General features: G+C 48.1%; 2 protein-coding genes across 6 annotated transcripts; both read left to right on the forward strand.

The window, feature by feature from the left end:
• Window positions 1-2,223: 2,223 nt before the first annotated feature.
• St8sia5 (ST8 alpha-N-acetyl-neuraminide alpha-2,8-sialyltransferase 5) lies at window positions 2,224-68,710 on the forward strand. Of its 3 annotated transcripts, XM_076837299.2 has the most exons (9): window positions 2,224-2,290; window positions 2,683-3,574; window positions 31,118-31,225; window positions 46,359-46,451; window positions 56,351-56,437; window positions 59,642-59,786; window positions 62,170-62,282; window positions 66,264-66,356; window positions 67,458-68,710. In XM_076837299.2, the coding sequence occupies exons 2-9, from the start codon at window positions 3,444-3,446 to the stop codon at window positions 67,924-67,926; spliced, it is 1,239 nt and encodes a 412-aa protein (XP_076693414.2). In that variant the 5' UTR covers window positions 2,224-2,290; window positions 2,683-3,443; the 3' UTR covers window positions 67,927-68,710. The 3 variants fall into 3 exon arrangements, with proteins under 3 accessions (XP_076693414.2, XP_076693417.1, XP_076693416.2); XM_076837302.2 differs by lacking the exon at window positions 31,118-31,225; XM_076837301.2 differs by lacking the exon at window positions 2,224-2,290 and having other exon boundaries at window positions 2,592-3,574.
• A 25,260-nt stretch (window positions 68,711-93,970) lies between these two features.
• Loxhd1 (lipoxygenase homology PLAT domains 1) lies at window positions 93,971-230,859 on the forward strand. 3 transcript variants are annotated; one of them, XM_076837038.2, is made up of 41 exons: window positions 93,971-94,103; window positions 100,379-100,493; window positions 107,238-107,318; window positions 109,006-109,190; window positions 125,384-125,482; window positions 133,053-133,201; window positions 134,729-134,852; window positions 137,165-137,415; window positions 141,920-142,055; window positions 142,588-142,748; window positions 143,732-143,818; window positions 144,218-144,353; window positions 151,653-151,807; window positions 153,975-154,135; window positions 156,687-156,763; window positions 158,755-158,951; window positions 161,692-161,884; window positions 163,126-163,286; window positions 165,251-165,728; window positions 166,175-166,329; window positions 168,826-168,959; window positions 173,775-173,941; window positions 174,705-174,809; window positions 176,599-176,727; window positions 178,059-178,223; window positions 182,399-182,580; window positions 186,891-187,007; window positions 187,677-187,839; window positions 191,924-192,078; window positions 195,046-195,255; window positions 195,381-195,516; window positions 197,119-197,327; window positions 198,179-198,364; window positions 200,763-200,890; window positions 204,502-204,619; window positions 206,397-206,571; window positions 207,786-207,971; window positions 220,716-220,886; window positions 224,542-224,674; window positions 225,561-225,719; window positions 230,379-230,859. In XM_076837038.2, exons 1-41 carry the CDS (start codon window positions 93,971-93,973, stop codon window positions 230,857-230,859), a joined length of 6,843 nt encoding a protein of 2,280 aa, XP_076693153.2. The 3 variants fall into 3 exon arrangements, with proteins under 3 accessions (XP_076693153.2, XP_076693154.2, XP_076693155.2); XM_076837039.2 differs by lacking the exon at window positions 198,179-198,364; XM_076837040.2 differs by lacking the exons at window positions 165,251-165,728; window positions 166,175-166,329 and having other exon boundaries at window positions 93,974-94,103.
• Window positions 230,860-250,323: the final 19,464 nt, after the last annotated feature.

Raw genomic sequence — 250,323 nt, forward strand, 5'->3', positions numbered from 1 at the left:
TAGGGCCATTCTCTCCTCCAGTGGTTTTTCTCCCTTTGCATAGGGGACAAAGCCCAGGAAAAGTGGCCTCTGCTTGGGCAGTCCTTTCTCCATTCCCCGTATTCTCTGCAACTGAGACAGTTTTCCCCTTTTGGATTATATCTGCCCCTCTGGTGATTCTGAGGTACCAGGGTGTGTTATACTCGAATTCGGGACCCCCAAAGACCACCAGAGACCCAAGATTGACGTAAGCAGCAAAGAGGTGTTTATTGCCAGCTAGCTCGGTCCTCCGCGCACACACACAACAACTGGTGAGGCTGAGAGGCCCCGAGCCCAGGGTTTGCAGCAGTTTTATACATTCTTTGGAGAAGGCAGGGACTTCACATACATCATAGCATCCCTTAGCAAATCATCACACACCGCGGGAAAATCAAATAACAACTCTAAAACATGATTAGCACATTCACTGGTGGGAACAAGTTGGGTAGGGGTGATTGGTCAGTACAAAAGGGGTATTCATTTGAACTGATTGGTTTAAGCTAAGAGGGGTGTACGTGCTGAACTACATGGTTTCCCAACTTGGTATCAACCACCATAAACTACTGGGAGGGTTATCTGGCATCCCAGGTATTTCCCTGTCTCATGCTGACTGGTGGCTGCTAGGGGGCTCTATGGATCCCCACCTAGCCTGACTGAGTCAGGGACACCTGGCGCAGCAGATCTCTCCTGTTATTTGTAGATAAACAACTTAGCAGAGTGGGAATGTGACTAGGAGTGCTCTGTGGGTTTTTCTAAGGACAAAGGCATGTCCCTTCCTTGGACAGGCTTTGCTCTGAGATAGAGGCTGGTTTTTCAGGTGTTACCTGTAGCAACAACAATTAATTAAATTAAACTTGTTCTCTACCCTGTTGCCGTTCTCTCTGGATCTTCACAGATCTATGAAGATCAAGATGATTAGAGAACATTCGAGGACCCATTTGATTTTGGAGCTTTCTGCAGATACCTGAGGCTGAATGGCTAAAAAATAAGACTCCAGCAAAATTTGTCCTTCCACAGAGCTATATCAAAATTAGTCAACTTTCTGAGGAACTCAAATAGCCATCCAAAGAACAGAGCAGGATTCTCATCTCTCTCTTGTTATTTCTTTGACTTTTTCATAATTCACTGGTCTACTGAGGGCTGACAATGCTTTTGTTTCTTGATCTGTGTTCTGGTCACCTAGGTTTAGATGTACTTTTTTTTTTTTTTTTTTTGGTAAATGTATTATTCTGCCACTTAAATATTCTGAGGATAATTTGCATTTATTACTTTAAAACTGATTTGTTTTTCTAAAGAAGCATGCATCCAAAGACAAGTCTCAGAATGGGTACCTGATGCAGTGGAGGATAAGCAGGAACAGAAAGGAAATGAAGGTTCAAAAATTGTCCTGAGTAAGTAAGACAGAACTTTACTAACTCTATACCAGGTGAAAATTAGTACTCTGCCAACTTGGGCCCTGTATGCAGGTAACATTTGTATGGCCCAGTATAGTGACAGACAGGGTTCAAAAAATTGAAGACAACAAGAATGGACAATTAAGGTTGTGTTGGGGACAGGGACAATTGAACAGGTACTTTCATAAGTAAATATGTCCCCTGCCTGCATGTGTGGGAGAAAAGGTGCCATCTGAGAGCCCAGGGACTTCTCCCAAGGTAAATTGCTTTGGTCAGCTAGTGCTTTGGTCCATTCAGCTGTAAAATGAGCTAGTCAGAGGCTGGGAGATGAAAATTCATTAATATATGTGAGAGGATGCAGGAATTACTCTAATGATGGGCCCTCCACATGTCTAGGTTGTTCCTTTAACTGACTAAAAAGCCTACCTGTGACCTCCTGGATAAATACCTGAACTCTTCCTAGACAGCACAGGGTCCACTTCCACCTTGTAAATTTACACAAATTCCAAATTACTGGTGGAACCCTATAAGAGTTCATGAGCATTTACCGTGTATTCCTGGGTCTTTCCAGCTCAAAAAGAAAACTACTAAATGTCACTAAAAAAAACCTACTAAATGTGTGGGAGTCTGAGTACTTCCCACCAAAGTTCTTTTTCTCTCTGAGGTTTGAGTTTTATTCAAGTTCCAAGTAGAATTCCCGGCCTGACTCCAGAATCTCCCCATGTCTGTGGGTCCACCAAAGGGGCTCCCTAGAATCATCCTGACTGGGATTGGTGATGAACGCGGCCGGCACGTGACCAGGGACTGCGGTGTCCAGATAGCAGGGCGGTCGCCTGGCGTGCTGGGTCAGGAGCATGGCTGGGGGTACACTTTTCGAGGTAAGCATTTCTGCAGAGGTAGGAAGTTCACATTTTATTTCTGTGATTATTTTCCCCCCTGCTTATACTCTGAAGCATTCCGTGCTTCCGGACATAGTGGCTTACAAAGCTTTTGGGGACCATAGCCCCCGAAGGCAGCCGGTTGCCTGACCTTAGGTTTACCCGTGGTTAAGGATAAGACAAGGTCTCAGTGTCTTGGTGACAACAGGGTCTTTGAAGAACCCCAGGAACTGAAGTTGGGGAGGAGGAAGAGGCCTGCAGCAGAAGCGGGCTGCCCTGTCGGACGCCGGGGGCGCGGGCGGGCAGCCCCACAGGCCATTAGCATGCAGGAGCCGCGCGCGCCGTCCTTGAAGGGCTGCCCGGCTGACCTTGCTCCGCTTTCTCCCGAGCAGTCTCCAGGAGCGTGCGAGGACGCGTTCACGGCGGTGACTCAGTGCCCTGCGCGCCGCATGCAAATGATCCTCTCCAGCAAGCCCAGCTCCGCAGCCTCGGCTTCCCCATTCTGCCCTCTTTTTAATTCTACGATTCCAACTCGGCGTTTTCCGCTCCATCCCCTCCCCCTCTCCACGGCCCGCCTGTCATTAGTCTGACTCCAGGAGTGTTTTGGTTCCCATTCCCATCCCCAGAACTGAAGGCCAACCTTTGCGCTTCCTCGCTTAGGGCCGCGGGATCAGACGTGGCCATCCTAGGTGAGCCCCAAGCTCTGGGCGACCGCGATCTGAGCCCAGCCGGAGGGGGCGGTAAACCGTGCGCTGGAGCGCACGGGGGGACTGTGCCCAGCCGGATCCCCATTGGCCATCACCTCAGCGGGAGGGGCCGCCCTCGGCTCGGGGCACCTGCCGTCGCCCCTCCGTGGGGAAATCAGCAGCTGCCGGGCACCCGCTCCCGGAGGTAAAAGACAGCGGAGGGAAGGCCTGGGGCTGCGGCCGAGCTTCTCGCGGGCGGCCGTGTCCTGTTGCCTCTGCGGCGCCGGAGACATTCAGATGCCCCCTGCTCGGGCTGCTCCAGCCGGAAACTTTGCCCTGCGAAGTCCTCCGCCCTCCTGACCACGCTGTGAGACGCCGGTTCGGCCGCGCGCCGCCGGGGTCTCAGAACCCAGAGCGTGATTGCCGGACCTCCCTGCACCCCGCGCCCGCGGCGCCCCGCGACCAGGATGCGCTACGCAGACCCCTCCGCCAACCGGGATTTGTTGGGGAACCGAACTTTGCTCTTCATCTTCATCTGCGCCTTCGCCTTGGTGACCTTGCTGCAGCAGATCCTGTATGGCAGGAACTACATCAAGAGGTAAGAAAGTCCGAGACACGGGGTGGGATGCACGAGGCTCACGGGCGAGCCCCCAGGTGGCTGATGCTGTGGTCTCAGCATCCCCGGGGCGAGTGACCCAGGGATCTGCACCTAGTCCCAGGCACCGCTGATTTAGGCTTGGGTCATGGCGCTGCGAAGCGCATCTCAGCGGCCAGAAGAGCGCCTGCTCAGCGCTGGGTGTGTGTGTGTGTGTGTGTGTGTGTGTTTAGGGGGAGCCCGAGGGGGGGGGCTACAACTTTATTCCGCTGTTAAAAAATGGGGTGCAGTTTGGAATTCTAAGCAGCTAAACTGGCAATAAATCCTTTAGAATGCCCGAAGCGGCGGCGGGGATCAGATCCGGGCGTTCCCCAAACCTACAGTTCCGTGGCCATTTGATTGGAGTCCGAAGGGAAAGGGCTTAAAGTCAGGTAGAATTTTTTTTTTTTTTTTTTTTTCCAACCTGGTGAGTTCTGAATTTTTTGTACGGGCTGCTGAGGCTTAAAAAGCGTATTTTCTCCCCCAGGAGTATCGAACTAGGTAGGGGTGTTAGTGGACTGTGGCGATGCACAGGGGTAGTGAATTCTTACAATTCCATAGCCACTGGTTCTGTGAAACTCCCAGCCTGATCCCTTCTGAAGGAGAAAATTCTCTCCCATCCTTAGGGCCAAAGGTCGGAAAAGATGGACTTTCCCCATCCTACCCCCATCCTTGGGTTTAACTCCACAAAGAGAAAGGGCAGTAGGAGGTGTTGCTCAGAAACACCCCATTCTGTGTGGGGACAGCCCCATTCCTTGTGGGAAAGATAACACCAAAATGCCAGCTGCCTCCCTCTGTGGCTCCATTGACTTAGAGGAAACGCTGCTGCGGTTCTCTGCCCTGGGGGGCTGGGGGAGGTTGGGGGAGGGTTGTCCTAGAATGCTCCTATACCAGAACCTCTGGTGGTGGGAAGCCCCTTCCCCTTTCTGCTGATGGTTCATCCTCCTCTGTCTCCTGTGTCTCTCTGCTCTCACCACTCTACCCCCAAACAGATAGGAAACAAAATGTCTCTCTGGCATCCCATCTTCTTGAAACTTCCAAATAATGGAATGGTTTTGTTTTTTCTTTCCACACTTTGGGGCCTACAACAGTCATTTGTGCTCTCAATTGTGGCTGTGCATGAGGATGGGAGGGCTAAGGTTGCTGCTGGTGGTCTCACTCCCAGTGGGAAAACTAGGCAGTCAGGCTATTTCCCCTCTTTGTAACTACTCCTAGAACTGAGGAGTCTGTGGTGACTTCTCCCAAACCTTTGTTTCCAGCTAGTCACTGCTGCCATCCCAGAGAGGCTTCTTCCCTGGGGGCAGCAGCTCATGTGCTCTTCTCTGTGGCCCCCATGGCTTTAAAGAACATTTTCAGAGTTTCCTGGCTTGTTGGATCTGACAGGGCCTGCCTCCTATTTTGGTTCCTGTTATACCCTGAGATGACACCATGCACCAACAGCTGGGTCCCTGAGTCAGCTGCCTGGGACCCTGCAGGCCCTTTGCTGCTGTCTTGGTACTTTCTCTTCAGTAGGGCAACTCTGGGTTCCTGCCCCCTACTGGTACCTCAGTGGAATTGCTGGGGCTGCTGTGATTCCTTCTGCTTGGTCAATAGGGCCAAGTATCAGTACCAGGGCAAATGCCAACTGAATTACCTGCTTGCTATGGCAGGCCCTGCCTGATCTTGGGTGGATGGGCCGGTTGCCCAGAGCCCAGAAGGTACTCCAGTTGCTTCCCATCCAATCTTCCAGAGACCCTGACCCTCTACATTGCACGATGCCACCTTGCAGGCCTCACTCCTGAGACTCAGTTTAATCCAGCCAAGCAAGCACAATGTCTATGTGCTCTGATCCTTGGAAGGGAGTCCTGGGGACAGTAGAGAAGGAGATAGATGATGCCGTGCTGGTGCTCACGGGCTTTGAAGTCTATTTGGGGAAACATAGTAGCACAAATGAGATAGGAAGTAAATGAGAAGAGAGAGCCTAGTGGACTGGAATACTTGAAAGACTGCCTAGAGGAGGCGCAACTTGAGTGGGTCTTGAAGGAAGGGTTTGATAAGGGGGCGGGTGGGGGGCAAGCATATCTAGAACTAAAGAGCAGGAATAGAGGTGCAGAGATGCAGGTGTGGTGTATCCCCTCATCTCTCCCACACCTGACCCTACCTGCACCCCTGTACTTGCTCTATCCCTGGTTAGTCTGTCAGTGAGCTCCCAGGACCAGTAGCTAGACTGTGGCTGCCACATGAGTTGCATCCATAGCACTTGCTTACCTATCTAGTTTTCTGTGTGCACCATCATTGTAATGAGCTGGCTTATGTGAACATGAGTGTGTCTCCTGTTGGAAACATCCCATCAGTGTTCCCCAAGCAGAGGCCAGCACTGAGACCACCTGGAGGGCCATTGAGATGCAAATTCCTGGGTTTCTGGAGCAGATAACCATGGCCTCTTTAGCAGGTTCCCGCGGAGACCTGTAGCAAACTTCTCCTGCTCCATACCAGGGATTCTAGATTGTGGGCAATTCTTAATGGGCAGAGGCATTTTTTTAGATTGTCACATGTGAGAGAGGAGAGTGCTACTGGCATCCTGTGGGAAGAAGCCAGAGGCACTACAAACATCCTCCATGTGGGTCTGTCCCCCAAACAAAGAATTATCCAGATTCAAATGTCAGTAGTGCCAAGGTTGAGAAACCCTGCTTTCCACCGGAAGCTCCATAAGGTGGGGATTCAGTGTCTTCTTCCCAGCTTTGAGCTCCACACGTGTGTGTAGCAAGTAAGCCCTCAATAAATATGGATGATGGATAAATGATTGAGATGGGGAGGAGTGTGTGTGTGCACGTGTGGACAGAAGAGACATATTGAAGAGATGGATCCAGTGGTGTACAGGGGAATGTAGGGAAGAAGCAAGCAGCTGTACCAGTGGTCAGTGGCTTTAGTGAAGTGCTTTGAAGACCAAGAAGGAGAGCTTGACTTGGTTCATTAGGCCATAGGGAGCCATGTATGATCCTTGAACAAGGTGGTGTCATAATAAAAGCCACAAAGATGGAAGCTTATCTGGGCTTTTTACAGGAAGGGGTAGAGAGGGAAGGAGGCTGGAAAGTATTATTAAAACACCATGTCAAGAAAGAAGTCAATTTGGTACAAGGATTGAGTCCACGTTAGCATATGGGGTTTCCTGAAGGCTGGCATTCTTCACTTCTCCACTGAACTGGTGTCATACCACCTCACAAAGACCTCAGAGGCACAGAGATGGCAGGGTTGGTGGAGTGATTTAGGAACAGATTGCTGCAGAAGGAAGTGGGGGATGTAAGTCAATGTGCATTTATTTCCTTGGACCTTTGTCCTCTCCTGGGCTTCAGAGAGACTCACCGTGAACAGTCGTGACCTGGGGGATCATCTTGGTCTGGAAGTGAGAAAGATGGGGGTTGTGGATGGTATCTTGGAGGAAAAGGTATGGAACAAAGCCGTGAAGTTTGCCCTTGATGCTCTTGGCTTCCTTGTCCTTGCTTGATTGAAGAAATACTTAATGAAGACTTACTTATGCTGAGCACCAGCCCAGGAGCTTAGGATACAGTGTGCACTGAGACAGACACGGTCCTTGGTCCCTGGTTTGTGGGGTGGGGTTTGATAAGCTATTGAGAGGACAGAAAGGTTTGAAAGTGGAATGTGAAGCAACCTGGAGGAGTGAACCAGAGGAGGGAGCCGAAGTGAATCAGTGTGCTTCATGGTTCACAGAAGCCTTTGAAGGAGGTCTTGAAGAGAAATGGTCCACAGGCTTAGGTGGTGATGGTAAGAAGTGGATGAATCCCAGTTTAAGCAGGAATTGAAGAGAACAAGGAAAACCTGAGTGTTCTGCATAACAAAGTTAGGACTGTGTTGGTGGGGCAGGTAAAGCAGGCAGGGCCAGGTTACGAAGGACCAGTAGGTCTGTGGGAAAAGAGGCATGTCCGGAGGAAAGAGAATTGCAAGTCTGGGTCTGAATCTGCTCAAACACTGGAAGCCTGGCCACGTGGAGCCCTTTAGAAATGGGCTCAGAGCTGCAGGTAGGAAAGACCCAGCTAGCAGTGTAAACTGTGGAGTTGCCAACCATCAAAATCAGTGTTTTCCGAACTTTCATGATTGTAATGCACAGTTGTAGGAAATACTTGGCCTTATTTACAAGAAGTGTGCTCTATTATTTTTTATTCTACTTCATTAAAAAACTTCTACTTTATTTAAAAAGTGCAATGGAATATTATTCAGTCTTTAAAAAAAAGAAAATTTGGATACAGGTTTCAAGATGGATGAACCTCTAGGACACTATGCTTAGTGAAATAAATCAGGCACAAAGGGTGCCATAGTGAAATTAATCAGGCACATGGTGCCATTTCACTTATGTGAAGTAGCTAGAATTGTCAGATTCATAGAGATGGAAAGCAGAAGGGTGGTATCTCCATACCACCCTTGGTGGTTGCACCAATTTGCAGTCCCACCAGCAATGTATGAGTGTGCCTTTCCCCCCATATTCTCAAAAGCGTTTATTGTTACTTGTAATTCACTGAATTCCTTTAACAACATGGAATAGATTCTAGTACCATGCTCATTTTGTAGATGGGAAAACTAAGGCACAGGAAGGTTAAGTAATTTGTTTAAGGTTACATAGTTATAACCAGAGGTATTTTCATTATCTTTAATTTCAAGTTTTTTTCAATTTCTGTCTTGATTTATTTTTTACCTATAAATTTAGAAACATTTATAGGTCAAAAATTTCCAGGTACTTTGTGTTTTTTATTTCTTTTGTGATTTTATTAACTCAAAGCTATTACAATAAGATAATGATGCTGATTTGCCTTTTTCAACATTTGTATGTCTTTTATTTTGTCTCTTGCTACCAATACATAGTTACATTGTTTTTCTTTTTTCCTTTTTTGGTACTAGGGATTGAACTCAGGGGCACTCAACCACTGAGTCTCATCCCCAGCCTTATTTTGTATTGAGTTGCTGAGTTGCTTAGAGCCTCACTTTTGCTGAGAATGGCTTTGAACTTTCCATCCTCCTGTCTCACCCTCCTGAGCCACTAGGATTACAGGCATGCATCACCACGCCCAGCCATAGTTTCAATTTTTATATTGAGTGTGACAATCTTTGTTTTTTTTTTTTTTTTACCTAAAAATTTATATATTTAGATTTTTTTTATGATTATTGTTAAGTAAGGATTTATTTCTCATATTTTTATGTTTTTTAAATATATCTTGCTTTTTCTCTCTTTTTGCCTTTGGATTGCTTGCATTTTCCTGACTTTAGGAGGAGGTTTTTATTGCAATCCTCCACGTTGGGTAGGCCCTGTAGCCCTTGCAATGGAAACACAAATCTCTAGCAATGGCTGATGTCACTAGGGCAGCGTCTGACTTTAACACTCTACTACTTCTTTCCTTGCCAGATTATTCATCCATTTGAGAAGACATTTTAAAGATGTTTTTAATTGTTGTTTTAGTGTTTTGTAGTGGGAGGATGTCGCACATTTAGTTCCCTAGAAAGCAGATTCTGAGCCAGAGTTTAGAATGCAAAATGCTTATTAAAAGAAGTGCTCTTGAGATCAATACCTGAGAAAGGGGTAGGAAAGACTGCAATTGGGAGAGCTTGAATGGCAGTATAGTCCCAGAGAAATCCTCAGCCAGCCCCAGAGGCAGCCCTGGAGATGGGATGGTCCTTCAGATGCACCCAGAGTTGGGGTGAAGGATCAGACCTTTATACCCCTGTGTTGACCAGTCACTGGGTAAGGGGCAAGGGGGTTCTTCTCTTCTGAGGCAGCTCCAAGAGGGGGCTCAGCTCATGGCATCCCTGGCAGGCAAGGAAGAAATCCTTCACCCCTGCAGTGGGTGTGGGGCACATCACAGCACCTGCTACAGAGGGCTCCTTATTCTGTCATTTTGTCTAAAATGGAAACCCTTGAATGTCTGTGTTCCCCACCCCACCCCAAATAAAAATCTCACCCCCTTGGTCGGCCTGGGTCAGAAGCCCACCCTGAAGTGGAGCATTTCCTCACACAAGGGTCTTTTACACCCACGACGTCTGTCCTTACTCTGTGCTTTTACGGGTGCTGTGTCTGTCCCTGCTGTTCCTTCCTGGCTGCCTTTCAGTCCAGATCCTTCCCCTTTCCATTCCCAGCCCACAGTGTTCTTGCCCTCCTCTGAATTCCTAGCACCTGTACTGGCTGCACTTGGCACGCTCTGCTTAGTACTGTCCTTTTGCTATGTGATGGCACAGTGGACAGCATTTGGGCTGGGCCTGTTTTCTCCTACTCCTAGGACAGAGGACAATCCTATGCTCTGTCTGCCCCGCCAGCTCTCCTCCTCCTGCACCCTGAGGGTGCAGACCTGGCCTGTCTGCATGTGGCTGGTGCAGGCCTGAGACTTGAGGATTTGAAACTGGGTCAAGGAAAAGGACAGCCTGACTTTGGGCCACCTTCATGTGTATATTTGAAGGCTCTCATCTCAGAGCCAGCTCTCCCCACACCCAGGGGACAAAGCCTGCTGTTCTGCTGTCCTGAGAAATAGGCAGAGCCCCAGGAGATTGGACCATGGGGAAGGGGAGTTAGGGGCTCTATCCATCCAGAGTGTGGCTCTGATGGGGAGGGCACCCTAGGAAGGAGAAGGGAGTGGACGACAGCCCGGGCTGTGAGCTGTGCTGCTAGCTTCATAGTCTTGCTGCCCAGGGCAGGTTGCTGGGGAAGAGAGTGACCTTCCTAAGGGACCCTGGAGCAAACCTTAGGGAAGCCCCGCTCGCGGTTGTCAACCCACTTGATGAACCTGAGACTTGAAGGCCTCCTTAAATGTCACATCCTTGCCCTTGCTGGGCACCCTCTAGGCCTACCCTGACCTACTCTGCCCCACCCTGCACTAGGGGAGGGATGATAGTTTCCTGTCCTTTTCCCAGTGACCCTCAGGGGCACAGTGATCCCCTCTCACTTCTGGATTTTTTTTTTTCTTTAGTACCAGGGAGTGAACTCAGGGGCACTTGACCACTGGGTCACATCCCCAGCCCTATTTTGTATTTTATTTAGAGATGGGGGTCTCACTGAGTTGCTTAGTGCCTTTTCTGTTGCTGAGGCTGGCTTTGAACTCAAGATCCTCCTGCCTCAGCCTCCAGAGCTGCTGTTACAGGTATGCTGGGATTACAGGTATGTGCCACTGAGCCTGGCTAGTTCTGTATTTTATTTTAATTTTTCAAAAAAAATATTTTTTAGTTGTCAATGGACATTTATTTTAGTTATTTATGTGCAGTGCTGGGAATCGAACCCAGTACCTCATTCATGCTAGGCAAGCGCTTTACTATTGGCCTACAACCCCAGCCCTAGTTCTTCATTTTTTTTTTTTTTTAAATAGTTCTTCATTTTTTGACACTTGTTCTTTTCAGGAAAATTTTGCCTCTTTAGAGGATTTAGTTTCTCTTTGACTTACCTAAGTCCCATTTGCTTCTCATCTTAATACTTTCCCAATTTAGCTCTTAGCCTTACCCATGATTCTAGGGACTATTTACAGGTGAAGAATTCATCAGGTAATAATATTAGGGTTCAGGGGTCAGGCTGTAACCTAAGCAGATAATTCTAAGGATTATTTCATTATTTTATATATATATGACAGCAGAATGCATTGCAACTCTTATTACTCACATAGAGCTAATTTTTCATATCTCTGGTTGTATACAAAATATATTCACACCAATTCATGTCTTCATACATGTACTTTGGATAATAATTATCACCATATTCCACCATCATTTCTAACCCCATGCCCCCTCCCTTCCCCTCCAACCCCTCTGCCCTATCTAGAGTTCATCTATTCCTCCCATGCTCCCTCTTCCTATCCCACTATGAATCAGCCTCCTTATATCAGAGAAAACATTCAGGATTTGGTTTTTTGGGATTGGCTAACTTCACTTAGCATTATCTTCTCTAATTCCATCCATTTACCTGCAAATGCCACGATTTTATTCTCTTATTGCTGAGTAAAATTCCATTGTGTGTATATGCCACATATTTTTTTAATCCATTCATCCACTGAGGGGCATCTAGGTTGGCTCCACAGTTTAGCTATTGTGAATTGTGCTGCTATAAACATTGATGTTGCTGTGTCCCTGTAGTACGCTGTTTTTAAGTCCTTTGGATATAGACCAAGGAGAGAGAGAAGGATTATTTCATTTAATCCTCACCATAGACCTGTTAAATAGATTCATTTAATTCCTTATTTAATATTCAAGGGGAGAGGACAAATAACTCATAAGGGCCATATAGTTTGGAAGACTCTAAGACATAAAAGATGTTTTTTTTTATTCATCCTTGAATTCTCAGGACCTAGCACAGTACCTGAAATTCACTGTTGAGTGAATGGATATAAACAAAAGGAATCCCAAAGCTTTTCCCCAACAACTGACAGACACTCATCAGACACCTGCTCAGCTTTGTGGCAGGAGGGGGAGGGTGCCGCTGAAGAACTGTTAGGAGAGGTGCCTGCCTTGAGGCACTTACAGAGCACCTAGAGGGACAAAAGGAAAAATCAGGTCAGATGACATGAACAAGCTCACTGTGACACTGTGACGTGGAATAGACTATACATCATGCAGTTTTCAGAGGAGACAGCGACCAGGGTGTTGACAGTAGCCAGGTGGAACCTGATGGAGGCTTTGGAGAATTGGTGAGTTTCAGGGACTGGATTTGGGGAGAATCTGGAGGACAGATGGAGGTGTTGAGGCTGGAGGAGCAGGTGAAGGAAGGTATGAAATGTTTTAAATTCTCTTTTTAGACCCCAGTGTTTGGTGTGGCCAACAGATGGCCTTTCTGGTCTCGGTTTTGTCCTATGCAGTTTGAGTGGGTAGGCAAGATGGCTGCTCTCTCCTCTAGGTATGATGATGTGGGTCACAGGGGCTGTTCCTTCAGGAGAATGGCTTGGGTAGGGCTTTGCCAGCTCCCTCAGGGAGGAACCCAGAGCCTCTAGACTGGGGGCGTGGGTGGAAATAAGGCAGGTAAGCCAGGAGATGAGTGTGGAATTCCATGCATGGGAAGTGCTGGGGGTTATTGGGAGAATCGCATGCACTTGTGTTCACTGCAGCCTGGGATCAGATGTCACCTGTAGTGCTCGCGCCTTCTCTGGGCAAAGGAAAGCCAAGCATCGTTTCCCTCACTCGTCCAGCAGGCCAGCTGCCATTCTTCCCGCAGCTCAAAGCAGCAATGCTTCTCAGGGTCATTGTTGTTATTTCCTAGAAGTAACCCCCCTGCCATCCCCAAGAAGGCTAAAAGGGACCAAGAATCCCTGCCCTCCCCCACCATCATCTTTTCTTTCTACATGTCGGGCTGAGTTGCTGTCCTCCTTCCTGTTCTTCCTGCCGGCAGTGCCTGCAGAGTCAACATTTCTTTTTTTTCTTTTTCTTTTTTTAGAGAGAGAGAGAATTTTTTATTATTTATTTTTTTTAGTTTTCGGCGGACACAACATCTTTGTTTGTATGTGGTGCTGAGGATCGAACCCGGGCCGCCCGCATGCCAGGCAAGCGCGCTACCGCTTGAGCCACATCCCCAGCCCCAGAGTCAACATTTCTGTACCTCTGACCTCCCCCTGGAGTCCTTCAGCTGGTGGGGCACTGTGCTGTAAGCCACCGTCAGCCCCTCTTGCTTCAGGCTGATGAGCTGCCTCATTCATTCAGTTCCGCAGCAAGTCCAAACTGAGCCCTCTTTATGTACCAGCCTTGCCCTGTCCAGTACCAGAGCCACTTGCCTCATGTGGCCACTTGCCTCGTATGGCTGCTGAGTTCTGGAAACATGCCAAGTCTGAATTGGGATGTGCTGGCTGTAAGTATAAAATACGCACTGGATTTCAAAGATGGAACACACACATTAAAAGTTGTAATAGATCTCATTTTAAAATTATTTACAAGTGGAAATGATAGCACTTTGGTATATTAGATAAAATAAAATAAAATGTATTATTAAAACTAATTTTACTTTTTTTTTTTTTTGGTGCTAGGGATTAAACCCAGGGGTGCTTAACCACCTAGCCCCATTCCCAGCCCTTTTTACTTTTTATTGTGTGAGAGAGTCTCACTAAGTTGCTTAGGGCCTCACTAAGCTGATGAGGCTGACTTTGAACTCAGATCCTCCTGCCTTAGTCTCCTGAGTCGCTGGGATTATACCACCATGCACCACCATGCTTGGCTCTTTTTACTTTTTAAATTCCTTTGGGGAATTATAGTTTCACATACAGCTCTCAGAAATAACAGAGAGAACCTGAATACCCTAATTTCCCTCAAAGGTACAACGTCACAACCAGGAAATTAGCTTTGCCACAATCCATCAACCTTCTTTGGACTTTGCTGGGTTTACGTGCACTTATTTGTATATTGTATGTATTCCTTTTATAAAATTTTATTACGTGTGTTTTAACTTTCTTATGAGGAGGCTACCAGACAGTTTTAAATTACATATGTGGATCCTGATATATTTCAATTGGATGGTGCTGTCTAGACCCTGGCTTCCAAAATGGACCAAACAGGCTGCTCTTAAGGAGCTCCTAGGGGGCAGGCGTCCAATACCCATGGAAAGTTGACAGACTGCCTCATGAATAAGTTATAAGCCATGTATGTATAATGTATCAAAATATACTCTACAGTCATGTGTATCTAAAAAGAACAAATAAAAAATGAAAAAAAAAAGTTGACAATCTTTTCTTGGGTTCTAGGTGTAAAGCGGGTGACACAGTCTCTTGTTCAGTGCTGCTGGTGTTGGGGGACTGGGAGGCCCCTCTGACCTGACCTAGGGCCACAGAGGAGCCTGGTAATTCACCTGCTTTGCTGGAAATAGTGTGGGGGCTCTAGTCCTGCCCACTCAGCTCCCTCCTCCTTGATCCCATCCTCTACCCCTGCCCTCTCCTCCTCTGCAGAGACCTGAAGGGTGCATGGGTCCTTCACCTGGCCAAGTTGGGAACCACTGAATAAGGCTGAGGATTTTAGGGAGTCTGGGGAAAGAAGACTAAGATTTTGGCATGGAGGATTGGAAGAGCTACTTTAGGTGTATTAGTTTGCAAGGACTGCTGTAACGAGCACCACAGATTAGAAGGTTTACACAACAGGAAGTCACTGTCTCACAGTTCTGGAGGCTGGATGTCCAAGATCATGACACCCGCAGGATTGGTTCTGTCTGAGGCTCTGATAGGGAATCAGTTCAGTGTCTCTTCTCTCCTTTTGATGGTTTGCTGGTAACCATTTTGCTCTTTGCCTGGTACATCTCTGCCTACAGTTTTACATGCCATTCTCCCTTTGCATGTATCTGTGTCCAAATTTTCCCATTTATGAGAACCCCAGACAAATTGGCTTATAGGTCCTACCTATGACCTCATCCTACTTAACTGAGCATATCTGCAAGGACTTTATTTCCAAATAAGGTCAAATTCACAGGTGCTTGGGGAAGGACTTCAACTTATCAGTTCTGGGGGAGGGGAGGGGGGACACAATTCAACCCAGCAGAGGAACTAGCTGCAAAGGCCAGCATGAGGAATGAAAGGGTTGAAGTTCAGTTGGACTGGGTTCCACAGGCTTGGAGAGAATGTGGGCACTGATCTCACACACTTATCTATGCGCCGTGTGCGCACGCACACACACACACACACACACACACAACCCAGGGCGTGTAACAAGATGAGAAAGCAGTGCTCCTGGAAGCTCTGACAAAGATAGCAGTTAGAATGATGTGGACCCTCCCCTTTGTCCACATCACTCTGCAGCCTCAGGGAGGGTGGGATCTGTACTCTGCTGTTTGTTGTCTGAATCTAAAGGAGAGTTGGGAGGCTGCTGGTGCTTCCCCCTGTCCCCACTCCTCAACCTGTTGCCTCCTGTGGGCAGCCCCTCCTTGAAATAAAAATTGAGTATATATTTAACAAAGAGTAGCTGGAAGGGTTGTGACATCATTGGAAGGTCCAGATGCCCACGTGTATGAGTCTGACTGGGAAATGAGCTTGGGAGATGAGCAGGGAGGGGAGTGGGTAGGAAGTGAAGGTCTGGAAGGCTGTGACAGTGGCAGGAGCATCTTGAGGTTGGCCCAGGTTTATCCCATCACAGTTCTGAGGCTGATATGGCACCTAGTCCCAGAGCTTGCCTGCAGCTTGTTCTATTTCTCTCTGGACCTTTCTTGGCAGAGTGGCCCCCATGTGCATCCTTTTCCCCACCATGCTTTGGCACCGTGAGTATTTGCATCACCCCAGAGGGCCCTGCAGAACCACAGGGCTTTAGAATCCAGGATGCCTACCTGCTCATTAGAATCTGGGGCCCAGGGCTGGGAGCTGGGGTCTCAGGCAGGCCACCCCCTGCAGTTCACAGAGCCCTTGTCTGCTCTGGTGCCTGCTGCTCACCCTGCCAGTCTTCTCCTTCCCCTCTGATGGTGGACAGCATGGGGGACCAGCCTGGGGTCATCCACCCTGCAACATTTTTCCTTTTACCCCAGATGAAATGTCTCCTGGCAAACCTGGAGAGTAAAATCACTTCCCTTTCCCCTGATGTTCTTCAAGGGAGGCATTACTGCTGGAGCTTCACAGGGAAGTCATGAGCCCGTAGTCAGTGAGGAGCAGGACAGCAAGGAAGGGGAATCTGGTAGCTACACCGCTAATCCCCCTGGAGAGGTATACAGCTGATGGCTGGCAGCACTTCCACCTTATTCTGGGTGGAGAGGCCCTTGGACTCCTCCTCTGGACCTGGGGGGATATGGACAGCAAAAGGAGGGAGACCTGACCCTCACAGACTCCAGGTAGCTGTGCTGAATTCCCTACTTCCCAGAGGATGAAACTGGCCCACCTCTATCGGGAGCAGCAAATGAATTATGGGTCTTGAATTGCCCAGAGACAGAGGGAATATCTCTTTTGGGAATTTCTCAGTGAGAAGGTGCTGATCAAAGATTGCCCAGTTGCTATGGTGATGCCCTGTTCAAAGGGGTATTCTGTTCCAGCCACAGGATTTATCAGTTCATGACCCAAGATTCAAATGCCCACTGCCCCTGGGGGGGTGGGTAGAGAATTATGGGTGCAAACTGTTAACTGTAATTGGGTTGTTCATATCTTTGACCTTGGTTCTGTTTGTTTTAGGGTAACTTTCTCACAATAAATCCCTTTGATGTTAAAGCTTATTTAATAAAGGTGCTGAGCTTGCTCGTGGTCAGTCTTCCTCCATTGGAGGTTGGCGGAAGCACCAGGCCCTGTCTTTTTCACTATGTTTGTGTCTGTTTGTGTTTTCTCAATCCCCTCACTGCCCAGTTTGGAAACCTGGAACCTGAATAAATGGCCATGCAGGACACGGCACACCACTTCAGAGAAGGCTGTGAGGGAGCACAGACAGGTGGCATTGCTTCCATGAAGTGTCCCTTTACCCTCTGTCACCTGCCTCTGGCTCCTCAGCCCAACAGAAGCCTCAGGCCCTGAGCTTCAGACCTTTGCAGATGCTAGTCTTCTCAGCATCCTTCCCCTGAGGTCACCTCACCACCTTCTGGTCCCGTTCAAGTGACCCCTTTGGGGAGAGGCCTCCCTCACACCCTGTGTGGAAGAGCATCTCACCTACCCCAAGCTCCTCATCCTCCTTTTCTCCCTTTATTTTTCCCCACAGCACATTTCCCCCTCAGGCACAGCACACATTTTGTCGCCTGCTAGTTTATTGTCATTGTATCTTTCTCCCTGTCGTACAAGGGAAGCTCCATTGGGTCTGGGCCTCTGTTGGTTTGTGCACTGTTGAGCCTTGGCATCCAGCCTAGTGAGGTTGTTCAATAATTATGGAATAATATACTAAAATAAATATATGTAATAAACAAAAAATAGAGTGGGATGGGTAAAGGAAAGGTGCCTTCCGCCACCTGTGAGGTTCAGGGCCAGTGATGATGAATAATAGAAGAGTGCCTGTCCATTTTATTTCACGAGCGTGGTGTGGTGTGTGAGAAATGGCTCCTTTAAAGATTTTTATTTAATTAAAAAGCATGACCAGATCTTCTCCACCAGTTGGTAGGAAGTTGTAATGGCTGAGGCGCCTTCCCTCCACCCTAGGGTCCGGTAGGCCTGGGAGGTCTTCTGTGGAATGGGACATTTGAGTGACCCCCTGGGCCATGCTGGTCTCAGCTGATCTGCCTCCTACTTTCTGGAGGCTTCTGGAGCCCTGGCCCAGCCTCTGGAGGTGCCCCTAGCAGCTGTGTTTCTGAGGCCTGCTCTCCCTTCTGAAGGGTATGGAGAGAGGACCCCAAACCACTATTGTGGGCCTCTCTGTCTCAAGGTATCTCCCCTGGGCATGGTCCCACCACTTCCTCTCTACCCCTCTCCAGACCCAAAATTACCCGCCTTCTGCTTCCCTCCAGAACAGTCTAGCACAATTTCTTCAGTGAGCGTTGAAGCCTTTCAGCCCCCACAACCCAGATGGCCCTAAAGTGAGAAGATAAAAAAGGCAAGCTATCTTCCTGGTGTGGGGGAGGGAAGATACCAATGAATAATTTAATAGATTCTCCTCCCATGAAAGTTAAGTGAAAGTTAAGTACTGGTGTTTGTGAATGATTTTCCTCTTATTATTATTATTTTTTTTTTCAAACAGAACCTACTCAAGGTTATCCTTGTACTAATAGTGAGTTCAGCATTTGCATTCTTATTATATGCTGTCAAATGGGAGGGAAAGAGGTGGTTTCAGGCAGGGGTCCAGAATGACATTTACCTGGGCTTCCAGAGTGGGCAGCTGTCGCAATGGTGAGCAAATCTGTCATGCATGAGGTCAAAAGGCAGAGGGTTGCTGATCCTGCACCCCAACAGGGGAAGACCCCAAGGTATGGTGTGCAGCTGACTCCTGGGACAGAGTCTAGAACTTTGGTGATTGAAGAACTGAACTGAGAGGGCTCCTGAGTTCCTGGCCTCCCTTGGCCACTAGTTGTCTGGGCACTAACTTTCTACTCTGTGTCCCTGTTTCCTCAGCTGTGGGGGTGATGCACACTCTGTCTTCCTCATGGAATAGGGCAAGATGATGTCAGTTAGGAGCTGCCAGTGGGAGGTCCCCAGCCTCCAGCACCGCATACTTGGTCTGCACAGTGTTTCAAGTTTGAATTAATTGACAGCTTTTAACAATTGGAAAATTAAAAATAAAAGTCTGGCTTCCCGGCATCCCATGGAAAACGGAAGGAATTGGTGCCGGGAGGCCTGTCTTCCCATGTATTGGGCAGGGCGTGGGTTCTCTCGTTCTGGATGCCTTTGTTTCATTTGTTCTCTGTCTGCCCCCATTCCCCCCTCTTGAATTGGCTCCCTGGTGGACGTGAAGCACTGTGGGAACATAAGGCATCAATGTCTAGATATGATCTTGTTGGATATTTTAGCTGGGGTGGGCTAGGCTCTAAAAGGTCCAAGGAAGGTATTAAGATAGGAAAGTCAGGGCTGGGGATGTGGCTCAAGCGGTAGCGCGCTCGCCTGGCGTGCGTGTGGCCCGGGTTTGATCCTCAGCACCACATACAAACAAAGATGTTGTGTCCGCCGAAAACTAAAAAATAAATATTAAAATTCTCTCTCTCTCTCTTAAAAAAAAAAAAAATAGGAAAGTCAGGGTATCATGGGACCATCCCTACCTTTAGGGATTACTGTCATAGAATAAGAGTGTCCCTCTCAAGGCCAGGATGGAGTCCCCCAGGACAGTAATGGCACCTGTTTCTTGAGTGACCCACTGGCTTGAGACCAAGTTGACTCCAGGAAAAGAAGTGGGTTTGGCTTTGTTCTTGGTTGGGACTTGGATTGGGAAAGCCTTTCAGATCAGCTGCTGTAGTCACTTATGGCTGATGGTCCTTGGGGTCCCTGCCCTCCATCTGGGACAGGGCTCTCCTGATGGCAAGAGAGGGAAAACAGGGACATGGGCTGGGTGATTCTCCCAGTGGGTCACTGGCTCCCTAGGGGCTTAAATGACAGTGGTAAGGAGAAAGGCATGAAATCTCTGGAACATCTTCACCTGTAAAGTTTTTCCGTGAGGGGGAAAGAAAAACACTGCCCCTACTTTATTATTATCTTTTTTTTTTTTCGTGGGTGTTAATATCAGCTATCCATCATCATTGCCATCTACCTGTTTAGGCAGCACCTAAAGCATCACGAAGGATTTTTTTGGTAGGGAAAGAAAATATTATTATAATTGAAGAAGCATCAAATCAGAATGTGGTTCTCACAGGCAACCTGCTAAGAGATAATAGAGAAAGAAATCCCACCCTTTTTTACAGCCACCCAGATACAACCTATTTTCTACACCTTCTCAAGATAAACAGCTAGTCCTCACGCAGTTGACAGCACCGTTTGTCACACGATGTTCAACCTCACTTTACCTGGTCCTGTAGTTTGAATGTTGAATATTCCACAGAGTCATGTGTTGACAGCTTGATCCCAGCCTGTAGCACTGTTGGGAGATGGTGGAACCTTTAAGGGGTGGGGCCTAGTGGAAGGAAGTTAGATCATTGGGGATGTGCCCTTGAAGGGAGATTGGGACTCCAGCCCTTCCTAGCTCACTTTTTATTTCCTGACCACCATGAGGTGAGCAGTCCCCTTCCTCCTGATGTTCCTGCCATCATAGGCCCAAAGCAACAGGATCAAGTCATTGTGGGCTGGACCCTCTGAAACCATGAATCAAAATAAACTTTTTCCCTTACTAGGTTGAGAGCCTCAGGTATTTTTGTCACAGTGATGGAAAACTGACTTACCAGGACAGTAATGGCACCTGTTTCTAAATACCTAAGGCGGGTAGTTACAGGGGTGGGGGAGTGGGGGTGGGTGGGTTATGACCATCTGTTGGCTCATTGGCTTTGTTATTAGAGGAGAGCGAATTTCTCAAATCTTCCTGACAGGAGGTAGCTTTGCAACTTGGAGCAAGGTACACATTAAAGTTATGATCCTTCCCTACCCCTGAGACTGGGAGATGGGGGTGCTTCCTTGATTTTTACATTTCAAGGAGATGGATTCCAGGTCTTCAAGAAAGATGTCCCTGGGTCACAAAGCTGACCAAAGGCCTATCACGTTTGAAAGTGATTTATATCCATTTCAAAGAGAAGAGAAAGGTGGTGCAAGTTTTCTAAAGTAATACAGTAAGAAAAAGAATGCAAGTAGACTTTTATACCTTTTGTCTTTTTTTGAGAAAGTGCAAGGATACTTTGTGGAAGATTTGCTTTGTGCCTACATTCAGCTTGTGCAGTTTTCTAGGATTCTTATTTTGTTTTTTGCCATCCTTTTTTAAGGATTATTATTTTTATTACAATTACTTACTGTATTATTTTAAGTTTATTATGTTGTTATAACTTTTTAATGTTATTACAGAAAGAACACATGTTCAATGTTAGGTCAGAAAAGCATCAAGAAGCAGAAAAAAAGTCTCAAAAATCCCACTACTCAGAGACATTTGGTATATTTTCTTTCAGACTTTTCCTGAAGCCTTTTTAAACAGAAATAAGATAATAGTGAACTTCTACATATATTCTCCTCCTTTTTTCTTCTTTGCTTAAAATTACCAATTTCCCCATGTCATTTAAAGCTTCTGCACACTATGATGTTGTGGTAGCTATAGGGCCACACATTGCATTGGTGGGTTGCATTTTTAAGCCTTGTTAAACCTTTTGATACATATTTCCAAATTCTCTTCCAGATAAGTGATTTCCAATGACAAGCCCTGATGTTAACATTACATATATTTTGTCATTTTGATAGGATTAAAAAAACCTATTAAGACTATTATTTTCATTTGCATGCCTCCAGTTACTAGAAGATTAAATCCACACCAAAATGCATTGGTGTTTATTTTTGGAAAAAGTGATAAATGCATTAGATTAAAAAACTACAAAAGAGTATGTGAATGGAAAGTAACACTCCTGGGGCTGGGATTGTGGCTCAGGGGTGGAGCGCTTGCCTCGCATGTGTGAGACCCTGGGTTCGATCCTTAGCACCACATACAAACATAAACAAGTGAAATAAAGGTGTTGTGTCCAACTACAACTAAAAAATATTTAAAAATTGGACAACCCAACCATATCCAACCATAACACTCCTTATCTTGTTATCAATCACCCCATTCTCTTTTCTTGAAGCAAACATTATGTTAAATGTTATCTAAATGGTTTATTATTAGATAGGAGCTTTCTTATACTTAACATTTGTATGTCTGCTTTTATGGGCTGATTCTATCCTTGGATTGAGGGTTATATTTGTCCATTTGTGTTATTGTAATGAATACCTAAGGCTGATAACTTTATTTAAAAAAAAAAAGAAAATGTGTATTTAGCTCACAATTCTGGGTTCAAGGACCCACCTCTGATGATGACTTTTGTTCAGCAGAGTGCTGAGGCAGCTCAGGAGTCACATTGTGAGTGACCAGGAGCACACATGTGTCTTCTTTGGGCTCTCACTCTCTCTTATAGAACCACCAGGATTTAATCATGTGGGTTCCAGCCTGATGACCTTATCCAATTCTAATCACCTCCTGAAGGCCCCACCTCTGAACACCAAAGTTGTCTCAAGTTTCCATCCTCTTAACCATTAAGTCCCATGTTTACGTTTCTGAGAATCATTTAAATGGAAACAGGTACACTAAAACAGGAAAAATTGGAAATCATAATCTAGAGATTATGCATATTAGTTAATATTGATATACTCATACCACAATTATATTATGTGATTATGTTAATATATGGTATAATTCTATATTACATATAATATTTAAGGGTTTTTGGGGTGGGGTACCAGGGATTGAACTCAGAGGCACTGAACCACTGAGCCACATCCCCAGCCCTATTTTGTATTTTATTTAGAGACAGGGTCTCGCTGAGTTGCTTAGGGCCTTGCCATTGCTGAGGCTGGCTTTGAACTCATGATTCAGCCTTCTGAGCTGCTGGGATTACAGGCATGCGCCACTGTGCCCGGCAATATTTAAGTTTTTATACATGTTCCACATCTGGGATGATGGGGCAAAATGGGCTAATGCCTTATGGTGGTAATTAAATAACACACAAGCTTGTGGGGGACAACCCAACCATATCCAGCTATAGCAAAGGTCATTCCTCTCCTTCCACAGGTGAGGAAACCCAGGCTCCAAGAGGTTAGTTGCCAGGAGTCCTGCTGCTAGTTGGTGGTGGGTGTGGCTCTTGGGCTTCCCATCTGGGAATCTCAGGAGGCAGCTGCAGGTGGGTGCATGACTGAGTGGCTCTGGAATGGCTTCCTGTCCAGAAACCTCTCTCTTGTCAAGCTGGTGCTGCTGCCTGAGATCCCACCAGAGGCTGTTCATCTGCCAGGATCCGTTGACTCCTCAATACCCTGAGGAGCCGGGTACTCTCCACTCTCCTTCTTTTCTTGTCCATTCACACCCACCCCTGGGTCTCCCAAGACACCCACTGTGCACAGGTGGTCATTGTCAATCAACAGTTACAAACAGGCTGTCAGTTATTAAGCACAATCGTGGTGTCTAATAGCATTGAAGAAGGCCATGTAGCATTGTGAGGGAAGGCCCCCATTCTTCTGAAAGTCTAAGTGACAAGTAAAAGTGTCAGATAGTCTAAGGCTAGAGATGGCCCCTGTGGCCCTTCAAGTCAGGCCCATTCCTGCCTGGTGGCTCTGGCTAGCACTGCTGGGATTATCCAATATGAGCCTGGGCTTCTGGGGTGGGAGAGTGCCCGGGGATACCTCTGTGCAGCCCTTCCCCCACCTGGGATGGTTGGACTCAGAAGCAGTCTGGTGCTTGTCCCAGCTGGGCCTCCTCCTCCCCCAGTTCCTTCCCCTGCCTGGGACTGATGGCCAAATGGCAGGGAAGACATGAAGACCAGAGGCCAGCTGGGAGGCAGCTGACCTGAAGGAAAAGACCATGGCTTCAGGCTGACCTCCAGAGCCTGCAGGAGCCCGAGGGAGGAGACCCTTGGAAGATTCTCCTGAGGAAGGGATTCAGTTTTCATTTTGTCCTGAGGCACCTGGCCAGCCTTTTGGTGACCTGGGCTGCATGCTGTGCCCTGCTGGGTGGAACATTCTGCATCCCCACGTCCTGGGCTCCACTGTCAGGGGTATGTTTTGCTTTTGGAGCATAGACGCCTGCAGTGCCCAGAGGCTTGAGCCCCACAGATCCTGCCTGTCTTGGCTCAGCATCCCTGGTGATTCCAGCACCTGAGTGGACCAGCCGACGCTTGGCTGGGCCCACCATGTGCAAGGTTGGTGCTCACCACTGAGCCACACTTCCAGCCTGCCATCACATGTGAAGGCAGACTGTGTCTGTGCCCATGCGCTGGGAGCGGAGAGCTATAGATATGCTATTCGCCTTGCTGTCCCCCATAAAATTGCCCCTCTGGCCTCCTCCAGGGTCACAAATTCATATTTAAAATCCATGACTTTGGGTCTTCAATCAGATGGGAGAGGCTCTCAGAGAAGACTTGGTGCAGCCTCTTCAATTTACAGTATTTACAGTACTCTCCACAGTGACATAGAAGCTCTGATGATTTTAAAAACACTGAATAATGCAGAAGTCCTTCAGCTTTTTGATTTGTTTGGTTGCCATATTGGGCCTCACACATGCTAAGCAAGTGTTCATCCACTAAGCTACACCCTCAGCTGTTTTTTTTAAATTTTCTTTTGAGGCAGGGTCTCACTAAGTTGCTAAGTCTGGCCTTGAACTTGAGATCCTCCTGCCTCAGCTTCTCAGTCATTGAGATCATAGGCATGTGTCAGGAAAGTATTCTTTTGTTGTTGCTTTGAAAGGGAATAGGGAACCTGGCACAGTGGCCCACATCTGTAAGTTGCTAACCTCAGCAACTTAGCAAGATCCTGTTTCAAAATAAAAAGGGTTGGGGATGTAGCTCAGTGATCAAGCACCTCTGGTTTAATCCCCAATACCAAAAAAAAAAAAAAAAAAAAAAAAAGAAAGAAAGAAAGAAAGAAAGAAAAGAAAGATAGACCATGGGAACATGGATGAGGCTAAAGAAGAGGAAGAAGCACAGGCCCTGGAGTTGGACTCCAGCTTGAATACTTTTTTAGCTTCCTATAATATAGCTGGGCAGGTTATGAATCTAATCTCCCTGAGCCTCAGTTTCCTAATCTGTGAATGGGGATAATAATAATATTTACCTCAAAGCTTTTGGGAGGATTGAAAATGACATATAAACCTGTCCCAGTGCTGAGGCATATGTTTTCTTAGCCACATATTTTCTTAATCCACTGGCATAAATTTTAATAAGTTAATGATTACAATTTTGGAGGACATTATTAATGGAAGTAATTCCATCTAATGGGCAATTCCTCTTGTTTTTAAATAGCATCTCTAAAACGTGATCTTGCTTTTTGCCCTGAAATTCCCTGTAGTTGACTTTGGGAAGGGTCAGATGGCGGGAGGATTCGTTGCTTTGAGATCAGGGGGTTACATTCCATGTCTGAGGGTTATGCAACAGGGGACGTGGATGACCCCGGTTGTCACCAACAACCACCACAACAGAGGAGAGATGAGCCCCAGTGAACCTATCCCAGATTTCATAATCAGGAAATCTAGACGGCAGCTATTTTAATTCTAATAGGCGTGTAACTTTAGGTGGCACCAGAAACTTTTCAGTGCCCGAGGCCTCGATATATCTGAATCCAGTCGTGAATAACTCAGTTTATGAAATTCTGTATGTGCTGTGTTTGTAGGTTTCAGACAGTGTTCAGTGTTGGCTAAACCTGTGAGGCGCAAAGACACTACAAGTCTGTCTAAGACCAAAAAGTTGCCTGTGGCCACTCTGGAGCTTGTTAGTGAACACGAGTTTAGAGAAAACACTTCATTTGCAAAAATTTTTCTAGGGTGTGGATGTAACTCAGTGGCAGAGTGTGCTGAGCATGCGTGAAACCCCCAGTCAATCCCCAGCATTGCAAAAAGCAGACAACAAAAATTATTTTAACACATTTTTAGAATGAAAAAGGTGGAATTCTAAAGAATATGGAGAACAATATAATAAACATTCATGTCATGATGTTGATAAGGTTCACATTCTGCCATGTTGATTTCAAATCTTTTCCTTCTTGTAAAATAAAACAACCCAAGGCAGAACATCAATAGCACCCCTCTTAGCACTTAATTTTGTCATGTTGTTTGCTAACGTTTTCACATGCATTTAGTTGTTTGCTCATATTTCGTGTATGCTAGCAGGTTCTTGTGTGTGTTGTTTTCACGTGTGTTAATATTTGTGTGTGTTTTAGTTTACTCATCTCTATTTTAAGGCAAACATTTTGAAAACAAGAGTTTGCTATCCTTTATTATTTGTCCCAGTGTCTAGGACAGTTTTTGGTGCATAGTGGATGCTCAATAATAGTTGTTGAGTCAATGAATAAGTGAATAAAACTTTTCTTTGTTAGCTGGATGTGGGAGCACATACCTATAATCTCAGCTAGTTGGTTAAATTCAAGGCCAGTCTGGGCATCTTAGCCAGATGCAGTTTCTAAATATAAAATTAGAAAAGCTGGGGATGTAGCTCAGTGAACTCCTGAGTTCAATCCCCAATACTGCAAAACAAAAACAAAACAAAACATTTCTCTTTGTTATCCTCTCTCATACCAATATGCACCTTCCTCATGGGAGTTTAATTAGCTAATAATAGACAATTCCTTCACTAGCTCAGGAATAGAATTTTAATTATATATTAGCTTTGAAAATGATGCAATCAAGTTTTTGAGATAAATAGAAAACATTGCGAAACTAAAAGAAGGATAAATTTCAACCATATTCGCTTTTTTTTTTTTGGTAGTGTTAGGGATCAAACCCAGGGCCTCCTGCATGCCACACAAATGCTCTACCACTGAACCCCATTTCCAGGCCCCTAGAAGAAACACATTTTAGCCTACAAAGATAAGTAGCTTTATGATGTAAAGCCTTATAAAAGTCATATGACTACTGCATACCTCTGGTGGCCTGTTTCTTTCGTTAATTTATAATGCACACCTTTCTGTGATGTTGCCCTGCCTGCTCATGATACCTGACTGCTGTCACCCAGGCAGCACTGTCTCCTGTACGTGGGAGAATGACAGTGTGGCTTGCTGACCTTTTGTACATTTCATGGGAAAATCTCTTGCTGGTCAGAGTATTATTTTTTTGTGTGAATAAAATTTTGTGAATTTTATTACATGTAAATTATATCTCACTGAAAGCAATTTGCCTAGACATTCTTTTTGAGAGTCTTTGACCTGAAACTCAAGAGGTACACATTCAAACATAGATGAAATAACATTTTTCTCTGCACATTAAAAATATAATTACAGTGATTTGATCTACATATTGAGTTTATCCAGAATTGCGTTGTCCATTATGGTAACCGTCAGTCACTTGGGTTTGTTCAAATGTAAATTAGTGAACAATAAAATAATAAAAGTTCTTCAACGGTATCAACTAATGTCAAGTGTTCAGGGCCTGCTACAGGAAGTTCTTTTGGACAGCCTTCATGTAAAATTTCTCACAAGGAAAGTGCTTTCTTTTTCAGGACAAAATGAGCTAAGATATTAATTTTCTGTTCTGTCCATCCCTTCACCAGATCCAGTGAGAGTATTTAGAAGTAGCATGAAAGTGTGGTGGTGGAAACTTACAGCTTTGAGCTCTTCATAAGTTTACAGAGACAAATGTGGTTCTTCTAGAGGGTTCTTGGTTCAAACAGGGTAGTTAGAGTAGGAAGGAACTATTGCTGTCCAGCAGTCTGTGTAGGTCTCTGGAGTTGTGATCTGATTAAATATCAAGGAATCTGCATGGAGGAAGAAGGAAGGGCAGATGTTAACTGATGTTTGCCTCAAACATCAGCCCTTGCTGTCTGTGAGTCTCAATTTTGTGACTTTATAGATAGGATTATTATTATTATTATTATTATTTGGTATCAGAAATTGAACTCAGAGGCACTCAACCACTGAGCCACATCTCCAGCCCTATTTTGTGTTTTATTTAGAGACAGGGTCTCACTGAATTGCTTAGGGCCTTCTTTTGCTGAGGCTGGCTTTGAATTCGAAATCCTCCTGCCTCAGCCTCCTGAGCCACTGGGATTACAGGTATGTGCCACATGCCTAGCTAGATAGGATTATCGATTACATGAAAATGACACATTTCATGTGAACTTTCCACAGTTAAACATAAACTCAGGGTGCAGGTAATTAAGAGCACTTTGTCTTTGGGACCTCTAGAGCAACTGATGTGAAGAGCTCAAGCACGCTGGTGGGCTGTCCTGACTTGTGAGCTAATGTCTTCTCTATTTGTAGTTTTTGTTTTTTGAATGTCTCAGGATATAACCACTAGCCATCGCCATATTTTTTGTGTCCATATGTTAGAGTTTTTACTAAAAATTGTTAGACAGTTGGGATGCAGTTGTTCTGCTCTAAAGAGACAAAAATGTGGTGGTGATGATTGATGATGATGATGACGATGATGATGATTGGTACCAGGGATTGAACTCAGGGGCACTTAACCACTGAGCCACATCTCCAGCCTTTTTTGGTATTTTATTTACAGACAGGGTCTCACTGAATTGCTTAGGGCCTTGATAAGTTGCTGAGGCTGGCTTTAAACTCGTGACCCTCCAGCCTCAGCCTTCTGAGCCAGTGGGATGACAGGTGTGCACCACCTTACCCGGCTCGATGATGATGATGATGATGATGATGATGATGATGATGATGGGGAAATCGTATGAAACATTAGTATGTAATTGGGAAACATTTGGATTAAACCTTTTGTGTGTTTTACTTCCATCCATTGCAGCTCTTGAAGTCCCAGGAAATGAGGGGCTCCCCTCAAGGATCTTCTCTTTGCTATGACGTGAGGTTGTCCCTGGGAAGGCCGGCATTTCTTGCGAGGCATTTTTCAAGCCGAGGGGTGTTTTCCATTTCTGTATGTGGTCATGCTTTAATGTGCGGTTTCAGAGGTCTCTGTTCGTAGAAGGCCAGCTCCACGGCTCTGTGTCTGAGGTGAGGCAGAGCATCATGGCGGAAGGTGTGTCCAAGAAAAGTACCTCAGGATGTGGCACCGCAAAGCGGAGAGAGAGCTGGTCACATTATTTTAAGAAGGCTGTGAGTTTCATGGCAGGCTCCTGGGCTGGGGAACTGATTTGTAAACCAGCTAATTTACAAAATCTAAGGTGGAAATATTATTTTCTCAGCCCATATATTCAGTCTAGTAAAAGTCTTAGGGAATAAAAGCTTTTTGAATAAGACAACCCTGGGTTTAAGTCTTAGGTTGGCCACTTGTTAGCCTTGTGATCTTGGCAAAGTTACTAAACCTCTCTGAGCTGCACGTTTCATCAGCTTCAATAAAGTTCATGAGACTTTTTGGATGGGTTGTTGAATTGAGATCCTGTATGTAAAGGGCCCAGTTCATAGTAAGTGTTCAACAAGTATCTCTAAACCAAACCTAGATAGTATCATCAAGCCTTAAAGTAATGAAGCTTAACCAGCAAATAAAGAAATGAATAACTATTGAATGAGACCAGAATGGAGTGCGGTTGTTTTCTGAATGGACAAAGTACCAGATGGGCATTCTGCTAGGCCTCTGGCCTCTGTGAGTTGTGCCTGTTCCTCTCCCAGGCTGATCTCCCTTCTGCTATGGAGACTGGAGAGGATGAGAAAGGAACGCACAACCAGTCAGCAGTGCATCAATTGAGCACTTTATGTGTGCAGTGCTCCCCTAGCAGCACCTGAAGGGGCGCCCTCAGCAGAGGGCCAGCAGGGAGGCTGGGTCAGCATGGACTTGGGAGGTGAGCTGGACTTGCAAGTAGAGGTGCTGGGCACCCAGGACGCCCAACTCCACGACACTTTTGGTCAAGGACTTTGGAGACGTCGAGACAGTTCCCTCCCTTGAAAGATGAGAGCAGAGACTGGGAGCAGCACTGAGACTTGCCTGAGGACATTGGGCATCAGTGGAGGTGACTCACTCCAGCTACCACCTGCGCCCCACGGCCTTGGTTGAGAGCCTGGTTATTATTAAGGGTTTTATTAAAAAAATCTTGTCTGCCCTTCAACTGTGAATTCCTTTTTTCTCTGAATTCCTTTTTTGGTTTTTTGTTTGTTTGGTCTTCTGGCTTTCAAGTTCAGACTTTCTCCACCTGCCAGTGTCCTTAGCAGCCAGTCCCTAGAAGGTCACTTGGAAGCTCTGCATTGCTATGCAACAAGAGCTCTCAGCCAGGGGCGTTTGGCAGTGTCTGGAGACATTTCTGGCTGTCATAACAGGAGAATTGGGGTGCAGTGCTACTGGCACCTGCAAGAGACCAGGATGTTGCCCACCCTACAGGCACAGGACATCCCCACCAAAGAGCTCTCCAGCCCCAGGTGTCCACAGGGCCAGGAGGGAAAGCCTGTCCCAGGGCTCTCAGATGGCACAGTCCCTTTTGTTCTTTGCTGTGTCCTTTAAGCCTCAGTTTCTTTTCTGAGAAATGCATCCCTGGCTAAACCAGAGGGGCAGGGTAAGTGGTCCCAGCATTCTGCAGAGTTGGTGGGCAGGCTTGCAAGTGCCCCCAGCTGTTTTCAGTGTAAGGTCTCCAAGGAGAACAGAACAGAGCTTCTCTGGGTCCTCTTGCTATGGGGGCACATGTGCTGCATCTGGGGTGGGCAGGTGGAGCATGAGTGGGCCTGGGAAGGAACCTGCAGGGTGGTGGTAGCAGGGGAGGGTCATCTAGCTGCCTTTAATGCCGTTCTATCTATCCACCTGCTGTGGGCCCCAGCCCCTCTCATGCCTGAGTCTTCCAGAATGTGCGCTACCAATAGATCCTCCTCTTTTGCCTGAGTGTCTGAACCTGGGGATTGAACCCAGGGGGCTCCGCTTCTGAGCTACATCCCCAGCCCTTCTTTATGTTTATTTTGAGACAGGATCTCACTAAGTTGCTGAGGCTGGCCTTGAACTTGTGATCCTCCAGCCTCATCACTCAAGTCTCTGGGATTACAGGCGTGTGCCGCCATACCTGGTTCAGCTCTACTTGTAGATAGTCAGGAGTGCATCCTCTCCACCTAAGTTCCTTACCATCTGCTTGTTGTCTTCTAAGATATTGTTGCTAGCCCTTCCATCACTCCTGTCCATGCCCAGGTCCTTATTATTGCTTTGCTGATATTTTTGCAGGTTTGGGGAAGTAGAGACACATGTGTTAAGTCTATCAGCTTAGCCCAGGAGCGACACCCTTATGCATTGGAAAACTGGCAATTTCATGAAAATCTTTGAAGCATATTTTGCCTCGCCAGGGGACAGAATACTGGCAACCAGAGCTCTTCCGTTTAAGTCTCTCGAGGCAGGAATCAAGGGATGGCACTATAGTAAAGGTAGAAGAGCCCTCTGACCTTGATCTCACTGAGCCTCAGTTTCCCTGTGTTGAAAATGTGTGGTCTCAGCCCTGCTGGGAAAGGGGAAGTGAGCAGTGGCTGCAGTAGAGCAGAGACGCTGGGTCATCCTCATGGTGGGAATCCTCGCCGTCATCTCCATCAAGTGCATGATCAAGGCGATGTGTTGCTTGGGCACAAGGACAGAACAAGCCTTGTTAGACAGGCTTAACCCAACAAGTGAGTGTGTGTACCGACTGCCTCATTTTCTTGCCAGAGGCCTCCAGTTTGGTTGGCAGAGTGGTGACCAGCTGGCCAATTGGACGGGGCTCTTTAATGTCACCGACAACCCAGCAGTGCAGAGCAGCAGTGACTCCAGTTCCAGGTACAGACCCTGACAAATGGCCAGGGAGGGGGGAGCCCATCCTGTGGGGACCCTGGATTCTGTGCCCCATGGTCCACCCCCAGAGCTGCCTTCTGGGGAGGGGCAGCTTGGTCAGCTGGCTCATAGCAAGATCATTTGGGGATCCTCCTGTCTCGTTACCCCAGGGGTGAGTGGATGTGAAGGCTGAGGAGTAGGACCCATGCCCAACAACGTAGGGACTCATTGGCCCTGGGGTATCTGGGTCTCAAGCCTCCATCTGAGGATGTTGGCAGGGTGTGTGGCATCAGGGGTGGGTGTTGGGCTAGGGTCCCCTGCTTCTCTGAAGTCCTCTGCCTGGGCACAAATGGGCTGCCCTTGGCTGGGCAGAGACACTTCAGGGCAGTGCTGAACTGTGACGTCCGTGCTGTTATGAGGTGTTTCCTCTTGATCTCAGTGTTAGGAGCTCATATCAGTAACCGAGGGCACTCTGCAGACTCAGGAGCGGAAGCTCAGCAAGATTGTTGAGCAAGTGCAGATGGAACGTCCTCGGGTGGGCACAGTCCTTGCAGGGAGGGATTGTGGGGGATTTCCTGAGGAGGTAGGATGCTCTCTCTGCTGAGAGCTGGGTGTGGCTGGAACCTGCCAGCTAAATGCTTCCAGGGGCCGATGGAGGTGTTTGGTTCTTTGGTTCTTGTATTCCTAAGTACAGGCTCTCAGAGCCACTGCCCTGGGAAGAGGCCTGAGTTTTCCACACAGTTAATTTTGATGCCCAAACATGAAATTGACCCTGCAGAAGTTGAGTTTTTTGGAGATCCCTGGTAGGTATGCGTTTGTTCAATGCTTTGAACAAGTAAAGGTGTGGTGGCAATGTCAGAAACCAGGCAGGCAGATGCCCACAGGCAGGACTGAGGTGTGGGGACGCCATGGCGAGGGCTCCTGGGTCTGATGCTGGCTTCTTGGGACCATGGTTCTTCCTGTGTATGGCCAGCTGCGTGACCCTTGGGATGTCACAGGGAGGGTGAATAGTCCATAGTTGTCCTTGAAATGTTGAGCTTGCACACTGGCCCGTCTGCCGTGTGTTCTGCCTGCAGAGATGGACAGTGGCCTGGGGAAGTGAGCGGCTGTCCATCTTCCGGGGGAGCCGCCTGGGAGAGGCTTGAGAGGCCTTGGCTGGAAATGCTGGAATGAGCAGGAAGCTCAGGCCCCTGGGAGGCTGTTTCTGGACAGATGTCCCCAGTCAGTGGCTGAAGTCATTGAATGAACTCTGTCCCTAACTTCTCCTGGGCCAGTATCCTCCTTCCCCTCCTCCTCTGTATCAACTCGCTCCCCTGCTCCCTGTCTCTGTACCCATCATCTGTTCTTGGCCCGTCTTTCATTTTCTTTCCCTTTGTCATCTCCCCTCTTCTTTATTTTTTCTTCGTCTCTTTCTGTCTCAAGGACTCAGGTCAGTCTCCCCTTTCCTAAACACTGGGATCCCTCAGGGGCGGTGATACCATTGTCCCCTGTCAGTTGGGTTTTGGAATTCAAGTGCCCTTTATCCAAGGTCATGACCAGCTGAGTTGACTTCCTTTTGAAGAACAGCCACTTAACCAAGAATTCCCTTAGCTGTAGAATAAATGTCATCCCAAGTTTCCCTGGGACAGTTCCAATTCCAATCTCAGTTTCTAGTTAACCCCCAAAGTCCCCACGTATAGGAAGGACTGCAGCATGCTCAGCTCTCCTGTGAGACATGGTGGATCATGTCATTAAAAACTGAGCTGGTAGTGCCTCAATTCACAATAACTAAGCTATGGAACCAACCTTGGTGCCCTTCATGAGATGAATGGATAAAGAAAATGTGGTACATTTACACAATGGAATATTACTCAGCATTAAAAGAGAATAAAGTTATGGCATTTGCAGGGAAATGGATGGAACTGGAGACTACCATGCTAAGTGAAATAAGCCAATCCCCCCAAATCAAAGGCCAAATGTTCTCTCTGATATGCTGATGCTAATACACATTAAAGGGAAGAATAGAAGTTCATTGGATTAAACAGAGGGGAATGAAGGGAAGGGAGGGAAGATGGGAATAGGAAAGAGAGTAGAATGAATTGGACATAACTTTTCTGTGTTCGTATATGAGTACATGACCAGTGTAACTCCACATCATGTTTCATTACAAGAGTGAGAAGTTATACTCCATCTATGTACAGTATGACAAAATACACTCTATTGTCATGTACAACTATAAAGAACAAATTAAACAAAGCATGGGGGGCTGGGGTTGTGGCTCTGTGATAGAGCGCTTGCCTAGTATGTGTGAGGCACTGGGTTCCATCCTCAGCACCACATAAAAGTAAATAAAATAAAGGTATTGTGTTCATCTACAATAAAAAAAAAAAAAAAGAATAAAAGAAAAAAAAAATAAACTGAGCCGGATGTGGGAGATTTTTTTCCCCCTTGGTGAGCAAGCAGCTTGTTCTTCTTTAAAATGGGTCGCTTAGCTCCTGGCAGCCAATCAGCAGGGCCGGGGGAGGACCTAAGCAGGACACAGTGTACAGCATCCTGATGAGCGGCCCTCCGCGTCTGGAGCGGGGAATGCTCTCCGTGGCATTATCCAGCTATTGAATAATTCAGTGCCTGCCATATTTTGCTATCTATAGTTGTGTAGTGTGTCGATGTGTGGGACAACCTGTTATCATTTATTATTAACAGGGTTGGAAAGGAAGTCAGGATCTACCAAATATAACCAGGGGAAAAAGAGGGGCAGAAAAGCAAAGGATTAATGTACTGTATGCTCAAGCAGGAGCCACAGAAGGAACCAGTCCAAACGACCAGTCTGGAAGACTCCAAACAGGACCACAAAGAAAATCCAGACTGTGCTCAAAAAGGCCCTGGTCAGATCTTCTCACTGGATACATGCTGGGGAGGTCCAGGCGGAACTAGAAAGTGTGTGAGTTATAAAATCACATGAACATACGGCTTGATGAAGTTCAAGTCTAAGTCTATGAACTATTCTCCACTAAGCAGCCTCAGGGGAACTGTTTTAATGAGCAGATAGGAATGCTTTTTAATCAGCGTGTGTTTTATTTAAATGAGTACTTTGAATAAGTAGGAAGGTCTTTCTTGTCTTGTTTAAATTATGAGCTACTGGTTCCATGTCCCCAGCTCGATACTGATTTTGCTTCTTTGAGTTCTCAGCACCTTCTATGGTGTCTACTCGGTGCTCAGTGTTAATTGAATAAAAGAACAAAGTATGCAGAGAAGTGGTGAAGGTTATTGGTAAGATTGCAAACTTCAACTTCGGTGCTCCCAAATCTTCCCTTAGAGATTTATTCCTTTGGATTCAACCTTGCTGTCTCCTCGAATGGTCTTGGGAAAGTCACCCCCAGAAAGGGGGAAGCACTTTGGATGCATAAACTCAGTCACAGGTTGGAATTACCAGAGCATTTTCTCTTGGGAAGAGCAGATGATAGGGCAGCCTGAGTGTTCTGAGCCCCAGGGTAGAAAACGGGGAGACTGAAAGTTGTAAAGAAAGTAGAAAGGAAGCTGGGCATGGTGATGCATGCCTATAATCACAGCAACTCAGGAGGCTGAGGCAGGAGGATCATAGTGAGACCCTGTCTTTAAATTAAAATAAAAGGGCTGGGGATGTAGCTCAGTGGTAGAGTGCCCTGAGTTCAATCCCCTACGCAAAAACAAAAACAAAAATATAAGCAAAAAAGGAGGCAAGAAGGCGGTGGATTGTTTACTTCGGTGATGACTGAGAACCACCACCCCCAACACCTCCCCGCAGGCATTTTTGGGAGGAGAGGCCCAGTACTCGTCCTACTGGGCCAGCTCTGCACCCTGGTCCCTGCTCCACACCCTGGTCCTGTCTTCCTGCCAATATGCACCTCCTGCCCCACCTCCTCCTGCAAGCCCTCTGTGATGGCCCAGCCCGCCTGAGCCCTTTCACTCTACTTTCTGTGAGATGTGTCTGCTTTCAGGGCAGTGTCTGTCATTACACAGGGACAACTCTCCCACAAGTATGAGGTGCCTTTCCGTGTTTGTTGAGGCATCTGCAAATCCCTAGGAGCCTCTCCCCTTGGAGACCTGGCTGCACCATCTGTGCATGTATCCCCAGGGCCCTCCCGATGCTCAGCCCCAGGTGCAGCCCACTGGCAGCCTGGTGGGCTGGCCTCTTCGGTGCCTTTTCCCTGGCTGCACACCAGCCTTGGTCCTCCGGCCTTTCCACTGGGACATGACGGCCAGGGGAGGAGAGGAGAAGCAAGCCAAGGGAGCCTTCCCACTGAGTCTGGAGCAGAACTGGTGGGTGGCCTGTGGCTGGGACTCCCTTCTCCCTGTACTGCTAGGCTTCTGGGTTGGAGGGTGGAGTATAGCTCCAGCCCCAGGAAAAAAGAGAAGCCCCTGACCCATAACAGAGAGAGCCATCCCTGCAGAAGAGTGAGCCGAGTGAGCGTGGAGGAGGTTGCCTTCTGTGTGTCTTGCAAGTCCCGTATGTCATGGGGTTTGGAATTGTCATATTTTAGAGCACCTTATTATGCTGTAGTGAATTGTTCCCTAATTGTTTCAAGACAGTGTATAATTAGATAATAAATTATGTGGCATAGTGGGCGAGCGTTCTTGGAACCTAGGTGGAAATCAAGATGCTTTGGTGAGGAAGCAAGACTCGGCTGAGCCCTTGAGGGTCAGCATGCAGCCTGGTGTCATGAGGCTGATGGTGAGCCAGGCGCTTGCTGGGAGCCTTCTGTGCATTGTCACATTTAATCCTCACCCTCCAGCCTTTGAGATGGGCACTCCCACCATCCCCACATCATAGGTGAGGAAACGGAGTCATGGAAAGGTGACATTACCTCTGGGGGGTGGGTGGTCCAGGCAGAGCACACGGGTGTGGTGTGACTCTGAAGTCCCAGCTCCTGGGCTGCGGACAGGTCATCCATGCTGGGGTGAGTGCCGCTTGCCTTCCCTTTTCAAGATCTCTCTTCCCTTCTGTTCTTGTCCTCAGCTCCTGGCAGTGAGACAGAACAAAAAGGCCTTGAATAAAAAAGGACGTGAGTGGGTCATTGCTCTGCGCATTTCCTCTCATCCTTGGGCTGCTGCAGTGGCTTTGGGCATGATGCTCCTGATTCTCTCGCTGCCCCTTCCTAGCTCTCCCCACCTTTTCTCCTCTGGGGCCTCCTCCCTTCCCCTCACCCTCTGGGGTTCTCTCTGGGAGACTCCAATCCCTGAACTCAGTACTTTCCTGACAGCTGCTCCCAAAAGATGCTTCCTTCCCTTTGCCTTCAACTAGGGATTCTGCACTTCAAAAAGAAGCCCTTGGGATGCTGTGAAATGTCAGGTGTTGCAGTGACGTGGGTGCAGGATGGCTTAGGGTGAGCCTTTCTGGTCAGTTTCCCCTTTTGTGGTAAAGGAAGGGGGAAGTGGGAAGGTGGCTGGTGGAGCTCTTGAGCTCCATCCAGCTGGCAAGAATTTGGAGAGTCAGGTTAGCAAAATCTTCTAGTGTGGGTGCTGTTGAAACAAACAAAACAAAAATGGTTCCATACTTTTAACCGACTTTTTTAAAAAAAGCACTTATTTTGGAGGTCATGCAGCTATGAAATATATTATTAGCCTCCCCTGCTGTAGAGAGCTGCTCTGACGAGTAGGTCGTAATGATGTTGGTTGCATGAGTTACTTTTAAGAGACTTGAAGACTGATTCTCGCAAAACCACCATCTCTTCTCTTGGGCCTGTGCAGGTGTTCCATAGGTGATCTCTTGACATTAGGAAGCCAGAACCCCTCAGATCATGGGAACACCATTTTCTGAACATGCATCTGTTGAAGAACCGTGAAGGTCGTGTGTGCACAGACCCCTTGTGACTTTACCTCTTATTGCTTTACATCACACTGCTTCTTTATCCCATAAAAATCTAGTGAGGAGGGTGGAGCATCATCCTCACCCCAACCCCTCCTGACCCGGGTCAGCTCCCCACACTCCTCCCTTTAGCCGCCATGACCACATCTCCCTCCTCCCTTGCCTCACAGACCCTGTACTTCCTTCCTCTTTGCTGTCTTCCAGAAGTTCATTCCAGTCCCTGGCAAAGGTAGGAGGCCTTGCGAAGCAGTGAGGATGGAAGGAAATGGAGAATAGGAAGAAAAGGGGCTGGAGTTGGGCAGAGAAGACCCAGCATCTACCTGGTAATCAGATGGGGGACACTTGCAAGTGTTCCCTAGAAGCTAGAAGTTCTAGAAGCATCTAGAGGCTCTATGTAGCTACGCATAGCCCTGCATCTTCCTTAATCCATGGCTACCAAGACTGTGCTGGGATTATAGGTGATGGGGAATCAGGAGCAGGCAGAGACGGGTCTCCACACAGGACCCTGGTCAGAATGTGCTCCATGTGTCGAAGGTAAACCTTCCCTCCCTGATGCTCAGCTGGCTCTTGGGTCTGCCCTTTAGAGCCTTGAAGAACAAGTTAAGTCCATCCCTTCCTCCTCCTCCACATCGATCACCTCCTGTCCCCTCCACTCCCCCAGGACCCAGCTCTACCCCCCTTGGTTTTCCTCACTGCGACTTCACGGTCAGCATCATGGCAGCTGCCTGGCCTCGGCTCCTGCCCACAGAGTGTACCTGCCCTTGTCAAGACCACTGGTGGCCCCCTAGTTGTCTCACTGGTCTTGCCCTCCCTCCCTCCTGGACCCCATCAGCTCTGGATGGACTTGCCCTTCTGGCCCCGGGGGGCGCTTTCTGCTCGGAGCATCCTTGTCTGGGTTTTCCTCCCACCTGCCCTCCTTCCTCCTTCTCTACCACCGTGGGCTGACCTCAGGCCTGCCCTGGGCCCTCTTGTTCATTCTGTCTACTCGCTCTCCCCGACCTCTCAAGGAGTCCTTGTCCTTTGACTCAGGAACGCGTATCTCCAGCCCCATCCTCTACTCCGGGCCACAGGTGTGCGTATCTGACTTCCTACCTGTGGTCTCCCCTCGGATGTCTGAGTCACGACGACTTCACATGGCCCACTCCCCTTTCCATTCACACCCTAAAACTTTCCTCTCCCCTCCCATAAATGGCTCCATCCCCCACCTAGTTGTTCAAGCTAAAGTTCTTGGTTACCATAGACCCCCCACCCCCCGACTTGCTGAATCTTAGCCATCAGCACATCCCACCAGTCCAGTCCCTCAGCTGCCTGCTAGGCCTGTCTCTTCCCCCACCTGCTCAGCCTCTGGGAACAGCGTCAGGTCCCCCACTCTGCACCGTTTCCTTTCCTCCTTCCCAAGACCCTTGTCAGCCAGCGTGACCTTTTAAATCAGATGTTGGTGTTCCCTGTTTGAATGCTCTGAGCACCGCGATGCGGGGTGGCCCACAGGCCCAGTGTGTCCCAGGCCTGCTGCCTTCTGACCCCCCACCCCTCTTCCCACCACACTGGCTGCTGGTGGGCCTGCAGCTGGCCACCTCTGGCTGTCCTCAGAGCATCTGTGTTCACTCACTGTTCCCTCTCTGGGAAGTTCTTCCCACACATCTGCATAGGGCTCCACCCCCCTTGCATTATGTCCCCTGTCCAAGGAGACCTTCCTTGACCGGCCTCAGGTGTCCTCTGTCTCCTACCCTGGCATTTATTATTTATTTATTTATTTTGATAGATTCCATCGTTGCTGTCACTCTGTTATAAATATCTGATCCTCACCCCTTGGCAGTGTCCAGGAGGGAGCGGTTTTGCCTGTCTAGATCATCACTGGGTTCTGCCTAAAACCGTGCCTGGACTTAGTAGCGTTTCCGTGAACCTTCAGTGGGTGGAAGAGAAGAGCAACTCCCGGCCTGTGGAGGGGCACCGACGGGCCATGGAGGAATGGCTTGTCGTTCAGCGTAAGGAGGGCTGGGGGAGAAGCGACCAGTAGGAAGCCAGCCAACTTCCTACTCTGAGGGATGAGTAGGAAGACGCTAAAGTTCTAGACAGAGAAACCAGCCTGGGTGAGACAGGAAGACCAAGTCAGGTCCCTGCCCTGCGGAGGAGATGAAGAGGAGTCTGTGAGGCTGTGGCTCTTGGCTTTGGCACTAGAGGAGGGTCACAGCCCACTAGGAACATTAGGGACACTGACCAGTGCTGACGTAGACACACTGAATGTCCCAGGCTCTTGAGCTGAATTTTATAGAGGGGAGCTTTCAGGCCTTCCTGGTCTGGCCTGAGAAATAAGATCACTGCCTCCATCAGTACCTTTGCAGGGGATGAGCTGCAGAACCTCTGGCTGGGGGGAAGGAGGGGTGAGTCTGGGTGTCTGGCTTTGCCCCACCACGTGCCAGAAATGACAGCCCAGGCTTGGTGGAAGGTACCCACGGGAGCAGATTGACCTCAGCACTGCTGGGGCTACACTAGAGCGTCAGGCCTTTTGCTTTTAGACCTTGATGTCTCAAATTCCTGGGGACAGATGAGGGATTGTGGCCCAGAGAGGGCAGGGGAAGCCTGAGGCTGCCAAGCAGGGCCACGGTCCAGCCAGGGTCCCAGCCAGGGCTCTTCACTGCCACTGTGGTGTCTCCTGCTGGATTCTTTCTGGACTGTCTGAGAAGACGCCTGGAATTGCCGGGCTGCTGTCTTCCGGCTCTGGTTTCTGAGCATTTGCTGATGGGTAGTGTACCAGCTCCAGCCGGCAGCTGTTCTGGCTCTAGAAATAGCACTGAGCCCTCTGAAGGGCTATTATCCCTGGGAGGGGGAGGGGGCTGTATGCTGAGAAAACCCCGAGAGAACTGTGCTGTCGGAGTCAGGGAGAGGGGCACATTGAAGTCATTAAGACCCAGGATTCCGAGATCTCATGAACCTGAGGTTTCTTTTCTAGTGCCACCATTTATTACCTGAAGGATCTTGGGCAAGTTGCACTAGCCCTTGCAGCCTGAGTTTCTGGTATAAACTGGAGGAAATAATACCTGCCTCATGGGGATGTTGGGAGAATGAAATGAACAAGGTTGAAGTCCAGGATCAGGCTGTTTCATACCGTTACTCAGGATGGGCACGGCACAAAGACTCCCAATCAAGGAGTCAGGTTGGGCTGAAATCAACTCATTTTCACTTGACCAGCCAGCCACATGCCTTAATCTAGAGAAAAGGGTGCTTTCTTCCAGATTTGCCCAAAGGGGCCACGTGAGCTAGTTAGTGGTGATCCTACCAGTGTGAAATAAACTACTCTCAGCTTCTTTAAGACTCTGCCCCAGGCTGAAAGGAGCCCAGGGATTCAGACTGCTGGGTAGCTTCCCTGCTCCTGGGGTTGGGGGAGAGGCCTAGCAGCCCTCTTCTATGACACAGGGATGGCCCTGGCTCCTGTGCTCTGTGGAGGGTCTGTGAGTTAGGCGGAGGTGTTCTAGAAAGCTGAATGTGTACGTCTCATCTGTACCAGTCAGTGGTCGCTGGCCCAGAGTATTGTGACCTCCAAGGATGAAGACATCTCATCAGGCTAGCAGAGGAGACCATGGGGCAGGCTTGTGGGGAAGGGCTGGTGGGAATACAGGGCCAGGCTCTTTGTGGGCTGGAGCCCAAGTTTGAGTGTGATGAGGGGACTCATGTCCAGGGCCACCTGGAGCCCTTCTGTAGGCCTTCACATTTGGCTTCTCACCTGGTGGAGGCTGTCATCTGTAGACTAGGCAGCCAGGGCTGCACAGGGACAGGGACAGGGTGACTGTGGCCTAGCACCAGCATCAGATTTGGCTACTGGAAGCCAAATGCCATTGTTGCGGAGCTGGGCTCCCTCTAAAGCAGACAGTAGAACTGCGGGAGACGCATAGGTGATGCTGGGTCCCCTCCCCTTTGAGCTGGGTGGAGGTGGCTTTGCATAACTGAGAGGAGAGAATGTGATTCACTGTCTTGCGTGTAGTGTTGAAGGTTGGAGAGATCCCCCCTCTCTCGGACTCCTCACAGGCCAAAGGAAAGCTTGAGACGTTCAGAGAGAGGCCCATGACTTAAAAGCAAAGACCATCTATTAGTGCTTTCTGATTGTAAAAAAAATCATAACCCAGAAATTTATAAAAATATGGAAAAGCATTTTTACAAGAAACCCCATCACCGTCCTACCGTGGTTCTTCTGGCTTGGTCACCCCCAGTGGCATGTGTGATTTATTTTGGAGACGACAGTGCTGTACCTTGCATTTTGCACTCAACACTATCATGTGAGCATCTTCCCATGTCAGCACACAAATCCCCCTGAGTGTGCATGGTCTCCTGAGTCTCCATGGTGCTCTCTATCCGGGCCACACGGGGGGTTGCCTGGCTTCATTCAGACCCCATCCTCGGGCATCCTAGCAGAGGCAGAAGTTCAGCTGACCCAGCGTGGCAGTACTTCTCTGAATAATTTCTTTGGCTCTGGGGTGTTGGGGCTGTCCCTAGTTTTGTGTTTCCCAAATCAGTCATCTTTAGACACCAAGCGGATAGTACACCCCACAGTGGGGAAGCCCAGGGGAACAGAGAGGGAAGGAGCTGGTCTCCCTTTTCCAGATGGGAGGAGCGAGGCTTCAGACCCAGACAGGGAGCAGCGTTGATGACTTGGCTGAGGTACCACATAGAGAGTTTTCAGGGGACCTGTCATTGCATTGGTCCACTGGGGTAAGATGCAGATACAGAAATGACTCATGAGGGAAGGGGTTTTAAGCCACAAGCAGGACTGCCTGGGAAGCCCGAAGGCCAGTCAGGAAGCAGAGGAAGCACAGCGTAAATGCAGGCAGGAGCCTTCCAGCTGCAGGAACTGGCGAGGCAAAGTTTGTAGGCTTAGGATTGGCTCGTTTGAATAATATCTTTAGCTCTGGGGTGTTGGGGCTGTCCCTAGTTGCCCTGTACCTGGCCCTGGGGTGATTGGAGCAGGGGACTAGTGGTCCAGGTTGTGGAAGTCCCCCGGAGGAGGTGGCTGGGGCCGGGCTGAGCGTGGGTTGGCTTGCATATGAAAGGTACACTGTGGACTCTAGGTTTGTTACTGTCTCTAGGAACTGACCATCCCTGGCAAGACCCCAGGGTCAAAGCATTGGAAACCCATGGTTAATGCATGGAGTCTGCAGCAGAGACAGGGTGATCAAGGACGTCCCCAAGCCCAGGCAGAACTTGGCATGAGCTTCATCCGCAGGGTGGCAGGGGGAGGTTTACTAATCTTGGCAGAAGGGAGTGTTGCCAGAGCAGATGGTAGAGAAGCTTCCTGAGTTATTCATCCCTGACTCAGCTCTGCCGTCAACCTGCCGAGGGACTGGAAGCGAGTCTCTGGCTTCCTGGGCCTCCCTGTGGCATCTGCTGGCAGCACTTGCCCTTTAGTGGCAGGAGAAAGGGGACAGCACATGTGAGCATTTCTTGGCACTTCTTGAAAGCCAGTCCCTCCCAGAAATGCTCCCCAGTGTCTTATCTCAGCTCTGCTGCTCGTGTCCGGCACTGTCTTTGCTGATTTTTCAAATGAGGAAACTGAGGCTCGGGGAAGGCACAGGACTGATGTTAGCTCGCTTAGTTGGGTGCCAGGGCTGTGGCGATCTTAGTGTCATCGTTTGGGCTGCTGTAACAAAATGCCATAGACTAGGTGGCTTATAGACCACAGAAGCTAACTCCTCACAGTTGTGGAGGCTGAAAGTCCAAGATTCAGGTGAGGGCCTACTTCCTGGTTCTTAGGCAATACCTTGTCACCTTGTTCTCACCTGATGGAAGGGGAAAAGTTCTACCTTGGGCCTCTTTTATAAGGACAGTAGCTCCAGTCATGAGGCCTCTGCTCCCCTCACCTCCCAAAGGGCTTACCTTCTAAAACCATCATCTTGGGGGACAGAAACATTCAGACCATAGCAGTGGCTAATGAGGGATGGAAGTCCAGTTCTTAAAGCTTCCCCACCTAAGAGCCACCAGACATATGGCACAAGACTGGAGTCATTCTACTGGCTGATTTGGTATATGAGTGATATTGGGGATTCAAGAGAAATGGGGACCCGGTGGGGGCTGGGTGAAAGGAGGCAGGGCAGCGTTCTGGAGGATACGGGAAGCTGGCTGGTCAGAGGGAAGATGTTGTCTAGTTCAAACAGATTGCTTTAGGGAGAAGACACAGAGAGGGGAGGTGATTTGCCCAAAGTCACACAGCTGGCTTGCAGCCACAGCGGAGATGTGTCTGCAAATCTCCCAGCTCCCTGAGGATTCTAGAATGAGTCTCCTAATTATCTCCAGCATCATTTGCATCTAGAGCTTTTCTTAGCAGCAGGCGGGGATCATGGTTCCAAAGGCTTAGTGACACCGGCTCTGGTTGCAAAAGACGGTGCTTGTGATAAGACACCAGACCTCACTTACTGCTGTGTGCCTGGAAAACTACTTGAGACAGAACCAAGGTCATGGACTGGCTTGGTGGCCCCGGGTTGACCCCTTGTTCTCAGTTGCAGACAACAGAATCCATGTCAGCTAGTTAAAGGAGAAAGGGATTTATTAAGGGGACAGCTGGCTCCAAATCTTTGAGAAAACTGAAAAATGGTTCACTTCCAGGAATGGAAAACTGCATTATAACAAGGGGCCATCATGAAAACTGCTGCCCCTGATAAAATCACAAAGGTGCTGCCACTGCTGCAGTTTCCAAGAGCCATGCCACCTGGACCGCATTCTCCACCAACAAAACCATGCCTTGCAACTCTCCATCTTCTCCTGTAACAGCTCTGAAAAAGGTCTTGTGCAAATGCTTCTGATTGGTTGAACCTAAATTGCACTGCAAAGGAGTCTGGGAAATGTAGTCTTTAGCTTTCCTGCCTCTGTAGTACAGGAGGTAGAGAGAGAAATAAAGATATAGTCCTTGTGTTTGAGAGACTTGGCGTTTGGAAGAATCATGGTATTAAAAAAAAAATTGCAATACAATGTTATTTGCTCTAATTTAGAGACAGTAGACTGGGAGCCCATGGGTCAGAGTAAGAGAAGGCTTCCTGAAAGTATGAGAATTTGAGCTAGGTGCGGAAGAATCAGTATGAATTTGCCAGTTGAGAAATACAGAGAAGGGAGTTCTAAAACACAAGAGAACCAGAGAGGAAAAGGTGAGTTTGATATAGACCCTGTGGTGGCTGTGACCTGTCTGGAGCCAGCTGGTACTGAAAAAGCTCAACTCCTCTGCAGGTGGCCCTTGGCCAAGCCCCAGGCCTTCCCTGCACCTAACATTGTGACCTGGGCCTCTGTTTAGCCTCAGTCCCTAGTTCTTATTAGCTCTTTTTTTTTTTTGGTACTGAGGATTGAACCCAAGGGTGCTTAACCACTGAGCCACATCCTCAGCCCTTTTTTGTATTTTATTTAGAAACAGGGTCTTGTTGAATTGCTTAGGGTCTCACTAAGTTGCTAAGCCTGGCTTTGAACTCATGATCCTCCTGCCTCAGCCTCCTGAGCCACTGGGATTACAGGTGTGTGCCACCTTTCCCAGCTCTAGTTCTTATTAGCTCATAAGAACAAGCAGCCAATTTGTTGTATAAAATATTTTTATATTAAAAATATCATTTAACATTACTTAAGGGCTGGGGATGTGGTTCAAGTGGTAGCATGCTCGCCTGGCATGCGCGAGGCACTGGGTTCGATCCTCAGCACCACATAAAAATAAAATAAAGATATTGTGTCCACCTAAACAAACTAAAAAAAAAAAAATAATTAAAAAACCCCCCCAAAACAATCCTCAAATATGTAATTATGTTACTGAAATTAACTATTAGAGTATATTAAAATTAAGAATATATGAATAAAACTTTTAAAATATTCAATACGGAAATTATATTTTTAAATTATTTAAAACACAAATATTTTAAAAAGAAGTCACTATGTCAGGTAAAATGTTTTGGGATTTCCAAGGCAGCCTGTCCATGTTTGTACATGGCAGTTCTGTGTGTAAGGGGACACGTGGAGTGACAGCCACCCTGTGCTGGGAGGTGCTGGGACTTGCTGGAGGGAGGCTTACATTTCTGTCCCTGGTCCTGGCCCTGCAACAGCCCTGGGTGCCTCTTTTACTTTTGGTTCTTGAGGGCTCCCTGTCATGAGGCCACTGTCCCCACATTTATGTGGTGTGGCTCTGCAGGATCTGGATTGGTGTCAAGGCTATGCTGGAATCCAGCCCTCCTGGCTCTGTCTGCCCCAGCTGTTGAGCCACCTCTGGAGAGAGAGAAGCTGTGGAGAGGGGTGACTGGCTTCTGTCCCAAGAGGTGCTTCTTATCCCGTGGTTGTGGAAGATCTGAGGGCCTTCCAGGGGACACCAGCTGTCTGTGTAGCTAGTCGGGGCAAGAGCAGCCTTGAGTCAACATGCAGGTTCATGCCCCAGCTCTGCTCCCTGCCAACCAGGTGACATTGGGGAAGAGGTAACTCCCAGGGCCTGTGTGGTTTGCTTGTGCTGATCATTTCCTTCACAGTCTAGTGGGAAAGATTAAAAGTCAACACTTGGCCTGGCGTGCCCTGTGGCCAGGCCTCAGTAAGTGCTGGCTGAAATGGGTGGTATCATTCTGCATGAACCTGACAGAGGGACCCTGTGGTGGCTGTGACCTGTCTGGAGCCAGCTGGTGCGGAAAAAGCTCAACTCCTCTTCAGGTGGCCCTCGGCCAAACCCCAGGCCTTCCCTGCCCTTACAGTGTGACCTGGGCCTCTGTTTAGCCTCAGTGTTCTCAGCTGCCAAATGGGGAGAAAGAACCATCAGCCTCAGCTGCCTCACAGAGGGGAGCACACAGGGAGTGAGTGGAGAGAAATGGAAATGCTCCTAAGTAGGAAAAAAGCAGCAGACATCAGCCCTGCCTGTGGCTGTGTTGTAGGACATTGTCCCAGAAGTAGAAAGGGAAATGGGGTCAGGAAGGGCGGGTGGCTGCTGGCGGGCTGGCTCCCTACCGGCCTCCCAGGGCTGCTGCCTCCTGGCCTCTTATCTTTGTCTGATCACAGTACATAGCATCTCTCCTCTGGCTCCTCCTTCACAGCCACAAAGTTGGAACCAGACTTACTACTGCATGTCACAGGTGAAATGGGTTCTTGCTACTGTAGGTGCTTCTAGTCCCAGAGCAGCAGAGTGCTCTCAGTAACTGACCACCCTCCTGGAACCCACCCCCAGCCCCAGGTCCTCTGCTGCGGTGGGGCTGATTGGCTTTATTGGTTTGACTGGGACAGACCCCCCCCACTCCCCCACCCCCGCCTCCCTTGGCAGACCTTGGCAGGCCCGGAAAGCCTGGCTTGCTTCTCTGTGTAACCTCTGTCCCTGTTGGTCCTCAGGTACTTTGAATTTTACGAGGGGCCTTTTGAATATAACTCCACAAGATGCCTGGAGCTGAGGCACGAGATACTGGAAGTGAAGGTGCTCTCCATGTGAGTGTGGCGGCCGGGTGGAGGGCGCAGGGGCATGCGGAGCTGGGGCAGGGCTGGGACCGGGTGGGGGCAAGGACAAGGATGTAAGGGAACAGGAAACGCAAGGCAGATCGTGGCGAGAAAAAAATTAGGTCTCCCCAGGGCACGGGCATTTGGAAGGCCCTGGAAGCTGGTTCTTGACAGAAGGCCAGGTTGGCAGGGTCACCTCTGATGACTTGGGTGTTAAGTCCTCAGCTCAGTTGCAGTCTTCTTGATTATCATCGCCGGGCTCTTGTGTAGAAATAGAAGAGGGCACCTGAGTGACTCACCTGAAATTCGGCACTTTGCACCCCAGGGTCAGGCCCTCTTACTGTCGCATTTTTAAATTGAAGTTTCATTAAGTCTTGATTTTTCAATTATTTAAACGATTCAACCTTCAAGATCCAGGGAAATGCTGCCTTCTCCCCACCATGAGCCCTCCCCAGGGGCCTGGCATGCCCTGTGCATCTATCTGGGGCACATTGGGGCATGAACAAGCACCTAAGTGGGGGACTCTGAAGTCTGCCTTCTTACACAAATAGTGAAAGAACTGTGCTCCTCTTCCCTTCCACAACACGTCACCTAGGACCCTCTTACAGCTGTGCAGGAAGCACATTAAATGGTGGCCGTTTCAGTGTGCACGTGCCCGCCTGCCATGAATTCAGCTGAGAGACCCACTTAGAGGAGTTTGTGTCGTATAAATCATGGCAGAATCTGTTTTTATTTATAAACAGTTACTTCTGATGATGGGGTGGATGTTCAAGGCAGGCAGTGTTGGGTTCTCACGTGGACTCAAGGTCCCCTGACATGACTTCAGCTACCTTGGCCCATGATGGCACATAGATAGGAGCTAGGCCTCCTTTACCCATTTGATGTGATTCCAGCTAGTGGGGCGATGGAGAGAGCATGGCCTTTGAGCTCAGGCAGACCCAAGTCCAAAGCCAACTCTGAGCCTTATCAGCTCTGAACTGTTGGGCAAACTTACTTAACCTCTCTGAGCCTTTCCTTGCCTATAAAAATGGGGACAGCATTACCTACCTTTTAAGGGTTGCTATTGATCCGGTGAAATGACGAACATGGAAATGGGTGACCTAGAGGTCTGCATGCACAGCGGCACACATGATAGGTGCTCAGCCGATGCTCATGCTTGACTTTCTACTCTTTCCTTCCTCCACTTCCTGTGGAGTCAGCAGCAGTTTTTCCTGGCCTGTCCTGTACAGAGACTGTGCTATCAACAAATATCTTAGACAATCAACTTGTAAAGAGAAAAGGTTTACTTTAGTTCACAGAATTGGAGGTCTCAGCTCGCGGCCAAGTGGCCCCTTTGCTTTGGATCCTGTGGTGAGCCAGCACAGTGTGGCAGGAGCTGTGTTGAGTAAAGCCGCTCACTCATGGGTCCCATGAGGGCACACCTCCAATGACCTAGAGACCTCTCACTAGGCCCCACCTCTTGAGTGCTCCACAGCCTCCCGATAGCACCACTCTGCTGAACAAGCCTTCAACACACGGGCCTTGGGAGACATTTCAGATGCAAACTATAGTAGACTCCATAAGCTAAGCCCAAGAGTGAGGCCAAATGTCCAGGTGGCATTTCTGGGTCAGTTATGGCTCCTGCATTCACCAGTTGTCTGTGTTCCCTCCCTGGGGTGAGTCCCTGAGGCAATCCACCTCTCATGAGTGCCACCCACTGCTGTGGTCCCACCCCTCATGGGGGAAACAGATGTGAATGACTAAGAGGTGACAGAGAATTGGACCTGGGCTTGTGTAAGAAGGGGCTGGCCAGGCAAGGCCTCCCCGAGAAGGGGATGGCACAGCTGCAACCTGCATGGTGATAGGTGCTAATTAGGTCAGGAGGTTCCTGGATGGAACATTTGTCTGAGGCCGTGGGCCAGAAGGGAGTCTGTGTCCCTGCCCTGAAGGACCAGGGCAGCTTGAGCGGTCAGCTGAGCAGCGGGAGGGGCCTGCTGTGTGGACCCACACCTGGGATTTTGTCTTTATCCAGGGGCCGTGGGTGCCCATGGCAGGGTTTAAGCAGGGCCAGGAGTTGTTTGGAAGTACCGTCGAGCAGCTGTGATTCAGTGGCAAAGACCACCAGACTTCAGACAGGGCCCGTGAGCAGAGAGCCCCTGTCTTTCCTCAGAATTCAAACATTTCAGGACTTTGCACTTTGGTGAAAATTCAAAGCAAATCTCAGTGTTTTCAAAGGGAACATAGAGAATTTTTCAAATTATAAAACATACAGTCTTTGCATGGCCACTCCGAGGTCTGGACAGGAAGAGTGGAGAAGCCCTATAAGCTGGCCGTCCTTCCCTGCAGCTCTGTCCTTCCCCATGTGATTCCTATCTGCTGATGTTGGTCATTGCATCAGGCTGTAGGGGCCTCTGTGACAGTCCCACAGACAAGGGACCTTAAACAACAGACACCAATTCCTCACAGTGCTTGACCCCGGGGGTGTGAGGGCATGGGGTCAGCAGGGCTGGCTTCCTTCATGGTCTCTCTCTTTGGCTGGCCAGTGGTCACCCTGTCCCCGTGTCCTCACATGGCTGACCCTTGGTCTGTGTCTTGCGTCCTAATCTCCTCTTCTTATAAGGACACCAGTCACATTGGGGTTCACCCTGATGGCTTCATTTTGCCTTAATGACCTCTTTAAAGACCCTTTCTCCAAATACAGCCACACATGGGGTACTAGAGGTTATCGCTGCAACTCATGGGTTGTGGAGGGACACAACTCAGCCAGTGACAGTCCCCATCACAGCTGATATTTGGGGACCAGATGAGAGATGACCTGGGCCCTCTGATTTGAGTCTAAATTCAAACTTTATGGACAGTGATGGGCAGCCTCCTATTTCCCCACATCTGCCCACCTGCTGTCCCTGGTCATGGCTTTCATTAGGGGTGTCTGGTGGCATTTGTTCTCACATTTGCCTTTGGGAACCTTCTCTAGTCCCCCAGGGCTGAGTTCCTGAGATAAGTAGCCATCCCAGGCGGTGACTGCAGGTCTAGCTGCGCGTTTCATGGCCTGTCTCTTCCACGGTAGCTGCTCTCTTTGTGGTTCCAAGCCCCAGGGGTCTGAGAGGAGGGGCGAAGCCCAGGCTACTCATGAAGCATCAGTGCGTGTGCCCAGGGGATGCCAGGGATCCGCAAGCCCCATGCCTTCCTTCATGAGCCTCCAAGCTGAGGATCTTCCGGTCCTCCCTGGATGAAATCAGAGAAGCCCAGAGGCTGGCCTCTGATCTGAGCAGCTCTGACATCATCTGGGGAGCCACAGGCTTTGCTGGGCTCCGGCTCAGCTCCATGACCTGGACTTATGAACGACTGGCCCTGAGTCATCGGGAAAAGGTCACGTTTCCATCTGTGGAGGGAGACTGCTGGACAGACACACTCATGTCCCTTCAGGCGCACACAATGTCAGCTGGTGCTGTCTGAGGAGACAGGGAGATCTGTGATTCATCTGGGTATAATTTTGATGCAAAATTGCTCAAATCGATGGTAAAAATCAGTCAACCAGAAAATTCCCACATGGGAAATGCCTCACTCCCTGACACTGTCAGATGCAGGGGGAGTTATTCTGTGATGAATTGTTATGAAAATACATGGTTGCTAATTCTTGTTCAAGTTATTTGTGCTTGATTTTAGTCATTCTAGTACCTCTTTATTTTTAAATAAAAATATTCAGTTGCTGCCTGCCCTCATATCCAGCTGGCGGCCATGCAGGAGAACTCCCAGCTGACCTCTCCACTGCCCATGACCTATCTTTCCAGGGTCTGGGACTCGGTGCTGAGCTCAGTAATGAGGCCAGGAGAGAAGCTGGGAGCCACAGGCACTGGGCAGATGCCCGCGGTCTGGGCTGGGAGCTGCTTCATGCCCCTGGAAGCTGTCTCAGGGCAGGGTTCACAAGTCCACTGCACTGGGGCTCCTTGAGGGCAGAACCTGAGCCTAGGCAGCTCCGAGATCAACCTGCACAGGTCCAGGACACACCTAGGAAACGAATAAGGGGGTGAAGGAAGAGGGTGAGATCTGGTGCAAACAGAAGGCCGTGGAAGAAAAGGGGAGAACAAAGACGCATAATGAGATGATCATCTCAGCTCATGTGATCTCGGTCTCCTGCCCAAGAAACCTCCAGTGCACAGAGACTCACAATAATAAAAAGTCCCAGTGCCCCGCACCATGCCTTCTCACCCAAGCTTCTCCTTCCGATTCTCAGCTGTCTCCTCTGGTAATGACCTCTCACTACCATGCACATGCTGTTTCCTGTCTTCACTAATTCCATGCTTCAGTGGGTGAGGATTCTGCTCCCTTCCACCAGGCCCAGGCCCCTCCCCACACTTCCCCAATTGAAGGACACTGTGTTTGGGACATGGTTTGTGCCCCCAGGGTTCATATATTGAAGCTTTGGTCTTCAGTGTGACAACATTGAGGCAGTGGAATTTTTTAAATCTGGAGCCTAGTAGAAGATATTTAAGCTAACTAAGTCTCTTTCTTAGAAGAACTAGCCTCAGGTATTTTGTTATAGCAACAGAAAATAGAATAATACCAGGGGGTATTGATAGCCTTTGTAGTTCCTGTTTGTAGAGATTACCTAAGTAACGACTTTCCCCCAAGATGTTGAAGACCTTCACCATCTTCTAGCACATGGTTGCATGAGAAGCATGCGAATGGCTGGTCCAGACTATCTGGTTTCTTTCTTTCTTTTTTGCCTCTGGGATCTTGTTAGCTCAGGCCGCTTCTGAATGTCCAATGACATACATTCTCATTGTCCAGTGGGACCTCTTCATCTGAGCTCATGTCCAAACTCTTTTTTTTTTGGTGTGTGTGTGTGTGTGTGTGTGTGTGTGTCCAAACTCTGGAACTTGCTCTTGAATCTTTCTGTACAGTTTTCTTCCTCTTCATTGGTCTGTACTTCCTCTTTCTAGTACATCTAAAAACTGTGCTGGGTCTTCTCCATCGCTCCTCTAGCACTCATATCTTTTAATCACAACCTCTTTCTGTCTTTGCCATTTGCTTCTACTGTCTGGCCAGATTCCTTGACCTCATCTTCCAGTTCTTCTAATGAACTCTTCCCCTCAGTTTTTCTTTTGTTACTTTCAAAGATGTACTCTTTTGGATATCTCTGGAGACATTAAGCAGAACTATTATTACTATTTGATACTGAGGATTGAACCCAGAAGCTCTTTGCCACTGGGCTACATCCCCAGCACCTCCCACTCTCACCTTTTAAATGTTGAGACAGGTGCTCTCTAAGTTGCTGAGGCTTCCTCTAACTTGTCATCCTCCTGCCTCAGCTTCCCGAGTGCTGAGATTGCAGGCATGCAGCACCATGTGCCAAGGCGGATATTTTTAAGTGGTCGTTTACACCTCGAGTAGTTTTCTCTGTGGCCATTTAATCTGGTGGTTTGTCCTGTTCTGTCTCCCTCAGGTTGACCAGGTGACCCTTGGTTGCCTATGCCCATTTAAACTTAAAGCAGTTAAAAGTCAGCAGGAGCTTCAAGTCTGAAGTTGTTCTACATGTTTCTGAGCCTTTTGCAGCTAGAAGGTCCAGGTTTTTAGCTGGGAATGGTGCAGTTTTTAGAGAGGAGTTAGCAGTCTTGCTCCCCAGCCACACATTAAATCTTTGCCTGTTGTGGGGGAGGGGTGGGTTTTGCTCTCACAGCCTGACCCTCATTTCCAGGGCCAGGGCCTTCCCCCTCTCTACTCCCCTTTTAGATTGTTCTATCATCCTGTCCTTTGCCACCCGCTCCACTTCCTTTCACTTGTTGAAATCTCTCTTCCCCCTAGAGGCCCCTCCCTGCCATTCTGCTCATTTGGTAGGTTTATGCCCATTTTTATCCTCTTCTGGAGTGTTAGTGGTGTCATGGAGGACAGGGGAGTCTGGGGCAAGCCCGTCTTTAAAGTAAAGATGATCTCTGAACATGTAAAGCAATCTATAAACTGTTTTGTTTTTTTTTAATCAATTAATTTATTTTTTTAAAGTTTTTGGCGGACACAACATCTTTGTATGTGGTGCTGAGGATCGAACCCGGGCCGCACGCATGCCAGGCAAGCGCGCTACTGCTTGAGCCACATCCCCAGCCCTATAAACTGTTTTTATGCATATGATTCCATTTGCTCTCTCTGGCAACCTTTGGGATGGGCAGGGCAGAGGCAATGATATCCATCCTACAGATGATTAAATGACTTGCCCAGGTCACTTTGCAAGTGGGGGATGGAGCCAGGATTTGAGGCTGGGTGCTCAGGGTGCAGCAAACGGCACTGGAGGCCCAGGGAATGGGGCCTGGAGGTTGCTCACGGTTGAGCTCAGGACCCTGGCCTGGAGCGTTGGCAGGGCTGTTTCCACCAGGTGATGGAAGCAGTGGCCGTGCAAGGTGCTGCTCCAGGGGCCTGTGGGTTGGAAGGGGAGCCGTGGGGGAGACAGGGTGCTGCAGAGTAGTGGCACGTCTTCTCCTGTGAGCTTCTGAGTATGGAGAGCTGCTGCAGGAGTTGGGAAGCCGGAAGGAAGCTCTCCTGCCTTCCATCTGGATGTGAGGGGCACCTTCCAGGGCTGAATGCCAAGAGGGTTCCGGCCAGAGCCTTGCACTCCCTCTCCTCTGCCGGGGGTACACTCTCCCCAGATATTCCCTGTATCATTCCAGTCTCTGTGCAAGGGGAAAGCCTCCCAATCAACCCACTGAAACAGCCACTTCCTTCTGTCTTCACCCTACTGCACAGCGCTTACCGCTTCCAGGTGAGCCATTATACATTTGCTTCCCCTTGGCCTCCACCCTGGTCTGTCGGATTCCGCAAGCAGGAAGTGGTTTTGGTCACGACTGTATTTCTAGTTTGTGTCACCTAGAGTTGTCCAATAAATAGTTAGGGAACTTGATTTGGACTCAGTCTTATGGATCCATTCATTCATTTGTTGAAATACTCAATGAATATTCTCCAGGCACCTGCTCTGACACTGGAGTGACAGTGGTGAACCGAGCGAGGCATGAGCCCTGTATTCTTGGTTATTTGCTCTCATGGGAACAATCAGGAGTGAGTAAGGACAGGTTGTGGATTTTGCAAAAATGCAAAGTACAGAGGGTCAAGGCAGTTCAGCTGAACAGCAGTAATAACTTACACCCCCTGGTGCTTGCTGTGTCCGGCACTGGGCCTCATCCATTATTGTGTCATCTTATTTAGTCATTTAAAAACCCATGAGGGCAAGAGACTATTATTATGCTCATTTTATAGATGAGAAAACTGAGCTCAGAGAAGTTAAATAACCTGCCAGACCTCCAATAGTTAGGAGGTATCTCAACTGCGTCCCCGTGGTTCCAAACCCATGTAGTCACCATCCTCTAAAACCTTTCCTGCGACCACCCTGCCCCCACCAGCCATGCATCCTCCCTTTGGTGAGGCTTGACCTGACTGGGGACAACTGTCACCCCTTCCAAGTAAACTCAGGGACACACCTGCAGAATGAACCTTGTCTGGGTTTTGTGTGTGTACGTGTGTGTAATGTGTTTTAAATTATAGTTAAGTGGGTATCTGCCTTTTTGGGAATCATGATCCCTTTGGGAAGCTGATGGAGGCTGAATTCTCTCTAGAATATGCCCCAGGTGGATGGACATGGGCTTTGCCTGTAGCCTAGGGAGCCCGTGGATGCCCTCAAGCCCTTCAGGAGACTGTGGGGTAAGAACCAAAGTTGTAGGGTTTTCTTGGGAACTCTGGGCTCCTGGATCACTTCCTCATTTGTGATCAAACCAGAATGGCTTCCTTTAAGGGGCTGCTTCTGCACGAGGGCTCAAGTCCAGCCAGCTTCCAAAAGCCCAGAACTAGGGGACCCTGGACGTACCCCACACCTAGCCTTTGGTTGGGGATGGTGTACAATCAAGAGAGAGAGAGAAGTCTTGATATTGCTTTTAATGAGTGTAGGGCCTGCCTTGCATTTCCAGTGTTTCTGTAGAATTCCATTCTTAGAAACAGCTCAATAATAAAAGGATTGCATGATCCAGTAACTCCAGGAGATGATACGCATGAGATTCCTTTATTAAAGGGTCTGAGAAGTCTCGTAGTAAAGCATTGAACTTTATTTAAATACTCAATGTTCCCAATATATTTGACCATAGGTTCCCCTTCTTTAAAAAAATTGGTTAAACATGTGCAAATGCCATCTTTGTAGCACTTTCATGTAGTTCAGCTAATACCTTGTGATACCCCATTGAAGTAGCAGTCCATGGAACACCCTTGGGAAAACACAAATGTCATCATACATATTTTTCTCTTTCTCCTTTGCTCCTCACTTTTTCCTCCACCCCACAAAGAGCTAACAGTATAAGAAAATGCATAAAAGTGCCAACCAAGTGGTAATAGTAAAAACAATCTCTTAGTAGGCAGCCCAGGGTTATGGTAGCCCCATTTTACGATGAGGAGACTGAGGCTCAGAAGTGATTTTTCTGTGGTGACACAGGATCCAAGGAACAACTTCTTGAGTGCAATGGGGATATGTAACCAAGGACAGGGAAGATGACAGAGACACTGAGCACGTATATTAGAGAAAGGGTGTGAGACATGGCATGTGGCCTTCAAGGTTAGGCACTCTCTGAAAAGGAGAAGGGAGATGGTGGCCATTGGGGTCAATGTATATAAGGGTCTCAGTGATCACTTGGTGTTTGTAGGAATTTGTATCTTTGATTTATTCATTCACTCAACAATCTTTATCAAGTGTCTACATTTTGCGAGGCATGCCTCTGGAAGCTGGAGATACAGTACTGAAACTCAACACATAATTACAAATATGCAAATGTAAATTGATAATTTAAGTAATAATTCTTTTGTGAATTTCAAAGGGAAAATCACACATGATTGAAATGTTCCCTTTTCTGTGAGTGCCTGAGAACAATGCTCAGATATTTAAAAATCAGTAAGCATAACGCCTGGCAGAGATCTTTCAGAGAAAGGGGGCACACCCTCAGTTTCTCACCTCTTTTGTATGTCACTCTGCAGTTGTGATCTGCCCTGGGACAGGAGGATGAGAAGGGTGTGCCACAGTCCTGAGTCTCCTGTGGGCTGTGCACAGTGAGGGGCTTGACAGGAGCCCTGCTAGAGAACTGATGTCACCCCTCATAGCCCTGAGTTGGGTGTGCTGGCATATGACTGTAATCCCAGCAACTCCAGAGGCTGAGGCAGGAGAATTGCAAATTCAAGGCCAGCCTCAGCAACTTAGTAAGACCCTGTCTCAAAATGAATAATCACAAAGGCTGGGGATGGAGCTCAATAGGAAAGTACTCCTGGGTTCAATTCCCAATACCAAAACAAAAACAACAACAACAAAGAAAACAACCAACATTTCCTGAGAGTGCTGTGCAGATCCGAGGGACAAGGAATAATGGCTTGTTGGAATCAGGTGTGGAAAGACATGCAGACCCAGAATGACCATCACAGGGCCCCGTGGGGAAGCCCCAAAGCCATTCAGAAGGCAAGCGCAGGGAGAGTCCGTCAAGAACGTTAGTGGGGTTTTTTGTGGGGGTAGATGGGCAGGACGGGCGGGGGCGGTGGTGCTGACAGGTTGGATCACTGTGGCAGGCTCTGAGGCTTAAGGATTGCCACTGGTTGTCTGATAGCTAGCCCTGGAGGGATTATGGCAGGGGACAGCAGCTCTCTGAATAGGAGGTGACTGCACTGCTCAGTTTACACATGGAAGGCACGTGGCTGGGACTTGGCTGCTGTCTTCAGGAGTTAGCAAGGCTCCAGACGCCTGAGCATCAAGAACACAGAAAATAAAAAATACATATATATTCTTATTTTCAAAGCACCAGTCCAGGATTTTGCACAGGGGAACAGGAAGGGGGCATTTTTGGAAAGACGACACCTGGTCCGGCCTGGCCCTCTTACCTGCTCTCTGTCCTCCACTCCCACAGGGTGAAACAGTCGGAGCTGTTCGACAGGTGGAAGAGCCTCCAGATGTGCAAGTGGGCCATGAACATCTCCGAAGCCAACCAGTTCAAGTACCTACCGTCCGTCGTCCCCCCTCTCCTGGTGTGGCCGCACTGTCCCTCTCACTGCCACCTCTTCAGAGTCCCCCTGTCCTGCAAGGCCCAGCTCTGGGAGGCCATCTGCCCTGGAGCCAGCCCTGACTGGCTTGGGAGTGTGGGCAGTGGCAAAGTTCCCAGGCCACAGAGGGCGAGGCGGGCAGCCAAACAGCTGCTGTCCCCATCTCTCTCCCGCAGTCCTTGTAGCGGCTCTGCAAGGTCACTGCTGTCACATGCAGCACTCAGTGGGGGTTAACTGGGGTGCCTAGAAGGGGGGCTATCCTTGCTTGAGGCCTCCCCAGGCCTCTGCAGCCTCACCAACCTGGCCTCCCCCTCTGGGACACTGCCTCTGACAAAAGACAGCCTCCCCTCTTCTCAGAGCCTGCGTTCTGACAGCCATGCCAGACGCCTGAGCCTGGCTGTAGATTATCTCCTAATTGCTCTCCAACCACAATGAACAGATTACCAACTCCCAGAGAGACAGGAGCCGTCTTAACGTCTGCTGTGGGTGGCAAGCAGATGGAAGACATCCAAAAATTCTTTTCATTAGTGCAAGTGCCCGGGTTCCGTCTCTCCCTACGATCCTGCGAGTTGATGGTATTGTGGCGGTGCAGGTAGACCTGAGGCTGCAGAATTGATACGACCCTGGTAACCCGGATGTAAGCTAGATTTCCACATCAGGTGCGAGTTGAAATGTGCAGGGAGCTTCAGCATGAAGGAATCCTATCCCAGAGCTTGGGAAGAGGGAATGTTACTGAGAATTCTGTATTCTCTTTATAAATCATTTATTCCAGTTTGTGGCCATTCCAGGCCAAGTCTAGAGGTAGAACAGTTGTTTTAAGTAGCACATTTTTAGAAATGTGAACGTCTGAAGTGATGAACCCTGAAGAACAGGTGCTAGCGGCCTTTGTGAGATGGCAGAAACCCTGCTCAGGCCCAAAGTAGTTTGCAGAGGTCCACCTTCCCTCAAAGCCGACTGTGAACCTCAGCACTGTGCTGGAGGAGTGGTATGGTGCACGGGCAGTCTGCCCCTCAGAGGGTCACTATGTGCTGCACAGATCGATGCCCCTGGAGTGAGAAAGGCCTGAGCCTGCCCAGGGTGGCCGTAGAGCACAGCACAGGTGCAGTCAGTGAGATGACCGTTGTCTAGGCCGAGAGGCTCATCAGTGGGATTCACATGCCTAAGGAAATAGTGAAGCAACCGGAAAATGACAAGGGAAACACAGGGGTCATGTGGGAGCCATGGCAGGGATCGGAGAGCACCACCCAGGACAGCTGAGACCTTCCAGGGAGGAGGGAGGTGGAAAGGGAGGTGTCATCAGGCCTTGGGGTGCTCTGAGTAGAACAACCTCAAGGCTGTCCACTGGCCTCCCTCTGCTCTCGTCTCAAGCTCCTGGAACGATGATGCGATTCTTCATGCAGATTGTAGGAACCCGCTGCAGGATGGGAGGGAGGCCTGAGCTGCAGGAAGGAGCCCTGCAACTGACTCCTGCTCCTCTCCTGTGGCCTACAAATAGACACTGGCATTTTGGTTTGTATGTCTGTTGCTTGTAAGTTTGATTAGTATGAGTCGATTTCCCCAATCGATGGGGGCTGATGATGGGTACTCAAGATGGAGTTCTGCACCAGCGAAACTTAGGGACAGATGCTGGTTTGTAGTGCTGACCTGTGACGTGCCCTGCCAGGCTTCTAGCCTCCCCTCTGGAAGCCTTGGTAACTTTCTGAAACCCACCTCTCCATAGGAAAGACCACTGTCTGTGACTAGCAGCCAGCTGGGCTCTCAGTGAAGTCCCTGCAAGAGACATAATCATAAAAAAAAATAATAATAATAAAAAAATTATCCTGTAACTTTCCCAGCTTTGGCAAGCTGGAGTCACAGAATCACAGGGGTCAGAGTGGAAGAGCCAATTCTGCATATCGCCTATGAGGAAACAGGCCCAGGGGAGGAAGTGACCTGTCTGGAGCCCCACAGCCGGCAGTGGGAGAGCAGACACTAGAATCCAGGCCCCTTGTCACCAGGTTGGTGACCCAAGTTTCCATCCCAGAACTTGGGCTTTCAGAAATCTCCTCCTGGTTCCTCATTAGTGGTCATTGCAGGGCTCTGTGGGGAAGGTGTCCCTCTCCAGGGCTGCCTGGATGCTGGTGTCCCTGGAGGCAGCCAGCATGTGCTCGGCCTGCTGCTGCTGCTTTTGGGAGGAAGTGAGCCTCATGGGCCCAGATTCCAGACCTGAGGGGGCAATGGTCTGTGCCTTATTCAAGTCCAGTGCCCTCTGTGTTCAGAGTTTCACGTCCCCAGGGCAGGAGAGCAAGGTGTGCCCAGGATCTGACCCACTGAGGCAGCGTGTGGAGTCTCCTGGTGCCCCCAGAATGCATTGCTGGGTGGAACACCTGGTGCAGAGTGGACGGAAACCAGGCCCCCTTGCCCTGGCTTGTGCCTAGGCCTGCCCTACCTGCAGCTTGTTCCTGATGAAGCTGGTACCTGAGCTTGAGCCCTGTGGCTCTCATCAGGACTCCTTTTTAAAAAATGACAAACCCTGACATTTCTGTTGGAACCAGCAGCATCACCCACCACCCCAGATTATGACCCTCCGTTTTTCCTGACTCAGTTTCTGAGTGGTCGATAGCACACATTTCTGTTGGCCACCAGGATCTTGGTTTTGGGGAGACTTCAGACAAGGTGGATGCCTCGTCTAGTCTGCGATGGGGGCTGAGGCCCTGAGAGGAGCTCAGGCTCCCCGGGGGTTTCAGTTCAGGCTGCACAAATGCGGCAGGAGTGGCCTGGCTCTGGGCAGCAGGTCTGGATGGAGGCTCCAGTGGGGAACAGCTAAGGGTGTGACTAGTCCCAGGCAGGATTGGGAGGGGGGACAGTCAGTGGCTGTTACCCAAGCCCCAGAGGGACATGGTAGATGAGGTTTATGACTCCCAGTCTGTGCGCCAGCCTTTGGGACAGTGCATTTGTGGGGACAGGGGCAGTAGGAAGCTTCATGGTGGTAGACCTGGTCTGGCTGAAAGGACAGTGCCTGGGGAGGTGTCACTGCCAGAGGGGGAGGGAACCCCAGTGGAGGTGTGGGCAGGAGCAAGCGTGGGAATCAGAACCAGGGAGGCTCAGCAGAGTGACCCCTCTGTCCTTGGTAGGCTGTGCTATGCCTAGTGTCACCCTCCTGTCCTCCCACCCGGCAGGTCCACTCTGTCCAGGTGCTGCAATGCCCCAGCCTTCCTCTTCACCACCCAGAAGAACACGCCACTGGGCACGAAGCTCAAGTACGAGGTGGACACCAGCGGCATCTACCACATCAACCAGGAGATCTTCCGCATGTTTCCCAAGGTGCTCTGTGCGGGGTGCTCTGCGTGGGGTGAGGGAGCCCGTACAGCTGAGGCCCTCTGTGTCCATACCTGGTGATTTTGTGTGACTCATGCTCTGCCCTCTGCACCCAAGTGGCTTGTCCTGGTTGACCAGTTGCCTGGGCCCTGTAGCCTGTCTGCTGGCTTCCTTGGGGGTTCTGTCTGGACACCTTGAATGCCAACTGGCTATCACCCATGTGACTTTGGCAAGAAAGTAGTGAAAATCCTGGTTATTGCATTGCTTGCTGAGGACAGACATCTGGGACAGGGATCTCATGTGCCTCCACTCCAGAGGTAGACACAGGAGTGAAAGAGACACACCAAGGCTATGAGCCCCAGAAGGCACCATCCAGGGCAAACCAGGCTCTGAAACTTAGCCCATGTCAGATGACCCTGGGGTCAGTCTTTCACAACCTCAGTCTCTGTGTCTAACAGGGGCTTGGAGTAGGCGTAGATTCAGTTGCTCATTAAAGAACATCCACAATATCCTTAAACCTTTCTTTCCTTCCTTTCACATAAGGAAGTCTGGAGTGGGTGGATCAGCCTGGAATGGTGGTCACAGAGTGAAGGATATACACATGTGACCTGTTCAGATCACTGAGGTTCTCTTGGGCTGACCACAGGCACAGTCCCTGGCTCCAGACTCTCATGGAAGGGGATGCTGTACTTGTCATCAGATGTGGATGGGGTTTGGCCTCCGAAGAGAGGCAGGTCACATGGGGCATGCGCACTACCACACTTTGGACCAATTATGGAAATGTTGAGTGGAGCCAGTGTGGGGGACGCACACCTGTGATCTCAGGGACTAGGGAGGCTAAGGCAGAAGGATCCTAAGTTTGAGGCCAGCCTCAGCAACTTAGCAAGACTCTGTCTCAAAATAATTAAAAAAAAAAAAAATACCCGGAATGTAGCTCAGTGGTAAAGCACCCCTGGGTTCAATCTCTAGTACCCCCCTCCCCACAAAAAAAAAGAGAAGTAATGCTGAATGGAGGTGTGTGCAAGTCTGTCTGGATGAAGCTTGAGGTCCTGGGGGGTGTGAGTGCCACCAAGCCCAGTCTCCCTGCAGTCCTACCAGAGGCGCCAGTAAGACTCAGGTTCTGTGGAGTTCGGGGCAGCAGCCACTGAGTGGTTTCATCTCAGTGCCGGAGAGGATGGTGGTGAGCTACCTTTGCAAGGTGGGTCTTAGCCCTGGAACATGAGGCTGGTGAGGTGACCAGCGAGTGAAACACAGCCAGGCAGGGACCTGGGGAACTGGAACAGCCAGTGGTGTGACTGCAGAGGCCCAGGGAAAGAGCAGAGGTCACCGAACATTTTCTGGAAGAGCCAGATAGCCAATGTTTTGGGCTTTGAAGGGCATATCGTCTCCATCACATCCCACACCCAAGTACTAACGCAGCTATGAATGACAAACGAAGGATGGCAGCTGTGTCCCAATAGCACAGAAAGCTGAGTTGTGTCTAATTTTCACATGTCTTTGATTTGTTTCCAGCCATTTAAAAATCTAGGGGCTGGCGGCGTGGCTCAGGGTAGGGTCTTGGCTGGTGGGCACAGGCTCTGGGTTCCATCTCTAGCAAATATAATATCTGTTCATAGCTTGCAAGACACACAAAACCAGGAGCTGAGCCAGATGTGGCCCAGGAGCCACAATTTTCCGGTCCCTGAATTCTAATTCAGGTGACATAGAATGCCACTTCCCTGAAGGTAAGTATTTATTGGGGTTTGTAAAAAAAATCTCAGCTTCCCAGCCTTCTGTCCCTGCCCTGGACAATCTGATTCCATGATTTTTAGATGAAGCCTGGAAATGGATATTCTCAGGTAGTTCTTGATTTATGGAAGTTTGGAAAACATCCATATAAAACATAATAAGGCTTTGATGATTTTTCCAAAGACAACCTTGGTTTTCTCCTTCCTGTGTAAAAGGTAAAGAGTACTTTCACTGTCCTGAGACACCTGTGCTTTTCCTGCCCTGGCCCTCTGGGGTCTGTCCCTCCAGGGAAATGGGCTGCGAATACCAAGTCTCCCGCAGATGCTGCAGGTCTCTAGAGTTAGCCTAATTCCTGATGCTGCCGTAGCACTATCATGCTCCAAGATAAGCTTCTTCACAGATGTGCTAGGAAAAAGCTGCCTACAGACTCCTGAGTTTCAGAGGTGGGAGGGACCTTTGGGGCCACCTAGCAATAAAAGGTCGATCTCATGGGCTTCTCATGGGCAAAGTGGAGACCCACTTTCCTCCCACATTCCCAGTAAGGCTCGCTCATGGGGCCAAGAGATCCTAGAGGTAGACGTGGTTGCAGAGGTGAGCACCCCAGATGAGGGCAGGGGTGACCTTGGCTCTGACCACTGTGCCTGTGCCCCCCCCCACCCAGGATATGCCCTACTACCGGTCCCAGTTTAAGAAGTGTGCGGTGGTGGGCAACGGAGGCATCCTCAAGAATAGCCGCTGCGGGAGGGAGATCAACAGCGCTGACTTTGTCTTCCGGTAAGAGAACCCTCTGGGTCTGTACCTGCTGTGGGCCCCACCAGCCTCCTCCTCCGTGACACCCCACAAACTCCAGCTCCGCCTCATGCTCTGACGTTGTCCTTCAAACAATTAGCCCCCCATTCCCCAACCCTGCACATCCTCATGCTCTGAGGTATCATGCTTCCTCTCTCCAGCCCATCCCTTGGGGTAAGTTGTTGGACTCCCAGGTCCTCCATTTTCCCATCTGCAGAATGGGAAGCATGTAAAGAGCAAAGATCAGACAGGCTGTGAGGCCCTGAGGACTTGTGGGCCAGGCTGATGGGCGCCCACCTCCCTGCCAGTTCTACAATTCCCTGAGTAATGGTTGGAAGCTGGGCAGCCTTGTGGCTTCACCCTGGCTTTAAGCTGGACACTGGTCCTTGTGTCACCTCTCCCTCATGCAGAATACTCCTTTGTCTTTAGGGAGCTTGGCTTTCCTCTTTAGCCTGGGTAGCAATGGGTTCAAAATCAGAGCTTCAAGCAAAGACCCACAGGTTGTCTGCAGGGGGATCCCAGGGGTTATGGATCCGCCATCAGGGGGCCACTCAGAGTTGGTGGCAGAGAGGGAGGCAGGGGAGGTTTGGTGTGGCTGGAAATCCTGAAATAAAGGCAGCTCTTGCAAATTTTGGGTTCCTGGCAGTGCCACCCCAGCCTTCTGTCCCTAGGAGAAGGAAGCCAAGGACACCCTGCATCAGGCTTGGAAGTAGCATCACTGACGTGGGTGGGTGGGTGACATGTGTGAGAGACACCTCCTCCTGCTGCCCTGAGTCAGCCCACACTTCCTGGGGACACCGAGAAACCCAAAAGAAGGTTCAGAGTCCCCCAACATGGCAGCCCTCCCCAAATCCCAAGCCCGGCTACTGGCTTGCTAATGGAGGCCAGGAAGGCCCTCCCGGGTCTTTGGGGCCTGTCTGAGCTTCTGTCCAGGTGCTTGGCCTTAGGAAGTCATCTTGCTCCTCTGGACTATGGTTCCTCACCTGCAAAGTGGGGTTAATGAGAGCAGCTTCCCGGAGCTGGGGAATTAAGTGACATAGGCTGCTTTAGCTCTTACGCGTACTGCCCTGGACACTCTGTCAGTGCCTAAGAAATGTCAGCTACTACTCTTTCAAGGTCTTGTCCTCTCCACCTGGAAGGTTGCCATTCTGGCCCTCCTGACCTTCTGGCTATGCTGTCCCCCTTGTCCTTCAAGCTTAGTTCAGGGATCCCCACTTCTTCCCTGGCTGTCTCCGCTTGCACTCTTCATGGAACCTGGTGCCACATCTCATGTGGCATTAGACACCCAGCCCTGTAGCCATGATCAGCCAAGTGGTTTCACCTGTGGGGATGGAAACACAGAGAACTTTCTGTGACAGTGGCTGGCACATTGTAATAACTCAGAAAATGAGCATGGGGTGAAGGGGTGCAGGAGTGAGGGGAAGGACGGGGTCACAGGATCCCCAGGATGCTGCGTGGTGACAGACTGGTTAAGCCATGGATTTGAGGCCTGGAAGCCTGTGTCTGAATTAGGGACTGTGTCACCTTAGGCAAGTGACCTAACTGACCATTCCATCTTCCCTTCCTGAATGCAGGATGAGGGCCACCATGGTACGCCCCCCCCACCCCCCCGCCCCCCGTGAGGATTGAATGAGTTAATATAGGCAAGATCTTCCAGCAATAATTTGGGACACACACTAAGCTTTGTTATAATAAAAATTTGCCTTTTGATATTCTCTCATTTTACAGATGAAAACAACTGCGGGGGGTGGGGGTGACATTCCAGGCCCAGACCACATGGCTGGTCACAGTCAGAACTAGGGATGTGGCTCTTGTCCTGCATTCTTCGTGCAGTACCATGGCCTCTCCTCAGCTCCCCAGGGGCCAGGAAGCATTTCCCTGGGGTGTCCTCTCGTCCTACCACCTGAGCCAGGTGTAACACACAGTTGTTTGTGCTGGTTTTAGAGACACGGGGTCCTCTCATTGTTGTCACTGTCTTTGTCCTAGTGGGACATTAGTGGCAAAGCCTGGCTGAGTGCCTGCCATGCATATCCAAGATTTGCCAGTCCCTTTTGTGTCCAGCGATGTCCCTACTGGATAGGACATCCAGTTTTGGGAAAGCGCCTTAGGTTCAAGGTCAGTCAGACGTGTCCCCAGCCATGACTCAACCACTTCACAGCTTCAGGTCTCTGTACTTCTCCAAATGTCTTGCTTCTCATTCATAACACAGGGGACCTAATATCTGCCCCTTAAGGTTAACCATGTCTCGTATAATCCTGTGAAAGCTCCTGGCATGTTGTAGGTGCTCAATACATGATAACTGCACATCTCCTGTCTGTAAGGGGAATATAAAACCTGCCTTTCACAGTGGTCTGATAGGAGAGGTATGATTGGGTTATAAGACAGGTGATGGTCCTGGTCCTGTTATCCAGGGTTGTCCTATATAGTCGTTCCTTAGACCCATGACTTCTCATGACTTCTCCTGGATAAAGAGCAGACACTCCTTTGCATGGGTCTCAGTCCTTTGTAGTCCAGCCCCTCTGCCCTGTGCTTCTACCACCACCCTCACTCTGCTGTAGTTACTGGGCTTCAATCATTCCCAGATGCCTCCTGCTTTCTTCTACCACAGGACCTTTCCACAAGACCTCTGTCTGAAATGCCCATGACCTTCAAATTTACCCACTTAAAACCCACTCCTTTTCAGTGTATTTATTCATTCTTCATGTACTATTTGATGCAAAACAAACCCCCAGAACCTTATACCACATCTCTAAGTATGTAGAAAACAATAAAATGAATATTTGTAAACCAACCACTTAATTTAAAAGTTGAAGATTTGCATCAAGGCAGTCTATCAACTTTCCCATTCTACTGTTTTATCCCACCCTGAATTTTGCACTTATTATTCCTTGATTGTTAAAAGTGGTTTCATTCCATGTGGATTTAACTCTGAATACTTTGTTAACTTTCACTGTTTGGGGTCAGTTTCCTGTTACTGCTGTAACAAGTCTCCACAAGTAGTGGCTTGAGACAGCACAAGTTTGTCATCTTACTGCTCCAGTGGTCAGAGGTCTCAGTGGGCTGCAGTCAAGGCACTGGCAGGGCTGCGTCCCTTTCTGGGGGCTGTAAGGGAGGATGGGTTGCCCTTTCCAGCTCCTGGAAGCTGTCTGCCTTCCTTGGCTCAATGCCAACAGCGTAGCATTGTCCCGTCTCTTTCTCTGGTTCTGCTGTCACATGTTTTCTTCTCTTCCTTTGTTGTGACATCACTTTCTCCTGTATGACCCTGTGATGACCTTGGCTTCATCAAGAATGATCCCCTCTCTCAAGCTCCTTAACAGTTGCAGCTGCAGAACCTGTGAGCAGAACCTATTCATAGGTTCCAGGGATTAGGACGTTTAAGGGCATCTTTGGTGGCCGTGACTCTATGGCAGGGGCTTTGCACAGAGTTTGCTCCTATGCACACTCTGAAACTTGCTCTGTCACTCAGTACTGCATTTCTGAGACTCACCTTTGACCATTCCCACCTTTGACCAGTCTTCCACTGGTGGGCTTCTGCTGCTTCCTCCTTCTGACCTCAGGGTAAGTGTTGCTTCCTCAGAGAAGTCTACCCCTATGCAAGGGGGTGCACCCCAGCCATTGTCCACTTAGAGCCATGACCCTGTCCTCCAGAGGTCATAGTGGTAGTCCTGGTCCTGTTATCCAGGGTTGTTCTATACAGAGCTTGTAACTATACAATTCCTCTGGTGGTTTCTCTGCCTGCTGGGTCTGGAACTTCAGCAAAACCAGTGACTGGGCCTGTTTGCTTGCTCTGATGCTGGACACGGAGCAAGAGAGCTGCTGTCTTATTACCTGGCCACAGAGGTCTGGCCCAGCTGGCCACCTCTGCATTCCTGTGTCCATGTGATCTCTTCCTTACCCTTTGCCCCCTCCCAGTGTCATCTGTACAGTGACTGACCCCCTGCCTGGGCTGCCTTGTGTCTTCTGCAGGTGCAACTTACCCCCCATCTCAGAGAAGTATACCGTGGATGTGGGGGTGAAGACAGATGTCGTCACGGTGAACCCCAGCATCATCACAGAAAGGTAAGGGGCCCTTTTTCTTCTGTAGCCAACAGTCCCTGTAGCCACTGGGCAATGGGAATGTGGCCAGTCCAGACTGAGGTGTGCAGGCTGTTCCCATAAAATATACAAATATAAATCTTTGAAATGGATTTCAAAGACTTAATGAGAACAAAAGGGTGTAAATTATTTCATTTTTAAAAATATTAATTCCATCTTGAAATGATATTATTTCAATATATTGAGTTAAATGAAAAATAAAAATTAATCTCTCCCATTTCTTTCTTTTCAAGTTGTGTTTACTAGAATATTTAACATTGCACGTGAGGCCAGCATTGGATTTCCTTTGGACAGTGTGGGCTGGTCAGCCTGCTGTCGGCTAAGGCTGTGAGGAGCCTTCCAGAGTGTGGCCAGGGCAGGCAGCACCCTACCTGGCTGGGTCCAGGTGGCACTGAGGAAGCCAGGGCCACAGATCTCAGCTCCCCACCCAGCTGCCCTCTGGGGGTGTGCCTGGGAGGTGTCAGGGGAGGGGCCAATTTGTTGAGATCCCCAAGGCCAGGCATAGTCCCACCATCCATGTGACCGTTGAAGGTGGAGGAGGAGTTGATGAATTGTATCAGGTGCCAAGAAAGGTAGCAAAGATGGTACGGAGGAAGGGGCAGGATGGGGTGAGAGGCCACAGAGGGTGGGCTGTTCAAGGTTTAAAAAGTGTGCAAGATAGATGGGGTAAGAGGCTGAGGAGGGTGCTGAGCCAGGACAGGGCCCATCCTTGGGGAGGACAGTGCTGGGGAGGATGTGAGGACTCTGGACAGCCTGCACGCCCCCGTGCCAAGCGCATCTTTTTGGGTTAAGCATGGCCTCTCCCTTGGCCCCCGCAACCACACACTAGATATTCACCCTTTGGCCTGGACTGATCTCTCCTGAACCACTTAAAGGGTACACCTTTATCTGCAGCGGCGAGGGAGGAGAGAGGAGGGGCGTGGCCTTGTGAGTTCCTGCCCCCTCCCTTTGCAAAGCTCCCAGGAGGCTGGGGACAGGAAGCAAGGGGCACTGAGGGGCAGGGGTGGGGTTAGGGATCGGGAGGAGCAGGCGACAGGACTCCTCTCACTCTGGGTCCCGTCGCAGGTTCCACAAGCTGGAGAAGTGGCGGAGGCCCTTCTACCGCGTGCTGCAGGTGTACGAGAACGCATCGGTGCTGCTGCCCGCTTTCTACAACACGCGCAACACCGACGTGTCCATCCGAGTCAAGTACGTGCTGGACGACTTCGAGTCGCAGCAGGCCGTCTACTACTTCCACCCGCAGTACCTGGTCAACGTGTCGCGCTATTGGCTCAGCCTCGGGGTGCGCGCCAAGCGCATCAGCACCGGCCTCATTCTGGCCACCGCGGCGCTGGAGCTGTGCGAGGAGGTGCACCTGTTCGGCTTCTGGGCCTTCCCCATGAACCCCTCGGGCCTCTACATCACCCACCACTACTACGACAACGTCAAGCCGCGCCCCGGCTTCCACGCCATGCCCTCCGAGATCTTCAACTTTCTGCACCTGCACAGCCGCGGCATCCTCCGCGTGCACACGGGCACCTGCGGCTGCTGCTGATGCGGCCACGCCAGGCTGCCCGCCCACAACGGAACCACCTCTCCTCCTCTCTCTTTTGGCGGGACTGGGGGCGCTTGGCCTGGCAGTGCAGGGACCTGGTGAGCAGGCCGTAGCTCTCTGAAGAAATTCAGCTTTGTGCTTGGGTCCTGGGGTGGGAAGCCAGGGCTGGGGCGCTGTGCAGGGCGCTTTCTGCTGGGCACATCCCCAAATCAGGGGCCTCGGGATTGCCAGGGAATAAAGCACATTTCCCCTCAATTTTAGCTTGTGAGAGAGCACAGACGGAAGTGGTCTTGTGACCGAAGGATGACCCTAAGGACCAGAGGGAGAAAACAGGACATCTGAGCACAGTCAAGATTTCATTCAGGCCTTTGGACTCTTGACTTTTATACCAAGGACTAGCCATGGATCACCATCTCAGAGCTTAGAGGCCAACCAGTGGCCAGATCTTCCAGTGAAAAAAGAGCCGTTCAGAGCTCTTGGGGTGAGCACCCCAGCTGCACCCAGCGGTGACCTGGGTTATTATCTTCCCTGACAGCCAGTGGCCAAAGACAGCCACACCTTTTCAAACACACCCTGGGACACACACAGTCTTGGTGCCCCTAGGTTCCATCCTGCATTTGACCTCTTGATGAGAAGGAAATAAAACAGGCCAGCCATTTGCACTAAGGTTTCCAAGCCAGTGCTATCGACTCAATAAGTGCTTAGCAATTTGCTTCCTCTTCTGTCTCCCTATTTTCAGCTCCATTTTATCCAGGAGTTATTTATAAAGATGTGTTCCTCTTGATGTTCCTGAATACTGCAGAATCCTGCTATACTGTGTTCCTGAATGGGGACAATCAGTTGGAAAATGCTGCCTTGTCACATGAGCTTGAGAGACTGGAAGGAAACAAGGTGGGGCCTCAGACACCAGCATCCCTGAGGTTTCTGCCATGAAGGCAGGGGACCCCCCTGCAGTGTGGGCCTGATATCTTCACCACAGGGACTCATGGGGCCTGGGCTTCTGAGAATCAGCTGTGCCTAGCCTGAGAGGGGTCCCTTGTCATTTCACATCTGAAATCCTTCCCTCTGCTCCCCCCGTGGGGTGGGGGGTGGTTTCCACCATGAATGTGATTGTGCCTAACAGACTCTGCTGGTGAATTGCCTTAGAGCATAGCTGTGTGGAAGCATAGATGTTACTGCTGGGAGGCTTCAGCCTGCCCATCCATCTGTCCTTCCTTTCCTTCTCCTTTCCCTCTCTTGCCCTCCGCTTCCCTTCTATCCTCTCTTTCCTCTTCCCTTCCTCCTTTTTTCTCTCCCTCACTTAGACATTACTGGAGAAGAACCTGTTCTGGTCTTTGATTGACCTTGGACAGACTGGGGGTGGGGGGTAGGGAGTGGTGACAAAGGCACCATCCCTGTTTCCGGAGGTGGAGGAGGATTACACACATTGCAGTCCCACATATGAGCACAGCAGGGAGGGGACCTCCTACCTGTTCACCTCATTCTACAGGCAGAGCTGCAGGGCAACCGGAGAGACAGAAAACACGGACCTGGAAGGGTCTCAAAGGCCATTTGTCTCATTTAAGGAAACAGACCCATAATAGGGAAGTGGCCTGGGTCAAGTCATGCCTGGGCTCTTCCACGGGCCTGCTGAGGACAAAGCCCTCTCTGGGGCCCCTCTGGCTAGGTGGGCGTGGATGGGGCAAGAGCCTTGGTTGGTGGGATACCAGGATCCCCACAGTCAAGGATGTTGAAATTTGCACCAGCCAGGGTCCTCATAGGACCTGGGGATGAAGCATCCTGGTCCATCCCATGTTGGAGTTGGGACACTGGGCTTATGGCTATACTTTCTGCCTGTGGATCTTAGGACAAGTCCCTGCTCCCTTTAGGATCTTGGTTTCCTCATTTCTGCCAGGAGAGGCTTAGAAAATATATCTGAGGTCTTGATCTCCATTTCTTCCTTTGGAACCAGGGATTGAACCTAGGGTGCTTTACCACTGAGCTACATCCCCAGCTCTTTTTATTTATTTTTTTTAATTTTGAGATAGGATTTTACTAAGTTGCTTAGGGTCTTGCTAAGTGGCTGAGACTAGCTTTGAACTCCCGATCCTTCTGCATCAACCTCCTGAGTGGCTGGGATTACAGGCGTGTGCCACTGCACCCAGCACAATCTCCATTTTTTGTGGTGTTCGTGATGTATGGATCTAAGCCATAAATATTTACTTTTATAATAGCTAAGACTGACCACACTGTCATCATGTGCCAGGCACTATGCTGAGCAATTTCTCTGCATGATCTCCTATCATCACAAGACCCCTCAGGTTGAGGGGCTCCCATGATACAGGGGAGGAGACTGAAGGTCAGGGTGACTTGGAAACTTGCTCACAGTCAGATTCCCAGTGGAGGCACTGCACCTAGGTCTGTGGAGTCCCAAATCCTGCCTTAGCTCCCCAGCCACTGTCACCAGGGCTTGAACATGAGGGCTCCAGACCAAGATGCCACTGCAGGGTGGTGCTAGGCCCTGTTCTAGGGTCAGATGCTCTGGGAGGCTGTCCTGGGTCTAGGCACAGCCTCTGTTTGTGGGTGCCTCTCCCCAGCCCTGCCACCTGCAGCAGTACTAAGCCACTTTCAGTGGCCTTGAGGGTAACTGAGGTGGTCTCCATGTTTTTCAGGTGAGAAAAGATTGCCCAGAAAGCATACACATTAAGTGACAATATGATTGACTTGCCCAGGGCCACATGGCCAGCTAGAGGTTCAGCTGGGACTCTCCCCAGCCTCCTGACTTATCACCTTCTTTCTCCTGCAACCAGTGTTTGTAGGAAAATACATAATTTCAAAGGTGAGAGACCTGGGCATTGACTCTGGACGCCCTCTGCCACATTCCTGTGCAGCCCTGTCACTGTGTGGTACAGACTACCAGTTCAATTTGTATTTAAGGGACATTGATTTCCCTTGGACAAAGCAACCACCCAGTCTTCCTTTGTGCTAAATCTACTGCTCCGGGCTTGAAAGGCAGCAAAACCTGCTCATGGCTCGGTGCTTAGCCAGGCAGAAAGGAAGGTGAACCAAGGTCAGGCAGGCCTCTGGGATCAAGTCAGTGATGCGGCAGCAGCAACTCTTCTCACTAATCGGCTGGTGCTGCAGCGGGCAGAGCAGCTTTGCATTGTCCTGACTGCTGAGCGTTGGGGTAAAGCAGAAAAGTGCTTCCTGACCCTGGAGGGAAAGCAGAGCATGCCCTGGCCTGGCATTCTCTGGGTCTTCCTTGAGTGCTTATTAAGTGCCAGGCCTTGAGCAAAGTGTAGACCCTGTGCTCTTGGTGACACAGTCTGGTGTGCATGCACAGCCGTTGAGTGAAGCATCCCACAAACACTTAGAAGCTCACTGTGCAGAGTGCTGTGAAATCCAGGTTCAGAGACAATCACCTGGTGTTTGTGCATGCAGAAGTTAACTCTGAATCCCAGAGTTTGCAGCATCAAGATTGTCATTATCAAATAGGGCCTCTATCTCAGGTCTCCTTGACAGCAGCATGACATTTGATACACTTGGCCCTTCTGGTCTTCTCAGAGCTGTCTGTGTTTCCTAACAAACCATTCTTCCCTGACGTGCCTCCTGCCTCTCTGAATGCTCCTCCTCAAGCTTCTTCCTGAATCCTCTTCTGTGAAGCTTCCTCAGGGTTCTCTGCTCTTACTAGGAGCGCTCCTGCAGAAATCTCATCTCCTCGCAGCCTCCAGTTCTCCTGTCCTCACTTCTTACCCCATCCCTGCAGGCCCATCCTCCCTGGGAGCATCAGAAGCATTCCCCTGGGGCCCCCTGAGTGTCCACACCTCAGCAGCTTCTCAGACCCCCAACCTGTCCTTGACTGGTATAGTTGAAAGAACAATCTGGAATCAGAGTCTCTTTCCATTGCTTAGTAGCTATGTGACCTTGGGGAGTTCCAGCAGCCCCTGGAGGCTCAGATTCATCATCTGAAACATGAGAACCAGACTCCAACCTGATCAGCTGTTGCCAAGATCAAGTGCCACTGTGTTGGGCCATGCCTAGTTCAAGGCCTCACAAACTGGACTCTCAGCAGGCACAGGTCCCTCTGCCCCAAATCTGGCTCCACTTTGACTCTTCCTTCTTTAGTCTCTATGTTTATTTGTTCACCAAATCTTGTCAGTTACAGCTTGGAAAAACCCCTAGAGTTCATTCCCTCCCTGTAGACCAGCTCTTGCTCTAATTTAGACCCTTCTGGATGATCTTTTTGCTGTCAGAGAATGACCACCTGAAAACACCTTTTGTGGGGCCCATTGCCTACCTGTACCATGAAGTCCAGGTTCTTTACCAAGTCATGCAGGCCACATTCCAAAGTGGCTCCCTCACCTTCCCAGAGACCACCCTTCTTCCCATGATCCTCCAGGCACTGTGCCTTTGCACATGCAGATCCAAATGCCTGGAACCACGCCGTGCTCCTTCCTCCGGGCTTCCTTCTTTTGATCTGGCCACTTTTCCAGATGAGGTCCAATCATGGCCCCTGCCACCTCTCTATGATCCTGGACCAGGCACTCTCTCCTCTGTGCTTCTGCTGTCATCAGTGCTGACTCTGTTAGGACACCCTCACAACACACAGCCCCCGTGTCTGAGTCTTCGGTGGAAGGTCTGTTTCTTCCCTAAGGGAAGGCCCAGTATCTGACCCATCTTTGTGCTCCTCACACTGGCACAGAGCCAACTGGGGGCTGTTCAGCACATGCTCACTCCAGTACGGAGGTCCTGGTTACCTCGCAAGCTCCAGCAGTTCAGGATACCCTGTTAAGAAACCAACTAATACCATGGAGGAGTCAGAGCTGAGCATGGTTCTGTTTGTCATTTTTTGCCTAGTACCTTCTAGGAAGGCACAGACTCCCCTGCCCATCCTGGGGAGCTTGGGACCCAAGAGCTGAACATCAGTGGAGTCGGGAGTGGGGGGGGCCTGTTGGGTCCAGCACCTCGTTTCTGCTTTCCTTTTTTTTATTTTTAAAATTTTTCTTCATCATCATAATCTTGCTCATCTGCTTCTTGGTTGCTGACCAATCTCTTTCTCTAGCTTAAGAAAAAGAAGGGAAAGACATGTTCTATTTTTCTTTCTTTCCCTTTGTCCTTTTCTCACTCCCCTTGAGATAAGTCAGATCTTGCGTTTCTGCAGCTGAAGGGCAGGGTCGGATGTGGAATACAAGGGATTTATCAATAGTGTCTCAAAAACTAGACTCAATGCTTTGTTTTTGGCTGAGAAACAGATGAGCTGAGCTTTTCAGAATGTCTGCTCCAGTGGAAGGCCAGGGGCTCATTCCCAGGGGGCTGTGGGTAGAGGCGTCATTCTGAGTTCAACACATGCCCTGCTCCCATCCCTCTGCAGCAAGGGAACCTGGTTTTGACTCTGGGCCAGGTGAGGCCAGGCTAGGGGTATGTGAATGGCCAGGGTGTGCTTTCTGCTATTCTTGAGTGGTCTCATCAAAAGAGGCCAGTCTGCGGAGATGGATTACATCCAAGACATTCCAGCAAGGCGGAGTGCTCCTCAAAGTCATGTAGATCTCCTGCATCAAGACCTGGGTGCTTGTTAAAATGGTGAACTGAGAATCTGGAGAGGGCGTGACACCAGGCAATCAGCATGAGCGACATGTCCAGGGGGGGCTTGAGCACACTCCTGTTGTGGTTCTGTGGCTGCTGCCATCGACTAGCAATGTCTGGCCTAAATTCCAGAGTGGAATCTTGAGAAGAAGATGGAAACAAGAATTTGGCACACAAGGCAACTTCTACCTTTTTATATTTAAATATAAAATATAACCTGCAATTAACCTGAGCATCTTGATCATTTTTCAGGGTACAGTCCAGGCATGTTAAGATCATTTGCTTTATGGTGCAACCAATCTCCAAAACTCTTCTTATTTTGCAAAATTATAACTTTAAACCCATTGAATGACAATGCACTTTCCTCTCCCTTCCTGCCTGGCAACCAACATTCTATTTTCTGTCTCTATGACTTTGTCTGCTCTAGGTCCCTCAAGTATATGGAATCACAGAATATTGTCTCTTTGTGACTGGCTCATTTCACTTAGCATGATGCCGCTGTCTGGCTGGGCACAAGATCACGAGCCACTCAAACAGGAACAAACTTTATTTGAAAGAACCGCCAATAACACGTCCGCCCGGGAAGCTTCCCGATCCACCCACGCGGCGTTCTGCTGCTCCTTTCCGGAACTCCAGCGCAAGCGCCTCCCCGGAATTCCCTCCTACTGTACTTTCCCAACCAATGGGAACTCTCCAGGAGTCCCGCAGCAGGAGTCCGGTATCCATATGAATGTAATTTTTAACATAATCATATCATCTCAATGGCTAGCTGGCATCACCTTTCAATCAAAAATGCCATGCATCATATTAATTGGCTGTGGCTCCCAGCATCTCCCCCCTTCTGTTTAATTAAGAAGCAAGTAATGTGGCTAGGGACCGTGCCTGTTAGGTTTGTCCAATTCAACATATGGTTCTTACCCGTCATTGGAAAACTGACCTTTAGGCGTCAGCCTCCTGTCTTAGGTTGATACCATTGCAATTGGATCATACCCGTCACTGACTACCGGTCCAGCAAATAGCCATAATTGTGGATAGGCCTATGCACCAGTGGGGGGGTGAGGTTCTTTGCCTCACCTCTGTTGGCCCCCAGATTTGGCCTTGGTGCCAGTGGGGGGGTGAGGTTCTTTGCCTCACCTCTGTTGGCCCCCAAAATTAGACCATCACTAGTAGAAGGGAGGAGGATACAGAAATGCCACAACACCACATCAATTGACGACTCCTAGGGAAAATTGCATCACTGGTGACACATCAGCAAAGATACGCCAGCATTACCATAATTTGTTGTATCAACGGATAGATCACAGTGCATACAAGTGATACATAGTCCAGGCAAGTTTTGTAAGCAGTTCAAAGTGGAGGAATCTATCAATATGTCCATTTCCTCCCAAGATCATTGATATATCAGTTTATACAGTTTGTTGTGATAATTATCGAAGAAGTTGTAGTTTGGTTTCATCTTTGTCTTCACCGGCACTGGGATGAAAAATAAGAATTCTGACAATGATGTTAAAGAGAAAAAGAAAAAAAATGTAACATTTTAACAGGTACTAAGAAAACATTTTTTTTTTTTTTTTAGAACAATTTACATAATCTTGAACAGAATTATTAAATATAATGAAAAGGAAAGATGAAAATAAACAAACAGATTTGTTAACCTGCTTATTTGTACACATATTAAAATAATTTTTAACAGCTGTTTACCCAATTTAAATTAAACCATTAAAATGACGTGAATAATAAAAAGTACTTGGATCCATTTTTTTTTTTTGAGCACTCCTCATATATGATCTATGGACATACGCACATATAGACACATAACACAAAACAGAAGTGTGCACATATAACATACAACACATAAGACAATAGTAAAGGCCTTGTAGTTTCACCTAGGTGAAATCTCCATTGCAATGTTAAAAACTCCACAGTTAAAAAATAAAACTGATCAGAAAAACATCAACCTAGGTCTGTATGAGCTCAAAAATAAAATAGAACCTATGATATGGAAAAATGCAATAATAAAATAGATATTGAAAAAAGCATCCTGGTTAATCAGTCGCAGATGTAAGAATGGCCAAGCTGGAGTTCTGGATATCAGCTGTTATGGATTTGAGTCAAATTATCTTCTTTTTGATCTGTAGAAATCGTTTTAGTTAGTCTTTCTGGAATCCAAATCGGCTGCTGTTCTCCCTGTGGAAACACGCAAACAGAGCCCCGACTCCAGACAATTACTGGGTCAGGACCTTTCCATTGTCCTGTTAGAATATCTTTCCAAAGAACTTTAGGCTTATGCACATTTTTTGGATACATATGCCTTTCCGCAGCACTAAGTCCTGATGAATCCAAATTTAAAAAGTTTAGAGTAAAGAGGGTTATTTTAAGTTTATCTTTGGGGGATATATACCCCTTTCCAATTCCCTCCTTTTGTTTTAATAAGTACATTTTAATAGTTTGATGAGCTCTTTCAACTATGCCTTGTCCCTGTGGATTGTATGGAATTCCTGTTATGTGAGTAATGCCAAATGATGAGCAGAATTGTTTAAAAGAGGTAGAAGCATAACCGGGACCGTTATCTGTTTTTAACTGTTTTGGAACGCCCACAGTGGCAAAATTTTGTAAGCAATGAGCTATAACATCTTTAGTTTTTTCTCCGGCATGAAGGGAGCCCATCAAAAATCCAGAAGAAGTATCAACTGTAACATGCAAATATTTTAATTTTCCAAATTCTGGCAAGTGTGTGACGTCCATCTGCCAAATATGGTTAGGTATCAGTCCTCTAGGATTGACTCCAAGATTAACTTGTGGTAAAAATGTCACACAATTTTGACATTGTTTTATTATATGTCTGGCTTGTTCTTTAGTTATTTTAAAACGTTTTTGTAAAGTATTAGCATTGACATGAAACCTTTTATGAAAATTTATAGCTTCTTCTATTGTGGAGAAAATATGTATGTCATGTGTAGATTTATCTGCTAATTCATTGCCTAAACTAAGGGCTCCAGGCAATCCTGTATGTGCCCTGATATGTCCTATAAAGAATGGATCTTTTCTGTCCCAGATTAGACTTTGTATAGTGGAAAACAAAGAGAAAACAGTAGAAGAAGGGGAAATCCTACCTGCATCTTCAAGGGATACTATAGCATTAACTACATATTGACTATCAGAAAATAAATTAAATACAGAATCTTTAAACATCATAAAAGCTTGTAATACTGCATTAAGCTCTACCTTTTGAGCTGATTGTTTGGGTACTAAAAATGTAAAAGTTTGATCAGGGGTAACTACTGCTGCTGTACCATTATTTGACCCATCAGTGAATATATTTGGAGCATTCATGATAGGGGTCTTTCTTGTCATTTTTGGAAAAACTACAGGATGCTTAGACCAAAAAGACAACAAAGGATTAGATGGCAAGTGATTATCAAATGAAACATTAGATTTACACATGATTATTGCCCAAGTATTTAACTCATTGGCTAACTCATCAATTTGATCCATAGTATATGGAGTAATAATTTTATTGGGAGAAATCCCAAACACTCCCTTTGCTGCTTTTATTCCTTTGAGTATTAATTGTCCTACAGCCTCAGGATATCTAGTAAGAATAGTATTAGGAGAATAAGATAAATGTATCCACAATAATGGACCTTCTTGCCAAAATACTCCTGTAGGAATATTTTTTGTTGGTAGTACAATAAATAATAAAGGCAAACTTATATCAATTCTATCCAAGTGCATATTTTCCATATATGTTTCAATGATTTTTAATGCCTTTCTTGCTTCAGGCGTTAGCATGCGGGGTGAATTTGGATCTGATGGACCTTTTAGGATATCAAATAAAGGTCCTAGCTCTCCTGTTGGTATGCCTAGATAAGGCCTTATCCAATTTATGTCTCCCAATAACTTTTGAAAGTCATTAAGTGATTTGAGTTGATCTACTCGTATTTGAATTTTTGGTGGACGGACCATGGTTGAGGATAACAGGACTCCTAGATAATTAATTGGAAGATTTAATTGTACTTTATCTATTGCTATCTCTAGATTATAATTTTTTAATAAGTTTGTAAGTGTGGCATAACATTCCAGCAATATGTTTTTATCTTTATGTGCCAATAATACATCATCCATATAGTGAAATATTTGTAGTTCAGGATTTTGATTTCTAAGTGGTTGGATTGCTTTGTTAACATAAATTTGACACATAGTTGGACTATTAGCCATCCCCTGAGGGAGTACTTTCCATTCATATCTCTGATCAGGACCTTCATGATTTAGTGCAGGGATAGTAAATGCAAAATGTGGACTATCCTCAGGATGAATAGGAATTGAAAAAAAACAATCTTTAATATCTATAGCTAAAACATACCAGGTTTTTGGTAAAGCAGACAATTGGGGAATCCCTGATTGAGCAGGTCCCATAATAACCATCTCATTATTAATGGCTCTTAAATCTTGTAATAATCTCCATTTACCAGATTTCTTTTTAATAACAAAAATGGGAGTATTATGGGGAGATATGGAAGGTTGTATATGTCCTTTCGCTAATTGTTGTTTAACCAGATCATGGGCTACTTGTATCTTTTCTTTAGTCAGGGGCCACTGAGGAACCCACACTGGTCTTTCTGATTTCCAAGTAATTTTTATTGTCTCAGTGGCCCTTTCTGAAAATCCAACCCATGTCTGTCTGTTCCTTGATCTATTTGAATTGGTGCTGCTATATTTTGTCCTTGTTTTCCTAATCTTTTTTCTTTTTTAAAACCTTGTTTAGCCCTAGTAGTGGGCGCATTAGGATTGATGTTATTTGTTAACGTTAAACCTAATTGATCTAGGACATCTCGTCCCCATAAATTTATAGGAAGATGATCCAATACATATGGCTGTATAGTTCCCTCACATCCTTCAGGATCCTTCCAATCTAATACCATTGCACTTCTATGGGGATTAGTAGCCACTCCTAGGCCTCGAAGCGTTTGAGTGGCTTGTTGTAATGGCCAATGTTTTGGCCATTCCTGACTAGATATGATGCTAAGGTCTGCACCTGTGTCCAGTAGCCCATTAAAGTCGTATCCTTGAATATTTAGTTTTAGCATGGGGCGAGAATCTAAATTTAAAGACAGCATAGCCCAATCTACACCTGTGGAGCCCAATCCCCTGGTACCTCTTTCTACAGTACGACTAGAAAATTTATCATGTAGGCTGGGTATTATTAGTAACTGTGCTATTCTATCCCCTGGTGAGATAACTGATATGCCTCTTGGAGAACTAGCTATAATTTTTATTTCACCTTCATAATCGGGATCAATTACCCCGGGACTTATCATAAGTCCTTTTAGTGTGGAAGAACTGCGTCCCAATAATAAGCCTACCGTTCCTTGGGGAAGAGGTCCTTTTACTCCTGTGGGAATGATTTGAATTCCCATCTCTGGAGTTAGTACTGCTCTTGCGGAGGCGCAGATGTCCAGCCCTGCGCTCCCTCTAGTTTGTCTGATGAGGGATTTAATGGATAATGTGTCCTGGGCACTACCTTGATGGTGCTGTTGGGTTCCTCCATTGCCCCGTATATTTGTGGTTTTGGGCCCCGGAGCATTGGGCCCTCCAGTCCGTTTTTTGGCAATGGAGCCTGATGCCTTTCTCCACGATATCGTGGGTAAACACTTGATCCTTGTCCGTTTTTTGATAACGGAGTGCCCTCTATGGTGGTTTGAGAACGGCATTCATTAGCCCAATGTCTCCCTCTACGGCATCGTGGGCAAATACCTGGTATTCTATTCCTTTGATACCTAGCTTTGTTAAACCCTCCTCCTATGGGGCAATTCCTTTTAAAATGTCCTGTCTGATCACAATTGTAGCATGTTTTTGGCCTGGCATCTAAAGCCTGTTGTACTGCTGCTAAGACTTGTCCTTGTTCATTAATGTCTCTACATAATTTAATATATGTGTTTAAATCTTCATGTTTCCATGGTCTAATGACCTCTCTGCAGCAACGATTTGCTTGGTCATAAGCCAGTTGTTTTATAAATGGCATTGCTTGTTCTACATCTCCAAATATCCTAGAAGCTGTCTGAATAAGCCTATCTACAAATTCAGCGTAAGGTTCGTTAGTTCCTTGTATTACCTTAGATAACTGTCCTTGTAAATCTCCATGCCCCTGTAAAGTTTTCCATGCCCTAACTGCATCTGCAGCAATTTGTGCGTATACACCAGGATCATATTCAATTTGTTGCCGTTGACCCTCATAAGGTCCCTTTCCTAACAACATCTCCAGATTTCTTTGAGGGTAACCGGCTGCTGTATTTCGCCTAGCTGTCTCCATGCAGAATTCCTCATTGGCAACCTTCCATAACAAATATTGTCCTCCATTTAGCACAGATCGACACATGTTAGCCCAATCTGCTGGTGTCATGTCTAAGTTGGTAATAGATTCAACCATGCTTATGGTGAAGGGTGCTTGCGGGCCATAGGTTGTTACAGCCTCTTTTAATTGCTTTACTGTTTTGAAATCTAGAGCGCGATGAATTCGTTGCCCTCCTGCCTGCTCAAGTACAGGGCATGCTAGTCTTTGGGATCTTGCCTTAGGATTTTGTGCATTAACTACAGGAATTGAGGGCCGCTCAGCTCTTACGCCCTCTGGTGATAGAACGGAGTTAGTAGCAGCCTCCTGTTGTAACTCCCCAACTGATGGTCGTTTTTCCTCTAAGCTTTCTTTCTTCAAATTTTCCTCTGTCTGACTAGCTGGAGAGACCTTCTCTTTTGCTTGACCTGACATGTTTTCTACCACAGTTTGGACCTCTAACAATTTACTTAACAGTTTTTCGGTTTGTTTTTTACTAGTTTCTAATCTACTATAAAGGTAACGCAACCCAGTTAGGTAGCATAAAACAAACCCGAAACAGAATGAAACAAAAACGGAGCAAAGAATAGTTGTATCAATTTTCTCTTTCTCCGGGCCAAACAACTTCAAGCCTTGAGCCAACCATTTTTCCCAGTTTGCCTGAGAAAATTCTAGGGATAGGCAGCTTGAAACAAAAACAAAATAAATCAAAAGAAGAACACATTGTTTTTTGAAATGGTCACCCATTCTGTCGCCTTCCCTCAGGGGCGAGCAATTTTACTCACCTCCAAGCTTCAGGCGCTCCCCGTACAGGGCCACCAGTTGCCGCTGTCTGGCTGGGCACAAGATCACGAGCCACTCAAACAGGAACAAACTTTATTTGAAAGAACCGCCAATAACACGTCCGCCCGGGAAGCTTCCCGATCCACCCACGCGGCGTTCTGCTGCTCCTTTCCGGAACTCCAGCGCAAGCGCCTCCCCGGAATTCCCTCCTACTGTACTTTCCCAACCAATGGGAACTCTCCAGGAGTCCCGCAGCAGGAGTCCGGTATCCATATGAATGTAATTTTTAACATAATCATATCATCTCAATGGCTAGCTGGCATCACCTTTCAATCAAAAATGCCATGCATCATATTAATTGGCTGTGGCTCCCAGCAGCATGATATATCAAAGACTTCCTAAGTATAAAGAATCGCTAAGGCAAAGCTGCTTTCAAATGACATTAATAGTGTTCCTTCAGCAGAATTCTGATTTTTGTATTTGCTTTGAGCAGCTGTCCTGAGCCCTCGGTCAGCCTCTGGCTTCTGGAGATCTGGGCACCTGGGTTGAGGGCAAGTGCAAACCTAGTCTTGCTTGGCCAGTGGGGCTCAGCTGTCCTTGTAGTTGTGTCCTCAGTGACAAAAATATCTAAAGGTCTTTAGATATTTTCTCTTGCAGAATCTCTTTAGTGAATTTTTTTTAAATTTTCATTTCAAAAAGAACAATTTATACAACCATGACAGCTCTTGGCCACCAAAGCCAGAACTCAGTGACTGTCTCCTTCCAGTTGGAATATGCTTTCTTTGGCAATGAAGTCATGCATGTCCTTCAGCTAAATGATCTTCTTGGCTTCGGAGTGTGCCTCCTATCTCCTCTAGAACTGTGGTACTCAATCCTGTGTGTACTTTAGAATTGCCAGAATTCTTTTTAAAATAATTCCTATGCCAGGTCCTCTCACCTTACTTAAAAGATCAGAGAATCTGATTCAGTTGTCTTGCGGTTGGCAGCCAGAATCCTCACCTTAAAAGATCTCCCGGGGTGGGTGGTTCTGTTGTATAATGGTTGGGAATCTTCTCCCACAAGCAGAGGGCCTGTGCTTTGGCTGTATACCAGAGTCAGTCATCTGCAGAGCTTTAAGAAATTCTCAAGGGACCCCACCCTAAGACTTTCTGGTTCGACTGATCTGAGATGTGACCTGGGCTATTAGGGTTTTTCAAACTCTCCAGGTATTTCTAATCTGTAGCCAGGACTGGGGACTGCTATTCCAGATCTGTAGTTCTCAGATTTGAGCCTGTGTCAGATATCTTTAGAGAGCTCAGTGGCTTTGGGCCGCACTAGAGTCTCTGGGTCAGTAAGGCTGGGTGGAACCTTTTGAGCAAGTTCCAAGCCATGCTGTGGCCAGCCCAGGGACCACACTTCCAGGATCACTGCCCTGGATGGTCTTTTAATGACATTGCCCCCCCCCCCCCACACACACACACTCCATATTCTTTTTCCTGGTTTGGGGTTTGTTTCCTTCCCTCAAATCTGATTCAGACCTGAGACTTCTTCAAGGTCCCAAATGGCTTTTTTTTTTCTTCAAAACATTTTAAACAAGTAAATATTATAAAGTCTATTAAAAGCAAAGTGACAGATTTCTCCCCCTAGGATTCAGAGGCTCAGAGTGTTCCTGGATTAGGTATTCATCTGTGCCTATTAGGGTTAAGGTGCATTTTGTGATCCAGAGTTAAGGGATTGGTGACACTTTGTGGCTAGTGCTGGGGTGGGATCTGGTACCACACTGTACCCTCTGGCATAGGGAGGCCCAGCCTGGCCCACCTGGGTGAGGACCCAGCCTTCTGACTCAGGGCCCATGCTCTGCCTTCCCTGCACGCCTGTGTAAAACTATCAAGGCAGGTGGCAGTGAGGGGACATGCAAGGGAGGCCACCTGCCTGACTGGTCGGTACCTGGTTTCTGCCTCCATCTCTCTCCCCTGTACCTAGGGGTGAGTTCCCTGAAGACGTCCCAGCAGGGAGAGGACATCAACCCCCTGCAGCTCAGAACTCCACTTCAACCACAAAGTTTACAAGAACCCTTGAAGATCTTGACAATTTATTAAAGGAGAAATGGTTACTGGTTTATTAAAATGAGGTAAAACATCCCTCACTTCCCAGGACTACTTACCAGCACGTTCCCAGGTCACCGAGGACTCCAACGAAGGTCCGTGAGACCCCATAAAGCTGTATCTCAAAGGCCAGCTTGCAAACAACAAAACCTCATGACCTTCACTTCAAATTCAATTCTAGTGAACTTGGTCCTAGTTTCTATAAATAGAGCAAGCTAAGAGAATGGCAGCAGATGTTAGGTGTATAGATGTAGCAAGAAGTGGCAGCTAATGGTCTCACAGTGAAGGTGGATCCATGCATCTCAGAAGCCACAAGCCAACCGAGGCAAGTATGTGGCAGTAAGCTGAGAGCAGCAGAGTGATTCAGCTCTGTTCGCTCGGTGACATCACGCCAGGCGGAGACCTCCTTTAAACAACCTTTGGCATGTGGTCATTAAGGAGGCATTAGAATGATTTCCATCCCCCCAAACTCAAAACATACTCAAAAAAGTCTTGGTGCTTAAGAGATCTGCTTTCAGCGATCTACAAATACATAAGTGAAAGGGTCCCTTCTCTGGTGGTACCCGAGTTGGCAGACTCCCTCTTCTGAGCTTGCCTGTAGTTAACTTCAGCCATTCTTTCCTGCCACCTCTCCTCCAAGGAAAAAGGACAGGAGGGAGGGGAGACCAGTCCCTTCATCTTCCCGCCTCAAAGGGAGCTTGCAGCGTGGTTGATGATGTGGCCAGAACACCCTCATTCTGCACCTCCAGCTCTGCTGCTGGCATCCTTATTTAATGCACTTGGGAGAAGGAGTCAGGACCTCACCGGGGACCAGGGCTGGCTGGGCAGCAACTCAGGCCTGGGCTAATTTCTGAATTTGAGAATACCACCGTTTTCCCTGCAGGTAGACACTCCTGCTTTCCCAGCATTTCCACCATTTTCTCCCTGGGCTTTGCTGCACCCTGGGAGGAGGATAGGGCAGATGGTAGCAACCCTACCTGGGCCTTGGAAGATGGCGGTGGTATGCCCCAGGTCCGGGGGTGGGATGGGGTGAGGGAGTGGGGGGGGTGGGGGTGGATTGGCGGTGGAGGTCTCCTGTTGGGTGGCCAAGGTTTCCAAGGTGGGTGAGGCTCCAGAATTCCAGCTCCCTGTGTTACCCTCTTCTTCCTGCTGGGGTTATTTGGTCCAGGTGTGGGCTTTACCCCTGGCCTCACAGCCTGCCCAGCATCTATGTGCAGGGAGGGGCCTTGGGTGTTTGCTCCTGTCTGCCAAGCCCAGGGTATCAGAACCAGCAGCACTGTACCTGTGGTAGAGTGGGGCAGCGGTGGTACCTGCTACTGTCATTCAGACCAAAGGCCTGAGCGCAGTGGCAGTGTGGAGGAAATCCTTGCCAGTGTCCTGCTGCTCTGGCTCTTTGGGAGGAGGCTGGTGGGTGCCAATTGGCCGCTCCTGCCAGTCCCCCAAGAGTCAGTCTTAAATACTTACCCTGGGGATGCTCAGCCCTCACTGTGGCTGACTTCTGAGCAAGTCCCCATGTCCAAGGTCTCTCTGTGAAGCAGCCAGTCTTCCAGCCCCCTGCATGTGATTTAGGGAAGTGGCAGGGGCTGGATGGCCTGCAGATTCCCTTCCTCTGCAGGCTGGGACGTCACAGTAGAAAGCCATAATGCCCCTCCAATGCAGTATTATCCGAAGTATGAAATGTGCGTATATGTTTGTGTATTTTTTTTGCAAAGTGAGTGCTTCATCCCAATAAGCAGACAGTGGGCTGCTCAGAGGGTCATCTGGAGTCAATCCCCTGCCATCTTCTCCCTAGATACAACCAGGACAGATGTGGGTGTCAGCAGAGGAGCTGTGGAAGTGCTTGCCCTGGGGCCAGTTGCTGGTCTCTGTACCTGGTGTGGCTTCATTCAGGCTCTACGTGTTTCCCAGAGGGCTTCCATGAATGCAGCCCGAGGAGTTGGTGGCAGTAACTCGCCTCTGAGCTGCCTCCATTGGTTCCTGCTCCAGCCTTCTCTGCTCTCCTCTCCAGGAGCCAAGTCACACTGCCCGCTTCTCCAAGGGTCTGCCCCCCCTCCCCCGCCGAGAAGGAAAGGGAGGACCAAGGTAGCTTTTGCTGGGATGCTAGAAAAACACCTTTGGTGTCAGAAGCCCCCTCTTGTCCAGTTGATTAGCTTTCCCTGGCCCTGGAAAGAAACGCTGAGCCATTCTGAGAGCCTTGGGGGAGGGGGCCCTGCAGCGCTGGCCTATTTTTATGCAAATGTGGCTTTGGAAGCTTTGGTTCCTACAAACTCCTGTAGCATAATTTTAGCTGCGTGTGATTCTGCAGTGATGGCTGGAACCCTAGACCTAAAAACATCATCAGGGTATTTTGTGTCTGTCACTGGGTTTGAAAGACCCTCAATTTCTACCCAATAAAGCCAGTCAAATGGTTCATCTAGCAAAGACTCTGCTGTGTGTGTGTGTGTGTGTGTGTGTGTCTGTGTGTACGTACACACATGTGTGTGTATTGGCCTGAACTGGGCTGAAAAGAGCTGAGTTCAATATGGGGAGGTTGCCATATATCTATCTCCAGGGATTCATGGCCACCTGGGCACATCTTTGGGCACTGTAGGAGTACCTGAAGATCAGGAGACCTGTGGCTGTCTGGCAGAAGTGGCAATCTAACCAAGGGAGGAGGTGGGCTCACAGGATGGGCTCAGAGAGCAGAAGAGGAGAAGTCAAGTGGACTATTGAATTGATACATAGGTGCACAGGGACCTAGAGAGAGGACTGGGTGCTTCAGTAGGAGGAAGGAGGGTCCATAGGGGCTGGAGCTGCCTAGAGAAGGTGAGATTTGAGATGTGCTTATACCTGGACCCAGATCTTGTGGCTCTGCAGACCTGTCTCTCTCTAAGCAAAATAACTCCATCAAGGTCCTGGATCACATCAAAGGCATTTGAGCACACATAACCCTCTTTTAAAAGATGACAGTAGGCTGGGGGTTGTGACTCAGAGGTAGAGCACTTTCCTAGCATGTGCAAGGCCCTGAGTTCAATCTCCAGCGGCACAAAAATAAAAAAAACCCATCTCCTCTGGTGCCCTTATAAAAGGAAATATATATATATATATTAATGGATGGTACAGACGCCTGGTATGGGTCTGCCTGCCTCCAGAGATGTAGATGGATGGCTTGTGTCCCCAAATTTGCATTCTTGGAACCCTGGCAGCCTTCCTTGTGGACACTCCCAGAGGCTCACAAAGTTCCTGTCCCCTCTGCCTTCAGCTCCTGCTCTGGGGACTGCTTTGTATCTGTTGACTGTCCAGATGTCAGACACAGCTCTTTCTTTGGTTCCAATGGTCACAACATGGGTTCCAGAGTGTGGTAAGGTGGCAGGGAAGGGAAGGAAACCAATTCCCAACATGCAGCCTCCTCCAGTGGAGACCCTCCTGACACCAGCCAGCTGCTGGCACTCCTGTGGCCCAGCCTCTGCCGACCCTGCCTGAGGCTTCCTTCTCTGCCTCCTGGTACTCCTGTCCCCACCTTCCTCTCAGCAGTAGAACACTTTCCTGCCATTTCCTTTCCCCAGCTGTTTAAGCATTCTCTGGAGTGCTGGTCTCCTGCTGAGCCTGGGTCTCAGCTCACCTGCCACCTGCCACTTTCCATAGACATTTTTTCAAAGGGAGACCATTTATTTCCTCTCTGAGATGATTGTGATGACAGCTGTAAGATATTTGGATGTTTCATTATTATAATCATAAAATGCTAAACACGGAAGCAAGCAACTCTGAAACCTAAGTACTATTTGAGGCTCCTCCCTGAGACCTGGCCCTTGTCTTCCACTCTATTGTGGTGGGAAAAAGAGCTGACGCTCTTCTATAAGAAGGGGGACTTCTGTAAATATTTTTTGAACAAATGTATGTATGATTGTCATTTGTCTATTTACTTCACGTCATTTATCAAGTTCATGCTGTTTACCACTTCATTCATTTAACAAGTATTTTCTGAGCCCCTGCATTGAGCTAGGCTCCTTGAGAAACTGGGACATAAGAGTGAACAAATGCACATGTCACCACTCACAGAACGTAGAGACTGGCCCAAGATATGGAGGTAGTCAAAAACCTCCCAGCTGAAGTTTAATTATAAACCGTGCTGTAAAGGAGCTACAGGAGCCCGGAAAGGCTTTCTCGGACCAGGGATCAAGCACCATGGAGAGTTCCCTGCGGAGGGAGCCTGTCTAGGTGGCCTTGTTGGGGAAGCATCCGGGGCCTGCAAGGGGAAAGAGCCCGGGAAGGAGGGGAACAGCTGGAGCGCTGACAGAGTAGGAGAAGAGGTGGCCACATTAGCAAGGTTGATTTTGATTCTCAGAGAATCCACTAGTCCTTGAAGGGGAAGAGGATGTGATCAGGTTGGCATTGAAAAAGCTCACTCTGGCTACAGTGTGGAGGGCGGGATTGCTGGGGCCAGAGTGCCTGAGGGGAGGCCAGTTGGGAGGCTCCTGCTGGTGGCAAGGACTGGGGTGATGGGTGACCTGGGGATGGGGTGGTGGGGACAGGGCCAAGAGCTCCCTAGAAGACAAATGGGGAAAGCAGACCCATCCACAGAGGTACGTGTGCAGGGTGAGGGAGGCGAAGGGCAGACAGTGGCCCTTTCTTAGTAGAGGCACAGAAGTCTGACACATGGCCCTTCAGGGGGTGGGGTGGCTTGTGGAGGAGAGAGATCATGGCAGTTTCAGCCAAGGCAATGGGTGCTGTTTCCCCAAAGAGGAGTTAGGACACCTATACTTTCAGACAAATCAACAGAAAACCAGTCATGCTGGTCTTGGGCTCTTATCACAGGGCAAAGAGCTGAGGGGTCATGGTTGATTTGAAAGGGATTTCACAAGGAGAACAGTACTATGAGCACCACCATCATGGTAGATGGCGGGAGGAGGCGGGCGGGGGTCACCAGTGCTGTCTCCTGGCTCCAGGCTTAGTGAGAGGGGCTCCTGCAGGACCACCCAAAGCAGCCATGGATTCCCATAGCACTGGAGCCCTGCTCTTGCAGAGGACGCCGTGGTGGCTAGGGCAGCAGAGTTGTTTCATGTAGGGTCAAGAGGTGAGTCCTGGTAGTAAGGTCATATGGTATAAAGGTCAGCTAGGGGTCATTTAAAAAGGTATTTTGCTGAAGAGGGTGGCCTGTCAGAATGAGGGGACCTTGGCAGGGGAGTCTGTGGGGTGTACTGTGGGGGCAGAAGTGGCATTAGGATTTGCCTGCTCCAAGGAACCGGTCAGAGTGCCACCAGACAGGGGTCTGAGGAGGTCTCTCCATTGGGACCTCAATTCAACATGGGGAGGTTCTGGATTTATGCTACTGAGAAGAATTTCAGGATGCATCAAAAGCAAGGCTCAAGAAAAGATGTACTAAAGGATAGCAAAACAAAGGTATATACACCCCAAAGGCAGGATGTGGACACCCTCACCTCTCAAATAAGAGAAGACAGTAATGCACCCAGGGTTCAGCTCTCTGACTAGATACATGCTTTCTCTGTTTGGGTTCCCAGGCAAGATTTTGTGCAAACCAAATCCCAATGTCAATCATTTGATATTTGGGGTCTAGAATGTTTCTTCTTGATTAAGCCATCTAACCATCAATCATCTGTGGGCACATTGTGTAGGTCTACGAATCTGATGCCATTGAATTTGACGATGTTTTTGTTCTAGTTGATCTGACATGAGCATATGCTGGAGGTTTTGTTCATCTAACTAAAAGAACACGCATAGCTGGTCGTGCTCATAGATCCGAGTCTCCATCTGGTAGGGTCTCTGCCTCTCTCTCTCCCTGAGAGTTCACCTAGCTAAAAGAGGGAAGCCTGGGAGTGAACCCATAAACATCACCACAAAAGACTTTAAACGTCACTGCTGTCCTTGGGGGTACATAACGTCCCCTTGAGACTGTCCCAGTTCTGTGGTAGGGGACAGGCAGGGTGTATGTCAGAACATGCAGCTACCAAGAGAAGGGGGCAGGCAGATAGAAGGTGACTGCCACCTCCCCAGATGACAGCAGCAGCCACGGCAGCCATCTGGGGAGGAGGTGAGGAGAAGTCCCAGTTGGCTGAGGATTCAGGGTGGGCTCCTGTGGGATCTGTGCAGTTCCCTTACTGAATCCAGACAGTGTTTGTCACTTGTAGTGCCTGATGAACTTCTAAGCTACCTGATAGGGACTCCAACAATCATGGATCTGTCCCAGGTTTCATCTGACGTCGAGGGAAGAATTGTCCTGACCAAGCAAAAATGAAGGTGTTCTCCATCATACAGAGCACAGTGTGTTTGAGGTACTGGGTCCAGAAGTAATTTGAGAGCAATGAGCCACATGCAATGGGTCAAGGAAGAGCAAGTGGGAGGGGTCAGGAGCAGGGCCATTGGCCTGGTCTTGGACTGGGCACTGGAACTCTCCAGTCAGATGGTTCTGGATGAAATCTATAGGGAATGAAGGAGATTCACTCATGTTTGGGGGAAGGGAACCCTGAAAATATGGCCAAGGAATAGATCATTTGTTTTCTAAGAAATGAGGCAACTGGGGAATGGATGTCAATTGGCTGGAAAAGTATTCTGGCTGGAATGACTGAGAGGTTGCCCCCTTGTGAGGTGGGAGAGATGCACAGGATGGCCACCAGGAGGCGCAATCTTGGTGAGAGAGGAGGGAGGTGGGGACTCCAAACACAGGAGGGAAAGTGTTCACCCTTCAGTAGGTGTACAGTAGGGTGACTGGGTATGCTTTTGCTCAGGACAGTGAGGCCATTCAGGGAGAGGAGTCTGACTGGAGGAAATGGGGCAAGGGGGAGCCAGTATGGTTAGAGGGTGGAGAGAGTGGGGCGAGCCTGCAGGGGTTAGGATTAGAGGGGCTCAGGTTTTATTCTAAGGGCACGGGAAGCCATTGGAGCACCTAAGCTGCAGATTGGTGCAATCTGATTGATTTTTAGATAAAATCCCTCGGCTGCTGAGCAGAATGGATTGGAGGAGACAGAGGTGGTCAAGGCCTGCTTTCCTAACACACCAGGCAGCTAGAGCTAGCCAGAGTTTGCCCAAGATGACAGTGGGAACTCACATCTCAGTGAAACAGGAAGACCACCAACATCAGACACCGCCTCCTCCTCCTCTCCCAGAACAGGAGATGGCTCAATCTGAGACCCCAGACCAGCTGATTACCTTGAGTGAGAATTCAGGGCACAGGGTAGGCAGGGAGCCACAGGTGAGAGGCAGAGCAGCCAGGCCATGCACCCAGATTCTTGAGTTTCTGCATGTTCCTTACCCACTTCCCACTTCCCACTCTTAGGTTGCTCACTCACTCACTCACTCATTCTTGAGAGTCACACTCCTTCTGGGCCAGGTGCTGGAGGTACCCAGGACTCAGCGGGAAGGAGCAGCAATCTGGGGGATGAGATTGGAGTAGATTGAATTACTGTCCCATTCTTCACTCCTCACAGTGTGCCTGTCCAACCTTGTGATCCTCCAGACCCTCCTACAAAGACAGGACCCACTTCCTCTCCCTGAAACCATGGGCTTGGCCCTGTGTGTCGCTTGGTTTGGTGGAAGGATGTTAGCAGAAGGGATGCAAGTGAAGCCCTCTAAAGTGCTTGCCCTGTCAAGATTGCCATCCCTGCCCCTTGCACTTCCACCACAGAATGAGAAGGGTTTTCTCTGGGCCAGAGTTGGTGGGCGGTGCTCCTTCAGCCCAGCCCAGCTTGAATGGGTACAGAGGACAGCTGTCCCTACAAAGGCCAGTCAGTCCTATACCTTGATGTAGAGATACCAGGCAAGGACAGCAGAGATGAGTCACCAGCCCAGTCCCAGACAGGGAGAACGAATGCTTGTGCCACTCAGATTTGGGTGGCTGATTGTTACGTAGCAAGAACTGACTGATAGAAAAATACATGCAAAAGCTCTGAGAGCCAGGAAAACTAAGGCTTGTAGCAGTTGTACTTAGGAAATAGGCATTTGTCTGTTTACCCAGGGTGGCTTTCAGAAGAGGAAGGTTGAGTCAGGGTAGAGAGGGCCTCTACTATTTGTTTGAGGAGTTAGGATTCTGTTCATGACATGGACATTTGTTATTCTATTGGCAACCCAGCGTCCTAATCCCTTTGTCCTCGGAGAAGAGATCAGCTGCCCACCTAGGCGTTGGAAATGCCCAATATTCCCTTTCCCAGCCTCCTTTCTAGCAAGGGTGTGTGTACATGACAGAGGCTCAACCATTCAAACGTGCAGGCCTCAGGCTGACTGGCAGATAAAAGACTTTAATTAGCCAGTGTTGGCTTCTGTTGCTTGCAATTCAGGATCTTGGTTGATAAAAGTCAGTTGCACTGGAATGTAAGTGAAGAGCAATAGAATATATTTGAAGGAGGTGGAGCTGGACCAACAAGATCATTTTTCACGTGTGTGCCTGTGTGGGCGTGCATGCATGCACACGTGCAGTAGTCAGTGGGATTAACAGACTTTTCCTGCTATCAGAGGTTTGGGTCCCAGTCATCACCCCGCATGCACTTTGTGTTTTTATCTGTATGTAAACTGCTGGGAATCCAAGAGTCAGCTTTGGCCACGAGGACTCTTACGCTGCCCACTTGAGGGCTTCACTCTAGGTCTAGAGGGAGAATATGGTGACACCAAGGCTTCCTCAAATCTGGCCCTTGGATCTGCCTGGGATGAGAGGTGGATCTGGGCCTATTTTCACAGCTAGTCAAAAAGCCTGGGATGAGGATTGGGCCCATGGTCAGGTCTGCATCGTGGGCTGGACAGATAGGTGGTCATGGGGACGTGGGAAGGTGGGACATGTGAGAGAGACAGGTGGAGCCCGTGTCCTGTTTCTGAGGTCATTCAAAGCCTCCTTGTGATCCCTGACAGTCCATTCCTTCCTGATTACAGCCCCCGTCCACCTGGCCTGTTTTCTGATCCTCTGGTTTTACCTTTTGGAGAATGTAAACGCAATTGTCCAGCATGTACATTTTTTTTTTCTGCCTGGTTTCTTTCAGCATAATGTTTTGAGATTCATCCAGGTAGGAGCATGTCTCCCTACTTCCTTTATATTGCTGAAAAGTCTTCCTCTGCATAGATGGACCTTGATTTGGTTACCCAATGGCCAGTTGATGGACATCTGAGTTGTCTACAGTTTGAGGCTATTGTGAATCAAGCTTCTGTGAACATTCACATACCCATCATTGTCATCTCCCTTAGGCAAATGACCAGGAGTGGACTTTCTTTCTGGATTGTGCAAGGAGTGTTTGTTTAGCTGCATAAGACAGTGCTGCTCTGTCCCCAGGGGCCTGGGCCATCACACACTCCCACAGTGCTGTAAGTTCCAGCTGTTCCAGGTCCCTGTCAATACACTGACTCAGAACCTACTGCATGTGTTCAAAGGCCAGGGGATTCTTCAAAAAGATTCGTTTCAATTTTTTAAAAAAACTCCAATAAACATTTTTATCTGAATTATATACTTCATTAAAAGTGAATATTTTATTATTCTTTTTATCATAATAGATCATCATTCAAAGTGATTTTTCTAGTCATTTCCTAGTAATCCGCAAAGTCCCTGAGGTCAAACCACATGGTGCCAGCAGGGGGCGCGCGTCACCCACCATTAAACTTTATTCCTCTTCCTCTGGTAGATTTGGAGCTGAGTTCTGGGTGGATCCTCAGCAAAGTAGGGGAGGAGGCCGGATTGGTTTTCCTGGATGAGGATATTTGGGGTCAGTGATCGGACCCCCCGCTGGTGGGGAATCTGGGTGGCTCCAACAAGTAGTACAGGAACAAAGCAGTCCCAGACTTGGAGAGAATTGAGTGCTACCTGCTGGTAAGCTGTCCCTCTATCTATTTATGAAAGTTTCTCCTTCCCTTTGAAATTGCTGCTTTATAGTTGCTCCTTTGACTTAGAGTACAGAATTACATGAGATGCTTCTAGACGGCACTAATCCCAATCAAGAGGGCCCCACCCTTGTGACCTTATCACCTCCCAATGGCCTGCCTCTTAATGCCGTCACCTGGATATAGGGATTGTCATTTACTCATATTCAACATATCAACCAGGAGAGACCCACACAAACATCCCATCTGGTGCAGGCATCTGGGATGTACGTTAACCCCTGGCGTATTGTGGAGGTTTTTGATACTGAATTGCTTTCTTCCAATGCTGAATAACACCAGAGGGTCATTATGACCCTTTTATGGATGGGAAAACAGTGGCCTCCTCCCAGGTCACACAGCCAAGAGGTTATACAGGGCTCCATTCTGTCCAGCAACCTCATGCTGCAAGGACACAGGAGTGAGTTTCAAGTGAATTGAAATTTTCTTGCATTTCAAAATGAATCTTACGATTTGGATTGTAAGGAATTTTAATAAAGTCTTAGGTGCCTTAATAAGATCAATAAACAAGAAAGAGGGGTCTGGTGGCTACAAGGGAACTTTTCTTGATGACAGGGGTGGGGAGGGGCTGTTAAAAGTCCAGAGATTAACATGGGTAATCTGAGTGTTCTTGGTAAGGCAGAGGCTGGTGTCTGAGCACTGCTGAGGGTCCCCTGAGGTTAAGTGGGTTTCCCCAGGGTCCTGGGCTCTGGCCCCATAGTGTCACTAACTCACGGCTCAATAGCTGCTTTGTGGGATACGAGCTTGTGGGGTGCAGCTGGTCTCCTCTGTAGAAGGGCCATTTTCCGGAGCCAGCAGTCTTCAGGAGAAGGAAGCAGAAAAATAAGAAGGATCCAGTAAGAACCGGGGTTCTGAGTAAGCTGATCGGAGGTCATGAATAATGAAGAGAAATGGAGCCGGGAGTGTGGCTCGTTCCTGGTCTGTCCTCCTCAATAGGACCCTGGCCCTAGGGTGATGTTCCGGGCCCTGCTGGCCTGTGAGGCTGAAAGGGTCAGTGGGGAGGACTCTGCTTGCCCCTGGGGTGAGGAGTCTCCGGTGGCCCTCCCTAGGGAGACCAGGTAGAAAACAGATGCCACCCTCAACACGTCATCTGAGATCTGTGAAGTGGGGACTGGCGGGGGAGGAGCAGGGAGGCATGAGGACCGCCTGTCTCATCTGCATAAATAAGTGAGGAGGCCCACGGAGAACCCCCAGGGCAGGTGCAAAGCAGGAGAGGCTGGTGGAGGGAGGGGACAAGGACAAGAAGAGCAAAGAAAGCACTGAGGTCATCTCAGGGGCCAGAGAAGAGAAAGGGGCTTTGAGACAAGACCTCGGGAAGACAGGTCATCGGCCCACCCAGCCTTGAAGCCACACGCGGGACAGTGGCTCTGCCGCACACGTATCCAGGCCACAGGGGAAGAGCACGTGAGCCTGGGTGTGCCCAGAAGGGACAGCCAGCACCATGATGCCCCAGAAGAAGAAGAAGAAGAGAAAGAAAGACATCGATTTCCTGGGCCTGTATGAGGAGGAGCTGCGGAACTACGCCTCGGAGGACGACGAGGAGGAGCTGGAGCACGAGTACTACAAGGCCAGGGGTGCGTCCTGCAAGGCGGCGGGTGGGCGCGGGCTGCCAGGACCTGCCTTGGCTCTCGGTGGAGATTGCAGGGTTCCAGTCCCCTAGTCATCCCAGATAGCTACACTGCCTTGGAGGAGGCACCCTGCCAGGGCCCCCATGGTACGGGAGGTCAGGAAACATGCCCCGAGGCAGTGTTGCAGCAGGACAGAATACACTGGACCACAGACCCCGTGGGAGTGCTCCAGGCAGAGTCCACAGGTCCGGTCTGGGTGGGGCAGAGTGCCTGGAATGGCTGGGGCCATAAAGGGACAACTTGGGGAGGAAGCCTGTCCTCTCATTGCGTGCCCAGGGTGGGGTGGCCCAGGAGAGGTGGAGTTCCCTGGTTCTGTCCCTTTCTTCATGGTTCCATAGTTACACGCAAGTCGGGTGCTGGGCTTGTAGCCAGTCCAGTTCTGCTCTGCCTTTAGTGGTCCATACCCAGAACCAACTCGGAGAAGGTGGCCTTAGCTGTGGCTTTAGCAGGGCAGTGCCCTGGGCGTCTTCTGGGGTTGTAGAAGAAAGAAGGGTCTAGAACAAGTGGGGCTCGGCCACCTCCCCGCGCTCGTGCTCTGCTCTGCTGGGCTAGTGTGGGAACGGGCTTGGAGCAGCATCACCCCAGGACAGGCACCCTCAGCTCCCGCGCACCTGATCCTCTCAGACAGCACCCGTTGGCTCTGTTTGTGACTCCGCTGCCTCGCTGTGCCCACATGGTCTCTGTCTTGAAGCCCTTTGACATCCATTCTCCTATCGGATCCTCGGGATCCCTGAGAACAGTCAAGGCAGGTGTGACAGTCCCATTTAACAGGTTGAGGACTGAGGCTCTGAGACACTGGTGACCTGAGCAGGGTCACAAGTGGGACAGAGGACAAGAACTTCTCAAGGTGAGTCCTTCTCTTATGTCGCGGTGCTACTGAATAGAGTATTGCACTGTGCACCAGGCACTGTGCTAAACACCTCACGCATCCGAACCCATTTCATCCTCATAAAATGATGCACTGAGGTGGGTTAGGTCATTAAATTCAGGATCCTGAGGCATAGAGAAGTTAAGTCACTTTCCCAAGATCACACAGCTCATCAGAGTTAGGATTTGAATCTAGCTGATCTGGCTGCTAAAATTGGACAATCTGCCAATTTTGATTGTGGTAAACCAGTTGGAGAAGATCAAGCTGGAGAGGGTGCCACACTGATATTTCTAAGAGACCCATGAACTCTCTGATCTGCTGCAGGGTCCTGGGGGAAAATGTGGTTGATGCTACTGGTAATTATATGCTGAGCTCCAGCTGCCCTGTGTTAGAAGGATGGTTCTCCCTTTGAGCTTTGGGATCTAGTTTTTCATGGAGTCCTGACGTGTGTGATAAGGAGGAAGGGCAAGGAGAGAGGCCCAGGTGTTTCTTCTCTGTTTCTGCCTACCCTGTTCACTGTCAACCTGAGGAGGAGGGTGACTCCCTGAATGCGTGGAGGACAGGCTGAGCCTTCTGCCTGAGACAGGTCCGGGATGGGAAAACAGTGACTTATACCAGAATCTGAGAGTTGAAGGGACCTCCGAGGCTATCCTATGCAGCCCTTGGGGCATCTCCTGTCCTGCATCCCAAATGGGTCAATCAGCATCTCTCTAGATGCAATTTCCCAAAGCATTGCATTGTTGCTAATGAAAATGGTAGCAGTGATGGCGACGGTGATGACATTGGTGACGGTGATGGTGACAGTGATAGGTGATGGTGACGTGATAGTGATGACAGTGATGGTGATGTGATCATAGTGATGATGTTGAGGACATGATGGAGATGGTGACAGTGACGGTGATGTGATAGATAGTGGTCCCTTATGGAAGGCAATATCTTTTCATTCAACTATGAGAGTGTGTAAAATAAATTCCCAAGGGAGGAAAGTGCCAGGTCAATGAGTATGAACACCAAACACCTTGTTTTATTTAATTGAATATTTACCACAATCTTTAGAGGAAAATATTATCCCCACTTCAGAGATGAGAACGTTGAGTCTTAGTAAGAAATTCAGTAGCCCTCACAAGGCCATTAATAGTAGCATTGGGATTCCAACACTGGTCAGCCTCGTTCTGTTGTCCTCCTTCTTCATTCCATTGATTATTGCAATCATTCATTTTTTACTCCAAGTAACCATTCATCCAGGCGATTATTTGCAGAGCCCTTCCTACGTGCTGGTCTCCTGCTAGGAGCAGTGTGATGCCCTTGACGGTCCTGGGTGCTGGCCTGGGGGCTTTAGTAGTTAGGGTCCTTCCCTCCAAAGCCAAATAGAATTCTGTGTTTTCCACAAGATATCTGACTTGCACAAGATTGTTCTTCAGCTCTCTGAATTGAATTTTTTTAAATTGCATTTTTAAATCGAGGACGAATGTATACACAGTACAAAAAAATTCATGAAGATACAGAGCAATTAATTTTGCACATGCATGGGCTGTGTAACCACTGTTCAGATCGGAACACTCCCAGCCCCCACCCAGTTCCTTCATACCCATTCCCAGAGCTAACCACTCTCCCAAATCTCTCCTCATAGATTAGTTTTATTTTTCTGTTCTTGAACTTCATATAAATGGGATCATGTGGTGTATACTTTTCTGCATCTATCTTCTCTTGCGTTCAACATTACATCCAAGAGATTCATCCCTGTTGTGACATATCATGTAGTTGGTTGGTGGGTCCAATTGTATTTTATAAATACATTGCCATTTATTTAACAATTGTCTTGTTGATGGGACACTTGGGCTATTTCCAGTTATTTTGCTGTTATGAGTAAAGCTGTTACAAATCTTATTCCCATCTTTGATGGACACACGCACTCATTTCTCTTGGATTTGTAACTGGAAGTGGAACTTCTGGGTCACAGGGCGAGCATATGTTTACCTACTGGGTGCCCGTGTAGACGCACGCACCCACCTCCGTGTCTGAGGGTGACAGTAGCTCCACATTCTTGCCAATACATGATGTTGTCAGTCTTAATTTTAGCCATTCTGGTGGGCATATGGTGGTATATTATTGTAATTTAATTTGCTTTTCCCTGATTAATAATGGTGCTGAGCATGTTTCCCTGTGATTTTTTTTTTTTTTTTTTTTGGTACTGGGTATTGAATCCAAGGATGCTTTACCACTGAGCCACATCCCCAGTCCTTTTTCTGTTTTATTTTGAAACAGTGTCTCGCTAAGTCACGTGGGGCCTTGCTAAGTTGCTGAGGCTGGCTTTGAACTTCCAATCCTCCTGCCTCAGCCTCCCAGGTTGCTGTGATCATGTTTCCCTACATTTGTTGGCCATTGGGATGTCCCCTTTGGTGACATGTCTGTTTGTCTTTTGTCCACTTTTCAACTTTATTGAAATACAATTTACTTACAAATAGATTAATCTTTTATAGAGTTTCGAGTAAACAGCGTTGGAAAGAGTGTAGTATTTTGGTCTGACTTCAGTTCAGTGTAATGTGCTTGATTTTCTTCCGCCGTGCCTGGCAGTGTCCGTGCCTTCTCACTGCTGAGTGTGCCTGTTGTGTGGACACAACGTGGTTTGTTCATCCATTCACCTGCGGATGGACATTTAGGTTGCAGTTTGGGTCCATCAGGAATAAGGCCATTGTGGAGACTGAGTTCATAGAGCTTTGTGTAGACGTGTTTTCATCTGTCTTTGGTTAATGTCTGAAAGTGGATTTTTTAGATCTTATGGTAAGTGCATGATCATCTTTTAAAGAAATTGTTGCACATTTAAAAATTATGTGGTCTCTTGGGGCTTAGTGGTAGAGTGCTTGCCTAGCATGTGTGAGGCACTGGATTTGGTTCTAAGTACCACATATAAATAAATGAATAAAAAAATAAAGGCTCATCAACATCTACATTTTTTTTTTTTTTTGAATTACGTGGTCTCTATTTTCTTGTCTATTTGTGTAAATTCTTTATGTCTTCTGGGCAGGAATCCTTTGTTGGCATATGCGTTTCAAATATTACCTCCTAGTTGGTGGCTCGCATTTTCCTTCTCTTCGTGGTCTTAATTAAAGTGATGTCCAGTGGGTCAGTTTGTTTATGGCTGGTGTCCTGTATAAGTAGTGACTGTGTACCCCTATGTCAGCTATTGAGGTAGTTTTCTCATCCCTCTTCTGTTCCCCAGACTTTTCTCCAAATCAGTCATCCCTGGGGCTCTTCTTCTCTTATATGATTCTAGAATTTCCATCAGGCTGGTCCTTCTGTGAACGCTTTCTTTGGACATGCCCTGACGCATGTGCAAACCATGCAGGCAACATTTCAGGCCCCAGAGCCTGCAGGGTCAGGGGTGGTTTGCAGATCCAGCTCCTCTATGGTTGCAGGCTATTAAGAATGCAGGCTCTGGTTATCATGAGTGACAGGGAGCCACACACACACACACACACACACACACACACACACACACACCACTTCTGCCCCACCTCAGTGCTTTGATGGGGTATCATCAAAACCAGGGGCATCAGAAGGTCCCCTTGCCCCCAAACACTGCTGCTGGTCATCACAGGCCTAGGAGGACAAAGGTGCTCCTTGAGGACTTCTGGAATGTAGGTACATCATTTGCGTGCATGTTAGTTCAGCCAACATCCTGACTGCCAAAGAAACGAGCTGTTGGCTCCTGGAGCTGAAACCAGCTTCTCTGCATAAACAACAATAGTTAAAAAAAAAAAAAAAGGCTAATCAAGTATCTTCTATGTGCCAGAGTCTTGACATACATACATAATCCCCAGAACAGTCTGTGGACCAGGTATTATTGGGAGGTTGGAACTCATCGAGGATAACCCTGCTTCTAAGTGGAGGAGCCAGCAATGGCCACCCCCGGATCTCTGTGGCATGGCAATGGGGTACTTAGCAGCAGCTCACACAAACTGTGGATTGCTGTGGTGTGAGCAGCACCTGTCATGCAGCTGCTGCAGGCCTAGAGCACACCAGCTGCACGAAGGTGTTCAGATCCCTCAGCCTTCAGCCCCCAACTTTGCCATCAGCACCTGGGACAAACCGCCTCTGAGGAATGGACTCTGAATAGATAGGTTTGAATGTCTAATCCTCAAATTTCCTCCCCATAAGCTGGGCCTCATTGGGGCACCTCAGATATACTCAGCAGCTGGTTGGGGGACCAGCTCTAGAAAGACTAGAAAGTAGAAATGATAATAGGTTTGCTTCAATACTCGAGTGCTCAGGGTTAGACACATAATAGGATGTCAGGCAATATTGTTTATGACTACAACTAAGTATTGGTGTTAATATATTCCCATGATGTGATGGACACCTGGCACCACATTTTGCTGGCTTCTCATACTCAGCCTCCCTTGTTGCACGCATGTATGGCAGCTTCCAGCCCAAGACTGATTCAGAAGAGAACCTTTTCATGGAACAGGCTGAGAACCTGGCATTTATTTTGGAATAGGAGGGGCAGACTGATGGGGATGTAATTTGGCTGTTTCCACTTGGTAGAGGTGACATGGCTCTGGGGTGGCTGGCAGCAGCTACTCTCCCCAGGCCAGGTCTGGGCTGTGATTCTGGGAGTTGATTCTGGAAGTATGTTGGATGCACGGTCCTGCAGCCTGGCCAACACTTCTGCTAACTACCTAATATCCCTAGTCATCTGGCTTGCTTACCTGGCTGCAGCGATTCACAGTCTCTGTCTTTCCTTTTCTCCGTAGCCAGCAGGTGGGCTCTGATGGTACTCATTCCCTGGCAATGGGAGGTATTGATAGCAAATCAAATACACTTCAAGAGGCCCTAAAGAGGGAACTCAGTATCCCTGCCAAAGAGGGACCCTTTGCAAAGCCTGCACACTTGGCCCTGGGTAGCTTCTCCTGTACTGGCACTGCCCAGGTGGTTTGTGGGAGGTGAGGGTGGGCTGTGGCTGCATCATGTAGAAGGCAAAGAAGAAATTAGGGGCCAGCTGCAGACCCTGAAGAAGGCTGGGAGAGCTTCATTGTGCTGTGCTGGAAGAATCCTGAGAGGCCTTGGGCTCCATCTAGTATTGACACTGTGCAGGCTGTGACTGGACTCGTCTCCTGCTTTTAGATTCCTTATCTGCAAAACAAGTATGATATCAAGGGTGAAGTCTGGGTCTTGCAGCAGAAGCTGGTGTGGGTCTGACTCTGGCTCAGAGGAGATCGGGGGTAGAAGGATTCCCAGAGTCCTTTGTGCCGGGGCCTCCCTTGGAGGCTGGTAGGAGTTCTGGTTTCCCCAAGCTTATACAGAATTCTGGGTTCTCTCCTGAGCCTACAATCTGTCTTCTTTTCTCCTCCAGTGTATGAGGTGGTCACAGCTACGGGGGACATTCGTGGTGCAGGGACGGATGCCAATGTCTTTATCACAATTTTTGGAGAGAATGGGCTCTCTCCCAAGCTCCATCTCACCAGCAAGTGAGTACCACGTTGGCCTTGGCGAGTTCTTGGGCATTAGTGTGGGTTGAGGAAGTTTCTGGAACCCAGGGGTGGCTTTCTGCTCTGGGGAGAAGGCTTATCTGATCATGGCATTTTAAGTGATGAGGGGTCATGTACCAGCCAGGACTTTCCCAATGATACCCCATCAGTCTTCCTTAGCCCTTCTCTTGATTTTGTGGACAGTAATGCCTAATTTGGATCTTCCAAGAATTCATATTATCTGTACCTTGATGTGGGAGAATAAATACTTAGGACCAAGAAACATGGGTACAGGTCAGCTTTACTATGCAGTCATTTAACTTTGGCCAAATCTCATTGTATCCAAGGCCTCGGTTTCCTCCTGTATCATCGTAGGGATGTTGGCGCAGGGACAGTGGGAAGCTCATATGTGTAAAGGAGTCTTGAGCTTCATATGCTCTGCACCAAGCTCATTGGGACCTGTCATTGAACCTGCCCATCAGTCATGCACACTCGGCCACATGGATCACATGTGTGTGCTTATGTGTACATGTGCATTGTGGACACTTTTTTTGCATGCTATTATAGCCCTCTGAGGCAAGGACTGCTGTCCTGTCTTTCGTCCTCCCTGACCCCACACCCATGCACACACTGAGGCCCATACAGCAAAACCTGAGGACATATTAGCAGAATCACAGAATTTCAGAGATGTTCAGGGTCCTCAGGGAGGGTCTAGTTCACTGTTTTCATTGTGTGCTGAGTGGACAGGAACTTGACCAGTTGCTTCTGGGCACCATGCCCCCTATCTTAGAGCAGCTCCACATAGGGATGCCTTACCTATGCTCACTGGGTTAGATTCTGCCTGAGCTGAAGTTTCCATAGCTAAGAAACATTTGAAGCCACTGATGGATTCTAAACCATCATAGAGAAACTGAGGTCCGGAGAGCAGCAGAGAGTGGCTCAGAGTCATGGAGTGTTTGAAGGGGAAGCTGGTCCTTAACCCATGGTCTTGGTATAAATATTTAAGTTGACCTCATGACTCTGGTCCTGGGGTATGTGAGAGACTCCCCTCAGGGGTCCCTGGGGCTCTGGGTGTGACCTCTGGATTTATGTCCTGGAGCGTCTAGGGGTGGCTGGGGAGCTGTTGAGGACTGGGGACCCCAGGCCAGAACATTCTGGACTCTGTGCCTTGTGGGCTGAGCAGGCCTGTGACACGTGCTTGTCCTGACTGCGGGCTGCGGCCTGTCTGGGCTGTGGCGAGGCTGAGGCCGGGGTGAGGCAGGCATAATGTGCTGTTTTGTCCGTTTCTGCAGAACAGGGTACCCGCCTCCTTGCATTGCTCTCACTGCCTGTGATATACTCGCGGAAGTCTTTCCCTCCAGTGATGTGGGCACGGTAAAGGGAATACATGAAATGCCCATCCTCTTTGCCATGTGCCTTCCCAGAATGCTCTGCAAGAGGGAGAAGCCTCTAGGACAGAAGCCTGCCTTCTTAACCCTTTTCTGCTTCTCTGACTCGCCTTCCTTTTTTCATGCACCCAGTATCCTCAACTTCCTCCACTGGCATTTTTTCCTCTATTCAAACATCTTCTCAGGAAGGGCCCAGAGTGACTTCTACAACATGGTGTGCAGGGTTGTCACTGATCCCCATCCCCGGAGCCTGAGCTTCAGCCTTGCCTCTCCATGGGAAGAGAGTAAAAGGGAGCAGGCTCGAGCGAGCTGGCAGAGCCAGAGGGGCACAGGAAGCTGGCTTCTCCAAGCCTGCCCAAGGATGCAGTCGACAGACCCCAGTGACAGCTTGCATCCCCCAGAAGGCTGCGAGTGGGGGTCTCTGCCTTGATCAGTTATCCTGCTCCAGGTTAGAAGGAAGAGCATGCATCTGGTCAGGGGTCTCTGCAGCAGTGACCTGGAGGATCTGCTGCGGCTCTGGGAGGCTGTAGAGGGCTGCATAGGGAGGCGGGGAGAGCTGCAGGACGAGGCATGGGAAGGGCCGCTTGGGTTTCCAGCATGGATCTTAGTCCTTTGTGAGTAGTCAGGACTCAGTAAAGCTGAGGTGTCATATGGCTACAATAAACTTCACAGGGAGGGGACAGTGCAGGCATCCAGTGGTGAAAAGAATTCAGAAGAGAGGGGTCTAAGGGGACTGAGGGGAACATCTTGCAGAAGTATGGAGGCAGCAGAGACAAGGTAGGCCTGCAAGGAGGAGGCCGGAGCTGGAAATGCAGGGCTGTGGTGAGGGGGAGAGAGGAGGAAGATGGGAAGGGCAGGGAGGCTAGTCTCAAGGATTTCTTGCTTGAAAGTTGATAGGTGGCTGCTCAACTTACGGTAGTGGCCAAGATCATCTGACCGCAGGGAGCATGATAAATGAGGGATGAGGAGGCTGGAGTCTGGCTGCAGCAAGAATTTAGAAAAAGTCTGCAGAGGAAATTGCATAGACGTGGTTCCTGTTATCGAAGACCCTTTGAGTTCAAGATGGAAGCTGGGAGGGATCCCAGCAGGCCTGTGCAACCCGGGAGCAGATGGCAGACAAGGCTTCACCTGAGCTACAGATGAAGTTAGCTCGGGACATTGCCATCCCCATGCTGTCCCCAGGGTCTCATGATCTCCTCACATCTCAGCTGTCAATACTCAAACCCTTTCCATACCCAAACCCACCCTAAGCCAAACTCACTGTGTCACCCGGAAAACAGCACCTTGTCCTTCACATGCACACATACACACATACACACGCACACACATACACATGCACGACTTTTGTAATAGAATTCACTGATTGCTCACAGTGCTAGAGACGTTTCACATCACAAACCCACACAAACAGCTTAGAACGGAATACCAGACCTCTTATTCTTAAAATTCCACCACCATATTGGAATTTCTTTTGCTCTCTTTCTCCACAGGCTCCCGGCCACATCTCTCGTGACCCCTTCCTTTCTCTTCTGTCGCACCCTTGACTTCTGATCAATCCTGTGCTTTTTCTCCTGTGTCTTAGAACCTCACCTTTCATCCCCAAATGGCTCAGCAAATTATTTTCCCTACACAAAATAATTCCTACTCCAAGAAGAACTTTGATGTCTGATGTTAAAAGACTGATCTTTTCCATATTTGTGGTCTGGTGTCCAAATTCCTTGGAACACACCAGACCTTTCCTACTTAGCAAAGGATGTGACATCTTTACTGAGGTTCCCTCATTTGTGAACTTCCACAAAGTGCCAACAGCAACCTCTCTCGGAGGAAGCTCCTATTTCCGTTTCCTTCTGTTACCCAGAACCACTCCCAACATTGGGCCATGTGACCAGGATATGGCAAAAGGATGGGATCTCATGTATCTTCTGGAACACAGTTGTCCTGCTGAGAACTCACCATCTGAGAGTGTCGGAGAGTGCCTGGCATTTTAGCCTGATGGCTCTGCCTGACGGCAGCTAAAATGGCCTGTGCAACCTGTAAGGGCTCAGGGGGTGGTGGTGGTGGGGATCTGCTGCAAGGTGGCACGAACAGGGGCTGTGTGCTGCCTCAGCCTGATTTGATGTTGGACCAGGATCCATGGTAAGGCTCAGTCTCCCAGGAAACATGAAGAGTCTGTATTTTTAATATTTCCTTTGCCCGGGGACCCTCTTCTGCTTTGCTATATCTACCCCTTTCCATTTTCTGAGACCCACAGGCATTTGCATTCTGACTGACCAAAAGTGAGCGTCCCAGAGTGGTTGGGATTGTCCCAGGCCTTCCCTTAGTGAAGGGAGTGGGTGGAGCCTGTCTCTGCAGCCCTGTCTCTGCAGCCCTGTCTCTCTGAAGAGAGAGACCCCCTGGCACAGGGAAGGCCTTCCCTGACTTCCAAAGAGAGGCTGGACTCCATCCGCCATCCCTGGAAGCTTGCTTTGTGTCTGGTACTACCCTGAAATACCCCAGTGTGGGCCTGGGACTTGGCTGGCGGGCTCTCTTTTCCTCAGGCTCTGCCTGTCCTGGTCACCCTACTTTCCTCTGCATGGCACTCCCACACTGTAAAGCACCATGGGTGATTATTTAACAAGCACCCTGGAGCATGTCATGGGTGTAGGGTTCCCCTGGGCTGAAGGTGGCTGTCAGCATCCCTTCCAGAACCCTCATCAGAGGTGCCCCCTGAAACCTGCTGCTTTATTTTTAAATCACACCTCATCTTTGCCTAAAAATGGGGGAGGGTGCCCTCATCTGCCTCTACTCAGTGGCAGCAGCTGCTCCCCAAATTCCATGCCTCAAAAGACAAAGCCCAGCAATTCCCAAACCTTCCAAAGAGTCCTCCCTGGCAGCCTGTGGGTGGGGTGGGGCAGGGCAGTGCCCAATCATGGGTTGTGCTTTATTTCATAATCAGAAAAACAAAATGTATTCTTTTGGGGAAATTTGGAAACACTGGAGACAAAAACAAATTATCAACACTTCTTACGCAATCTGAATATCAAGACATGATATTTTTGTAAAAATCCTTCCATTCTGTTGTTTTTAAATGAAGGTGGTTTCCTGTTTTTATTGATTATTGTGTTCATATGTTCAATTTTAACCTGTTTTTTTCTTTTAAGCCTGTATCATACACGTGTTTCTGTCTTATTAATATTCTTTTATAATAGAATTTTTAAAGATGGCAAAGTATTCTTTCATATAGCTTCCTAGAGTGATTATTCCTTGGGGGATTTATCTGATGTAGAAGCTCTTGTCTATTTATTCTAAAAATCAGTTGTCTTATGTGTTGAAAGAGAAAATAACATTTATTTATTTATTTCTCATTCACAAAATCCTAGCATATACAATTGATGACTGTGTGTTTTCCAAGTTAATAGCCGCTGTGACTTTGAACCCAAACCTGGGTGTATTGTTGGTGAGAAATTCCCGCACCAAATAGATTACCGTGAGTGCTGGCTTGATTAATTTTCTTTCCAAGCCCCAGACTGGTAAGCTTCCTTTCCCAGGAAGAGGTTGACCATTCTTCATGGAGGAGACTTCTTATTTTCCTTGCTCTTGCTGAAGCTGTAAAGATGACATTCGTCGTCTGTCTTATGCGACAGTGGAGTATGGACTGTTTGCTGAGCATAGCTTTAGTTCCCCTTTTCCTCAGGGGTGAGACCCACCTGAGAGAGTCCTTTGCAACCCAACAAACCCGGAAGGCTCTGCCACTCTCCTCCTCCCTTCTCTGCACCCAGACTGCACCCGTCAAGGCTGCCTGAGTTTGTATTTTCATGAACTGTGCTCTGCTTTAGGAGATGTCGGCCCTCATCTCCTGATGCCCTTCTTAAGGGAACTTTTCCCAGGGCAATTATTTGCCAAAGTGGGTCTGTTTGCAGAATCCCAGCTTCTGGGTTCTGTAGAACCCACGAAGTCTTGTTCTGAGCCTGAGTCTTGTGGCATTGGGGCAAAGGCCCCCCACTTCCACCGCCTTTAGTTTGAAGCACATTGATAACCAATGAAGAGGCTATTAGTTTTTCATTGCTGTAACAAATACCTGAGATAAATCAACTTAAAAAGAAGAAACTTTATTTTGGCTTATAGATTTGGAGTTCTCATACCAGGCTTGGTTGTCCCATCGATTTGGGCAGCACACCATGGCAGGAGTAAGTGGTTGAGGAAGCTGCTCACTTTAAAGCAGCTGGGAAGAAAGACAGGAAGACAAGACAGGAAGGAGCTGGGTCCCAATATCCTTCATGGGCATGATCCCAGTGATCTGTTTTTTCTTTTTTCTTTTTTTTAGTGCTGGGGATTAAACCCAGGATCTTGCCCATGCTAGGTGACTGCTATCCAACTGGGTGGTACCCCCAGTCCTAGGGCCCATCCTTTAAAATTTCTACCACTTCCCAGGAGAACCATGGGCTGTGATCCAAGTTTTTTAACACACGGGCTTTGGGGAGACACTGAAGATCCACACCATAATGTTGGCATAAATCTTCTGCTGTTTTCTTTTCCCCTGGGCTGTGTGCTTACTCCAAAAGCCCTGGCCAGGAGCACAGGGGGAGGTCTATATTTCTCAGGCCCAAAGGACTCAACTGCAGGGCAGGCAGAGCTGCTGGAACCGGGGCTATCCTGGTCTGCATGGGGGACAGAGCAGTCGTCGACAGGACTGGTGGATTCTGATGCGAGACGGCTGCAGCCCTGTGTGTGTAAGCTGGGTGGACGCTCCAGAGCCTGAACTTGCTGGGGCGCCGTGTTGCCAAATGGCTCAGGTGTACTCTTCTCTGTTCGCACCTTTTAGAAGCTGCCAGATCTGCATTTCCCTCACCACCCCACTTCCCTGGTTGCTGGTTTGGGGTGGAATGTTCCTTTTCCTGTTGCAATGGCAGGACCACAGTTACCACCCAAGTCTGCATCCACTTGGGGCTGCCATTGCAACTCTTCCCACCGAGAACAAGGCCAGCAAGGGGAGAGGCAGAGTGGCCTACGCACCCACGTCCACCATGGCATCCATTGCTCCTTCCTCCTCTAGCCTCCCAGCCCAGAGCAACCAGCAGGCATGGCTTCATGACTTCGGGGAGTCATATACTGGTCCTGGCTCTGCCACCAACTAGCAGTTTACTGGTGGTTGCTTTAGTGACTCACTGCAAAGACTCTGGGTGTGAGAGCAAGGTACTAACTGTCCTTGCCCCGACCCTCTCCCATCCTGTCAGATGCTCAGGACTGGATCTGGTTGAACGTAGCTCTCCCTGGGAGTGGGCCGATGGAGGAAGAAGAGGATGCCAGCCCTCAGCTCTCCTCCTGAGCCTGCGAGCCATGGCTTGACCTGCACTAACTGAGCACACGTTCATTGCAGGAGCGAGTCTGCCTTTGAGAAAGCCAATGTCGATGTGTTCCGGGTGAGAACCAACAACGTGGGCCTCGTCTATAAAATCAGGTGAGGAGCTGGCCCTGATGGGGGTGGAGGCGGGCAGTGGAGGTGAAGGCGAGTGATTAGGAATTGACTTCACTATTAATTCTTTCTGGGTATGGATACTCTCCAGGTACTGTTTGAGGAATTACCAAAGGCCCAATTTACTTCCCTCCCGTCCTGACTCACAGTGACCTAAATCCCTGTTAGAGACTCATTTCTTGGGTTAAGATTATTTGAGAAAAATTTTCACAAACTTGGGACATGGGCTCTGAGAGACACCGCAGCACAGTGGTTAGGAGCAAGACTGAGTCCAGATGGCCTAGGTTTAAACGTCTGCTCTGCTACTTATTAGCTATAGGAGTTTGGGCAATTCACCTTTTCAAACCTCAGGCTCTTCCTTTATAATAGTGGTGCCTCATCTGCAATGACCCTAGGACTCCACGAGTTAGCATTAGGATAATAACTGACAAGCAGTAAGCTTTCAGAGGGTCTCATTTTGCAAGATGCCTTTGGACAGAGAGCTCCCCGAGGTGTCCACTCGGGGGAGCGTCCTGAGAACAGCTAATTCACCACCTTGTTACAGAGCGGGAGTTTCTCTCACCTTTTCCCCTCCCAGTCCCTGCTCACCAACTCCCTTCACATTTGTGCTCTTTTGTCAGAACGTTAAGGTCATCTGTGGTCTGATGGCACTCACACTAGGGCCTGGACAGGGGTCAAATATGGCCTCAATTTAGTCCTGAGTTTTCTTCCTCCTGCTAGGAAAGTTAGGAGCATGAACTGTCTCTGGGAAATTAAGGGGCACAGGAGCCCTGGGCGCTGGTTGGGTGGAGGGAAGGGTTATAAGCAGGAAAAAGACTCTCAGAGGGGAGGGTTGGGAAGGGACCTTGATGTGTGGGGTAAGAAGCCACCAGCTAAGGTTCTAGCAAGTGCCAGCTCTATGCCAGGCACATACATGTATCCCTGGAAAGGAAGGTCCTGACACGTTGTGCCTGTCGCTTGTATGTTGGGTCATGTGCTCAACTGGGTTGAGGTTGCCCTGCTAACACCTGTCCGTATAAATCCTCACTGTGATGGGCAGGAATGAGATGTCTCATGTCAGTGAAGGCACAGATTTTGAAGAGTCTGAATATATGCTGCCCCCAAACAGCAGCTTCTAGACACATGTAGTTATTGCACACATGAAATGTGGCTAATCCAAATTAGGATGTTTTATATGTATAAAACATACAACAGATTTTTGAAGATTTAGCACAAAACGAAGAATGTAAAATACACTGTTAATAAATTTTGACATGGTTATATGTTAAAGTAAGTGGAATTAAATACACATATTCTTAAAATTCATTCTGTATGTTTCTTTGTATTCTTTTTTAATATGGCCACTAGAAAAATCTAAAATTACAGCTGTGGCTCATATTATATTTCTATGGGGCAACATAATGTTCAGTGGCTATGGGGGATTCCCCTGATTTGTGGGGCTAAGGATAATGTCTGCTAGTTGTGGGTGTCTGAGAGCCACAAAGAGGGACTCCCTGAGCCCCAGGGACAATGACCTTTCAAGGTACCTCCTTACACAGACCAGGAAACTGTTGTAAAGTAACAATAAGAAAAAAATGGTGGAACCTTTCTTTGGAGGACACGTTGGGTATTCCAATACGGGGGGGGGGGGTCATCTTGGTCCTGCCAGTGAAAGTGTTGGCTTCCATCCCAGGATTGAGCATGACAACACAGGCTTGAACGCCAGCTGGTACCTGGACCGTGTGATTGTGACCGACATGAAGAGACCTCATCTCCGTTACTACTTCAACTGCAACAATTGGCTGAGCAAGGTGGAAGGTGACCGTCAGTGGAGCCGTGACCTTCTGGCCAGCTTCGACCCCATGGACATGCCCAGAGGTTAGTGGCCAGGCTGGCCTGCCACCATCCCTCCCTGCCTGGACTGGGCTCCCCCTGTCTTGGTCTGGGCAGTTCCACCTCCCCTTGCCGCCCTTCCAGGGTCTTCCTGTTGGCTAGGGCCCAGTGAAGCTGTGTCTCTTTTTGCGGCTTTCCCACAAGTAAGCTAACAGGCTCAGGGCATCAAGGAAGTAGGAAGGGAAGAGAACTGGAGGCAAGATGGAGGGACGGGTTTGATCCTGAGGGCAACCGGGTGTTCCCAATACCGGTGTCTATCAAGAGGCCCTCTCGGCAGCTTTCCCTGTCTTCCTATTCTCTTCCATTTTTCATGATGTGGAAGAAACACAAATTATAGACCGGGCCTCGTGGATGGGAATCAGAATTTGGAGCTTCCAAATCCCATCATGCTAACCTCTGGCTCCTCCTGATTTTAATGAGGAATAAACTAATTTAAAAACTTATTTCCAGTGACATCTCTGGCTTAAAATTCAGTCATATTTAGTCATCTTGTTCTATAGGAATAAAGAGAACAAAGCATAGAAACACACACACACACACACACACTCACACACACTGTATCTCATGTTCTTATTTTCCACTCTTTTGTCCTCTAAAGTCCTGACCTGATCTGACCCCATCACTGAACATATTTGCCTTTCCAAAAAGGAGAGTATTATGTGAAGATCCTGTATTATAATACCCTTCTGTCATACATTCATGGGTCATCAGAGGGGAGAAGGGTTTGGAGGCTAGGGAAGAGAAGCCACTTCTCCATAGCCACTCAGCAGAACATAGACAGTGACCATGCTGGTTGGATTCTGCCTTCCAACATGTACCTGTGTGGTACATTTCTACTTGGCCAGCCAGCCAGGTAAAATCAACATACACCCTGTCCAGTGGGCTCCAGCTCTCAATTTCTGTCTACCTCTTATATGTCACCTCCCAACCTTGAACACTTGACCTTCATCATAATAATTTGCAACTTTATTGATTCTTTTAAAATATTGATATTTTCTCTTATTACAAAAGCCAAATGTGAACATTGCAGAAAATAGCCATATGGAAATGTCTAGAAAAGAATATCCATAATTCTATCACCTGGAAAAATAACACTAGTGACATTTTGTGCATTAATTTCTAATCTTTTCTATGCATATGCAGTTTGAAATAATGGGCAGCTATGGCAGCCTCTGTTTTACAGCATGTTTATTTCTATGCCATTAAATATCACTCAACATTCCTACTTACAATGACTGTGCAGTATTCTGGAGTATTCACTGAATTTCTTATCATTGGAAATGTATTTTGCATTGCCCCCTGAACATTTTTTTTTGATGATAGACAATTCTATTATATGAATCTTTGCACTGATTCATGATTCTTTCCTTAAGATAATTTCCAAAGTGGAATTTCGAAGTTGAACAGAATGCTCATGGTTGACGTTTTTGAGGAGCATTTTGATAAGTAGTCCTTGAAACTGAGTGTCTGTGCACAGTCCTACCAACTGTGAAGCAACCCATGCCCATCAGCCTGGCCGACATTTAATAGTGCTGTGTAATGTTACAGTTGGAGAGGAAAAGGGGGTTTTCAAAGTTCTCTCTTTGGTTACTGGTGAGGCTGAATATTTTCATATGCTTATTGGCAAATTGTTGCGTTTTCTTTTTTGATATATTTTATTGTATATTTTTGAGGTTTCCAACATAATGTTGGTAGTAATATGGTTACTCTAAGGCAAGGTGTGTGTGTGTGTGTGTGTGTGTGTGTGTGTGTGTGTGTGTGTGAATTGTGTGTCCTTTGCTTGTCTTTTCTGTTGGTGTGGAATTTCCTAGGCTCTCCCATAGATCTTTAAGCATCTTTAATTTTTGATCAAGTCTCTTTATCATGATCAATCCTTCGAATTGCCCTGTTGGCCAACTTCCTTTTCTGTTCTCTTAGTCTCCTCTCTCTTGACTTTTCCCACTTCTAGTTTGTCATCTTACCTTCTGCTTTGGTCACACAAAAGTCTGGGACACCACTGTCAGAGAAAAGCCTCTGAAGAGTCCCCACTGGGAAATGAGCTCACTGGTTCCTGGGTTTTCCATAAGAGTCGCCCAGATTGTTGTTTTCTTGCTTTTTGAAGCAGGACCCCTGCTGACCCGGTCTCTGAGTCATTTCTTGGACCCTGGTAAGCAGTGGAACATTAGGCTAGATTCCAGAAAAAAAGAACGAAAAAGGGCTCTTGAATTAATACTCCTTAATTAATATTCTTTAAATATTAATAGGACTGTATTGGTAAACAAATGTTTCAATTTCTTTGTTTTTCACCTGGAATTATACTTACTTGGTATTTGGCCACCACTGGAGGTCTTTGATATAAAAATAGGAAAGATAATTAGTTCTTCATCCATGCAATTTGATAGGTGGAATATTTCAAAACATGGAATGAGGGCAGTAGCAGAAGGAGGAGAGAGGAAAGGGGACTTTTCCCAGGCCTGTATCACCAACTCCCAACTTTGTCTAAGGGAGGGAAGATTGGTAGGTGGCTTTTACCCCTCCCTCACCCCAAGGACAATGGTTGAAGTCCTGTCTGGTTATCAGCTGGAAACTTGTTTCATTCCTGTTCTTCAGAGAATGCAGGTGTCTAGGATTGCTGACTGACCCTCTGAACTCATCAGCAGGTAGCTATTGGGGTGGAGGGGATAGGACTTGATCAGGTTTCTAGGAGATTTCTCTAATGGATCTCACATCTCATGTTTCGAGACATGCAGGGGGGAGCTTGCCATACATGCGAGAGCAGAAGGGGAGGTTTGGGGCACCAGGACTGCTTCCTTGGATAAGAAGGTCCCCTTGGTATTCAACATTTAATTGAAGATGGCTGTTTCCTGTCTGGATTTTCTTTAAATGCACTTCTTGGGGAGAAATACCCAACATATTCCCTACACCTTTAGAGAAATGGCCTTATTAGGGCTGATCTCCTTCTTAATGCAGTCCATTGGGTAGAAGGTGAACCTCAGGAAAAACACAGACAGGAAGTTCCAAAGGAAGGAGGTAGAAGTTGACCAGCCTCACAGTTTTGTGGATGGAAGGCCTAGAGCCAAGTTCAGTTTTTTAGTTGTGCTCAATTGGTTGGTAAAATTCCTGTATCTGGCATATTAAAGAAAATTGACAGCAGAACAACCAAAACAGCTTTGCCTTTGGGTTCTCTTGGTTGATCTCCAGGCTTTGGGGATCCATGGCTGGGCTCGAGGAGGCAGGTTGTTGTACCCCTCAATCCATTGGGGGTTCCCAAGACCTAGTCACTCACATTCCACCTCCAAGAGTTTTTCCTTATTCAAGTATTATTGAATATTATATTAATTACTTGTATTATTATTATTTACTTTTTATTCTTTAATTCACTTTTTACAACTTCCCTTAACTTTTAAACTTATTTGAAAAAGAAAATTATATCAATATCCTGAAGAAAAGCTGTTCTCATTTGCTATAAATACCAGGTATACACTAGTATACTAACTAATAACATGAATATGCATCATTAGATAATGCTCATGCCCTATGCTAGCATCCCACAATCCGCCAGTGGTGTCCAGATGAACCCCAGAAAATGCCACCAATCCTGATTTGAGAGGAAGGGAAGGCAGAGCCTGGGAGGAGAGTGGAGGGTGGCAATCATATCTGAACTTTCCTTTTCATGTTCTCTGCTTTATTCTTATGACACTTTGAGGGATCATTATGGGGTGAGGAAGTGACTGGCAGGTGTTAATGACAGAGATGAGTAAACTGAGATGCAAGCAGGAGTGACCCATCCAAGGTCAAATGGTCAATCACTGATGGAGGTGGGAGTAGAATGTGGGTCTCCTATTTCTGCCTGCCTCTTGGGCAGGACAAGACCCAGGGTAGTTTCCTATCTGTATCAGAGCCTGAGAGTTGTAAGGAATCATGGAAGTCAGTTGGGCCAATCTCCTACTGCCCCAGGATACCTTCCACAGTATCCACACTGTGGCTTCTTTGACCTTGGTTTGTATCCAACCTTTTTTGGGGGGTGGACAGTTTTCAGCCTCTCTGAGCAACCCATTTCACTGCTAAACACTTGGAAAGACCTTCTTGCAATTAAAGCCTTATGGTGTTCCCGAGGCTTCCTCTTGTCTGGCTCCGGTCCTCGGTTGACATCACACAGTGTCTGTCTACATGACAGTCCTTCAGTTGCAGAAACCAGGCTTCTGTCCTCTCAGGAGTTATCTTTGGTCTCTCCTTTTGTGACCCTTTCCCGAGAAAGTTCCTTTTGGGCTAGAACTCTGTGAAGCAGGAGGCTCATTTGAACAGGTTGAGGGGCCTCCCTGACACCATCTTCCTGCTTTGTTGTTGTTGTTGTGGCAAAACATAAACAACAAAAATTTTACCATCTTAACCATCTTTAAGTGTCAGATTCAGGGGTCTCAACCCATTAAAGCCTGTGTTTTCAATTCTGCAAACATTAATGAAATTGACACAGGTGCAAAGTTACCGTAAGTGGTATATGGTTGTTCACTTTATTTTTATAGGTGTCCTGTGTATAGAACGATGGGGAGTAATGAACCCAGCACATTCTTATCATTTTGCAGTTATTCCCACCATTCACCTCTAGAATTTTTCCTCTACCCAAACTGAGACGGTTCCCATTAGACACTAACTTCCCATGTCCTCCTCCCTCCCAGTCCCTGGTGACCTCTTTTCTAGTTTCGTTTTCTATAAATTTTGATTAGCCTAGGAAACTCATGTAAGTGGAATCCCACAGTATTTGTCCTGCTGTATCTGGCTTATTTCACTTAGGGTGATGTCTTCAAGGTTCAACCTCATTATAGCATGTATCAGGATAATTTAAGGCTAAATCACATTTCATTGTAGGTGTTTACCATATTCTGTTTATTCATTCATCTGTCAATGAATGTTTGAGCTATTTCCACATTTGGCCATTGTGAATAAAGCTGCTGAGATTACAGGTGCACAGATATGTGCTCAAATCATTGCTGCCAATTCTTTTGTGTATATACCAAAAAGTGGGATTGTTAGTTCATATAGTAATTCTATGTTTGACTTTTGAGGCACCACCCCACCATTTTCTACAGTGGTTGCACTATACCATTTTACATCTCCATCAGCGATATCTGAGGTTCCAATTTCTCTACATCATGACTGGCACTTTTATTTATTTATTCCATAATGTCATTCGGATGAGTGTGAAATGGTGTCTCTTTGTAGTTTTCATATGCATTTTCCTAATGAGAATGTTGGTCATCTCTTCAGTGCTTCTTGCTCATTTGTTTATCTTTGGAGAAATGTTCTTCACCCAGTTTTTAAAAATCAAGTCATTTTGTTCTTGTTAATTTAGAGCAGTTCTTAATTTTTCTAGTTATTAACCCATGATAAAGCCTGTGATTTTTATATATTTCTCACCCACTCCATAAGTTGCCTTTCTGCTCTGTTGATTATTAGACTGTATGCATGAGGGTTTACTTCTGTTCTGTTCCATGGATCAATATGTCTGTTCTTATTCCAGCCAGTACCACTACTGATGCTTCATAGGAAGTTTTGAGATCAGAAAGGGTGACACCAGCAATTTGTTTTTTCTCACGATTGTTTTGGCTATTCAGAGTCCCTTAATGCCCCACTTCTGTTAATACATTCTGAATGGTCATTGACTGTTTTTAACAGTGACAATATGCCATATTGACTTTGTAGTCAAAGGGATCCTGTTCACCTGGAAGAAAAGAGGAAAATGCCTGCTCCATCCCAACCCCTCAGCTCTTGCCCAGGACTTCAAGGCCACTGGAGAAACCTCCTGCCTTCTCCTTCTCATGTGAATCAGCAGGAGTGGGGTCACAGTCTAAGTGAGGTCCCCTGAATTTCTGTGAAATGTTCCACACAGATATCACACGCAATTAAGCATTTCAGACATGGAGCCTGCACAGGGACTTAGCAGCCGTCTCTATGATTGTCTCCCACTTAGAGTGGGCGTCAGGGGTCCTGGCATCTTCTGGAGCCTGTGGAAGGCTGGCAGCCGCTTTCCCGGCATATCTGCATTTATTATCCCTGGCAACAGCCTCGGCTATTGAATTGCTTCAGAAGTGCCGTGAATTTTCCCTCCTGCCATCTGCCTCTTGGCATCCCTTCCTCTGCCATGAATGCCTGACTCTCTTCCTGGAGGGTTTCTTCAATCCTTCCTGGGATGGCTCACCCTCTTGACAACCCAGAATCCAGAGGGGCTGAGAAGCTGCATTGACATCCACACATGGATGGCAGCGCCTAGCTGGAAGCCAGGCTCAGTCCCCACACTTTGAGGCTGTGAAGCGTCACTCTTAGCAGCTGCCAGAATGCTCCACCGTAGCTGATGGGGTGGGGTGGAGTCCTCAGGTGTTTGGGGTTGGATGAATGACTGAGAAACACCAGATTGCAGGGACTATTAATTGCCTTTTGGCTTCTGATTACTTAATATATGTCTGTCTCTCCAACCAAGCTCAGGCGGCACCGAGGGTAACTCTGGGGTCTCCTCCATCCCACCTGGTGATTGTTCTTTCACTTGCACCTGTTGCCTTGCCCCTAGGACTTAGAGGTTTGTATGAACATTGGTTAGAAATGTGTGCGTTTACCAGCAGCAGAGGTGGGTAGTGGAGCTCTCATGGGTGTGGACCCTGGGTTCTAGTCTTACCCTTTAGCAACTGTGTGACTTCTGTTTCCTCCTCTTACTAGAACATTGGACCAGATGTCCCCTTCAGTCCTTTGTAGTACTGGCTTTCTCTGGCGCTCTGCTGGCAAAGGACCTTAGCAGGTTGTCTGCCCCATTTATTCCACCTGCTGACATCAATACTTCCACTTTGATATTGTCACTTCTGGTTGTGACACCTAGGTACAATTGATAAGCATTCTGCAGAATTACACAGGCTGGGAACATGGGGTCACCCAGCTCCATCTGACTCCTGAGGCGGGGTGGGTGTAAGGCAGGATTGAAGGGGAAGTTGCAGGGCCCTCTGAGCCCTACAAGGCCCGAGGGGTCATGTGATCTCTCTGGGTAGATTCGGGATGACATAGTGCTGCATCTTAGAGTTTACCTGGGAGTCTGCACCTGGTTGGAAGGCATGAACAAGACCTTTATAGGGCAGACTCTGCCTGGTATCTCATAGCCAGTCTGATGTCACTTCCTACCTATGGATGGTGCAATTGCCCACATCCCAGTGCTAACCCACAGAGCCTCCCACCTTGAGAGCTCCGAGGTGATCCCATGGTTTAAACTAATATTGAGCCCACACCACATCACTTTGGGGAAGTGCTGCCAGCTGGCCTCGGACAGGCCTCTGAAGCCAGAGCTGTGTTCCAGCTGGCCTGCGTGCTGTTCACACCCAGGGGAGGTCACAGGGACTCACAGCTGTTTCAGACTCTGGCCTCCTCAGCAGTGGAGGGAGAGGGCCCTTGTGTTCCTAAGCTCAGTCTTGAGACCTGGTCTGCCCCACCTGGTCTCCTAGCTCCCTAGGCTTTGTTAGGGACAACCCTTCTTCTAGGGGGCATTTAATCATCTTTGGTGAATTAATATTAAGAATGTAATAATCATAACTGGCTGCAGCCATACTTGTTATAGGCTTCAAAAAGACCAAAGTTGTTATTAGAGGAAAGAATGCTCACAACACCTTGGGCAGGTGGACCAGGAGCATGCATGTGGCCATGAGAGGGGAGAATGCTTTCATCTGGACTGAGGGAGGATGCTTTCCTGGACTGCTTGTCTTGAGTAGGTGAATTGGCCCCTCCTCCTCCCCCTTCTCCTCCCTGAAAGCTGCCTAGAGCCTGGGACAGGAAGAAATGGGGTCATATTTGTTCCCATCATCTTCACCGTTTCATACCCTTGGTATTTCATCAGGTAACTGTGGTATTCTTTCATGACAGCTGTTCTGGGCTGCACAATGATTATCATGAAGCTTCGGATGTGTGCTTGGTCTTGGCAAGACCACACTGGGCATGCTTCATGGTGCATTTGAGGAGACTATGGGATAAGAAAGGGTTTGTGATGAATGGACATGTGAAAATGGTACTGACCTGCAGTGGCTTATGACCTTCCAGAGGACTGTGTGGTGCAAGAGCAGATGCAAAATGAATTCAGTCGGGTGATTGGTGCAAGAAACATCCATCCCGGGGGCTCTGCCAAAGAAACAAGTGGCCCTGACTTATTCCCAGATTCTATTGGATAATACTATGGTGTGATTAAATCATTAATTTAAAGATATGGCTCTCTAGGTCGGAAAGCACTTGGGACTAATGTATATCCTGGGTTCCGGTTCTGGCTTTGCCATGCCACCCAACAGCACTGAGATCTGGGGCAGACCGAGTGGCCCCTTGGAGCCTATGAGGATTAGTGGAGTCTGGGTGGGTCCAGGGCCATCCCTTTTCCATGGGGCAAGAGGAAAAGGGCTATCTACCCTCTGCTGTAGGAACTTCTCCTCTAGTTCATCCCACCTGCACATCCCACCCTCTGTATATTCCCTACTCCTACGCACTTGGACTTGGACCCTCATGCTCTGTGGTCAAATCTAGCTCTGCCAGTGCCCTGGTTAAGCTCCCAATATCTTCTTCCTCTTGCCCCACCTCCAGGCCTGTTCTGATGCTGAGATGCACAGTCTTCAGTTTGGGCCTCTTAGAACTGGTAAGGGCTTTGGAACTGCCTGGTGCCAGGATCCCCTCTTGGACCCAGATTTGGAAGCCTCATGGGAGCAGACTGGCAACCTTGCAGGTGACTGAAACCTGCAAGGAGCCCCAGCCTTCTCCCCGTCCCTGGCATTTCCCTGACACCCAGCTTCAACATTGGTCAGGGCTCTATTTCCTGTGGCTCCTGCTCGGGAGTCCTTGTCCTTTGCGCTCTGTGGAGGTGGTCTCAGGCCCACAGACCCAGGGCCGAGAGCTTCAGGGTGGGGAGCTCTGGGCCAGCCTGCCGCATTCTCCTCCTTTGAACTTCACAGCAGCTTCCCGCCCACCCCTTGTGCTCCCACCTAGCACTGCGGAAAACCATCTCCGGAAAGAGTGGGAAGAGAGAACTGCTCTGAATGAAGCCCCAGTGAGGCATATCAGAGAATTTTGGGACTGGAAGGGACATTGTCTACTCCTCCTCCACTTCATAGGGGAGAAAACGGAAGCCCAGGGGACTGAAGCCACCTGGCCTTGGTCACACGGTACGACCATGGCGCAGAGCTGGAGCCCTGGCTGGCCATGCCAGCTCCGGCTGCTCTGCCTCTGCTGCTCCCGACTCATTCATTCAGTGACTCAACGAGTGGATTATTTTGGAATCTCCTGGAATCTCTTCATCTCCTCTCTAGGAGCTTACAGTCTAGACATGAGAGTCAGGCCGGGAGAGAATCCCAACGAAGAGGGCTAGAAAGCTCTGAGTGGAGGTGGCCAGGCCAACAGGGGCCCAGTGCAAGGGCAATCAGAGAGCTTCGTGGAGGAGGAGATGCTCAAGTGTCCTTGTGGGTGACAAGGAGTTTCCGGGCTGCAGTAGAATGAGGGCCCTTGGGGAAATCATGGGCTCCTTCAGCACAGTCTCATTCACATGCCACAGTTTCACTGTGACCTCCGCCCCCACCCAGGGCCACTGCCAGCCAGAACATTCCCCTTCAGTCCAGCAGCCAGAATCTTTGCAGAATGCAGAAATGATATATTTGCTCTAAACTTGCTGATTCTTGTTTTTAAACAGGTGTTTAAAATAATTTTTTTCTACTGATGGAAATAGCACTTTCTCTGTGCCCCAGTTTGTATCCCTAAACACTTGAACACATGATACAGAAACCGCCTTGGCCCTGATCCAGTAGTTGGTGTCCATTCCAGCACCAGTGCCTTGCTGATGGAACCCTCCCTAGCTTCCAGGGGTTGGCTGGGGCGAGCCCAGTGCAAGTCACAGAAAGGTGCCTACTACCTAGTCTATCTGGTGGCCCTGTTTCGATCTTCTTCCATCTAATCCTCAACCCTCCATCCAGCCTTGTGGCCGCTCTGACCCACTCAAGGGCTTTTGGTACCAAAGTCAATTTCAGGGTATAACAGGCTGGCAGAAGTTCTCAAAGATTCCTTCCAAACTACAGAGAAAGTATTCAAGTATTGGCTTTAGGCAACTCTAATTGTCAATCACAGAAGAAAAAATATGGCCATTGTAAAAAAATCAAAAGTATTGTATAAATAGGCAAAAGAAGAAGAAAATCTTCTATAATTCCATCACCCAAATATGGTAATGGGCAATTTCTATTCAATGTTTATTCAATATCAGATATCATGCTCAAGAAACTGCCTGTCATCCATCTATCTATGTATCTATCTATGTATCTATCTATCTATCTATCATGTATGGTCTATCTTCCTGACATCTATCATAAAATCCATTTATTTCCATAGCAACCCATGAGGAAGGTATTTTTAACTATGCCCATTTCACAGATGAAATTACCTAAAGATAAGTTAGTTTCTGGGTCAGGATGGAGCCAGGAGTAAACCCAGAGACTTGAACTCAGTCTCTGTGGAAGATTGCTTTGGAGACACCCCTGCTAACATGTTGGTGAATTTCCTTTCTGGTTTTTTGTTTTGTTTTGTTTGGTGCATAAATGTATTAAACAGTAATATATTGCTTAACAATGGTATTATATTATACTCAGTTTTGTAACCATCTTTTTCACTTAATACTATAGTATAACACTGAATAATCTTCTAACCATTATTTTAAATGGCTGTATAGTAGTCCATAAATGAAAGAATATCATAGTTTGTGCAAAGAACCCCCTATTTTTGGAAAGTTTTAGGTTGTTCCCAATTTGGGGTTATTATTAACAATGCTATGATAGACATCCTTAAAGGTAATTTATGAGAATAATTACTCTCTTACCATAAAGGAGTTGCTATGCACAGGACTGCATGATTGGTTCAAGGGTTTTGCAGAATGTTTAATCTTTGATACATGGGACTCACCTGCCTTGCAGAAAGGCTGAGTGAAGTTCCAGTGCCTCCAGCTTCGGGAGAGTAGAACTGGTTCTCCAGAGATAGGAGAGGATCAGGTGAGCGCTGAGGTGGAGTCTGAGAAGGAAGTGAGCCCGGGATGCGGACGTGGGTGGGAAAGGTCTTCTAAGAGCCATGGTGTTGGGGCAAAGGAAGACAAGTGACTGAAGATGAGTGACAGGTCTGGAAAGAGCTCTGTAGGGCTTGGGTGATTTGGATTCAGGGATGAGCAAGGTGGGATAGGAAAACTGGAAGCTTCTCTATGCCCCACGCCACGTTTCCACACCTGAGAGCATCAGGCTAACTTTGAAGAGGTGTTTTTTTTTTTTTTTTTTTCTTAACCCCAAGGAAAATATACTATCTGTGTGTGATGAAAGAAGTAGAGTGATTTTTTTTTAATTGCCCAGAAATAATTATTGACAACTGATGTTCTAATGCCATTGTCGACCAGGCTCAGCTGAGGTCAATCCAGGGCCTCATGTTTTCGGGCCCATGATAAGTGTCAAATGAGCACTTCAGATACTGGGAATTTGGGAGCAGGCCACTGTGGCTTGGGAGGTGGGTACTTCTAAGAGAGCCTGGGGTGTGAGCTGGGCCTGGCTGGTGGGTGCGATGACAGGGAACAGAGAGCCCTTGTGTTCACAACTCTTCAGTCCAAATCTGGGCTTCACCGTTTCCAACTGTGAACTTGGTTGAGTTCTTGACCCTCTGCTTCCTTTGCTTCATCAGTCCAATCGTGACAGTAGTAGCAAGAGGGTCCATCTTGGCAGGATTAAATGAGGTGAGAGATGTGACTGGCCCCTTTGGGTCCTCAGTAAGTGTTGGAAGCGCTTTTTATTTTAGTTCATTGGTGTGTTTGCAAGGGCAGCAAGATCAAGGGCATTCAGACCATGAGAGGCTGACAGAGGAGGAGAGGCCAAGTGAGATGGGGGGAAGCTGAGAAAGAGGCCTGGGATCTTGCCGGGGGAATCTCGCATATGGTCCCAGGAGTTGGGAGTGTGTCCCACAGACTGTGAGGAGCTTGGAAAGGAGACAACTGGAGGTGGGTTTCACCTACTGGTATTGGACACACTGGGGCACTAGGAGCTCTGGGCCTGAGGCAGTCCCTTTTCGGGGGACATCATGTGGGGAGGGAGCACTCAAGTTCCTGGGCCTGGGAGGGATTCCCTGGTCAGTGGTCATGACCCAGCACTGCCCTACCTGCCCATCCTGGGTTCCCCCGGCCCCTGTGCAGGCTTGAGTAGGTATGGGCTCCCCTGGCTGGGAGAGAACATTCCTCCTCACCGCCCCCCCCACCCCAGGGCAGTCCCGCTGAGCTGCTCTCCCTCTCCATTTTCATCTCCACCTACGTACCGCCTGTGAGATCTCACTTCCAGCAACTGGGCTCTCAGTAAGCGGAAGTGAGGGGTGTTGGGTGTGAGCCGGTGCAGATTCACTTGCGGGTGGGGTGGAATCAAGCCTGATCGGCCTCCTTCCCAGCCCTCACCTGCCAAAATGACTAAGGCCACGTTCCATGCTCATGGGATGCGGGGATAGGGGAAGGGAAGGGAAAGAAACAGCATCCGTCCATTCATTCATGAGCCTCTGCCTCCTGAAAGAGTCCGGACCACGTGAGCATCGCAGAGGCTCAAGTCACACTGGGTGTGGGACGGTCCATTCCCCAGGGGACAGGCTTAGCCATGGCCACGTGCTTGACTTCTGTCATTGGGCTCAGCCAGGCTCAGCTGTGCAAGTGGCCCAGGATTTGGGGGGCCAACTCGCTCATCCCTGTGCCTCCCCCTACCTCCCCAGGCAGCTCTCTGATGCTTTCCGTCGCTGCTCTGCGCTGACTGTTCCAGACAGAGCGTAGGGGAGGCTGTGGGGGCGGTTGGCGCACCCGGCGCAGGCAGGCAGGCAGCTGGGGCCTGCCGGTGCCTGCCTTTTCTGGAAGCCCACGCAGGCAGCTTCCGCCGGCCTTCAGGGACAGATTTCCTGTTTGAAGGGTGCAGCCTTTGCCTCCACCATGGGGCCTGCAGTGGGAAGGTAGGACTGACTGTGTAGTCACCAAGAAGAAAGGACATTAGACAGTTCATTGCTGTGGCCTTGGGGCAGGAAACCTGTCTTAGGCTGCAACTAATTCCACCAGCACAGGACCCCAGCTCAGTTCTGTGTGGCTTCTCAAGGCACTGTGTGACTAGCCTAACCCCTGCTCTGTACCCTCATTATATATTGTTCTGAGCCATGCTTCCTTAGTTTGGCCACTCTGAGCTCACAGTGACCTTTAGTGGCAGGAGGCCACTGCCTGAGAAGTAGGGTTGCTGGGCTCAGATGTAAAGGTCAGGCCCTGCACCAGTGCAGCTATATAAGGAGACACTTTCTGTAAAGGGAAGGTTGTAGATCTCTGTATTTGTTATGATTATCCAACAGATGGCAGTAAAGTGTCTTGAGGAAGGGATTTTTTTTTTTTTTTTTCCCTCTAAATACTGGGATTGAACCCAGGGGTGCTTTACCACTACGCTTGTAATTTTTTATTTTGAGAGAGGATCTTGTTAAGTTGCTTAGGGTCTCACTACTTGCAATCCTCCTGCCTCAGCCTCCCCAGTTGCTGGGATTATAGGTGTGCACCACCACACCCAGCCGGGATTCTCTTTTCTAATTTGCAGGAAGCTTCTGTAAGAGTTAACCGCAGCCTGCCATAAAGGCCAGAGAGAAATCAGTTCTAGGGAAATGTTACAACAGACAACACACAACATGGGTAAATCACAAGCCAGCTCTTGTGCTGGCTTGAGCAAGTTCCCCATCATTGGCCATGAGGTCATTTCTCCATGTTTGCTCACTCTTCTTGGAAGAGGAGTAAATGCCTTGCTGGCCCTCATCCAACTTGACCTTCACCTCTTTTCCTCTCTGCTCCTGGCCTCCAGCCAGGCCATGTGCTAAAGGCATGATTCCTAAGGTGATAGGATTGGAGCTGTCTTAACCTTTGGAAAGCCCCAGACCAGGTCCCCTTTTTTATGAGACCCAGGGAACCTCCAGGTTTAGACTAGTCACACATTTGTGGGGGCAGGGAAATCTGGCCCTGTTTACTAACACAGGAGGTGCTTCACCTCAACAGGTCTGTTTAGCCAGTGCTTAGGTTGTGCTCTTACAGTCCTACAGCAGGCATTGATCACCTCATGCCACGCAGATTTGTACCCATCCCAGGGCACAGAGAGCAGAGTCCTGTGGTCCTTGCCTAGAAACACACAGAACTGTGCCTGAGAGCACAAGACAGAGGGCAGCATGGTCAAACTATAGCCCATGGGACAGACCTAGGATGCCACCTGGGCCAAATGGCTCACAAAGCTGAAAATATTTCCTATTTGGTAATTCACAGAAAAAGTTTGCTGACCCCTGGCAGGGGGCACAGGAGGTCGTGGGGGAATTCACAACCATTCCCAGCTCCAGTCCAGGGTTCACTCTACCAGAACTCAAGACTCCTCTTTATAGTGGCAATTTGCCCAGGGCCCCAGGGCTGGAGATGCCAGGATGATGGGGGTCCTGGGCAGGCTCTGAAGGCTGTTTCTGAGCATTGGTCAGACTGCAGGGACAAGAGGACTCCAAGGGGACCAGGCACATGAAGCAGGAGGGGCTGGGAAGCATTTGTGGAAAGAGAAGCCAGTACTATGAATTATTCCAGAAGACAGAATTGAAATTTGTGGGTTAAATTATAAAGAGGGAAACTTTAGCTCTCCCAAACCCTTCCAGGCAACTTCAGGGTGGCTCATATTTCAAGCTCCTAGCCTGGGAGTTCCCTGGTCTGGCCCCCTCTGAAGGTTCTGGTTCCAGCTGCTATCTCAGGGGATCTTCATGGTTAGGCAAGAAGGGTGGAGTCGGAGAGTGGCTGTTCCTCCAGGAGCCTTCACTTAGGAGCAAGGATTGGAGGATTCTGTCCTCTCCCATTGGTGGATTTTGCTAAGTGAGGACTGAGGAGAGAAAGAGAAGACGCTGCCTGTCTGCTTTAGGCTCCATGTTCTCACAGCCAAAGACCAATGTGTACAAGCTGTGCAGAGGGTGCTGGAGTTCCCTCCGGAATTGGTGCCACATCATCTCACAGGGCTGGCCTGTACTGCGGGCAGGGGTAGAGGTGGATGATGTTGTGTTTCCTTCCCAAAGGCAGTGCTTCGCAATGAACAACTTTCCTGGGACTTGGGGTTTTAGGAAATCTGATTCAACATGACATTGAGGACAGAGCAGAGCTGAAGAAGAATACAGAGGATAAATACCTCCTGGGAGACAGAGTGGGGGTCAGGGAAGACTCTAGAAAGGAGTTGGACAAGGGGTCAGGACGATGGGCCTCAATCTAAAGAGGTCTGGTGTTATCAGTTTCACAGGTTGGGCATTAGACATCTGATACAAAGAATTCTGCTACACAAAAAATGGAAAGCCACATAGGAAGGGAAAGAGAGAGGAAGGATTGTCTCAGCTCTTGGGATTATTGGCACTAAATAAAATCTGGAAGAGTCTTCTTCCTCTGATCACACCCCAAAGAGGACTCCAGATGGGGAGAGATGGCAGAATTCATCATGGTGCCAGGTTTACATTGACCTCTGGGTCCCCTTGAGGTAGTCTGGGGCTCACAGAGAATTTCTGTGCAGTGATTGGAACAAAGACACAAGAAGCAGATACAGGTCTTTGAAAAAAAGAACCCCTAAGCATGTATTTGTTGGCTATCATGGTGCTCCTGTGGATTAGTTATGGCCTTGACAAACTACATATGAATTTAATTTTCATCTGCAGAATCCAATTTCCCTAGTGAATTTCCACATTGTGGTACAGTGTGGGAAAAATATTGGAGAAGGCAAAGGAGATGCAGGGAACCCAGCTGGAGGCATTTCAACAGTTCAAGGGAGATACGCTGGTGGGTTGGTTGGCATCTTGGGTTTGGGTAGACATCCCAAGGCAACATGTCAGTAGATAAAAACAGCAGGTTCCCACCAGCTCTGATTTATGTGCTGCATACAGTATAATAATGACCATTTGGAACCAGTGTTGAATGATTTATTTCTTGCTCTGTTATTGACAATAACGATGACAATTTGTGCCTTGCTGGGGAGAAGGGTGAATGGTAGCTCAGAATCAAAGTATTAATGAGGAATTTATGTTGTGGCTCTTAGAAGAAGGGAGCCTCCGTGCTCAACACTCTAGAGGATGGGCCTGTTTTCCTTAGGAGCTTAATGAGCCAAGGCTTCCTCTGTCTTCATTTCCAGGTAACAAATATGAAATCAAGGTGTACACTGGCGATGTAATTGGTGCAGGGACGGATGCTGACGTCTTCATCAATATCTTTGGAGAGTATGGAGACACAGGTAATGGGTTTGAATCCTTTTTCACAAGCCTTGCCCAGCACTGCCTTTTAGATGAGCTATTTCCCACAGCCCTGGCAGAGGAAGGCAGCTCGAGCCCCCTTTGGGCTCCTCTCTGGAATATCTAGAGATGTGGTTTGTCATGGCCTGTCTGGAGTGTTGGGCTGTCCATGCTGTGTTGTAAGATTTATGTTTTCAGAATAAAGAATGCCTGGTTTGGGGGTTGATTAAAATTGGTTTACATCCTAGACCCAATCTCTGCATCTCCAGGGATTACTGCCTCTCTTCAACTCCATAAGCTCTGTGCCCATCCAAGCTATGCATGGGGTTGTGGCTGGGTATGGTCTGCTCCAGAGCAGTGAATTGGCTCATATTGGAACGGGGCCAGGGGACAGTTAGAATTGCCTTCACAGTAGAAGCAGGAAATGAGGACAAATACAGCTGCAGGTGCTGGTGAGAAGTTCAGGTCAAGAGAACTGAGACAGGTGGTTCTCTCCTGCTTCTGCCAATTCAGTGGTATAGGGGTCAGAGAAGCTACAGAGACATGGGAATTTTGGATAAAATATATTGAAGAATTCAAAATGTATTGTTGAGCTTATAAGGGAATAAAAGAGAACTCACCAGGTGCCAGAAATGAAGAGGGAACTCAAATATTAACCATGAATTGATGTTATGACTCTTAGAAGGAGGGAGCTTCATGCCCAACAATCTAGAGAATAGGTTTTTATACCCATCTGGGGGTCAGAAAATGAGACCTTGGCCCTGCATGAGGCAGGATATTTGAAATTAGAGCTGCACATAAAGCCAGAAGCACTGAAATTTCATAGAAACATCTTCAGTGAAAAAATAGACCAGGAAAAAATTTACTCATCAGTAAACTTCTCTCTATAATATCACTAAAATTTCAAAAAATTGTTGAGAAATTGATACCTTAGGTTTATATCACATGTGGGCTCAAGGTCTGATTTTATACTAAAAGTGTGATTTGGAAAGCTGCTTTCCCTAGAACATTTGTTCCATGGCAGTAATAAATACCTTCAAGTACTTGATGTAAGCATTTGGGAGACTGCACAAGATTTTCACAATAAAGTACTAGAGATGAGTTTATTTTCCCAAACTACAAAACACTCAAGGTCACAATAAGCAAAAATCAACACAACAAATAATAAGATTAAATTCTTAGAAATGTGGTACATAGACACAATGAAATATTACTCAGCCATAAAGAAGAATGAAATTATGCCATTTGCAGGATGGATGGAACTAGAGACTATCATACCAAGTGAAATAAGTCAATCTCAAAGAATCAAAGGCTAAATGTTCTCTCTGATATGCAGATGCTGACTCACAATAGGCAGTGGAGTGAGAGTGGAGGTTCACTGGATTGGAGGGGGTGGGGCGGGGGAATGGGGGAAAAAGAAGAGAGATGGACATGGGAAAGGCAGTAGAATGAATTGGACATTAGTTTTCTATGTTCATATATGAATACATGACTAGTATAACTCCATGACATGAACAACCACAAGAATGGGAAGTTATACTCCATGTATGTATTATATGTCAAAATATATTCTACTGTTACATATAACTAAAAAGAACAAATTTAAAAAATGAACATAATAAAAAAGGATTAAATCCTTAGGCATTTCAGATAATGGAGAAATTCTGAGGAAGCCTATATCTTAAATTGTTCAAACCTATTAAGTGCATGTAAAAGGTAATTGAGAAAATAAGACAATAAAAAAACAGCAAATTTTGAGAAAGAATCAAACAGGAATTCAGGAAATGAAAATATGGCTACTAAATATAGTTAAGCTTTTTTTTTTTTAACTCATTGGATGAGTTAAACAATACAATTAGAAATAGTTGAACAGAGAATTAGTAAACAGGAATACAGGAAATGAAATATGATTGCTAAAGATAAATGTTTACTAGATGAGTTAAACAATACAACTAGAAATAGTTAAACAGAACTAGTGAACTGTAAGATAAATATGAGCAAAATATTCATTTAGCACAGAGGCAAAAAGATTGAAAAATAAAAATGAGAAGTCATGGGAATGAAGGAAAGAATGGAAAGGGCTAATTGATGTGGTGAATAGGAATTTAAAAAACAGAATATGCAGAACAGGTGAGGGAATATTCAAAGTGACAATGACAAACTTTTTTAGGATGGAACAAAGATATGAATCTTCAGATTAAAGAAGCAAAAGGAGTCATGGAACAGGTTACATAAAAACAAACCTACATTTAGATACCTTACGGTGAAACCAAAGGCACAAAGAAAAATCTTAGAAGGAAGCAGATTTGGCAGATCGCCTTCTGTGAAAACAATAGTTAAATTGATAGCAAATTCCTAGTAGCAAGAGGCATAAATCCATGTAATAATATCTTCAATATTCTGAGCCAGAATATATGTCAGCCTATAATTCTACACCAGCGAGGTCATCATTCCAGAATAAGGCAAAATGGGCAAATTTCCACGTCAACAAAGAGATATAGAATTTACCATTTCTAGATTGATACTTAAACCCCTGAAGGCAGTACTTTAAGAAAAAGAAAATTGTGCGCTGAACAAAGTGAGAGACAAGAACCAACTGTGAATAAAAAAAATCCATGACTATGTAATAAATCTAAAAAGGCATTAACTGCATAAAAACCTTGTCATAATGTTGAACATAAGGGCAAGAAGAAATGTGGATCTCAAACACTTAAAATCAATAATATTTGAGAAGGAAAGTGGCTAGGGAGATTTAAAACAGAATGAGGTTTTGGGGCCATAGTCCATCTTCCCACCCCCAAAAGATTTTGTAAAGGATTAATTGCACATTTTAATAAGTCAAGCATGAATATTAAAATTGTAAAAGTGCCCACCCAAAATAGAAATATATAATCTACACATCAATAGAACAAATACAAAGGAATGAAGAATCAAACCAATAGAAAGAAATGAGGAAAGAGAAGCAAAGAAAAAACATGACTAATAGCAAAATTTAGATAAATGTATCAATAGAAAAAAACTTAGAAAAACTTAGTTAAAACATAAATATTACCCTATTATGTGAGAGGAGAAAAAACAATGAGCTTAAATAGATGATGCAGAATATTTGAAAAGAAATGAGTTGGAATAAATAGGTAAATAGCAACAACAGGAAGGAAAGTGGCATGGCTATTCATATCTGTCGAAGGTAAACTACTTTGCTAGACAATGGTAAAAGGAAGAATGACAAAAAGAATAATACCATAGTTCTGAATTTGTTTAAATTTAACAGCAATATTTCCAAAATATGTCAGCAGTAATTAACAGAATTCTTGGAGTAACTTGAAAAATACACAATGATGAGGGAGATTTTAATACAACATTCTCAACAATTGATAAGTCAAGTGGATAAAAATTTAGTATGAGTGGAGAAGATCTTAGCTACACAATTTATAAGCTTGATCTAGTAGAAGTATGCAGATTTCTGCATCCAACTGGTAGAGAATACATTTTCTTTTCAAGCACGTAGTAACCACATACAAAACCACAAAGCTGTATGGGTCAATAATATAGAGACAACATTCTTTGATCATAGGTAGTGAAATTAGAAGGAACACTAACCTCTCAACAAAAACACATTTCCATGTAGTTAATTGATCGAGGAAGAAATTGTAATGTGAAAAGTCTGATAGAATATATATCATCGGCATCATCATCAAGAACAAAATTTATTGGGTAGAACTAACAGAGACAGTACCGGTAGCAGGTGTGAAAGCCTCGGGTATCCATCACATACTAGGGTTCCCACTAAGACCTTGGAGACAGACAATGATTCTGAGGCTGTGGGGTCTTTGTTCTGCATTAGCATCTTTCTTGGGGTTGGGGTCCAGGAAGAATATGGCATGGAGATTGTTGGCCTCTGATCCTCTTTGCTATGTTAGCATTCATCACTTAGAGGAATACATGATTGTCCCATGCATGGTAAAGAGGCTGGGTCTAAGCCTTGTGATTATCACTATATGATATAACTTGATCTTTGGTCTCAGCATCTTAAAAGGATTGATTGTCTCAAGGACTTGCAGTAGTTAGTTTCCAAAGAGATCTGTAATCATTAAAGAAATTAGAGCAGCAATTAGAATTCACCTAAGACATCAGACTCAAAAGATTGGGCAAAAAAAACACCAACTATTTAAGACATAATTAATTTCCATCTTATTCAAATTGTTTCAAAGAATAGGGAAAGTGGTATTGAGCACTAGTTCATTTTGTGAATTTTGATTCCCAAACCAGGCATTTCTTTTAAGAGAAAGAAATGTACATAGATTAACCTCATTTATGAACAAAGACCAAAAAAGCCTAAATAAATGTTAATAAATCCGTTAGCACCCTAAATTTATAAATAAATAATCACATAAACAATAAATAATTTCTACCCTATACCATTTATTCTAGGAATTCAAGGATAATTTAACATTAGTCAACCTACTCGTTTAATTTATTGCAATAACAGATTAAATAGAAAAAGTAAAATTATCTCAAAAACACACTAATCATTATTTCTATTCATCACAGTACTTAAAGTCCTAAGGCTATAAAAAAAGGTTTAGGGGGGAAAAAAAGAGAGAGACACAAGCAAAGATGGTTGAAAATGAAAGAACAAGTTTTCCTTTTCATACAAAAAAAATCAATAAAATCCAGGAGAATTCACAATTAGAAGATTTAACAAAGGTACTAGATATAAGACTAATATATACAAAAATTAATGAAAACAAGCAATCAAACATTTAATTTAAATACATACTATTTGTTTTAGCAATTATGTGGAACCTAAGAATATTTGTAAAAGAGCATATTTCAGGAAAATTAATTTTTGTTGAAGGGAATATATAAGAATGTGTTTTTTAGCTGGGCTCAGTGGCGCACGCCTATAATCCCAGCAGCTCAGGAGGCTGAGGTAGGAGAATTGCAAGTTCAAAGTCATCCTTGGCCACTTAGCGAGGCACTAAGCAACTCAGTGAGACCCTGTCTCTAAATAAAATACAAAATAGGGCTGGGAATGTGGCTTGGTGATTGAGTGGCCCTAAGTTCAACCCCTATTGTCCCTCACCCGGGCCAAAAAAAAAAAAAAAGATTATGATTTTTAAAAATGGAAAAATGTTCATATACGAGAAAATACTCAAACTCTTTAAGTTAAGATTTTCCCAGGTGATTCTATAATACAATACAATTTCAGTCAAAATCCCAAATACCAATCCCTGTAGCAGAAGATACTGTTAAAATTCATGTAGAACCACTTAGGGCTAAGTATTGCCAAATAATTTTGAATAATAAAAATAATATGGACAATATTAATAATATGGGGATATTTACCCTGCCAGACACTGTAGGTCTCTTAAAAACTAAAACAGTGTGATATTGGTGAAAGGATAAATAAAATAGACTAATGGAACTGAATAGAGTTTAGAAACACTCATAGGGATGGCATTATAAATCAGAGAGAAAAGATGAGACATTTAATTACTGGTGTTTGAACAATTGCCTAACCATTTCAGAAAAGATAAAATTAGATCCTTACCTTTCACTGTGCACAAAAATAGCTTCCAGATGGGTTAAAGCCTTCAATGTGAAAAAGAAAATCATAACATGTTTTAGAAGGAACTTTAAGAGAGTATCTTTTTCACTTTAATAAGGATGGGGCTTCTTAAGTAATTCACCAAAAGCACAAAAACAAAGGAAAATACTGTTGAAGTCTATTATCACAAGAAAAATATCTGAATGATTAAAAAAAATAGGCAAGAAACATACAAAAGAAAAATAAAATAAAGGATACAAGCAGAAAAGTTACAGAAGAGCAAGAGCTAGGTGGCATATATAGGCAGCATAAAACATGTGCTCAGTCTCTCCAAATAAGTAGGGGAATGCAAATTAAGTTAAAGCCATAGTCAGATACCATTCTATATACATTGTATAAGAATTTTAAAAAAATTGATGCTAATAGTGATTGTGGGAATCTTCAAACTTTTCTGGTGGAAATTACTGTCATCTGGTCATTTTGCAGGGCCATTTTGCCATACCCCACAAGCTGCAGATGAGTGCACCCCAGGGTCCAGCAGCCCTGCTGGTAGGTGTCTGCTCAGATCAGTTCTTATGAATGTGCAGCAGGAAAGGGTACAGAAGAGTCCAATTCATTGCTATTTGCAAAAACAAAGAGAGACAAGCTAAATATCCATCAGTAGGAAAATGCATAGACAGGAGCCTCTTCCATGCAATGACTATTAGAGGGCCATTTGTTGAATGAACCAGTTACTACCATCAACAGGGTTCTCTCAAAAGCATAGCACTCACTGAAAAAAAAAGCAAGTTGCATGAAATATGTGAATGATACCAGAACAACAGCAACAACCCCAGCAATAGCACCCTGCCCTGGTACCTAACATGCCCCAGGGCCTGCCTGAAGTGTGTGTGTACTGATGCAGCCCGCTCCATGGAGACACTATGAGGGAGGCCCTATTACCATCCCTATTGTACAGATGAGAAATTTGAGGCCGTCAAATGTGCATGATGGTATTATTTATGCAGCATTCTGAAACCTGCAGAAGTAGTATATTTTTCTTCCGGATGCTCACATGTGTATGGGGATAGTACATGCCAAACTGAGGGGAGTGTTTGTTTGGGGAAGGGAGGAGAAGGGAGAGAGGAACAGAGAGGCTTTAAACACATTATTTCCTTAAAAAAAAAAATCTGAAGCAAACTAGACGAAATGTTAACATTTGCTATGCTCTTACATTGAGGCAAGGGTATAAGACTAATATTATTTTCTCTCAGTTTCAACATCACAATGTAAAATTTGAAAAAAAAAATAGATAACTAAATTTTAGAAAAGAAAGAACACAAGATGGTTTAAACAAAAAAGTCGGTGGTTAGACTGGGTGGTGAGGCGAATCTGACCGGCACCCCCATAATCAAGGAAACATGGGATGGAAAATTGCAAAGCAGGAGGAACAAGTGAGAATAGAGTCCTGCCTCTTTGCTTATTACCCATGAGCCTTTTGGCAAGGTATTCAACTTTTCTGTTTTCTTCATTTGCAAGATGGAGTTAATAGTATCTCCTTCTTGGATTGTGGTGAGGAATAGCATAAAAAATTCATGTTAAACAACCAGCAGTGTCTGATAATAGCGTTTGGCACTGTTTCGTAGAAAAGGAGCCAGCTCTAAGGAAGTCTGAAGCTGATATCAGGGTCCCAGTCACAGGCCTTCTGCCAACTGCCATGGTCAATGTTCCCGATCAGGATGAATAATAGGGAACAGCAAGGCAGGGCTTTGGGTCTACGGATGTGGGTACAAATAGGTGGACTGGGATAAGAGCTCCAGACAAGGGCAGAAACCAAAAGCCCCATTATGGGACCTGGGTACCAGCCACACGGGAGGCCAATCCTTGCCTTGCCAGAGACTGGAGGGATGTAAGGAGCCCTTAGATCTCGGTGGGGAGCCGCCCTGGACTTTGCTAGAGTTCTTTCAGGGGAGGGACCATTGAGGCTTGGAATTGGTTCTTTCTTCCGGTCTTTTGTGACTGTCTTGCCTCTGTGCCTACAGGAGAGCGTAGGCTGGAAAATGAAAAGGACAACTTTGAAAAGGGAGCCGAAGACAAGTTCATGCTGGATGCCCCAGATTTGGGGCAGCTGATGAAGATCAATGTGGGCCACAACAACAAGGGGGGGTCTGCGGGTTGGTTCCTGTCCAAGGTAGGTTTCGGGGCTTGTCTATGGTCTCTGGGGCCTGGGAGGGGAGAGTCTGGCTCTTCAGAAGGTCTATCTGTGTCTACTCTGCTACCCAAGTCCCCTGGCCAGCCACACTGCTCTCTGATGGCCGCCAAGGCTTCACCCTTGTTAGCACCTTCCTAGAAAGCTCGGTTCTCTCATCTGACTTAGCCAGAGCCTAAGCATCCTTCAGGACTCCACTGTGAAACTTTCCCTGATTCTGGTGGGAGGGAGGAGACCCTCTGGGCTCCCCAGTTGCCTTGTGAGTGTGTGGTTCCCTTATCTGGGCAGAACAGAGGCCTACTCAATCAGGTGACGTCTCCAGGGAGGGAGATCTGCTAAATGACAGCTGACACTCCCCACCAGTCTACACTCAGGGACTCCAAGTTGGACTTCACACGGTCGCTCAGATGTTCTTAGCCCGTGCAGGAAGAAGCGAGGCCTGCATGGCCCACGATCATTTCGGGGTGCCTGTGAACCATCTGAGAAGAACAGGGAGGGAATGCCCCCTGTTCGGCACTTCATCTTTTCCTCCCCCGTCTCTGCGGGTATTTCATCCTTCTTGGCTTTCCCATCAGGAGGGCTTGCCTTGTGATGCTGGCATGTCCCACCATCACAGAATATGGTTGGCACCACCATGGGCAGGCCCTTCACTGGCATCGTCTGTCCTCCAGGGACTAGCTTATGGCCTGCACTTCCCTTCTCAGCTCTCAGAAGGCCAGCCATGCCTGTGGGCTTGTTGGCAAGTGGAGAATGCTCTTTGAGAACATAATGGCTCTTGCTTTATATTAGGTTATTGCTTCTCTCTCTCTCTCTCTCTCTCTCTCTCTCTCTCTCTTCCTTTCTGCCTCTCCTTCTCTCCCTTTCTCTCCCCCGCCCCACGTGGGTGTTTCCATCATTCACTGAGAAGGGTGCTTCTCTCTCTCCTGCCTTGTTTAACAGGTGGGTCCTCCAGGCACATTTTGGGAGGCCCCCAGTCCCTAGGTGCGTTTTCAAAGACACACTTATCTCAGCCTCACCAGCCAGGCTCACGAGGCAGTCCCTTTGGGAAGTTCCTGGATGGCCAGTTCCATTCGTCTCACTGTCAGTGGCTGACCTGATCACCAGATTCTAGGCTCCTCTGTGCCTGATCTGGGGCTCGCAGTGCCCTTTGCTTTAACTCTGCTTTATCCCAGTTAGGGTCAGAGCCTCGCCTCCGGCCTGAAATCCTGGCTTCCAGTCCTTTGTCTCAGCTCTCAGGGTACTTCCTGCCATACTTCTTGGCTGAATTTTCAAAAATGCCCTACAGCAATGAATGGAGGGACAGTGGCTTGGGATTCAGCAGGGGGTGATTGGCAGTCATCCCTGTATGGTTTTGTGATGTTTTTGGGCCACAGCTGCGTCCTGTGATGAGCTTTTCCTGGGCCATGAGGAGATGAGGGTGGATTCTTTTGGTACCCTCAGTGACTGGAGGAGTTGGGTAGATCGCCAGGTGCACCTCTTCATCTCATTCCTTCCTCTTTTCCTTCCCAGATTGTCATTGAAGATATTGGGAACAAAAGGAAATATGACTTCCCCCTCAACCGCTGGCTGGCCCTGGATGAAGATGATGGCAAAATCCAAAGGGATATCTTAGTGGGCGGAGCTGAGACCACAGGTAGAACTGGAAAGCTGAGCCCCCATTGGCTAATATTCCATTTTCTGCCTGAGAGTCAGTGTTCACACCTGCAATTTTGGAGGTCTGTGATCCAGCAGGGGCTAGACAGTATTTCTCCTGCTTGTGAAAATGTTCTGCCCCTTGGGCTGCAAACATGAGGCTTTGTTCATACCAAAGGAGCTGGGGCAAAGCCCCTGAGTAGGGGAAGTTACTCACTTCTGATGTGTGCACACTTGATTTACATGTGTATGTGTGGTACGGGGGTTGAACCCATGCTAAGCAAATGTTCTACCAGTGAGCTACATGCCCAGCCCTTTTAAGATTTATTTTGAGACAGGGCCTTCCTAAGTTACCCAGGCTAGCCTCAGATTTGTGATCCTCCTGCCTTAGCCCCTCCTCACATGGAATTATTGGCATGCACAACTTTGCCCAGCTAATTTAGTTATAACTCCTTCTAATATGAAGTGCTTTCTATATGCCAGGCCCTCTAGGCACTTGGCCCACCTAGTTTCTTTCAATCCTCATAGCAACACTATGATATAGGAATTTTATCATTCCCATGTCACAATTGGGAAAACTGAGGCCCATAGAAGTTAAGGAACCTATCTAGGGTCACACAGCTGGTTGGTCTGCCTTCTAAGGTCTTACCCACTGTGAATTTCACAAAAAGCCTCCAGGTCCCAGCATGGCTGAGGGGGTCATGCGGGTTCCAGGATATCAATGTCACGCACATCTGAGAACATGTTCTGCTGAGAAAGCTTCCGGGGCTCGCCCCTGCACAGAGATGAGTCCACACTCTGTCGTGTAATATGCAAATTGCTCCACCATTTGGTTCCAGTTTATCTTCTCAGCAGAATCTTCCAACACTCCCATCTCCCAATAGCGCATCCGTGAAACCCTTGGCTCTTTCCCTTTCTGGTGCTCACACAGGGGACTTGCTGGCTTGCTTTACTCTCCTTACCCTTTTTCTTCCTTTGTCCTCCAAAGCTGCTTTCTCCTCACCTTGTAATGACTGTTCTCTTTTCTCTGTTTTTCAAATTCCCACGTCCAGTCACTTCTGAGGCCTCCTTGACCTCCCTGGACCGCATCATCTCATCCTGCTTTTGCACAGGCTTGGGTTGCTATGGCTTGCAGGAGTCAAAAACTGTGCACTAGGACAGATCCCTACGATCTTATGGACTGCGTTACCATTCCTTGTCTCCCAGTGATGGAGAAAGAGGAGAAATGACAGTCACTGGGAATTCCCATAGCCAGGCCATGGAACTACATCTGGTAGGAGAATGCCATTCACCCATGTGCCCTGGGGCAATGAAGCTGAGACCCACTCTTTTTTAGATCAGTGGCCTTCCCTGTTTATCTTCCTGTATTCCTGAAGGCCTGGTGTCTAGTAAGCACTCCGAGCGCTGGATAAATGCCTGTCAATTCAAAGAAGGTGCATCTGTGTAAAGGAATGGTGCCCAAGGAAGTCTATGTATTCTCTTCCAAAGAAGTTTGGGAGTTTTATTTCTCTAAGGTCATAGGATGAGGGTGTGGTACGAGGTGGGTGAATGAATCAAAAGCCTAAAATGTCAGTTGCCTTAGACCCCAGAATAGAATGAGTGACCCTAGACCCGATCTCAGTAGAACTTCCTGCCCAAATGTTTGCCTTTGATGTTTTCTCTCACTCTTCCTCATTTAAGAGTTTAACTCTCCTCACTGTCTCTTCCCTAAAATTCCACATCCTCCCAATACCTCCTGACTGATGCAAACTCAATACGGCCCAACCTACATTGTCCCCCTCTCCCCCAAACCTCCCCCTCCCACCAATTAGGTGATGAACAAGGACAGTGGTGCCCTCTACCAAAAGTTGTGTTTTTAAGTTATTGGCAAAACAGCAAGTTAAATGAATCAGATGGCTCAGGATATACATCTCCATTAGTGGCACTGACTATTATAATTAGATTAGACATAACAGAAGCCATGTGACAGCTATTCATAAGGTACACATGGTAATTAACATCAATAATTAGTATTATTCTTAGCCAACCCAGGATCCTCCTCCCCTCCCCTTTGTTGGTTTCTTATGATCAGTACTGGCAGTTTCCTATAATAATAGGCAAGGTTTATTCCCAAACTCACATACACTGACATACAGACCCTGAAATGATGAAATGAGGTTGAGAGGGACATTGGGCATGGTCCAAGGGAAGAGGACATGAGGGGACATGAGGTATATGGAAGATGGGCATGCTAGGGTGTTGTGGGCAGGAGGGAAGAAGGGAGATAACATACCGCAACTCACGTTGAACCCTTTTCTCCTGTTTGCACACCAGCTATCACCTATATTGTCACCGTCTTCACGGGGGATATACGGGGAGCTGGGACCAAATCCAAAATCTACTTGGTCATGTATGGGGCCAGAGGAAATAAGAATAGCGGGAAAATCTTCCTGGAGGGCGGTGTGTTTGACAGGGGCCGCACGGATATCTTCCACATTGAGCTGGCTGCCCTGCTCAGCCCCCTGAGTCGGGTCTCCATTGGGCACGGCAACGTGGGTGTCAACAGAGGCTGGTACTGTGAGAAGGTAAGAGGAGATTCCATGCAGCCTTTCTTGATCCAACCTTCTTTAACTTGTGAGTGCAAACTCGAACCTGTACCCTACTTCCTACTTCCTCTGGACCAATACAGAGCACATGGGCAATCCCTTTCATTGGGCATTTTGGGTGGTCACATGTCCATCCAGCTTGTCTTCCTGGTGGTCAGGAATGGGGGCTGTTCTCCAAACAGGATAGGTTAGCCAGAGGGCTCCGTTGGTGGTTATAGACCATCCTGCTTCTGGGGATGGTGTTTCGCTTCAGATTATAAACCCCTCAATCAACGACCATTTTAAAGATATGTTTGTATTATGGAATATTTATACATTGAAGAATATATATATTTAAAGTAAAATATGGATTGTAATTTATTGTTCAATTTTTCCATTAGATAATCTGTGGCTGCTTCTTGCGCTATGAATATAGCGCAAGAGTTACATAGCGCAAGAGTTTCTCAGGACAGAAGTTCTAGGTCATTTGGCAAGGAAATCTTCAGCTTTACAGGATAGTTAGTTTTTCCAGAATAATCCAGATTGTTTTCCAAAGTAGTTGTGCCACTTTGCTGTCCTCTCAGTCACATGGAAGAGACATTTTGTTCCACGCATCCTTGTCAACACTTGCAGTGGTTTTAGTCTTTACCTGGAAGTTGTAAAATGATCTTATGGCAGTTTTAATTTTTATTTTTGTGATTACTACTGAGGTTGAACGTCATCTTATTTCTTTATTGGCCATTCATGTATCCTTTCATGTAAAATTCTTGCTTTCTTCTACAGGCCAAACTTAGTGATAATGGATTGCAATTTTATAATTTTTGTATACCTTTAGAATTGATTTGCTGACATTTAGTGTGTAATTTTTCTTTGAATGTTCTTAAGTGGCATTGGCCTTGAATTTTCACTTATCACATAGTCCTTAACTGGTTTGAATCTTAGAATGTTTCATTTTAAAAATTAGCTTTGTTGGAGTATAATTAGTATTATTTTATCTAGAAAACACTATGTGATTCCATTTTTTAAAAAAAATCATTGCGATTTACTTCACAGTGCATGCTCAATTTGTGTATAATTTTCTAAGAGTTAGGTTTAAAGTCTTTATTTTATTGATTAAATAGAATTACTTTGGTTATTTGAATCTTTTATGTACTTACTGATATCTTTTTCTGCTTAATCTATTAATTACCAAGAAAGATGCGTTGAAATTTCCCACTTCAGTTGTGATGTTTCAATTTCTCCTTCTACAACTGATAATTTCTGCTTGGTATAGTTTGGGACTGTGTTTTTAGGCATAGAAGTATTATAGCCTCCTAGTGAATTCAATCTTTGCCATTATCTAGTCTGATAGGATCCATCTTTTAATTGGCCAATTTAGTTCATTTAAACTTACTATAATTGTAGATATATCTGTCTTACATTTACTGTTCATTTTATTTTATTTTTTAAAAATATTTCTTCTAGATGGATTGTTCCCCTGCCCAACCCCTGCAACTTAGTGTGTTTTATGTTGCTACCACAGACTGGGTAATTTACGAAGAAAATTTTTTTACAAAATAAATTTACAATTTATTTAGCTCATGATTTGGAAGCCCAAGAGTCTGGCCTCAGTATCTGCTTAGCATCTGGTGAGGACTTTCTTGCTGGGCGATGACCTGGTGGGAGGCGTCACAGGGAGAGACAGAGGGTCTTAGTTCAGTCTCCTCCTCTTATGGAGCTATGGTCCCATTGGATTAGGCCCCCACCCTTACAGCCTCACTTGATTACCTCCCCACAGTCCCACCTTTAAATACCATAACTGCATTAAGTTCTACCTTTAACCTCACAGTGGGGATGAAAGTTCAATGTAAGTTTTGGTGGGACATCCAAATTGTAATATCCCATTTGGGTGGTTTTTCCCATGCATGTTTAATATGACAAACCCTAAATTTAATTAATATGTCTCCTCTCTTCTTGGGAAATAAAAGCACCTTAAAAATCACTAAATGCTAACAACCCCATATCTAAATTTCATGCTGCTTTTTTCCTAGAATTTTATCTTTATTTGGCATTATTTTAAAATCCACACATTAGATAGTGTGGATTAGTTCAGATCTATCTACCTGCTTGCTGGTTTGCTTGCTGCTGCTTCTTGCATTTCAGACCTTATGTGTGGTATCAATTTTTTCCTTCCTGCAGTACATTCTGTAGGAGTTCTTTTGATAAAGGTCTATTGTTGGTAAACTTTGTTCATTTGAAAAATGTTTTTGTTCCACCCTCATTATTGAAAGATAATTTTAGGATATAGAATTCTAAGATGATTCCCTTCTCCTGATATCTTCTGGCTTCCATTAGTCTAATTGCTATTATGGGTCTTTTATCTCTCGTTGCTCTTGAGATCTTCTCTTTGTCTTTGGCATCTGATGCATCTCTTCAATGTCTAGGTGTGTATTTGTTACTACCTGTCCAATGACCAGGCTCGTAGTAACTGATTCTTAGGGGAGACTATTATTATTTTCTTTTCTGAGCAAAGGCAGAGAAAGCAGGCTTCCCTTTGCAGATTTCCCTTACCTACCTTTCATCCAAGGGAGCAGCTCCTTGAAGTGCTTCTGCTCACACGTGTTTCCTGTCCAGATCCTCCACTTTGCAAGTTCTTTTCAGGTCCCACCATGTGCTGCCATGTGTGACTGTTAATTTCTTTGTCTCTTGGTCTTCCTCCAGGACAGGACAAACCTTAGCACTGAATGCTCTGAATCCTGCTGGCCCTTATGGCTTCCTGTAAATCCCTGGCAGCTCACCAATATACATAAGATGATATTTCATGTTCTTTATCAGTATGTAGGTATTTGTAATGGTGAGGGCTTTCATTCTACCAGCTTTTCTGGACTACCTAGTCCAGAAGTCAAACTTTTAACAAGCACTTTCAAGCACTCAAACTTTTACTATTTTAAGCATTTTATATGGTTGTACCTATGTTCAGGGGAACCCCAAGAGGTGAGGAGACACATCAGGCTTTCAGAAGTTTGCTATCATGTTGGAAAAAAAAAAAAAAAAACTAACCAACACACACATATGTAATAATCAGAGCACAATTGAAGAGTAAACTAGGAGGTGACAACTCTGGGATTCGTTCAGAAGAAAGACTTACAAGTAAATTTTTGGTATTCAGACCTTTTGCCCCCAGAGTACCCTGCATAGGTGCCTTCCAATTTTGCCTAAGTATAAGTGCAGTTCTGAACATGTTGTTATACAGAATCTTCAGCATCAAAGATGGAGTGAAGTTACAAATCCCTGTGGACCTCAGCCATAAATAATAATTCTGAGATTTGTAGTAAGGATGGAAAAGACCCAAACTGATAATTAGGGCCAGAAGCATTTATATTTCTTTTCCTGCCCCTAACTGTACAAACTTGGATATTTTATTCTCCTTTCTGGACCTCAGCTTTCCCATCTGTTGAATGAATATGGGGGGTGGATTATATTAGCTGCCAATACATTAGTAAAATGTTTAAGGGAGCTGCCTCTGTGCCCCTTCACTGGCACAATCTCCAGGCAGAAGTGATTCTCTGGGAGAATGAGGAGGTATGCAGTTCCCCACCCCATCTCTAAGCTCCCCTCCCCTTGGTGCTTATTTTAAGTTAAGGTTCATCATGATGCTTAGATAATGAGGATTAGGTGAACTCTCAGAGATACCTGGGTATATTTAAGGGTAAAAGTTCAAGTTAAGGAAGTTAAAGTTTGCTATCATGTTGAAAAAAACAAAACTAACCAACACACACACACACACACACACACACACACACACACACCAGCTAAGGAATAAATACTAAGACAGTGATTAGTCAAAATAGTTGACCCATGGGAGAGTCATATTAGACTTCAAATTTAAAACAGGTTAAAGCTTGGAATTTAGTAATATGAATAGTCAAAATTTCTTTGCTGAGAGAAGATTCTACAGGGTGCCAGGAACATTCCTTTGACTATCCACAATGTGAGGAGCCTGGGCTGGATAGACTTTGGGGTTCTAAAGGAACGACTCCAGAGTGTGGGCAGTGATGGAGATGTAGAGGAGAGGCCCGAGTAAGGACACTGCCCGCAATAGGGCGGCTGGGTCTGTATTCAATTCCAGATATTAATTAGCTTTCCTGTGATTTGCCTTCTTCCTACAAGACAAGTACAGGGAGTTAATTGGGTAGTCTTGGTCATTTGGTTCAGATTAGCCAAGATTTCATGACAAACATACAGAAGTAGGGTGTTCAAGAGGGTGTTGCATACGGAGGAACAGGCTTGAGAGCTGAGCTAGGAGACTGGAGGATGGAGGACACCTACTCTGGAAGACTCACTGCAGGAGGTCTTTCTCAATCGCAGATTTAATGAGACAGCAGAAGTGGCATTCATGGAGGGTCCTAACACAGACATCCCTTCCCTTGGGTTGAGGGGGCTGGTGAGCCTTGTGAGCAGGTCCCCCCAGGACGCCTTCCCCTCTTTCCCGTATCTTCCCTTCACTCGCGCTCTGCCCTCCCAGGTGGTGATTCTGTGCCCCTTCACTGGCATCCAGCAAACTTTCCCCTGCAGCAAATGGCTGGATGAGAAGAAGGCAGATGGGCTGATCGAGAGGCAGCTCTATGAGATGGTGTCTCTCAGGAAGAAGCGGCTGAAGAGTAAGTACAAGAGCCCCAGAATCTTCCAGCAGTACCAGGATGTCAGAACACTGTCAAAGGCTTTGAAGGGATCCACACCTGCTTCTCAATTCTCCTCTACAGAGAGTGGGGAAGAACCCATTAGGGGACTCAATTTTACAAGGTTCAGGCCATGCAACATCACACACCTAGAACTAAAGACTGACTCCAGGTCCCCAAATTGGAGAAGTGGCTAGGGGTTAAACTGAAGGATTCACTCCAGTGCATTCTGAATATACCAGGTAGGGCGGGGGGAGTCAATTCTTCCCCCATTTAACACAAACCACCAGTAGGCTTTGTCTGTTAAAAAGACATGGAAGAACTCTATTTTTAATAGCAGGACTCCTCAGCTTTCTAAATACAGCCCTTCTTATACTGGGTTTCTGAGAGTGGGACACACACTTGCCTGTCACCTGCTGTTCAGTCGTGATCATTTTCTTCTTTCCTCTTTCCTACCGGGAACCTGAAAACCTCTTCAGTTGACGTCTATGGTGCACCTTGATCTGTCTTGTAGAATTTCCTTGGTCCCTGTGGGTCTGGACCACAGACCTGAAGAAGGCTGGTACCAACTCTCCCATCTTCATCCAGATTTATGGGCAGAAGGGGCGGACAGACGAGATTCTCCTGAATCCCAACCACAAGTGGTTCAAACCAGGTGTCATCGAGAAGTTTAGGGTAGGAGAGAACTGTGGTGAGGTGGGTGGGGAAAGGAGGAAGGATGTGGCAGGTATTCGGAGAATCTGATTTTCTAAGCCAGATTGGTTTTCAACCAAGTTTGAAGACGAGATGGAGAGTTTACCCCCGCCCCTGGCAAGGGGTGACACATGTGATGATTTATAGGCAAGGGAGTGAAAGGGAGACAGTTTAGATCTGCCCTTCATCTGAGACAGTAGGAGTCAAGCCAGGGGGAACAAGGATGGAATGGTTTTGAGCATCTAAGAATTGAGTGACTGGGGGGATTGTAGAGTAGAGACCCCGAGCACAGTGTTAGATCACCCACTATGGGCTGAATTAGACAGTAAGGGTCAAATTTAAGGAAAAGTATGAATTTCAGGGCATTTGAAGGGAAATACAGCTTTAAAACTTTCCAGTACATATGTAACTAGAACAAGGGTCCCCCTCACCCCACTGAAGTGTTGCTTTGACCTTTCGGTAGGAATAATTTGTAATTTGCAGTCTTCCCTCAGAGAACCCCATTGGTGCCTTATTCTAACACTCGATTCATTGCTCTTTATGTATTTGTCTTTCCTGCCAGATTTGAGCCCCTAGGGAAAGGGCATGGCTTTGGTATTGATCTTTTTGTCTGTTCCACTGCCCAGTGGAGTCCTGGGGCTGTGGGCCTGTGCTAATTTGCAGGGCTGTCATATAGATTTTGTTACTGGAATTTTATTGCTTGGAAAGTTTTCTTTAGGCTGCATCCCACTGTGGGTCAGTTATTTTCGTTCCGTCTCACCAGCCCAGTCTGAACCCCAGTTTTACATGGCTGTCTCTCCCTCATGGGCCTTTGGCTACCAGGAACAGGAGAGGAATGAGGGTGTTGGGGGAGGACTTGAAGCCCATTCATCCTCTCGAGGGAGAAGCAGCCCCCCATGGTGGCTGTGAAGAGTCAGGCATTTTCCCAGCCATGCCTGCTCAGACCTGTTCATTTCTCAACACAGATTGAGCTCCCAGATCTCGGCAGATTTTATAAGCTTCGAGCATGGCACGAGAGAAGGAGTCCTGGTTCTGGATGGCATTTAGAAAGGGTGAGATGCACCACCTTGAGGGTTGGGAGAGGAATCAGAATTGTCCCTCTTTGTGACTGTAAGTTTACTCTATATTGGAAATAGAAGTGGAGAAGCGTGGACATGGGCCACAGGTACTTCCAGATGTCTGGGGAGAAACCTTCCAAAGCAGACTGAGAAAATGCTCGGGTGCCCATGGGGCCTGCATATCTGCCCCAGTTACCCATACGCTAGGCAAGTGTAGGTCTCTAGGGGACCAGGGGGAGAAATATTAACCTGTCTCTCTGCCTTCCGCAAGGGTCCTCTCCAGGAGATGGCCTTGACCTTTCTGAGATGAGATAGCAGAATGGTGACTTCAGGGCATGGGTGAGAGACTCTGCTACCTGAAAGTCACCTGCTCACCCTGGAACTTCATTTTAGATGACCCTGATGAACACTCTGAATAAGGACAAGTATAACTTCAATTGCAATCGCTGGCTGGACGCCAATGAAGATGACAATGAGATTGTGAGGGAAATGACCGCAGAGGGCCCAACAGTGCGGAGGATCATGGGCAGTAAGTACTGATCACTGCCCATCCTGGGGGAGACTGTGGACCTTCTACTTGGTGTGCCAAGGGATCCTTGACCTGAGCTGATAGTCTTGTCCACTCTGCATCTCAGGAACCCTCTGACTGCCAAAGTGGGTTTTGAAGTTCCCCGCTTCAAGACAGGCTTGAAGGAGCCACCTTCAAGGCATGATGCTCCAACTCGACCGTGATGGGTGTGTTGGGGAGGGAGGGAGGTCTACGGGTCTTCAGGTTGGCCATGGGAGGGTGAGAAGACTCTGCTCTAAACAGTACTTCTCCAGAGCTACCTTGAAGTTAAAGGAAGTGTCTTTTTATTCCCTTCAAATTATGAAATGCGGAGACTGATTCCCCCAAAGGAAGGCTGGATGTGGATTCTTGCAGCCACGCTTGGCTGCTACCCGATGAGCCTCTATCTCTATTTGAGGCTGGTAGGAGAGGGACTTAATTTAGAGTCTAGCAACCACATTCACAGAGCCAAAGGGAAGTCATTTTGCCTCTAGGTTATAGTAGCAGAGTGTTGGCAAATACTCAGCACATGTTCTGTCCTTTTCCCGTGGCAGACACTACTAAGTGACAAGACATTCTCTCTCATTGAATCTGAAATGAGCTTTGCAGCCATCAATATAGCAATTCAACAGACACTACCAACTGATCAGAACTGACATGTAAGATAGCATGTGTGTTATCTTTGTGGCAGTTGTTAATCTTTTCAATAGTAAAGTAATATTGCAAAATCACAAAAAGCTACGAACATACAGAAAACAATGTCACCCATGGTTCTAGTAGCCCTACTAAATATTGCAGAAACATCAATTCACGGGTGATCATGTGGTACTTATGAGTACTCTGCATAGACACACGCACTAGAAGCGCCCTCTGTATTTGTTGAAGTTATTTGATATTAGAGTTAAATGCTAAGTGTGTGTGTGTGTGTGTGTGTGTGTGTGTGTTTGCATCTCCAAATAGCAAATATCTCAAATGAGATCATCCAGTCTGTTAGTCTAATTAGGCAATACTTATAATTAGTAACAAGTTTCCTCTGTTTTATGGTTTTTTCATTTTTAATTAAATATATGACTATAGAATATTTGTGTTCAAAGCCCCTTATACTGATGAAGAACTGAGGAAGTTCTTACTATGATCACATAGCTGGTTAGAGACAGAGTGAGACCTAGAACAGGTCTTTGATTCCTGGTTCAGTGACTATTCCAAGACACCCTCTGCCTTTTCATATTCAATAGTGGTTTGCTTTGGAAACAAGGCTATAATCTTTTTGTGAGTATGATAATACCATATGCTCCCCCACCAGTTGGGACTTTATATCATATGTAGCCCACCAGGGCAGAGATGCTCCTGTTCTTACCTGAGCTATCCACTTTGTGCGCCAGAATTGAGCTTGTAGGTAGGTGTGAAGAACTGGGAGGGCCTCGTGGGACCTAACTGCTTTTCCAAAGCCTTCTAACCATTCTCATGATTTGAGCTCTGCAGTCTCTGCTCCTAAAGTTACCTGGTGCTTTCATTCCTGAGCCTTCTGTGGTGTTACCTACAGCTCTGATCCACCGCCTCTTCTCCAGGTGTTCTCAAACTTCAGGGCATTCTCAGCTGGGGGCTTGTCGGAACACAGATTGTGGGGTCCCACCGAGAGTTTCTGATTCAGTGGGTCTGCAGTGGGGCCTGAGAATGTGCTCGTCTTGCTCATTCCTAGGTAATGGCAATGCTGCCCCTGGGGAACCACACTTTGAGAACCACCGTGCCAAGGCATGTGTCCCTTTTCTGTGGCTCTCACCTTCCACGATTTTCATTTCTGATTTGTCCCTCCTCCTATCTTTGGTTCGTGAATGTTGTCTAGATACAGCTAGAGGTGAACTTCCTGCCCAAGCAGTTCGGATTAAACTTTGCAGATAAAGTGGCATCTGAGCCAGGCCTTCTACTCTAATGGCTGTTATTGGGTTTTTGTCTTCTGTGATTCTATTAAAGAACTATTTCAATGTGGAAAAAAAAAAAAATCTGGTGATTAGCCTGGGCTGAGGCTGCCTGCCCTGCTTGTAAAGGCAGTTTGACATCTTCCAGGGGTTCTCCGAAGTTCTTTGGAGCCCCTACAGACTCAAATCGCTTTTCCCCAACTCCTGTTTCTGGCCCACTGATATTTCTCTGGTGCCTGGAATACACCTATGTCCTCATCCAGATCTCCTTTTCTGGTCTGGATGCTTCTTTGTAGCACTAAACAGAGCTGATGGCAACATCCCCCTTCCTCAGTTGCTACCAGTGTGTGATGAATAACGTGCCAGGATTCCTGGGAAGCCCTGGGGTGCAGAGTCTTGAACTCATGTACATTGAGTAAATACCAATTTAAAATCAATTTTGAGTTTGGAGTTGTGTGTCCCCAGTTTACTTATAAAATAATGGCCAGCCAAATCAGCAATTAATACCATGCCTGGGAGCCGAGAGGCTTTGGGGAGTGATCGTGCTGATTAACGCAGACCAGGAGACATGGACAAAACATGCAGAGCAGCTCACAGTTTATTTCCACCTTGCCTTTCCCTCGGGAGCCCCAGGAGGCAGCGACATCAATGAGATCAGCATTTTTCACTGTGATTATACACTGCTGATGAGAGGGCAAGAGAGTCCATTGGACTTGAGTGCCAAACGAGTCGCTTCTCGTTAATCAGACTGAGCTGTAATTTTTAAATTAAAGTACAAGAGGTTTCTGGTACTTACCCATGTGTTTAAAGTCTTCCACTGCTGATGTTAGCAATGCAATTGTTCTTAATCGTCCACAGACTTCTCACCAGGAAGAATTTGGGACCTCTGTGGCCCGCCCTTGGGCCCCAGGGGACCCCTGCAGAGAGGGAGGACCTTCAAGGACTTCCAATTGAATGGACCTTAGAGGTCCCAAACAAAGGGGGCTGGAATTCCTAGGCAGAGGAATTTCTAAATTCCCTCCTCATTTGGCTTCTGGGAATTGCCTAATCCACAGAGTTAAAACTGTAGAACTGGCCTTCATCAAAATTCTGACGGAGGGGAGGCTGGCATCTGGGTCTTTCCTTCTCTTTTGTCCCCCGGGTTTCTACTTTCTGGTTTTCACTCTGGTCAGTGCAGATCATTCCTCTTAGTGTTAGCACAGCGTATCCGGAACAGCGGAACACAGAGACTCACCTTCACTCATCCAAAGGCTGAAGATGCAGGGTGCGCAGCTTTGGATTGTCGGGAGTCGATTAGAGGAGGCAGCGCTGGTTGGGTTTTGAAGGCTGTGGCCCTGTGAGCAGGCTTGGGTGGGAGGTGGGAGGGTTTTGCTTGGACTTGAACTCATGTTTTAAGTGTCTCCTTTTGCCTGCTGTTCTCAAGGCAGGTCTCAGATACGATGATTCTTCCCCTTTTTTTCTAACAGTGTTTTTGCTACATACATAACTGTTTCCTTGTGTACCCACCTGTTTAGTGGTCCAATTTATTTTTCAAATGTATCTATGTCTCCAAATAGAAATGGGTACATTACTGAAAACCCAAGTTAGGCATTGAATTAAACATCCTGGTGGCTTGTCTCCTTCCTAATATAATTTCAAATTCATTTTAGATGGATGGCCAATGAGTAGGGTCCATTTCTAAAACAGCTTTATTGAGATAAAATTCATGTGTCATATAATTTGCCTGTATAAGGCAATGGTTTTCAGTACATTGATAGAGTCACCCAGCCATCATCACTGCCTCCAGAACATTTTCCTCTCCCCCAAAAGAAATTTCATACCAAGTAGGGGTGATACCATTTCTCCACCTTACCCTTCAGTCTCTGACAAACACTCTGTCTCTATAGATTTACCTATTCTGGACGTTTCATGGAAATGGAATTATATCTTGTGAACTCTTGCATTTAACTTTTTAAAATTAGCATGTTTTCAAGGTTCATCCATATGTAGCACGTATTAGAACTTCATTTCTTCTTATTTGCTGAATGATATTCCATTGTATGAATGTGACATATTTACGTGTTCATGCGCATTTAGGTTTCCACCTTTCAGTTATTATGAATAATGGTGGCATGAACATTTACATACAAGTTTTATGTGGACGTGTTTTCAATTCTCTTGGGCATGTAGTTAGGAGTAGGAGGGCTTGGTCATATAGTTACTCTTTGGTTTACTTTTTAAGGCACTACTGAACTGCCATTTTAAAAGTTGTACCATTTTATATTCTCACTGGTAATCAAAGAGAGTTCCCATTTCTCCACATCTTTATCAACACTTGTTATTCTCCTTCATTATTCTTTTTCATGAATGTTTTGGTTATTCTGGGTTCCCTTGTAATTCTATGTGAATTTTAGAATCAACTTATTAATTTCTACAAAGTCCCCTGGGATTCTGATAGGATTATGTTGAATCTGTTCACCAGTTTGGGGGTGTTGACGTCTTGACAATGTGAGATCTTAAAATTTATGGATACAGGATGTTTCCATGCCCATGAATTGAAATCTTTAATTTATTTCAACAATATTTTGTAGTTTTCAGAGAATATATATTTCACAGCCAGGCACGGTGGCGCATGCTTGTAATCCCAGTGGCCTGGAAGGCTGAGACAGATCACAAGTTCAAAGCCAGCCTCATCAAAAGCTAAAAACTAAGCAACTTAGTGAGACCCTGTCTCTAAATAAAATACAAAATAGGGCTGGGGATGTTGCTCAGTGGTCGAGTCCCCTAAGTCTAATCCTTGGTACCCCCATCCCACCCAAAAGAATATAAAGAATATATATTTCATTTGTTTTGTTAAATTTATTCATAAATATTTTATTCTTTTTGATGTTGTTGTGAATGGAAATGTTTGGCTTGGGATGTTTTATTGCTAGAGAATAGAAATACAATTGATTTAGGTATATTGATCTTGAATTCTATAATTTCGCTGAATTCATCTGTTCTAACAGTTTTTAGTGACTTTCCTAATACATGATCCTACATCCGTGAATAGTTGTGATTTTACTTTTTCTTTTCAACCCAGATCCCTGTGTACTTCACTTGCCTCACTGCCTTTCCCCAAACCTCAAGTACCATGTTGGATGTATGGAAGTGGTGAGAGCGGACACCCTTGTCCTATTCTTGATCTTGGGGGAGAGCATCCAGTCTTTCACCATTGGGTGGGATGTCACAGAAGAACTTCATGGGTTGAAGTTCCCTTTGTTTCTGTTTTGTCAATGACTTTTATTAAGAAAGGATGTGAGATGTTGTCAAATGCTTTTTTTGCATGACCATGTGATTTTGTGTTTTTTAATTCTATTGGTATGATATAATACATTAATTAATTTTCAGAAGTCAAACCAATTTGCATCTCTGAGATAAATTCTATGTGGTCACAGTGCATAATTCTTTTTATATGTTGCTGGACATGGTTTGCTGGTATTTTGTTGAAGACTTTTACATCTGGATTCATAAAAGATATTGGTTTATAATTTTCTTTTCTTGCAATGTCTTTGTCAGTTTTGGTAACAGCATAATGGTCTTTGTCTTAGAAAGTAGCAGCAGACTTCCTGTTCTGTTCAGAGCAAATGATGCCAGCATCATGAGTTGGGAAGTGTTGTTTGCTCTTCCATTTTGGCAAGAGTTTGAGAAGAATAGGTATTGTTTGAATTTATGGTAGAATTCAGTGGTAAAGTCTTCTGGGCATGGGCTTTTCTTCGTGTGTAGTTTTTTGATTAGGGATTCAATCTTTTTGCTTGTTATAAGTCTATTCAGACTGTCTGATTCTTTTTGAGCCCATTTGGTGGATGTTTTCACTTTTGACCTATCTGTGTCTTTGAATCCAAAGTGTGTCCCTTGATAGATAATAGTCAGGTCCATTTTCCATCTTACAAATCACCATATAATAAAGAGCTCAATTTTGTTATTGTTATTTGAATACTAACAGCTTTCAAGTTACATCACCTCATTTTTCCCTTTCTGCCTCATATCTAGGTGAGCTGATAAGAAAACCTGGATCCTTTGTCCCTTGGCACTGGTGGAAGGTGGAAATCACATGAGCCCTGATCCAGGCATAGGAACTCCTGCCTTCATCTCTGCACCTAGTTTTCATAAAACCCCAATCTCCCTGATGCCTCTAACTGTTTTTGGACCTTCTTGGGAGCCTGTCAAGCTCTCCTAAGAACTCCTCATTGTGTGACTAATACATCTTACGTTTGCTCTTGGAGCATGTGTACCCCCTCAGTTTTAATGTCCAAGCGAATCTGGGGTGGGCAGACCCATCCCGTCTCTGCAGGATGACCACCACACTCTGCCTTTTGATCGAAATGCTAAGTCCATTTACATTTAATGTAATTGCGGATACAGTGGGATTTATATCTACCATCTTGCTGTTTTCTGTATGTCCATGGTATTTCCTTTTCTGGTATTAAATAGATATTTTATAGAACATCCTTGTTGTTTCTTTTACTATGTATTCTTTGAGTTGTTTTCTTTGTCATTGCCCAGGAAATTACAATTAACATCTTAACTCAAAAAACAATTGAGTTCAGATTAATATCAATTTAATTTCAGTAGGATCCCCAAACTGCTACAATACAGGCTTGTTCCCTTCCCCTTTTTCTTGCACTAGTATTGTTGTGTAAATGGCATCTTGACACATTTGGGGAGACAGGTGCACCTCCCCCATGGTGCCTTTTCAGTGTTGGAAAAGGCCATTGTCCTTCCCGCTGTGACTGCATTTGGTGACTTTCTCTCTTCTTTACTTCCTGGCTCAGTGCTGGAGGGTTCTGAAGAGAAGGGGAAGTCTCAGTTGGGTTCATAAGGTAAAAGCCATCTTCCTTCCGAGGACAGGACACATATGAACTGGAGAACGTCCTAAAGGTTTCCTGGATCCAATGAATCAAGGGCCAACATGTTTGAACCAGAATCATCCCTGAACACTGGGCAGTTCCATCAGAGTCCCCTGAGGGAGTCACAGACAATTCAGTTTTAGGAGTCCTATCTTTGGAAATCAAGGGGCTCAGGAATCTGAATTCTTATGAAAGTTTTTCAGGGATTCCGATGTTTGGCCGGGATTGGGTCTCTCTGGTGTGTCGAGGCCAAGGGTCTTGGGGATGAGCTGGCTCTTGCCTGGTTCATTGCAGCAGGACTTAGATAGCTGTGGATAAGGAGCAATGTCAGCCCAGGTGAGAGCCGGGAGGAGAGAAGGAGGCAGAGCTTAGAATCTTTGTAATGATTTGAATAACCAATAAAATAAATAAATAAATAAATAAATAAATAAATAAAAGAAGTGGGTGCTGGGCTTGTCAGCCAATGGAACCTCTCCCCCTCCCTCTCTTCCCACCAGTGGTCCGGTACCGAGTGACTGTATGCACAGGGGAACTCGAAGGTGCGGGGACTGATGCCAACGTCTATCTCTGCCTTTATGGTGATGTGGGGGACACTGGGGAGCGGCTGCTGTATAACTGCAGGAATAACACCGACCTCTTTGAGAAGGGCAGTGTAAGTCGCCTCCCCTCCCTTCCGGACCTGGTTTCCCTTCTTTTATCTTCCCCACTCTTTTTTTTTTTTTTTTTTGGTACCAGGGATTCAACCCAGAGCACTCAACCACTGAGCCACATCCCAGCCCTATTTTGTATTTTATTTAGAGACAGGTCTCACTGAGTTGCTAGGTGCCTTGCTTTTACTGAGGCTGGCTCTGAACCTATGGTCCTCCTGCCTCAGCCTCCTGAGCTGCTGGGATGACTGATATTGGGACTTCAGCCACCAAATAGCCTCTCTCTGAATAGGGAGAATGGGGGCCTGGGGAGTCCTGGCAGGAGCCAAGCAGTGCCTGGCTTATTTGGTCCCTGAGCATTTGTCCAGCTGTGATTCACTAACATGCATGACACCTACCAAGCTCCTAGGACGATGCAGCTAGGACCTGGAGAGCCACCCTAGAGGCTATGGTCCCCTCCTTACCCCTGAGCTTTGAGAAGAGGGGAGGGAGAGCAGTACCTTTCTTACCTCCAGGAAGGACAGGGGAGAAGGATTCTGGGCCTCTGTGTGGCTCTAGTGAACTCAGGCTGGGGGAAAGTCGGGCATCTAAGGCCAACGTGGAAACTCTACATTCTCCACTAAGACCACTGGGGCATCTCGTTCAAAGTCCTTTGTGAAAAAGAAACCAAGAAAGCCACTAGGCATGGGAGTGGGAGAACAGAGCTCTGCTCCCAACCTTTTTACAACTGTTGTAAGTATTCCCCGTCACCCCACGCACCCAGTGGGTTTACTGGGGAGGGCTTATGAAGCAGTGGGGAAAGAGGCAGGCAGGTAGGGGGCAAACAAGCCGTGAGCCAACCACTCCATTCCTCTGTGCCTCCTTTTTCTCCTTATAAAATGAGGGAAAGGATGCCTACCTGTGGCTGGCCTTGTGAGGTTAGGGATGGCTGTTGTAATGCCCCTCAGACCTGCCCCACAGCACACAGTCGATGCTCAGTAAAATCATTGCTGCAGATGAAGTGAGCCTCCAGTGAGCTCACAGGCAAAGGGGCAACTGCAGAAGTTTTTACCCTGTCTCCTTCCTCTGCCACCCCGTTCCTTGGTGAGTGTTAGTCAGCTTTCCATGGCTGTGACAAAATACCTGACAGAAATCCATTTAAAACAAGAAAGATGTATTTTGGCTCACAGTTTCAGAGGTTTCAATCCATGATTGTGGCGCTCTTCTTATGGGCCTGTGATGAGGCAGAGCATCATGGTGGGGAACCTGTGGTAGGGCAATGCTTCTTACTTCATGGTGGCTGGGAAGAGAGGAGAATCCAGGGACAAAATATGCCCTTCAAGGCATGCCCCCAGTGACCTATCTCTTCCCACTAGGCCCCACCTCCTAAAATTTCCACCACCTCCCAATAGTACCACCTGCTGGGGACCATGCCTTCAATGCACAAGCCTTTGGGAACATTCCAGACCCCAACTATAACAGCCAGGACAGGATGGACCCTGGGAGGAGCGTGGAGGCCTGTTGTGAGGCCAATCCAAGTTGGCTTAGTTCTTAGATCTTGGCTATGGGCATGGATTCTCTGAGCAGGATGTTGCGGTGGGGCCCAGGGCATCTGGGAAGAGGAGGTGGGCTGCCTTGCTTTCCCTTGCAGTCTTACATTTTTCTCTCCTTCCCACCCACCCACATTTTTCTCCACTCTTCTCCTCCTACATCTTCTGACATCTCTGTCCGTTACTCCCACGTATCCTCCTCTAGACCTAAAAACTCTTCATTCCCTTTATTGTTGCTGTCTCAGTGGCAGGAAAGACTTCAAAATTGGCCAGACCACTTGGTTCTCCCAATCAGTTCCAATCATCCCCGTCTTTAGAATAGCTAGTGACTGATAACAGCTTCACATATTTGTATTCCTAGGGGAAGCTGATTTTAAAAAAAGAGATTGTAGGGAATGGCCATGATTTAGCCAAAGGGGGGGAAAAATCAGATTTCAGTTGTAGGGAACTTGACATTGTACAGTAGTCTCAGCAGGAGAAATTGTGAGGGGGTGAAGTCTGTTCTCCACCTCTGAAAGACCAGTAAGCCGACCTGTCAGCTCTGCCTTCAATTTCTGGGTGTGTGTCTCCCTTTGGAGTTTGGTCCTGGGTAGCCACCATCCAACTGATCCCAACTGACCCGGCTGTCCTTCCCTCCCCAAAGGCTGATGAGTTCACCATCGAGTCTGTCACCATGAGGAAGGTGAGGCGGGTGAGGATCAGACACGACGGCAAGGGCCCAGGGAGCGGCTGGTACCTGGAACGGGTGCTGCTGAGAGAGGAGGGGCAGCCCGAGAGTGACAACGTGGAGTTCCCGTGTCTCAGGTACCTGAGTCCCATCTGCGCGCGTTTTCTCCAGCTTAGGCCCTGCTCCCTGAGTGTGGAGGGGACCCAACGCGACTGCCAGGACCAGGGAGCAAATCAGTGGCTTAAGGCTGTCGTGGGGGGGAGAGTCCCACATCCCACCCACCACTTCGGGGGCAGGGTGTCCAGGTGCACTTCTAATTTGCTCCATTTAAGTATCAAATGTTGATATTTTCTTATAATAAAAGTTGACAATCTCTGAATTTAAATGAGAGCTACTGCAAACAATTAGTTGCGTGCTGACTTAAGCTTTTGAATTTAAGGTGTGCTTTTGTTCAAATAGCCTTCTGGCCGCATCTTTTCCCAGTTGACATCTTTTCAAGCTATCTCGCTTGTCGGCTTTTCCTTTCCGCAGCTTGTGATCAAGTGAAGCTTCTTTTCCCATTTTCTTTTTCTGAAGCATTTGGATTTCTTACATAGCCACTGGGTTCCTGTTGACTTCCAGAAGTCTCTGAGTCAAGGTGGTCCTTTGCATTCTCCTGGAGCCATGGCAGGAGGTGCACCCAGTAGGATTAGCTTGGGGCCTGATCCTCCAAGCTGCTTCTCTCCTCAGCTGAGCCTTCTCTGCCAGGATCAGGAAGCATTGAGCTAGGGCAGGTGTGTGTGTGTATGTGTGTGTGTGTGTGTGTGTGTGTGTGTGTGTGTTTGCATGCATGCGCGCACGCCCGCGCACGCTCGCACACACTCACACCCAGGAGAAGAGTAATGAAGCCCCCAACAGATTGACTTATTCATTTAGCAACATCTCACTGTGAAACTGGGCTGGAGCATTGGAAGCCAAAAGGAAACAGCATTTTTTTTAAAAAAAAAAATATCTATTTATATACTGCAAATATTTAGGTAGAAATGAAATGACGAGTCATGGTTTCCTTTTACCATTTGGAGAGGCTGGGGATGGATCAATGGAGAGAGAAGGGAAAGCTGATGGGATTTCCCGTGGGTGTGTGTGTGGGAGGGTATGGGGGTGGGGGTGTGGGGAGTGTGGGGGGGTAGGGGAGGCCTGCTGGTCTTCCGTCCTTCCCCTCTGCAAATGTGTGGCCAGGGTGCTCCTAGCCTTTTCTCCTCTGCAGACTCCATGGCTATGGGAGTTGCCAGAGTGACCTCAGCCTGACAAACAGAAAGGGAGGTCCCGTGGATCAATTTAAGGGACTCTAGCTGGCAGGCCTGTGTCCCCAAACGCCCTTATCTATGCTCAGGTTTCCTTCATGAATCTTCCCATCTTGGACTCTCCTGTTTCTCTAGTGCTCTGGAATCATAGCACCAAGGTCCGTGCAAGTGCAATAGCCGAGCTGCCCTCTGGCATTATAGGGTTAGCTCAGAGCCACCTGACCACAGGGTCCCAAGGGAATGGAAGACCATGAGATTGGGGAGGGAGGTTGAGAGAGAAGAGATGGCAGAGACCGCAGTGTTGCCTCTGTTGTCCCTGAGACAAGGTGGCACGTGAGCAGAGAAGACGACAGTTCCCAGTGGCCCAAGGTCCACCTAGCGGGTAGCAGTGCCCCCACTTCCTTCCGGGACTCTGTGGCCCAGTAATTGCATCTCTCTGGAGTGCACTAGGGGTGGGCTGTGAAATAAATACCAAGACATAAAGTTAGATGCTTTTTTGGTCCAGAGCCAATGTGTTGGTTTCCAAATATCCCAGAGAACACTGAGGCTGTCTATTCTGCTGCCATGAGCCCCAGATCGCCAACCAGACTGGGCCCCCTGGGCACTGGGAAAGGCACTTTCCAGGTGGGTAGTCCAATGACAGCAGAGAGCTGGGCCATGGCTCACTGTGACATAGTGAAGCGTGACAGCCGTCAAACCCCAAAGGGCACAGACCCAACTTCTTCGCAAAGGTGAATCTCATTCACCCTTGAAGATGCAGATCCAACTGCCTCCCCTTGAGCCCACCTCCTCCTCTAACTCCTGTAGCACTCACCTGCTCCAGCACCCTCTTTACCTTAGTCCCAGTGCTGCGCGCAGCCCATCCTGTCTCCACAGCCTGGGCTGGATCTTGTTTGTCTCAGTGTCCTGCCTTCTCCCAGCTCAGAGCTCTTAGCACAGGGCTAGACACACAGAACCCTCTCAGAAAAAGAGGTGGTGGTTTTCTGAGGATAACAATGCCTGTTACTGTGAGCGTCAAGGGCCTACATTCTGTGGCCATTGCCTCCCGGCTTCATCGGCCTGCACGCAGCCCCCACGCAGCCCCCACTTGCCGCATCCCGTCCACGCGGGCCTCTGTCAGATCCCGATTTCCTAAGGACATGCCGATCCCTTTGGGATGCTCCTCCTCCTCCTTCTCCTGGCGCACTCACTGCCCTCCTTCTGGTCTCAGCCACATCCAGCTGGCACCTGCTTCAGGAAGTCCTCCTTCGCCAGTCTGGGGGGGATGCTGTCTCTGTTGGGAGCCCCTCTGGACACACTTTCCTTTACTCAATTCAAAGGCCTGACCTCCCTGGCGACTGGTGTGAGGGCTGGGGCATCTGCCTGCCCCTCTCAAAGCACTGACCTTGTCCTGTTTGCCCACCAGGTGGCTGGACAAGGATAAGGATGATGGGCAGCTGGTCCGAGAGTTGCTGCCCAGTGACAGCAACGCCACACTCAAGAGTGAGTTGCCCTGATGACTGGGCGGTAGGTGTGCCCTTGGCAGGATGGGTGCCCTCCTCCAGCTGGGCAGAAGTGAGCCCTTGAGAGAACATTTCAAGGAGGCAGCGTTGGGGAGGTGGAGAGGAGTGGCCATGAGGGAGGGGCTGGAAATGCCTGGCATGTCCTTTGGTGCTGTCTCTTTGTGGCCACAGGTGTGAGGCCCTAAATGCATTTGGGTAAACAGAATAGCGAGATCAATTACACCAGCTAATATGCCCTGGCCGTGCCCTGGAGAGGAGAGTCACATTTTGAAGGGACTACAGATGAGGACTGAGTCACAACTGTTTCCTCCCAGAGGCCTTAGGGTTTTCCTCACTGGTGATATTCCTTCCAGTGCTGGGGTTTCATCATGGGCTCAAGACAACATTTTTTTTTTTTTTAAGAGATAGAGAATCATTTTTTTAGATGGACACAACACAATGCCTTTATTTTTTATTTTTTTTTAAAGAGAGAGAGAGAATTTTTAAATATTTTTTAGTTTTCAGCGGACACAACATCTTTGTTTGTATGTGGTGCTGAGGATCGAACCCGGGCTGCACGCATGCCAGGCGAGCGCGCTACCGCTTGAGCCACATCCCCATCCCTCAAGACGACGTTTAAAAGAATCTTATCCCTGAATCCTAACAATAGCAACACTTCATGGTTATTATTTCTGTCTCATTTGCAATTTTCCCAAAGGAAGGTGGAACTGATGCTATTCGTTCTTTAGATGGGGTACTGAAGTCTGGAGGAGCTAGAAGTTTATATCTGACCTTTCCTAAGGCCAGATCAGAAAGTTGGAACCGGAGTGTCTAGTGTCTGGGCTCAGAATTACAGGACTTAAGAGACCCTCGACTGTGGTAGGGGATACTCCCACCCCCTGTACACCAGGCCTATAGTCAGGGATGGAACTGGCCCGAGTGCCCAGGGTGTAGCTGTCTTATATCACTGCTGTTCCGCCTCCAGCAGCCTCCTGTCCTGCCCTGTGGACAGGCCCTCAGCCTCCTGCTTTCCCAGTCAGAGTTTTTGATAGGGTTTAGATGGAACCTGGCATAAGGAAGAGCTCTTCTAGTTCCTGGTACAGCTTTAAGCAAGGACAAGTGCACTTGGATGTTCCTAGTGGACTGGTCTGGACCAGGCCTGGCCATGCTGCAGGGCTGGCCCCCAGAAAGTTGGGCTCAGCTCTCTTTCTCCAACCCTGTTTTCCCAGTGGGAAGACCCCAAGTCTTGAGTGGCAGGCCTTGGAGATGGTTTCATTTACCCTCAATGCTGCTTCTCCTTTCCCAAGACACACCTGAAGCACACCTGGAGAACTTTGGATCTTGGCTCATGTTATCCTAGGACTCACCTTTTCCTTCAGTGTTTTATCCGTGCACACAGGCAATGCAGACTTTTCTGGGTGATAAAGCAAAGTCACATCCACATGGGTCTAGTTAAGAGCAGGGGGCTTTATTTAGTTCCATAGCAAGATTTCACTCCAGGTTGGTGACTTCTTAAATGTCACCATCTTGCACCAAACATAAGACCTCTGAGCCTCCAGTTCCTTGCCCAGGAAACTGGGATGAGCATCCCTCGCCATAATGCTGTGTGCCTGGTGTGCTCAACACTGTCAGATGATGCGCCCTTTGCCTTGGTTTCCTCATCCATCAGAGGAGATGCTGGGCCACGTGATTGCTGGACATCCTTTTGTCTTCAGTTTGGGTGCTCTGGCCTGTGGTTTGCAATTTCCTTTCCTGTTCTCAGCATTTACCCCTCTGGAGCAGGCAGGGAACCTATTAAATTCTGATATTGCAGATGAGGGGGCTCCACAGAGATGAAGGGAGCTCCTGCCCCGAGTCACAGGACCTGGGTTCTTGACTCACAGCCCATGTCTCCCCCAACCACAGACTTCCTTTCTGTCCCAGGGGCCCTGCTCCTTGCCCTCTGACCTGCACTAACCTCCCCTCTCTCTCCCCCTGCCTTGAACTGCTCAGATTTTCGTTATCACATCAGCGTGAAGACTGGGGACGTCTCTGGAGCCAGCACAGATTCCAAGGTCTACATCAAACTCTATGGGGACAAATCCGACACCATCAAGCAAATTCTTCTCGTCTCTGACAATAACCTCAAAGACTATTTTGAACATGGCCGGGTGGATGAATTTACCCTGGAGACCCTGAACATTGGGACTGTAAGTGTCCTTCCCAAGGTTGTGTGACATCATCCCACCCATTCTGCACATGATCACACAGGTATCTACATGCATGTACATGCACACCCTTGTGCACACATGGATGAGCCTGTTTTGAAGGAAAAGAGTTGTTAACTTGGGGATTGTTAATGAGGGATGCTGTTTTTCAGATATGATCTAGAGCTGCTGAAGATCTAGGAACAGTGGCTCAGCTCCCAGGGCCTCACAGAGGGTGGGATTTTAGTAGTTTTACCGCCCCCCAACATTTTACCTACATGGCCAGAATCAGTGCACCTGGAGAGGGGACATCGGGTTCAGAGAAGGAAAAGAGAAAAGGAAATATTTAAAGGAGATCCTGAAAATACTTCCCAGCGCCAGGCCTGAGAGTGCACTGGAATTGTTTCAGTGGACAATTCCAGGTCACCCCTGAGGGATGCTGTCTTAGGGGGTGGGATCCAAGAGTCTCCCTTTCTCAAGGTTCCAGGTGGCCCTGCTGTAGGAGATCCGAGCGCTTCATCAAAGATAAACAAAGCCCGCCACTAGAGTGGTGAGGCCACTGTGTATCCTGCTGCAGCGGGGAAAGAGGGCGTGCCAGCTGAACCCAACTTTGATGTGTGCAGAGGTTTCCAAGGCAGGGAATGGGAGGAGGGTGAACAGCATTTCAGAGTCGGGGCAGTGAGGAATCACAGGGGTAAGGGGAGGTTGGACTCTGAAAGGGTTTCATCTGGAATGTCCCCCAAAAGCTCTGTGTTGAAAGCCTGGTCCCCAGTGCAGCCATGTTCAGAGGCAAAGACTGGATCATAAGGACTCTGACCTCATCAGTGGATCAATCCATTTGATGGATAATAATTTGAACAGATTGACTGAGAAACGGTGAAAACGATAAGCAGATGGGATGTGGCTGGAAAGTAGGTCATGGGGCCATGGCCTTGGGGGCTCTATCTGCCCCGACCCCTTTCCGTGTCACTTTCTCTGCCTCCTGGCTGCCGTGAGGACAGTGGATTTCCTCTGCCATGCTCTTGTGCCATGATATTGCTGCCCTGGAGCCAGCCAACTATGGACAGAATCTCCGAAATTACCAGCCAAAATGATTCTTTCAGCTTCTGAGTTGTTTTCATCAGGTGTTTGGTCACAGCAATGAAAAGCTGATGATCACAGACCACAGGACACCTATCTGGGATTGCTCACTGGCACCTATCCTAGTTAGGTTCTACCCTCCCAGCACCTGAACTCAGGACTACCTGCAGGTCCAGCTAGAACCCAGAGCGTATTCTTTTGGCAGTCTCAGGTTTTCTCAGGCAGGCATTTTAAGGGCAGTAGGGTCATCCTAGAAATGTAGCCTCAAGCTCTTAGAAACTGTGCTAGTGTTTTGTTTAAGTCAAAGTTGGGGCTTAGCCAAGAAAGATCTGGGTAGCCTGGCTAGGGGTTGGTCAAGGTGAGACTCTGTACTTGACCTGGAGAAACAAAGATCTAAACCCTGAACTCGACCACTGGCCACAGCCCCCAAAATGTCTGTGTGGGTATATGTGTTGCACCTGCTGCTCTCAGGGGGCTGCGTGGTGGGAACTGAGGCAGTGACAAGCTCTCTGCTTCCCTGCCCTGTGTCTCTCTGTGGAGCACCCTATTTCTAGAATTTTCTCCTCCCATCAACACACACTCTGGGGAACAGTCTCATATCATTTATCTCTTGAGGTTAATGAACTTCAATCTAGGTTTTCCTTGATCAAAATTATTTACATTTTAAGTTGAATCAATAACTGTGGAGTGGCAGCAGCCAACAGATCAATGAAACATGGGGGTGGGTGGGAAGGGAGGTAGTGGGAGGGCATGTGGACCCTGCCTTGTATTGCCAAAACCCCCTCAGTGTGGCCAAGAAGCTGGGTACTGAACCCCATCTGCCAACTGCCTGGTCAGGGGCCCAGCATGCCCCGGCCACTTAACTTCGTTTTTCTGATTTTCAACATTAACGTTAGAAGTGCTCAGTATGCCACTGAACAATTACTCTACCTCAAGGGTGAGGTGCTGTAGGATTGAATGACAGTCCCTGCCCTTGGGGAGCTTCCAGTCATATCAGATAGAAGACACAGCCTTGCCTTGAGTTTTTCAGTCTATGTCTTCCAGGGACATTCATGGTCCCACCCCACAGGAAAACAATGAGACTCCTGTGTCCCTTGGCAGGCACCCAGGGGGACCTCAGACCTTGTAAACAGCTGGTTTCCTTCTGACAAGCAGGGGACGGGGCTTCATGCACTAGCATGTGATAATGGTTCCATTACCAGCTGGAGAGACTCTTAGTATCTGGGAGAGCAAAGAGCAAAACCTGCACAGACACTTTAAAATCTGCCCCTTTGGCACAAGACATGGCAGAGAGAATCTCAGGGCAAGAAGGGTTCTTAAAGACCATCAGATAATTCCACAAAACATAAAAGCAATCAGAACGCTGATCCCTGTCACCTGCATGCAAAGATGTTAACAAATGGCAAAGCAATTGGCTAGAGAGGGACAGTCTCCCCGAGAACAAGCTGGAGGAGGGGATGGGGGTCCCAGGCAGGAGGGGAGACTCCCTGGTCCCCCAGCTGGCAGATGGCAGGTAGCCCTTTGGGCCAGGACTCTCTCTGCCTGTCCTGGGAGCCTCCCTCTTCCAAGGAGCTGGAGATCCCAGCAGAGGGGAGAGAGCGAGGGAAGCTGGGAAGCTTGCACATCCTGCTCCTGGTGCACCCTCACTGGGGTCTCCTTCCAGATCAACCGGCTGGTCATCGGGCACGACAGCACGGGCATGCACGCAGGATGGTTCCTGGGCAGCGTCCAGATCCGCGTGCCTCGCCAAGGCAAGAAGTACACCTTCCCTGCCAACCGCTGGCTGGACAAGAACCAGGCGGACGGGCGCCTGGAGGTGGAGCTTTACCCCAGTGAGGTCGTGGAGATCCAGAAATGTATGCAAGAGGCTGGTGGGACCCGCAGTGTGGATCCCCCTGTGTGCTGAGGCTGGGGAAGGAGAGCGGACCCTGGGCAGCTGGGTCTTGTCTCCAACTGGTGGGGAGAGGGGAGTTCTGTGGGGAGATGATGGGGTCTTCCGATTGCCTCCAGTACCATGGTTCTGGGAGGCAGTAAGGGCGTATTTTACAGATGGGGAAACTGAGGACTCCACAGATGGAATTTTTTTTTCTGGGATAAAGGCAGCAAATGATATTATCTGGAAAATGCATATTCTCAGCCCTGTGGAGAAGAGTTTGAGGCATAGTCCGAGTCCTGCCCTGGGAGGACTGGCTGAGCAGATAAGACAGCTCACTCATTTATTCAGGAGCTATCTATTGAAGCTGCTCCGAGCCAGCCCTGCTCTGGGCTTTGTGGAGGCAGCAGAGAGCAAAACAGAAAAAACTCCTGTCCTCACAGGCTCTACGTCACACCCCCGTGGCAATAAATAGAAAAGATAAAGCAGCAGAGCTCTGAGAAAATGAAGCGGGTGAGGGGTTAGCAGTGGTGTGGGTGGAGGGGCATCTTGGACAGGGTGGTAACGGGGAAGTTCAAGGTGATCTGGTCTCCATTGCATTTCATGTGAGCCCCAGAGCATGGTAGGTCAGAGACTCCTGAGGGTGTCTAGAGGGGTGGGGAGACAGTGGGACCAAATTATGACAGGGGAAGGTCCCTCCCTCCCCTGTCTATATCCACCCCGAGAGCAGCTGCCCTCGGCTCACACCCACAAGCACCCCCCACCCTGGAATGAGCCCTGCCCCAAATCAGCTCTTCCCTTGCCAGGACCTTTGGTATCTTTTCCTGTGCACCTCACCTCCCCAGCCTACCCCAAAGTTCTCCAGAAGCTGTACCATACACACGTGCTTTGCCATGGCACCTGGCGATGTAAGAACGGGCCCCTTTCCTCTGTTATGAATTAAAACTTGATTTCCAATACAGCAGTCTGGGTACTAGCCAAGGACATAAAGATTTGGAAACAACAACAACAACAACAGCACAGGGGTGGGGTGCAGCTTGGTGGTCAAGCACTCGCCTAGTGCAAGATGGAGATGATCATACTTCCTCATAGTGCTGGGGACAGGTTAGATAAGATGGTGCTGTGAAGCAGGAGACACGTGACACAGACTCGGGAATGTTTGTTTTGGGATTACCATTATTGCTATTACTAAATGTCCCCTTTCTCCCACATTTGCCTTCTCAGTGGTCCACTATGAGGTTGACATTTGGACAGGGGATGTGGGTGGCGCAGGTACCACTGCCCGAGTCTACTTGCAGATTTACGGCGAGGAAGGCAAGACTGAGGTACTCTTCCTCTCCAGCCGCTCCAAGGCTTTTGATCGGGCATCCAAGGACACGTTCCAGGTGTGTGGGGTGAGCAGCAGGGGTGCCCATGGAGGTCTACAGGTCACCAAGATAGTTCCCTGGCTGTTCTTATTTCCCCAGCCACATCCACTCAAGAACAGCTGCCTCTCTCCAGCTGAGTGGGAGATGCTGCTTGGAAAACAGATTGCACTAGGATTCCTTCAGCTTCCTGGTGGGGTTCCCTGGGGGGCAGTGAAGCAGGGCACAGAGTTTTGGACTGAGCTCAGTCAAGTTTTACCTTGCGACTTGTTCAGGAACCCCCTCTCCAGGCCTGAGTTTTGAGCCTATAATGAAGGGATTGAGCTAAATCAGGGGTTATCTTTGGTCTCCGTTTAAAGTCAAGTGTGAGGAACTTTAAGAAAAAGGTCCTGGCCAAGCTGGAACTAGGCCAGAGTCATAGGTGTCTGGCACATTGGAGCTGGAGAGACCTGGTTGAGTCAAATGCCCTCATATGCTGCTGAGTAGGCCCAAGTATTTGACCTGAGTCTCAACTTCCTCCTTAGTTAAAACCTAGCTCTGTAATGCCTGCCTGGCTGGCTTCATGGTCCCTGTAATGATCAGTGTTGGGGAAGGCACTCAGGAAACTGGCTAGTGATGGAGATGTGACTAAGCAGTGCACCCTCTAGGGGCCAGCTGGCTAGGTGTGGGGGAACAGGCACAGTTGGAAGGGCAGATGGGAGGGGGCACAGACAGCCCTCCATGGGGAGGGTGGTCACAGGGTGCTATGAGTAGGCAAGTGCTGGAGAGGAGAACTATTGTACTCAAGGCATGACTTGCCAGGCCTAGTGCCCATTCCCATTAGTAGGAAAGAATAAATTCTGCGTGCCCTGGACTCCATCTTGGCTGGTAATTTTTTCACAAAGATGGTTTGGCCAATTGTGAGTTCATGAGCAGGAGGTCAGGGGATTTGTAGTCTCCTCTAGGCCTAGAATCCAATAGTGGGACACTGGGTGACCATGAGGCAGCCCTATAGGCCTTAGTTTTCCATGGCACTCAAGTGGGATAACTGGGGGAACCAGGCTTTGAAAAGGGTCAAATGCCCAGCTAGGGGCTTCTCAGGGTCAGGGTACCTAGGAGGAGCTGGACTAGCAGAGAACCATGTAAACCTCTCCCTGGAGCCTGTAGGGACCAGACCTTGTCTTATACAGGTCCTTCCTGAGAGCCCGTGGTTCAAGACAGAGTGACAATGCCATCTAAGGCTGATGACTCTGTCTACACTGCCCTTTGAGCCAGTTTGTGCTATGCCTAGTGGGGAGACTTAAAATGATGGTCCCCACTCTTAAGGAACTCAGAGCTCTTGAGGGCAAAGAGTGTATCCAAGCCAGGCCAGGACCAGCTCCAAGCTCTGGAGGAGGGGACAAGCAGTCCAACTGATGCTGTGTGTCTGGGATGGCCTTAGACATCTGGGGACATGGATGAGAGTTTTGTTTTTTAAAAAAGAACATTTTTTCTTTTTGCCTATTACAAAAGTTATATATGCTAAATACTAAAAACATATGGAAAGTGAACACTGAAAGATACAGAATGTTTTCAAAAAAGCAATAATAAAGCACAGGAATCAGAACGAATATGTTTGAGCTAGGGGTGAGGAGAGAATAAAGACAGGCCAAGAGAGAGAATAAAGACAGGCCAATAAAGACAGGCATGAGAAAGATGTGGAAATAGGAACAAGAGGAATGAGTGGTGTGTGTGTGTGTGTGTGTGTGTGTGTGTGTGTGTGTGTATGTTTGAAAGAAAGAAACAGGGAAAAAAGATTGGCTCCCACAGGGGTTAGAAGAAAAGAAGTTTGGGGGTCACTGGGACCAGGCCAGAGGAGCCAAGCTGGGTGTGATTGGGCGGTGGGGAGCATGGAGACCCCTGCCCTGTCTGGGCCACAGCCCAGCACGCAGGCCCCGCTCCTGACTCTGCAGGGGAGGTGGGGAGGACGCGGGGCCACCCCAGCCACTGGCCTGTGCTCTGCACAGCTGGAGGCGGCGGACGTGGGTGAGATCTACAAGATCCGGCTGGGGCACACGGGCGAGGGCTTTGGGCCCAGCTGGTTCGTGGACGCCGTGTGGCTGCGGCACCTGGTGGTGCGGGAGGTGGAGCTCACACCGGAGCAGGAGGCCAGGAAGAAGAAGGAGAAGGAGAAGCTGCGGCAGCTGCTCAAGAAGGAGCGGCTGAAAGCCAAGCTGCAGAGGAAGAAGAAGAAGAAGAGGAAGGGCAGCGATGAGGAGGAGGAGGAGGGGGAAGAGGAGGAGTCCTCATCAGAGGAGTCCTCGTCAGAAGAGGAGGAGGAGGAGGAAGAGTCTGAGGAAGAAGAGGAAGAGGAGGAGTTCGGGCCTGGGATGCAGGAGGTGATTGAGCAGTACAAGTTCGAAGTCCACCGCTGGCTGGCCCGGGGCAAGGAGGACAATGAACTTGTCGTGGAGTTGGTGCCAGCGGGCCGATCTGGTCCTGAGCGTAAGCCTGAGGGGCCATAATCCCCTAAAGGGACCAGGGAGGGGTCAGGGGTGGCTTGGTCTCCCTCACATAAAGGCTGAGTAGGTGGGCACCCATCATGATTCTGGAATAGCTCTCCTGACCTGTGTCTGAAAAGCCACCAGGGACAGTTCTCTTTGGGCTGAGCATGGCCCTTGTCCTGAGTCTCTCAAGAGGAACCAATGGATTGGAGAGGGGCCCTGAAATAACTACATGTGGGGCGCACAGGAGAGAGGGATGTGGAGGCCAAATGTTGCTCTTAGCCTCACTGTGAAGGCGTCCTGGGCGGGAGGAGAGGCAGTTTCAGTTCCAGGTTGGTGCAGAGGTGCCTGTAGATCCTTCCTCTTCCCAGGGTCTGCCTGGACCTGGCTCTCAGGCCCATCTCACGGCCCTGCCCTCCTCAGTGCTGTATCTCTCTGTGTCTCCAGCCAACACCTATGAAGTCCAGGTGATCACAGGGAATGTGCCCAAGGCCGGCACAGATGCCAATGTCTTCCTGACCATCTACGGTGAGGAGTACGGGGACACGGGCGAGCGGCCCCTGAAGAAGTCGGACAAATCCAACAAGTTTGAGCAGGGGCAGGTAGAGTGGGGGGTCTCCATTCCCTTGGGAGTGGGACTCAGGCATGGGGCCTGGTGCCTTTGGATGGTCCCCATGGCATCCCCACCCAGCACAGCATCTGCTAAGTGTCTAGCTGGATGCTTCTTTCAATCCACTGAGGCACACCAGCACATGGTGGGGTACGAGAAGAGGACAAGCAGGTTCTAGCAGATGGAGCCCACAGGCTAGCTGATTATCAGGGACAACTAGAGAACAGTATCTGAGAGAAGCTCAGGCATGGAGCAGGCTGAGCGGGGCTTCCTGGGTAAAGGGCTTACCACGGGGTGCCTTGACGAAACCTTGGTGGTGGGAAGGGGAGACTTCAGCTGGGCAGATGAGTATGGTGCAGGTGTGTAACGATTACAGTGAGCCGTATGTCGTGGTGCACACCTGTACTCCCATTGACTTGGGAGACTGAGGCAGGATGATTGCAAATTGAAAGGTAGTCCAGACAACTTAGAGAGACCCGTTTCAGGTAATAAAAGGGGCTGGAGATGTAGTTTAATGGTAGAACACCCTTGGGTTCAATCATCAGTGGCAACAAAAGTAAAATAAAAATGAAAAAGATAGTGAAAGGTGTTTGCAGAAGACAGGACAGTGTGAGCAAAGAGGTGGAGGGAGAAAAGTGCTCAGGTGTGAGGCTGGAGCATCTCCCGCCGAGCTGCGGTTGGTGCTGTTCAGTGGTTGATAAGCTGGGATAAGACCTATGGGTGGGTGCAGCCACAAAGTGCTTGAAAGTGAGGCTGGAAGGTTGAACTGTGTCCTGAAGCAGTGAGAATCCGTGAAAGAAATCCAAGCCTCTTCCTCTTCCAGGTGCAGATGGAAAAGCAGGAAAAAAATAAAGCCATTATTTTTATCCTCCTAGATGTCACAAAATCCCCTGTCCCCTATCCTTCCCATTCCTGTTTTCATACCCAAATCAGGTCCTTTGATCAACACAGAGGAGGAAAAACATTGAACCAAATCCATTAAAATACTTCCAGGCTCATGACTTGATTTTTATTCCAGAGCTCTTGAGTTTTCCTTTAGCCCTCCCTCCAGGACTTGAGGACTAGGAGTCCCTCCTGGGTTTCAGTGGTCTCCTAGAAAAATTATAGCCCCTACATTCCTAAATTGGGGGGAAACTGCTGTAGAAGACAAAACTAGTACACTTGGTGAAATCTGAATATGGACTGTATATTAGATAATGCCACAGTCCCAAGTCATACAACAACATTTTGGTCAATGACAAATGGCATATATAGCAGTGATTCCATAAGATTATATTACCTGGTGACATCCTAGTTATCTTAGTTTTTGTAAGTACACTCTTATTTGTTTTTATTGTTGTTTGTTTGTTAGGGGGTATCAGGGATTAAACTCAGGGGCACTCAACTACTGAGCCACATCCCCAGCCTTAGTTTTTATTTAGAGACAGGGTCTCACTGAGTTGCTTAGCACCTCACCATTGCTGAGGCTGGCTTTGAACTCGTGATCCTGCTTCAGCCTCCTGAGCTGCTGGGATTACAGGTGCATGCCATGATATGCGGCTCTTATTTATTTTTTGTTCACATAATAACAAAAATCCCCTAGTGACAAAAATGTATCCTCATCATTAAATGATGCATGTCTATAATATGTGGACACTAAATTTCCTAAATTTGGTCACCACACTGTGACTATATGAGAATGTTCAAAATATTTAGGGATGAAGGATCATGGTATCTTCCACTTACTTTCGACTGATTCAGAATAAAAGTAGAAAGAGAGAGAGAGCAAGAGAGAGATCAGATTGAGTAATACAGAAAATGTTGCATGTAAGTGCAGAATCTAGGTTAAGGTGAGCAAACTGTCATTACATTGTTTCTGCAAGTTTTCTGAATATTTGAAATCTTTTGCAAAATAAAGAGTCAAAAGAGGATAGCCAAGAATACCCCATTCACGTAAAGGGTCCTGGTGTCGTCAGCTTCCTCCTGTGCATATGGCAGCCTACGTACACGTGTATGATTCCCATTCCGTCTTCCCACCTAAGTGGCGAGCAGCTACAAGCCTTCTGTTTCTGTCAATCACTTTGGATTTGCATAGGACTGACTCATGGCAGGTGCTTAATGAAAATTTGTGGTTGAAGGAGATGACGCACTCGTGCACACATATACAGAATCTCTGTGCACCCCCATGACACACATACAATACAAATGCCGGTATCCAGCAGACTTGTCAACTCTCTACCTCTCTCTCTCTCTTTTCACTTTCCCTCTCTTCCCTCCACCTTGCTGGGCAATGAGAGCAAGAAGTTCCCCTGGGCAGGGGCTGGTTAAATACCAACAGTGCAGAGCAAACACCAAACTAATGAGTTGCGGTTTCCATCACCCCAGCCCTGGTTACTTTGGGGTCTTATCATCCACCTCTGGGTGCTGGGTCCTTGGGAGAGTGGGGCTGATGGCAAGTTGGGGAGAGGGTGGATCTCACCCCTCTGAGTGCTACTCTGGCCCCTCCTAGACAGACACCTTCACTATCTATGCCATTGACCTGGGAGCTCTGTCCAAGATTCGGATTCGCCATGACAACACAGGCAGCAGACCAGGGTGGTTCCTGGACAGAATAGACATCACCGATATGAACAATGAGATCACGTGAGTGGGGCTGGAGGAGAGGGAGAGAAGGCCATCCTTGCCACTAAGATAGTCCCGAGAGAGGACTGGTGGTGGGTGAAGTGATGTCTGTAGGTGAGGGTGGGATAGCTGTGACTCTGGGTTTGGTCCTGTGGCAGGGTGGGTGTCTTGCCTCCTTCCCTCTTAATGGGCAGCCCACTGGAGCTTCTAGTTCTCAGGTGACAGTCTGGAGACCAGCCACTCCAGTTGGCCCATCCGTTCTGAGAGATTTCAATCCCTATCAGGCCTCACACACCTAGTCTCCGTGTGCAGTCTTAGCTCACCCAGAAGTCCCTCCATGGAAAAAAAGAGCATCCCACACCTAGTTTCAATGTTCTAGACCAGAGACCAGCAACCCTTTTCTATAAAGGCTGCATAAAAATTATTTCTAGCTTTGCAGGTCATTTGGTCTGTGCAACAACAACTTTGCTGGTGAAGTACAAAAACGTCTCTGGATGATACCTAAGTGGGTGGGCATGACTGGGTTCCAGTCAATCTTCATCTATGAACACTGAGATTTGAATTCCGTGTAATTTTCATGCCACAAAATATTATCCATCTTTAGTCTCCCTCCCCCAACCATTTAAAAATGCAAAACTCACGTTAGCTCATGGGATGTACATAAATAAGTAGGTGTGGGCCAGCTCTGGCCACTGCTGGAGACTCTCCCCATCTCCCACCCTCCCCTGCCCTATCGTCCCACAGGAGACCAGGCAAAGTTTGCAGATGGTCCAGTGTTATGACTTCCATAAGGTCATCGTGGTGGCACATAAGGACCATAAGACAACTCCACAGCTGAGAACAGGATCTTGACCCAGGGTCTATCCTCCTCTGCCAGTGCCTCACCAGGTCACCCTGGATGAGTGCTTCATCTTCATGCTGTCATTTCGTCTTCTAATAAGTGGGCTTAGTGATGTCACTTCAGCTTACTACTCCAGACCTTCTGAAAACCTGAGATATTTAAACTTGGAAAAGACAAAGTGCTGCTGAAACAGGAGGCAAGCGACAAGCTGTGAACATCCCTGGTTCCCCTGTGGCCCCGCCACGGCTGGCTAGTCCGTTCCATTTGTTTGACATTTCTGGTCCAGCCCAACAATTTAAAAATTATTGTAGCTTTGTAATTTATTTGAGTCTCCATCAGTACTTGTCCTTTTTGATCATTCTTTAAAAATATTAGCTATTCTTTCCTTTTTTCAAATCAAGACATTGATTTGAAAAAAAAAAAAAAGAAGTCCTGTTGGAATTTTGATTGTTCTGCCACTAAATGCATGTATGGAGAATGGCATATTTAAGTTATTAAGTGCTGCACCCCATGTTCATTTTTCCACTTCTCTAACTGTTCCTTTATGTGCCTCAGTAATGCTTTGCAAGTTCCAACACAGAACTGCTCCATGTTCTTGTTAAGTTTATGTCCTGGTATATGTCCTATCACTCATAAATGAAATTGCCTCCTGACTCTTTTTTCTTTGCCTTCCTCCTTTCTTCTTTTGCTCTTTCCTTCCTCATGTCCTCCTCTTCCTCCCCTCCTTTTCTGTGGGTGTTGCTAGTTCGAATTTCTTTAATAAGAAGCCCTCTCTATCCAGTGAGGGCTCTGTGGTGAGCCAGCTCCCCCAGTCTCCATGTTAGAAGCAAATGGAAGCAACGCCTGCTTTGGGTGATAGAGGTGAATCCACAGAAGTCCAGAAGGAATAGAATCACAAGAGCAAGTCCCAGCTTTGCGGAGTGACACAGCCTTCCCAGCAGTGCCCAGGCCCTCCCCAGCCTCTGCAGCTCAGGAAGAAGGGCTTTTCAGTCAAAGGGACTCGACAACACTGGCATCAACTGCCCTGGACCAAGTCAACAGTGTCCACGCACCTGGACACTTTAATCTCTCTCTCCTCTCACACCCCACCCCCAGATCCTCGGCAGGACTTTCTGGCTCTTTGCTCAGGAAAGCATAAGTCTGACCCCATTTCTCCATCTTCCCGACTCTATCCCTGTGCTCAAAGCCTCCTGACTGGTCCCCCTGCTTCTCCCAGGCTCTCCTAGTGTCTCCAGCAGCCTAAGGACCTGATCATGTCCCTCCTCTGCAAACACCTGCAGAGTTTCCTACTCACCCAGAGGAAAAGCCAATCCAGTTCCATTGGCCTGCCTGGGCTGCAGGCTCTGCCCCACGTCCCCACCTGTGTCTCTTCTTGGTCCCAGCCCCTCCCACCTTGCACATTCCTTGCTGTTCCTTGAACCCAACAGACCTGGTCCCACCTGGGGCCTTTGCATTCACTGTCCCCTCTCGCTGGCACTCCCTTCTCCCATGGCTCACTCTCACACCTTTTTCAAGCAGGTCTCTGCCCAGATGTTACCTTCTCAGGGAGGCCTAGCATGCTCCCTCCCCACTTCCTTTTTCTCTGTATCACTTATCACCTAACCCACAGTGAATCTGTGTGCTCAGTCCTTGCCCTGTCCCTGCTTCAAGAAGGTTAAGTGATGACCTGTCTGTGTTCACTGTCGTGTCCTCCCTGGGATCTACAAGAATGCATGGCAGGGTACAAATATAAATCCAAAGGCCTCAAGTTCCAACCCCACTTCCTCAATATCACCAGTATCAACAGCATGGCCAGTTTGGTTATACTTGTTATACTTGATGTTGTCCTACCTTTAGCTTATACACAAAAGTGGTAAAATCCTTACAAAATAATTTACACCTTATGACATTCAACTTTGCCACCTCCTCATTCAATTTTTACTTTAAAGTGAGATTCTCCAATGGTCCCAAGCTTTGGTTTAATGCTCTGTTCAAAGTTGCTCACCCAGGCCCTGCGTTTTCCTCCCCATACCCTTGTCTAAGCCATGTGGTTTCTGTGTCTGCCTCTCTTGTCTTTTGATCCTTAAAGGCCCCCCTGCCTTTCCCTCCCCTGCACCCAGAGCCCTGCTTGAGCAGGATCTACTCCATAGGAGGCTGGGACAGGGTCGGCAGGCCCCGTCTCCTCCAGACCTCCCTTGCTGGCATTGGGGAAAGGAGGCTGAAAGTCCAGCTCCCATCTCGGGTCTGGCCCAGTTTCTGGTTCTGAGAGGAGGTGTGCTGGCCGGTGCTGCAGCTTCGAGCATGCTGAGCCTTCAAAATGTATCTCAGGGACAAGGAACGCTCCTGCTCTGCAGAAGCTCTAGCAGAGCTTGGGAGAGCCTGCACCTTTGCTTTTCTGTCTTTCTGACTTTCTTCTCTCTCCCTGGTTAACCTGCATGGCCCTTTGTCTCTCCCTCTGTCCTTGTCCCCTGCTGACTTCACATTCTCATTGTCCCTGTCTCTGTCCCACTCCACCCCTTCCTTTATCTCTCTCTCTCTCTCTCTCTCTCTCTCTCTCTTAATTGGCCATAATTTAGAACTGTAGCCTATTATTCAGAAGTTATTTGATTGAATGAAATTTTAACTTTCCCATTCATACATTTAAAGGTCAAGAAGTGGAGCACTATGCATTTCACCCTGAAACACTAATTTTTTTGTTTTTCTAGTATTGAACATTTGAGCCCAGAGCCTTGTGCAGGCAAGGCAAGCACTCCACCACGGAGCTGTACCCCAGCCCTGAAACATTAATTTAATGGCCTTTTAACTTCTGTCACTCTTGGCTGAGCTCCTCCTGCCTTTGAAATCCATGTCCATCAATATAACATTGTCCCTTCCCCCCATCCGAGCCCTGGACTAAGGTCGTGCTCTCTGGCTCTGCTGCTCTGGCATGTTGGTAATTGAAGGTACTGAAGACCAGAGGAGCACATGGGCTCAGATGGAGGCAAGACCCTTGGAGTACACTGTCCCCTGCTCCTATGTGGACTAGTGCCCAAATGGCTCTTAATCATCACATCAGGCCCAGGGGAGCAGGAGACACAAATGGAGTACAATGTTCCTAACTTGGAGATGGGCTGCCTTCTCTGACCTTTGATTTGTTCTATTGCTTACAGGTCAGAAGGTTCGGTTCATGCTACTGCCCTCCAGATAGCCGAGGCATGGTCAAGGAGAAAGAAAGGGAAGGAAAATAACAGCAACAACAAAAATAGCATCAACAACTTCTGAGAGCTTCCTTTAGCATATCAGTATATCCCCGATATTGGATGCACATACATGAAAACATTTTTCATTGCTTATCTAAAATTCAAATGTAACTTGGAGTCCTATAATTCTACTGGCTGACTCTGGCAATCCTGGCACAGAGAGGTAGAGGGATTTGCTTGAGGTCACATAATGATTAGAGGAAGAGCCAGGTTTTAGAGGCAGATATTGATTGCAAGGGCAAGCCCCTGGTTCCTGCTCAGCTGCCTCTCTCATCCTGGCCCTGCCTTCCTTCTGTCCAGGCCCCTCCATCATGCTAGGCCTTGTCTCTCCACGGAGGAATACGACTAGGACCTCCCTTCTCCAGATGGCCCAGCTGTCCCTGGGTCTACTCCTTAGCCTCAACCTTTGTACTTTCCCCAAAACACAATTGGTTCATTCCATTGAAATCTATTAACTCAACACATGTGTATGGAGCACTTTCCATGAAACTCTCTGCTAATGTAGCTCTGGCTAATAGATTAGTTCCAGAAAGTGTTGGATCAGTTCCCACAGGCCCTCTCCTTCCACCCTATATGACCCAACTTCAATGGGATGTCTGGAGACCATTCCCCAGACAGGTGACCCATGGAGTCCTTCCCAGATTGGGTGTGCTGGAAGGGCAATGCTGTGAAGGGCGGATTGAGGGGACTGTGTGCCCCTTACTCTCAACCCATACCTGCTCCTGCAGGAAACCTTCCTAAGAGGACATTCCCAACCTTCCCTCCCTATCCCTACAGGTACTACTTCCCGTGCCAACGCTGGCTGGCAGTGGAGGAGGATGATGGCCAGTTGTCCAGGGAGCTGTTGCCAGTGGACGAGTCCTATGTGCTGCCCAGCGAGGATGAGGAGGGTGGGGGACATGGTGACAGTAACCCCCTTGACAACCTGGCTCTGGAGCAAAAAGGTTTTCTAAACTAGAGCTGATTTTCTCCCTCCAGAATCCCTGCCCCCTCCTCTCCTCCACTTTTGATCTCCATCTTTCCTCCCTCCCCAAGGGCTCTGGGTACAATCCAGATGCATCACCCTCTCATTCTTCCACAGCAAGGAAGGAGAGGTCAGGGTGGGAAGCATGTTCCCATGTGCCCAGCAAAATGCTCACTATAAAGTACAGTTTGTAAAGTACATGGGGTTACTGTCGGGATGGAATGGTCGTCGCCAGATCTGATTCATCTTTTGTCCTTCCCTCCAGGCACATGAGAGGCTCCCAATGCATTTGTGTCCAGGGAAGCAATGAACACTGGCCCTCAAGAGTCCCCTGATGCTTGTGCCTCTTCCCTGAAACCTGTATCCCAGATGGCAGTCAGCCCAGGGCTCCTGGCTGGTCCCCTCGATTCTCCCAATCACCATCCCCACCCCCACTTCATCTCCTCTGTCCTATTGACTCTATTGATTGAGGGTTTCCTGTGTGAGCCAGGGTCAGGGGACATTATCTCCACCCTCAGGCAACTTCAGAAAAACACATACTGCAAGTAAAGTGATCATGGAAACGTGCTTATTTCTAATCCTGGGGTCCAGGAGTGTAGGATTGAGAGAGTAGGGGAAGAGCTGGCCTGATGGGGCCAGAGGTGGGGAGCAAGGAATTCCTCCTGGAGGTGGCGGTCCTCTCTCCTCCCGCCAGGAGACTTGAGCAGTCTGCAGCTCACTTCTCTGCATTCTTCTCCTGGCAGATAAATCAACCACGTTCTCAGTGACCATAAAGACAGGGGACAAGAAGAATGCAGGTACCGATGCCAACGTCTTCATCACGCTCTTTGGCACACAAGATGACACGGGTAAGAAAGCAATGGGGACCAAGGCTCACCCATGTCTGTCCCTCCCTGGGACTCAGAAGTGTCCAGGGAAATTCTGACAGATTGCTGAACCCAGCCCCATACAAAAAAGGAAGTTCCTTTTTTCCTAAAATATCTCCGCTAGGTCAGCTTTCTCTTCTGTTCTAATGGCAGAGATGTCCCTTGCCCAAAACGCACCCCAGTAACACCTGGGAAAAAGTGGCTCCTCCCAACCTCCTATGAGCTCCAGCCAGTGGACGCCATTCTTCCTTAGTATGAGATGCCCAAGGTATCCTGGAGTTACTCTGAAGCCTTTGCATAGCAACCCAGAGAAGGGGGCATTTAGTGCTGGGCTAGGATCTTCTCGATGCCCCCATCCAGTCATTGTGTCTGAGTTTAGAGGAGTCAGCCCTCAATTTGTCATCATGCATTAGCTCAGAGCTTGTGAATTCAGAACTGCATGCCAACTGTTCTTGAAGAATGAACGGGCTTATCCTGAGCCGTGGGTGCTTATATTCTAATATGACAGTGAGCTAATAAAGACCTCAGCCCGGGGAACTTAACTGATTGGTTCAAGTTTCCACACCACCATTCATGAGTTGTATGACCACGGGCAAGTTGCTTAACCTCTCTGTGACTTAGTTTTCCCCCACTTGTAAAAAACAAAGATAAAAACTTTATGTGCCTCATGGAATTGTGAATTTCATGAAATTAATTGAACATGTGAAATATTTGGGTCAAAGTGTTATTCAATAAACACTAATCATTATTATTATTTAACCGGTTAGATAAAGCAAATAATGAATGATGAACTAATTTATTTATAACTTCTACCATATGTGGTTGTGATGGCTCCTGAACCATGGTCAAAGGAATCCATGGCTCCAACATCTGCTCTTATTTGCCTAGACACACTCTTGCGCCCTTGACCGTCATCATCTTATTAAGTTCTTACAACAACCCTACAGGGAAGGGAACAAGAACACCTCTTTTTGACATTTGAGGAACCAAGTCTCAGAGACATTGAGCAATTTGTCCAAGATAGTCCAGATGGCAAGAGGCAGAGCCAGGCATTTGGACCAAGGTCTGTCTCTCTATGCGCTTATGCCAGTCTGCAATGAGGCTATGAATGCCAGAGAGTTTCTATGTGAGGTGGGACCATAGTAGGACTGAGGGCAGGGGCAGGGGAGACTTTGAGGCAAGTCTGAGGCAGGAGGGGATGGAGGTGATTCTGAGACCACCTCAAATTTCAGGCTGACCCACAGCCGGAGTCCCCAGATTCCACATGAGAGAGGTATTTGATGCCGTCTCTCCAGCCTTCCAGATGAGAGTCTCCAGAGAATTCCCTTTGTCCCATCTGCATAGGGGCCCCCTGTTTTCTCAGTGAGCATGGGAAGGGTGGTTTTACTGGTAGTTCCTTCCTCACGTGGAGAATCATGAAGAGTTAAGAAAGAAGGTAGATGTTGACATAGAACCCCACCACCTTCTACTTGGAGACGGACCCTGGAGAAGGCCTTTCTTTGGGTATAAACTGGAAATAAAAAAATGTATACTTGAAAGGGTTACAGAAAAACTCAATAAAAGAAAACACACACACACACACACACACACACACACACACACACACACAAGATGTGCCAAGGTACCCCGTGAGTGATAACTGCATAGTCTAAATTTAACTTTAGAGTTGAGAAGTTTGGTCATTATGGAGAGAGACAAAATGGGTTGGTGGCTAACATGATTGGATAGATCTCAGGGTCAGCCAGTCATGTTGGGGTCATTTGGTTGGCAGGAACAACCCTCCTGAAATCCTCCAAGACCAACAGTGACAAGTTTGAGAGAGACAGCATTGAAATCTTCACAGTAGAGACGCTGGATCTGGGAGATCTGTGGAAAGTCAGGATCGGCCATGACAACACAGGTCTGGCTTCCCTCCCCTGTTCTCTCCATGAGCACCATGTTCAGAACCCTGTGGGCATCTGAGAAAATACTTGGAGATTTGGACACCATCTTCCTTCCATAACAACACAGTTTCTCCAACTCTCTAGTCCATTGGAGCCCTGGCTGAACACTGATTCTGGTCTAATTGGTTTGGGTTGGGACCTGGAAACTGGAAATTTTTAAAGCCTTTACCCATTCCCCAACCTCAGTAAAGTTAATATGAGGCTAGATTCGAAACTCCCTGACCTAACTCTGGCTCTCTGATTTGAGTGTGCATCAGAATCACGTGGGGGTAAGGCAGGGGTTTTAAAGCACAGACTAGATTCAACAGGTCTGGGAAGATGCCTGAGAATATGCACATCTCCCAAGTCCTTGGGTGTTATAGAGCCTGATGACCTGGGGTTCCCACTTTATAACCACTGATCTAGCCAGCCCTTTGTCTGGAACCCACAGACAATGCAGATAGGTATAGGATGTACCTGTGTTTGTTCTCTCTGAGTAAAGTTGGACTCTTTTTTTAATTTTTTTTTTTTTTTTAGGTACCAGGGATTGAACTCAGGGGCACTCAACCACTGAGCCACATCCCCAGCCCTATTTTGTATTTTATTTAGAGACAGGGTCTCACTGAGTTGCTTACTGCCTCACTAAATTGCTGAGGCTGGCTTTGAACTCGTAATCCTCCTGCCTCCGCCTCCCAAGTCGCTGGGTGGACCCTTTTTCTTAGTGCCAAAACCACCCTTCTAAGCTTAAGGAAGGGATCCTAGTCCTAGAACCCATGACTGTCAAGACTGCAGGAACAGGGCTCTCTCTCTCTCGTGTTTCCATTGCTTTCTGGAAGCTGGAGCACTCAGGGAGGAGCATCATTCCTCCACTCATTTCCCTCCTCCTCCTGCATCACAAACTGAGCCAGGAAGCTGTGAGTGTCATCCTGCCATTGAGTGGCATGATGGCCTCTGTAGGCTCAGGCTCCCTGCAGCATCCCTGGGCTCCCTGTTTGGAGTTCCTTCCACCCTGGACTGCATCCACTTTCCTCCCCTCAGAATGTCTCTGACCTCCTGTTACCTCCCTGTGCTCCTTCACTGTTGCTAATTTTGCTGGCAGCAGCCCGGGGTGTGATCCAGCCCCAGCAGTGTGCACATATTAACAGGAATCATCTCAGCAGTGCTGTCAGCAGAAGGAATGACGCAGGAATGGCGGAGCTCTGGGTGTCCGCCAGCCAGTCAGGGAGGATGTTTGGAGTCCCTGCAGGAACCCACAGGAAACCATCTCTGCACAAGTCCCTGATGGTTTCTGGGTCTCCTCTCTCTCCAGGCAAGGCTCCAGGCTGGTTTGTAGACTGGGTAGAAGTGGACGCCCCATCTCTTGGAAAGTGCATGACGTTTCCCTGTGGCCGCTGGCTGGCCAAGGATGAAGATGACGGGACCATTGTCAGAGACCTTTTCCACGCAGAGCTTCAGACAAGACTGTACACACCATGTGAGCACCACACACGGCAAGGCCTGTCCCCTTCAGAATACCTGCCACCCGACTTCACCCCAGTCCTCCTCCAGGGTCAACTCCACTTTGGAGATTTGGCTCTCTCATTCCTTCCCCAAATTTCCTGAGCTTGGGGTGGGGGGCAGAGGAAGCAGCCATGGAACTGTGGGCATAACCTCAGGGAAAGAAAACACAGGACTTATTCCAAACTCACTGCAAACTAGCTGTGACAGCACAAAGAGAGCCTGGTCTCTCTAGGCCTCAGTTTCCTCATTTGCTAAATATTTGTTAAATATTTCCTCATTTGTTAAATAGAGATAATAATATAGGGTGGTTCTAGTATCAAAAAGACTGGTCTAACTGTGGGGAATGGTGACCAAGCCACCACCAATCCTTCTTCCAGGCATCCACATGCTAAAGAAATCCCTGCTACAAGATGAGGGTTAGGAGGAGGCAGGAGAACTCAAAAAGGAAGTCAATGTAATTCCTTTTATTGGAGTAGCTTGTGACATTTTGACATTTCCCCTCTACTGTTATCAGCTGATCATAGACATTAAATGTTTATATATGTGTAAGTGCATTTTAGGACCTGGGAATCAAACTGAAGTCAACAAAACTATAAATAATCTGTCTGAATTTGGTAAAATCTGAACCAAACCCAGAGCATATGTACAACTTTTTTTCCTAGCTAAATAATAAACTCTACTCAAATATTTTCCCCAAATAACAAACAGCATGAATCTGTGATGCACTTTTCCCCCTAAAGCAATTCCAGTGAAATATTTTCTGATCCAAAGCCTGAAGTAAAGTGACATTTCCCCCTCCAGTGAAGTCCCTAGGCAGGCATGCACAAAGCAAACCCTAGATCCAGCCCTTGCTCCTAGGAGCTGCCTGCAGCACAAGGCAGACTCTGAACTGACACACACACACAGGGCTGGCAGCAGGACTGGTTGGGACCCTCAAGAGCAGATGTACCCATCCCCTCTGTGCCCTAGGACAGGACTTGCTCTGTGTCCCACCAAACATATAAGAGTTTGTGTGGCCTGACTTTGAATATACAGTTGTCCCTTGACAGTCTGGGGAATTGATTCCAGGTCCCCCCACAGACACTGAAATCTGCAGATGCTTGAGTCTCCTGTATGAAACAACATAACATTCACATATACTTTATGCACAGCCTCCTGTATAATTTAAATTATCTCTAGATGAGTTCTTGAGCCTCATACAATGTAAATGCTATGTAAATAGTTGGAATTCTGTGTTGATTAGGGCATAACAATAAGGAAAAATGTCTGTGCATGTTCAGAACAGACACAACTTTTTTTTTTTTTTTTTTTTTTTTTAATCATGGTTGGTGGAATCTGCAGAAATGGAGGGCTGACTGTGTTCGGTTCTAGCCTGATGGTAAAAGCAACCCATTTGCCCCTTGTCTTGGACTCACTTTTTCCAAAAGAAAAAAAAAAAAGCAAAAAGGTGGGGAGAGAAAGGAAGGAAGGGGAGAAAAGAAAAAAGACCACAAAAAGAAATTGTTCAGGAAAGCCAGAATGAAGAGCTGGGTGCCGCATGAATGTGAAACTCTCAGGGTGGGAACAGGGAGGAGGGGTCGACTGCTCAGGACCTACTTCCAGAGAAGGCCTCCGGGTCCAAAGCCAAGGGCTCCAGGGAACCAGGGAGCTTGGTCCAGGATTGATAGAAAACAGTGTCAGCAGTCCCAGGCAGGATCCTGGAAAGCATGTTGGAAGCTAGGTGTGACAGTGGTCAAGGTGGTGTGATCCCCTGTGAAGCCAGTGAGAAGAGACCACGAGCGCTCCTGGTGGGGTGACCGAGGACCCGTCCCAGAGGCCAGAGAATCAGAAAGGGGCAGCGGAGGCTCTGGACATGCAGTCCCCAGGGGAGGCGGGCCCCAGTCTGGAACTACAAAGGCAGAACCGTGCCATGTCAGAGCCAGGAGGGACTTTTGGCTTCCACATATGTCTGAGGGTCATGACAAGTGAGGAAGGTGTCCCAGGGCAGTGAGTTTGGGGAGGAGAAAGTCTGAGAGGGGACCCTCCCCAGGCCATCTTGAGCTCTTCCTCAACTTTCACACATCAAGGTTTTTCCTGGACGTTCTTAATAAATGTATTTGTGGTTCATGAAACAAACTGAACCACAGTCTAGTTAAACCTCCTCGTTTTATAGGTGAAGAAACCAAGGCCCAAGGACACACAGCTAGCTACCCCACGGCAGAGGCAGGACTAAAAACCAGAAACCAAATGTGGGCCCAGGCCTGGAGCCATGAGGGCTCAGGGTGGGCTGTTCCTACTCAGAAACGTCCAGGGCTTCTGCTGCTGCCCACTGGTCTCAGGACAGCCCAAACTCCAACACCAGCTTTTCTCTCAGGCCTCCCAGGCTTCAGGCCAGGGAGCAACCTGAATCCTCACAGGACTGCAGAGATGAGCCTCCCCGTGACTTGAGGGCCTGGCAGGGTTAAGGCAACCCATAAGTGGGGTCCTCTCGGGCCACTGTGGGGCTCCATGTCATCTTCATGGGCCTCCACGGCATGCTCTCCCTGTGGCTGGTGGGCAGGAGGCAGTACGTTCTTCCAGTTCACCCTGGGGGTAGACTGTACAGGCGCTGAGGTCGGACAAGTCTGGGTTCAAGTTTGAATACCACCATGTTCATCTCGGGCAAGTGATTTCTCTGAGCCATGATTTCCTCATGTTATAAAATGGGCAAAACAATACCTACTCCATCAGGTCATCGAGATGAGGACTTTAGAGTGCTTAATATAGAATCTGGCACATAGCAAGTCCTCCATGAATGACAGTTACAAGTGTCACTATCACAGGTCTGCAGCAAAGCACCCTGAAAATAAATGAAGAGCAAATTCCTTGTCTGGAGAAGCCAGAACTACCTGTTCTCTTGAGCATTTTCCTCTGGGATTTCTCTTTTGTGTGATCTATCTCTCTTTCTCTCTCTCTCTCTCTCTCTCTCTCTCTCTCTCTCTCTCTCTTATTTTACTGAGTCCTACAGTAACCATATACATTCATATACATATGCAGCAAATGAAAGTGTCTCAAAAAATTTACCCTCCCTCTGTGGGACATACAGTGAGATTTTCTATTCCATTCGATTCGATTCCATATAGTTTTTTAAAAATATTTTTTAGTTGTTGATGGACCTTTATTTTATTTATTTGTATGTGGTGCTGAGAATCGAACCCAGTGCTTCACACATGCTAGGCAAGCACTCTTCCACTGAGCTACAACCCCAGCCCCAATTCCACATAGTTTGAAAAGGACTGGGTGGGCAGCTTGCTAAACCCAATTCACAAGCTGCCCGTGAACCCCAATGTATAGTTACAATACATGATTTTAAACTACTGTTTTCAAACTTTAGTGTAGAGTGTGTGTTAGACCTACCTCACAGACAATCTGAGGAGGAGTTTGGGAATCTGTATTTTTAACAAGCTCCCTGAATCAAAAGGTCCTCAGCTCACACTGCAGACTTGCTGGTCCTTCCTGCTGGTGAATGCTCATGGGGTAGCTGCTTGTTAACAGCCCTGGTTGGACAGATCTCTTTTAAAGACAGATGGTATTCCTGGAACTGAGGAAGCCTGTCCCTCCTCTACAGGACAGTTCTGTAAAGTGAGGGTACCTGAATGAGGGTCCAGGTGCACAGGTTGGGGAGGGCAGGCCAACTTGAAGCAAGTGAGGCTGGGGGCTAGAGCTGGGGAGAAAGGAGAGAGGATTCTCACCACTGAAGCCAGGAGATCTGAGTGGAGAGTCCCCTGAAATCTAATGCTCCTGATTACAGAATGTCCAGCTGAGCACCAAGTTGAGGGGACTTTACAGATAACAGAAACTAAGGTTCATAACTAACTTGCTCAGATCACATGGATAGTTAAGTCAGATTCAAGCTTGGGCTTGTCAAATTCCATAACTTGGGCCTTCCTCAGTCTGCTATACTGGTCTTGTGATGCCTGAGGCTCAGCGACCCTGATCTGGTCTGAGGGATTGGGGGATTTCTGTGATTGCAAGACATGAACAGGACCACCCTGTGGTTGCTAGGCAACCATGTGAAAGTCAGGTCCAGGAGCAGCAGCTCCCCAGTGAAAGGGTCTGGGCTGGTGAAGAACTTGACCTCACCTGTCTTTGTCTTCCATTCTCTCGTCCCCTCTTGCCACCCCCCCTCAGTTGTCCCTTACGAGATCACCCTCTACACCAGTGATGTCTTTGCTGCTGGGACAGATGCCAACATCTTCATCGTCATCTATGGCTGCGATGCTGTGTGCACGCGGCAGAAGTTTCTGTGCACCAACAAGAGGGAGCAGAAGCTGTTCTTTGAGAGGAAGTCTGCCTCCCGCTTCATCGTGGAGGTACCTGGGTTCAGTAAGCTGCCTGCAGAGGTGGCGGGTCAGAGAGACGGGGAGAGAAGCCTGTGTTGAGGGCAGGACATGCCCTTCATAGTGGGAGCTGGGCAGCTCATCCAGTCTCTCTGGGCTTCAGAACCTCCCATCAACCAAGAGGACAGTGAAGCTGGCTCTGGCCCTCCAGGACTGGGATCAGGACCAGAGGCAACGAATGGCTAGGACATGGGGAAATGAGAGAAATGACGTCAACAGGTTGTCTCCCGTGAGCCCACCGCAAAACCCAGGTCTATAGTTGGAGCAAGGCTTCTGGGCAGGCTGGTCTGAGGGATCTGGGGGGTGGCATACAAATCTCACCACCAGTGATCACATGGGGACAGGTGTCCTGCTCAGCTTGCAAGCCACGACCAAGCAATCCAATAGAGAAGAACATCCGTGTGTTCCCCAGCTCCCTGTCAGGTCTGGGCAGTGGGGTTTTTCCCTGAAGTTTGATATGGGTGTAGGTCCCAGCCCCCTGGAGTCCCACACCCCTCCATTCAGTGCCTACTCTGACCCAGGATCCCTGCAGTATACCCAGCGGGTGGGAGAGCAGGAGAGGCCCCACCCCTGCCTTCAAGAGTTCTGCAGTGTGGGTGAGGACCCCAGAATCCACACAAAACTTCTGGGTCTGGTGATTGTCACCATAATTGACCCTGTGGGTCAGAGGGCACGGACCTCAAGGATTTATCTGTATTCATTCACAGAACTCTCACAGCTACCCTGCTGGACCGATCCCTGGGCAAAGATGGGGAAACCAAGGCACAGGGTGCTCAGAGGCTTACAGAAAGCCATGCCACTAGGATACAGCGGACGTAGGCTTGAATCTGGAAGGACTGGCTCTGGAATAGCACCCTGAGCCACGGCCAGGTCTAGCAAGTGGGCGGAGCTGGAGCCCATAGGTATCTAGGGAAGGAAAGGGCTCTTGGAAGAGCTGGTTTTGGCTGGGCATGAAAGTGGACACATGCAGGGACAAGAAGGAGTGGTATTCCTTGTGCGGGGAACAGAGTGACCAGCACCCCAGAGGAGGAAATAAGTAAAGCTTGCAGATTGAGGTTTAGCCAGAGGGCATGGAGGAGCATGATGTGACTTAGGGAAACAGCAGGGATGAGAAGGGCCAGGAACCTCAGGGGCCTCAACTCTCCAAGTAGCAGGGACCTGCGGAGACACCCCTTCTCTGCTGGTGATGGGAAACAAAGCCCCCAACTCTTCCTCATTATTGATCAGCCAATGGCTGTCCCAGGAGACCTTCTTAGGGACCATTCAGGCACTCGTGGGAAGGTCTGCCACCTTTGTTGAGTCTTTTAGCAAGAAAAATTCAAGGCTGATTCATTTATCCACATAAAACTCACATCTCACCACCCAAGATGTCATGGCTTAGTCATCTGAGCCCAATGCCGTCAGTGGCTGAGGCTGTGGTTACGCCTCAGCAGGACTTCTGGAGACTTTCATCAATGAAGTCCCCACTAAAAAGCAGCTATAATTTGCCAGTAATTTGTTGCTATTTTTTTTTTCTTTTCAAATCTATTTGGGTCTCAGGGAGTTTGAGACCTTGAGAACACACAAAAAGGCTTTGTCTCTAGCCCCTGCCCCTCCTCCTGCCCACACCCCTCTCTTCCTTTCTGTTGTCCAGTGGATCTCCAGGTGAGAGGAGAGCCCGGGATGGCCAGCACTGACTCTCACTCAGCCGCTAGCCCACGAGCCAGCCACCACTTCTCCCCACACAAGGACACAGGGAAAAGAACAAGAAGAGCTCAGAGTCCTCGAGCCCTTCCTGCAAACTCCTCATGACATGTCCAGGAGGGTGGCAGTTTAATCATCCCATTCCACAGATGAGAAAACAGCACAGGAAAGCTTCGAGACTTGCTCAAGTTATCCTAAAACAGCAGAGCAGGGCTCTGTACTCCAGAACCTTCTCTGCTTATTTCTTTCACCTCCAAGGAGAATCCCAGGTCCCTTCTGATGCTGACATCCTCTGAGGCCCACCATCTCTGGCAATAGTCCCCTAAAGGCCTCCTGGCTTTTGAGGGATAACTGCTGAGTCAGCTACCTGGTGTATCCAACCAAGTAGCTAGCTGGTAGATTCAGGTCTCAGAAGTATCATTGCAGCCAGAGGCTCACACATCTCACACCTCAAGGCAGTGGAATGGGGAAGGAGGAAAGAGGCTTGTGGCCAGAGGGAGAGTCAGTGACTCTTTACTTCCTGGTCCTACCGGGAAGCTGGGCCCTCAGATGGAGATCCTGAGGACCAGGGAGTCCTCCCGCAGCTTCTGTGCATGTCTAGATGGGGAAGAGTAAGGCCTCGTTTACAATTTCCATGGCAGTGAAAACACTGATCTTTGTTTAGAGACTCAGAAGCCTCGGGGTCTCCAGATGGCCATCATGGCCACTGATTTTCACTCCTCTGATGCAGAGGGGTGGTGGCAGTGTGGGGGGGGAGGTGCCACAGGGCAGCTGCAGCATCCTTGTCCACCCACAGGATGTGCAGCAATGTGGGGTTCTGCCAGCCACTTAGAGCCAGAGAACCGTGATCATGTCCATAACCTTAGACCTGGAAGTGACTTTAAGGGGTTCCCCTATGCTCCTGCATCAGCTGAGCAAGATGTGTTCTCCCCATTTCATAGACAAGGACGTTAAGGCCCGGAGGCCAAGTGGCTTGCCTAAGGTCACACAGGTCGGAGGGGCACAGCCAGGGTAAGAACTGGGGAGCGTGAGTGCCAATGCTCCTGCCACTGCGGCCGGGTGGGGAGGCCAGGGTTGGAGGCAGCCCCAGCTCATGCAGAGGTTACTTCTGGCTGAAGTTCTGGAGGCTTTACATTGGATGAATGACTCAATCGGTCATTCAGACACCGTTGTCTCAACAAGAGCTCTCCATTCATGCCAGAACTGACTCTGCCACCTCTTTGTGGCCCCTGAGAGCTTGGTGGAGCAAGCTGTGTGGCCACTTCTGCAGAGAGACTGACAGGCAACTCACATCTGCGGACACCCCACCTCAGCCCCCAACCTTATGTAGGCATTCTGGGGACCATCAGCCAGGACATCCGGGTGACACTGCCAGCTGACCCTGCCCTTCTTTTCTCTTTGCCCTTCCTCAACTTGTCCCGACCCTCTTATGGACAGGCAGGGTGTGGATCGGTACATACAGCATCACTTTAGAGGAGAACATGACATATGAGAACCCAGAGAGGCCCAAGAGTCTTGCGGGGGTGCTTGAGTCGGGCTGTTTGGGTAGGCAGTCTGGCAGAGAGAGCGCCCACGGGTGCACCGTGGACAAGTGCATGGCCTTGCCCTGTGTCTGGCCACCCCACCACTTCCTTAAAGAGGCTCTGAGGGGTCAGAGACCTGTCAGTTCTGAAGGAGCTGCTCCCTGGCACCCCATGCCTGTAGGCTTCAGGCAGGAGAGAGAGATCGGCTTCCCCCAGTTCAGGGCTTGCCCGGGCACACCATTGTAAAGTGTTATGAGGGCTGACGTCATCATACCCACCTTGTAGGGAAGGGAACAAAAATACTCATTCTTTGGTCCTCTCCACCTCCACTGGTCTGCTGGTTGAGTGCCCAGGTCACAGGCACTGTTCCTGGCTTTGGAGATGCAATGATGAACACAGGTGCCTGCCCTGTGGCTTTCAGTGGTAGAAGAAAGAATAGGTACAATGCAGCGGTGGAAGAGACAGAAGGCAACACACAAACTTCTGACTGTGGGAAGTACCCAGAGGGGGAGCCACACCAAGCTGGGCGCCCGTCATGAAGAGAATTGACTTTCTTGGGAAGTCCAAGGGACACTGGCAAAGCACATGCAAAGGTTCTGTGGCAAGGGAATGTCAAGTTTGCAGGACTGGAGTTTGTGGGAGTGCAGAAAAGGCATGGCAGGAGAGGAGGGCCTCTTCGTGACCTGAGGGCTTGAGCAAGGTCAGCCTGGCAAGACAGCAAGGGCAGAACCTCAGCTACTCTTGTGATATCCAACTCAGTTCTCCAATGGAGAATGGGACTTTCCAGCAGCAAGCAACAGGAAGCCAGGGGGCGGGGCTCCACCTTGAAGAGTGAGCCACCTCCCAAGGAGAAGTGGACTGAGCTGGGAGCTGGAGTTCAGTGGCTTTAAGTCGGGGTTGGGGAAGTTAAGCATGAACATGGAATGTGCAGAGGAGGGGGTTGGACTGGCTGGGCCTTGGAGAATTTTGGAAAATGTGACCTCTAAAAGTTCAAAGGGACCTAGGGGTGGCTGCCCTAGGGAGGCAGAGTGTCACTGAGGCTTTTCTGCTAACCTCTGCCTTTTATCCTTTTCAAAGTTGGAAGACGTGGGAGAAATCATTGAAAAAATCCGGATCGGCCACGATAACACAGGCATAAATCCGGGGTGGCACTGCTCCCACGTGGACATCCGCAGGCTCCTCCCAGACAAAGACGTGAGTTTTTGCCTGGTCTGCTCTGCTCCTCCTCTTGCCCTGTTCCAAAAGAGATAAAGCAGATTCCCTTGCTGGCTTCTTTAGCCTTATTCAATTGAAATAAAATCTCCGAAGAAAAACTCACCCAGTTCACTCAGACTAGTTCAGGGCCAAGGCAGAATCTTCTGGAACCTGGTTTAGTGGCCAAGGAGGAAAGTCTGGGCAGCCAAGTCGCTGCTCCCCATGCCCAAGGCCAAAGTATTAGTGAATGACCAGAATGTCCATCTGCTACTCAAAGTCAGTTCATAGAAGAAAAAAACATTCTGCATCCACAAAATTCTCAAGTTGGGAGATAGCTCTCTGCCATAGTGGATATGAATGATTTGTGAGTGACTTAAAAGCGTGGAACTCCCTTCCCTTACTCCCTGAATCTAAATGTTTGGCCTGGGGTTCACAAATCTATGTTTAAGTGACCCTGGGAACCCCCGCCTTCAAGAGCCAATCACTGACATGGTTGTGAAAGTCTTCAAATAGGACTAGATCTGCGGAACGGGGCAAGAAGGCTTGTGGCTTTTGCACTATTTATGAGGCTCCATGTCACTTGTCCTTGGTCCAATTAACATTAACATGAGTCTCTGGAATTTGTAGTTCCCACACCAGGGGCTAATTTCTCCCTCCTCCTCACCCCAGGGTACAGAGACCTTGACTTTCCCATGTGATCGATGGCTTGCCACCTCCGAGGATGACAAGAAGACCATTCGAGAACTGGTCCCCTACGACATTTTCACTGAGAAATACATGAAAGATGGGTCCTTGAGGCAAGTCTACAAGGAAGTGGAAGAGCCCCTGGACAGTAAGTGTAGGAGTCACCCCCATAGCCAGAGGCAGCACTAGGGCCTGGCCCTCCCTTGCAGAGCACCTGCCCTTTCCAGACTGAGCCTTCTCCTGCAGAAGGAGGGTCTATTTTATCTCCATGCTGTAGAGAGGGTAACTGAGGCTCACAGAAGTCACACAAGCTGCCCAGCAGCTAATAAATTGCAGCAGTAGACTTCAAAGTTTTCCCTGTTTCACTCCAAAGTGTGTATTCAAATCCCTTCCTGGTCCAATATTATGATAATAAATCCAAATAGGCATTTTCCTGTGCCTGAATTATCCTGGTCCTCGCTTTCTCTCTACTCCATATATTTGCCTACCAATCTGGGTGGATTGGTCCTCTCTGCTCATGCTAGATCCAGCTGCTCCAATTAAGTATGAATTAAGAAGCATCTTGAAACTCGGGATGTAGTTCAATGTAGAGCACCTGCCTCGCATGCAAGGTCTTGAGTTGGGTTCCCAGCACCACCAAAAAGAAAAGGAAAAAAAAAAAAGGAGGGAAGAAAGGTAGGCAGGCAGGCAGAAAAGCCCTAGCTGATTTGTAACTGAAACTCTTGTATATTAGCTCTCCATGGTTGGAGGGTTGGATGCAGGGACAGAGTGACCAAGGTCCCATATTTGTTTTTTGTATGAGCCAGCCCCTTTCTCTCTTTTCTTTCCAGAATCCCCAGCCCTTTTAAAATATTTTATTTAGAGAAAGGGTCTAGCTGAGTTGCTTAGGGACTTCCTAAGTTGCAGAGGCTGACTTTGAACTCATGATCCTCTGGAGCTGCTGGGATTACAGGCGTGAGCCACCATGCCCAGCCCTTTCTCCGTTCTTCATGAATGTCATTTTCTCTGCAGGATCTGCACCACCCTGACCACTCAATTCTTGGGCTTCCTCCTTTGCTTTGGGTGACACAGTCACATTCTGATTCTCTTCCTACCTCTCTAAATAGTCCGCTGAGGTGGTATTCCTCAAGGCTTACTCTTCAGCTTTCTCCTCTTTTTCTACATCATGTACGCATGCACATGCACATATATGCTTCCTGTACCTCAGGGGCAGAGTCACACCTCTGCTTTGACCAGTGAAGGCGTGGTCCATGTCAATCCCCACGTTATTCACCAGTCATTCGTGAATCAGCTTTAGCTATTTCAAAAATCAACTTCACTTGCAAGAGCCAGACTTTATGCCACTGATAACATACAAAAAACTCCTCTGGGCCTCCCCAGCATGGTGGTCTACATGGACCCCAGAAGCTCTAAAACCTTAGAAATCCAGCTCAACATTGTGGTGTTGCCTTCTTAGAAAAACTGGAGTAAAACCCAAGACTCCAATAAAATCCAAGATTCCCATCTAAAGACAGGGGAACAGATCTTTCTGCCCACCAAGCTGGTGAGACAATCAAAAGTCAAATATATTTTTCCTTTTCTATTACAGGAAGAAAAACAGTTATAGCTCCTTCATTCCTTCAATCTCAACTGCCACTCCACTAAGAAATAAAAACCAGTGTTGCCCAGTACCATGACTCTCCCTGCCCATATTTCTTTCCCCAAATTTTCTTTGCTATTGAATCAGGGCAATAGTTTTCTTTTCTTCTTGGACCCCAGAGGATGCCCTGGACAGCTGTCCCAGCAGCACACTTGGGCTGTTCTGTATGAATCACTTGCCACAAAACCCACTCGGTGCTTGGTGATGTTTCTAAGGAAACATCTTTCCACTGATGAGCTGTGGCCTGGGTGGGATGGAGAGGGAGGAGGATCCAGAAATAGCTGGATCCTGCACACGGCATTGCTCAGCACCCAGAAGCTGGATCTGTTTTCCTAATTCCCAAAGGACTGGAAAAAGCAGTGGGGGTGGAGTAGGGGGAGTAGGAAGGCCATTTAGTCACAGCCCTTGGGGACACATCAGCACTCTGGGAAGAAGGCTTCTAGAAACGTGTCCTCACAGGCCCACCCACCCACCACGATGATTCCATGTGTGGAACAGGCAGGCCTGAAGGCAGCCAAGAAGTGAAGGAGAGGAAGTGAGAGAGGAGGACAGGCGACTGTTGTGTCTCAACAGTGACAAGACTCCTAATGTCACTCCATGTCAGTATTACCTTGGTAGACTTGGGTGATGTTGGCTCTTTGAAGCAACAAGAGGTTTCATTTACTAAAGCAGCAAGAATGCTAGCTGGACCGTGCACTGAGTATGGTGGGGTAGGGGCAAGCGTGACGTGTCCCCAATTGCCCTCACATTGGGAGACACACCTCTAACCATTAGGTCTCACAATGCACCAACAGGCTTTGGAAAGCAGGGCGCTGGGGGTGCTGTGGAGAGAGAGACAGTGGGTGGGAGGTCTGGAACGGAGGTGGGGTGCAGCAGGGACAGAGCTCATTTGGACGTGTGAGTTTGATGCTGGGTTCTAGTTGAGGTGGAGATGACCACTAGGTAACAGAGCAAGGGTTTGAAGCATGGGAGGCAACCGGAGATACAGACTCAGGAGCTCAAGGAAGACACTGCCAGGCTGTGCAAGATGAGCTGAGAGAGGTGGGTGGAACTGGGAGGACTTGGGGTCCATGGGGTGCAAAGGCGACAAAGACCCATGATGCTACTCCAGAAGGCACACCAGAAGAAGAGTGTGTGCTGCAGAACCCAAGGGAACACCAGGAACACATGTCGCGGGTGTGCCTGTGCCAGTGCCCACGGCCATGAGCAACCGTAGCCTCTCACTTACCCACATTGGATTCGAGGTGTTTGTGAGCCCGCTTCCAAGGGCTGGAGAGAAAGCCCTGCTCGGGTCCTGCAAGGAGGGGAACCCCTTTCCAAGGGTCTTGTAGGAATCCTGAGGCTCACAGGAGATCCTTGGCCCTTAATCCAGGGTAGGTGCCACTCTTCTCTGTGTCCTGTACCACACACTGTGCCACTGTTGCTGTTGGCTCTCTGCCAACACTCAGGTGTCATTTCTCTGGGTCATAAACACCACTGCATGAACCCTGGCTTTGTCAAGAAAGGCTTTCTTCTGCCTTGAGGCCTTCTCCAAGCTTCAAGTTCCTATAGGGATCTGGCAGCCATCTCCCTACTGGGTCTCTAGGCACATGGTGGGGGTCCCTACTTTCAAGGACAAGGAAAATTAGCCTCTAGCCTTCATCTCCCTTGGGAAGAATCCAGCAAAATTGCTTCATCCTTGACCTGAAACTCAAGATCTCCGTGGACAGAGGAGTATGGACAGGGGAGAAGCATTCCTAGCATTCGTAAAGGATGGGTCAGTGGTAGAGTGCTTGCCTATCAGGTGTGAGGCACTGGGTTTGAGCCCCAGCACCACATAAAAATAAATAAATAAAATAAAGGTGGTATGGTGTCCATCTACAACTAAAGTAAATAAATAGATAGATAAAGGTTTGGGAGGCTTGCCTCTTACCACTGGGTCAGAGATCAGGAAAGGGCTGTTTAATTTAATTCTTCTTCCAGGAGGCCACAGCAGAAGGCAAAACAAGAAGTCATTAGCTTCCATTTTCCTTAAACTTTCTGTACTCATCACCCCAGTATGTATCAGGCACTTCCCAGGGTCCCTGGGGGACAAAGGAGGGGCAGTAGTCCCTGGGATTTGGAGAAGAAGAGTTTGTCTGAAGCCCTGGGGGAAGTCAAGGGGGCATAGTGGGTTGAAGAATACATGAAAATAAGAAAATGGACACTGACCGACAATAATTTTTAAAAATATATTGTAATTTTCCCATAATCCAGTTTGGTGTTGACACCAGTCGGATGGAATGTCATGTGATTGTCGGTGTGTCCCAGCAGGAAGATTTAGTGACCACAATGTAGACACACTTCAGGTGGCATCTGGGGTCTTTCTCCCGGACACTGTGTAGGTGGCTGGTTTGAGCTGCACTTGGAGAAGTCCCCATGCTCTGGTTCTCTGAGAGCCCCTGGGTGCAGATCAGCAGGGGTGGTAGCCAAACATGCATAACTGAGCAAGAGGAAGGCCTGACTCCTTGAAGCCTGCACCGCACCTAAATCCTCCTGCAAGTCCGGCTCCCAGTCCTAAAGCAATGTCATCCTTCTCCCTTTGTCTTGTCCATCTGTCCAACTTCCTGCCCAGTCGTGCTGTACTCGGTGCAGATCTTCACAGGGAACGTTCCTGGGGCAGGGACGGATGCCAAGGTCTACATCACCATCTACGGAGACCTGGGGGACACCGGAGAGCGGTACCTGGGCAAGTCTGAGAACCGCACCAACAAATTTGAGAAAGGAACGGTATGTGGGGCGTGCTGAGTTCACCCCACTTCTCTTCTCTTCCCTGGGGCAATTATCTGGGTGCTGGTTCTCCTTGGTCCCCAGGGATGTTTGGGAATTCTGTGAGATGTTGGGAACCCTCATTTGGGCTTTTGCCCTTGCCCTTCCCCTACAGGGCAGCCCATCCCCCTCTCCCAGCAGGTGTGCCTGCCCAGGGTCCCACAGATGATGTCAGGTGAGGCAGAAGGTGGGGCTCGAGCTCTAGGTTGTTGGCTTCTTGGAAGGGTCTCATGCCCGTGGAGGTGAGGGTTGGAGGGTGGCGCAGGCTGTGTGGACAGAGGCTTGGCCTGGGGGTCTGGAGCCCTGGTCTGCCTTCAACTCCATATGTGATTCACCTCCTCTGACCTCAGTTTCCTTATCTGTAAAGTAAGGGGTCAAATTTGAATTGACTCAACTCCATCATGCAGAGCCCTGGGCAGTACACGGCGCTTGGGAACCATGGACAAAATGGGGGAAGCAGACAGGCCCCCCACCAGCCAGGTAGAACCTCTTTGACCTGGCCTGTTTATTGAGGCGCCAAGCAAGCCCTCTGTCAAGAAAAGGGTTCTGTGACTATTAAAAGGCTTAAAAAAACACATGACCAGGCAGTATCGACAGTCCTTCCAGCTTGAACATACTGTGATTTTACAAAAAGGAAGAAGTCTGTCCAGAGGGACTTAAAGGGTGGGCATTGCCAGACTTCCCATTGCCACCAGCTCAGCTCTCTCCCTGTGCCCTGCCTGGACCCCTTCACTGGACCCACAGCCTCTTCTCCTCTCCATTCATCTAAAACTTCCCCAAACCCCCAGAGGCCAGGAGATCGTATCTGGGGACTTGGCTCCTGATCCAAGCTGTGGTCTTGCTCCTGGTCGTGTGGGGGGATTTCACACTCCAACCTGTGGGTCTTTATCAAGGTTTTCCTTAAGCCTGACATTCAGCCAGGCGTGACGCTTAGTGTTAAACCACTTGCTACTGAATGGAGGAAATTAGAATTGGGGCAAGAAAAGTGGGTGTCATCTAAGTGGGTCTGCAGTGGCTGGTGACCCCAGGACCAGGGTCTCATGGGAGGAGCTCCAAGCTGGTAACAGGTCTCCAGGAGTCAGACCCCAGGGCTCCTTAATCTAGAAGTAAGCCATTTACCTTTACTTCAGTTTACTGCTTCTAAAGTGGGAATGTAATGTGAGTGTCAAGTAGACCTTGCCCTGAGAGACAGAGTGAGGTGAACACATTCTGCATCACAGAAGGTCATTTAAAGTCTCTCTCTCTCACACACACACACACACACACACCACTAGAGATGTACTTGTTCACTGCTCATGTACAGTGGCTAGGAGGAAGCCTATCCTCCCCAGTCCATTTTTTGGGGAAAAAAATAGAATGCCAAAGAGGTCAAATGGATTCATGGGATGTCCCTGGGGTCAGGGATGAAGCAATGCCAGATGCTGGGGTCTGATCACCTGAATTCAGATCCTGGTTCTAATACTTATTAGCTGTGTGATCTTGAGCAAGTTACTTAGCAACTCCATGCCTCAGCTTCCTCCACATAAAATAGAGTTGACATTGAGTCACTGTGACCGTCAACCGAATTAAAACCTGTGAAGTACTTCCTCACTTTCTCCTCCCATCTGCTGGTTTTGATGCTCCATCAGGAGAGCTGGAGCTTCCTCTGGATCGATTACTATTTATAGGAACCGAAGTTCACTGCGGGCATCTAAAAGCTTCCATTTCTCTAGTCACTTGCGTGGGAACCCAGGAGTCACCCCTTAAAACCCTTTTTCTATCAGCACCCCCTTCCCACCTACATCCAACCAACAGCCAGTTCTGGGAGATTCTCCCCTCTAAATATCCTCGGGTCAGTTGAGTCTGCTCCATGGTGACTCAGCCCCTCCCCTTCTCGCCTCACTTACTGAATGGGCCTGGTGTCTCTGCTCCAGGCCCCACCAGCCAATCCATCTTCTTCTGCTTCCCTCAATTACCCTGTCCAAAGCTGTTAGAGTCACTCACACATTTTAGTCCTTCAGGGGTTCCCATAGATCCCAGATCTCACCCGAATCCTTTACATGACTTGCAGACCTTCCTGACTTATCCTGAGTGGCCTGCCTGGAAAGTCCCTGACAAACCACTGGGCTCAGTTTCCAGAAAGTTCCATGCTTTCTCCTGTCTCCACACCTTTCCCAATGCTTTCTCTGAGTACATGGACATGCTCCCATAGAAAACAGACAATGCCATTCTGTGGTTTCACTTTTTTACATAAAAGGCATCATGCTATATACATACTCCTGCACTTGCCTTTGGCATTCAGTGGGATGCCTTGGCAATCTTTCTGTGCCAGGATATTCAAACGTAGAAGGAGTTGGCTCTTCTTTGTCACCACCACACACATCCATTCCACAGGCAAGGCTGTGCCAGGGTTGTTTAGCTGTTTCCCAAGAATGGAGCCTCAGCTGGCTTCCGGTTTCCCACTGTAGACTTGTCCTGCAAAAGCATTCTTAGGCACATATGAAAGTCTTCTTCTAAAACAGATGCAATGAAGGGGAAGTGCTGGGTCGCAGGGTATGCCCATTTCTACTCCAATGAACTCAATTTCTAGTGTATCAAGTTAACAGGTTTAGGCCAAACATCACTCATCTGTCACTGTCATGGCCATTAGATGCCACCCCCTCACATCAGAGTCCATCTTCCAAACACCCATGAGTTTATCCCAAGAGAAATTTGGGCAGAGACAGTTTTCTCCAAGGAATTGCATACATGAGTGGACTGTAATGGGGCCATTATGGAAGTGAGGCCTTGAACTTGGAGATCAATCACTCAGGGATTTGGACCTGCAGGTTTCCCCAGATAGGATCTGTTCAGCCCAATAATGAAGGAGGGTGGAAGGCCCTGAAAGGATGGGGTTGGAGTGGGATGAAGTGGGGTTCTCCCCACCAAGTCCCCCGATGGACTCCCCAGGCCGACACTTTCATCATTGAGGCTGCTGACCTGGGCGTCATCTACAAGATCAAGCTGCGCCATGATAACACCAAATGGTGCGCAGACTGGTATGTGGAGAAGGTGGAGATCTGGAATGACACCAATGAGGACGAGTTCCTGTTCCTGTGCGGGCGCTGGCTGTCCCTGAAGAAGGAGGATGGACGGCTGGAGAGGCTCTTTTACGAGAAGGTACAATGAGGGATGGTCAGGGCCTTGGCTCAGCCATGGCCTATCACCATCTTTATACCCGGGGAGGGTTCTTGAAGCAGAAGATGTTGAGCTGTAACAGGCCTGGGTGATGCTTTTTTGGACAGGAGTACACTGGGGACCGCAGTAGCAACTGCAGCAGTCCCGCTGACTTCTGGGAGATTGCCCTGAGCTCCAAGATGGCGGACGTGGACATCGCCACTGTAACGGGGCCCATGGCTGACTATGTTCAGGACGGCCCAGGTAAGACGAGACTCTGAGAACACAGATTCAGTCCAGAGGGCCTGGGGAAACCAGACAGAAGCCAGAAGCCGCAGTGGGAATCCCCTGCTGGTTGACAATGTACTCAGCCACACAAAATACTATGTCAGGTGTGGTAGGAACAGGGAAAGAGGTCCCAAGCTGGTTGGTTGGGGACATAAGTTCCATTTCTGGTTCTGACAATAAATCCAGCTTTGGACAAATCAGTCTCTAAGCTTCAGATTTTTCTTCTTCCGTAAAACAGCATCATAATTCCCTGACAAGTTCATCTTGCCAACCAGATTTTTGAGATAAGGTGGTTCTAGATTTGTCTATTGAACATTTAAATACACTACTTTCCTTTCAGTCCCTTAAGTGTAAGAGTGTGATAGTGTCCCCTCCAGGAGACCACGTGGTGGGTCTGTGGGGTTGGGCAAAGAGAGCTAATCTATTTACACACTGCCTCTCACCCTGTGAATAAAGACAGGACCCCCGCCCCCCAAAATGCTCCTCCTTAGCTAAGCACTATGATCCCTGTGGAAAGGCCTGAGGGCTCTCCTTGTGGAGATAAAACAGGGAAACACAGGTACAGAAAACATCTCATGTTATCCCACCAAGGGCTAATTTGGAAACTTTTCAGAGACACAGATTGTATATCCTAAACCCACTGTGCCAGGGCAGTGTCCCCCAACCTTTTGAGGAAGATGGTCCAGGAGAAGGACTTCCAAATAGTTATCAATCAGTAACTGCAAATGACAGTGCCCTGGAGATAGTGGCTTAAAGGAATGCAGATTTTTTTTTCTTTCATGAAAGTTCAGAAGTAGGCCATCTGGAACTAATCCAGCAGCTCCAGTGACATCAGGCAACAGGTTCCCTCAACCTGGTCACCCTGGCAACCTTACAAATGGCTTGCATCCTGAAGCTTGCCCAGGACTCTAAGATGGCTCTTGGAACCACAGCCATCCCACCCACATTCCAAAGAGACTCAGAACTTTTAAAGAAGGTTTTCCCTACAACACCTGCTGGCCTGTAACTCCTCAAGAGCTTCAAGGGGAGTGATGCTGAGAGGGGAACTAGAAATCTATGCCATGCCCACTGAGCAAGTTGGTATGCTGATTAGTCTAGTTTGGCTTAGAAATGGATATCTTCTAGAACTTTCCTCTACCACATGATATATATATAAATACATTTTTGTTACTCTTCCTGAAATTCCTCTCTATGAGAACTCACTTTTGCTGACCTCATTTTTGCTAACCGTGGAAGCCCTTTTGCCCTGTAACTCCTGCACGTGAACAGAGGCCATTGTTCTGACCTTCCTACCTGGTAGTGCTGGGTACAAGACAATTGGCCAAAAGGGCTCTCCAAAGCTTGACACTCCAAACCAGTGACAAGGACACTCTCTTTGTGCTCACGTTGGGAGTTACCAACTCCCTCGTTCCCTGGAGTGTAGACATCAGTGGGAACTCCTCCACTGGGAAGTTTTCTTGTTCTGGGCTCTGAAGGAGCCAAGGGCAGTGGTCTCCAGCGGCTATTGCATCTCCAGGCCTGTGTAGTGCGTCCTGCCCCCCAGCCCATTGTGAGGCTGGCTGCCACCATCTCTTGCAGTCATTCCCTACTACGTGTCTGTGACCACCGGGAAGCACAAGGACGCGGCCACCGATAGCCGAGCCTTCATCTTACTCATCGGAGAGGAGGACGAACGCAGCAACCGCATCTGGCTGGACTACCCCCAGGGGAAGAGGGGCTTCGCCTGCGGCTCAGTAGAGGAGTTCTACGTCGGAGGCTTGGACGTGGGCACCATCAAGAAAATAGAGGTGCTGGCCTTTGGGGCCCTGTGATGGTGACCACCGCAGGGAAAGAAGGAGATGAGCAGGACCTGGGGTGGGGTGGGGGGTTGGGGGTCAGGCAGAGCAATGACCTGGAGCCCCACAGACCAGGAAGCAGAGGGAGACCTCCCAGCCTCCTTCATCAAAGAGCTGGGTGACCTTGGGTGAGTCTCCTGCCTCTCTGGTTCCCATTCTCTACCCGTCCAGTGAAGGCGCCCTGTGTATTCATTCTTTTTTAATCACCATGTAACAAATTCTCACCAAGTTAATCAGTGGATGGTCTCTTGTGGCCACCCTCCCGCTTCCCAGACACATTCCGGATGTGCATTAGCAGGTCCACTTCTGAAGGGCTCACTGGGATGACAGCAAGTTGCAGCCAGAGCTGTGATCTTATCTAAGGCCTGGAGTCCTAGTGACCAAATTCATTTTCTTAGGGTTGTTAGGATGGAAGGCTTCAGTTCCCAGTGTTTGCCTGCCATTCCCCACCATGTGGCTCTCTCCAAAACATAGTGGTATCCTTGTTCAAGACCAATAGGAGACCATCCTTCTGCTTCAGACCCCTCTGACTTCTTCTATCCCCAACATTCAGATCCTCTTTTCAAGGGCTCTCCTGAGGAGCCAGAGTCATTCTTTGATTAACTCAAAGTCATCTGCTTAGAGACCTTAATGAGATCTGTAAAATCTCATTTGTGGGAGGGCCTTGGGCCAATGGGTGCCCAGTGTACACTGGAAGGAGACGTTGAGAGTAGGGCCACAGGACAGGGAGGGGGACTTTGAACAGAAAGGACTCTCTTCCCGGTTGTACCCAGATCCTCACAGGCTGGTCTGTCTCTTCCCAGCTGGGCCATGATGGAGCCTCTCCTGAGAGCTGCTGGCTGGTAGAAGAGCTGTGCTTGGCAGTGCCCACCCAGGGCATCAAGTACACACTGTGCTGCAACTGCTGGCTTGCCAAGGACCGGGGCGACGGGGTCACCTCTCGTGTTTTTGACCTGCTGGATGCCATGGTGGTGAACATCGGGGTGAAGGTGTGGGGACACTGTGGATGTGCTTTGTAGGCAGGGAGCAGCAGGGGAGATCAAGTGAGGAGGTAGGAGACTCATTACTGGGGCACTCCAGCCTGGCATACTGGTTAGACTCACTGTGTTAGGAAAAAGGAGAGGGCTCTCTTTGGTCCGCTGCTGTGTGACCTTGGGCAAATCACTTAGCCTCACTGGGCCTTGGTTTCGTGTTAGGTTATAAACAAGGTCATGAACAATCTATAGAAGAGCTCTCGAAGGTAACAGCTCAGCATAGACATGCAGGGTTGCTGTTCTCCCAGGGTGCTATACCAGCACCACCAGCCTGGGCACAGAGAAAGATGGCACATGAGATACTCTGGTCTCACAGCACAGGGAATGAGACTCTCCTTGGCTGGGAGAGGGCAGAAGCTACGTGTCCCTGTCCTTGTTCTAGCTGGCCAATGACTTTTGGCAAATTGTATGAACTCAGGCCAGGGCCAGGCAGAACACAGGATGTCTGGATGGCTGGAACCCAAGGACCCACGGTCAGTTGATGGCCTGACCCTGTGGTCTCTCTCTGTCTCATAAGCTATGGGATCAACAGAAACCCCAGCCCTTATCTCTGTCACTGAATCTAAACTCATGGCCAGCTCGGCCATCCCCCAAAGGTAAGGACTGAGCCGAGAGGCCCAAATGGCAGAAGGGTCTGAGTCCTGGATTCTAAAATCCTTGACAGGCAGGAGCAGGGGTGCCTGTGCCTCCTCTGCAGAAGAGTAGGGAGCAGAAATTCCACGGTACAGCCAGCCCCCTGCTTCCCAGACACCTTCTGTGGTCGGCTGGACGGTGGGGGTGAGCCGCCACTCAACCGGGGCCCAACGCACTGACCCGCTAGCCAGCCGGGTGCGCCTGTGCGGGCCCCACCCACACAGGGCAGCCACGCCTCCTCCCAGCTCTCTAGTCCAGGAAAATCCAGCTCCATACCCCTGCTATTCACAGAACAAAAGAACACAGCTCTGTCACTGTACAAAGAACCACAGGGCTCTTTGGACTGGCCTTCTCCCCAGGACACTTGATACCAGACCGGATTTACAGGAGCCCCGCTTCTGTCTCTTTTTGGAAACACACCAGTTACATAAAAAGGGACACATCTGTGTAAAGGAGAGGAAGGTGGACGCAGAGAACACAGGGGCAACAGGGCCAGCCCTCGGAGGCCGGTCTCCATGGGGCCACCGACGCGCTTGTTTTGATCATTCTATTTTTTTATGCCTATCTGGATAAGAGCGAGAAAGCACCAGGCTCCCATGTGTGTCCATAGTAGCCCCTCCTGCCCACCATGAGTACCCTTGGTGGGCAGCGTAGGGGGCTCTGGGTAAAGCAGGAGAGCTGTCTGGCATTCCCCCTGAGAGTGATCCTGAGCCCTGTGGGTTGGGTCCTGGGGAAAATTCTAGATGCTGCTAGAAAAGCCTCCAGCAGGTGCAGCGGCATGGGGTATTGCCATCGGGGTGAAGGCAGGAGGAGGCAGCCACGGGGAAGGAGAGGGCCAGGGCTTTTCAAAGGAGCCATCAGCCTGGCTTTCCGCCTCCTCTGCTGAGCATCTAACCCTGCTGTCAGTCTGGATTCTCCTCTCAAGGGAGAATGGAGGACAAACCCAGCCCCAGGGACACCCCAGAACATCCGAGTGGGTGTTACCTCTTGCCACCAGGCTGCCTCTCACGGGAAGAGCCAGGGCAGGGCCTGGGGGAGGGCTGGGCTCTCCCCACCCCCCATGGGGACAGCTGGAGGGATTTCATCCTTTTTGGAGCAAACCTGAGGCAAAAGAGCGAAATCCAGATCTAAAGCAAAAGTTTTGTAAATAGGCAATTGTCCTATTCACCAATGGCTTGAGGCCGAGATCCTTCAGAAGTCACTCCCAAGGGCACCCCTTGCCCACGGCCTCAGTGTAAGCTGGCTGTGGTGGGAAGTGGGGGACACCTGGAACTGGAGCCAACCCCAAGGCAGGCCCAGGGCTGGGCACAGATACGAACTGTCCGTAGCCCACTCTAGTCTGTGCCTCACTGCAGGGAAACAGGCTGGCAGGTGGCGACATCTGCCCAGGGTCAACAGCTGACAAGTGGCAGATCTGGGATTCAAATGAGCTCTGGATGATTTCAAAGGCCACTGCCCTCCCACTGTGGTTGGACTGACAGAGACTGGATGCACCTTGGCTTTAGGCCACACCACCAGCCCTCTGCCAGGCCGAGCTCTCCAGGGCTGGGCCCCGTGGGGCCTGCAAGGGGCAAGACCTGGCTTTTGATCCCCAGGCTCTTCCCGTTGGTTGGGGGCGCTCTTCTTGGAGCTTGGAGAGTGCGTCTTCTTTCCCAGGGAGACTGAGGCAAGTTGGGTGGGTTGACGAGGCAGCTGAGGCTCAGGACCCTGTCCCTCCCAGGTGCTTTATGAAATGACAGTGTGGACAGGCGACGTGGTCGGTGGGGGCACCGACTCCAACATCTTCATGACCCTCTATGGCATCAACGGGAGCACAGAGGAGGTGCAGCTGGACAAAAAGAAGGCCAGGTACCCCAAGAGGGCCCCTGCCCCTCTCCCCTCCTCCCATCCAGCCTCCATCCTCTGCCCCAGCCGGCCTCAGTGGGAGCAGCGAGTCTCCCACTCCCCTGCACACGGCGGGACCTTCCAGCCACACCTTTGTCACCCTGTCTCAATACTTTCTCTTTCGAGAGTCAGCTCAAGCCCACCTTTCCCGGGAGCCTTCCTGGACCACCTCGCCCAGACAAGTTCTCCTTTCCTTCTTTTTTATTTTTCTATTTGGTTATTCAAAAAAAGCCCAATGCAAGATCTCTATTTGCTAGTGCTGTGTCCTTGCTAATTTCTTTGCTTAAGGGACCATAAGATGCAGACTTTAGGGAAAGTTGGGGGAAGGGTACACAAAATTCTTCTTCTTTTTTTGCAATTTTCTACCTAAAACAATTGCAAAACAAAAATCAATCCATTTCCAAAACATTAAAAAAAGAAAAGAATGAGCACTGGCTTGGGCCTGGGAAGGGGTCATGTTCTGAAGGGCCCAGCCCTGCATCCATGGCACCTCCCACCCCAGGTGCACAGAAGAGCTACTGCCATACACAAGGGCTGGCAGGTGCCAGGCATGGTTCTGAGCCAGGCATGGCAACTCCCAGTCTTTTCCATGGCCCCCTGAGGACACTGACCATCACCCCCATTTTACAGGTGAGACAACTGAGTCACAGAGAGGGGAAGTCATAATGCTCCGGGATGCCGTGGCACCGGGAACTGCGCCCAGATGGGCTTCAGTCTTGAGCATGAGGTTCCCTTAAAATGGGGACTAGGAAGGACAGTATCATGGGCTTCCTGGAGCACTTGGTCGGTGCCTGGCATTGGACCCCCTTTAGACAGCAGGGCTTTGAGTTGGTTTTCCATGCTCAGCCATTGTCCTTCAAACATCCTGGCCCCTGGCACCTTAAAACCCAAGGAGACAGACTCAGGGTCCAAGCCTAGCAGCTTTAAAACCCAGCCACGGCCACAGTGCCCCATCACCATCTGGAGCTGGTGAGATCCAGGGTGGCTTTCTTCCGAATCCCCCTGCTCCTGGCTCTGGCCTCACAGGTAGGGACCACTGAGTGCGTACCTCTGGATCCTCACTGGGGAGGTGGTGCTGAGGATGGTGATCTTGGTGATGATGGCGATGACTGGCATGAGGATAAAGAAGCTCTTTCTTGGGGACCAGGCAGGAATTTCCTCCCATGGCAGAGCAGCTGATTAGAGTAGGAGCTTTGCCCACCCTCTGCAGCTCCTCCCGGGGCTGTGCTAAGGAGATTTACTTGCCTCTTCTCAGCACTTCTGCCCTCTCATTACCCTGCTCCCGGTTCCTTCTGGAATTCTTCCTGGAGCAACTAGCCATGAGGATGATAGTGAACATTGATGAATCCAAGTGCTGTGGAAAGTGCCCTTTGATCTATGTAAACTCACAACACCCCCTATAGTTTACACCGTTGTGCCTGAGACACAGAGAGATACAATAACTTGCCCACGGTTGCACAGCTAGTAAGAAGGGAAATTATTGGGATTTGAACTCAGGCAGTTGTAGGAATAAACGAAGATCAAAGACCATTTCTTCAGAGTTTGTTGCTGCAAGGGGGTCAGTCACCATCACTTGGTATGACAGGGGCTCACAGGCTCTCAGAAGAGGGGAAAAGATTTCTAGCAAAGGGTTATTTGGGGTATGGTGAGGCTGGAGGTACACTAGGAAGAATGGGGGTATCCTGTGTGATTGGATTGTAGAGCACGGTGGGTCTCTCTGGTTGGTCTTGAGCTGGGAACAGGAACAAAAACGGGGAACTGGCAGTCACCAACCAGGTCTTGACCATCCTGAGCCAATCTCTATGGAGCCTTGGGCTCCCTAAGAGGTGGCTGTGGGTGTCAGCTCTGTTGTCACGCGTGGTCTGGCTGTTGTCCCTGTGCCCCGTGCTCAGTCCCTCTGGTCTTCGCCTCTACAGTCACTGTAACCTCCATCCAACCCTTAATTCCTGGATTTTTCTCTGGCTACCTATCTCCCTCCCACACTCCCCCTTACTGAGCAGATGTCCAGGGCATAATCACTGGTGGGACGGGGGCGAGACCTCACCTCTGGGAGTATCCAGATTCCAAAAGTTACTTGAAATCCCAAATCCCATCATTATCAATATAGCCATATTGCCAATGCTTCCAGGCCCCTTTAGTTCAAGGATTTCTCTGAATGAAGATCTATTTTTGTGAGCAGGACCACGATTTTTCAGTTACGCTGTTGGCCAGCCCAGGGCTCTTCCCTGGGGCCTGTGCTGTCTTATTGTATTTGCATGCGGCAGAGGTTTCACCAGGCTCCTGGGGTCCTTGTGATGGGTGTCTGCATCTTGACTGGTGTCTTGGATGGAAAGACCCACAGGGCATAGGTCACAGTCATGGCTTGATGGTGTTCAAGGACATGCACTTCCCAAGAGAGGCCATGTGGCTGGGTGCAGTAACACACATCTGGAATCCCAGTGGCCGGGGAGTCTGAGGCAGGAGGATCGTGAGTTCAAAGCCAGCCGCCACAACAGCAAGGCGCTAAGCAACTCAGTGAGATCCCATCTCTATAAATAAAATACAGAATAGGGCTGGGGGTGTGGCTCAGTGGTTGAGTGCCCCTGAATTCAATGCTGTGTATTGATTCAATGCTCCCCCCAAATAAAGAGGCCATGTGATCAGAGAAGGCGGTGGGCAGGCTGGACCCAGAGGCCAGAGCTCAGCTTGGTCCACAGCATCCCCAGCCCCAGCCCCAACTTTGGAGAGCTTCTCACTTCTAATCGCCATAAATGCACACCGGCAAGTCACCAAGAGAGGGCGGGCTCCGTTCCCCCCGCTGCCTCTAAGACGAGGCATCCTTCTCCCTCAGCAGCACTTGCGGTCTCAGCCCCCGCTGGCTGTGGCCTCTTTTTATAAATATGCCTTGTATCCAAGGAAGCATAACAATTGCCACTCAGAGCTGTCTCTTCAGGGCCACCTGCATCACTCCGAAGGGCTTATCAACAGTATCACCTGGCATCAGTCAGCAGCCAAGCAATCAGTCACCATTGAAGGTCACATTGTACATGTGGCAGTGTGGGAGGAGCAGTGAGGAATAAAGACAGAGCCTCTCTGAGATGATGAGGTCATTCAGCACAAAAATAATAATAGCAACAAAAGCCGCATTACTTTCTATTTGCCACCACTTTACAGGCGCCCTTAGCGTTACCCAATCCCGGGCCACTGTGTTCAGTGGTGCAGATTGCACATAGGAAAATATGAATGACGCCTTCTATAGTTGTGCAGTGCCCAACCTGCCCCATCACTCGTGGTGGCCCTGTCACTCAGAATCTCATTTACAGCTTTTCAGGTTTGAAATTCTTTTGGCTTTTAAAGTTGTTTTCCCATCCATTTGGTCCCCATGAAAGTTTTGTGAGATTGCAGGGTTAGTGTCATTCTGGAACTGTTCCAGGTGACAGCAGAACATGATTAGAACCCAGAACTAGTAGCTCTTGGCTCAGGGTCATTTCTACCCACCAAATATACCTGGAGCTCAAGAGGTGGGGGCTTATCCCAAATCTGGTCTCTGGCCGTGGCCGGCTTCCCCTCTTCAGGCCTCTGCTCCCCACCCCCAGGTTCGAGCGGGAGCAGAACGACACCTTCATCATGGAGATCCTGGACATCGCTCCCTTCACCAAGATGCGCATCCGCATCGATGGCCTGGGCAGCCGGCCCGAGTGGTTCCTGGAAAGGGTGAGGACCCTCACTCTCCCTTCTAGCCACTGTCTGCCCCTCCTCACTGTTATTTTGGGTCATCAGTGGACATTTGTTAACAAATGTCCCTGAAGAGGGTAATGACATGAGCCCAGCCATGAAATCCAATTTGCCCTTTGGCGTGACTTAATCAGGGGACGTAGTTTCAGGTGTCCACTGAGAGTCTGGTCAGCTTCTGGAGCAGACAGACAGCATGAGTGGTGAGCAGAACATGGCCACCGCCTGGGGTGAGGGGAGGCAGCAAGAACCAGGACAGAGAGACCGTCACAGTGAGACCCTCAGGCAGGACGGCCAGGGAGCTGGTGCCCCTGCGCTTCAGCGTCTGGTGGCTGCCTCTTGGTCTACCCTACCTGTCCCACAGGGGGCGTGGCAGCCCACCCCAGCAGCCCACCCGGGTCCTGGGCTCTCAGTGGCTGGGAGCAGCCTCCGGGCTGGCACAGTGACATCTTCACCGCCGCAGCTGGGTTTCCTGGTCCTGCCCCAGGCCAGGCCCTCCCTTGCTCACACACACGCCACTATACCCACAGGCTCAGTGTCCCCCATGGGAAGAAGGCAGCTTGACTCCTCCTCTTAGGACCTCGCTTTCAGGGCTTCCTCAACTCCCCCTGCCTCATGGGGACCTGGCCTCCAGGCTTCCCCAAGGAGGCCACTGACCCACCCTGTTGTGGAGCAGAGAGGAGGTTCCCAGAGCCTGGGGCCAAGCAGGATGCATGTTGTTGGGAACTGCTGTGATGTCCACCAGGCTTCCCATGCCTTGAGTGGCCCCCAAGCCTTCAGCGCCCCTCACAGCAAGGACAATGGCTCTGGCAACAAAGATGACAGTCCTGCAGACACAGCCTCGGTGTCACCTGGGCCTGGGCTCCCCAACACGCTGGTCACAATATGCAGTAGTGTCCTGGGGCTGCCATAACAGAGACCCGGACTCAGGGCTGAGAACGACAGCACCAATCTCTCCCGGAGCCTGGGATCCCAAGGTCTCGGAGGCCGCCCTCCCTGAGGCCCTGGGGAGGATCTGCGCCAGGCCTCGTTCCCAGCTTCCCGTAGTCCCTTGGCCTTGGCAGCTTCATGCCAGCCCTCCTGTGGCCCTGTCCCCACATGTGTGGCTGCCTCTATGGTCTCATTCCCCCTGGTGTAAGGCACAGAAACATGGGACGTATAGGGTTAGGGCCCCCCTAATGACCTCACCTTAACCTGTAACCACTTGTTTCTAAATATAGTCACATGCCAAGGGACATGAGGTCACCTCCTACAGGTTAAGACTTCAACATTCAAATCTAGGAGTGGGGGACACCATTCACCCATCACACGACCTTCCCCTCATCTCCTGTGTCAGCCCCCTGGTCCCGTGTCCACCCAAGGCCATCGTCCTATGTCCCCTCAGGCTCCTCCTCTCCTGTTCAGCCAGTAACAGGTTTGCCTTGAGCCAACAATAGAGGCCCATGCCGGGGACAAGCTGGCAACCTGCTCCCAGGTATTTACAACTGACAGTGACTTGGTCAGTCTGTTCTTCTGTCACTTGTTCAAGCATTTCTTGAGCCACATGTGACAGGCACCAAATCCCACATCTCCAAATTCCATGGCCTCTCAGACCCCAGGCAAGACACAGGGCGCAGGGTCCTTGTCCTGGAGACGGCCTCTAGTCTGAGCTGCGGAGCTCCTCCCGTCTCTGGGGCCTTGGTCTCTGGGGTGTGGAGGGGCTGCGTTGCAGGGGGGTGGTAGGTGATGGAGAGCCTTCCCACACGGGGTCCCTCCCCAGGTCCTCCTGAAGAACATGAACACTGGCGATCTGACCATGTTCTACTACGGAGACTGGCTGTCCCAGCGGAAGGGCAAGAAGACCCTGGTGTGCGAAATGTGCGCTGTCATCGACGAGGAGGAGATGATGGAGTGGACGTCCTACACCGTCACCGTGAAGACCAGCAACATCCTGGGTGGGCTGGGGCCCCTCAGCCAGATGCTTTGCATCTCAGGGACCTGGGGCACCCTTTCACATTCATGTGCTTAGTGGCCATCCCCTGTGTGCTGGCTTTGGCCTTGGGTCTTAGAACATAGGACAGAGGTGTGATTCTCACAGAACTCACAGGTCTGACACTACTGGGAAACTCAGAGGGGGGCACCTTACCTACCTGGGCATCGGGGATGAGGTCATGGGGACTTCCCAAGGATGATGCCAAAGTCAGGTCCAGAAACACGAGCAGAAGTCACTGAGGTAGTTGGGACACTCAGAGCCTTCTAAGCAAAAGTACTAGCATGTCAAAAATGGAGGTGACAAGGACCAGACTCTGATCTAGCCATGGAGGCAACACCTCCTACCTCCCCTCCCCTGTGCCAAGCCCACTCTCCAGGAGCTGTTGCAAGGAATTGGGCAAATTCATTCACACTGATTCAAAGTGACTATGGAGGATGAATGTGGTGGCCATGGTAGCTTACATTTTCAACAGAGAAGCCTTTAGGCAAAGAAGTGAAGCTCTCATAGTAGAATCGTGGGCATAAATGATGGGCAGATAAATCTGATGAAATTTGTTCAGGGTACCTCCCTTCTCCCTCTGCTCCCCACAATGAAGACTTTATCCTTATGGCTTGAAGTTCCAAGTATCCACATGTTTTCAAGGCCCTCTATGCCTTTAGAATGTTCCAGAAAAGCTTCACCGAGCCACCTCTTCCCGAAGTACTTGCTTTTGGACTGGGGTCAAAACCTTTATTCAGCTTAAGCAAATGATATGAAGCTCCAGTGGAAATGTCAAAAGTAGATTTAAGGAGTGCGGAACTTTCTTCTGAATCCACACCATACAGGCGGCAGCTTATATTTTTAACTGCAGATCCAGTCTATATGGCGTGCCTTTTAAGTTTGGGAGCATTTCCCAGAAATAGATGCATTTCTGTCCAAAATATTCACAGTTACTATGACTGCAGTTAGACCAGCAGCCTATACAAGACACAAAGAGAAGGCAAAACACAGAACTGGAGACCCGGGAGTTCCAGGACTCTTACCAGTCCTTTCTGACCTCCCCCTTGGTCCTGCCACCTCTGAACTCTGTCCATCTACATGCCTTGATCCTCTGAGGAGACCAGGAGCAAAGCCAGGGCAAGGGCATGGTATGTCCCAGAGACTGATACCCAGAGCCTCACTTTGCACTCTCTCTAGGAGCAGGCACGGATGCCAATGTGTTCATCATCATCTTCGGGGAGAACGGGGACAGCGGAACCCTGGCCCTGAAGCAGTCAGCCAACTGGAACAAGTTTGAGCGGAACAACACAGACACCTTCAACTTCTCTGACATGCTGAGCTTGGGTCACCTCTGCAAGCTGAGGGTCTGGCATGACAACAAAGGTAGCTCCCGCCAAGGTCAGGGTTGTGGGAAGAGCAGCCCTTGGCTTTCTGCAGCATGGGAGGCCTTCCTTGCCTGCCTGGCAGCTCCGTCACTCCAGCAGCCCAGCAGGCAATGCAAGGCGGGGAATCATGCCATTTAACACTCCTATTAGTGGGTGCCAGTGGGTGCCTTTCTATGCATTGGAAAGGAAGCTTAGCTCCTCCTGAATTCTCCCTGGGTGGTTACTGGGCCTTCATGCTCTGTGAAGTCAGAGCATGAATTCTACTTGGTTTACGCATAACAATTTTTTTTTTTAAATCTGGTTGGGCCCAGTCGTGCATGCCTGTAATCCCATCAACTTGGGAGGCTGAGGCAGGAAGATTCCAAGTTCCAAGCCAACCTCAACAACTTAGTGAGGCCTTAAGCAACTTAGTGAGAACCTATCTCCAAAACAAACAAAAAAACAAATAAATAAAAGGGCTTGGCATGTAGCTCAGCAGTAGAGCATTTGCCTGGCATGTGAGAGACCCTGGGTTCCATATCTAGCACTGCCAAAAAAAAAAAAAAAAAAAAATCAGAGAGAGAGAGAGAGAAACATAGAGGAGATAGAAGAGCTATTTCACCAAATTTACTTCCCACAGATTTCATAGTGAGCCTAAAAGTGGCTAAGTTCACTTGTAAATATAAACTGGAATAGAATATAAATTAAGTGAGAAGTTTATTTTTTAACTGCAAAGTACCAAGGGAATAATTTGTCACCTCTGGAGCTGTGGTGATGTTCATGACTTCAGCATTTCTTTGGTTATCATTGGCTGTCTTCAGGTCTATTTTCTCTGTCTTAGGAGTAAGTTCTATTATGTGTTAGAGTCAAATGGTTCATTGTTAAACTTCCCCTCCTCAGTGCATCCTGCTTTCCTAACTCATCCCTCTTGCCTGGCTTTGAACCCAGCCTCGGCCCAGCTGTCTGCTCAAGGCCTCTAGCCTTTGCTAGGTCTTCCCCTTCCTGTCTCTGGAGCTGTCCTGGTGCTGCATGTCTCCCCACCTCTTCTACCTCTGCCCATTCAAATGCCCACCTCAGACAGGCCTGTCCATCATGGCCACCGATGAAACCCAACTCAGCAGTCGGTGACCTCTTTTTCCTATACGAGTCCCACTGTTTGGCTTTAACATGGGTTAAACAGTTAAAATGCTTCCCACAACATGGACCAGGCTCAGATTAGACACAGATAAAATAGCCGTTCTTTGAAGCAATAAAATAATGGGTGTCTTCACAACACTTCCCAGTTTCCCTATTGCCTGCATCCTTTCGGTTATTCATGTACCAAACATCTGAAATGTTCCCCAGATGCCTGGAACTCTGGGAGATATGAAAGATACTCACATTTGATCTTTAAAATCACTTTGTGAATTTTTGCAACAAAAGCACTTTATTGTCCCTCTTTTCTACAACCAATGAATATGGAGGCTCCAGGGTTTGAAATGTCACCAGTGCTCAACTGCAGGTCTTCTGTGCCTGTTCTGACCTGCCACACTGTGTGCCATCCTGTCCTGTCGATCACAGTTCTGCATCTTGGCCTGCCACTGTGGTAGATACTCAGAAAAGAAGATGGGGAACAGCTTCCTCTACTCTCTTCACTATGCTCCCAATGTTTTTATCAGGGGGCCTGGGGTAGCCCTATCCAGGAAAATGTGTAGTAGCAAGGGTCCCTTCTTCTCCACCTGCCCAATCAAATGGCATCAAGAATTTTTGGAAAGGAATGTACCAATAAAATGTTCTCAGATACTCATAATGAATCCTCTTTCCCAAGAAGGAAACAAAGACCCTTCCCACCATCCATCATGATGGTTTTAGGACCAGTTGTGGGATGGCTGGAGGTTGACTGATTGATGAATAAAATCATCCTAATCAAGAAGATTATGTTCCACTGCAGACGCTTCACAAGATCAGGGGAGCCTGTGACACTCAACAGGGGGTCCCTCAGTGAGGACAAATGGAAAAGCACAGAGGCCCCTGTGTGTAAATCCACAGGTCAGATGAGCAGGGCCAGTGGAGAGTGGGGATAGGGGCACAGTAGAGAGCAGATCAGGGACTCAGTAAACGTTAATATCTCCCCAACCAGGAGAGGGCTAAGCAATACTTGGCCTTTTAGCCCTGTCCTGCCACAACTTATAGCTCCGAAGCAACAGAACCAGAGACTAGAACCCTGAGAAGGAAGAAGCACTATTCACAGGCTGCCTAAGCCTTCCTTCAGGGCCCAAGCACACACGAGATGTAAGATCTCCCCAACCATCTCCCAACCACTTTTTACAGAAAAGTGGGCAGGAAAGAATTTCTTGTAGATTAGGATGATCTCCATTTTCCAAGGGGAAGATAATTCCAGGCCCATTCATAATGTATGTTCCCTTCATACAGGTGGTAAGGGTAATGGGGATGTCTGTTTTGGAGAAACACGGGCTGTCCTGTGGATGTGTGGATCTATTCGAGGTCCTGAACCCTCTTCTGGCTTCTGTTGACTCTGGACTCCAGGGTGCTTGCCTTGGAGTCTGACTGTTTTCAATCTAGCCTGCAGTAGATACCCAGATGCTTGGCAAGAAGGTCAAGATTACCAGGCATCATACCCTCAATCAATAGCATAAAAGGCAGAGGGTTTCTTCTGGAAGATCAGGGCTCATCTCTGTCTTCTGCCTACAAAGGCCACTCTTTCCAGCACATTTATCCAATCCTGAGCCCACCTAACTGAGCCTTTTGCTTCTTGGCTGATTTCTCCTGGGGCTGCCCCACCTTCAATACCTGCCCTCACCTTCCTTCTCAGTCTGTGTCTCACGATGAACTTCTACAGTCCTCTTGTGCATTCCTGCCTCCATGTCATACCCTTCCTTCCAATCTAGGAAAGTAGAGGTTCAAGTACTCTGAAGGAATGTTCAAAGGCTCATGCAGAACATTTCTGGAGGTACGTTCAGTGTTTGTTTCCAGTGATGTTTAAGTTTCCTCCTTTCTTTTTTTCTCTCCTCCTACCTAAGATGACGTCTCTCTTGGACAAAATGAGGGATTCAGGTCCTTTACTACTTCAGCCCATGGCTTTAATATTGATATCATTTCATAAATCAAGTATAATTGGTTCTCATTATTTATGATAGTTATGCTCTATAAAGTTGCTGTGAATACTGAATTAGCAAATACTGAAGCTCCTGGGGAAATGCAGTGTTAAGTTCCTGTGAGCTTCTGGTCACAATTAGATCCATGTGTAACCTTGTTTTTATGTGTATTTCTGTTTACAAACCTCTTGCTCAATATATATCGTTTATTTAAAAACACTGAACTCACAACCAATAGCACTATAATTCATACCAGAATGAAATTTACTAACAGGTTTTTTTGGGGGGAACATCATACACCTCTTACATTTAGAAACACTGAATAGCACTTTAGCCTGGGGCCTACACATGATGTTTGGAGACTATTTATACAATGAATTCACCACAAAAAGCACAAAAATGGGAAAACTGTGGTGTTAAACAGGAAAAAGACACTTACTTACAATGTAAGAGCTAGAACAAAAAGAAAGTATATCCCTGTCCAGCCTCATCAGGGAACATGTGCATGGGGTGACTCAGTTTTCACCACTCTGCACGCGTTCAGGGTAACCATGTAAGTATTAATTTGGAGGTTACAAATAAATTTTAGCAAGTAGGCAATTTCACAGAGATGTAACATGCAAATAAGAAGGACCAACTGTAGGTATTGAGCACTTACTGTCAGGCATTATGTTCAGTGGTAGGTACAGTGTAGTACATAGCAGACAAGGTTCCTGTCAGCTTGCTATGAGCTTATAGCAAAACAGCACATTTATTACCTGACAAGAACAACTGAGAAAAGGAAAAGTTTATTTTGGGCTTATGATTTCAGAGGTTTCATCCCTGGTCAGTTGATTCTATTGCTCTGAGCCCAAGGTGATGCTGGAACATCATGGCGGAAGGGTGTGGCAGAGGAAGGCTACTCAGCTCATGCATCCAGAAAGCAGAAAGAGACAGCAAGGAGCCAGGGACAAAATATAATTCCCAAGGGCACTCTCTCGTTGACATACTTCCTCTATCACACCCCACCTGCCTGCAGTTACCACCCAGTAATCCATTTTAATTATTAATCCATCAAATGGATTAATCTACTGATTAGGTTCCAGTTTTTAGTCATCAAATCATGTCACCTCTGAACATTCCCTCATTGTCTATCACATGAGCTTGTTGGAGGACACCTCTAGTGAGCTAGAGCGTATTCCTGAGAATTACAGAATTTGAGGTTATAAAAGGGAAGGAAGAAGATGAGGGATGAGATTATCCCTACATTTTGCACTTCAAAGCCAGAATGAGTTTGGGGAGGAAGACCTCATCTGGGGAATTCTGTAATGCTGAGAATTTTTCACCCACCGTGAAAACCCAAGCTATGGTATGTTGGTTCCTGACTCTAAAATTTCCTGGACATAAATATAATAGAGGAAACATGTAGCCAAAATTGGTTTCAAATAGCAAAGCAAATAAAAAACATTTAAAATGTTTATTTCTCCCTAGCAAATTCTCAGAGTCTCTTGATGAGAAGTTTTGTTACACAGCCAACCATCCAAGTCACTGTACTAGAGAGAATGGAGGAGGAGATAAACAGCCTTCTGTCATTCAAGGATGCATGTTTATTAGTCAAAAATGTTCTTCACATCCTCCTAAGAACTGCCCCCCCACACACATACATTAAAAAAAAATGTCAGGGAACCTTTCTCACCTAATCTCACTCTCTCTGCTTTCAGTTTCTTTTTAGACTGTGGAATAACCTCTTATTCCTGATTATTTCAATCCATCCAGAGGATGGTGTGGTACATTTGTATTTGAGAATAAGGACTCTTTAAGATTAATTATTTCCATACAAAAAGATTTTATCTTTTCTTCACTGTCTTCTCTTTAATTGCTCTATGAACTTTGAGGTCAGTTCTTGTTCAAATTTCACCTTGCGTAAAATCACTTACATTTATTGGACAAGCTAGCAGTCAGTCATAAGTAGACCACTCAAGAGATATTTTTGCACCTGCACTTCTCTTCTCCTACTAAATTCTGTTGCATCTTTCAGAATCCAAATTAACCCTTGCCTTCTTCACGAAGTTCCCTGATCCCCCAAATAAAGATAAAATGTTCCTCACTCTGTACTTCTAAACCTCTCTCTTTGTACCTCTCTTTGCAGTACTCATAATGCTGAATTGTGATTGTCTTGTCAATTGCAACTGGCTTTGAATCTTTTAAGGATAGAGATCTCATTTGATTGACATTTGTATTCTCAGTGCCTTGCACTTAGTAGGTCCTTAATAATTATGTGAGAGAATTAATAAATTGAAGCCAACCAGCTTGTAGCATCTTCTGGATTATAAATGAATTCTGACTCCAGAATGTCTTCTTTTCTAGACTTCCCCAGAGATCTCTTTCTAGATGTTTGAGAGGTCTCCAGATGTAGATTTTCTAACAATCTTAATAAAGTACATGTAATTCTCCAAAGGTAGTTCGAACATTGCCCCTCAATCCCCAAATTCTTGCTCACCCACAACCTCAGACTGTGATTACATTTGGAAATAGGATCTTGGAAGATATGATTAGTGAAGGATATCAAGAGGAAATCATTCTGAAGGATGGGAGAGGAGGGGAGGAGTAGGGAGGATAGGAAGGGCAGCAGAATAGAATAGACAATATGATTGATGTATGTACATTCCATGTATGTGTTATATATCAAAATGCATTCTACTGTCATGTATTACAAAAAAATAAATAAATAATTTAAAAAATAAATAAATTAAAAAAGGAGGAAATCATTCTGGATTTAGGGTGGGCCCTAAACCCAAAGATGACTGTGTCCTTAGATGAAGACAAGGAACATGGAGGGGGATAGAAAGGAAATCATGTGAAGGAGACAGAGACTGGAGAGCAGAGAGCAGTAACAAGAAGAGGAGCACAGAGGGTTTCTGGGGGCCATTCAAGCCAGGAAGGGGCAGGAAAAGATTATTTTCTGGAGCATCCAAAGAGAGAAGGACCCTGCCAGTGCCTCGATTTCAGACTTTTGGTCTCCAGAACTCTGAAATTATAAGCGGTTTTGTTTAAACAGACCAAGTTTGTGGCAATTTTATGGCAGCACTAGGAAAATAATATAGCAGGGAAGAATCTTCTGGGAAATACTAAAGACCTGCTTAAGTCCTAACTCGGTCATGTCTTTGCAGCAAAGAACCCATGCCAGGACTCACTGCTGGGTGAAAATATATCCAAGGCCACTGGACTGAGAAAAAACACAAACTCAGAGTGCAGTCCCATCAGAGTCCAATGTCAACAGGACTAACTGCAGCACCTTAGAGCATGAGGTTGAGTGGCACAGAATCATATCCCAAGGTGGTGTCAAGCAGTGATCCGTTTGGCAAGCATGTTGCTCCTAACTTTTACACCAGGGGTCTCCACAGTCCTGATATCAGTTTAGTGGTAATGGGGCACAAAACTCAACTATTCTCCAGGCACGAAAAAGACAAAAAGTCTAAATCTGGCAGGTATCATAGTCTAGCTCTGATGCCACCCGGGACTTGCCATTCAGCCCAGCCACTGAGACTTAGGTCCTGTGACCTGACTTCCACCTGCATCCTACCATGATTCTTCTACCTCCCTGCTTATGGCAAACAAACTCTTTCATGTCCTCACCTTCTCCCTAAAAGTTTTTCTGATTGTCCTACCTTACCTGAACTCCTCTAGAACAGTGTGCATATGTGTACCTTCATTCTGTCTCCTTTACTTGACTCTCAGCTCACACATGCCATTGTCTGGCTCATTGTTCTTGCCCTGATGCCTATCACATGCTGTGATATAATAGGGACTTAATATAGTTTAATAGAATTTAATTATACTCTTACTTCAGTCTCTTGGATCCTTACTTGTCTTTTCATGCCTTAGACTTGGGAAATTCAGTTTTCTCCAGAATCAGTATCTCTGTTGCTTTTGAAAATTGGGTTATGGACATAAACCTTGGAGTCATGACTAAGTTGTCTGATACTTCCTGACCCCTCTTCCAGACATTGGCCACACATCTAGACTTTCTTAGTTTTTTTTTTGTTTTTTTTTTTATGCTTCCCCCACCACAGACACACTATGCAAAAGCCTGAAGCCAATTAGTCAATTTCTTCTTTATCTCATAGCAGTCAAAACTCCAAAAGGGGAGTGAGGCTTTTCAGCACCGTGGACAGCTCTAGATGGTTTCAACAAGGCAACTAGTTGCTATTGCCATTTTGATGCCAGGTTCTCCCAAAAGCTTGACACCTCATCCCATGCCCACTTGTGTAGTCAAAGACTATCTTGTGACCTTGACCCCACAATGGCTCATGGACTTAAAAGAAATTCTTTGTCATTGATGTGATCTTTTTTTCCCTGTAGTGTAAGAAGTAGGCCCCTCTTTCTCTCCAGTCCAGGCTTAGGATCTGAAAGCAGGGTCATACCATTGGCAGGTCTTGAAGCTCAGTAGAGAAAGGAAGATTTCTGTGTCCTAATTGAGCCTATATGATCAGAATACCAAAGTCAAGAGAGAAACAGAGAAGTCTATGTCCTATGCACAACTCCCTCTAGGAAATGGAAGTTCAAATATTAATCCAAGCTAAGTCTGCTAAATATGTCTTCAAATCCTCTCTGTGACACACTTTTATCATATCTAGTTTTAAAATTTTCCATATATGTTATACTTATCTTGCACATAAATTTAAACAAATATCACATAAGTTACAAATGTTTCATTTGCTTAAAGAATAATAACCTTGTCTTTTCCTGAATCTATCCTCCTATTTTTAAATTTGATCAATAGTTTTTTATGAAACATTTTAAACATAAGCAGAAGTTATGAGATAGTAGAGTGAACTTCCCTGTACCCATCACCTGAGTTCAATAAATATCATGATTTATCACATCGACTTTAACCTTTTTACCTTTTTTACTTTCTTAACTTCTTTCTGGTTGTTAGAGGATATGACATGAAATCCTGAACTTGGTGTCATTTTACCCCAAACATATTTCACAAGTTTTTCTTTCTGTAAGACATTTTCTTCCAAAATCTCACCACCATGGTCACTTTTATCATAACTTCTTTGTGTCATTCAACTTCCACTTTATAAAGATTTCCCTATGTGTATAATATGTAAATGTGCTAATTTCGATGTATTGATGCAGTGTGAAATAGCCCCACTCTTACACAAATAGTGAATGAAGAGGCTTCCACCCCAACCTAACCATTGTGAATTTCCCTCATAACTCTTCACCTAACGGCTTCATCTAGGGCTGATCAATTAGAGTTACAAATGTGATTTTATAATTCTGTCATTTCTTATCCACTCACTAGGTGGAATTTTTCTTTTAAAAACTGTCTCTAAGGCTATTTGATTACTATGAAATATATTTCATGGGGGAAAACCAAGATAAATGATTAATTCTTCCAATTACCCAGCTAGCTTTTACAATACTGAACAAATTATAACCAATGTGTTTATTTTCTGATTCATTTTGCTCTTTTTTTTTCTTCTTCTTCTGGTTAAACTAAAACTCTGGTGAGATAAAGAATGGTTTTAACCTCAAAATGAATAAATGAATTGATAAATTTTCTCTTACATAATATTCACTCTTAGAAATAGAGAGGGCCTCAGAATTCATCTGTTCTAATCTTATTGTACAAGTGAAGAAACGAGGCATGGAGATATGATAGCATATTCAGTTAGGTGAATATACTGAGACTGGAACCCAGATCTGCCAAAGCTCAGAGTGTGACTTCCAGTGGCCTCTTAGATGATGAACCTGTGGAAGTGTTTTTGGAACAATAACATTCCTCCATAGCTAGGACTCTGTGACGATTCTATATCACTTTGAACCACTGATTGATCTTGCTGAAGAAATGTAAGCTACCCAAATGAAACCTGAGATTCCCATAAGTTATTTTTTAAGGAAGGAGTTGCTTGGTGAAGCAAATCTTTTTACCTGAAAAGAATTTTTCATAGTTTGCACTGGAACAAAGAGCTGACAGCTCATTTTTGAAAGTAAAAAAAAAAAATTATTATTTCTGTGTTTATAAAACGCTAAGTTCACAGTCCTGTGACACTATTAAGAGGACATAAGATATGGTTTTTCACTCGCTAAAATCTAACTAGAGAAGTCAGACATATATATTAAAATAGTCAAAAAAGAGGGCACAGTCATGGTCTCAGTAGCAAAGACTTCCCAAGATAGCCATGCTCATGGCCAGGAGAATGGACACACAGGAATAGCATAGGCCTGGGGATTCCAGAAATCCTCATGGAGGAGATGAGAATAGCATAGGCAGTTATTTAGGGCTGGAGAATAGCTTGGAGCCATAATGAGAAGGAGAAAAGGCCAAAGGGATGCCTAATAAGTCCATCCCATTGGGATAAGGAGGCACCAGGGAATCACAGGCGTAGACGGCATGCTGAAATCTAGGGGCATCCAGCTGCCAGCCTTGTTCCCTACCAGCATCTACCATCTCTTGTTGCCTGGAAAGACTAGACTTCACACTGGTTCAGAGTTTCTAAGTCTTTTTTTAAAAAAAGTAATTTTGAAACATTTGAGAAAAAATAATCAATTTTACTCAGACAGGACATTCCTCTTGGATGAGGCTATAAATCCCTCACCCCTATCATGATGGTTCTTCCTCATTCTCCCCTATTTCAGTCCTAGGGCACACTCATACATTCAATAAACATTTATTGGATAACATCTGAGCAATGTGCTAGGCACTAGAATATACAACAGAAGATCTCCAGCCTCCTGCTATTGGGGCTTACAACTTAGTGGACAGAAATACGACATACAAGGAAATAGAAACAAAATGATTTCAGTTGTCAAGTGGGTAATGGTGATTGATAGAGAGTAATCAGGGATGAGGAAACTCCTGAAAATAGGGCCATAACAAGGGCTTTCAAAACACAGGGAACTTGATCTGACACCTCCATGACAAAACAGTGCTGATACATCACTGCAGATAAACAGAATAGTCAAGCACAATTCTCCAGGAAAGAGAGAGGTTCATATGTCAAGTGTAGGTGGAATATAGTAAGTCAAGTCGAGAGCAGGCTGACATGAAATCATACAGGTGGAAAGGAATTGGATGGTGTCAATCCATGCAGTTCTTGAAGAGCAGTTTGTATTTGATTCTGAGAGTGACGGGAAACCCCTGGAGAGTTTTATGTGGCAAAGTGACAAAACACAATTTATGAATTTAAAATATCCATAGGATACAAATAGAAGGGCATTGGTGACAGCATATGTGTGAGAGCAAACATCCGGGAAATAACTAGTTATACACCATCAAGGACAAGGTGGACAGTCTATGACAGGTGCTTACATTGGATTGGAGCACCAGACAGCTATGACAAAGAACGGGGCAGATATCTACACTCTGATATCTGTTACCTGCATGCAAAAAGGTACAGTGGCAAACTTTGGACTGTTTGCTACCTTCGTATGAAAAAACAGAGTAGAACCCTAAAAGTGGAGACCCTGTAAAGAAATGGATTCTCTTGATGGTCAGTTTCAGGTAGTTCCCTATCAGCTTGCCACTATTGATTAGTGGCCGGACAGTTAGCCCTGCTGTAACTGTGGGTCTGTCCATGTTGCTGTTGTCTTCACCACCAAAGGCCAGTCTTATGACACTAGTCTATCCAGAGCTGACTGCTTCCACTTGCCCTTTTGATGCGTTCTGAGTGGGAGAAATTTTCAGTAAGAGCCCTCTCAGTCATAACTCGCATTTACAAAACTGGGCAAATACGTCATCCGTGAGCACAGAGCTGAGGATTAAGTCTCTTTCATATCAAAGGAGCTGGGGTTAGCCTGTGATTTGCCACGGAGTTCTATCTTGAGAAGAGAATTGGGATGGGCTGAGACAAAGGAGTCAGGTGCAAGGGACAAAGAATCTTCCCCTGGGACATCTTCTAATAGGATCAATAGTACATCTGCCTTTTCTCCGCCTTCCTCTTTACCCCCCTCTTCCTTTCTATGTTCCACTCTAAAAGGCTTTGAGAAAAAGGCTTCAATCAGTCTTACCTGCATCCTTTTCAGACTGAACACACAGAGGCTTGCTATGTCCTCTAATCAGCTTCATGACACTCTCAGAAACCATCTCAGAAAGGACCAGTTTGGAAACTTAGATGGGACTGACCCTAACATAGAAAAATAAGAAAGATTATTGAGTTAAAAAGTAAGTTTGTCATAAAATAACTCACCACTGTTTAACTCAATGGAAGTGTTTCAAAATATAAGTTAATTGAGCACTATTTTCTACTTTAATAAAGATTTATGTTCAATAAAAATAAGAACTGTTAAAATCTGGAATAATGCCAATATGTGTGCCTTGCCCATGAGTCTTAACATCTTCCCCTGTAGTCTAGGTGACTGGAAATTTGTGTCCATCTTTGTGTGTCTCTGTGCTTATGAGACATGGAGACCAGAGACAGGATCTATCTGCAGTTGTTGCTTGGGGCAGTGTCTGATCATAGAGAAGAACTTTTTGGTGGGGACAATGGGGATGTCCCCACATCCCTAGGTGGCATGAGAGAATAAGGGGTGGGACTAAAGCATATCAATTCATTCCTTGAGGGGTTGCCTCGAGGACATGTTATGAGCAGCAAATATCAAATATCATCAACCTGCTAGACCATTGGGATTTCCCCCGACATGGGTCCCTTTGGCATTCAGAGTTCTCAAGGAATTTGAAGGGTACAGAGCAACCAAAGCAGCACACAGTGTAAATACCACGCAGCTGTCACGGCAAATGCACATCGGTTCGTCCTGGCTAGCTGTGCTATCAGGGGAACACTTCTGAAGGAATCCCTGCCAATTACAACAGAAGCAGCTCTGTATTCGTGATCAGTCCAAATCTTGTCAAAATTAGCAATATATCCCAAAGAAATGGCAGCTTCTGAATCCTTCTATGATTGTTGAATGGCTCAGCCAAAGACCCCAAAGTCATAACATCTTCATTCACTCTGCATTCATTGAGCAATGACTTGCCTGGCAGTCACAATGCTAGGCATCAGGGAAACAAAAACAAATAAGACCTGGTCCCTGTCCTCAGGGGCTCCTGGTCTCAGGGAAGAGACAGATATAAATGATGACAGTGCAATGACATCCTTGGTCAGGATGTGGCCAAAGAAGATGCTAGGTTCTATAGCAACATGGAGGAGGACTCTATGACAGGCCCAGTGGGCAGTGGGGGCATGAGAGAAGGCTTCCTGGAGGAGGTGATAATCAGAACTGATTCTGGAAGGAGAGTGGGCATGAACTCCATGAATTCTAGAGTTAGAAAGTGATAGAAGTTTCCTTAGCCTTGGAAACATCAAAAAGATCTACTCCGCAGGCCAGATGCCTCTGTTGTGAATCTGATGAAAGCGACAGGCCCCTTCCCTGGTAAAAATGTCTATTTAATTATAGCACAGTTTCTACGGCCCATAAACTCTTAAATTCCATGTGCAAGTCCCCTACAGATCATGAACCCCAGGCTAAGGGTTTACAAAGAGGATCTTATCCTAGTGGCTGGAGGAGCCCTCTGAGACCACCTCACCCAACTCATCACTTCATCACCAAGGAAACTGAGGCCCAGAGAAGACAGAGAAAGGGTCCAGGGCTGCATAGCCTGTGGGTTGGGGGAGGAAGGCTTAGGAAGGCATGGAGGACACCTCCGGCTCCCAGTTCCCATGACGTCTCTTCCACAGGGATATTTCCTGGCTGGCACCTGAGCTATGTTGACGTGAAGGACAACTCCCGTGATGAGACCTTCCGCTTCCAGTGTGATTGCTGGCTCTCCAAGAGTGAGGGTGACAGGCAGACGGTCCGCGACTTTGCATGTGCCAACAATGAGATCCGCGAGGAGCTGGAGGAGACCAGTACGTGGGGAGACCACAGGGGCCCAGGCTGACTGTGACGTCTGGGCTGGCTCTTCAAGTTAAAGGAGGGTGGCTCCTGAGGAGGTGGGGACAGTGAGGGTGAGCAGATACCAGGACAACTGTGCATGAGTCAGATCCTGATGAGGGAAATACTATGGGGGAGATGCCCAAGAAAACTCCTAGACGTTGCTCCATGAACCTGGAACTGCTAACATGCCAACTCATGGCCCTGAATCACAGGGGCCAATTAGGTAGCAGGGATCCCCACCGGGGGCTTGCGCTAGGCTGGGCAGGTTGGTGTGAAGCTCTCCCTGGTTTATTTCTACCCTGTAAACTAGATCCAATTGTACCTTTGGCAATAACTGCAAAATCAGCCTTTCTAGAAACAGAAGGCAGGTCCGGCAAGTCTCAGCCACTCTCTCTGTGTCCCTTCCTCAGGGGATATTTAAAGAGAGAGAGTAATTGATCCTAAGGTGGATGGCCACCAAGGCCTAGGGAGGTATATCTTTAATACACAATTGTCTGGGCCCAGCTGTTTAGAAGGCTTGCCAAAGGCAGAGCCCAGTGCAAGAAAGTATTTGCTAGCCTCAGTTATTAAGGCAACACTAGCTGCACTAAGAGGTGAACCCCCAAATCTTAGTGTCTTAACATAAGGGAATTCATCTCTAATGTAATACCTGGTCTGGTGTGGGTGATTGGTGGGAGATCCTTCATGTGGTGATTTAGGAACATAAGAACTTTGCATCTGGGTCTTTGCCATTTCCAAAGTGTGGCTTCCACATTTCTTGCAGAAAGGAAAAGAGAACCCGGAGGAGGCCCTCTCCCACCTCCTAGACACATCAACTCACATTCTATTGGTGAGAACTAGTCACATGGCTCCACCAGAGGCAAGGGCCAGCCAGGGACTTGGGCCCTGGCTGGACAGCCCCTTCTAGGGGAGCACTGTACACCCCCGAAGGGAATTATGCATTTGGTGGAAAACCACCGAAACTATCTTTGCCAGGATATCTGCCCAATGCTGAAGTTGGTTGTCCTAAGAGTTAGTGAGCTTCAAGCCCCTGGAAGCACTCAAATGAAAGCTGAACACCCTTTCTTCAAGTTTCCTATAGGGGACTTCCTGCTCTGATCCAGAAGGCGGGCTCCCAGCTTCTGTAATTGCACTTCTTGAGGAGTTACTGGGCCCAGTCTTTTCTGAAGGTGCTATAGGTGATGCATGCTGCTTTGGGACCTCTAGTGTGTCTGCATGGACCTTCACACGAGTTAGGCTCTCTAAAGATCCCAAGGTTCCCCCAGGTCAGGGAGAGCACTGCTCATGCTTGCCACCCTCTGTAGCACCGCTGGCCCTGGGGCTTAGTAGAGACTCAGTGAATGGAAGAAGATGTGCTCCTCTTCCTCAGAGCCTCACGGTGTAGGCAGAGGGGGAATGGAAGCCCCTTTACAAGAGCCAAGGGAGGTTGCTAAGGGGAGTGTAGTTCTGGAAGGATGTGTGGGTGTGGAGGAAGGGAGGACAGGGGCAAGAGCTAGGAGAAGGCCCAAACCCACAAGCCTTCAGGGGACAGCCTGGCACCCTCTGGGTTGCCCAAGAGGGGACAGGCAGCCACGCCCACATACAATGCCAGAGGTTTGCCCTGGGAATGTTATGGATGCAATCTTAGCTACCTTTATTTAAACAAGTGACAAATTCAGGCTGATCATCTTGAAGTGCCACCTCTATTGACTTCAGGAAATGCTGTCCTTGTGGCACTTTCCTTCGTGGATGGCTGGCCCCAGGTGGACCTCTAGGCACTCCACTTGAGGGCATAAACTTCCCCTCATGCCTGAATAGAGCTACCCTACCCACATGGGTCACCCCCAGGACCATCTCCCCTCACATCTCCTACTTGAGTTCATGGTGGTGGGCATGGAGGTTCCTAGAGCCCCCACCTCTCCCTCATGCTGACAAACCATGTCCTTCGCAATGCCCCTTGAACTCACCAGTGCCTGTTCGACAAACATGACTTGGCTTCTGCTGGGAAAGCAGAATCTCGGCAATGGCTGGGATCCCTGGGCTGGCCTCTTCCCAGTGCAGAGTGCTCCCTCCTGCGGGGCTATGTGCTCTGTGGATCTTTCCCCCACCCCCACCCCCACCCCGCGCCTAGGTTACCTGCCTCCGCCCAGTTCCTTCTACCTATTTCAGGGATCGAGAGAAGTTACAAAGGCAAAGGGGTTGCACCGGGGCTAGGATTGACCTCACACTGAGCAGCAGACACAGAATCCCTCTCCTTGATTGTCTTGATCCTACCTCTGAAGTAAAGGCACAGAAACTGAGCAATCCCTTTGGATCCCAAATCCCTAACCCTTAAGGATTCACTGATGTCAGCAGAAGTTCTATGCACAAGGCCCACTCCTGGGTGTCAGCTCCATCCCTGGCCCGGCCCCTGGGGAGAAGGCTGGATCACCTCTCACCCCAGGTCAGTATCTTGCTCATGTTCTTCCCTCTGCCTAGAACACTCCTCAACCTTCTGTTGATTGCAACCACAGCTCTTCTTCAAGGCCAACCTCAAACACTAGCCATGAATTGCTTCAACCATTCATTCTTTGGTTCAGTAAATATTTATTGAATGCCTACCCTATGCTGAGCTGTTCCGGGCACTTGGGAGTCTACCAATGAGCAAAATGAGGAGCACTGTCTTCATGGAGCTTACATCAAATAGGAGTAGAGAGGTACAAACAGAATTAATAAATAAATGACATGGATGAGGACAAGAGAAAATTACACAGCCAAGCAAGGCAGTCAAGTGCATGGGGGAAATGTGTTTAGTGAGGGAACTTGGAGTCGGCTCTCCTGAGAAGTTGACTTTGCATAAGGAGAAGGAGAGGAGGGAAGGGCCAACCCACTCTGAGGAAAGCATTCCAGGCAGAGGAAGGAGCAGCGCAGAGCTCTAAGGCAGGTGCAAGGGGGCAAGTGGTTGGAGAGAGCAAGAGAGAACATTCTAGGAGCTGAAAGGGGTGAGGGATCCCGTTTCCTCTCACCCTGGATTACTCTGGGGTTGCAGGGTTATCACGTTTTGTCATACGGTATGGCCAGTGTTTGTGCCGAGGGAGTTCCAGTGTCACCAGAGTCTGGTCCAGTCCCTGACCTGTGGCACCGACTGGTCAGAGGCTGGATGAACGAATGCTGATGCAGACATGCTGGACAGAGCAGCAGGGCAGAGAGGTTGCTGTGCGGCTGATGGTGGCAGCTGAGGCAGGTGGAAGTGGGCTGCACACTGGAGCAAGTTCAAGGCTCTCTTGGGGTCCTTTTCTGGCAGGTTTTGTCCTCGACTTTCCAAAGCTGGGCCTAGCCTCTCCCTACTTCTTCTCCTTGTAGCATCTTGTTGAGCCCTGAGTCAGGCCCAGCGTCTGGAGAATTCATCCTCACATCCTGCTTCCTTCCCAACATCTCCCCTATTTGCCCAGCAAAGAGGTGGCTACTATAAATAAGACAGAACTGTCGCTGTAGCCTCAGATGGGCACTTGTACTTAACCCGCTGGGACTGTGATGATGCTAACCTGCCTCCCCGCCCCCAGGCTGTGGCCTAAGATCAGAAGAGAGGCCCCGAGGAAGTGGTGCTGTGTTCCCGTGGTGGGCGGCTGCTTCCCCTCGGCTGACCCTCTCCCGCCTCCTCCATCACAGCCTATGAGATCGTCATAGAAACGGGCAACGGAGGCGAAACCCGGGAGAATGTCTGGCTCATCCTGGAGGGCAGGAAGAACCGATCCAAAGAGTTTCTCGTGGAAAATTCTTCCAGACAGCGGGCCTTTAGGAAGTAGGAACAGGGTACCCACAGGGAAATGGGTGTGGGGTGGGTGGGAGAGGGACCCCAACAATCTTCCCCCCCATAGGGGGAGCCATAGGTCTACAAGTGGTCCTAACTAGCAAGTACTTATTGAGAACCTACTGTGTGCTAGTTCCATGCTACCCACCACAAGCACCATTGCAGTCCACAAAGATGGAACTTACTTCCTGCTTCCATCAGAGCCGCCTCCGAGCTACTCAGCTGCTTGGACCATCTCCACCTCCCCACTAACTCCACTATTCTTGGCTTAGTCCATTCCGGCTGCTGCAACAGAATAATCTGAGAGGTGACTTGTAAATGACAGTAATTACTCAAAGTTCTGGAGGCCAGAAGTCCACTGCAGATTCAGTGTCTGGTGAGGGCCTGACTTCTGGCTCATAGACAGCCATTCTCCCACTGTGGTCTCACACAACAGAAGGGGGGGCTCTCTGGTCTCTTTTCTATAAGGGCACTAACCCCATTCATGAGGGCTCCACCCTCGTCAATTTCCAAAGATCCTATCTGCAAATTCCACTGCACTAGCGTTTCAGCATATAAACTTAGAGAGGGCATAAAAGTTCAGTCTTCAGCAGACTCCCTCGCTACCAGGACAAATTCTGATTTCCTTAGACTGGCACTTACAAATCAATGCTGACTGCCCACACTCCCACCTTCTCCATTGCTATTTCCCACACTGAACCCAAACTTCACCCATGCCAGAATTTCCTCGCAAACACCTGCATATCTACACCCCACTATTCCCATCTATGACTTTGCTAAGTCAGGTGTGCATTAGGGAATGCAGTAAGCACTCAGTAAATGCTTACCTACTTCACTGGTCACAGGCAGCTCATTAGCCACACTTTGTTTCCTTCAGGGGCACCACAGACACATTCGAGTTTGACAGCATCTACTTGGGGGACATCGCCTCCATCTGTGTGGGCCACCTGGCCCGAGAGGACCGGTTCATTCCCAAGAGAGAGCTGGTCTGGCACGTCAAGACCATCACCATCACCGAGATGGAGTATGGCAATGTGTATGTACAGTACCTCTAATGCAGCATGGGCCAGGGGTGTGGGGAGGTGTCTCTCCCAAAGCCAAGGCCACCCCATTCAGGAGGCTTACAAGGCTGGATAGGAAGGAACAGCTGTTCTGTTTTGGAGCTATATGAATTATTTATCAATCTCCAGAGGCAGGGGACTAGGCTAGATGACCTTGGATGTGTTCAGCCTCTGACTCCAGGGAGACTTCCTTGGAGGAACATTGAAAAAGCCAAATAGTGCCGGACAGCAGGGCCTTTCCTTGCCTTCCCATTCCTCCCTCTGCAAGGACACAGAAATATCACAAAGATCAATACTTACATAGTCACAGTGAGAACATCTGTGGACAGCACAGGGACCGGAAAGCAGCAGGGTGATCCAATAGCACCCCATCCTTTGGGCCCCCTACTCCTCTCATTGGGGTCTTCTGGAGATAGGCATTTTGGGAGGATTCAGAGCCTTTGTTACCTGGGCAACATAGGCACAGCTGTCAATTTGTCTAATTAAAGTCACTTGGAACCCATAATAGCCTGAAGGCTCCAGAAGGCCTGGAAGACACCAAGAAGAACCCAGGTAGGAGTGGGAAGAGGAAGCCAAGGCCAAGCTTGGCTGGTTGCTGAGTGTGCAGCCTCCTGCCACATCCCCTCCTGGGCCTGTAGCATTCCACACACTGGAGCCTTTCCTGCACCTGGGAGGGTGGCCATAGCCCCCACAGAAGCAACACTCAGGGGCAGGCCTGCCAGACCCAGGAGTGTCCCTTGTCGGCAGGCACCGGCCGTGAGGAACCCAAGCCTCTCAGAGCAATGTCTTTCCACACTCCATTTGTGATTGGCAAGTGCCCTGCATTTAGCTCCCTTCATCCCTTTTGGAATTGGGCAGTTAAAGGGTTCTGAGCTCCAAGCTTCTGTCTTAGCTTGGGCTGCCCTAACAAAATATGGTGGCTTAAGCAATAGACATTCATTTGTCCCAGTTCTGGATACTGGGAATCCAAGATAGGAGGACCAGCATGGTTGGGTTCTGGTGAGGGTTCCCTTCCTGGTTTGCAGATGACTGCCTTCTGGTTGAGTCCTTCCATAGCAGGGAACAGCTCTGGCTCCTCTTTCTCCCCTTTTTCAGGTTGCTGATCCCACTGAGGGTCCCACCCTCAAGATCTACTCCTAGTTATCTCTTAAAGGTCCTGTCTCCAAATACCATCACAATGTGGGTAGGGCCTCAACATGAGTTTGGATAGGGGGAAAAATTAGTTCATAGAAACTTCCCTCTTGGGCTGCAGTATCATTTGTTGCTCTTTTAGAGAAAACCCAGCCTGAGGACAATCGATCCTGCAGGGGTTGTTGGGTGTGACTTCTCTGGCCAATCCTGATGAGGATTCGAGAGCTGGAACTTCAGTCCCAAGAGTTCAAGACTCACCCAGCGAGTTAGGGCCAGGTTAAAGCCCCTTGGGCTGCCCAGAGCTGCCTCCTAACCACAAGGAATGAGTTTGCTGATGCCTCCTCTTCATGCCCCCAGATAAACAAAATCAAGTAATCAGAGAGTCACCACTCCAGGTATCTTTAAACCTACAATGTTGTTTGTGAAAGAAAGAGAGAGCTAAAGACCCCCACACCTCCTGGTCTCTTCCTGTCCCAGGAAGAAGGAAAGGTGAGGTTCCCACTCCACGGTTCTGAGGCCAGGTTGTAGGATTCATGTATCCAGTTGAGAGAAGCAGCCTCTCCCAAGTGAAGCATCTTCTGCACCCTCAAACTGGGACCTGATGTCAGTGTGTCCCCAGGGCTGCAGGAGGAGGAAGAGGTGTCTGTGGGAGTGGTTTCTTCCTGAAGTGAAAGAAATTCAGAGAATCTGGGCCCCTGGACACTGGAGCTGCCGTTAGACAGCTTGTGACCTTGAGCAAGTGCCCATCACCTCTCTGTGCCTCACTCTCCTCTGGGAGAGAGCTAGATGCCCCCTGGAGTCTGACTAGAGGGGAAGGACAGCAGGAGTGCCATCCTGGGGTGCTTTCAGAAGCTCCCCCACCCACTGATTGCCTGTGCAGGTCTCAAGTTGTAGCTCCTGAGGAATAAGAAACTCCCCCACCCCCTAGAATTATCACCTTCATCCTCAGCGCAACTTTTCAGGTGGGTCTAATCATTGCAGCTGGTTACATGGCGTCTTTCTAGAACGCACTTCCATCTACCCTAGAAAAGACACTGAGCACCGCGAATGTGCCCACAGCTCCTTTCCAACTACCATGTTAGCCATATTTGAATTTCCATGAATTTAATCTCAATCTCTTATAAGCACAATAACCTCAAATTTCCTTCCTCCGATCTTTTCCCATTCTCTGATTTTGCCTTCACCTTTTCTCTTTCTCTCCCGCTCTGATATCCTCAGGATTTTGGTGGAAGAACACACAAGAGAGTCTTTTATCTATCTTTTTAAATCAGAAACCTCTATTGTTTTATCCCAATAGCCTTTCTAATACATAATTATCATCAAAATTCGAGTAACACGGAAAATAGGCAAAAGAAAGTAAAATTTCTGTCAGGCCCTGCCAGCCAGTATTTTGGTAACTCCCTTCTCTCTGGCATTTCCTAATACTTCACATACACCGTGTGCACAGAAGGGCGATCATTTTGCCCGTGTTTTTATGCAGCGATCGCTTCCTGCTCATCCTCTACTTTGGCCTCCACTCTTACTGGCCACCCTACACTCATTGCCAGCTGGAGCCTGGACTCCACCAAGCCCTTGAGTCACATTATGGTGATCTTCTAATTATGTCTATTAGAAAACATTTCCTTATATCTACATCAGGGATTTTTTTTTTAGCCATCAAAATAATGAATTAAATATGTACCAGATGACTTGGAGAAATTCCCAGGAAGTATTGTTGAGTGAGAAAAGCAAGATGCAGGAAAACATGTCTTATATGAAGCTGTTTAGTCAAGGGAATACTGACATCCCCATATGTCTGTGTGTGTGTGGGTCTCGGCATGGTTGGGTGGAATGGGGGGAAATTTGGCAGACTGCACCCTCAACTGTTACTTGGGTTATTTGAGGTAAAGGTGGGATGCTAGAAAGAGGGAGAGAAGAGGAGGTAGAGCCAAGCGAAAAAGAGAAAGAAAATGAGTACATTTGGGAAAGCATATATATGCTCATACAACTTGTGCATTTACATAGAATTATGGATATTGGTAGGCATATGCATGAAGAAATACATTTTAAAGCATTCTTAAAACCAAGAATGCAAGTATATCTCCCTCTAAGCAATTCTGGAATGGAATAACAATCCAAATATATTAAGTGATAAGTTGGGGAAAGAGATCTCAAAAAAATAATCAAGATTTCCTGTGAAGCATCTTTAAATGGCTTGCTCTTCAGGGCCAGACGCCCCTGGCTCTGGGTTACATGGAGCAGTGACTTTTTCTCCTCAAGCCTTAGCTCCCGCTTCCATAAAATGAGAGGATGATGTTTAGGGTTGTTGTGGGAGTTAATGAGATGCCAAATGCAGAAGACCAAGTTCTTTGTGCTGTTAAGAATGTTCGTCTGAGGGCTGTGGGTGTAGCTCAGTGGTAGAGCATGTTCTTAGTGTACTCGAGGCCCTGGATTCAGTCCCCAGCACCAAAAGAAAAAAGAAAAAAAAAAAAGAAAATTTTTATCCAAAATAGATGTTTTAGTCAGGTTTTTGTTGCTGTGACCAAAAGACCTGACAAAAAATGACATAGAAGAGGAAAAGTTTATTTGATGGTCACAGTTTCAGAGGTTTCATGATGGCCAACTCTCTCTCTCTGGGCCTGGGATGAGGCAGAACATCATGGTGGAAGGGCTTAGAGAAAAGCATCTCAGGGCATGGAAATCAAGAAGCAGATTTCTCTCTTCTCACCAGGGACAAAATATAAACCCCAAACCATGCCTCGGTGATCTACCTTCTCCAGCCACATCCTACCTGCCTACAATTACCACCCAACTGGTTAATCCATATCAGAGGATTAATCCACTGATATGGATACAACATTCATAATCTAATCATTTCACAGCTGAATGTTCTTGCATTGCCCCACACTTGAGCTTCGGGAGAACACTCCAAATCTAACGCATAACAATAGGGGTTTTCCTCACTGGATACATCTTTCCATTGCTGCATTCCTGAAGTGGGCCCATGCATAAAGAAATATGCACGTGCTCATTCACCAAGTGCCATGAATGCTCATTTCTAAAACTAATAGAAATATTAGCAATTTAGAGTGGGAAGAATCCATACCAATTGTACATTCCAAACCTAGGGAGCAAGAAGCTGGGAGATCAGTTAGGAGACCTTTGACATTCTCCAGGTAGAAGAGCATGGTAACTTGGACCAGAGCAGGACAGACAGACAGATACTGGGTAGTTTTTCCAGTGAGTTCATTCTGGATAAACTTTAAAAATAGGGTCAAAAAGTTTTGCTCATGGATTGGATATGGAGTGTGAGAGACAAAGAAGTATGTAGAAGAATCAAGGTACAACTAGAGGATGCCACCTCACTGCAAACGAGAACAAGCCCCGGACTCACAGCATATTGCAGACATTTCCAGCCTCATGATCTCGGGCTGGAATCCTGGGAGGAAATTATCAATGGGCGGGGGAGGGTGAGATCCTGGCTGGTGTCCCCTGAGTCCCTCTCTCTCCCATCCCTCTTCCAGGTACTTTTTTAATTGCGACTGCCTCATCCCCCTCAAGAGGAAGAGGAAGTACTTCAGGGTATTCGAGGTTACCAAGACAACGGAGAGCTTTGCCAGCAAGATCCAGAGCCTAGTACCCGTCAAGTATGAGATCATTGTGACGACAGGCTATGAGCCAGGGGCGGGCACCGATGCCAATGTGTTCGTGACCATCTTTGGAGTCAACGGGGACACAGGCAAGCGAGAACTAAAGCAGAAAATGCGCAACCTCTTTGAGCGGGGCAGCACCGACCGCTTCTTCTTGGAGACCCTGGAGCTGGGCGAGCTGCGCAAGGTGCGGCTAGAACACGACAGCAGTGGCTACTACTCGGGTTGGCTGGTGGACAGGGTGGAGGTCACCAACACCAGCACGGGAGTGGCCACCATCTTCACCTGTGGCCGGTGGCTGGACAAGTCTCGGGGGGATGGGCTCACCTGGAGAGACCTCTTCCCCTCTGTCTGAGATGCCCTCCACGAGCTTTCCTGCCTCCACCTGACATTCAGCAGCCACTCCTGAGACCTCTGGGGACAGGGACCTGTGGCCAGCAGCCTCTGAGAACTTCATGGTCCTTCAGAGGCCACTATGTGTGGTTGACCTTTTGTGGAGTGCGGCTTTCCACAGTCCCAGTGTCTTGGACCTAAGGAATCATAGTCATCATGTGTCATATTCCATGACTGCACAAAAATATCTTTTTGCATTTCCTTTATCTCAAATAACAGTGGTGACCAGGCTAGGACTTGCTGCAGAGTGTGGATGGAAAATTGGGGCTTCACCCAGGGGAGAGAAGTGGGGAAGGAGAGGCCACCAAGATGGTGTATTTTAAGCAAAAACTAATTAACGCTTTTTTTTCCCAAAAAAGCTGGGCTAATTAAATTATTACAAACCACATACCACAAAGAACTCATCTTAGCATCTCCTCAGTAAGAAAAGCATGCCTTTCCTCAATTTTAATAAATCCAGTGGCAAATGGAGAAAAACATCAGAAGGAAGTGTTTATGGGGGATTTATGAGCCTGTGAAATGTAGATAATTCTTCCCATCACTTTACAGAGAACACCTGGGCAAGGGCCAGCTGGTTAGCCCAGTCTGTGGCAGCACAGGGGGGACAGGCACCAGCTGATGGGGGACAGCACCTGGAGCAACCTGGTATGTCTGGGAGGGTCAGTTAGCCAGTGCTCCCTGTGGATCTTCTCTGTGGGCAATATTTGAATGATAAGCTAAGGTATTAGGAACAAAATGAAGGCCTTGATGCAGAAGTAGCAGGAAAACTGCACACTTGTGCACGCACATGGATATGGATGTGCGCAGACACATGCATACACACAAGCACCCCCCCACACACACACACACGTGCTCCCCCAACACTCCCTGAGAGACAGTCACAGAGTCAGTCGACAGACAGCCAGACTCAGCAGAGCTCGGGCTCTAACGTCTGATTTTCCTCCAGAGAGGGGCAGCAGGAAGAGGAGTTAGGCCAGGAAGCATTCCACCAGGAGAGGACCAGCTTACCCTGCAGTGTCGCCTGTGCCCTCTACCCCAGAGAGGTCTACACTGTCAGTGAGGCTTCATGCCTGTAGCAAGCTCAGAGAGAGCTCAAGGATTTCTTGGGCAAAGGTAAAATGCACAGGCTCTGGCACCCCAGCTCTGCAGCCATGAGACCTTGGGTGCTTCATTTTATCTCTCTGGGCCTCAGTTTCCTCATCTGCAAAACAGGGAGAATACTGATAACACCTACCTCATAGATTATTAGGAGGACTAAATGAGTTAACATGTGTGTGGTTTGAGTGCAGCACCCACACCTAACAGTGAGTCTACCCATCAGGTCAAACCAGCTATCCTCACAGGGCACCAGGGGGGAAAAGTGACCCTGGAGCCACTGTATTTCTAGCCTTTCTTGGAGCGGGCTCTTCCCCTGGGCCTGGATGAGAATTCAGACAGCCTTGCCACTCCTCTGGACTCCATCGGGTCACAGAAAGTCCAAGGAACACTCAAAGTCACAAAGTCCACCTCTAGTCTATAACTGAATGTCCCAGTGGAGAGGCCCAAACATCAAACCTAAAATGAGCCTCCTCCCAGTCCCCAGAATCAGCCTTGAAGTGAGGGAGAACTGAGAGTGTGAGTGTGTGTGTGTGAGCACATGTGGGTGTGTGTATGTGCATGGGTGTGAATTGTGTGGAGGGTGTATGCAAGTGTGTGTGCGAAAGCCCCGCCTCTTCCCCCTGCGAGGCCCCACCCCTCCTATTCCTGCCTTTGCCTCCAGACTTCTGACTCCTCCAGCGGAGGAACAGGGGTGAGGTGGGGAGGCGGCTCCCTAGTTGAGTGGTAGCCGTGAGGTTGGTGTCTGTGGACTTGGTGGGCATTTGGAACTTGTCCCACGAGCACCTGTGTGGGTTCATCCCCCCACACTATCTTCTGGTTGGGATCTGAGACACTCCACAGGGCCCTACCCCACCCCCACCCGGTCCCTGGCACACTTTGTTCTGACAAACTCTGGGCCTGCAGGCCTCTTATTCTTCTCTGCCTTGAGCTGCCGGCCCATCTCTCAACCTTGCCATTTTTCCACAGGGAGCAGGTCACTGTGTCCTCAGTCGAGGTAGACACAAGACCCTCTCCAAATAGCCCTGCAAAAGCCCCAGCCACTCGCCTTGGGCTAAAGGGCAGCCAAAGGGAAGGGGGTGCTCTCAGCCCCCAGTGACTCTCTCCGAACATCCCACCCTCATGTCCACTGCCCCCTCCCGGCCTGTCAGGCCCCGTCATAGTCTGGAGGGGGATGCTCAGCTCAGAGTCCAAACCGTTTTCTGCCATGTCCCAGCAAGTGCTGCCTCATGGTTTCGCTGCAGAATGTGGCATCTGTTGTCTTCTTGATTCAGCCAAAACTGGTGTGGAAGAGCCTCACGTTCTCCCGACAAACACTGGTTTAGTGTGCCGAGGATGCGCGGGCCTGGCTTAAACACACACCCAGGAGCTCAATAACTCCATTGTCATCCATATCTGTCCTTTCCCTCTACTTTCCTCAGAGGGCTCATCAGGATCTACTAAGACTCTTGCTGTGAACGCTCCATGTAAAAAAACAAACAATAACAACAACACACACAAAAAACCCCTCTTACTTCCTTTGGTTTATTCAGGTGCACTTGGTTACTCCCAGGACTCCTCTCCCACCTAGTACCTCAAGTTCCTGCGACCTGGGCCACCTCTGCCTTGAGTTGCCTTCCAGCAACGCTATGCACATTCCTCTGTGTGCCTCTGCCAGGGCCGCTCCTCTGTTGCAAGTCTCCACCCCTCCATCTCACTAGGCCCTGTGCTCACCTTCTTTATGTCTCAGCTCAAGATCTCCACTCACTCCCAGAGAGAGTTTCCATTATCCTTCCCCCAGCAAAGAGGAAGGAACAGCCTCTGTGCCCACATCTGTGAGAGATTTGGGATTTCGTGCCATCTCATTGATTGTCGAGAGCTGCCCTGGATGCAGACGCCTTTAAGCCCTGATGCATGGGGTTCTGAACAATTATTGCATTCAGTCTGGCACAGTAGTGCCAGGTCGCAGTAACTTGGGCGTAACCCCAGCTCAGCTAACGAGGCGTGGCTCCAGGAGTAGGCGTCACCAGCTGGAGTTGGGTTACACTCACCTGTTCCTTTGTAATTCTACCCCTTTGCCCTTTTTGGGATAGAATGTTCCATGGAACCTCCCCTTGTGTGTCCCCTATATAAGAATAAAGAATTCCAGTGGCTCTTTCTCTTTCCATGGACCCCTAAGGTAGCAGAGCCATCCCCGCATTATTGAAAAGGTACTTCTGTGTGTTTGCATGCTTTCTTTGTCATTTTCTTAAGTTATTGGAATAGCCATATTTTGTGAACCCAATGTTAGGTCACCAGCTAGGATAGATGGTGATAATGAATCTTTCCAACTGGAACATGAATTTTAAGAAGGGCTACATTGACTCCATATGTGTAACTCCAGCATTTATCACAGGATCTGGTGCATGGTTTGTACACTAAATGTGTGTGGTGGATGATGGATGATGGATGGATGGATGGATGAGTGGATGGATGAGTGGACGGATGGATGGTTGGGTAGATGGGTGGGTAGATGGATAGATGGAGGGGTGGATAGATAAGTCTTTTTCAAGGCTTAGAGACCCATTCCAGCTCATCATCTCTGGTCAGAATACTTGCAAAAGCAAACCCTTCCTGATATCTCAACTCTTTGCCAAGAGGCCCTTCTTAGCCAGTCTAGGTTATTTCTCCAGATGCCTATTGTCCAAGCTTCTAGCAGCCTATTTCTCCTTTAATGAAATTCCCAAGTTCATGATCTTCATATTTCAAACTCCTCAGGGCATACAATTATGCACATTCAGAGGTAACCCCAGGGATGTATGGATGAGAAGATGGTTCAGGTTGTCCCCATTGGATCCTGTGCCTCAGGGAGCTCCTATGTATTGTTGGGGCTGGGGAAGGACAACGCCATTAGCCCTGGTCTGGCCTAGAAGTCACCCCTGGCCATTCACTTATTTCATAAATATTTATCAAACATCGTAATATGCCAGGCAAGGCTGAGGATACAGTACCAAGAAAAAGATAAAAATTCTAGCTTTATGGAGCTTATATTCTTTTTTTTTTTAAGCATATGAAACAGGGTTTATTTAAAAAGGGGCAACATAGACTTCTCTCAGGAGGGAGAAGGGGGCCATAGCTGGTATCCTGGTATCCCAAGAAGTGAGGGCATTTTGCTTTTTTTATATGTCCTAGGCTCCCTTTGATGGAGCTAATCTAACTGGAGGAAAGAGGTGTTAAAAAAAAACAAATAAATTTAAATAAATAAACTCTGTGGCACATCAGATAGAAATACATGATGGAGAAAAAGAGAAGACATGCAGCTGGGGGTGGAAAGAAGGGGGCTGCAACTTTAAAATCAGATGGTGGAAAGTTAACAGTGAGTAAATGAATCCCCAGAGGAGAGGAAATGACGTCATGTCAAGATATGAAGGGAAAGTTCTCCAGGCCAAGGGAAGAGCAAGGGTAAACCTGGAATGTTGGAGGAAGTTTACAGAGACCAGGTAGCAGGCGCAGCATGAGCTGGGAGAGCCAATAGGAGACAAGGTCAGAGTGCTGGTAGGACCCATAGGACTTCTAGGCACCTGAGGGTCTCTGCTGTGTGCTCTGAAAGAGAGGGAAGCTGTTGGGAGACGTGAGCAGAGAGTAGCATCGTCTAACTGGATCACTCAGGCTGCTGTGCTGAGGTCACAGTACAGGGCAACACCAGGGCGAGCTGACGGGAGGCTACTGCACTAATCCAAGCAAGAGATGAGGACAGCTCAGAGCAGGGTGGTAGCCATGAAAGAAGTCCAAAGTGGTCAGGTCCTGAGTCTATTGCAAAGACACAGGATTTGCTGAGGGGTTGAGTGTGAGATGTGAGATCAAGAAAGGAGTTGATACTGTTAGAAACAAATTTTACCTGTGCACCTAGGAGAGTGGGGTTGACATTCCTTGAGATGGAGAAGACTGTGGGGGAGGCAGTGGTTTGGGCTGTGCGGATTTTCTTGTAGGTGAGGGGAAGGTCGGAGCTTTAGATGTATGTCTCTTAGATACGCGGTAGGCACCTGGTGGGAAGGCATTTGAAGTCAAGTCACATATTCAAGGGAGAGATGTGGCATCTGGGATGACATACTCTGAAGAGAGGACTCTTCCCAACTCTTCCACTTTCCCAAATATCCCTAAATACCCCTGGAACAATGCCAAGGGCCAAGGACTGTGTCTCAGAGACCTGGGCCTTAGGAGAGCGGCATGCTCTAGAGGCTGGGTTCAATGCCATTCTCACTTTCTAATTATGTGAACCCTGGGCAAGTTATGAAACTGCCTGTGCCACAGAGATTCCTATAAAGAAAAGTGTAACCAGCTCAGCGTGGTGCCTGGCACCCAGGACGGACTTTGTGAGGGCCAAATGTCATCAGCCTCAGTAGCCCTGCTGCTCACTAGCCCTGCTAGTCACTACTGGATGCTTCCCAGGCCCTTCCTTGCTCTCATAAGAAGAAGCCTCTGAAGTTGAGTCTCTCTGTTTTCCAAGAGAGAGGCAACGGTCTTTGGGCGCCACCCACCCACCACCGTGGAGGAAAAGGCTGCCAGGTGGTTGCCAAGACATCTTCAGCCTCAGGAATCAGGTGAAATGCAGCTAAATAATAAAAGCAAACACTGACTCCGGCATCCTCTCTGCTTCCTCTTCCTCAGGATGCCCACAGCAACCCCATCTCCAGCCTATCCCCTCTACACACGCACCTTGATGGTGTCTTTCTGATGTCTCTAGTCCTCCCAAAGCTCTGGCTCTAGCCCATGCAGCATGCCCTTGGCAGACAGCTCCCCTGTGCAGGGAGCTCTTTCTAGCAACTGGTGAGACTGAGCACATCCTTCTTCCCATCTCTTCTGGAAAAACCTCTATCAGTGCCTCAGCATTTGCAAGACATCATGAGAATGCCCTTAATCAGAGCGCTGAGTATTCCCGCTGCAAGCCTGGGCAAAGGAACATTCCAGCTCAGCCTGGGCTTCTGGGTTTTGACTACAAACTAAGCTGCTAGCGTGTATGGAGGAGAGCTTCAGAGATGTCTCTCAGTTCTAGGTTACTCACATATAGGAGTTTGTTTGTTTGTTTGTTACCAAGTATTGAACTCGGGGCACTTGACCACTGAGCCACATCCCCAGCCCTATTTTGTACTTTATTTAGAGACAGGGTCTCATTGAATTGCTTAGCACCTTGCTTTTGCTGAGGCTGGTTTGAGCTCGCGATCCCCCTGACACAGCCTCCTGAGCCACCGGGATTACAAGCATGTGCCACCGTGCTTGGCTCACATGGGAGTTTTGACCCTGGCCTCCTGCATATTTTCCCATCTCTCTCCCCAAAGCCACACCCCAGTCCCGAGGAAGAGGCCCTGTGGAAAACAACCCTGCTGCCTGACCCGCTGAGGCGCTGCCTCACGCTCTGCTCTGTGTTGCCCCGGCCTGCTGAAGACCCACGTGAGAAATGTATTTTCCAAAGTCCAGACAGCTTCCAGTATCTGAGAAGCAAGAGTGACAGAGACACATGCTAGGGTTTCTGGGTGCAGAATGGAGGTGCTCACTCCCAACATTGCAAAGCCCCTTAATCCCACCTCCCCTGAGCCTCCTTGTCCCTCACCTGCTCAGAGTCTCTCCTCCAGCTCTCCAGAGAAGAGAGTGCCCTGCGTGACAGGATGGGGTCTCTGAGTGCCTGGTAGTCACCGGAGGAGATGTGGAAAGGATCCCAGGATCTTATTAGACTCAGCCAGCACCCCTGATTGCTGCTCCCCCACGCCAGCCTCCAGATTTCCAGAGCCCTTCATTCCTAAGACTCCGGCTCCTTCAGCCCTCTGGCGTGAGTTTTCTTCTCTCTGCTGATGGGTTTCATCTCATTCGTCCCCTTTTATCTTATAATATTTTTCTGGTATCTCTTATCTCCTGGGCCCAGCGGATTTCGGATATTAGTGCCTCTTATTCTTTTGTAGTCTTTTAAGTGAAGCTTCAGAACAAATAAGTCAAGTCTAATCTTCAAATATAAATGTAGCTATTTCCAGCTTTAATTTTCTGCATTCTGGACTTTGATAAATACATTTTTAAAAATGAAAATTAAGCATCATCCTAATCCAAAATTTTTTTTTTGAAATCCAAAATGCTCCAGAATCTGAACGTTTTCCAGCCCTCATATGATAGCATAAGTGGAAATTCTCACATCTGACTTCACATGATGGGTTGTAGTCAAAAGGCGGACACACTTAAAATGTTATAGAAAAGGACCTTCAGGCTGTATGTATAAGATATATATGAAACAAATGAATTTTGTAGTTAGACCTGGATCTCAGCCCTGTTATACCTCATTTTACACACACACACACACACACACACACACACACACACAAATATTCCAAAAATCTGAAAAAAAAAAAAAGTCTGAAATATTTTGATCCCAAACGTAATTTTGGATAAGGGATACTCAACCTGTATATATACATAGTTAATACTTTATGTATTACTATAAGCTACCTCAGACTCTTAGAGCCACAAATTCAGAAACATATAAATGAAAACATACCTCCAACATATCTCTAATTTTTATAAAATAGATAATGCTGGCTTATGCAAAGAAAGGAGAATCCAATAAAAGTGTCAGGTACTAGTGAGGGACCAGAAGCTAGTCTTGCTCCAGAGGAACCTCCCAGAGCCAGAAGGTGCCCAGCTCTGTTGATGGGAATAGAGAGTGGGAAAGAGCCCCTTCTGTGCAGAAGCTGTTAGGAAGCCCTGTGCTAGTGCAGCCTTCCCGGTGTCTGGGAGTGGAGCTGAGGACCAGAAAGGACCTCTGACTCACCAAGAGTGGCAGAGGGCAAAGCTGGTTTTGCAACAGCCTCTCTGATCCCTCCACATTCTGGAAAGTTCCAAATGGGATAATCTTCTACCCAGAAGCAATGGAGGAGGTGAGAGGGTGGAGCATGGTGGTGGGAAGGAGAACAGGGATAGGAACCTGGAGTCTTGTAGAACTCATTACCTGCCACATTCCATCTCCGCCAGTTTAGAGGATAAGCCTGCATCTTTGACTGGGCACCTCCTTCTTCCTTGGGGGCTCCTCGGGCACTAGGAAAGTTTTATTGCCTGAGGGCCTACAGTGCAAAGGAGCTGGAGAATTGCTTACAAGGCCCTCTGAGAAGGGCAGAAAAAGACTGATCTCTGCTCTGTTCTATTCTCACCTGGTTGCTATGCCCAGGCCTGGCTGCTGCCCCCTCCCCTGCCCTGTATCCTGAGGAAGGACTGAGAGACTCCCATGAGAATCCCCTGGAAAGGGACTTCCCTTCCAGTTTCACTCCATCTGCCCCTGGTCTGGGCTTTGCTTTTCCATACACCCCTTTCCTCCAGACAGGGCAGTAAGCAGAGGAACGAAGGTCAAGCAAGCAAAAACTCGGGGTACAAAATTTAAGAAGGTGTCCAACCTCAGGCTCCTGCATGTGGACCCTGAGAGCTAAAGTCTCCTTCACTTTTATACCAGGGACACCTTGCTGTTCTCACCATAGTCCTGGCCCCAGCAGAAAGACATTTTTCTACCTGCAGCCCCTACAGAGCTCTGTACCCCCAAAATCCTAAACTTGAGAGGGACACCCTCCAAACAACCATGGTGAAGGTGAAGAAGTCTCAATCCCCCAACCTGTTTCACCCCAATGGCCCCTGCCATCAACATGGCCCTGGGGTTATTACTGATGCTACTCTGTGATGGGAAAGTGCACCAGAATGCACCTCTCCCCAGGTCCCTTCCTAGGGCTCATGCTGAAGGAAACAAAGGAAAAATGGATCTCTTCCTCCCTGGCCACCTCCTTCCTCTTCCTTCAGTCCTTGTAGGAGCAGCTCATTCCCTCCCCAAACCCCCCGGGTACCCACAGCTCACACTGTTGGAAAGTTCTTCCTTATAAGGACAGTGGTTGAGTGACAAGCTCTATCTTTCCTCGCCTGATTTAGAGACACATCTGTATTAAAGACTATTTGAAGAGAACCATAATTGCATTGCTTTCAAGTAACTGCTAACAAAGTATTTCCAAATAAATATACCTGGGGGTCTACTTTAAAGAAAATACCTTTTTTTTTTTTTTGCAATTAGCAAAAGCTGTTTACGTACAAACGATTGTACAAAGTCTAAAAAACACTTTTGCTTTTAAATAGGTAAAAACAAAAGCCTTCCCATTCTATTTTCTCAGGTCTTTGGCTGAAAAGCTTTTCATTCAAGGTTTTGATAAGAGTAAACTTGCCTCAGTCCAGATATGCCCTATCTGAAATCTGATTATGTGGGGTCCAAAGGGAAGAGATCAGACAGTACTCTGGGCACCCCAGTTCCCGAGGCGTCCATTCTGAACAGGCATCTCTTTACCCCAGCCTCTTTGCAGAATAAGGAACTAGGTGTCAGCCATTTATGGACACCTCAAAATGCCCTAAGCAAGGGGGCTGCCGGGAACAGATGGAAGATCTCAACCTCAGACAAAACCTGAGGGCAAGGTTTTGGACACGGGGGCCTGGAAAAGGAATGACCCCTTAGAAAGGAAAGAGAATTTTAACACTATATTTAGAAGGAGCAATTTGGGTGGGGACAGCTGACAGTGGGGAGGAGCTTCTGAAGGGGAGGAGAGAAAGTTTCACACTTCTAGGCTCCCACCTCACTGTGGCCCTTCTTCCAGAGCCCGCCCTCCACCAGCTGAGCACAGCAAAGACTGTTCCAAGCCATGATTCCGGAAGTCTCAAGTCTCGGCTGTAACCCTTAACCCCCAGCAGGACAGGTGATTGTTGGTGGCTGACCACATAGGAGGTGGCCAGAGAACATCAATGGGAACTGGAAACACTGTGAGAGAAGGAGAGGGAGGACAGGATAAGAAGATCAAAGAGAAAGATCACAGAGGCAGGGATTTTTTTAAAAAAATAAATCATCATCATATCATCAGTAAAATTTATATAGTGCTTAGTCTATTCCAGACACGTGTTAAGTGCTTCACACAGATAATTCATGAAATCCTCATTGTTTAAAAACAAACAAAACAAAACCTATGGGTCAGATACTATGAATTATTCCCATTTTATAGATGAAGAAACCAAAGCACAGACAGTTAAAGTAATTTGCCCAAAATCACACAGCTAACAGGAAGCCAATAGGAAGGGCAAGGCTTTCCATCAAATGGTAATAAGATGGAAGCTCAACACACAGTGTAAAACAGAGGAAGGAATGGCTGCCCTGGCTGGTTGTGGGGATAAGACCCTGTAGGGAGAGAAGGCCACTCCGTGTGGGACAAGAAGAGGTGAAGACACATTCTTCTCGGTTTAAAGCTGCTAGATATGACACGTGACTGAGTGCTGAAGGGATAGGGACCAGAAAACTCTAGGCCACAGAAGGCCTGGGAGGAGAGAGGCTTCTCAGGGAATGGGGGATGCGGAAGAGCAGAGAGCCACAGCAGGAGTGATGCTTCCAGTGGTGGGTGGTGCTTTGGGTGGGTGCAGGTGGGGGTACTCGGGGCGAGCTGAGGACACATTCCTCTCCTACTTCGTTTGGGGTCTCAGGGCCTGGCAGAAAACAACCCAGATGTTTTCTGATCAATTTCTTTCCTCCTGGGAGTGCAGTGGGAAGGGGGAGGGGGAGGAGGGCTGAGACTAGGAAGGCTGAGGATTTTCTCATGAGCTAGGCAGGTGCAAAACCCCCAAAAAAGAAGCTACGCCCTGAGTCCCCTACCCTGAAAGTAGCCCAGGCCTTTGCTCCCAGGCTGTAAATGTAAACACAGCGAAGGGACCAAGGGACACTACGGGAGGCAGAGCCTGTACCTAGAGACTTGCGAATTGCAGAGCTGGGCCTTGCCTACCATCTACATGGGTCAAGCCAGGTGTCATGGTTTGGCTCTGGAATGTTCCCCAAGGACTCCTGAATTCAGAGGCAGGGCTTTGGGGAAGTGATTCAATCAGGAGGACTCGGAACTCCTCAGTGGATTCCCCCATCGATGCTGAATGCCTTACTGGAGAGGTGAGGCATGGTGGGTGACGTAGGCCCTGGAGCATGCCTAGGCAGGGTGTATTTTCTCTCAGGCCCTTGCCTGTCTTCTGCTTCCCACCTGCCATGAGCAGCTTTCCTCTGTCTCGCTTTTCTGCCAGGATGTTCTGCCTCACCTCAGGCGCAGAGCTATGGAACTGGCTGGCCACGGACTGAACCTCTGAAGTCATGAACCAAAATAAGCCTTTCCTCCTTCAAACTGTTTTTGTCAAGTATTTTGGTCACAGTGACAAAAGGCTGACTAATACTCTGGGGAGGTACAGCGTTTTCCCCATGATCTCATGGAGCTGACTGAGAGAGCAAGGACTCAGAAACCTGGCTTGCCCAGGCACCATGGCACACGCCTGTAACCCCGGAGACTTGGGAGGCTGAGGCAGGAGGATCGCAAGTTCGAGACCAGCACTGGAAAGTTAGCAAGGCCCTGCCTCAAAATAAAAGATAAGAAGGGCTGAGGGTATAGCTCAATAGTAGAGCATTTGCCTAGATGATATGAGGCCTTGGTTCAATTCCCAGTACTGAAAAACAAAACAACAACAACAACAAAAAAAAAAAACCTGGTTCTTGGATCCCAAGAAACAGAGATAGAAATGTATGCAAAGCTACACAGTTTTGTGTTTCATCTCTCTGAATATGAACCAGGAATTTAAATGGCTCATTAACATATTGTAAATTGTGGAATTTAATAGTAATATATCAATATTGACTCATCAATTATAAGAAATGTATTACATAAATGCAAGATGTTAACAATAGGGTGACCTGGGGGTGGTAAGGAGACAGCAATAGAAATTCTCTATGTTCTACGTTCATTTTTTTTCCCTCAAACCTAAAACTACTTTAAAAAAGATACTGCCTATTGCTTTAAAAAAAAAAGTTCATTGATATGGGTTCTGTTTGCAGCTTATGAAAGAAAGCAATTTTTCAGTTCACTGAGAACAGACTCTGAAGCATACAGAATCCATGAGCCTGGGCTCCTACCAGGGAACCAAAATCCACACCAACTGTTGACATCAAGTTCCCTCTCTCCTATGGAGAAAGCAAGGAGCCCTCTAGTTCAAACAGCAAGAGTTTACGTTTGAAAGTTGATCAAAAATGATAACTCGACACCCTGGAAGATTCATAACTAAAGCTTAGGAAACTGGTCAACTAGTTGGTTGATCCACAATCATAGGACAGATTCTTTGAGAGATAAATAAAAGGTAAAAATAGTGACTTTCCCCAACCTAGATGCCCATCAATAGATGAATGGATAAAGAAACAGTGGTACATATACACAATGGAATATTACTCAGCATTAAAAGAGAATAAAATTATGGCATTTGCAGGTAAATGGATGGAGTTGGAGAATCTCATGCTAAGCTAAGTAAGCCAATCCCCACCCCAAACCAAAAGCCAAATGTTTTTTTCTGATTAGGGGATGCTGATCTGTAATGGGGGGCGGGGAGCATGGGAAGAATGGAGGTACTTTGGATTGGGCAAAGGGGAGGGAGGGGAGAGAGAAGAGGCATGGGGTAAGAAAGATGGTGGAATGAGACAGATATCATTACCCTAGATACACACATGATTGCACAAATGGTGTGACTCTACATCATGTACAATCAGAGAAATGAAAAGTTGTGCTCCATTTGTGTACGATAAGTCGAAATGCATTCTGCTATCATGTATAACTACTTAAAACAATTTTTTAAAGGTGGCTTTCCTTCACTGTGATGCAGAGCCTGAGATAATCAACTTATTAGGAGGAAAGGTTTATTTTGGCTCATAGGTTTGGTGGTTTCAGTCCATTTTTGGTTGCCCTGTTGCTTTGGGGCCTGCGGGGAGGCAGAGCACTATGGTAGGAGAGTGTGGCATAGGGAGTTGCTCACTTCATGGTGGCTGAGAAGCAAAAAGTGCTGTGGTCCCCAGATCCCATTCAAGGTCACACCCCCAGTGACCAGCTTCCTCCCAATGGCCCCACTTCTCAAAGGTTCCACCACCTCCAAATAGCACCAAGCTGGGGACCAAGCCTTCAGCACAAGGGCGTTTGGAGGACATTGCAGATCCAAACTATGGTAGAAACAGATAAGAGACATGAAGGAGGGGGAAGGGTGGGGGTGGAGAAGAAGGAGGACAAGGGGGAGGGAGAGGGGGAGGGAGGGGGAGGGGGAGGGAGGGGGCGAAGGGGGAGGGGATAGAGGGGGAAGAGGGATGACAAAGAGGATCTGGCAATTTGATGGGAGTCAGATCATTGCTGCCACCTCATATCTCGGGCGAAGCCTTCCTTCGGATGTGACCTGGGTATGCGGTATGCGTAGAAATAAAGAGCCCACACCAGTAAGGTGTAGTTAGCAATGCAGTTCATTTTTATTAGTTATAAATAAAGTACAAAAAATCCACCAAAAGTGAATCTAAGCATTTACACAATTCCTAATGTCTTCGCCTTTTCATTGATGCACTATTGCTTTAATATTCATAATAAATATTCTTCTAGCTTTCTGCTATAAAATAGTCTATGTAGCAAAATGTTGCACAGCACAACAGAACAGAACAGCAGGAGGATTACAAAAAAGGACAATCAACACTGAGGATAATCCTTTCACTTACCAGGGGCAACCAAATCACCCCCGAGGGCCTGGTGTGGCTGGCTCCAGAGCTGAGAAATTAGCCACATCCATTGCCAGGGGTGGAGGAGGGGTGGGGGTGGTAGGGGAGGCTTGAGATTGGGGCACAGGCCAGCCAGGGCACAAGGCCCTGTTCACTCGGTCCCCGAGGAGCAGCGTATGGCATGCCCATCCGGGAGCCCTGCCAGGGCAGTGTCTGCCAGGCCCGACAGCATGGTGGTCGTGCACCCACCAGCGTGATGGGGGACTCCACAGGCTGTGTCCAAGCAAAGCAAGGCTCCAGAGTGGAGGCCGAGGGCAAGCTGGGCAGCAGCAGGCAAGAAGCCCCAGGAAGGGTTCCCGTCCCCAGACCAGAGCAGAGATGGGTTTAGCAGCCATGCCCCATCTGGCCACTTGGGCAAGCCTAGACAGACAGGGTGGCAACTCTAGGTGTCCACTTCCTCCCCCATGTCAGCACCATCCATCCCCATGGGGCCTCTTGTGGAGGGTGGAGTCCCCACCAGGCAAAGGCAGTGATGGCAAGAGCCAAGAGGGAAGGCAAGCTGGAAAGGAAGAGGAGGAGGAGAGGGAGAGGAAGGGCGTGGGGCAGGTGCCAGCCCACTCAAAGGCTCCTCCCAGGGGCCTGGACCTCCTCTCCCCTTTTGGCTCAAAGACACCTGGGCTCAGCACTGTGCCAGCTGTTGATGCCATTGTTTCCCCAGGCCTTCCTCCTATCACTTCTCTCTGGGGCAGTGACCCTGGAGTCCCACCCCTTATCCTCCATAGCAGCCTCCTGCCCACACCCATGGTCCAGGGGCAGGCCCAGGGGAGATACTGGGAGGAGAGACCACAGTCCAAACTGTGTCCCAGGCAGTTGTTGGTGGGTGATGTCCCAGTCACAAAGGCTCCTAGAGATGACAGGAGTGCCAACCCCCAACACCAGAGTCTGGGACTTGTACCTATCACATCCGTAAACCTAACAGGGCATGGACTTTAGCTTACTCTCCCAATGACCTGCCAAACTTCGTGAAAGGCCAGGTCCCATATCCAGGAATGTGTCCACCTAATTTACCTCCCTGTCACCCTCAGGATGTTGCGCTTAAAAGGACAAAAACCTTTGTGGACATCTGCTCTAGGCAAATCTACGGGCTAAATCCTCCATCCGTTCCCTCTCTTCTCCTTTTCTTTCCTCTCCTTCCCTCCATCTTTTCTCTTTTCCTTTTTTTCCTGAGAGGGCAAGATAGGTCCCCCATCCCAGATCTCCATCATATTCTATCTGAATCAGAGGCATCCTAGAGATGCCCGCCCTTTCGCCTCCCTTCCCTAGCCAGAAAAACTGACTCAGGGAGGTCAAGGACTGGCTCTCAGTCACAGGGAAGACCACAATGGAGCTGATGCGAAAACCCAAGCCTCCTGGCCCCCCATCCAGGCTCGTGTAATCAGTCAGACATTCAGTTTTCATACACTCCTGCTGACAATGTCCCAGATGCTCCAATTCTGGAACCTTAGAAAGGTGGAGCCCAAGTAGAGACAGTGATCTCCAGAGCCCAGAGACCTCCTTCAGGGGTGGAAGCCTGGGTGGACTGAGGCTGTAAGAAGCGGGAAGGAAGAAAGAAAAGCAGGTTAATTGCAGGGGTGGAGGGGTCGGGGCGAGGGTGCCAAGGGTAGCAAGTGAAAGGATTACCCCAGTCTGCTGACGAGTGCAAATTATATTTATATATGTGCTAAATACAGTCACTATATTGGAGTTTTTCACTAAGTCACAGCATACAGAATCAAAGGTTTGCATTTCGTATGGAATGTATCCAAAGAGGCCAGCACCACAGTAGGACAGCTTGCAATCACACACCCTGATAGTTTGGACGAAATAAAGTTCGCGGAATTTTATTTAATTTTTTTTTTTTTGTATTCGTAGTTGTTTGTCATCGTACCAATGCATGCAAAGCATTCCACTCCCAAAAACAACGCCGAAATGAGGTAATAGGAGTAATAAAAAAAATTAGTATCCTTTCTAAATAAATAAATTATAATTAAAAATGCAAAACAACTATAAAAATAATTAAATAAGAACCCACGATATCTACAAGTTAGTCATAAATTATGATTGTTAAATATAAGGCATTTAAACTCACAAAACCCTGTAAACTAGCAACGTGCCATGTTTTTTTTTTTTGTTTTTTTGTTTTTTTTCATTTTTGTTTTTCTATCAGCTGAAATCGCTCTAGCATTTGCTCTACGCGCGCAGGAGATGAAACACGAGGGGACCTGACAGACGTTGCTACAGCCCCACACGGGGAGTGTTGGTCCCGCCAGCGGGCGGGGGGCTTGGGGATTTCTTCAGGGGGAAAAAAAAAATCTGGTGCTTTTTCTTCACCATTGAAAAAACTGTGCTTGTTCGTTAGGCGTAAAGAGTTAAGAATACTTGCTCGGAGGCTGAGAGCCTTTGCAGAAGAGAGCCTGAGTCCCGCCACAGGTGGTGGGCGAGGGCGACAGGGCCGGGGGTCCTGGCTGGGTGGAGGACACTGTGGCCCCTGCCCACCCTCTGCTGCGCCCAGTGGCTCGTGGCGTTGGGTTGATTGATTAGTGTCCTCGGTGGACCCGCTGCAGCCATGGCTGCGGTTTGGAGGCCCAACTTGAACCCTGGGGCTGCTCTTGCCCCAGAAGGCACTCATGCGTCTCAGTCAGGAAAGGGTCTGAGTCCCTTGAGTTGAGCAGGAGGACTATAGGTGTCTCCCTCCTGGAGGTGGTGGGTGTGAGATGCTGAGGCCTGAACCTGCCTCCTCTCCGCTCTTCCCAGGCTCCCGGGCCAGCTGGGGTTGGGGGGGCTCGAGGGAGCAGAAGCTGGCACCTGCTCTTCTCACCCAATTGGCTTCTCTGCTAAGGAAACAGGAGCCAGGAGGGTCAGAGTGGCTGTCCCCTCTCTCTTGTCCCTACCTGCAGGATACAAGGATCCCAGAGAGACGGGGAGGGGAGGGAGCTTCAGGATCTACTCCCTCCCCAGCCCAGTCCCTGTAGCCTGGGGCACTTGGAGAGCCTGCAGAGAATAGGAGGGAGGAGGGGACCGGGTCCCAGTCTCTTACTCAACATGTGTACCCTCAGCCTCTGAAATGAATGTTCATGCCCGCAGAAGTCCTTTTCAATGGCCCGGTCAGCACACAGCTCTGACTTGAATGATGTGTTGATGTTGGGGGATCATAGAATGTGAGTGTTGGGAGAAATTCTAGCAAGCATCCACTCCAACTCTCCTGTGTCATAACTGGGGAAACAGGTGCAGAGAGACACAGGAGGAGGGTTCCAGCATCAACCAGTTTATCAGTGAGGAGCCAGGACTAGAACCTGGAATATGAGCTCTACTTCAACCCCAGTTCCCCTACAGACTCCCTTCCCCTGCTGGCCTCAGACCAGCCTCAGGGAAAGAAGACTGACCCAGGAGAGGACTCGCCTACCCTACCCAGTCCACCCTGGTGATCTCCATTCCAGAGTCGCCTTCTGATGAATTCTTGGTTTTGACCCAGGCATTGGGGAGGAGGGGAGAAAATTCTCAACTCCTGGTGGCTATGAGTAAGCAGTATCTCCAGTGTACTTCCCCACCAGTGGGATGTCCAGCCTTGTCCAGGAGACACTTCACACACTGCAATCACTGCCCGAGACGACCCAGTGCCCATCACTGCTGACCCTGAATCTTGAACTCTTCACTGTTTCTTGCACTATTGGACGTGTCCTGTCTGGTCTTCGACTGTAAGCTCCTTCAGGCAGGGACGTTGTCTTCTTAGCTCTCATCTTTCCCAGCACCTGCACCGGTAGGCACTCAACAGAGATTGTATGGGACACCAGAAGATTGGTGCTGGGAGAGACCTTTGTCTGGATAAGATTCTGGAGTGACATCCCTAGGGAGCTGCTTCCCCAACTCTGTCCCGGGGTGTCCAGAGTAGCCTTTGCTCCAGCTGGTGCAATGGTGTTAGAAGGTTCTACCTCAAGCTAAAATCAGTCTCCCTGTCATTGTCACCCACTGGTCCAGTTACCCCTGACAGCAGCAACATAGATTCAAATATCCTTAACTGCATGGAATTTCTTCATTTATGTGACGAGTGTCCTGTCCCTTAGTCTTTTTAATATGAGGGCATTGAGACTGGGCTAGGGATTGAGGTGGGGGAGGCTTTGAAAGCAGTGCAAATGAGGAGAAGGGGAAGGGGCGGGGAAGGAGGAGGAGGAGGGGCAGAGGAAAGTCACAGAATTCCAACGGATCTGGTGTTTTCCACATATGGATAGAGAGTTGGGTTTGGGTTGGAATTTGATGGATTTCCCCATCTCTAGTCTTCTATCCTCCTATTTCTCTGTTCCTCTGGGGGGGGGGGGGGCGGGGTCAGAAAAATTGTGGGATGATGCGCAAAGACCACTGGGAGGTCACTTGGAGCTTCCAGATCTGTCTCTTCTGGCACCCCCAACCCCAAACCCTAAGAAGTTCCCAGGAGAGAATAGAGAATGCAGAAGATGCTGGACAGAGATATTAATCCTCAGGACAGCTAGGTGAGGTAGAGGGAGTGGAAAGGGGATACACTGTTGTTTCTCCCCACTGGAAGGAGAAGGAAACTGAGGCACAGAGGAAGAAAGGGGCTTGCCCACGGTTATCTAAGATTCAGAGAAGGAGCCAGAGGTTAGGGACATAGGGCCTCCCACACCCAGCCAAAGTGGTCTCAGAGCCAGGGCCATCTCTGAGGAAGTGATCAGGACTTGAAACATCCCAAAGAAAGCTCAAGTTCCTCCTCAGGTCCACGGTGCTGGACCTCAGCTCTGGGTGCTATGCTAGCTGGGAGCGTTTTGGCCAAGGTCAAGTGTCCATTGCCTATGCTATTTGATCTGCATCATCTGGTTAATTTTTTGCATAGGGAGGCAGTGGCTACATTGCCTCTTTGTGACAGGACAAGAGCCTAATCTAAAGAAAGAAGCTGGAGTGAGCAGGGCCCCCCTGTCCCGGGGAACACTGAGGCCGCAGTAACTGGAGGTCAAGTCCACGCCGGTTCAGTGTGGAATGCAGGGAGGGCGGAGGTGGCCGGGCTAAGAGATGAGCCCTAGAACTGGAAGCCCTCCCTCAGGACAGACCTCCCCCCTTCCCCTGCTGGGCTCTACCTTCCTCACCTGGCCTGAACCCCTGGGAAACCCCTCGAAGACCCCCATCTGCTCTTTGTCCAGTCCTCCCCTGCCCGGACGCCCCTTCCACACTCCATGCACTGTAAACATGAGAAAATCAAAAGCCAAGGAGAAAACAAAAACAACAGAACGAGAACCCCCCTCCCACCTCCCAACTGGGTGAAAAAAAAGAGTCATCCTTTTTCACCGTAAACAGGATTTGGCTTTTCTTTCTTTCCTTCTTTTTTTTTTTTTTCTTTTTCCTTTTCACCTTTGATTCCTTTTTCCTTACTCTCATAAAGACGGGAAGATTGGGGCTGTCATTGGTTGGTTCAGTCAGGCACCAAAACAAGAAACTCAATGAGAAACATTTGGTGCAAGTTGGGCAATAGCGACATGTCCACCACAAGATGACTAGAGCACCACACACGACATTTTTCTTAAGCTAACATGCTCCGGCTGCCATCCACAGAAATAGCTAGAGACCCCTACATGGTTTCTACGTGGTCGAGAGGTATATGTACAATCCTTCGAAGGACAGGATTGAGGGGCCGGTTCTATCAGCTAGTACCCTCGGATCACATCTGGGTTCTCCACAGCGTGGGCCCCCCACTCCCGCCCTGCTCTGGGCACGGCCAGCTCCCTCCCTCCTGCGCAG

This window comes from Callospermophilus lateralis, chromosome 17, assembly GCF_048772815.1.
Source record: "Callospermophilus lateralis isolate mCalLat2 chromosome 17, mCalLat2.hap1, whole genome shotgun sequence".
NCBI lineage: Eukaryota > Metazoa > Chordata > Mammalia > Rodentia > Sciuridae > Callospermophilus > Callospermophilus lateralis.

Excerpts from the sequence above, each read along its gene's own strand:
- St8sia5 (XM_076837299.2), top strand. The coding sequence starts at position 3,444 with ATGCGCTACGCAGACCCCTCCGCCAACCGGGATTTGTTGGGGAACCGA. Across the intron at positions 3,575-31,117 it reads GGCAGGAACTACATCAAGAG|AGGCCTCCAGTTTGGTTGGC; the intron begins GTAAGAAAGTCC and ends TTTTCTTGCCAG. Across the intron at positions 56,438-59,641 it reads TCCGAAGCCAACCAGTTCAA|GTCCACTCTGTCCAGGTGCT; the intron begins GTACCTACCGTC and ends CCCACCCGGCAG.
- Loxhd1 (XM_076837038.2), top strand. The coding sequence starts at position 93,971 with ATGATGCCCCAGAAGAAGAAGAAGAAGAGAAAGAAAGACATCGATTTC. Across the intron at positions 174,810-176,598 it reads TGGCACACAAGATGACACGG|GAACAACCCTCCTGAAATCC; the intron begins GTAAGAAAGCAA and ends TTTGGTTGGCAG. Across the intron at positions 206,572-207,785 it reads GAAGACCAGCAACATCCTGG|GAGCAGGCACGGATGCCAAT; the intron begins GTGGGCTGGGGC and ends CACTCTCTCTAG.